This window comes from Amblyraja radiata, chromosome 21 (genome assembly GCF_010909765.2).
Source record: "Amblyraja radiata isolate CabotCenter1 chromosome 21, sAmbRad1.1.pri, whole genome shotgun sequence".
Lineage (NCBI taxonomy): Eukaryota > Metazoa > Chordata > Chondrichthyes > Rajiformes > Rajidae > Amblyraja > Amblyraja radiata.
The window spans coordinates 38,779,764-39,068,121 of NC_045976.1; the positions used below are offsets into that span (position 1 = coordinate 38,779,764).

A 288,358-nucleotide genomic window follows, 5' to 3' on the forward strand; every position below is an offset into this window, starting at 1 on the left:
GGGCTCCAGTAACAATAGTTTTCACTTCCCTTCCCCCCCCCCCCCCCCCACTAAGTATGAGATTTAATAGGTGCTCACAATAATTAATGGCATTAAATGGTAAATAGGCTTTTTAAAATATCTGTCAGCAACCGCATAATCACAGGTACAGCCTTGAAGCAACTATTAAATTAAACAGAGTAACGACTGAAACAAATGACTCAATGCTACCTTTGTGAGAGGAAATTGGATCGTACTCGGAGAGACATTTTGCAGGCATCAGAACTAGAGTTCTTTCAAATAATTGGCACCAGTACATTGGACAAATGGACTTTGCAAGGTATAGCTGTATTCTAAAATTGAAAGAGCCTTAATCAAAGTTTTTTTTTTAAATGTAAAGAAACTAGATGGGTTTAATGAAACCATAGCTTATAATAAGCTAACTTAAATGTGAGGTGGACAAAACAAAATGCTGGAGAAACAGCATTGAGACTGAAGAAGGGTCTCTCTCGCCTATTCCTTCCCTCCTAGAGATGCTGCCTCACCTGCCGAGTTTCTCCAGCATTTTTTTGTCTACCTTTGATTGTTCCAGCATCTGCATTTCTTTCTTAAACGCTAATTTAAATGTGAATACATTTGGGATGAAGTGTTGAGACAGAATATTAAAGATGAATTATTCCCCATGTGGTATGAGTACATGCATCTATTAGTACAGATTTTTAAACGCAAGAGACAGATTTTTACAGATTACAATTTTCCAGTTTATTTGTACATTTGAATCCAATCTGTACATTAGAGAAATGCCCATCAATCTTTTACCACCTTGTCATGTGTAATTTATACACAGTCACTTTCCAAACTCCTTTTCAGCACTGACTACCTTACAGCACTTGTTCCACTCAATGTTCCCAATTCAATCCTACCCTGCCATAGGGCAACACGATTGAATGTTTAAACCTTGCAGCCACTTGCGAACTCTCTCAAACAGTCGCGTCGTGGCCAGCTGCTAATTGTTTCCCATCAAGCAACTTACTTCAAAATCCATTAGATACACATTCTTCTAACCTTCTGCAACTTACTGGCATCTTTCAATATTTCCTTGGCAATTCTCTCGTAGTAGTCCAAAACACAAAACAATTTTTACATGCTTGCACGGACAAAAAGATAGTATAGCAGACAAATGGTATTCAACACAATTACAGGAATGGCTCATAGACTGAATTGCATGACGTCAACAAAAAAAGGACACATTTTATAATCTTAAAAAGTATATATAATAAATCAAAAAGTACTTTATCTCTGAGGGGACTGTTCTCCTCTAAATGATATTAATGTGAGAACTCTTTGCATTAAATGTAACAAAAAAGGTTTGGGACTACAAAAAATATTAAACTTTAGAATACCTGCAGGATACACAGATGGCCAAAGGGAATGTACAATACAAAAATATTGGTTAAGACAGTAGATGCCATTTACAAGACTGCAACAAGGTTTTTAAACCAAAATTTATTACAGCAAATAACCCAGTAATTTTAAAACACTACTATTGGGTTACTAAGAGATTTTTTGTCATTTTGGAGAAGAACCAGTAGTTCAAAGATGACTGGATTTAATAGCTGCCAAAAATAAAATTTCACGTAGGGAGCGAGTGAGCAAAAAAAAGATCGGCAAATTAATCTGAGTGCTTCACCACAGGTACAAACATTGTACAGAAGTATAAATAAAGTCCACTTCACAGCCAAGAACAGAAGTGTTCACACTAATGTTTCTGTTCTCTTTGTCGTTTGATCCTGCTTCTCGTCCATGTCAGTGCTGGTTCTTGACATGGAATCACACGGCTCCACTGAGTCTTCACTCTCTAGGCTGCTTCTCATGCTGCTCGATTCAGAATCACTTGTGTCCATGTTAGAGCCAGTTTCTGAACCACTATCTGCCATCTCCTGTCCTTCGGAGGGGGTGGGCGTCTGCCCTTCCTCTGGAAGGTCTGGGGTTTGCGGCGAGCCTTGCCCGGGTTCTTCAACCAATTCAGAGAGCTCCTTGTGATCTGTTGGGCAAGGAGTTGGCTGGTAGAGTGAAATGGCATTTCGTATGCAATTCAACCACTGTTGCTTGTTGTAGATGTCATTGGCTTGCAGCGTGTGAGATGACTGTCCTTGCGTTGTATGTTGGAAACGAACTTTGAAGATGTTTTTGGCTGTGGATAAAACATAAGAAAGTTTTAGTGACATTGTATAAAATGTTAAAAGATTCATCATCAGCGGTCACTCGAAATGAGTATGACTGTCCTCTTTTGGGAGGCCGCCTGTGCGTGACTTTGTTCAACGTGGGGAGACTGGTGCACAGACAGCCACCACACGGTTCTTGACAGATCTGGGTCAGGATTAGCATTGTCTAGACTTTTCAGGCATTACAACAGAAAGTCTTGAGCAGGCAAATGTAACGATAAAATTGTTATCCATTTTAAAGTATTTAAACGTGTACCTAGTTTCTCAACGAGCCAAACAGTAAGCAGAGAACCTTCATCGCATTTCTTGAGATGTCTGAACAGAGATGAAGCGAACTCAATTCCCATCAGGCTATTAAACACCACAACCTCTAAATGCGCTCTGAACTACTTAGGGCGGCTCAAACGGGAGAGTTGCTGCCTCACAGCTCCAGAGACCTTTGTTCGATCCTGACTATGGGTGCTGTCTGTACGAAGTTTGTACATTGTCCGTGTGACCTGCGTGGGTTTTCTCCAGATTCTCTGGTTTCCTCCCACACTCCAAAGACGCACAGTTTTGTAAGCTAATTTGTTGTTAAAATTGTAAATAGTCATTGGTGTGTAGAATAGTATTGTCAGGCATCGTTGGGCTGAAGGGCCTGCTTCCACATTATACAGTGCCCTCCATAATGTTTGGGACAAAAACTCATCATTTATTTATTTGCCTCTGTACGCCACAATTTTATACATTTTGGTTTCACCATGTAGAAATTACAGCAGTGTTTATACATAATCCCCCCCATTTCAGGGCACCATAATGTTTGGGACACAGCAATGTAATGTAAATGAAAGTAGTTATGCTTAGTATTTTGTTGCATATCCTTTGCATGCAATGACTGTTTGAAGTCTGAGATTGATGGACATCACCAATTGCTGGGTGTCTTCTTTGGTGATGCTTTGCTAGGCCTGTATTACAGTCATCTTTAGCTTATGCTTGTTTTGGGCATTAGTCCCCTTCAGTTTTCTCTTCAGTATATAAAAGGCATGCTCAATTGGGTGATTGACTTGGCCACTCAAGAATTGACCATTTTTTAGCTTTGAAAAACTCCTTTGTTGCTTTAGCAGTATGTTTGGGATCATTGTCTTGCTGTAGAATGAACCACCAGCCAATGAGTTTTGAGGAATTTGTTTGAACTTGAGCAGATAAGGTGTCCATACACTTCAGAATTCATTATGCTACTACCATCAGTAGTTGTATGATCAATGAAGATAAGTGAGCCAGTACCTTCAGCAGCCATACATGCCTAGGCCATAACACCCCCACCACCGTGTTTCACAGAGGTGGTATGCTTTGGATCTTGGGCAGTTCTTTCTCTCCTCCATACGTTGCTCTTGTCATCACTCTGATAAGTTAATCTTCGTCTCATCTGTCCATGAGACCTTTTTTTCAGAACTGTGATTGCTCTTTTAAGTACTTCTCGGCAAACTGTAACCTGGCCATATTATTTTTGCAGCTAACCTGTGGTTTGCATCTTGCAGTGTGGCCTCTGTATTTCTGTTCATGAAATCTTCTGCGGACAGTGGTCATTGACAAATCCACAACTGAGTCAGTGTTTCTGATCTGTCGGACAGGTGTTTGGGGGGTTTTCTCATTATAGAGTGAATTCTTCTGGCATCAGCTGTAGAGGTCTTCCTTGGCCTGCCAGTCCCTTTGCAATTAGTAAGCTCACCGATGCTCTCCTTCTTAATGATGTTCCAAACAGTTGATTTTGGTAAGCCTAAGGTTTGGCTGATGTCTCTAACAGTTTTATTCTTGTTTCTCAGTCTAATGGCTTCTTTGACTTTCATTGGCACAACTTTGGTCCTCATGTTGATAAACAACAATAAAAGTTTCCAAAAGTGATGGAAAGACTGGCGTAAAACTAGGTGCTAAGAGCTCTCATACCTGCATTAAGGAGGCAATTACATACCACGGAGCAAATCACAAACGCCTGTGAAGCCATGTGTCCCAAACAATATGGTGCCCTGAAATGGGGGGGGGGGGGGGAGACTACATAAACACAACTGTTATTTTTACCTAGTGAAAACAAAACAGAATTTTAATAAATTCTTATAGCGTGCACTTTAACCACATGTGATTTTTTTCTATTACAAATCTCAAATTGTGGAGTACAGAGGCAAATAAATAAATGATGAGTCTTATGTCCTCCAAACATTATGGAGGACATTGTATCTCTAAACCACATACACTTGGGGAATTGGTTTTGTCTTTTTGCACAATTATTTTGTTTGTTTTAAGTGTGCATATGTGTACATTACTTACAGAGTGCTATGTTAACATATTCTGTTATGCTGCTGCAAGCAAGAATTATTGTTCTACTTGGCACACATGACAATAAAACACTCCTGACTCTCTCTTGATTAAATAAAGCGTAGCAAGACAGCTTGGAGATACAAAGCGGGAGGTTTACTTAACTACCATGTTCAACAGCAAGACTCAGTTTACCTTTGTCTGAATTGCTGAAGGCACCTCTGAAGGAGCCGCCCATTTTGGTATCGCCGTCCTGTAGATCCTCCAGCAGAAGATCTTTCACGGGCATTGGTTGACGGTATACTTGGTAACACTGACGGTCATTACGGGATACTGGGCGAGTCAGTACTAAAATTTCTTGGAATAGGAAGACGTATAGTTTCTGGAATGGAGAGAAAAAAAAATTCAAACCGTTAATTTTCATTTAAGGCCTTTGAATAAATCAGACACCCCTATTTACAAAATGTAATGAATCCGTGGGAAATGTGTTAACAGTATTTTGTGTTTGTTGGTGATAGGGGACATAGACAACATCACTTGGCTACCAACCATTGCATCTCTAACTGAGTGGCTCCGCGTGGACAACGAACTTTTATGAACAATACCCTACATTTTTAACACCTTTGGATTTGAATCATACAAAATTACGCCAGAAATGTGGCAGCTCTTGTGTGTTGTCTCAATGTAATGTACTATTTTTGCACTTGTATTTAATTAGGGTGGCACAGTGAAGCAGCTGGTGAAGTGGCTGCCTCACAACTCCAGAGCTCCAGGTTCAATCTGCCCTCGGGTGCTGTCTATGTGGAGTTTGCACATACTCCCTGTGACTGCGTGTGTTTCCTCCCACAAACCAAAGACATGCAGGTTTGTAGACTAATTGAACTCTGTAAATTGCCCCCTAGTCTGCAGGATGTGGATGAGAAAATAGGATAACATCAAACTAGTCTGAACAGATGATCTATGGCTCGATTTAATTCAATGGGCAAAATGTTTCCATGCTTTGGTTGATATGTATAGTATATTTTTTATTGAAATCTATTCAATAAATGAATTTAACTGTACCTAGCTGCCATTGGACCATTGCGCTTAAATATACCACAATAAATGCAATAAGTGGCAACTAAACTTACTGTTCCCCTGTTGTTTCGCAGCTCCCCGTGACAAAGAAGGGCTTTGCTAGCTTCTATTCGTGGATCCTTCTGTCTTTCATCCAGGTAATCCAGTTTGTCTATGTAGTACTGACAATCAGACTCCCCTTTTTTCACATTGATGTCCGATAGAACAGTTTGAATGATGCCAATCTAGAAAGCAACATCGAACCATTAGCAAAGCAAGCATAATAAACTGTACTTTAATGATTAAAAAAACATTCTGATAGCATTTAATTAAAATGTTAAGCACCATCTTGAAATTTTTCCAGTGATTAAAATACAAATTGGAAACAAAACGTTCTCCTAATCAGTATCTTGAATTTCAAAATAATAGCAGATATATTAGAAGAATGGAGAGTTGATTCAATAGTCACGAGGTGACGATTTGCCTCACCCCTGTGAAATATTACTAACTCTCCAGCAAGAGGCCACCATGTTCTGTAAACATGGAATAATTTTGCATTTTAATCTGCCATGTACACGTTAAATATTGAGTTACAGATGCAGGAGCAATTAGGCCCGATGATTTCCATACTCTATAATTGAGTCTGCAGAATATGATTCATGGTGTGTAGGAAAGAACTGCAGATGCTGGTTTAAATTGAAGATAGACACCAAATGCTGGAGTAACTCAGCGGGACAGGCAGCATTTCTGGGTAACGTTTCGGGTCGAGACCCCCCCCCCCCTCTTCAGAATACGATGCATGGGTTGGGATGGTCGAAAGATTGACCCTCATGCTAACAGAGTGCTGCAATATAGTGTACCAACAGGCACTTACTGCATCCTCCAGATTCTTTTGGTCCGAGTGGCCGCAAGGCGTGTGCCGCAAAATCTCCTTCAGCAGCAGCGGGTACTTGACCAAACGGCTGCGAGGAATATCCAGGAAACTCCAGAGGTCCAACTTCCTGCTGAAGGGCGACTCCAGGCAGCGCTGAAGGAAATCCTGCACTCTCTTGTCCTGCTTCTTTTGATCCAAGAGTGCTTTTGCTGCCAGTTGATTACTGCAGTATTCTTTGTATTCATCGAGCCTTGGCAACTGGATAAAAAAGAGCAAATGCTTTAACGAAAAGGTCCGTGAAGGATTTATACATTATTATTTGAGCAAGAGAAAAAGTCTTCTTCATTTATCCATAGGTGCCACTAAATTCTCCAATTTATATTAAGCACTAGGTCATACTAATAATTATTTTGTTGATGGCAGCTATTAAAGCTGTTATTTATTCTGAAAAATATTGAGGCATATTTCTCTTGGAATGATTTTAAAGCAACTTACCCAATTCACAAGAATGTGTCCAATTTCTTCCACTGTCCCATCTTGTTTTGTGACTTTGGCAAGCTTGGTTAGCAGTTCTGGGTGAAAACAAGTACATTTATTTAGTTGTCATCAGAATGCGTCATAATCAACACCTGTTCAACAATGATTTTGGTAAAGCTCAAATGTTCAATAAAGTCCACAATGCAAAACTATCTTTGGACCAATTGAATTAGAAATTAATTCATCAGAAAACCTTTAGGCTCCCTTTGAATAATTTAGAGTGTGCCAAGGCTTGCCAGTAAAACTCCTATAATAACAGATTTTGGTTGACTCTTTATCATGGCCTTGTACAGATCATCAATTAATGTTTCATTGGACTTAAATCTCATTGCACATGGAAATTACAAATGGCACTATTAAAACTATCAACATTCCCATATTGACAGGTCATCAAATTATATTCACCTTCATGCAGTGGGATATAAGAATCAAGTGCTCCAAATATCTGCGTTAATTCTTCTTCCGTCATGATGGACAACTTCAACATTGGGTCATGATAAGCCTGTGTAAAACAGACAAGTCCATTGAATATTTACACAATGCTCTCAAGGTTTAAATAACAATGAATGCAATACAAAGAAATGTTTTAATTGGAAAAATAGTACTAATGCATCCAACTAGATTTTACTATGTTGTAAAATGTATAACAATAGTGCTTAAAACCACTGTATGGATTTTCTTTTTAGTATTATTGTTTATAACCTCCAGCCAACAGGCTAAATGACTATCATTTTTCATTTACAAAACAGCAACTTATTCGTTGATGTTTTCCTTTTTTTCTTAAGTATTTATATAAGGGGAGGCTTTTCTTCAATTATTTAAGTTGATTTGTAAGTAAAGGATTTTATGCTTTCGTTTTCACTGACCTTTCTTGCTAATTTCAAGTCTTCAATTAAATCCTGTTCTCCTCGAAAAAGTTCAAATATAGCCTGAGAAAGAAAAATAAAACAAATGAAATACATTTACATGAAACAACTGCGCAAAGAATAGCATGTTTTCATTTCGGACTAAACTAATTTACGCAGAGTGGCTAAAGCTGAACTCATTATAGTTGAAAGTATATAATGTTCTCTGGCAGCTAGTCACAATTAACAAGCTCACTTTGCACACAAGCGCAGAATTAAAATACAGAAACCTTTCGATTTGGTGTTATGTTCAAATAGACAGAGTTAACTGTCCTGAGAAAAGCAAACATATCTGTGAACTTTGGAACAAATGACAGCAAGGAATGCCAAACAAGAGACTGACCCCAAATTTGCTGAATACAGTCTATACAATTCTCTAAATAATTCCTCAGTTAGGGAAATATCCTGAGATGTTGAATGCAGATAAGTATCAATGCTCTTTAAAAGAAACCCTTGAATTATAAATTCAAGTCATCTTCCTTTCATGAAGCATTAAAGCTATTTTGCAAGGGTAAAATTTAAACAATGTGAATGTGACTGTGTTACATGCAACGTCCTTCATACCTCTTGTCGTTTAATTTCCTTTGAAGAGAAGTTCTGTTTTGTGCTCAGGTCAAGTGTCTCCGACCACAATTTGCTGTTAGCGTCTTTTGGGTGGGGTTGGTGCGGAAGCTTTGCTGCACATCTTTTGAGGGCAACCTGGAGATTTGTTGTCACTACGGAAAGTGATGGACCTCTGCAGACAGAAAAATTGGACCCGTTAGATTCTGAGAGCGTGTACAAGAATAAAGCGACTAAGTTTGTCATGTTTGACGACTGGTCTGAACTTCAACCCCTAAATCTTCAAAATAGGAAATAGGCTTTGTAGATTTAATGGTTTAGAAATTGTCTAACTGCACTTTCTTGGTGCCAACAACTCTAAGAGCTGCAGGCACTGCAACTCGCTACTTGGGCGGACAGGTTTTTTATTTAAACTTCGAAAGCAAGCACAATAATGCCCAAAGATCCCATTAACTCAAACTATTCCCAAAATTAACCATTCACTAAAGGATTTCTATACTGCCAATCGAGGAAGTTCTGCCGCAATGCGCTTTTTCACACCGTGAATTGGTTATAACGAGATTGATAAATTAAGGAACACATGGGCTGAATTGGTTTTAACACAATTTCAATAGGGAACCACTTAAAAATTGTTTTGGAAATTGACAAGCAGAAACAAAGCTGGCTTGGGAAAAACAGTACAGGGTGTTTCCATGTAACAGCCTCATTGTAATCAGACACCAGTGTCCCATAAGAACAGTTTCATCGCAGGTGGCCATTGAAATTGATGTGGATCGTCTCCATTGACACTTATTGAATGATATTCTATTGAACGATATAACATGCAGGCTTTAGTATTTTTGGCTTGCAGTATGCAAAACAAACTCTTTGCTATTTAAAGTAACATTCATTTTTGAAAATCTCAAGAGAGAAATGATTTTGTTATTACGAGTCTAAAACATTCTAGCCCCAAACCCCCTTTTCCCCCCCATTAACAATTGTTTTTATTACATAACTGTTTACACCAAAAGATTTCTTAGGAATGCCACGATTGCAGAACTATATGTCTTGATTATAGGGCAACAAATATAGATAACCTTTCATTGTACAAAGTTGAGATTAACTAGAAGTTGCAGCAAGTTAAAGATTTCAATTCTGTTTGCGGTAACAAATTAAACATTCACGAGATTCGAGTTCAATTACGCGGTTCAGAGTTTCGGCAGAAACTACGACCAGGTTTGTGATGCACGGATATGTACAAAAGGCACAAAGTGTTTGTTTTATACTAGACTAGCTAAAAGCTAGTGAAGCTTTCTTCTTCAGAAGAAGGGTCTTGATCCAAAATATCACCCATTCCTTCTCTCCAGAGATGCTGCCCGTCCTGCTGAGTTACTCCAGCATTGTGTCTACCTTTGATTTAAACCAGCATCTTCAGTTCTTTCCTACACATAGCCAAAGATTATCTTGATTTAGTTACCCTGACAGAGGGTGATTAAATCAAGAGGATTCTTGGCAATTATAAAGCTAAAGAACAGAAGAATCAAGTTTGCCTGTGAATTATTTAAAACAGTTTAGCAGGTTACAGATAATTCCTCAAAAGACTCATGTGGAAGCATTCTGGACAACCCAACAGGCAACATCCGTGGTTAACATCTGCAGAGGATGGAGGAATTTATTGGGCTGTTGACTCTAATCAAGCATTTAACTATCCTGCACAAATTCTGAGATGCAAGGACTGGTTATGCAGAAGTAGTCATCTGAAAATAAATATTACCTGCAACGTTTGTCCAAAGCGCCTGACTGCTCCATTTTTTGAGGGCGATATTAAATTTGCCAGAGATGTCACTCGGGATAATGGTCGGACCCGTTTGTTGCTTGGTTCCTGTAATTAGAAGTTGTTTTCATGAACAAAAGATTTTCACTGTACACATCACAACGATAAAGTAAACTAAACTTAAAAAAAACATGCATTGCTTTCTGTGGAGACTCAAGGAAATCCTGCTGTCAACCACTTAGCTAGTCAAAACAACTGTTCACAAACTACATAGATAAATGCTTTCAATGTTCCAAAACCAGACTAAAGCAACGAGCAGCTATCGGTTGAGCCCAACTTTGCAAGTTCTAGTGCCCTGGTCAGGGATAATAATGGTCTTCGGATAAGATTTGGGCAAAAATGGAGAAAAATTTTTGTGCCCGAATTTATTTCCAAATTCATTAAAATCTCCCAACATGGCAACAATTTGTCCCAGGTCACTTTTAGCATAGATTTGATGTAATATGTTTACTCTGTGGCAGTAACATACTTAACGTCTCCCCACTCAAAGGGCATTCTGCAACTGACCTTGAATGGCTGATTAAATACTGAGCAGCACCACACAATGCCAAACCAAGTTAAGTTGGAATTCATTTCCTGCAAATGACTTAATCTTTAAAGCTTAACGAGAGACGGTTAATAATTAAAATATTAATCTAAAACTCAATAGCTCGGCCGAAGACACAGTAAAATTATAAAAAGTATTTAACACTGGAGTGTTAATAATGTTTCTGCATTGATGGGCTAAAGGCTAGGTTAACTTGTACACCAAACACTTAATAAAAGTTTAAATCTGCCAAATCTTACATGGCGAAACAAATGCTGAGAATCATTGGTCTCAGTTAACGCTGGAAGAGTCAGAAGAACAGCTGTTTGGACACAAGATTATCAGCTGTGTCCAACCTGAATTTTTGCTACAACGCCAAGACACAGTTGCATGACCAACAAGCATTAAGAACAATGCAGGCCCTTCTCCACTGCTCCTGCCTTCTTCATACCCATAATTGGATTTTTGAAAGGGGGGACATTCATTGCTTTTGTTTCGGTGTCTTGTTTAATTTAATGTTAGTAGAAACCTAGTAATTAACGTTGTCACTTATATGTAGCTAATTATTAGCTAGACTAATGGCCCAGGCTTTTATAATTGGGTCTGCTCGATCACGGTGGTACTGGTCTTGCTGTGCGGTTATCAAGCGTCAAAAACAACGTCAAAAGACATTTCCAAAGCCAGTGGCGCAGATTTTATTTGAATTGCCAACCAGATATACAATACAATCTTGGAAACAAAAGCAAACTAATGAAATTAACTTTGCGCTGATCGGATTTCATTAAATTGAGAAGTGTAGAAAGAGGGGGACAAATTCAATTTATGGGAAACTACAGTTTAAAAACTTTCATTGAAGATTCTGCAGTTAACGATGGCAAATCAGCTTTCTAGGGTCCAGTGACAGAATTATGTTTCTTGTTTCAACTGGATCAGTTATGCAAGCTACAGAAAACAGATGCAACAGCAGTAAATATCAAGAGTTAGTTCCTGGAATCCAAATTAAAATTATGACTAGCAACAAGCTTCCCACAGGTAATGGACTCCACTATTTTGTATGCCACATAATACACATTGCATGCAAGTCACAATTGTTCGCCAAGCTGAAATTTCAAACAATTACAGTCAAAACAATAAAAGTATTCATGCAATAGCTACCTTTGCTCCACCTTTCAGTATGTCAAAACAACATCACCAGTGATGGGTGTGAAGATACAGTGCCCTCCATAATGTTTGGGACAAAGACCCATCATTTATTTATTTGCCTCTGGACTCCACAATTTGAGATGAGTAATAGACAAAAAAAAAAATCATATGTGCTTAAAGTACACATTGTCACAATTTAATACAAGGCCATTTTTATACATTTCGGTTTCACCATGTAGAAATTATAGCAGTGGTTATACATAGTGTCCCCCATTTCAGGGCACCATAATGTTGGGGACACAGCAATGTCATGTAAATGAAAGTAGTCATGTTTAGTACTTTGTTGTATATCCTTTGCATGCAATGACTGCTTGAAGTCTGCGATTCATGGACATCACCAGTTGCTGGGCGTCTTCTCCGGTGATGCTCTGCCAGGCCTGTATTACAGCCATCTTTAGCTTTTGCTTGTTTTGGGGGCTAGTCCCCTTCAGTTTTCTCTTGAGCATATAAAATACATGCTCAATTGCATTCAGATCGGGTGATTGACTGGGCCATTCAAGAATTAACCATTTTGTTAGCTTTGAAAAACTCCTTTATTGCTTTAGCAGTATGTTTGGGATCATTGTCTTGCTGTAGAATGAACCGCCGGCCAATGAGTTTTGAGGCATTTGTTTGAATTTGAGCAGATAAGGTGTCTATACACTTCAGAATTCACCAGTAGTTGTATGAGCAATGAAGATAAGTGAGCCAGTACCTTCAGCAGCCATACATGCCCAGGCCATAACACCCCCACAACCGTGTTTCACAGAGGATGTGGTATGCTTTGGATCTTGGGCAGTTCCTTCTCTCCTCCATACTTTACTCTTACCATCACTCTGGTACAAGTTAATCTTCATCTCATCTGTCCACAAGACCTTTTTCCAGAACCGTGGTTGTTTTTTTAAGTACTTCTTGGCAAACTGTAACCTGGCCATCCTATTTTTGCAGCTAACCAGTGGTTTGCATCTTGCGGTGTCGCCTCTGTATTTCTGTTCATGAAGTCTTCTGCGGACAGTGGTTATTGACAAATCCATACCCGACTCCTGAAGAGTGTTTCTGATCTGTTGAACAGGTGTTTGGGGATTTTTCTTTATTAAAGAGAGAATTCTTCTGGCATCAGCTGTGGAGGTCTTCCTTTGCCTGCCAGTCCCTTTGCGATTAGTAAGCTTACCAATGCTCTTTCTTCTTAATGATGTTTCAAACAGTTGATTTTGGTAAGCCGAAGGTTTGACTGATGTCTCCAACAGTTTTATTCTTGTTTCTCAGTCTCATAGTGAAGCCATGTGTCCCAAACATTATGGTGCCCTGAAATGGGGGAAGACTATGTACGACATTGGGACGACAGATGGCACAATGGGTTAAGTGTTCGGCTGGCGACCGGAAGGTAGCCGGTTCGAATCCCGCTTGGAATGCATACTGTCGTTGTGTCCTTGGGCAAGACACTTCACCCACCTTTGCCTGTGTGTGAATGTGTGTGAGTGATTGGTGGTGGTCGGAGGGGCCGTAGGCGCAGATTGGCAGCCACGCTTCCGTCAGTCTGCCCCAGGGCAGCTGTGGCTACAGAAGTAGCTCACCACCACTGAGTGTAACTGAGGAGTGAATGAATAATGCGATGTAAAGCGCCTTGAGTATTAGAAAGGCGCTATATAAATCCCATCCATTATTATTATTATGTACAAACACAGCTGTAAATTCTACATGGTGAAACCAAAATGTATAAAGGTGGCCTTTAACAACATCTGACAATATGCACTTTAACCACATGTGATTTTTTTTCTATTACAAATCTCACATTGTGGAGTACAGAGGCAAATAAATAAATGGTGGGTCTTTGTCCCAAACATTATAGAGGGCACTGCAAATATAGCTCTCGCCAACATTCTGCTTCCAAAAAACAGAAAACCTGCTTAAGTGTATGGTTACTAAGTAGCAGGTCAACGGAAAACAAATCTGCATCCTCTGAACGGTTCTCTTTTTTGCAGTTTCTAAAACAAGACCAGTTGAGAGGACAAAATCCATGATGGGATCTGATTCGAAGTACAAGTAAAAACTAAACGTTGCAGAAAAAACTATGCCTCCAAATTGATCAACACCATTTATTTTTAGTAGGCCTGCAAACTGTGCTCTCATTATTGACTACATTCTCTCAATAGAAAATGCCACAAGCTATAGATGTAACTTTTTTTTTTTTAAACCCATGCACAAAACAGCTGACCGGTGTCAAATTAGACTGCCATATCAATCACTTCCTATCATTTTGGCATATAGACATTTGAGAAGAAAGCACTCCTCAACCAGTTGCTTGACTGTTATCCTAAAAATAAAACAAAGGCCACACAAGATTTCAGACATGCATATTCAGTTCAACAGTGATCCTCCAGTTCTGTCACAGCAGTTATGCTGCTGAAGAAAGGCAAAGTCACAAGTTGACCACAGCCTCTTATCCATTCTAAGAAATTGAATCACAAAATGAGATGAAAACCCAGATAGTCATACAGCATGAACCAGGTCTTCCGGCCCAACTAGCCCACACACATCAAAATGCTCCACTTATACTAGTCCCACCTGCCTGCGTTTGGCCCATATCCTTCTTAATCTTTCCTACCCATGTTCAAATGTTTTTTTAAATGTTGTAATAGTACCTGCCTCCATGACCTCCTCGGGCAGCTTGATGCATAAACCCACCACCGTCGAGTAAAAAAGTCACTTTACAGATTCCTATTAAATCTCCCCCCCCCCCCCCCCCCCCCCCCTCTCTTTAAACCTATGTATGTCCTCTGGTTCTTGATTCCTATACTCTGGGTTAAAAACAAAAAAAAAGTACATTTACCCTTATCTGTTCCTCTCATCAAATTATACACCTCTAAAATCACACCTTATCCTCCTGCTCTCCAAATCCTAGCCTGCTAAACCTCGCCCTCCAGTCCTGCACCCTCTCCAGCTTAACAACATCTTTCCCATAGCAGGGTGACCAGTATTGAACACAATACTCCAAATGTGACCTCGCCATTGTCCTGTACAAGTGTAACATAACCTCCAAACGTATATGCTCATTATGAAGGAAATCAAAATCAAGAACTCGGGCCATAATATGGAGGGGGGGGGGGGGGGGGGGGGGGGGGAGAAGAGGGAGCAGGAAACATTAAAAAAAAAAAAAAATTCAGGTTTAAGATCTAGGCAGAGTATCTTTGTCAAAACATTAGACTTTTCATTGTTAGTTTTTTTTATATTGGCAAAATATGGAAAAATTGTATCACTGAATACTGGCAGTTTAATTTCCATCATAATTTATTACTTGTTTTCAGAACTAAGTGCAATGAGAAAAACATGATTACTGTGTCTGGTTGACCCATATTGTGTCCCAATGTTCAAGGTACACTCGGGCACAACCTGTGATACATTAGAGGCTTTCAGCCAGAAAACACCTTCACAATCTTAACCTCAAGCACGTTCATTTAAGACAATAAATCTCTGCCAGTCAAACTGATTTTGATACCTCTACAATCTATGTTTAAGGAGATAGCAATGGAATCCTCAAGCAAAATTAACCAATCTTGCCTCTTTTTAAGGTCCCTTGGCACAGGGAAAAGCTCAATCTAGCAAGAGTCCCAGGAAAGAACGGCCCATGAGACCAGTGGAGTCAGCAAACAAACACTCCTTCGGACACTGCAAGACGTTGGTCGAAGATCTGTGCAGTTCTTTCCTTATCAAAATGGAGCTCCATTTATGCTCCCAGAAAAAAATGCTCACATCTGTTTTCTGTTCGGGCAATAGGATCCACCTGCAGTTGAACAGCCAGATTTGTCAGCCCCACGTAAAAACTAGCAGGTTGCTGTCAGCGATATCGCCAAATGGGCTCTGTGCCCCTTGAGATTAACTTAACATTCCAAAATTTCAATCATATCTAAAGGAAACATAATGATGTGAGGCAACACTTCTAAAGATGTATTGCTGCCACAATTAATCTTTTATCAAAATATTCCTTCGGCAATGGAATTCTGCTGCACCTCCCATGTTATTTATTTTGTCACTTTCTTAGCCATTGGTTAGGAAAATTGGCATCAGAGCGCCAATATATCAGAATGTAAAAACTAGCAACACCACTTAAACAATGGAAGATCCTGTTTTACATGGGTGTATGATTTTGTTGCTGGAACAAGAAAGTTCATTTTCAAGATGAACTACTAGGATATGGTCACAGATGTTGAATGATGAGAATGGATCTTGAAACAAACACCAATGCAATTCTATGAATGAGCATTGACATTTTGGAAAATAGTATAAATTAGTATGTGTAATGAACATTTAAATCTCGTGTTCTGTTTACATATACTAAATTCTATACAGGTATTCCTGAATACAATGCTCACAATTCAAGCAAGTCCCATAATCCTACACTCTTTCAAATGCTGACTTCATTTGAATTTCAGCTCGGGTCCTGACTCTTTAGTCTGTCAATTTAAAACATGTTTAGGAAGAGACTTCTTCCTCTCCGCTGCCTTTGAATTATTCTTTTCTTCCACATTCACAAATATAAATGCGAGTAGTTCCTCAAAAATAACCACTTCTCCCCCCCCTTAAAACACATCACTTTGATTCAATCTGATTAGTCAAGAAATAGGTTGGCAAACCAACTATGTCATACACCCAACATTAAACTGTCCTATTTGCAGCAAAGCAGAAGGACATATGCCATTTCTACCCAATATAGTTTGTGATTTTTCAGTTTGAATAATAATGCAACCAGAAAGGGATGTTGCTGCTTTTCAAAGCAAACACTCAATTTTCAAATCTGTATTCATATATCAGGATGTTATTTGTGCAGCTTCCGTATTTTAACAATGATATATAGTGCAGTGCAGTTAGAATGTCAAGTTGTAGGATCTGATATATCATAAAAGAAAAAATGGATGGGTTGTTTTTGGTTTATTATTATCATATGTACTGAGGTAGTAAAATCTTCTATTTGCATGCCGTCCAGGTAGATCATACCATGATTGCAATCATATCATAAATGTTCAACAGATAGTGCAAAAGAAAAAAGTGCAGAGTATAGTATTACAGCTGCATAGAAAGTGCAGTTAAAAAATGCAAGGGGCACCATCGGGTACCCAGGAAGATTGGGAATACATCCTTAGCACACAACATCTGCTGAAGAGACTGATATAGTGGGAAAGAAGCTGATTTTGAATCTTGTGATGCATGCTTTTAAGTTTTTGTATCTTCTGCTTGATGGGAGAGGAGAGAAGAGAGAATGACTAGAGTGAGCAGTCCTTACAGTTGGCTGCTGATTTGAGGCAGCGCAAAGCATCGATGGAATTGTGGGTAGTTCGGCTGGTTTGCCTGATGTACAGGGCTTTATCCGTCACTCTGCAGTTTCTTACAGTCTTGGGTAGGCCAGTTGCCACTTTAAAATGGAATGCATTCTGTTAGGATGGTTTTGATGGTGCATCTGTAAGTTGGCAAGACTCATTGGAGTCATATAAATTTCTTTAGTCTTCTGAAGTAGTAGACATTGGTGTGCTCTCTCGGCTGTAATGTCAACGTGGTTGAACCAGGTCAAATTGTGGGCGACATTGGAAGTCCTCGGGAGTGACATGTGACAAACTAAACTGAACATTTTCATGGGCATCTTATTTCCACTTTTCTATTTATTTGCTCTGACATTCTGTCTTTTTTGGGTCCTGTCTATTTTTTTTACATTATCCAGCACCTAACCTTGCAGCTTGTGGCCTGTAGTTTAGTGTCAATGCATAGATTGTTTGCTCGTAAGTGTTCGTAGTTATGAATGCCATCTTGTTAGGAGCTCACTATTGTGAGTGCTTCATTAGTTAAGCATATTAAATCTTGTAGTGATAAACAAGTCAGAAGTAACAAAGGTACTAACTATATTACTGACTTTTCAAAGTAAAGCTCAAATGGATAAGATAGTTCTTTCAGGAGTACTTGAAAATATTGTCCTCTCATAACATTTTACAATCATGGTAGCACCATTATCAACTTGCAGAATTTGATGTTGGGACGATCTCTGTTATTGAAGGATGGAGACGGACTAAAAAGAAACGACCTTTAATCCTACAAACATGACTTACTGCTAATTGTTTGAATCATGGCAATGGGAGAAAATGTTAAATGAATAGAGAAAAATTAAAATAGCAAAATCATGATGTAAACTAATGTGAAATGCTATCTTTTTATGCCTGGTGCACAAACTCTCTTTGTGAATGTTAACTCCAACTTTCAACACCACCTACTGAAATTCAAATTAGCAACATTTTCCAATTCAAGCCGTTAATTAATGTAAGGAGAATAATTCTCACAATGGGACGACAGATCATTTCCAAGTATTCCCCCACCACCCACCCGGGGACTCTGCATCAAGACAATTCTGCTTCTTTGTTTCTATTAATTTGTGAATTATTTGCACTCATTAACATATAACATTGCATCTATCTCAAGAGATTTATGACTCAATTGTCAATGACAAAAATGGAATTATTGTTCATCCATTTAATGGTAGGTAATGTTCTGTGAACACCATCAAATGGATGCATTGGTAAGTTAATTTTGAAAAAAGTTCTGCAATGGCTGCTGCAGAAAAACAATATTTAAGCAAATGCAGACACACAGACAATGCTAAAGTTGTAAGAAGTGACATTTTGTCAGGGGTGGAAACTTGCCCTAATAATTAGGAAGACCATAAAAACCACACTCCTAGCAAGGGGATGATGCATGCAAGTGTGCACTTCAGCCACTCATTTCCCCTCAAATGGGCGCATTTCCCAAGTCCTGTTTTTGTCCTGTTGTCACTGACACCAATGGAAGAACATAGGTTTAAAGTTCAATTCCCATTTCTTTTTGAAGTTGAAGCATTGCCACCAATTCCAACTGGATTTCAAAATCATGGAAGATCATGACAAAAAATAATATCTAAAGTGTGTAATTAAGAGCAAGTTATTTTTTGCTTCAAGGGAACAGATCAGGAGACATGGCAAAATCAAATACGGTTCGACTTCCACAAGACATGCATAGATTGCATTAGGTAGGCCCAAGAAGGTTTTAAGCAACCAAGCATCTGTTTAACCATAAGAAGGTGTAATGACAACGAGGAAATTATTTTGAAGAAACAAGAACTACAGATGCTGATTAATACAGCAGCATCTCTGGAGAACATGGATCGGTGACATTTGAGTCAAGACCCTTCCTCAGACTGATTGTGGAGGGGGGGTGAAACAAGCTGGAAAAAGGAGAGGCAGGACAAAGTTCGGCACATAATAAGAAACTATTTTGCTGCATTAGTTTTTAAAGATAGTACTTTAACTTGTGCAGTGCCATATTTCTGAAAAAAGGGTCTTGACCTGAAATGTATCTGAAGGAGAGTTTGGACCTGAAAGATCACCTGTTCCTTTTCTCCAGAGGTGCTGAGTTACTCCAGAGTTTTGTGTCTATCATCCATATTTTGCATTGGTCGCGTAAGATCTATCCATGTATTCACACTATTTCCCCGAAACGGCATCAGGAGTAAATATTACGTCTAAATGAAACTGATTTGACTGCACAGGAAGCTCAACAAAGTGAAACAGTAAACTTTGCAAAGGATGTTATGGGAATTTCTAACATGTGCATCCTGTAGCAAGAACAATCCAACCAAATATTATCTTCAGTTTTTGATGAAGAAATAAGATTATTTTAAATGAATTGCTATGTCTAGTAATGTGTTAACTACCAGAGATAGTTAAACAGGATCAGTGGGAATAGTGGGAAAGATACCAAATCTCCCAACACCATTTCCTAGAATAACACACTGGGGATTTTTCATAAAATTTGAATCCTTCTTGGAAAATTAAACTATTTGTGGAGGAAGGAACTGCATATGCTGTTGAAATGTTGATGTAACTCAGCAGGACAGGGAGCATCTCTGGAGAGGAGTCTGAAGGGCCTCAACCTGAAATGTCACCCACTGCTTCTCTCCAGAGATGTCCTGCTGAGTTACATCATTATTTTGTATCTTTCTTAAGTGAAACTATTAGTTGATCCTGTACATCAAGAACTTCATGATACATGACCAGTGGTCTTTCATTCCCTGCCCAGGGAAGTGATATTCCTGTTTCCCCATTTCCAATGATAAACTCCCAACATTTGTTTTTAATTTAAGTCGTATTAACAAAAATTGTTTCATTACTCATTCATCAGGTCTTGAATCCTTCCCATGCACTCCAGTGACAAGAAAATTTGATTTAATGCTCAGTCAGATTATGCTGTAGGTTGCCTTGGTAAGGTGATCGTGGACTGTCTTCTTGCAGTTCTTGAATTAGCAAACTCAAGGGTGTTTAGGAGTCAGCCATATGTCTTTACACAGAAGATCATCCAGCCCACGGAGTCCACGACAGCTCGCGATATAATCACACACCTCCCTCCCCCGCTAATTTTCCCATGTTCTCATCAGCTCCACCACCCACAAGGGGTGCCAATTAACGTCATTGCATGTGTTTGGATATGGGAGGAAACGTGGTCACAGGAAGAAAGTGTAAACCATCAGATAGCAGAGTCAGGATTGAACACACATCAGCTCTAGTTGATGTACCATTCTACTGCCCACTTCTGTGTATGACTAGCATCGCACGAGGGACAGGCTGGATAAAGACTGTCTACTCAAAAAGTTGCAGGAAAACTGCACAAACATTATTCAAGCTTTATCAATGCACTGAAATGAATTCAAATTCTCAAATTAACAAGAAAGGTTTTTAAACTCTCATACTTGTCTACTTTTCTGGACTATTAATTTCTAACAATGATCATGTTACCAGAGCCAACTTTATCGCCATTACATTAAGAAAAAATGTTATTCGTCATTCTTTTAAAACAAGGCTATGTTGATACGGCTTTCCACCTATTTCTTTCCTTGCTGAGCACTTTATACATGGTATTAAATTTACTTTGCCTTTGTACTGCATTGGCACATTTTGTACTTCCAATTGCAAAACTCTGCTACCTTCTCCAAATTTAACCACTTCTCACCCTAGTTTCATAGTCCAAACAATTTGGGGGTTTCAAAAGTCAATCCCTGGCCTTTCTACTGCATAGATTGCTTTCAATCCCTTAGTCCATTTGTTATGCATTAATCCTGAACAATTACATTTAAATAGTTTAAATAGCTGTGCTTTGTGTGTGAAAGCGCATTAAATTAATGTGGGTGATCTAACGTCCATTAGAAGAGTAGCAGTTTGTAAACTTCATTGTAAACTACATTTTCTCGAACAATTAAGTGCAATTGTCATCTGCTCCAATTTAAACCAAATGGCAATTTGCAGGTTACTCCTTTTTTTTGTAAAATAGTTCCACTGATTACATTTTAACACCTAATCTGGAACCATTCTCAGCCCTATTACAGAAATAATAATTTCCAACCCTTTCCCAGGACAAAATGTTTCCCAAAAAGGTCTATTTAATTAGTAGTGAAGAAACTAAGACATGGTCGAACATTCAACACCATAATCCTAAGAAATGAAAAATGGGCTATTGATTATCACATTTCCCCCCTATTGGCAATAACTTGAGCTTTTTTAAGAAAGATGATGCATACAGCATACCTTGGGATAAGGAAATAAAATGACTCACACTTTACATAACCAATAGCTCACTGGATGATGAGTTGGTTCAGTTGAAAAGCATGGGGATTTGTGGTGTTCCTGCTGCTATTCTAGCTGAAACTATGGTGACCCCTGGGTCTTGTGTGCTGTGACCAGGAAATCCTATTTTAACACCGATTGAAGTTGAAAACCTTTCTCATCCAGGCATACACCCATTTTAGTAGTCAATTGCAAAACTGTACGTTTGAGAAATCCCATTTGGTAGACCATTTTCTTATTCTAATGCCTACTAGATTTTATATGAAATATTTTTCATTTTCACCAAGTGTCACCTGCCATGCCATCAACTTATGAGGATCTCATGGTAACATGGTCCTTGGATGTCACTTTTTATTAGCATTGCTGCCTTCATGCAAACTCTCTAAACTGTAATATGGTGACTTTAGCCTGCTAACTAAAAGACAGCCAGAATATACGAGCAAACAAAACTATACCATGGATTTAAGTTTGATGCAAGTTTCCTCAGTCTCTACTCATAACTTTTAAGTCTGGTCAATTAGTCAGAAAGGGATAAAACGGGGAAAGCATTTTTTTTAAACCACCTATCATAACTATCAGAGCAAATACTCCAGAAAGCTGAGAGCTGAAGAGTTTCTGTAGCTACTAAGAAACAGAGCAGCCAAAGAAGGGGGGAAAGAGGAGATAAATAGACTTGAGGTATGAAATAAGTAAAGGTAATTAGAAAGTATTTCATTCTCTTAACATGAAAACTAATAGGACTGGAGACGAGATGAGGATATTTTTTGCCACCCATAAAGTAATAACCGCTGAGCTGCACAACTGGTGGGAAGTAGAAACATTATATAAAACATATGGATGCAGACTAGTAGAGAGACAGATCAATACTGGGGGTAGATTAAACAGTTTGTTTTCACTGGCTTCGTCATGATGGATGATTCCATAAACGTCAGCAAAAAAAAAAGGTGAGTAGCAAAGTGGGAATGGAAGAAAGGGAATGAAAAATGTTATTAAAGATTTTAATAAAGGCCATTTTTATACATTTTGGTTTCACCATGTAGAAATTACAGCAGTGTTTATACATAGTGTCCCCCCATTTCAGAGCACCATAATGTTTAGGATACAGCAATGTCATGTAAATGAAAGTAGTCATATTTAGCATTTTGTTGCATATCCTTTGCAAGCAATGACTGCTTGAAGTCTGCGATTCATGGACTTCACCAGTTGCTGGGTGTCTTCTCTGGTGATGCTCTGCCAGGCATGTATTGCAGCCATCTTTAACTTATGCTTGTTTTGGGGGCTAGTCCCCTTCAGATTTCTCTTTGGCATATAAAAGGCATGCTCAATTGGGTTCAGATCAGGTGATTGACTTGGCCACTCAAGAATTGACTATTTTATTAGCTTTGAAAAACTCCTTTGTTGCTTTAGCAGTATGTTTGGGATCATTGTCTTTCTGTAGAATGAACCGTCAGCCAATGAGTTTTGAGGCATTTGGTTAAACTTGAGCAGATAAGGTGTCTATACACTTCAGAATTCACCAGTAGTTGTATGATCAATGAAGATATGTGAGCCAGTACCTTCAGCAGCCATACATGACCAGGCCATAACACCCCCACCACCATGTTTCACAGATGAGGTGGTATGCTTTGGATCTTGGGCAGTTCCTTCTCTCCTCCATACTTTGCTCTTGCCTTCACTCTGATATAAGTTAATCTTCGTCTCATCTTTCTACAAGACCTTTTTTCAGAACTGTGATTGCTCTTTTAAGTACTTCTTGGCAAACTGTAACCTAGACATGCTATTTTTTCGGCTAACCAGTGGTTTGCATCTTGCAGTGTAGCCTCTGTATTTCTGTTCATGAAGTCTTCTGCGGACAGTGGTCATTGACAAATCCACACCCGAGTCCCGAAGAGTGTTTCTGATCTGTCAGAAAGGTGTTTGGGGATATTTCTTTATTATCAAGAGAATTTTTCTGTTATTAGCTGTGGAAGTCTTTTTTGGCTTGCCAGTCCCTCACCAATGCTCTTTCTTCTTAATGATGTTCCAAATAGTTGATTTTGGTAAGCCTAAGGTTTGTCTCTAACAGTTTTATTCTTGTTTCACAGTCTCATAATAGCTTATTTGACTTTCATTGGCACAACTTTGGTCCTCATGTTTTGGTCTTCAAGCAAGAATTTCATTGTCCTATCCGGGACACATGACAATAAACTCTCTTGACTTGATGTTGATAAACAGCAATAAAAGTTTCCAAAGGTGATGGAAAGACTGGAGGAAATATTAGATGCTGAGAGCTCTCTTATACCTACATATACCAAGGAGGCAATTAACCACACCTGAGCAATTACAAATGCCTGTGAAGCCATGGGTCCCAAACATTATGGTGCCCTGAAATGGGGAGAACTATGTATAAACACATCTGTAATTTCTACATGGTGAAACCAAAATGTATGAAAATGGCCTTTAATAAAATCTGACAAAGTGCACTTTAACCACATGTGATTTTTTCCTATTACAAATCTCAAATTGTGGAGGCAAAATAAATAAATTATGGGTCTTTGTCCCAAACATTATGGAGTGCATTGTATTATCAAGGTATGTCTCATTACAATTTTGTCAGTTATATAAATTGGTTCAAACTAAAATTAACTTTCAAATGTTTGCATAAAGCAGATTGCTAAAATACTCCTCTCCAATTATGCATTCTCAAACCGAATGAAAAATATTTTGGCCAGGGATTAAGGAATAAGAAGGTACAACTAATGTGTTGGCAAGTTTAAAGACTTTGAACTGGCTTCAAAAATGTCGAATATTGGTTTAAGGTTGCATGTTGTGTTGGACAGAAGCTTTCAGGCATTTTTTCTTTTCTGATTTAGTAAAAAACAGATGGACATGGATTATTCTAAACTCAAAATTGTATCAGGTATGGGGTCATTGACATTCCGCTGGCAACCAGAAACGTGCATAAGCATTTTGCACATGCAATAAAGCTCTACAATGCCTTATCGCTACTGGCAAGATAACAGTGTTCCAATTGTACACTGGTTTGAACCAACAAACCACGCCAGTTGCACCTTTATTTAGTTATGGTGTCGACTAACCTTTTCAAGGCTGACAAAGTACATCTGATCTTTCAGCGCAACTGCCCAAACACTAAGCCTCCCGGCAACTACTTCCAGCAGTATCCGATTACACTGCAACCATGTTAAATCTAGTGACTTTGCGTGACTTAAAGTAAAAAAAGTTGTGTAGGAAGGAACTGCATATGCTGGTTTAAACCGAGGATACACACAAAATGCTGGAGTAACTCAGCGGAACAAAAAGTTGTATGGCTCTTTTAAACCTTGCTGATCATTCTAGGACACACGCAATTCCACTCCACATCCTGAACAAAGCAAACAGTATTTCATAAAGTTACAAGAAATCTTACCTCCAATTCTTTAGCGTGGAATACTTGTGACTGAACGTCCACCACGGTGATAGTCCTCTTAGTGGGCAAAAAGTTTTGTATCTCATCGTAGGCAACCATACTTGACGCCCTCTAAATGAGACTGATGTTGAGAGCGCACCAAGAGCACTCCAATCTCGGTGACGAATTCCCTACTCTGGCGGTGCCGAGCAGCTCACACACAACTCCAGACCAAAGATCCAGACAGCTGGGAGCAGAGGGGAGGAGCTAGGCTGTAGTACAGCTGCCTGCACTAAAACAATCAGTCAAGTCCACACTGTAGGGGGGGAACCACACCTTCTCCACTCCACCTACTCATGTGGCAGTTGCAAAATTAGCTCATCTCTCCGGTTAGAAATCAAACTCAAAAAATAATTCAGCGGCAGTTTAGATTGCAACATCTCGCTCGTGTCACATTTCAAAGACAAATACATTCATGTTTATCAATCATCGATTTTTTTTTTTTAATTATCAGAATAAAGACTAGCCGGAAAGGACACGAAGAGCTGGAGTAACTCAGCATGTCAGGCAGCATCACTGGTGAACACGGATAGACGAGATATCTGCAAAGACTAGCCGGGCAGTGCTGCAAGGCATGGCAGTGTTTAACTAAAATCACCCGGTCCCCGGGAGCTGCTAAAGCAGTCGCCTACTGCCCCTGCAGGCCGAACCGAGCAGTGCGCTCCTCGGGCATTTTTTAAACGAAAGCTTGTACGTGCACCTTTTGGCCCGAGTAGTCATAAAAACCACCTGCTTCTGGAGCACGTAACTGCGGAAATCATTATTTGCATCTTTAATATTGCCTGGATCAACACTGACGCCTCCTCAAACTACAGCCATTTCAAACATGGCTCTCATCCTGTCATCCAATTCCTCAAAGGTAGAAGCTCCAGGGGGCAAGGATTCGTATTCCTTAGTTTGATTCCAGGTTCCTCAACAATTTAGTCATTGCCCTTCCCATTTCATTTTCTGGTCTTTAAAAAAAAGTAATTCTTTAAAAAGTTACACCTTTTTAATATTGTTTTTATACTGCATCTCTAAACCAAACCAAACACATTCATCATCAGACCACAATTCTTCTGGTGAGAAGCATCAATTTCAGCAGTTGTTAAAATCTCACAGGATGCCTCAGTCAGTCACTCAATGATCCTTAGACCAAGTCCATTCTTGGTTAAGAAATGATATAGCCAATTTATATTGTAGGCCTTTGGATGGAATTAGATTAAATATTACTGCGATCCATATTTGTAAACACTGTCGTTTTTAAGACGAGCTGAATCACACAACTGGTTGCTGATATCACCAGAAGAGACAACGTGCTGGAGTAACTCAGCCGGTCAGGCCGCATCTCTGGAGAACATGGATAGGTGACTTTTTAGGGTCATGACCCTTCTTCCGACTGATATTTGTTTGGGGGGGTGGTGATGGGTCGGGAAAGAGGGAAAACGGGTAAAGAGAAAGCTGGAACAGAGGAGGGGCAGGACAAGGTCTGACAGGTAAAATAGGTTGATACAGGCAAGGAGATTTTGATCGCAAAATGGTTGGATAAAGGCCATAGCTGAAAAGACAGAAGAGGCGAGACCAAGGATTGAAGAGTTGTGAATACTGGTTAGAGAAAGGAATGTGGATGGAGGGGAGGGGAGAAAGAGGAATGTATCCAGGTGGGAAGAAGGCGTGTGGGAAGAAGGGGACATATATAAAGGGAGGATGACGTAGTTACCTAGAATTGGATAATTCAATACCGTTGAATACTGTTGGGTTGTAATCTACCCAAGTGAAATATGAGGTGTTATTTCTCTAGTTTGCATGTGGCCTCACTCTGGCAATGGAGGCGGCCCAAGACAGGAATAGGAAGAGGAGTTAATATGATTAGCAACTAGGAGATCCTGCAGGCCACTGTAGACCAAGCGTAACTGTTCGGCGAAACATTTGTCGAGTCTATATTTGATCATGCCACTGTACAGGAAGCCACAGTGAGAACATTGAATGCAGTAGCTGAGGTTAGACGAGGTGCCCGGAAACCCATGTCTCACCTGGAAGGACAGCTGGAGTCCTTGGATGGAGGACAGGGAGGAGGTATAGGGACAGCAGGTGTTACATCTCCTGTGGTTGCTGATATCACCAGTTGGACAAATAGCAAAAGCCTATGCAGGCTTTTAAAAAAAGGTAACAAAATCCTACTTCTGCTAACAAAAGGGGAAGCACTCACCAAAAAGGAACATTCACATAAGTGAACAAAAAGCTCTGGTTCCCGACAAAATAATTGGCATTGTACAACAAAGAACAGTACGGCTCTTTGGCCCATGATGTCAGCGCTGGCCATTTTGCCCGGACATGATCTTCATCTCTCCATTGCCTGCCAGTTCATGCGTCCAAATGCCTATTAAACATTGCAATTGTAGCTGCTTCCATCACTTCTCCAGAGTTTATGTTCCAGGCACCTACCACTAAAAATAAACTTTTAAAAAACTTGCCTTTTAATGTTCGTTAAACATTCCCCATCTCATAAAACGATGTCCTTATTTTACATTTACAACCTGGCAGGGTAAAACACAAACTGACCATCTCCCCTATCTATGCTTCTCATTATTTCATATTATTCTATCAGGTCGCCTCTCAATAGTCCAATAGCTCTTTATTGTCACGTGTACCCCGAGGTACAGTGAAATTTGATTTTACCATAGTCATAGCAAAAAAAAAGCAACAAGATACAAAATTACATAAAAATCAAACATAAACAGCCACCACAGCGGCGTGTGAGAATCCCTCGGCACACAGCCATCAGTTCAATGTCCGGGCCACGTACTCGCTCCACCGTGATGTGACCAGAGTTGCACCCACCACTTGTCGCTCTCTCTGCAATCCCTGTCTGCCCGAACAGTCAAAGAGCCGTCCGCACTCACATCAGACTCCAGGACGCTCCCGTGTCGCGACATTCCCACAACACCGAGACCACCGCATTCACGGCAATTCCTCCGAGTCCCCATCAGCGCAGGCAGCATCCATATTGCTTTCGGTGACATCGCACTCCTCACTGTGATGGAAGGCGAACAACTTTTACCTTCTTCCTCCTTTTCTCCTGCGGTCGGGGCGATTGAAACATCCACAGTCGGGACTATCGAAGCCCCCGCACTGGAGTTCACGAAGTCGGTCCCTAACCAAGGGGCCGCCAGCTCCACAATGTTAGGCCACATTGCGGATGGAGATACGACACGTAAAAAGTCGCATCTCTGTCAGGGGAAGAGATTAAAAAGTTTCCCCCATCCCCTCACATAATACAAAAACTATAGATTAACTAAAACATACAAATTAAACAGACTAAAAGCAACAAAGAAGAAAGGGACAAGACAGGCTGTTGGCATGGCTGCCTTTCACGGTGCCACCCGCCCATCCTGTTCTGATGCTCCAGAAAAAAAAAATCCAGGTTTGCCCAGTCTCTCCTTTTGGCTCATACCCCCTTATCAAAACAACCCCTGATGAACCTCTTCTGCACTTTTTCCAAAGCCTCCACTCCTTCCTGTAATGCAGTGGCCAGAACTGCATACAATACTTCAAATGTAATTTAACCAAAATGTTATACAGCTGCAATATTACTTCCTCAGTTTTAAACTCACCCTGATTGGCGATTTCTTCACTTCAGTAATCTTGGACATTGGTTTCATCACACATCTTGAACATTGGTTTATTTTGCTCTAAAGTACAGCATCCCAGTCCCAAGCTGTGAAATTCCCATTGAAACATCCCCACCAGTATACCCGTGTAAGAGGTAAATACAAGATCTACCTCTAACCTGCCTTCATCACCCGTGCCAAATTTTATTCAGTAGCATTTATGAAACATTTCAGGACTTTTGTTTTTGTTCTCAACATAGAGACATCTTCTAGTCTACTGACCATTTCACAATCATCTTAAATTTAAAATTTTGGAAATATAGGAAATGCCTTTATTTGAAATATTGGAAGTTACATCACCAACAACTTCTCATGGACCACCCATATTGAAGCAACGACCAAGAAAGCACACCAAAGCCTCTACTTCCTTCGAAGGCTTAGGAAGTTCAACATGTCCCCTACATCTCTCACTAACTTCTACAGATGTACCATAGAAAGCATTTTATCAGCATCAATGGAGCGAAGGAATAGGTGACGTTTCTGGACGAGACCCTTCTTTAGACTGAAGAAGGGTCTTGACCCGAAACGTCACCTATTCCTTCGCTCCATTGATGCTGCCTCACCCGCTGAGTTTCTCCAGCATTTTTGGCTACCTTCGATTTTTCTAGCATCTGCAGTTCTTTCTTAAAGCATTTTATCAGGATGCATCACAGCTTAGTTTGTGAACAGCTCCATCCAGGACTGCAAGAAATTGCAGCAAATTGTGGACGCGGCCTAAACCCTTCTATTGACTCCATTTATACCTCACGCTGCCTCGGCAAGCCCAGCAGCATAGCACAGGACAAGTCACACCCTGGCCGCCCCCTCTTCTCCCCTCTCCCATCGGGCAAAAAGTACAGAAGTGTGAAAATGCACACCTCCAGATTCAGGCAGTTTCTTCCCAGTTGTTATCAGGCAACTGAATCATCCTACCACAACCAGCGTGCAGTCCTGAACTACTATCTACCTCATTGGTGACCTTCGGACTATCCTTGATTGGACTTTGCTGGCTTAATCTTGCACTAAACGTTATTCCCTTAGACACTATAATGGGTTAACTGTAATCATGTATTTTTGCTGACTGAACAGCACACAACAATAGCTTGGTACACGTGACAGTAAACTAAACTAAACTGAACTGAAAATGCAACATTAATTGCAATTAATTTTAACAGGAAACTCAAGTTTCAACTTAAAATCAGTTTAACTTCCACTCACTTACCCTCACCCAATCCCACTCGGCTGTCTCCATCAACTGCCTTCAAGCCCCTTACTAAAAGGTCTTTAAATTTGTACGTGAACTGAGAGAGCAAATGTGTGTGTAAATTTTAGAACTATTTCAGAAAGCAAGAAATCTTTCAGCACTTGTGATACCAAATTCTAGCTTGTATTGGTGACTACTTGTGGGACATTTGGATAGGGGGAAAAAAATCTGTCCTGCCCATAATCCCTTTAAACGGCATCACGATTTAGTAAGATTGACAACACTATATTGCAATCACACAATTTCATTGTTTCATTTCAATACATATAACAATAAAACGCTCTCGACGATGAGCGCAATAACTTCAATTTGCAAGTTTCAGTAAAATATCAAGTTCAATATGATTTAGGTTACTAACAACTGATCAGCTGAAACAAAGCTGTCGCAAAATCTGCATTGTTCACAAATAAGAAATCTGTGCAAAATGTAAATACTTCATTACAAACATCTTTGACTAAGCTGAGGTGGCATTCCTTTGCAACAAAATGTAACAAATGTAGCAAACAGAATTGTTCACAATCACTAGGCTTGGCAATATTTGTAAACCGAAAACAAACATTATTGAAATTAAGATGCTGCAATGTGCAGGATAATAGCGAACACTTGGTACAACAAGGATCTGTAAGTGTACAGATGAGACGAATTTTGAGGATAGACACAAAGCGCTGGAGTAACTCAGCGGGTCAGACAGCACTGGAAGTCCTAAGAAGGGTCCCGACCAGAAAAGTCACCCATCCTTTTTCTCCCGAGAGTCTGAGTTACCCCAGCACTTTGTGTCTATCTTCAGTATAAACCAGCATCTGCAGTTCCTTTCTACAGAAGAGTTGAAGCTGGTTCAGTCACCCTGGATGTTCTCATAAATGCTACATCTGACCTCCACAGTAACATGGGTAAAATGATCCCCGACATCCATTGCTGAGTTCTGTCACTGTCAATCAGTCCATGTGAAAAATGTGTAGAGAGAGGGGGATGGCTGATTTGAATCAGCTGTAACGTTGTCCGAGACTACAGAGCTATAGTCAATCTTCAGGTAAAATAACTTAAAGACAACATGGGTTATTGAAGCTGACAAAGCTGGAGATGAACATGCTTTAAAATGCCACCTGGACAAGATAAAGCAGAGTTAACTAATGTAGTTCCCAGACCAGTTCTTCAAATGTGACAAGATAACACGTTCTTACAGCTGTTGCAAAATAATAAATTGTTTGGCCTTTTATGAAACAAACAGTTCTTGTATTTGGCTGCCAGCGCAAATTATCATGTTACTGTCCATCACATGACAACTGTTGATTGACGATAATTTGCTTGTAGTCACAGTTTCATTGTGATGTTTTACTGCTCATTTCACATTCTCATGCTTACAGCAGTACTTCTGACAGCAGGGTAGACATCCATATAAAACATGTAGGTATCAGCCATGACTGCAAAAAGCATAATACTACAATAGACTACTTAACTCCAATGGTAAACCGTATTTGGTGGCAGGACCAATGTTGAGTTGGGATTTTATCCCAAGCTGTACACTTGTCCTTGATTGGAAGGTTATATTTTAGTCATTAATAGAGGTGAAAATCATCATTGTTGTGGACGCTGTAAATGTAACTTGCATCAACTATACATCACAAGATTTTTCCATCCTTAGAGGCATTACAATTTTATTTACCATTGTATAATTGCACAATGTTGTTTTGATTCTGTTCACCATAATCCTGCAAATATTTCCAAGGCCCAGATTTAACAAACATGATCGATAATGCAATTGAAACAGGAATTACATTTTAATCATGCATTTGTGCCTAAATGTCCCTTCAGAGCAACTTTGAGCTACTTCAGAGAGCAGTTGGAATCACCCGCATAGGTCAAAATGGATAACGATAGAAAATATCCTTCATCTAAGGTCATCAGTGAACCAGATGTATTTTTACGACATTAATTTTTTCTGCCATTATTACTGACAATGTTTTAAATTCCAAATATATTTAGTTAATTATAGATTTACTTCGGCACACAAGCTAGCAACGGACATGCACATTCATTCTGCACTTCTAACCAGCAGCAATGCAAAAGGATGGGCAAGTTAGTTTATCAGCACAGACTATCCATTGGCTAATCCTCTGTTGGATCTCAATGGAGTGACATACAGAAATTGGGACCCTCAACCTATTCAAGTACATAAATACAATTATACAATAATTTAATCGACCTTTTGGGAAATACAGATCACACTGAATGCAACCTCTAAAAAAATGAATGTATAAATATCTTGAAAACAAAGTTTTAAACATGCACCCTTAACTGCAGTCAGAGAATATTGGCAGAGCAGATATGTCCAATGGACCTTCATGATTAAGGCAATGGGAATGGAGAGGGTGGTCACACAGCATAGGAAAGTGGCCTGACAACAGGGATGGAAGCATTTGGGTGTGGAGAGTTCAGTCCAACCGATAGAAGGGAAAAGCCAGTCCACGTCTGGGTAGGTGAAGAGTCTCGCATTCAAAATAATATGACACCTTAAGTGCCACTCCATTTAATATTGTGACCTGCAATTTTGGTAAAGATGGCCACCACCATCTTCATACTCGTAATAAAACACCAAGAAAAATCAACATATACACATGATTTTATTGTAATCATTAAACTGTTTAGTAGCATGTGCTAACAAGTCATCATACTGTTATGAACTGCTTGAATGTCTCCGAGAGCATTGAGGGCAGAGTTTAGAGTTTAAAGATAACAGTTGTAGATTATAATTGTTAATGGTGGATTTTGTTGGCAATAAATACTGTAGTGTACTTCATCAAGGTCAATGTGCACTGTTAATAGGAGAGATATTCTGAAATAGTGACTGGCATGCCAAATCTGCATATGGAACAATACAGCATAGGAACAGGCCCTTCGGCCACAATGTTTGTGCTGAACATGATGCCAAGTAAACTGATCTCATCTGCCTGTACATGATCCATATGCCTATCTAAAAGCCTCTTAAACAACACTATCGTATCTGCCTTCACCACAACCCCTGGCAATGCGTGTGTGTACCAGGCCCTCACTACTCTGTGAAAAGAAAAAACTTTCCCCCTCTCACCTGATAGCTATGCCTTGTGCTGGACATTTCCACCCTGGGAGAAAGGTTCTTGCTGACTACCCGATCTATGCCAGTCATCATTTTATACAATTAAAAACAATTAATATCATACATTGTGTTAATATTACAGGGATCATCAATGCTATTTCTTTATTTATGTCTTTCACACAAAATATTAATCCCAATGACCAAAAGGTTTTGCATAAATGCAGACCTTTCTTCAGGAAATACATAGATTTTTAAAGGTAGAGACAAGAAAGGAGTATTGCATTCAACTTGCATGGTGAAATTGAGTATGTGCAATTGAAAGCAAAAGTGCTAGAATAGGTTTCACACCTCACGGATGTCGAAATTGAGTCACAGCTACTCATAATGCCCACTGTATTCTGCTGCACAATAAACAACCCTGAAGTCAAAGTAATGCTTCACATTCCACTGAATGCAACTACTAAGATTAAAAAGAGGCAAAACTAATTTGTTCTACAGATTGCTAATAATATGTTATAATGGAGTTTTCAGTCAATACAATGAAGGGGGAACTGTATAATTTGTGAAATTATATTCTTGGGATGTGGGTACTGTCGGCAAGACTGCATGTGTTTCCCCGTGCATGGTGGTAGGTCATTTCTTTGAACTGCTACTCTCAGTGTCACAATGATTCGTAAGGATTCGGAAGTTTCTCACCCAGGATATTTTGCGAATTCACGGCAATGTTCAACACACAGGAGCAGAAGTGAGAGGCAATGTTGAACAGCTGCGCTTGGGTGTTGTGTCACAGACAAGAGGTACTATCCAGGTAACCTTGCAGTGTATTGCAGTACATTAAGCAGCAGATTGGCATAATATGGCTGAAGTGTGTATTGTGCATGCATTAGGCGACAATCAAGCCTCTCGAAGGCTTCTGATCTCTTCAACTGTGATAAATTGACAGCATTATCTGCAGATACACAACTTAAGGAAATTGGGGGGAAAACGACTAGAAATGGCTTTACTAATAATAGTTATAGAATACGCTCAACACAAAATATAAGAGACCAAGCATACTAAACACTTCAACCCTGAAGTAGAGTGTGGTATAGAGTTCTGCAGCAAAATCATGTTTAAAGAGCATCAAATGAATTATCTCATACACAAGCATCTGGATTGCAAGTCAACTTACAGAAATTGGAACATCCAAATTGGAGCTTGTATTCTTGCTCCATATTACCAGTTGCTATTGTCAGCAATGCTGTCTTTTGGTTGAAAATGAACCACCACCTTCTCTCTCAGGTGGATATTAAAAGGTCCTGGACAGAATTTTGGAGAAGGTATTGTGGTAAGCTGTGCATCGAGAGATGGTGGGACAGGAATTATATTTATACATTGTTTGCTAGTCAATACTAATTACTCAAAATTAAACACAAAACGCATTATCTGGTTACTATCACACTGCAGAATATGGGAACTTGCTGAAAGCAAACTAAATGCGCGTTCTGCATTATAGCAGCAATTATTCTTTGAAATTACTTGAGAGATATTCCAGGTGCTTCAGTTTCTGATGAAAGATGTAATGCAATTGTATGGTTTATTAATTGGAAGAAATCTTAATCCACAAATTTAAATTTACATTCACAATTCATACTCTGATAATAGATGACAAAAATAAATTAAAAAAATGATCAAACAAGGTGATTCAGAAAAATACTCAGACTTTACTGAATTTACTGAAACAATGCATGTGTGAATTGAAGCCACAATGCAATATAAATAATGGCATCCTTTCACTTTTCTATCCCCATCTTAACCCTTGGTGGACTGACCAAGTACTGACAAGCAATGTTGTCTGTAACACTTATTAAGCCATTCACTTGGACAGTGCCAGACCAATTCCTTCAAAAGTATTACATTTGTCAGATGGATTATAAACCCAAATTTAAAGAAACCAGTCTGTTCAGAAAGTTCAAGACAATTTAACTGGTTGCAGTATTGCAGGTCTCTGCGCATCCTTCTGCAAAAAGGCTGCGTGCTCAGCCCCCCTGCTGTACTCACTCTATACTCATGACTGCGTAACCGGTCATAGTGCGAACTCCATCATCAAGTTCGCTGACGACACCACTATTGTGGGACGTATCACTGATGGGGACGAGTTAGAGTATAGAAGTGAGATCGACCGACTGACAAAATGGTGCCAGCACAATAACCTGGCCCTCAACACCAGCAAAACCAAGGAACTGATTGTGGACTTTGGAAGGGGTAGGATGGGGACCCACAGTCCCGTTTATATCAACGGGTCGATGGTGGAGAGGGTCAAGAGCTCAAATTCCTGGGCGTGCATATTTCTGAAGATCTCTCCTGGTCCGAGAACACTGATGCAATTATTAAGAAAGCCCATCAGCGACTCTACTTCCTGAGAAGATTACGGAGAGTCGGTATGTCAAGGAGGACTCTCTCTAACTTCTACAGGTGTACAGTAGAGAGCATGCTGACCGGTTGCATCGTGGCTTGGTTCGGCAACTTGAGCGTCCAGGAGCGGAAAAGACTACAGAAGGTAGTAAACATTGCCCAGTCTATCATCGGCTCTGACCTCCCTACCATCGAGGGGATCTATCGTAGTCGCTGCCTCAAAAAGTCTGGCAGCATCATCAAGGACCCACAACATCCTGGCCACACACTCATCTCCCCGTTACCTTCAGGCCTGAAGATTGCAATGTCCAGGTTCAGAAATAGCTACTTCTCCACAGCCATCAGGCTATTCAACTCAACTGAAACAAATCTCTGAACATTAATAGACCATTATCTGTTTATTTGCACTTTATCTGCTTATTTATTGATGTATATTATATATTTATATGATGGTATATGGACACACTGATATGTTCTGTATTCATGCCTACAATATTCTGTTGTGCAAAACAAGAATTTCATTGTCCTATCTGGGACACATGACAATAAACTCTCTTGACTTGACTAAATTATGAACTCTCTTTCAGATGAATTTAAAATACTGTTTTACCAATGAAGGGCAGCAAATACTCATAGAGAACATTTCTAACAAAGCCATTGACAACTGGGATAATTGAAGTAATCAACAGCAAGAGGAATACTTAAAGCCACACTTTCAGGCAGAAAGAGAAACAAAATATTGTCCTGTTCATTAACGTTTTGCAGTCTATTGAAGTTTTAAAAAGGAAAAGTAATAAAAAATATGCCCATATAAAATTGAATCAAATTGCACTTTAATTCATCCCATTTTAAATTGGCCAATGAGAAAAAGAATAATTCACAATTCCTGAGTAGATAAGAAAGCTTAGATTTATAGTGTTATTGATGGCCCTTTCAGGACATCTCAGAGAATACGACATCCAACAAAAAGTACTTTTGAAGTGCGATAATTGCTGTGAAGTTGGAAACAGGGCAATTTGCACAAAACAAACTCCCACAAACAACAACTTGACAATGATCAGATAATCTGTTTTCCGTGACGTTAAATGGAGAATAAATATTGAGCAAGACACAAGGGAGGATTTGTATGTTCTTCTTGAAATAGTGTCATGGTTTACTTCCACCTGAGAGCAGGTGACGCTTCAGGTTAACATGCTACAGGAAAGGTACACTTACAATAATGAAGCATTCCCTCCATTCTTCCCTGGTATTTAGAAACATAGAAAATAGGTGTAGGAGTAGGCCATTCGGCACTTCGAGCCTGTACCGCCATTCAATATGATCATGGCTGATCATCCAACTCAGTATCCTGTACCTGCCTTCTCTCCATACCCCCTGATCCCTTTAGCCACAAGGGCCACATCTAACTCCCTCTTAAATATAGCCAATTTCTGCTTAAGGTTTTGAGTAGAATTTGAACAAAACCTTGGGACGCACAGGAATGGACATCCAAAGTCACCTGCTTCAGACATGCAGATAGTTTTAGGAAGTATTCCGGCTACAATCATCTAGTACATTCATGTAACATTTTCCTACATTGCAATAGCATCTGTGTTGACATCTTTGTTCGTGTCACAACAAAAGACCAATAGCAGACACAGTATACCAAACAAGGCTTGAGATCACAGTGTTAGAGTTGAAAATTCCATTCCATGTACGCTTTTCCAGGAACAGCAAATTGTACGTCTGTGCATAAGAAGGTACATTGCCAAGTATGGAATTAATAGGAAGAGCAAGTCAAAGTAATTCAGATTGCATAAGCTATATCATGGTAGGTAAGGTACTATGAGCTTTCAGGTGACCTCATTAAACTTGGTACCTTATTCTTTACCTCATGTCCAAAGTCAGGTATTCCCAGTGACAGAGGCTGCAAAGAGTGATGGACTCAGCCAAGTCCATCATGGCACAACACTCTCCATCACTGAAACCATTATATAAAAGTGCTAACTCAAGACGGCGACAGCATCCATCATCAAGGATCCACACCATCTGGGCTATGCCCTCTTCCCAATGCTACCATCGGTTGGGAGGTACAATAGCCTAAAAAGACACACCACCAGGTTCAGGAACAGCTGCTTTCCTACCACTATTACGTTCCCAAATTGACCTACACAACACTAATCCTATCACAGCAACCAACCATCTCTTGCACTACCATGAACTTATTTACAAATTATGTTTTCCACTAATTTATTTTTCTTTTCACTGTCTTATGTAATTTATGTTTTGTGTGCCATCCAAGTCTATGATGTTGCAACAAGCAAGATTTTCATTGTACATTGTACTCCCACATATGATAATAAACTCGACTTGACAAAACACTGATGACATCTTACAATTTTGGAGCAAGTTACTTCCCAGCAAGGCACACATGGATAATGAAATCCAACACAGTCTCGCATACATCAGAACAATATTTGGCCTCTTGTGGTAAGAGTGTTTGGTGACCACAGTAGGCATCAGAATGGACTAACATCAATGCTATATTCATAAAATCCTCTCAACTAGATTGGCAAATTGACGTCAACATCGTTCCCCCAGGCCTCAACCAACATCCTTCAAAAAGACTCTAATCACCAAAAAGAAGTAAGTAATAGGAACAAGATCAGGCCATTCCAGCACTTATGCTTATTCCGTCTTTTAATGACTGATCTTTTACTTAACTCAGTCAGTTGTAATGGGTAGGCCTCATTGCATGATGCCTGACTTCAGAAGCCAGCATTCTTTTTGGAGCTTGGTCATGGGAATAGATCTGTTGGATTACAAGTGTCCATCAACGCAAAAGTAGCATGCTCACCTAACTTGTGGGGATCTTTGGCACCTGACAATTCAAAACAGAGCAGTATCATCAACTATCTCAGAAATGGTGATAACTCTTTCGTTCATTGAAGGCACTGTCATTGATGAGAAGATGAAATATCCCAGTATACATCACAACTCAGCGGGTAAGAGTGCCGAGAATTTAATGATTTTCAATCATGGGTATAAAGATGCGTCATCTTCAAAAGCATGTTTGACAAAATAATTGAGTTTTAACATGCAAATATTTATAATGCTTGCTTTCAGCTCTATTGAGGCCCTTTGTAAAAACATGAACTAGAATGCAAACGAGCACAAAATTATAACAGTCAGATATTTTTTTTAATCACAAAAACAATAATATCTGCAGTTATTGGTCGTCCATTAAAAATACATAATTTGAAAAAAATGGACACAAAGAGGAAGAGTTCTTCCACTCCATGTAACAATCATAAATCTGTTCTCTAGATATTAAAAAAAAAAATCACTCCCTGTCTTTGTGCAAATTGTTTGACATGCCTTTTGATGTAACTACGCCTTTCCTTTACCCTCTAGGACTTATGCACGGCTATCAATGGAGACAGGATGTCTGATCCTGCTGTGTGTTGTGCAGATGTCAGTAGCGGAGATTAGTGACATAGCAACAGGCAGCTGCACTGGTCTGCCACTAAAATTCAGCCTCAAAATACAATCAAAATCACTTGTTTACTACCAAACAGAGCACTGCTGACCAATATATATTTTATTGTACATTTCCTCTTCAATATTGATTTTATTTTCCCCGTTTCAATTGATTGTTTCCGCAATTTCATCATTAATATCAATTAAAAAAAACACATATCTGGGCACAGTGATGGCTGTAATTTCCTAACTCAGTCTTGCTGCGAAAAGAGATGTTTCATGGAGTTGTCATTAAGAGTGCCTTCTTGATTGGGGCTGTATACTAATGAATTATAGGGCAGTGGGAATTCCATTTCAAGAACAAATCTCTGCCTTCACAGTAAGAATAAGATGACAAAATAGGCTAGTGCAATGCAACAATTAACCCAGCTGATAAACATGAACAGAGAGATGTGGAGACAGGATGGGTCTTTCTGCTGACTGGTTAGCACGCAACAAAAGCTTTTCACTGTGCCTCGGTACACGTGACAATAAACTAAACTGAACATGTAGAAGGGGTATAGTATCAGGCTGAGCAGCAGTCTGTTTGCAAGGGCTGCAATGAAATGCATTTTCTCCTTCAGAGGGCTGTGAATCTTGCTAAATGACAGAGCAGGCTCAAAGGGCCATATGGCATACTCCTGCTTATATTTATAATGTTGGCTTTGTCGACTCAAGAACTGAAACCGGAGAAGCAGTAGGCCTACCATTCCTTCAATCTGCTTTGACATTCAGTTAGATAATTTCTGATCCAATCATGGCTGCAAAACTTTATTGCTCTCTCTTCGTAGTTTAAATGGCTGAATACATTTAATGCTCTGCCTCCACAGATCTCTGGCAGAGGATAATTTTTAAAAGTCATAACCCTCAGGGAAGCAAGTCCTATTCATCTCTTTCTGAAGTGAGGAACCACTTAGACCCCCCCTCCCCACCAAATTACAAATAACGACAATGGGAAAAAAAACCAACCGGTGAGCATCTAATCTCTCAATCCTGGGCTGAATCCTATATACTTCAGTAAGATCAGCTCTCATTTTCCACACTCCTCTGATTTTAGGCCCAACTACACAACCTCTCTTCATACATTAATCCCTTTATTCCAGGAATCAATTCAGTGAACCTTGCCCGCACTGCCTCAAGCGCCAGTAATTCATTCCTTAAAGACGGGGACTGAAACCATTTGCAGGACTTTGTGTGTGGTCTTATAAACTTGCATTAAAAATCCCCAAGCAATTAAAGCCAATTTTCTATTAGCCTTTCTAATTACAAGTTAGCATTTTGTGCTTCCTGCGTCAGATCCCCAGATCCTTTTGTATCACAACATTTTGTAACCTCATTTCATTTCAGTAACAATTGGCTTTCTCGTTCTTTTTTGCAGTGTGAAAAACCTTACATTTTCCCACATTATACTCCATTTCAAAAATTGCTCACCCTTTGTAACATCAGCAAATTGGCTATAAGGTGCCTGATCCCTTTGTCCAAGTCATTAATAAAAATAGAGGAGGCATTAGCACAGATCTAACACAGTTCTAATCATCAGTAGGTGAATCGAGGACCAGAGGACACAGATTTGTGGTGAAGGGGAAAAGATTGAATATGAATCTGAGGGGTAATCTTTTCACACAAAGGGTGGTGGGGGTATGGAACAAGCTGTGAGAGGAGGTTGTTGAGGCGGGGGACTATCCCAACGTTTAAGAAACAGTTACAGGTACATGGATAGGACAGGTTTGGAGGGCTGTGGGCCAAATGTGGGCAGGTGGGACGTGTAGCTGGGACATGTTGGCCAGTGTGGGCCAGTTGGACCACGCTGTATCACTCTGACTCTCTGACACTCCATCACATACTGCCTGCTTTGTTAACTAACGGTCTATCTACGCAAATATAGGACTCTTATGCACTGTTATCTGGTTCTGTAATCTTTCATGTAGCACCTTATCAAATACCTTCTGGAAATCTAAATTAATTCTATTTGTTGGTTCATATTGACTTGGACGAAGGGACCAAGCAGACTAGAGCTAATTTGCTGTTAGCAACAATATCATGAATTGTTACTGTATTTGTGAATTTCCAATTATCTGGAACTAATCCAGAATTCAGGCAACTATAGGTCACTAATAAGCATGAAAGTTTCCAGATTTTGATACAACAGCTTAATTGAAGGTCATCTTTGGGCTGCAAAGACTTTTCGTCAAGGTTACAAGTTTCATGCAACTTTGACAAAATAGAAGCTGGTTCAAGTTCATCATAAAATATTTTTGGCACTATTCATGAAAAGTATCATGTTTATTGCATCCAAGTGTTACCCAATGAAGGAGAAGATGTAGGCCGTGCTATCCAAATCATAGCTTTGTAACTGCACCAAAATATGGCGAATGGGCCCCCGAGTCCATGCCAGCTGTCTGTCAAACAATCTGATTAATCCTATCCTCCTATGACTCTTTCAGATACATTCAATTTCAAAAGAGAAAAGATATTTGATAAAGACTTTAGTATACAAATTATGTTTTGTATTCTTGAATAGCTTGAATTAGAACAATCTTCCTACCATTAGTTGATAAGTTTAAACTTATTATTTTAACAATGGACAAATGAAGCAAGGGCTCCGTTTAATCAGTGACAAATCAGCATTTAATTGTTATTTTGGAAGTTGGAAATCCAAATTCTAGAACATTGTTCGTAAGACATTATTTGGGGGGAGGGGGATAATCAAAAAATTAAACAAACAAGATAAACTAGGACAAGACAATGAAAGGTAGAACACATTGTTGGGTGAGCCACTGTGATAAAGCATTCAATAGTTAGGTACATAGACGGCAAGAAATTGTAAGGCAGGGTGAACAATGGCGAGACATTTTTTGCTTTCCTTAATATAATTAAACAGAAATGGCAAGTTAAAGAAAGAGACAAGTTTCATGGTGGGGTTCGTGAAGGAGTTTAAATATTGGCAGGATTCAGAGTCAGGACAAAACTGCACTGTCTTACAGTGGTTGATTTATTGTTTTATGGGTTATCTATGCTCCGCAGCCCGATCATCTATGTATATATTATAGAAAGAATTTCATAGTTCCTTTTCAGGACCTAAGAATAATAAAGCACTCTTGACTTTATACCAATCACAACCACCATTAAACCAAGTTTGAAAAATACACCCCACCCAAAAAATAATAATAATCCCAAACCTAGTTAGAATTCCACCTCATAGCTCCTGGTGTACACCACGCCTGTTCATGGCACTGAGACAAACTGGAAATGCACATCCAAAAAATACTTCAAGTGCAGACAATGTCCTTCATTTGCTCTCCTGGAAATAAGCCATTTCCTGCTACCTGAAGCAAGTTTGAAAAATGACACTTCAACAAAAATCACCCGACATTGCCAGGTAAAGTTCATCCTCTCTCTTGGGGAGATATTATAGCCTGTTTATGGTGCTGGGACAAAGTGTGAATCTGTGAGTTAAAAGACGACCTTTGAATCTTGAGTTATCAATGTTTTTGCTCATGAAGGCCCTTACATATCACAGATTTATTACCTTGGATAATTGTAATTCAACTGTAAATAGCAGCAAAATATAGATTAATCAAGTTAATCTGTCATAGTTTTATGCTTCCTTAATTTCCAGAATTTGTCCGATTTTCCTTCAAAAATATCTTCATGCCACCCGTCAAAAAATAGTTACACTCTCCATTCCCAAAACCTTGCAGTCTTCTCCATCGCATCCAAATTCTCTTTGTTTCACAAATGCTCTTCTTTCCCATCAATAAGAGTGGAAAATATTTATTTTATCAATTCTTTATCATCGAAAACACATCCATGCTGAAAGCCAAGACAATGGTGGATAAGCTCAGAAAGGTTTTAACTTTTATAATCATTTTAATGCTGCGGTATCAGTAATAGAGTCATAGTCTTACAGCAAGTAAGCAGGCCTATTGGCCCAACTTGCCAACACCGTTCAACATGTCCCATCTACACTAGTCCCACCTACCTGCATTTGGCCCATATCCCTCTAAACTTCTCCTATCCATGTACCTGTCTAAATGTTTCTTAAATGTTGCGATAAGATCTGCCTCAACAACCTTCTCTGGCAGCTCGTTCCATACACCTTTGCGTGAAAAAGTCACCTGTCAGATTCTTATGAAATCTTTCCCCCCTTAACCTTAAACCTATGTCCTCTGGTTCTCGATTCCTCTATCTGGGCACAAGACTCTGTGCGTCTATCCAATCTATTCCTCTCATGATCTTATACACCTCTATAAGATCACCTTTCATCCTCCTGTGCTTCAAGAAATAGAGTCCTAAGTTGCTTAACCTCTCCCCTTAGCTCAGGCCCTCGAGTACTGGTAAAATCCTCGTAAATCTTCTCTGTACCCTTTCCAGCATGACAACATAGTAACATGGAAAATTCCAAGTTCAGTCTTTGTTTTATTAACATAACATAATTACATTAACATAACATAACATAATAACATTAACCTATTCAGATTAGTGGCAAGCCACTTCAGTTGCATCATATAATTGAAAGTGCGAGATTCTGGGAACCATTTTGTTTCTCATCGTTATTTATAGGTTCTTGCTTCCAAGTTCCTAACTGGTGATAATGTTGGTGAATTCTTGTGTGTAACTCTTCAGGTTTGTAAGTGACAAGGAGCTTCTTGGGCAAGAAGCTTGGTCTGATGGCACTCAAGGAACACGTCTCAGTGGGAGTTGCATCCTTTCTAGACTATATCATAGGGAAAGGGATACAAGAAAGTAAAAATACCCAATGAACTTTAAGAAGCACTTGATTTGGCAAGCCTTTCAATATTGCACAATTGTCAGAGTGGCACCACTGACAAGGGAACCAACACAGTTCTCAGAGGGGTGAAATACGAGCAGCAAACAGCTTGAATCACGCAACTGAAAGCACTAGACATGCTGAAGAAAGATGATCTTATAACTTCAACACATGCATATGTTGACAGAAATCTAAAACTTGTTAGACATACAAATCCCTAATTTTACAAAATATCCTTTGTTCATTTGGCTCCCACAAGTGAAACCTTTCTTTAGTGTAATCTATTATTAGGAGTGCACTCCTGTATTGCTGGCGTCTCAAATGTTTTGTAACCTGGGCAAGGTATTTGACAGGTTCGAGCTCTACATTGTTCACTGATGTTGTCACTATATGGCTCATTAGCTAAAAATAATGCTTGAATACACTTTTCAATGGTGCCAGCCTTGCATTTCTGAAATACAAACAGTGCTATTATAGATAAGCACTATAATAGTATAGAACATTTCAATATACCATTACATTCTAATGCACAAAACTTCAAATGTTTTATTCCATATTCCCTAAGACATGAATGTAGTACAGATTTACAAAATAGCGCTCAGTTAAAGGAATTACAATCCAAACCCAGCACCATTTGGTGACTAAATAAGCAAGATTATACACACTATTGCCCACTTTCTCAACCTATCTACAGTATATCCGGTTGCACAATCCAAATATGTTCTTTGCCACAGGCCCTTACACCCATTTTTGAGTTATCAGCAAACTTGGATACCCAACTGTCACCCTACTTCAAGTCATTAATATTGTTAGTATGGACCAAGAACTGATTCTTGCAACATTCCATTAGTTACATTCTTCTAGCCTGTAGAAAAAACCCACAATTTATTGCAACGTTCTCTCTTCTTTGTAATAACCAGTCTTCAGTCCAAGTCAAATCCAAATACAAGTCGATACTGTCCCGAAAGAAATTAGGCCAAGATTTTCCATTTTCAATAGAAGGCTCTTTTTTCAAAGGTGGAGCAACATGTGAGAATGAGAACTGAACTCCAGTGGTTTTATAGTCACATGGAAAATGCCTGCAAGCAGTACACAATGCTGGAAAATTTCAAAAGATTTGGACCAAAGTCAGGCTTTCAACCCATGATATTCTTGCTGGAACTTCAACTCAAACCATCTGCTCTATTCCATCCTCTTTGCTCATATTCCTCTCCTGTTCCCCTCTTTCAGCCTATGCAAGTACTAAACCCCCCGGGGGTGGGGTGGGGGGTTGCAAACTAATCCTAATTGAAAACTTTAACGCGTCAGTTATGTGTGGCAAATGATTCAATGAACAGACGACTTTTTGCATAAGAGAAAATTCTCCTAATCATAATTCCAATTGACAGCCTCTTGTTGTTGATGCAGCAGAACGTAGAGATACCCATATACCGTTTATCCTTTCAGAACATTGACTACACTCCCCTTAGCTACCTTTGTTCCAGTGAATAAGTTCACATTTTGCAGCCATTTCTTTGTAATTGAGCCAATTTGACAGAAAAGATAGTGAAAGATTGTTTTTTTGAATTGCCACATATATGGTGATTATTGGGTCACTTCAGGCATGACTACATAGTCTTGGACAAGACGACTTGCAAAGGTGGGAATAACAGGCTATAGAGAATAAACAGGTGGATATTTGAAGATAATCTTACCCCTTTCATGTGTATTTTTCTGATGCCATTCTACCATATGCCACATTTATTAAAATTTCAACTTCAACTTACTAGTGGATTTGATCTCAATATGTTGGCAATACAAAAATGAGTTACAGTATTTTAATGATGCTGCCTATGTAAAATATGTAAGATAGAGTAAATAATAGAAAGGAACATAACACAAAATAGATTTACCTTCTTTAGTGCACCTACTGGCTCCTAAACATAAGCCCAAATGATCTGGCTTTCAATTCAACATGATATGAAACCGTTCCCGCAACTATGCTCAATACATAAACATGAAACAGAATAACATCCATTACAAAAATGTTTCCAAATAATCTGCTCTACAGTCCATCAAAGCAGTTGTCTCACCTAAATGTGCTGGTTCATTTCACATGAGAAAGATCTGCAACTGAAAAGCAGACATTCTTTGAAGTTCCAGAGTACTTTCCATTAATTGTGCCAATTTATTCAACTCTCCAATTTTTCCATTGAGTATGGAAAAATTCCCAACATGAATGGAGCATTTAACTTTTGTTTTTGGCACTCTGTCTCTTTTCAATACAATCATTCAAATCACCAGCTTCTTGCAAACACAGAATTAATGAAGGCAATGACCATGTGACTCCTTGTTCATGATTCAAATCTGTTGGGCTATAAAGCAAGTCATCATACCTTAACATCTAAGCTGCAAAGACTGATGGCATCGTCATCTTTCGCCCTCCGTTTTCTTTTCTTCTGAAGGAAAAGAAATAAACTTAGCAAGTTTTCGAATAAATACATTTGAAACAAAATATTATAGTTCAATCTACAAAAAAAATCAAATTAACTGTAACCAAATGCCTTATAGAGTCATAGTCATAGAGTGATAGTGTGGAAACAGGACCTTTGGCCCAACTCGTCCACACCTGCCAACAATGTCCCAGCTACCCATAACCCTCCAAACCTGTCCTATCCATTTACCCGTCCAACTGTTTCTTAAATGATGGGATAGTTCCAGCCTCAACTACCTCCCCTGGTTGCTTGTTCCATACACCCACCACCCTTCTGTGTGAAAAAGTTACCCCTCGGATTCCTATTAAATCTTTTCCCCTTCACCTTGAACCTTTATCCTCTGGTCCTCGATTCCCCTACTCTGGGTAAAAGATTGTGCATCTACCAGATCTATTCCTCTCATGATTTTGTATACCTCTATGAGATCTCCCCTCATCCTCCTACGCTCCATGGAATAGAGACCCAGGCTACTCAACCTCTCCGTATAGCTCAGACCCTCCAGACTGGCAACATCCTCGAAAAAAATTTCTGGACCCTATCAAGCTTGACAATATCTTTCCTATAACATGGTGCCCAGAACTGAACACAATACTCTAAATGCAGTCTCAACAATGTCTTACACAACTGCAACATGACCCCCCAACTTCAATACTCAATACTCTGACTTATGAAGGCCAAAAGTGCCAAAAGCCTTTTTGACCATCTTATCTAACTGCGACTCGACCTTCAAGGAACCATGCACTTGTACTCCTGGATCCCTCTGCTCTATAATACTACCCAGAGGCCTACCATTTACTGTTTCGGTCCTGCCCTTGTTCGACGTCCCAAAATGCAACACCTCATACTTCTCTGTAGTAAATCCATCAACCATTCCTCCGCCCACCTGACCAATCAATTCAGATCCTGCTGCAATTGTTCACAACCATCTTCACTATCTGCAAAAACACTAACTTTTGGATCATCAGCAATCTTGCTAATCTTGCCCTGTATGTTCTCAAATCATTGACAAACAGTAACGGGCCCAGCACCGAACCCTGTGGCACACCACTTGCCGCAGGCCTCCATTCTGAGAAGCAACCTTCCAACATCACCCTCTGCCTCCTTCCATGGAGCCAATTTGCTTTTCATTCATGGGATCCTTGGATCCCATGAGATCTAACCTTCCAGAACAGCCTACAATGCGGCACCTTGTCGAACGCTTTACTAAAGTCCATGTACACAACATCTACAGCTCTGCCTTCAACAACCCTTTTGCTCACGTCTTCAAAAAATTCAATCAGATTTGTGAGACACGACCTCCCACGTACAAAACCATGCTGACTATCCCTAAACAAGCCCTTGCCCATCCAAATGGTATATCCTATCCCTCAGAATACTCTCCAGTAACTTACCAACTACAGATGTTAAGCTCACCGGCCTATAGTTCCCAGCATTTCCCCTGCAGACCTTCTTGAAAAGAGGCACAACATTTGCCACCCTCCAGTCCTCAGGCACCTCTCCTGTACTTGTGGACGACTTAGAAATTTCAACCAGGGTTCCCGCTTTACAACATTTACACAAGCTTTACAAAATGGCACCTGGATTAGAGTGTATTAGCTAGAAGGAGCGGTTAAACAGGGCTCTCACTTAACTTTTTTTCTGTTTCCAGCCGGGCGACCTAGGCAGCTTTTTAGGTTGCCAAATGGCAGTTTAGGTGGTCATTTAAGATGCATGACGCGTGCGATAATGACGCGTGCAATAATGTGCTCGGACAAAGTGCGTAGTTACCAGTCGGAATTATGCTCAATGAAGCATTCACATATTATTTCTGCTTCAAATAAAGTCAAAAACTAAACATATTCATCAATCAAGACATGATATATACACAATGACAAGCAGCAAAATTATAATACAGTATATACAGTATCTCAATCTTTTTACACATTGCAATGAATGCAATTTCTATTATTTCTTTCCACTTCCAAACAAAAATGTGGTTGGATTATTCAGCATATGATCAACCTCGATGAGACCAAGCGCAGGCTTGGCGATTGCTTCGCACACCACCACTCAGTTCGCAATAACCAACCTGATCTCCCGGTGGCTCAGCACTTCAACTCCCCCTCCCATTCCGAATCCGACCTTTCTGTCCTGGGCCTCCTCCATGACCACCGCAAATTGGAGGAACAGCACCTCTTATTTCGCTTGAACATTGGCTTGTCCAATTTCAGGTAGTCCTTGCTTTCTCCATCCTTCCCCTCCCATTTCCAGCTCTCGCACAGCCTGCTGTCTCCGCCTCTTCCTTTATTTTTCCCGCCGCCCCCCCCCCCCCCCCCCGACATCAGTCTGAAGAAGGGTCTCGACCCGAAACATCGCCTATTCCTTCGCTCCATAGATGCTGCCTCACCCGCTGATTTTCTCCAGCTTTTTTGTCTACCAACGGGATCCCACCACTGGCCACATCTTCCCATCTCCTCCCGTCGGCTTTCCGCAGAGACCCCTCCCTCCGTAACTCCCTGGTCAATTCGTCCCTTCCCACCTGGTATTTTTCCCTTGCAACTGCATGAAATGCTACACTTGTCGTTTTACCTCTCCTCTTGACTCCATTCAAGGACAAGAGCAGTCTTTCCAGGTGCGGCAGAGGTCCACCTGCACCTCCTCCAACCTCATCTATTGCATCCGCTGCTCTAGGTGTCAGCTGCTCTACATCGGTGAGACCAAGCGTAGGCTTGGCGATCGCTTCGCCCAACACCCCCGCTCGGTTCGCAATAACCAACCTGATCTCCCGGTGGCTCAGCACTTCAACTCCCCCTCCCATTCTGAATCCGACCTTTCTGTCCTGGGCCGCCTCCATGGCTAGAGTGAGGCCCACCGTAAATTGGAGGAGCAGCACCTCATATTTCATTTGGGCAGTTTACACCCCAGCGGTATGAACATTGACTTCTCCAATTTCAGGTAGTCCCTGCTTTCTCCTCCCCTTCCCAGCTCTCCTTCAGCTCACTGTCTCTGCCTCTTCCTTTCTTCTTCCCACCCACCTCCCCCCCCACCCTCACATCAGTCTGAAGAAGGGTCTCGACCCGAAACGTCGCCTATTTCCTTCACTCCATAGATGCTGCCTCACCCGTTTCTCCAGCATTTTTGTCTACCCATTCACACAAGTTCAGTTATCCCACTTTTCTCACCCACTCCCTACACATTAGGGGCAATTTTACAGAGACAAGTTAACCTACAAAGCCAATGCATCTTTGGGATGTGGGAGGAAACCCACACGCTTGCATGGAGAATGTGCAAATTCAACACAGACAGTGCCCGAGGACAGGATCGAACACAGATCTCTGGCGTGTGAGGCAGCAAGTCCACCAGCTGTGCCACTATATTTTGTTTTCCAACACACATAAAATCATATGTTGATATGATTGGTCACTAAAAAAAACCTATCAATTTTCAGTCTTAAATCGCTAAGTGACGCTATGTCTCAGAGTTGAACGATAGGTGGCCCGGGTGCTTGCCAAGCTGGGAAAAAATGACACGGCTTTTAGGTTGCCCGGCACCCGGGCAACCGTTAATTTCGAGCCCTGTTAGACATTTAGATTGTTTTCTCTGGAATGTTGGAGTTTGAGGGGGGACTTAATAGAAGTATATAAAATTATGAGAGGCAGAGATAAGAGAGACAGCCAGAACCTTTTCCCAAGGTAGAAATGTCAAAGATGTAGGGGCATAACTTTAAGGCGAGAATGGGAAAATTTAAAAGAGGTGGGTAGAGCAAGTTTAAAAAAAAGTGGCGGGTGCCTGGAACGTGCTGCCATGGATGGTGGTGGAAGCAGATACAATAATGGCATTTAATAGGGTTTTAGATGAGCAGGGAATGGAGGGGTATGGATGATGAGCAGAAGAGAACAGTTTAGTTTATTATTGTCACGTGTACCGAGGTACAGTGACAAGCTGTTGTTTCTGTGCTAGTCAATCAGAGACATGACATGGCATTATGTTCGGCATAGACATTGTGACCAAAGGGTCTGTTCCTGGGCTGTCAGGTTCAACATTCTAAATCGCATCACCATTGAAATACAGTTCACATTCGCACTCAAAGGCATAGTATTTTGCATCACAGAGCTTTCAAACACATCTGCAAATCACAAACTAACTGATCTTGACCAGTCTGAAGCCAATTCACACCTTCACTGCATTTTTAACACCAGTCTACATTTTGTCCTTGGTAGACAAAAGTGCTGGAGAAACTCAGCAGGTGCAGCAGCAGCATCTATGGAGCGGGGGAAATAGGCAACGTTTCGGGCCGAAACTCTTCTTCCGACTGACACCTCTGGTGGTCTGTCCCTCAGTTACTGAGCTCCTTTCCTTCCCACAGAGAAAGTGAGGGTTTCCATTACCCTCACCTTCTCCACTCCCCAATATGTTGACAAATTTATGCTTTTTTAGTTATCTCTGGGAAGACCAATCACCTTCAAAAGTAAAACAGAAATATAAATTGTGTCCAATAAGTTTTGTTCCAGTGCTGATATAAAAGTTGATTGCTTACTTCCCCCAGTTATGAAGAATATCATTCAATGGGTGGTTTTTATTTTCCATCTCCTACATAAAGTTTCATTAATTAATAACAGAACTAAATAAAACTCACTGGTGCTATCAAAAGCGACATTGTTTAGTTTAGAGATAGTGTGCGGAAACAGGCCCTTCAGCCCACCGAGTCGGCGCTGACCAGTGATCCCTGTGCACTAACACATTCCTACACACTAGGGACAATTTACAGAAGCCAATTAACCTACCAACCTGTATGTCATTGGAGTGTGGGAGGAGCTCCCGGAGAAAACCCACGCAGTCATGGGGAGAACGTAAAAACCCAGTAGACAGCACCCGTAGTCAGGAGCGAGCCCGGGTCTCTGGTGCAGCAAGGCAGCAACTCTACCACTGTGCCACTCTCTCGCCACTCATATATAGCAAAGCCTTTCACAACATTAGTTTGCATAAAACCTACTGTGCCCATTGGGAAAGAGGGTCATAACAGAAATTCATCATGCCTTGAACTCTGTAACATCTGTCTGAACATATAATTCTGCACATAAGTAAGCAGCTTATGTGAATTCAGATTTTCAAGACACCAGCAAGAGCAACAACCTTGAGATTAAAAAAAAAAAAATTTGTTGCATTACATTCTGTTCTTCCGGGTGACGTCAAAGCCTAGTATCTTGTATATTGTCTCAGCGTACTATTCCTATACACTTGTACTTAGTCTAAGATTGTGCTTATGTATAGTACAGGTGCACAACCTTTTATCCGGAATTCCGGAAACCGAAAAACTCCGAAAACCGGCCATTTTCCCCAGGATGTCGTCTGCACACCAAAGCTCGCGTTTGGCGCCAAACTTGACCCGAAACGACCCACGGTCAACCCAGGTCTGTACTACTGTAGCGGCTGCCTCCTCCCCGGAGACCGGGGAGACACTTAAACATCTGTAAATCATTGCTTAAATGTTAGTCAGTTAGTTTGGAGGGCTTTTATGTGAAGGGGGAAACTTTAATTCTTAGTCCCCTACCTGGTCGGAGAGGCGGGGAGCGGTCAATGCCTTACCGGGTCGCCGTGCAGTAAGCTCCGGAGCGCTGTGGCCGCCGATTCCCAGCTGGGGCTGCGGGCGGCGCCGGTTGTAGCTCCGACCCCGGCAACTCTATCCCTGGCTGCGCGGCGCTCCAAATCCAGCGCGGCCCGCGGCCGGACGCCCGCAGCCCCAGCACCGCTGTGGCCGCCGACATGTTGTGTGTCGGCGGCCACAGCGCTCCGGAGCTTGCCGCACGGCGACCTGGTAAGGCATTGCCCGCTCCCCGCCTCTCCGACCAGGTAGGGGACTAAGAATTAAAGTTTCCCCCTTCACCCCCCCCCACCACATAAAATCCCTCCAAACTAACTGACTAACATTTATGCAATGATTCCCCGGTCTCCGGGGAGGAGGCAGCCGCTCCAGACTTTTCAAGCCGCCCGCGCTACCTACCTAATCTACGCTAAAAATCTTCCATTCGGAAATCCGAAAAATTCCGAAATCCGACAAGTGTCTGGTCCCAAGGCTTTCGGATAAAAGGTTGTGCACCTGTAATACTTTTACTCAACTCATAAAAAGATTTTCACTCCCTTGGTACATGCGATATTAAAGTACCATTGTTTATGGGCTAATAGAAATATTGTTGGCGAATTTCTCCTTATTTTATCTGGCTTTTGCGAATGATAAGAAATGTATCTGTAAAATTATTTGACCACAGAACTGGCACAAACAAAATCCATTGCGGATCCAATCCTTTGAGACAACAGGAAATAAAGATGTTATTTTGTTTAGGGAGTGTAAAAAGAGGTTCTTGGCAAAGCTCAGTACTTCTGTAGGCAAAACAGCGAGCAGGAACAACTGGTCAGCAACCTGAAATAATAAAAGAGGTGGCAGTTCAGAGATACCACCTTCAGAAAGGGAACATCAGTGCCAAGCAATGTGTTCTCTTTGGAACAGAGGATATTGAGAGAGTTTAATTATATGTTCATATAAAGAACGGATATGAAAAACTTATTTTCTTTAAAAGCAGCTACAGTTTAGTTTGTCACGTGAAGTGAGGTACATTGAAAAGCGGCCAATAAACAAGGTGCATTGATTTAAATTGATTGGTGAAGGATCAGAAGTATGATGAGGATTTTTTTTTCCACCCTCATACAGTAGGCAATGAACCTGGAACTCAAAGCCTGAGAGCTTGGCTGTCAAAGAAACACTCACTGCATTGACTACGGGTTTTGTTGTGCTTAACCTACAAATCTACAAAACAAGGACAGGAAATGAGGTTAGACTAGATAATTCTTCTTCTGCTACAACTGGCATAATGTTCCAAATGTCCTCCCTCTGTGCCAGCAATTTCTGAGATACCTTAGAATTGTGTGAAGGGTCCTTCATAATTTTAGAAATGTGATCCCTTCCTTAACCGAGTGAACCACACATTCATAGCCACAAACTTAACAATGACCAGTTAAATTCCAGAGGTGTTCCTTCAAAGCATTTATTTAAATTCTACAAGTGGCTCTAATTCACAACAAATACATTTTAACTTGCGGGCACAGCGGTAGAATTGGTGCCTCACGGTCCTGTCTGTACGGAGTTTGTACGTTCTTCCTATGACATGCGTGGGTTTTCTCCGAGATCTTCAGTTTCCTTCAACACTCCAAAGACGTACAGGTTTGTAGGTTTGAGTCTGAAGAAGGGTTTCGGCCCGAAACGTCGCCTATTTCCTTCGCTCCATAGATGCTGCGGCACCCGCTGAGTTTCCCCAGCAATTTTGTGTACCTTCGATATTCCAGCATCTGCAGTTCCTTTTTGAACAGGTTTGTAGGTTAATTGGCTTAGTATAAATGTAAATTGTCCCTAGTGTGTGCAGCATTGTGTTAATGTACGGGGATTGCTGGTCGGTGCGGACGCGGCGGGCCGAAGAACCTGTTTCAGCGCTGTATCTTTAAACTAAATAAAGTAAACTAATTAGAAGTCCTCCATAACTTGATAATATGTGATATCTCTTTGAAATAATAGCATTAACCACATTTTAAATGCTCGCAAAAAATATTTTTTGCACAAAACATGGTTACGTACAAAGTACCAGTTTCAAATTGCTTCTTAGAAAGGTGTCAATGTGTTTATTTGCTCAGCTACATCAGGACAAACAGCGAGTTTCCATCTGGAAACTTTGTGTTTTGGCTTCTTACCTACACAAAGCATGAATCTTTTCTTCTTTTCCCCTTCAAATTGTGTGATACATCAGGGTAAACTCTCTTTATTTGAAGTAAGAAAGCTTCATGCAACACTCACCTTGAGTAAAAGTTAAAAATAAACCACTTGGAAAGTGATCCAGCCAAATCAACATCATGGTTCTCTAAAAGTTGTAACAGCAGTGTAAATGGTCTCCTCAGTCACTTCCCCTGATGTAAATGAAGGAATGACACTTATTTGCCACTACAAAGTGACTGACAAATAACCACTGTCGGGCAAACCGATCCATGGTTATGTATTTAAAACACTGTGCTGCATCATTGTTAGAAGTGTTAATGTTTCCCTCCTCACCAAATAACAGTTCTTCTCACATTACCATTAAAAAGATCCCATGGCACAGAGGAACATTTAGTCCATCTTCTTTGTGCTGATGCAGTGCAGATCATCTTTTTCTATCCCTTTCCCTTACTCTTTTCCTAAAGCAACCGTATTACTGCTTTTCAGATACATATCCAATTGCCTCCTCAAATCTATTGAATCTGCTTCCATCAACCAAAATAAACCACTTGGAGCTCTTTTGGGGCTTTTACTCTAGGTGAGTGTTGCATGAAGCTTTCTTTCTCTTCAAATAAAGAGTTTACTCCGATGTATCACACAATTTGAAAAGGGGAAAAGAACAAAAGTTTCATGCTTTCCATCAACCAGACACCGCATTCAAGGCGATAACATGCTAAGTGAGTAAAAACACGTGAAAAAGTAGGTTTTGGAGTGCTACTTCTGGCCAATTTCAGGCAACCAACATAAGTGGTCAACATTTAGCACTTCTCTATTCTTGAGCAACTTCATAATAACTTGATTGATACTTTATTGTCATGTGTACTTGGTACAGTGAAATTATTTGTTTTGCATACAATTCACAGGTTTTCAGAGTCGCCACGTATAAGGTGGTGACAAAGTTACAAAAGTATTCAATATAGTCCATTCATTCCCTCCCCATCCCTTGTTTCGGTGGCCCCCCACACCACGCCAGGTCTCTCTTTGTTCTCTCCTCCCCCCCCCCCATGCTGGTCTTCCTTGGTTGTCAGCGGCGTGTCCTCGACCAACCACATTCATGCGAGCCTGCCCCCGGCCAAACACCAGCATTCACACGAAGGGCTGAATTGACACGGTATTAATATTTCCCTGTAGTGTTTGCTATCGTTGGGAATGGGCAGGTAGATGTTCCATCCTCATAACAACTATTATAACATAACACCTTCTTCACAATACTACTTGTTATAAATCTACCCTTCAAGAAGTCACCCATCAGTGGAATAGATAGGCCTACAGATGTTACAGATTGTTACAAGTTCCTCGCTCTTTGTAGATCCTTCCTTATTATTGAGATTTTTCTTTACCATGAAGCTCAATCCAAAATAACTATTTACAATGTAATTTCTGTATATCTCATTATCAATTATCTCATCCTCTTGTGGATAAATGTACAGGCGACTATATTATTGGGGAATGTGTTAGTTGAAAACTAACATCTTCCATAATGAGCTGATTAAAGAGTGTCAGAATGGGAACAGTTTGAGGAATGAGCCCCACTCCTCTGGCACCCCTGTATTACTGGGGTCGCCTTTACCTGCAGAGGTGCTAATCTGTTTTCTATTACATACTAGTTCACTCTGGTCCCCATCTTCTTCATAGTCAGTTTTGGTTCTAAAGGTTTCCCCATCCTGCCCTGGCTCCAATCTTTACAACATTGTATGCTTTTATTTTCATCTCAGCTACACATGATATATCTTTCACATTGTGCCTTTAAGTGCACTGTTAAATGATCTGAGAGGAAGTTTCCTTTCGAGATCGAAGAAAAAAAATTCAAAGACGGGACAACGAAACAATAAAATGGTAGCAGATTATCTTATCAGCCAATGGTAATAGAAGCAAAGATAAAAGATAGATTATTATACAAAGGTGCATGCTTGGGTTCATGGCACGAGACTGGGAAGACACATGAGATCTTAAGAATTTGTAAGTGTAATCCTGAGGGTAGGAAAGAACAGGAGGCAGAATGGCAAATGGGCAAAGAGAGACATGGAGAGAAAAGAGCAAAAAGCTTCAGGTCCACCCTTTGTCGACATCAAATATGATGGAAAGTCATAAGAAATAATGGAAGATAGGTTTTCTCAGCACCTTCCATAGAGTTCTCAAAGTTGAAACAGGAAGATGAAACACAAAAATCAAGTAAATATTTCAGAAGATTTTTTTAAATTTTTTTTAAAAACGCAGCGAGTTTCAGGTGAAGAAATTCAGTGGTTTCTGGTGAGATGTTATCAGTTGTCAACAACTGGGTCTTAACATTTAAATATAGATAAATGAATTGATAATTTTAGCATTAAATCAGATTCATAAAAGGGGTTGACAATGGCTTCCTTATTCAGTCAGAATAGGGCAGAAGGCATGGAAAGAAAAAGTAGCTGAGAAGAACATGAGAAAATTGTCATGAGCCAACAAAGACAACTCTATTTTGCAAATGATACAAGATTAACTGATGTAATGTGGGAAAGAGATGTATCAACAGATCATAGGCCTGCTTAGCTGGGAATATTTCTGCTGTCAATGTTCCAGTTGCTTACAGATATCATCTCAGTAGAACTGAATTGTAGCAGTGTTCCTGAACGAGACACGAGTCTCGTCACACCGAAACTTTATTGAACTGGAATTTTTTTCACACTGGTATGTTCTCAGAAACTCAAAACATTGGGGTTTACTTTTACCAAAATTTCAACACATAATACTACAGACAAAGAAGGTGTAATAACAGACACCAAAATATGCGGGCAAACAAACTACTGTTTAAATAAACTCCACATATATGGAATGACAATGGAATGCCCCAATCGGTTTAAACTATTAATTAAATCATGGTTAAAACATCCAGTATTTTGAATTGTGTGTTTTTTTAATTAAAATTAAAATTTCACCCATAATTGTAGGTAGACACGAACAGTATGAGTAACTCAGGTCAGGCAGTATCTCTGGAGTAAAAGAATAGGTGACGTTTCAGGTCGACACCCTTTCTTCAGACTGAGAGTCAGGGGAAAGGAAAATAAGAGGTGAGAAATAAGAGAAAATAAGAGGAGGGAGAGAGAGCGAGGGAGGGAGGGAGGGAGGGACACGGAGACGATGTAAAGAGATATGGAACAAATGAATGAAAGATATGCAGAAAGTAACAACGATGAAGGAAAGGTGGAACCCACAATAGTCCATTGTTGGCTGTGGGCTAGGTGATAATGAGTTATAGACAGTGAAACTCAACAGGGCAACAGTGAAACTAGTGCGACGACTCGGATGGTGAGGGACGGTGAGAGAAGGGATGCAAGGCTTACTTGAAGTTAGAGAAATCAATACTCATACCGCTGTGTTGCCAAACCGATAAAAGAGGTGCTGTTCCTCCAATTTGCATTGTTTCCAATCCATAATAGTTTCCAACTTTTTGATATTTGTAGCTAATTTATCACATCATTCTTAATCAACTTATTCATTTGCGTCCATACCACAGTAAAATCTAGGGCTCTTTTATTTGTTGCATTAAAATAAAATCTCGCACAATCCTGAAATGTTGAACTTCAACACTTTATAAGATGCAGAGTTCCTCACTAAAGCTTTCCTTATTCCAGAGCTGCCGAGAAGTACGGATTTTCCGTATTTTGTACCGAAACGCGATAAGGATACGGATGTATGGATTTGCTTTGTAAAATGCGGATTTAAAAAAAAAATCCTGTTTCATCTTGCTGCTTAAAAAATGCAAGGATATAAAAAGTCATACTGTAACTCTAAAAATTATATCAGATTATATCTATTATTCAATTATATCAATTATATCTATTGGTATTTTAAATGTGAAGATCGGGGTGATTATTTTTGTAAGCTTTGATCTGCCTGTCCCGCTACAGATTTAAACAGCGCTATCAGTTTAGCGCGTGGGAATTTAAACGTGCAGCGCTATGGGTTCTAATTATAGCGCTACCAGCTGGAGCGCTATTGCCTTTACACATAGTGCTATGGGCTTTACACATCGCGCTATGCCCACAGCGCTATGGGTCACAGACGTTTCGGGGAGGGAGAAGGAAAGAGGGAGTGAGAGAGAGAGGGAGGGAGAGAGGGAGAGAGGGAGGGAGGGAGGGGGAGGGAGTGAGGGAGTGAGGGAGGGAGGGCGGGAGGAGCGAGAGGGAGGGAGGGAGGGAGCGAGAGGGAGGGAGAGAGAGAGAGAGGGAGAGGGAGGGAGTGAGGGACGGAGAAAAAAGAGGGAGGAAGAGAGGGATCGAAAGGGAGAGAGAGAGAGAGAGAGAGGGAGGGAGAGGAAGGATGGAGAGAGAGCAAGGGAGGGAGGGAGGGAGTGAAAGGGAGGGAGTGAGAGGGAGGGAGAGGGAGGAAGAAAAAAGAGGGAGGAAGAGGGGGATCGAAAGGGGGGGGGAAGAGAGAGAGAGAGAGAGAGAGAGAGAGAGAGAGAGAGAGAGAGAGAGAGAGAGAGAGAGAGAGGGATGGAGAGGAAGGAGGGAGAGAGAGCGAGGGAGGCTTCCAAAATGGCTTATACATCATCATCATCTGGTGCTAAAAGCAGGAAGTAGCCGTTCACACAGAAGTATACAAAGAGATGGCAATGAATGCACTGTCAAGTAAGGTGCGTAGAAGACATGTCAATTGGTAGCAAAGTTATGCATTCTTGTACTCTCACATGGGTATGACCGCACATTAAAAAAAAAATCTCATCAAAATGGCACCGTGTAAAAATACTGATTTCCTCAGCAAAATACTGATTTTCAGGTACTAGAATACTGAAATGCTCTGACAAAACTTGGCAGCTCTGTTATTCTCTCAGCAAACTGTATACCTTAAATCAAGCAGTTTACTAAAATATTGCCAACAGTTTGTGCTTTGAGTTCATACTATTTTATGCTCGTACTAATTGGGATCAAAATTTTCAGGAACTGGTTGAAGCGAGGGAGTGCAGGAAATTTATTATAACTAGTAGCTTTTTGTAAAATATATAAATGATGAAAGCAAGCCAAAAATTATGCTAGGTTCCTAATACTGTGGGGAAAGTGGGTGCTTTTGAATTTACTATTTGTTTTTTCAGCAACTCTTCAGTAACCTCTAGTTTTTATTTATTTCTACCAGTTGATCCCAGGTACACGCATTGAAACAAAAATTAATTTCATTTGGAGAACTAACCAAGACACACTTTGATTTGCCCCAAAACGTACAGGTTTCAGGAGTAAGGCGTTATCCACGAGTCCAGTGCTACAAACTGGCATGTTCTGGAGCTGCAGAATGATGTTCTGAGGAACATCAGCGCAAGTTCTCCGGGTTAATTCCCGGGATGGTGGGACTGACATATGATGAAAGAATGGGTCGATTGGGCTTGTATTCACTGGAACTTAGAATGATGAGAATGGATCTTATAGAACCATATAAAATTCTTACAGGATTGGACAGGCCTGATGCAGGGAAAATGGTCCCGATATTGTGGGAGTCCAGTACCAGGTGTCACAGTTTAAGAATAAGGGGTAGGTCATTTAGGACTGAGATGAGGAAAAACATTTTCACCCAGAGAGTTGTGAATCTGTCGAATTCTCTGCCACAGATGGCAGTGGAGGCCAATTCACTGGATGTTATCAAGAGAGTTAGATTTAGCTCTTAGGGCTAACAGAATCAAGGGATATGGGGGAAACGGGGTACAGATTTTGGATGGCCAGCCATGAACATATTGAATGGCGGTGCTGGAGCGAAGGGCTGAATGGCCTACTCCTGCACCGATTTTCTGTTTCGATGAACAATGAAGGGCAGGTGCTGGTTTATAAAAAAAGACAAAAGTGCTGGATCAGAGAGCACCTCTGGAGAATGTGGATAGGTGACATTGATAATTGCTGGTTTCCCCCCAGTCTAGTTTCAGTAAAAACACTGAATCAAGCACCTGAAACAACTACATTTATTTTACCAAAAGCGCGTCATAGTTCAACTAATGTACCTCTCCCACTGCGGGTTCGATCCTCGTATCTGCCTGTTCAAGCCCTCTAGTCCTCGCTCATACAGAGACACTCCAGAAGTTCATGCAGTCCCAAGCGCTCTCCCAGAAGATTGACGCTCAACCTCGTGATCGCGGACTTATATGTCCCTGGACCTCGAGGGGCCGAACCACATGGGGGTGATCTCTTAATAACCCAATTACAGATATCGATTAACCCCATAACAGACATTTCCCTAACCCAATAACACAACAGCTCAATACATTGTATTCAAACCGGACTTCGTAAAGGAAGCCAACTTAGAAACATTGTGGTCTGTGGAATTCTCTGCCCTAGATGGCAGTGGAGGTGGGTTCTCTGGATGCTTTCAAGAGAGAGCTAGATAGGGCTCTTAAAAATAGCGGAGTCAGGGGATATGGGGAGAAGGCGGGAACGGGGATGATCAGCCATGATCACATTGAATGGCGGTGCTGGCTCGAAGGGCCTAATGGCCTACTTCTGCACCTATTGTCTATTTACCCTGATCTGCAGGAAACCCAGACAAGGCTCAAAACCTCATCCAATCAACACTCGGCAGTCAAACTCTGCAACATTATTTACAATTATTTATAAGGTGTATGTCTGGTTTGCAGCCATCCAATCCATTCAATGCATTTTGCACCTAATTGACAGGGATTGCAGATGTTCTCATTCTTTGCTTGCAAATTGTATCTAAGCTCCAGAAACACTGGCACCTCTTCGCAGCGTGTCCCAGCTCTGCAGAGAGCAACTCCAAATAGACCAAATCTCCCAGCAACCCTGAAGCTTTTACCCCATTTTGAAGTCCTAGCCTCTCCAATTTAGCCAGGATTAACAACGTCTCGGGTCAATAGACATTAGGTGCTGGAGTAAGCCATTCAGCCCTTCGAGTCGGCACCGCCATTCTGTGATCATGGCTGATCATCCACACTCAGATGAGGAAACCCTCTGAGGAATGTCCCGACCCGAAACATCACCAATCTATGTTTTCCAGAGATGCTGTCTGACCCGCTGAGTTACTCCAACATTTGTTTTTTTTAATGTCCTGAGGAATTTGGCAGTAGCTCCACTAGGTGGAGCCACTTATATGCTACATCTTTATTAATGGCATACAACATTTCCCAGTGGCATGCTCAGTTAAATGACCTGTAGTTTGCGGCTGTCTTGCTTTTTTTTTTGTAAGGAAAGTGCATTTGCCCTTTTCCCAATCTAATGGATACTTCTATGAATCTGCAACATTTTAATGTTTAAAGTTAAGATTATGATTTAAACATCTGTTGGAACAAAAATTTAAAGAAAAATTGGTCAAAACAATAAATACTTACCAAAGTAAAATCCCATGGTCCAGGGGTCAGAAAGGTGAAGGAACTTCCACGTCGGAGAGGAGGCCTAGAAAACAGAGTTCATGATTTACAGGTTTGGTCTATCAATGACACAGTATGAAGATCTGAGTGCCATCTCAATAGTGTAAAATAATTAAGGTAATTGAGTCCAGACCATCTTACTTCCTTCACATCCAGTGGCCACACCAAGGTATCATGCAACAAAAGTTTTAAATCATTTAATGAAAACAAGATAGGATTTTGACTCCAAGGATGGGTATCAGAAGCAGATCTGACCTTCAAACCACAAGGACATCGTCACCAGTGAACTGATAGGGTCAATAAACAATGTACGCACTATCTATAGAACAGTGTCACATTTACATAGCTACAGTGACAGAAGCTGTAATTTGAAAACAGACTAAAATATGTCCATATACAAGAAAGCATATTTCTGGATTTACGATTCATATAATGTCCGAATGTTCTTTAAAATTTTTGTACATGTTTAAAAAAAAGACTTTCATCTACCCATCAACAACTTTTAATTTGGAAATTAATTCCTAAAATTTGATTTAAACATTAGACTGTTTTGTCAGCAAGTAGAAACAAGCAGAATGGAAGATGCTGATTTATACACAAAAGGACACCAAGTGATGGAGTAACTCGGCAGGTCAGGCAGCATCTCTGGAGAACATGGATAGATAATATTTTGGGTTAAGACGATCAAGGACAGACCGAAGGTCATCAATGAGGTAGATAGTAGTTCAGGACTGCTCTCTGGATGTGGTAGTATAATTCAGTTGCCTGATAATAGCTGGAAGAAACTGTCCCTGAATCTGGAGGTGCGCTTTTTCATTTTTCTATACCTTTTGCCCGATTAGAGAGGGGAGAAGCGGGAGTGGCCAGGATGCGACACATCCTTGATTATGCTGCTAGCGTTGCTGAGACAGCATGAGGTATAAATGAGGTCAATGGATGGGAGGTTGGTTTTTGCGATGTTCTGGGCTGCGTCCACAATTCGCTGCAATTTGGAGTGAATTCAGTATTGAATGTATGTATAGCCACCGAGAATGTCGGACGGAGTTTTTGCACGGTACATGCATAGTATATATTTATTACTTGAATAAAGTCTATTTTGAAACTAAAATGATTGCGGTCTTGTTCCCTAATCAAGCTGTGATGCATCATGATAAAACGCTTTCTGTGGTGCACCTGTAGAAGTTGGTGAAAGTTGTAGGAGACATGCCGATCTTCCTATGCCTTCGAAGGATGTAGAGGCGTTGGTGTGCTTATTCATATCACAGACAATTCTGCAGGTAAAAGGATCTGCTGAAACATTAACTCACTATAAAAATGTTACGTTTTGCATCAGAGGTGGGTGAAAAACTTGGCTGGGAGTGATTAGTTAAATAATGTTAAAAATTCACAACAAGCTCAACCAAAATAAACCTGATTCTTCATTGAAACGGAAAGACAAAGTTCTCAGTGATCTTGGAATATAACCAATATAAAATAAAGCAAAACAAAACATTGACCGTGAGGTCTGCAAAATACAAACACCAGAAATCCTGTGCAAATTTTTTTAATCCAGGTTTACCAAAGCATAATACGTTCACCTCTATCAGCATTCTGTGCCATACATCTATTTGCTGACTAACAACATTTCAAAGATATATCCCAACTCAAAAATAAGCCTTGACAAGAGGCAGTATTCCACTGAATTCTTAAAACTTGACGAAGAAGTGCTTCAGTTGTAAAATTTCATGAGCTGGCAGCAAATTTGTTCATCTCCATTTTACAAAATACTGGCCCAACTAGAAAAACATTTATGATGTGATGGAGGAAGTGCAGATGCTAGTATATGCAAATAACAGTGTGCTTGAATAACTCAACTCAGCGGGTCAGGCATCATCTCTGGAGAACATGGATAGGTGACGTTTTGGGTCGGGACCCTGATGTGATGTTCTTTTCCTCCTCCACAGCATAAAGTGAACTTGGTTGTATTGCATATTGCGGCCAGTAATTAATAGCTGGAATGACGACTTTATATTAAATCTGTTGCTTCCCATCTCTACTACACTCTACAGATGAGATTGAAACATGCCCACTCATTCTAAATTACATTCAGCTGGGATATCCATGCTTCAAACATCGATAAATAATTAGGATTTACGATACATAGAGGCACTACAACTGCAAGATCTTGGGTCGATGACTCAAGAGCAAAATATTTAATTATTTCATTTTCATCAAGCTTGTAATAATAATAATAATAATAATAATATCTTTTATTGTCATTGCACATAAGTGCAACGAGATTTGGGAATGCAGCTTCCATCCGATGTCATAACTTAAATAACTAATAAAATTTAGATTTAGATACCCCGAGAACATGGTTTGTAAAAACAGTAAAACAGTCAAAACAGACTAAAGTGCAGATGTGTCTGTGCGATGTGACCATCCGAGGGAGACAGTCCATGGGGGTGGGGGGCACTCAGCAGGGCCGGTTCAGAGCCGCTATAGCTCTGGGAATTAAGCTGTTCCTGAGTCTGGAGGTGCGGGCGTGGAAGGTCTTGTAACGTCTGCCGGAGGGAAGTAGTTCGAACAGTCCATTACAAGGGTGTGAGGAGTCTTTATGGATGCTGACGGCCTTCCTGAGGCACCGTGTGTGGTAGATGCCCTCTAAGGCTGGTAGCGGTGTCCCAATAATCTTCTCCGCTCTGTGGACGACGCGCTGAAGAGCTCTCCTCTGCGCCTCCGTGCAGCTGAGATACCACACAGAGATGCCTTACGTTAGTATACTCTCTGTCGTGCAGCGGTAGAAGGTTGTCAGCAGCTGTTGGGGCAGACCAGATTGTGAAGCTTGTTTTCCTAAAAAAAGTGCCAATTGTTGGTATACAATTATTCAGAATTAGGCAGGTTTTCAAAAACAACCTTCAAGATGGGTTTGGATGGGTTAACTGTCAATAAAAGTTGGTCCACCCAGGACAGATATTCGTCATAGCAGAATGCTATCATCATCTGTGGTGAGAAAATAGCACCTTTGTCTAAAAGCTTTACATCAGCAGAACAATGTGTCTTTGCCCTCCTCTCCACAGAATGACACTCCCCAGGCCCTCTTATTTGTTTTGGGAACAGAGCAGTTGGAATGAGGAAAAAGCTTCAATGAAAGAAACGCGGGAGGATCAGACGAACCAATTGTCAACAATAGCTCTTTGTTACCTCTGGACCCAGAGGGATTTAGTTAGTCAAAATTCAAAATGTTGATCTCAATAACTTTCATATTTGAGGTGGATTTTTTAAAGCAAAAAGATGGGCCATTTGGCATTTATCTACCATTCTGTAAGATAATGACAGGTCCTCTATCCGGTCCCCTTTCCTCTTTGATCCTCAGATCCCTTTGTCTAGAAATTGCTTTACACTACTTTAATCAGCTAATTTGTGAAAGTTACATTAGGACAGATGTGCTGCTTATAATGCCTGCACAGAGTAACAGACAACGTTGAAATCACTCTTCCCAATCTGCCCCTGCATGGAATGAAGGAATAGCAGATGAAACTTTAACCTCCACTCCTCATGCTTGCTGAAGCAGCTGAGAGGAATAAGCTGAGAGATGAGATCTGAAGTAGCAGCTGTGAACAATCACAAGGTTGACTGGTTGCATCATGGCCTGATTCAGCAACTTGAACACCCAGGAGCGAAGACTGCAAAAAAAATGGTGGACACCACCCAATCCATCACGGGTACTGACTCCACACCATCAAAAGGATTTACAGGAGTCGTTGCCTCAAAAGTGCGGGCAGCATCAGAGACCCACACCATCCTGGCCACACACACACATTGTTCTGTTTGGGACATATGACAATAAAACACTCTTGAGGTGCGGAAGCTGACAAATGTTTAGGATCTTGATCTCCATGCGTAAAGTAGTCAAAGCATGCAAGGTTGTATTTGAGCTTGCAGATCTCAGGAATGATAGATAATGCGGTTTATGTTGGCCCTTAAAATGACAGTTTCGGTGGAATCAGATTTGTAAACTATCATTTTCCAGAGTGACAAAGCCAAAATTTTTATATTGCAAACCAAGTGCATTGCATTATTACTATTGGTATCATTAGCAAGGTCTTATTACAGTAAAGTGCTATGAGAAACAAATATACTGCTGTAAATGAGGAAATTACATTTTCTCATGACACCAAAATAAGTGCACAAAATTGCCAGGGCATGAATGAATCCTTATTATCAACAAAACAACGCCTCCCTCCTCTCTCCCACGCTACAATTGCAAACAAATTTCCAGCTCCTTTACTCCCTTAATCTATCTAAAAATGTATCAATGTCATATTCCAAGACAAGACATCGCATACATCCAAAACATCTGGGGGCTGAGAAATCCAAAAAGTTATGTCGTCTCTTGGATAATGAATATTTCACTTAACTCAACCCTGAACGTGTAATATGTGTAAGAAGGAACTGCAGATGTTGGTTTAATCCAAACATAGACACAAAAAGCTGGAGTAACTCAGCAAAACAGGCAGCATCTCTGGAGAGAAGGAATGGGTGACTTTTCGGGTCGAAACGTCACCTTCTCTCCAGAAATGCTGGCTGTCCCGCTGAGTTAAGGGCCTGTCCCACTTGGCGATTTTTTCATCGACTGCCAGCGTCATATCAGTGTCGCCAAAAGATTTTGAACATTTCAAAATCCAGCGGCGACAAAAGGAATGTTGCGACACTTGAAAAAACACCGCACATCATATGTCATCATGCCGCGTCATCGCCGCAAATTTTTCGATGACCTGATACGTCAGTCAATGATGCCGGCAGTCGCCAAAAAAAAAAATCGCCAAGTGGGACAGGCCCTTTATTCCAGCTTTTTGTGTCTATCTCCTGAATGGGTGATACCTTACCTAAGAGCATACGTACTGATGTTAGATTCTCCAATCAAAATAAATGAACTTGGTGTTCATCTTATCAATTAATCATACAATTCTGCATATTTTTAATGCAATGAGCTCTCCACTCCTCTCTTGCCAATGAACACAGGTTAAAAAGAACCATTCTAAGAGGATTAATGCTAGATGCATATCAAATATGCATAGTAAGAGTGATAAACTGCTTAGAATTTGTTCTGATATTTTAGATAAGCTTCTGACAGGAAGTTGTTGATAAACATTAATAGTGTTTTCCCTTCTCAATCTCCTAAAACAGCATATCACATCTGCATAAAGTTCTAGACATGATCTATCCTTCAGTACTTTACTATTCAATAAAATAACGTTCAAGTCCCACGTTAGCATAGTTCATGACTGAAGTTTCAAACCTTAAATGCTGTAATTTATGTATTTTTTAATGCATATGAAGGTCATGCCTGAGCCCACATCCCCGCCAACATAGGCAATCGCAAGTGTCGAAAACATTGAGACATAATGGGAATAATATTACACACGTGGTTCACACAACTCCATGGGGTACACAAACTCAAGGGCAAAGCTTAAGATCTCCCACAGCCTATATGCATGCAGTACTTCAGCTGCTCCTTTGCTTCAGAAAGTTCAAGGTTTTATACAATTCTAGAATGGAGAACAGCAAACTATTTGGAAACTCCAGTGCAGTATTGAGGGAACTCGCATTCGATGTCCTATCTTATGAGTGATCAATTCTGTGTATTCAGTTATTTGTGGATGTGAGAAAAAAAATCCATGGTGTTACTTTAAAGAAAAGGAATGTTATCTGAAGTGACCTGGATTATTTTATTCCTTAATTAACCAACACACACACACATTTCACATGGTCAAATTGTCTGCTGTGTTTCCTACATTACAATAGTGATATTTCAAAATTACTTCTGAAAGATTTGAAAGTTGCTCCAAAAATTGTGCTTTTCAATCTACCTTAGTAACTGAGACTGTAGTTACAAAATAAATTAGCATCCCTGCTTGGACCAGGGATACACAGGCGCCAAAACCATTTTCCAAAATAATAGCAACACATTTTCTGACAATGCCAGAAACAAAACATTCATTGGGAATTGATATTCCAGTGAATAGAGCACACATTCAAATTAGCTCCTACTCAAGCAAGCATATCTTCGATTTTCATTCTACATAAAATTTTGCTACGGCCCCTTCATAACTCAAAGCCTTGAATAAGTCATTTTTTTCTCAATATAATTTAAATATAACTGAACCAATTTTTTTAAAATTAATGCTTTGAGGGTAATCCATGACAAATCCACAATAACTCTGATGCAAGCCACAAGGCCAATGTTATTTGTCTTGGCAACTACTATATATAACAAGTTCAAGTGCTTAACAGTTTTGCTTTATGTTTCCTGATCCACCTCAGTTAATGATACACTCAATGAGTAATGTTTGCAGTTGCTCAGCAGCAATAAGATAGCATACAATATTGAGAAATAGTTTTTCACAACTGTCAAAGAGGAGACTTTTAAAATTCCACTGGAGCATCTTGTTCTCCTACACACCTTGAACAGAAAATCAGGTAACTTAAAATCATTTCTTAGTAATCCCCTATTTATTGTACTTGAAAAATTAGAAACCAAAGATGCTGGGAGTTGGGAGAAAGAAGCGGGTCTGAGCCAGGGGGGAAATATGGTACAAACAAAATTAGACCACTGACATCAATACCATTGGATACCCAATGGTCTAATTTGACCAAGTGGATTTTCCATGTTGCAGTCAAAATGAATCCTTTAATAAAGCCAATTGCTGGGTAATTATCACATTGCTATTCAAATCAGCCATCCTTACTTTATCGCAACTACGTATAGTTTATTGGCTGAAAGGTACTTTGGAACATCCTGCAGTTGAAGTTGCTCATTCAAGTGGAGCTAACAGATGAAAAGACAATTTTTGACAATCACGATTTGAGTTTTTTTAAAAATCTGTTGTTTCTAGTTATTATCATATTAGTGTGAGAATCCTTAATAACAGAAACTAGAAAAATCCCTTGTAAATGAGCAGTTGTCATCAAGTTTTGAGTTGATTAGGACATGACTTTGGAAGCCTAGTTTTTCAAGGTAATTAAAAAAAAAAGGAAAACTAACACCATTGTTTTTTTCGATTAGTTTTAAATTAGATAAAAATAAAATCAGATATTCTTTCTACACAAGTTTTAATTGCAATACTCAACATTCTGTATTATGTTATTTACAACACATTATGTAGGTAATGCATACAATATATTCAGTTAATTGTTTTATACTTAAATGTTGGAGACAAGAAACTGCAGATGCTGGAATCTTGAGCAAAAAACAAAGAGTTGGAGTAACTTAACAGGTCAGGCAGCATTAATGGAGGGAATGAACAAATCAGCCGAGTTTGATGCTTTCTGTGTTTGCTTTGAAAGGGAGAACATCAATGCACCTTCTCAAGCCTCCATAACACTATAATCTCAATTCAGAGGCGGATGCTAGAAGATCTTTCGAGGGCAAACCTTACATAGCGTCTGGTCCCAATGGTGTAGCTGGCCGCATTCTTAAACCATGCACAGACCAATTGACAAGCGTTTTTGCAGACATCTTCAACTTGTTATACTGGGATCTGCAGTTACCACCTGCTTAAAAATGGGATCAATAACACCAGCACAAGAAGAGCAAGGCAACCTGCTTCAATGACAACCGACCGGTGATACTCAAGTTTGTGATAATTAGGTATTTTGAAGGGTTGGCTATGCACATAACCGTTGCCTCAGTAAGAACCTAAACCCACTACTTTTCGCCTCCTGCTACAGCAGGTCAACAGGAAATGTGATCTTGCTGGCTCTCCATTCTACACAGAACCACTTGGACAATAAAAACATGTCAGACTGTCCTTCATTGACTAAAACTCGGTGTTCAACACCATGAGACTCAGAACTAGAGTCTCTGCTCATCTCTTGGATCCTCGACTTCCGCATTGGCAGAACCTAATCAGTAACAATTAACATCAATGAAGAAACATGAAGAAAGCAAATGGTATGTTAGCATTCATAGCAAAAGGAATTGAGTATAAGAGCGGGGAGGTTCTACTGCAGTTGTACAGGGTCTTGGTGAGACCACACCTGGAGTATTGCGTACACTTTTGGTCTCCTAATCTGAGGAAAGACATTCTTGCCATAGAGGGAGTACAGAGAAGGTTCACCAGACCGATTCCTGGGATAGCAGGACTTTCATATGAAGAAAGACTGGATAGACTCGGCTTGTACACGCTAGAATATAGAAGATTAAGGGGGGATCTTATAGAAACTTACAAAATTCTTAAGGGGTTGGACAGGCTAGATGCAGGAAGATTGTTCCCGATGTTGGGGAAGTCCAGAACTAGGGGGTCACAGTTTAAGGATAAGAGGGAATTATTTTAGGACCGAGATGAGAAAATCATTTTTTACACAGAGAGTGGTGAATCTGTAGAATTCTCTATCCCACAGAAGGTAGTTGAGGCCAGTTCATTGGCTATATTTAAGAGGGAGTAGATGTGGCCCTTGTGGCTAAAGGGATCAGGGGGTATGGAGAGAAGGCAGGGATGGGATACTGAGTTGGATGATCAGCCATGATCATATTGAATGGCGGTGCAGACTCGAAGGGCGGAATGGCCTACTCCTGCACCTATTTTTCTATGTTTCTAATACTTTCTGTTTGAGAACCATCAACTCAAGAACACACGAAGGCTGTGGTTGATAAAAAATTGTGAATTCTCAACATCAGATAGCTCTGTAGTTGAACCATTGAAAATATTCAAGGTCAGGACCAAAGGATTTTTGGTCAATAAGAGTCATTAGGAGAAAATTAGAGCCAAGATCAAGATCTGATCAGCAATGATCTCATTCAATACTGGAGCAGGCTAAAGGGGCCATTTGGCTTACCCTTGCTCCGTTACCTTAGGCTGTTGCCTAGTCTGAAACTGTGCCCCTCATACCAGATTCCTCCAAAAGGTGAAACATCCTCTCAGAATCCACATAGGCTTGTGTGGAATGGCATTTAATCAATCAAGACTTACAGCTTACACACAGATGCACAACAGAGGAGAGAAAAGAAACAGAACAAATGCACCATTTAATAACTTTTTTTTTTAAACCATAAGAATCAGCATATAAGGGGAAAAGTGTGAAATTTTGCAAGCCTAACCAGCACTAAATCATTGTACAGTTGCTCTACTTTTACGGCTAGCTTAGGGGTGCTCGATTTAGTTTTGATGGATTAGTTGTGATAATTAGGTAGATTATTTAGGTGATGCATAATGATACTGAAAATTCATTTAAAAAAAATTAACCACAAAGATTTGAAGCCAAATTACTTTTATTATTAACCAAGATATTATTTGCGGGTTTGTTATCTGGTAGAGAATCTATTATCACACCTTTTCAACAATAACCTGCATTTATCTTGTAACTGAAAAATATTATGTGAAATAGCAAGAAATTGCTGTTACATCAACCATTACTTATCTATGAGTTTTTGATGAAAAAGATCCCCCTTGATAACATAAAACTGCCTCACTAAAATAAATGGAACAGGATTTGCACAGCTACAATCTCTATCAGCTAAAATAAATCTTGAATTATTTGCTCCTCTTTAATTTTACAATCAAGACTGCAAATCTATACTGGAGTTCCGTCTGGGACTCTGAAGATTTGCATCACCCTGACGCAAATGGTCTCGAGCTACAAATGTCAACATGGCCTGCAGGCAAGTCATCTATTAATTTCCACTCCAACAATAATTCACTTGTTTTAAAAGCCAAGAAAACAAACAGCCAGGTCGACAATCAATTCCGACTACAATATTATGGCTCTACCAGCACACATCTCAGAGGCTTTGCTGCACTCTGGTGGACATTTTATGATTTACCATTTTTATACTGAAAATAATTGGAAACATGACGAGTATTCCTGAATTTATCTTGAAATATCTAGTAAAGTGAAAATCACTAAATCAAAATGACATGGCCCTTTGGTGTCAATGTAACACCTCTGATTAGATTCTGGAATTCAAGAATACCAGTCAATAATGCTAATTTAAAATTCATCAACAAGTATTAGAAATAATAAGCAAAAGAATCAAAACACTGGAGGAACTCGGCAGGTCAGGCAGCATTTGTGGAGGGAATGGACAAATATTTAGAGTCAGGACTCTTCTGCAGAAGTATTGGAGTAGGGGGAGAAAGCTAGAAAAGATAGGTGGGGGTGGGCAAAAAAGCCTGGCAAGTGATAGAACATACAATGAAAGTGAAAGGTGCGTACAGATGAGGAGGTGGGTGGCTGGCAGATGCGTGGAATGCGTGACAAAGGCTAGCGATGAAAAGGAGATGAAGTGTGTGTTATACGAGAATTATCCCGAACAGTCTGTGACCCATAGCGCTGTGGCCATAGAGTTATATTTAAACCCCACAGCACTGCAGCCGGTGGTGCTATATTTAGAACCCACAGAGCTGCAGCCGACAGCTCTTTATTTAAATTCCCACGCGTTAAGCCAACAGCGCAGTTTAAACCTTTGCGCGTCAAACTGGTATCATTCAGGGCAATCATCATCTCAATGGCAGGGCAGACTCAAAGGGGCCAAATGGTCTACTCTGACTTTGTATATTGAGATGGTGGCAGAGGAAGAGAGATACAGAGCTAGCAGGTCAACTGTATCTCCACCCAGTCCAGTTTATGATCCCAGAAAGAGACCAGTAAGCCCACGGACAAGATATAATGAATACATTACATCAACTACCCAGATGGTAGAAGGAACCTTGTGTAACTTGATGGAAAAGAGGTATAGTTATGATTCAAAGCACGGTATTGCACAACGTTTCATGGAGAACCAGGTATAAAGCCACGTGAAAAACTGGTAGATAAATGCCCTGTTTTTAAACCAAGCTAAGGGTGTTGCAGCAAGAAAACATTTGAAAAAGTACCTCCACTGGTCATTGTCTGTAAATTCTGGATGATTATTGAGAGCACAGCAATTAAACAAAGATGTACAGATGAACAATGAACCATGTACAATTCCCCCACAAATATTGAAATGAGCTGCAAACTTTTAACTGTCAAAGTTAGAGAAATTTTAACTCAACAATCTTTTTTTTAGAATGCTCAGCTATATATACAACTTCTCTAATTTTGTGAAAATACTAATTACATAGAATGATGAGTTAAATAGAACAAAAAACAGAAACAAAACAGTAATTGAATACCTGATTTATACATTTATCCAATGATAGTTATCATGTCAGTAGATGAGTAAATGACCTGGAAACAATTACAGGTGCACAACCTTTTATCCGGAGTTCCGGAAACCGAAAAGCTCCGAAAACCGGACATTTTTTCCAGGATGTCGTCTGCACACCAAAGCTCGCGTTTGGCGCCAAACTTGACCCGAAATGACCCACGGTCAACCCAGGTCTGTACTACTGTAGCGGCTGCCTCCTCCCCGGAGACCGGGGAGACACTTAAACATCTGTAAATCATTGCTTAAATGTTAGTCAGTTAGTTTGGAGGGCTTTTATGTGAAGGGGGGGGGGGGGGGGTGAAGGGGGAAACTTTAATTCTTAGTCCCCTACCTGGTCGGAGAGGCGGGGAGCGGGCAATGCCTTACCGGGTCGCCGTGCAGTAAGCTCCGGAGCGCTGTGGCCGCAGACTCACAACATCGCGGAGCTGGGGCTGCGGGCGTCCGGCACCTGTTGTAGCTCCGACCCCGGCAACTCTACCCCTGGCTGCGCGGCGTCCAAATCTAGCGCGGCCCGCGGCCGGACGCCCGCAGCCCCAGCTCCGCGATGTTGTGTGTCGGCGGCCGCAGCGCTCCGGAGCTTACCGCACGGCGACCCGGTAAGGCATTGCCCGCTCCACGCCTCTCCGACCAGGTAGGGGACTAAGAATTAAAGTTTCCCCCTTCACCCACCCCCACCCCCACCACATAAAATCCCTCCAAACTAACCGACTAACATTTAAGCAATGATTTACAATGATTCCCCGGTCTCCGGGGAGGAGGCAGCCGCTCCAGACTTTTCAAGCCGCCCGCGCTACCTACCTAATCTACGCTAAATATCTTCCATTCGGAAATCCGAAAAATTCCGAAATCCGAGAAGTGTCTGGTCCCAAGGCTTTTGGATAAAAGGTTGTGCACCTGTACTTGAGAACAACAGGGAGCGAAGTGAGTGGTGATAAAGAAAAGGGAAGATAAACTAAGACTACAATTTAGTGTTGTCATCCCCACCATCATGTGCAGTCCATTTGACCATTAAATTATGGGTAACCATCATATTTTATTGCTCAAAATAGAGGCTCACAGAAGAAATTTCCTAATGTTGACTTTTCAGATTTGACTGCACATACGTGCATATCATCATTAAGATTTGCTTGTGATTTTTTTGTTAAGTTTTCACCTTTCCATCATGATGGCTACCATGTGGTTCTCCAATCTCATCCAGCAGATGACTGGAGAGAGACTCACAATTGCACTCAATTTTCGTACTTGAAATTAAAGATAAATGCGAATAATCTGACTACTAGAACAGGTCATGCAGTCGAGCTGATTCCTTTTGTAGCTTGGATGTATTTTTGGTTGAGGCAGACTTCACTTCTTACAGTGAATGAGAAAGTAATGGTATTTTGGCTTCTATTGCAAGGTGATTTCGGTACGGGGGTGAAGATGGTTTTCTCCAATAACAGTGCCTTGGTGAGATTGTAATTAATATTGTACACAGATTTGTTTAAGAAAGAACTGCAGATGCTGGAAAAATCGAAGGTAGACAAAAATGGCAGCATCTATGGAGCGAAGGAATAGGTGACGTTTCGGGTCGAGACCCTTCTTCAGACTGCTGTGGGATGGGGGGGGCGAGAGAAGAAGAAAAAAAGAGGCGGAGACAGTGGGCTGTGGGAGAGCTGGGAAGGGGAGGGGAAGGAGGGAGAAAACAAGGACTACCTGAAATTGGAGAAGTCAATGTTCATACCGCTGGGGTGTAAACTACTCAAGAAGAATATGTGGTGCTGCTCCTCCAATTTGCGGTGGGACTCAATCTGGCCATGGAGGAGGCCCAAGACAGAAAGGTCGGATACGGAATGGAAGGGGGAGTTGAAGTGCTGAGCCACCGGGAGATCGGATTTGTTAATGCGAACTGTGCGGAGGTGTTGGGCGGAGCGATAGCCAAGCCTGCGCTTGGTCTCACCGATGTAGAGCAGTTGACACCTAGAACAGCGGATGCAATAGATGAGGTTGGAGGAGGTGCAGGTGAACCTCTCCCTCACCTGGAAAGACTTCTTGGATCCTTGGATGGAGTCGAGGGGGGAGATAAGGCGTCAAGTGTAGCATTTCCCGTGGTTGCAAGGGAAAGTACCAGGGGAGGGGGTGGTTTGGGTGGGAAGAGACAAATTGACCAGGGAGTTGCGGAGGGAGCGGTCTCTACGGAAAGCCGAAAAGGGAGGAGATGGGAAGATGTGGCCAGTGATGGGAACACGTTGGAGGTGGCAAAAATTAAATGAAAGGAGACTGTGTAAAAAACAAGACATTAGTACAAAAACATAAATTAGAAAACACATGTTTATGCAAGAGGCGGACCGTAATGCTCCATTGCCGAGGTAGGGATTAGGGTTCTGCAGGTTGGTTCAAGAATCTGATAGTTGTAGGAAAATAGCTGTTCCTGGTGGTATGGGGCTTCAGGCTTCTGCACCCACTGCCCAATGGCATCAGTAAGAAGAGGACATGGCTTGGATAGTAGGGATCCTTGATGATAGATTCTGACTTCTTGAGGCAGCACCTCATGAAGATGCTTTTGAAGGAGGGGAAGGTTGTTGCAATGATGAACTGGGCTGAATCCACCCACTCTCGGTGGCTTCTTGTGCGTTAGAGTTGGCATACCATGACATGACGCAATCAGTCATGATAATGTTTACAGTACACCTGTAAAGGTTCGTTAGAGTATTCGGAGACGTACCAAATCTCTCTAAACTTCAAAGAAGATAGAGGTGCTTGTGCATCTTCTTTGTGAATGGGCCCAGGACAGGTCATCCAAGATGTAAACGCCCAGGATTTTGAAAATGCTCTCTCTCCACTGCCAAACCACCAATGAAAACTGTGCATGGTCTCCACTCTGTTCTGAAGTCAATGATTAGTTCTTTGGTCTTGGTGACGCTGAGCAAGAGGTTTTGTTGCGGAAACACAGCTCAACCACGTTTTCTATCTCTCGCCTATATGCTGCCTCATCACCACCTGAGCGTCAGCAAAATGGGATCACGTTTCATAGAATTTAGAATAATCATATAATTTAATTAAAATTAACAATTTTTTTTGGAAACAGGTTTCATGCAACATTTAAGGTACCTGTTTTTAGGAATGTTACAAAATTTGGGGATTTAAAAAATCAAGCCTGTAATTTATCCCATCAGATAAAGCATTAAAAAAACCTTTAATATTTACCTAATTCACTTTCATATCTTAAGTATTACAAAAAATTATGGTCATTTTCATACTAGGAAATTAGCATCTTGTTCCCTATTGTTTTGTATTGACTGTACTCAAAAGTTGTGATCGAGGACAAGCCTAGTCACAAGGGTTGTCACACATACAGCTGCCGCCATGTTCCCATCTGTATGTACTGTGAACGTTTTTTGTCATTTATTTAGCATGAAAATAGTGATCACGGATAGACAATTACACAATACGGATAATGATCATGTAGCCGATATCAGGGGCCTAATTAACTTATTTCGCATCATCAGATTAAAATTAAATGACACCAAAAACTAGATAAGATGTTAAATAAACGTCCTATATACCTTTTGTTTTAGCGTGAACTTGCAATCCGTGATTTTAAAGACCGCACTTGAGTCCCACACACAGCAGTCAGCAGATCTGAAGCACCACTGATGGCAGGGATTGTAACAACACTACTGCTTTCACTGGTTGACAAATCTATAACCAGGGATCAACATCAGGATATGGAATAGCATTCGAGACCAAGATAACATTCCAGAAAAATTGTTCAGCAAGCTTAGCTCCAGTCTTCCAAAAGATTTTTCAGAAACCTGTGGTTTGTGGAGAACTCCCAGAAGATTGGCTGAATGCTAACATTGTCCCCATCTAACCAAAAAAGGAGATAGGATAAATCCTGCAAATTATCGCCCAGTTTCACTGAACTCTATACCATTCAAGATTCTCAAACATATAATCCACCGACATATTATTGACCATATTGACTTCCACAAGGTACTAACAAACCACCAACATGGCTTTAGACAGGGTCAATCATGTGAAACCCAACTGGCGGGACTCATTCTATCCAGGTCACTCGATAACAAGGGTCTGACTGACCTGATTATATTAGACTTCAGTAAGGCTTTTGATAAGGTTCCCCATAAGCGGCTCCTGTAAAAGCTCAACCATGTAGGAATAGACGGCAACTTCTTAAAATGGATTGAGATCTTTTTGACAAGGAGACACCAGCGAGTTCTCTTGGAGGGAGAGATGTCTATTGAAACTTCTGTGACATCAGGTGTACTACAGGGGACTGTCATGGGTGCATTGGTCTTCCTACTACTGTATATCAATGACATTCCGAATGCAATTTCATCCACAGTTGGACTATTCGCAGATGATGCCATAATTTATAGAGAGATTAAAACACCAGAAGACAGCTTGTCCATACAGAAGGATGTGGATGCTCTGTGAGTGGGGAAAAACCTGGCAGATGTCATTCAATACAACTAAATGTCATACCATGCATGCCTCACACAAGATTAAACCACTTTTATCGGAATACAACATGGGAAGCCATACATTGCTCGCTGTCGACAATCACCCATATCTAGGAGTCGAATTAAGCAAAGATTTAAGTTGAACAACGCATATTAGTGTCGAACAAAGCAAATAGAACTCTCGGCCTAGCCAAAAGAAATGTTCACACAGGTAGTACATCCGTCAAAGAGAACGCCTACAAGTCCTTGGTCAGGCCCAAATTGGAGTATTGTGGAGCCATATGGGATCCTTTTAACAACAACAACAACATCACCCTGGAGAAAGTATAACGCCAGGCAGCCGCTTTGTATGTAATGACTATAAGTGCAAATCAAGCGCGAATAATATGCTGACCTCTCGGATGGGATACCCTAGAGCTCCGCAGAATCAGGCCAAGACCTATTGCAATTTACAAGGAGATTCACAAAATCACACCATCAAATCTCCCGTCATCCCAGAGCACCAACTGCCATGAAACAAGACAAAATAACGGTCCCTACATCATCAACTCGCTAAATTTCAATAAACTTTGCTACCAATATTCCCTTTACCCGAGGACGATAAGGGAAACTGAAAACAAAAAAAGCATGCAGAATAAGCTTTTCACTGTATCTATAACATGACAATATATTAACTAACTACAGAAGCTCAGAGAAGTATGGCCAATTTAGTCAAAACTTTCTATAAAACCTATAAAGCTAAGATATCCAATATCAGTGAAATGATTTGAGAAGGGGACCATGCTTTCATAAATGTTTACAGTTGAACTGTTGCAATATAGTGGCACTTTTTCATTAGTTAAGATTTTGCTATTTCAACAATTCTGGTTCTGGTTGATTACTGCGCAAACACTTCATCAGTGGTTTTCTCGCGCAGGTCGGAGTGAGTAGAGTAGTGATTAAATTTTGAAGTGAGCCTTTTTGACCGAGCTGAGGAGATCTAGTTGCTCAATCCCCTTTTTAAATGACAACATCGGGAGCAGCACGTGTGTTGGGTGGTAACCTATTCGACAAAATAACGGTCCCTACATCATCAACTCGCTAAATTTCAACATTATTAACTTATTATTCGCGCTTGATTACCACCCAACACACGTGTTGTAATGTGTGGGGGCATTGGGAAAGGGCAGAAAGGGTTGGGATCCAGGAAGGGGAAGGAATGGGGATGGGGATGGAGACGGAGAGATGGGATGGAAAGGTTTGGGGTCGGGGACGAGGAGGGAGGGAGAAGCCGAGGGGGACGAGGAGGGAGGGGAAGTGTGGAGAGGGAGTGGAAGTGTGGAGGGAGGGGATGTGTGGAGGGAGGGGATGTGTGGAGGGAGGGGATGTGTGGAGAGGGAGGGGATGTGTGGAGGGAGGGGAAGTGTGGAGAGGGAGGGGAAGTGTGGAGAGGGAGGGGAAGTGTGGAGGGAGAAGGGAGGGGAAGTGTGGAGAAGGGAGGGGATGTGTGGAGAGGGAGGGGAAGTGTGGAGAGGGAGGGGAAGTGTGGAGAGGGAGGGGATGTGTGGAGAGGGAGGGGATGTGTGGAGAGGGAGGGGAAGTGTGGAGAGGGAGGGGAAGTGTGGAGAGGGAGGGGATGTGTGGAGAGGGAGGGGATGTGTGGAGAGGGAGGGGAAGTGTGGAGAGGGAGGGGAAGTGTGGAGAGGGAGGGGAAGTGTGGAGAGGGAGGGGATGTGTGGAGGGAGAAGGGAGGGGAAGTGTGGAGAAGGGAGGGGATGTGTGGAGAGGGAGGGGATGTGTGGAGGGAGGGGAAGTGTGGAGAGGGAGAGGAAGTGTGGATAAGGGAAGGGAAGTGTGGAGAAGGGAGGGGATGTGTGGAGGGAGGGGAAGTGTGGAGAAGGGAGGGGATGTGTGGAGAGGGAGGGGATGTGTGGAGAGGGAGGGGATGTGTGGAGAGGGAGGGGATGTGTGGAGAGGGAGGGGATGTGTGGAGAGGGAGGGGATGTGTGGAGAGGGAGTGGAAGTGTGGAGAGGGAGTGGATGTGTGGAGAGAGGGGAAGTGTGGAAGTGTGGAGAGGGAGGGGATGTGTGGAGAGGGAGGGGATGTGTGGAGGGAGGGGAAGTGTGGAGGGAGGGGAAGTGTGGAGGGAGGGGAAGTGTGGAGAGGGAGGGGATGTGTGGAGAGGGAGGGGATGTGGGGGCGGAGTGAATGGAGGCGCCGTGTTTGAGGGGCGGGGTGTGAAGGGTACCGGCTTCGTCACCGTTCCCGGCCACTCACCGGCGGAGGTTGAGGTCCCGTTCCGGCGTGCTGGAGGGAGCCGAGGAATTCCTCTTGAGCCGCGGCCTGCTGTTCTCCTGCTGGCTCATGGCTGCGGGGTGCAGGGGGATGCGAGGAGAGGTTGCCAGCGCTGGATCTTTGGTCTGCAGCAGCGCCAGCCTCAGTACCAGGCCGTGCCTCCCAACCGCCCCTCCGTTTGAAACTGGCGCCGCCCGGGCCGCCAATCAACGCGCCGCTGGTTGCCAGGACAACGCGGCCTGCGCACAACTGAAGCCTAAATCGAGCGTAAACACCAAAGGTTTAAAGGTTCAAAGGTTGATTTATTGTCACATACACCTGGATGTAGTGAAATTCTTTTTGCCGATGCAGCACATAAAAAAGAATACAAACATAACAATAATAAATAGCTTTAACATAAAAACACAATGGTTCCCATTATGGGGGAAGGCTCGAATAGATTTTTGTATCTATCTTCGGTGTAAACTCAGATTTTTGTGTCTATCTTTGGTGTAAACCAGTAAAATTCTGGAGTAACAGCATTTTGTGTCTATCTTCAGTGTAAACTAACTTTATGCAGGAGTAACAACATTTTGTGTCTGTCTTCAGGGTAAATAACTTTATGCTGGAGGAACTCCGCTTTTTGTGTTATCTTCAGTGTAAACCAACAAAATGCTAGAGTAACAGCTTTTTGTGTCTTTCTTTGGTGCAAACCAGCACCTGCAATTCCTTCCCACCCATGGACACAAAACGAAACATAGAAAATAGGTGCAGGAGGAGGCCATTCGGTCCTTCGAGCCAGCACCACTATTCATTGTGATCATGGGTGATCATCCACAATCAGTAACCCATGCCTGCCTTCTCCCCATATCCCTTGATTCAGCTAGCCCCGAGAGCTCTATCTAACTCTTTTAAAGTATTCTAATGAATTGGCATCTACTGCTTTCTGTGGCAGAGAATTCCACAAATTCACAACTCTCTGGGTGAAAAAGTTTTTTTCTCATCTCAGTGTTAAATGGCCTCCCCTTTATTCTTAGACTGGCCCCGGTTCTGAACTTGCAAACATTTTTCCTGCATCTAGCTTGTCCAGTCCTTTTATAATTTTGTATATCCTCTCATCCTTCTAAATTCCAGTGAATACAAGCCCAGTCTCTCCAATCTTTCCTCATATGACAGTCCCGCCATCCTGGGGATTAACCTCGTGAACCTACGCTGCACTGTCTCAATAGCAAGGATGTCCTTCCTCAAATTAAGAGACCAAAACTGCACACAATACTACTCCAGATGTACAGAGCACTGTACAACTGCAGAAGGACCTCTTTACTCCTATACTCAAATCCTCTCGTTTTGAAAGTCAACATGCCCTTAGCTTTCTTCACTGCCTGCTGTAGCTGCATGTTTACTTACAGTGACTGGTGTACAAGGACACCCAGGTCTTGTTGCACTTCTCTTTTTCCTAATCTGATACCATTGAGATAATAATCTGCCTCCTTGTTCTTGCTGCCAAAGTGGATAACCTCATATTTATCTACATTATTCTGCTTCTGCCATGCATCTCCTCACTCACTCAACCTGTCCAAGTCACCCTGCAACCTCCTTGCATCCTCTTCGCAGTTCACACTGCCACCCAGCTTTGTGTCATCTGCAAATTTGCTAGTGTGACTTTTAATCCCATCATCTAAATCATTCATATATATTGTAAATAGTTGTGGCCCCAGCACTGAGCCTTGTGGCACACCACTCGCCACTGCTGCCATTCTGAGAGGGACCCATTTATTCCTACTCAACTTCCAATAGGTTCCTGTTTCATTCAATTTAAGATGAGGCAGAAAATACAATTTTGTGCAAGTATATTGTATTGAAAAGCACAATGACTCCCATAGAACAGCATTCATGTACAAGATAGTCTCAAAGTGCACTGTGCAGTTCATTTTCCAAAATCCAAGGTGTAGCTATGGGCACGCGCATGGGCCTTAGCTATGCTTGCCTCTTTGTAGGGTACGTCGATCAATCGCTTTTCGAGGCGTACCGTGGCTCTATCCCAGAACTCTACCTCCGCTACATTGACGACTGCATTGGGGCTACCTCCTGCACCCATGCAGAACTCACTGACTTCATCCATTTCATCACCAATTTCCATCTGGCACTCAAATTTACCTGGACCATTTCCGACATCTCCCTAACGCTCCTTGATGTCACCATCTCTATTGCAGGTAACAGACAACTGACCGACATCTACTATAAACCCACTGACTCCCACAGCTATCTTGACTACACTTCTTCCCACCCTGCTTCCTGTAAGGACTCTATCCCCTGCTCTCAATTCCTCCGTCTAAGCCACATCTGCATCCAGAATGAGGTGTTCCAGACCAGGGCATCGGAGATGTCCTAATTCTTTAGGAAACACTCCACTCAGTCCATACTAACCAACCTGATCTCCCGCCAGCACTTCAACCCCCCCCCCCCCCCCCCCCCCATCCCATTCTGAATCTGACCTTTCTGTCCTGGGCCTCCATTGCCAGAGTGAGGCCCAGCGCAAATTCGAGGAACAGCACCTCATATTTTGCTTGGGTACTTTACACCCCAGTGGTATGAACATTGACTTCTCTAATTTCAGGTAGTCCTTGCTTTCTCCCTCCTTCCCCTCCTCCTTCCCAACTCTCCCACATAGCCTACTGTCTCCGTCTCTCCCTTTCTTTTTACCGACCCCCTCCCCCGACATCAGTCTGAAGAAGGCTCTCGACCCGAAACGTCGCCTACTCCTTTTCTCCATAGATGCTGCCTCACCCGCTGAGTTTCTCCAGCATTTTTTGTCTACTTTTGATTTTTCCAGCATCTGCAGTTCATTTTGGTGTATTATTTCAGAGGGTTAAGACTGCAAGATAACTTCCAGCTGCAATTCTTTTTTCCTCAATGATTTTCAGATAGGCGTTTCTCACCATTTAAAATTCAATCTTAATCTGTAACATTGCAATTAAACAGATTTCTGTGAGAAATTATAGGGTTAATTCTTTCATTACAACTTCCTGGAATGCTGCTTATGTTCTATTGTGTTTCTCCTGAAGATCATTGCAAGTTTGGATCTTTCATGTTTCTAACGTGTCGTTAAACAGATACAGCTCATTTTTAAATTTTCATATTCTGCAAAGCATTGTCTTTTATCATTTACTTGCTTTTTTATGCTGTTCACAAATGAGTACATATTCTCAGATAGTATGGCAAGTTCCTCATTAGTACACTTCATCTCAAGTGGGTCTTGGCAATAACAAAATCATAATATCCTCTGATTTTGTCTCTGTCGGCAATTACTGCTGGGATGCCTTTGTTGAATTTATAATAAAATGTTTATAATTAAATTCTCCAGCAGATTCCAAATGAATGTACCCTTATCTTGAGTTCATGAAATAATAGTATGTAGTGAGTCTTTGTTTATGCTTTTAAGCTGTTGTGCTTATCAATCATGTATGTACCTTGTAAAATAATTAATTCCTTTATTCCATCTCAAGGCCTTTGGGCAAGTGATGTCCTGAGAGTTCATGCATAGATTTTTTCGCTATTTCTTCATAACAGCAGGTACCCAAACTGTTCAAACTCTTTCAATGATAGTAATGTATCAAGAGCTAGATAGGGCTCTTAAAAATAGCAGAGTCAGGGGATATGGGGAGAAGGCAGGAACGGGGTACTGATTGGGGATGATCAGCCATGATCACATTGAATGGCGGTGCTGGCTCGAAGGGCCGAATGGCCTACTCCTGCACCTATTGTCCATCTTTGTTGCATCTGTATCATTTATTTCCATGATCGTATTGCTGGTTTAATTTTCTGTTTTTTTAAATGTAAAATAGGAAATAATAATCTGTTTTATGATGTATTTATACATACAATTATCTAGTTCCCTCTTTGAGGCCACAATAGAACCTGCCTCCGCTGCATCTGCACTCCAGATTGCAAATACACATCATATAATTTTTTTTTTTCCAGCAGGACTCTGAATCTACTTTTTTATGTTATACCCTTGACTTCTGGTCCTCAGTCCTATTGTCAAAGGACACAGAGCCTCATGATCACTCTGTACAGCATCCTCATCATTTCATTAAATTCTATCAAATCTCCCCTCATCCTTTTACTTCAAAGAAAACATTCCTTAGCTGCTTCTATGTAATCATAGTCGCTCATACACGAGTAACTATTCTTCAAAATCTTTTCTGGACATTCCTCTGGACATTCATGTTCTCCGAAAAAAGTGACCAGAATTAAACGCAATGCTCCAACTGAAGCCCCCCATTTTTAATAAAGTTCCCAACCCTTTGCCAAACTAATTCAACACTTGTCATCAGCACTTGCAAACTCCCCAACAAGGATATTGGTCTCATTCCTCTTGAAGTGCAACCTGATTGGCTTGTAGTGGTCCCATCTGCCCCAGAGATGATCCAGTTCTTCAGGAATATAAAGCCTTTCCTTCCACACCACCTCTCCAGCCTTACGTGCATCTGATTTATTTCTGGTTCAAATCCAAAGATTACTACCAATTAAGTCCTTTTTTAAATCTTTCTTTAACTAAGGTCTGTAAATCTGCCTGCAGGATATTATCTGTCTGTCACTGATACTCATATGAACTGTGACCTATCACTATTTACACTTTCAAGAATTTCTGCAGCTATTTAGAAACTCGGGCATCTAAGACAAGATGAAAATGGGAGCAGGATACCATCAGACCTCTGGTTTCCCACTCCCTGACTCTCAGTCTGATGAACGGTCTCGACCCGAAACATCACCTATGCCATTTCTCCAGAGATGCTGTCTGACCCACTGAGCTACCCCAACAATTTGTGTCTTCCTTCAATCCTATCCTTCCATTTTATGTTATCATGGTTGATCTATACTGGCCTCAACTCTCCTACAATGAAGACCAAAATGCCATTTGCCTTAACTACATGTTGGACATGCCTGCTAGCTTTTTGTGTTCATATACGAGAACACCTAGATCCTTTTGTACTTTGTTCAAAAAGGAACTGCAGATGCTGTACAGATGAGTCTGAAGAAGGGTTTCGGCCCGAAACGTCACCTATTTCCTTCGCTCCATAGATGCTGCTACACCTGCTGAGTTTCCCCAGCAATTTTGTGTACCTTCCTTTTGTACTTTATTCACTTTCAGTCTGTCTCCATTCAGATGATAATCTGCCTTTTGATTTCTCTTATGCAAGTACATGGCCTTACATTTCCCACATTAAACTCCATCCGCTGATGATTTGCCCACAAACACGATCTATCTGTATCCTGTGGCAGACAGTATTCTTATCATAACACACCCTTCTACTTATTTTCGTATCATTGCCAAATCTAGAAACCTTACACACTGTTCCTTCCTCCGAGTCATTAATGTAAGTAGTGAGCAATTGCAGGCCAAGAACTAATCCCAGTGATACTCCACAAATTGCCTGCTTCCAGTCTTAGGAGGCATTCATTCCAAATCTGTCTTCTATGAAACAGGCAGTCTTCAATTCATCTCAGTACGTTTCCTCCCATATCAAGGATCAACTTCCCATGTGACTTTTTGTCAATGCCGTTTCTTGGTCTCTTGGTCCTCCAAAATATTTCCAATTGGAATTTAAACTGGAGGTGGTGAAGGGAGGTCTTAAGCCAGAAAGGGTTATTGGGAAGAAAGAGCTACTTTAAACTTAGTTGCATCTGGTTGGGTAACTATATGGAGATTATTCCATGCTTTAATTGTGCGGAGGAAGAACAAATTGCTGTATACATCTGTCTTTGTAGCTGGGATCACAAATTGGATTGAATGCCCTCGTCTGCTCCTAATTGGTTTGGGTTTGGTGTAGGTCTTGTAGTCTATGTCGAGCTGACCATTTAACATTTTGTAAAAACAGGTCAAACGGTGAGCTTCACGTCTGTCTTGGAGAGGGTTCCACCCCAGAGAATTCAGAAGTTTGGTGACACTCGCTTCTCTATCATAGGTGTTAGTAACAAATCGAGCTGCCTGTCTTTGGACACGTTCAATGGAAGAAATGTTTTTATGTGTGTATGGGTCGCATGCTGCAACTGCGTAGTCCAAATGAGGTCTAACGAGGGTGAAGCATAGCTTCTCCTTGACAGAAGTTGAACAATGGTGAAAGTTGCGCCTCAGAAAGTTTAGGACACCTGTTGCTTTCACCGTTGCATGATGAGTCTGACCATTCCAACGCAGATCATTCTGCAATTTGATGCCAAGATACTTGATTTGTTTGGATTCTTCAAGGGTGGACCAAGTATATTGTAAGATGTTTCGCCTGGATTCCTCTTTCTGGTGACATGCATAGTTTCACATTTGGAAGGGTTGAACTGCATGCCCCATTGTTGTGACCACTCAACCATAGTATCGAGATGCTTTTGGAGAACATCTTCATCATCAGCTGACTTAATTGGAGCAGTTAATTGTTTGCTGTACCAAAACAGCAAACAATCATCAGCGAAAAGTCTGGTCGTACTTGCGACTTTTTCATGGATGTCATTTATGTAAAGCAAAAATAGGTGTGGGCCAAGTACTGTGCCCTGTGGTGTACCACTCAACACTGGATGCCAATTGGAGCTCTTTCCGTTCACACACACACGCTGAAGACGTTTTGTCAGCAAACTGGAAATCCATCGTTTCGTGTTGGAACGAATACCATAGAAGTCAAGCTTCCGAAGCAGTCTCTGGTGTGGGATGACATCAAATGCTTTAGAAAAGTCCAGCACAATTAAATCCGTGATGACGTTACTATCAAGGTGCTTGGCCAGGTCATTTGTCGTCAGGATAAGCTGAGACTCGCATGATCTATGCCACCTAAATGCATGTTGGTTGTCAGCAAGAATGTTGTTTGCTCACATGTCGCATCAGATTACTATCAATTAATTGCTCCAGCAATTTGCAGCAAGTACTTGTTAATGAAACAGGACGATAATTTGCTGGGTTGGTGGTTGAACCCTTCTTAAAGAGAGGAGTGATGTTAGCCGTCCTCCAATCCAGCGGAACATCACTTGGAAAACTAAATACATCGACACGCTCCCCTTTATCAACTCTTCCTCTTACATGCTCAAAGAATTTCAAGCAAAATTTTCAAATATGATTTTTCTTTTCAGAAAACCATGTTGATGGGATTTAATTATATTCGGCTTTCTGAAATGGTTTGTTATTTTTTCTTTGATTTATTGACCCTAGTAACTTGTATATAAGAGCTGTTAAACTAGTTGGAATTAACATCTCAGCCTGAAGACATGGCTACCATCACGGCAAGGCCAATCTATCCCATCTGTTGAACCTCCTTTGACTATTGGATGAATGAATCTGTAGTTGGCTTCTTGATTTTATGCTCTTTTTGCAACCTGGACACACAAGCATTCCAGGAGCCGCTGCCGCCCCGCCGCCGCCCCCCCCCCCCCCCCCCCCCCCCCCCCCCCCCCCCCGGGACACAGAGGCGGTCGGCAGAGGAGAGGAACGTTGGGTCAGACTTACCTACGCTTATCTACATTGGGGACGCTCCAGGACTTCTAACACATGGACTGGACTTTGCACTGTTTGCTTTATCATTTTTTTTTTAAGGCACCAAATTGTGGAGACTGCATTTATGGTTGTGCAAAATAATTTCACCGTGCTGTACATACATGACAATCAAGAACCACGAACCAGTAGTCTTCAAATACAGTAACTAGTAGATTGGGGATTATTTTGTGATTGAGTTCCCTTTTAAGTTTTTTTGTTCCCACACCCCCATGATGTGTTGGTTTCTTGCAGATTTTTCGAGAGTGTTAAATCCTCTTCAAGTATTTTTTTAATGTTGAATAGTTGTCAGTGAATTCTGTACATTTCTTGAAACATTGTGAGCAATTTGGTGTGGACAATTTTAATTTTATTTCACTTGCATACTTTAACTTCACAAAATATTTTGTAGTTTTATCTTTTTGGTCATTTCCAGACTCTTTCAAGTGTTAAAACAAGACTTATTTCTGCTATATCAAATGACAGTCAAAGATCCCATAAAACATTTTGAAGAGCAGTGGAATTACATCCTGGAATTACGTCCACCTTATCAATTAAAACAGATTATTTGACCAATTAAAACAGATTATTTGATGGTTATCATATTGCTATTGACAGAAACTTGGTGTGCATAATTTGGCCGCTTTGTTTTACATCACAACAATTACTAGACTTTAAAGTGTTCCATGGCTGTCAAACACTTTGAGATGTTCTGAAGAGGTAGTGCAATGCAACTCCTTTCTTTTTTTGAGTACGTCAGAACGCCATACGGTAGGTCTTCAGCTGTTTGCATTGATGGATTGCCTGTGGGATTGTAGGTTTGTCCTATGATATATATATATATGTACGGTATATATATATATATATATATATACACACACACAGTCAACACTTATTATAACGGACCATGGGGGGGGGGGGGGGGGGATGATGATGAGATGATGGTGCCCGTTGTTGCCGCTTGTCCATTATAACCAAGTGTAATATATGGCATTTCATGTGCAGAGACCCAACAATTAAATTTGGGCCGAGCAAGAACTACACTGACATAAAGGTGTCTTTTTTCAGCGGAGACATTAAATCCAAACTGCCCTTAGCTACAAAGCTCCAAGGTCTCAAAACAGGAATACACAGCAGGCACAGCCTGGAAGTGACTGGGCATGGCGGTGGCAACCCAGCCTGGAAGTAGCCGGAGGTGGTGTTGGCAGCCTGGTCTATAAGTAACGGGGAGGTAGTACGGGCCTGGGAATGAAGTTCGGTAGGTCCATCCGTTATAACCAAAATCCGTTATAAACAGGTCCGTAAAAACAAAAGTTTACTGTATGTGATTAACTTATTTAGGTTTGTGCTTCGCTTTATAAGGGAGGCCACAGGTCTACATACATCTAAATGCAATTGGTTTTGTGTTACCTTTGATCAAGAGGAAAAGCTATGCTAGCTCATATATTTATGAGCAACAGAATTATTATGATACTCAAAATAAATATCACCTCATTGACATCCCATTTTGAGGCACCAGCTCTTTGCTTGGTCTGTTTTTCAATGATTATAGTGTTATACTTCATATCAGAGAATATCACACATTATTCTCAGTCGAAAGAGCAATGCAGATAATATGATTGTAAGTCTCTCGTGTCAAAATGTTTCTTGAGGGCTCTGTTATTTATCTCCTATTTGTTTTTCTCTTACTCCCTCCCAACATCCTTCTTCCCTGCGTTGATCTGATATTCCAAAAACCCAGTGAGCAATGGCTGCTGTAAATTTAGATCTTCACCCTTCACACCCCACTTGATCATCAAGGTACATCAAGGACTTTGCTTTCATACGAGGCTTTTCATGTCCTTGCGTTTACAAATCATAACCAGAAATGGGACAGGCCATCGATGTTTTGATCATGTGCAACTCACGAACAGCAAAAAAAAGCCAAGATAGTGCATTTGAAAAACTAGACTATCAGAAAGGAAATAGATCAAATTGTTACGATTTTGGATGAAATGACAAAACAAAGATGTGCATACTGTTTGTTAAATAATCTTTGAAAAAATACCCTTTGCAAGTCATTTACTTTATACGTTTCGTAGTGGTTTACTTTTCTAAAAATTGTAATTTTCTTTTCTTCATTAGTTAACCAGCTTTAATTTGAAACGTTACAAACATTTCCAGTTTCTAAAGAGATGTTATACATTGTTTTTCAGAAGAAATGATACCCACTTTGATCCTCAGTTTAAAATCATCTTCTCCTCGTCTCAGCCAATACGTCTCAGCACGGTTAAGGTTTGTCGATGTCAGGTAGTGAAGCAACCAAAGTTTATATGAAGTAGGGAGTGGGAGGGTGTATGTGGGGTCTATTTTGGTTTTGTAGCACACCATCACATCAAGCGATGTGCTTCTTCATTAATATATCAGAAACTAACAAGTATTTTGAAAACACACACCTCCAGATTCAGGGACTGTTTCTTCCCAGCTGTTTTCAGGCAACTGAATGGGTCTTGCATCAGCTATAGTGCAGTCCTGACCTCCCTTTACATCATTGGAGACATTTGAACTATTTAATAGAAATGTGTAAGAAGGAACTGCCGATGCTCTGGTTTAAACCGTAGACACAAAAAGCTGGAGTAACTCAGCGGGACAGGCAGCATCTCGGGAGAGAAGGAAGAGGTGACGTTTCGGGTCAAGACCCTTCTTCAGACTATGTGTGTCTATCTTTGGTTTAAACCAGCATTTGCAGTTCCATGCTACACATTTCATTCTTCGCTCCAGAGATGCTGCCTGTCCCGCTGAGCTACTCCAGCATTTTGTGTCTACCTTTGGTTTAAACCAGCATCCGCAGTTCCTTCCGACACTAGTATTTTCTTTCACTGTACCTCAGTATTCGTGACAATAAAATAACCTACATTTATATTTAAAGCAAGAATTTCATTGTCCTATCTGGGACACATGACAATAAACTCTCTTGAATTGAGCAATCTGCGATATCTTAAGATGTTGGGGATACTTTCCATGAAAAGTATTCTTCTAATAATTTAAATACAGTCCTGATTTTCATTTGAACACTTAAAACATAAATAGATCTAGTGATACAATGTATTTGATGTAGTAAAACATTAAAGGGCCTGTCCCACTCAGGTTATTTTTTAGGCGACTAGGCTGTCGCCACATGGTCGCCGGGGTGTCGCCTGTATGGTCGTGAGTCGTCTCCTCAGTCGCCCAAAGAGTCGTAGCATCTTCCTGGTCGCCGCTGGATTTTCAACATGTTGAAACATTTTCGGAGACAGTCGGTGACAGTGGTTTTGACGCCAATGAGCGTAGCATGACTTCTCCTGACGTAGCTGTTGTCGTAGTTGTCACCAGGTTAAAGTAGGTTGTCGCCAGGTGCTGACTTCGTTTTTTTTGGTTGTTAAAGTAATGATTCTATTTCAGATTTAATGTCAAAGAGTGGTCCCGTCGCCGTTTTTTTGGCGACCTGCTACAACTATGACAGTCGCCTAAAAGGGACATGCCCTTAAGGCCCAAAGACGCATTATCAAATAATGTTTGACAGCAAGTCACAAAAGAAGAGCAATATAACCACAAGCTTATAGAGATGATATATTTTGGATCATCTAAACAGAAGGCAATTCCACAGTTTGGGACCAACATTTGAGGGCAGAACCATCACTAATGGGCTGATAAAAATTGGGGATGATTAAAAGGCCAGAATCAAGGGAACACATATTTTAAGAGGTCATAAGGCTGGAGGATATTACCGAGAAGGCATGAAGCAATGGAAGCATCTGAAAATAAGTGAGTATTTTTAAAATCAAAACATTGAGCAAATGAGACCCTATAAGGGTCAACAAGCATGAAATGAGGAAATGGCACAAAATAGGATGTGGTGAGCAATGTTTCAGATGCTTAAATTAAAAAAACAAAAAACAGGAAGGTCAGCATACACAGAACCGACACTCCTAATTTATTTTTGAATAGAATTATTTAAATAATTCAGCTTACTACTTTCCAATTCCTCCCTAATAACAAACATCATTGAAATACTGATTTGTCGAAAAGGATGAAACAAGATAATCAAATCCTAATGTAACAGACGCATAGCTGCAAATTTCAGCAGGCCATGAATAAGGCAGTGAGACCATGGGATACTGGAAATGTCATCTTAGTGATTGTGCCACAATGTAATTGAGTTTGACGCAGAATCAAACATGGTTAAGTTTGCAAACACCCTTTGGTTTGGCCTCAATCGCCGGGATAGAGATTTGATTGGTGGTAGGGTATAAAGCATGTTGTGCGGCCAAAACTAATAACTATGTAATCCCAATGTTTATTGGAATAAATTCCAACTCAAAAGTACAGTCAAGCAACATGTAGTCAAAATATAAGAGGAGATTAAAGATTATAGCTTTGGTGTAGACCGAGAAAAATACGCGTTTCATGATGATTCACACTTCATGTGATGGAAGAGATAAAAAGGGAACCTAACAAGTGCAGTCTCAATCATTTGAGAAGCTACGTGGAAAGATGGTGGCTTCAACCACATCAAAAGCTGCAAATAGATGAAGGATAGATTCAATCACAAAGAATACTGGTGTAGTTTTGATACAAGCTGTTTTCAGCACTGTGGCAGGCATATGAAATTGATTGGAGTGATGTGCAAAACTAGGAAAAGTGGGTAAGTATTTGGGAGAAAACAGCACAATTCAAGGAATTCAGGATAGCAAAGGAGTTTGGAGATGGAATGGTCATTTGCAGGCACAGAGAATTGATTTATCAAGAAATATAATGTTGCTGGGTTTATGAAAAGGGAGAAGGCAGTTATGGGGAGAAATAACTCCCGAGAAATATGCGCACCAGGAGAAGGTGGGTGGTCACCAATTTCACAGAATTATGGTCAAGGAATCATCGGATAGATTATCAGCTCAATGAGAGACTGAAGGGAGATGAGAGAAAAACTTGAGAAGGATGTAAAATTGGGGCTGGCGTGTGAGGAAAATGTTTCAGTTTTATTGACAAAGGAGTCCACGGGGTCCATTTACTTATTGAAGTTGAAAATGGATCTACCCCCCCCACACCCACCCCGGGGGGTAGATCGGATTTAAGTAGATATGACCGGAAAATTCAAGAAAATGTAAGAAATGGAAGGTTCTGAAGATCACAATAAAATATGTTTAGGAAGAAACTGCAGATGCTGGTTTAAACCGAAGATAGACACAAAAAGCTGGAGTAACTGTGGGACAGGCAGTATCTACTATTTTTCCTTAACTCAGTTTTAACTTAAAATCTAGCAACTATTTAAAGTCTATTTAAAGATAGCGGAGTCAGGGGATATGGGGAAAAGGCAGGAACGGGGTACTGATTGGGGATGATGAGCCATGATCACATTGAATGGCGGTGCTGGCTGGAAGGGCCGAATGGCCTACTCCTGCACCTATTGTCTATTGTCTAACTTAGTAGACACATTTTATTTTTATTCTACATAAATTTCAACTGTGTGTGTGTGTGCGTTAAATATTTTTAATTATTCATAATCAGTGTTAGCAAACTTTTGAGCATTGAGTCATTTTTGATTTAGTTAAAATAATGATGTCCTGCCAGAAGTGATTAATGACCAAACACTGCACTGCCTATGTTAATCACGTCCACTGACTGAAATAACGACAAAATTAGCAGCGATGTTTCATAAACTGAGTCATATTCAATTCAACAAGCACAAACAAGACAAGTGCAAACATTACCTTGTAAAAGGAAGGTACCATGTTCATTTCTATTTAAAATGTCCCAGAATATTGTGGGTTTTTTTTATTGTCAGAAAGAATTTGAACCCGAACCCATTTTTATAATAACCATTTAAAGCAATTATTCTGTTCTGCCAACACCCTATTTAGCACAACAACCCAAACGCTGTTTGTAGTTTAAAATTACACCACAATCCTCTGAATAATCTGCTAATCACTAAGAAGTGATGCAAGATAGTTACGTAATTAAACAGTGGGGTCAACTTGTCTCAGTTGACATTTTTGTTTCTGAATCAGAAGGTTGCGGAAGTCACAAATTATGTGATTAAGGGTAGGAAAGAACTGCAGATGCTGGTTTACATCAAAGATAGACACAAAAAGCTGGAGTAACTCAGTGGGACAGGTAGCATCTCTGGAGACAAAGAACGGGTGACTTTTGGGTCGAGAGCTTTGTTCAAAGTGATGTCAGGGGAGTGAGTGGTACATAGATAAGGAAATATATAGATAAGAAAGTGTCAAGTGTGAAAACAGGACCAGGGGAATAGAGGTCAGTTGAAGATGTAGAATAGATCATTGGTAGTTGGGAGAAGGTAACAACAAAACAAACAGAAATAAAATGTGGTCGAAGACAGTAACACTGGTCGGAGAACTGGGAATGGGGAGGGAATGCAGAGAGAGGGAAAACAAGGGCTACTTGAAGTTAGAGAAGTCAATGTTCATACCGCTGGGGTGTAAGCAGCCCAAGGAGAATATGAGGTACTGTTCCTCCAATTTGTGCTGGGCCTCACTCTGGCATTGGAGGAGGCCCAGGACAGAAAGGTCAATGCAGGAATGGGAGGGGGAGTTAAAGCAACCGGGAGATCAGGTAGATTTAGGGTCGACTGAGCAGAGGTGTTCAGCGAAATAATCACCGAGCCTGCGATTGCTCTCGCCAATATACAGGAGCCCACACCTGGAAAAGCGGATACAGTAGATGAGGTTGGAGGAGGTGCAAATAAACCTCTGCCTGACCTGAAAAGACTGTTGGGGTCCTTGGACGGAGTCGAAGGGGGGGTTATAGGGACATGTGTTGCATCTCCTGCGGTTGCAGGGGAAAGTACCTGGGTATGTACCCAAAACCACCCCTCAATTTGTCCCTCCCCACCTAAACCACCTCTTCCCCAGGTACCTTACACTTCCTTTCACATCTTACGCTTCCTTATCTATGTACCGCCAACTACCATGACATCACTCTGAAGAAGGGTCTCGACCTGAAACATCACCCATTCCTTCCCTCCAGAGATGCTGCCTGTCCCGCTGAGTTACTCCAGCTTTCTGTGTCTATATATGATTAAGGGGAATGATTCCATTCAATATTGTCAGGTACACCAACTATTTCAGGTAAATATGAAAATCCTATGGGAAAAAAAAGCAGGGAATATTCCTCAATTAACTAATATTTTTTTCAACTACAGAACTCATCTTGCTTGTGTAGGAAGGAACTACATATGCTGGTTTATACCTAAGATAGATAAAGTGCTGGCGTAACTAAGCGGTTCAGGCAGCATCTCTGGGAAAAAGGAATAAGTGACATTTTGGGTTGAAACCCTTCATCAAGCTGAAGTAGGTGAATGACCAAGTGGTTACAATTTGGAAATTACTAACTGAAGAGGCTGCTGAAACAAAAACTCTCATCACGCACAGTGGCGTAGCAGTAGAGCTATTGCCTTACAGCGCAGGAAACAGGTTTGATCCTGACTACGTCTGCAGTTTAACGTGATCTGCGTGGGATTTTTCCGGGTGCTCCTTTTGTAGCGTACACATTTGTAGGTTAATTGGCTTAAATAGGTTAAAAGTGTCCCTAGTATGTGTAGGGAAGTGTTAATGTGCGGGGATCGCTGGTCGGTGCAAACTCGGTGTGTCGAAGCGCCTGTTTCCGCATGGTATCTCTAAACTAGACTATAATCCGTATTTAGACGTGGACTTGAAGAGCTGTGATCTGCAGGGCCACAGGAAGTGCAAGAAGGGGAAAATAGGGAGAGTTTTTTTTCCTGTAGGAAAGAACTGCAGATGCTGGTTTAAATCGAAGGTACACACAAAATGCTGGAGTAACTCAGTGGGACAGGCAGCATCTCTGGAGAGAAGGAATGGGTGACTGAAGTCTGAAGAAGGGTCTCGACTGGAAACGTCACTCATCACTTCTCTCCAGAGATGCTGCCTGTCCCGCTGAGTTACTCCAGGATTTTGTGTCTAGCTGAGAGTTATATTTCAACTGGCTCAGACACAATGAGTTGAATGGTTTACAGCAAGATATTTTCTATGATTAAAGTACTTAAAGACCTTTAAACAACTCCTCAGAAATTCTACAATGAATTTCTGTACACAAAAAACACTTGGGTTACCGTAAGGTTAGGTAATGTGCTTAAATTATCCAGTCAGGCAGCATCTGTGGAGAGGGAATCAGTTTCAAATCATAGTTGTGCTGATTAAAGATCACTGGCTTGAAACATTCTCTCTTCATAGATGCTTCTTGAACAATGACATGATTGCAGCATATTCTGGATTTATTTCATGTTTCCAACAGCTAGAATAGTTTGTTTTTGTATTGTTTCAATGCAACGCTTATGTCAAATTGATCAGGAATGGAAAACCATCAATCATTGTGATAAATAGTGGAAATGGGATGCACATGATGGTATTCTGTTTGCAGCAATATTTTCCAATACGTATAGAAGTTGTAGTAACAGAGAAGATGCAAATGTGCATGCTCATCCTAAGGGGAAGCAAGGAGAGCACGAGAATGGAACAGAGGGACAGGGAGACATGAAGATAAGTGAAAGAGGAAGTCCGTGTCTGGATTGAGTTGCCAAAGGAAGCTGTAGAAGTGGATACAATTATTAAGAGATTTCACAAGATACATGGCTCCCCGTTGGATTGCAACCTTGTTGTGGTCGGGGAGCTTGTGTGTCTCAGTGACCCCTAGAGCTATACCAGCAGGAGATTTGTCTCCTGTTAGGGTCTCCCATGCTGGACAGGTCGAAGGATAGAGGCGAGACGAAGAGCAATCCACTGGTCCTCCAGGTTGGAGGTTGAGCACAGGGCTAACAACCCAGTCACGTAAAACAAATATGATACGGAAACAGCAAATGCTGCCCTACATGCCAGGAGGCATTATAGGCAGTAAAGGGCCTGTCCCACTATAAGAGTTTCCCGAATTTGAAAGAAAAATCAAACTCATGGTAAGTACGTAGAATGTACGTAGCTGGCATGTCGGAGCTCGGGACGTCTCTTAGCGGCTCGTAACGCTAGCGGCAAGTACTCGGGAAATGCGGTAAGCTCGTGAAGTTTTTTCAACATGTTGAAAAATGTCCACGAGAGCCCTGAGTACTTACGAGCGGCTATTACCGTAATTCTCCGAGTTCGAATCAGGGGAAACTCGGGAGAACTCTTGAATTACCTCGTACAGTGGGACAGGCCCTTAAGTAAGTAAGTAACAAGATATATGGAGACACAAGAGACTGTAGCTGCTGGAGTGTCAAACAAAACTAAATGCTGGAGGAACTTGGCTAGGTCAAAAGGGACAAACTCAGAATGCCAATTTGGTCAGCATGAACAAGTTGGGCTGAAGAGCCCGTATCTATTCTGTATAATGGGCCTTTAAGGCCAAGATAAGACTCAATATTTTTAAGAACCTGAGACTGGAAAGGTACAAGATGGTGCCCAAACGCAGCGACTCTTTTTTTTTTTACTGGTTCCCAAGAAATCTATTGTTTTCTTTACACTACAACCGCTGCACCCTTTTTGCATTAATGCATGATTTTCTGGATTGTATGCAAAACAAGATATTTCACTGTATCCTGTATATTTCACATGTGACAAAAGCTACTATTGAACTCTACAACCTCTGTATTTATTTATCTTAACTGGTTTGACTTTCCATTTCGAAAGAAAGCTCGACTCCAATCTCTGCCTCTTACAAACTGCAATCTCTCCCTACCCCCTTTCGAAGCACCCCCGCAGACTATCAGACACCCTCTCGCCCTTAGACCCCAATCTCTCACCCCCCCCCCCCAATCTTCCCCACTAACCCCAATCTCCCCTCAAACTACACAGACCACAATCTCCCACTCAAGTCAAGAAGTTTATTTGTCACATACACATACGAGATGTGCAATGAAATGAAAAGTGGCAATGCAGGGCAATGAAAAGTGGCCCTCCCCCCCCCAATCCCAATTTACTACTCCCCCCCCCCCAACCCATAGACCCCACTCTCTCCAACCCACAAAGACCCCAATCCACTCCTCCCCTCCCCACAGACCCCAATCTGCCACACAAACTCCAACCACCCAACGTTCCCTACAGACCCCAATCCCTCCAACTTTCCCCACACCACAGACCCCAATTTCCCACTCCCTCCAACCTTCCCCACAACACAGACCCCAATTTCCCACTCCCTCCAACCTTCCCCACACCACAGACCCCAATTTCCCACTCCCTCCAACTTTCCCCACAACCACAGACCCCCCAACCTCCCAGTATCCCACCCAGAGTCCAGTCTCCCCGTCCCCAGGCTTGCAGGGGGGCGGTGAGGAGCGGGCTGGAGTGTAGCCAGCGCCAGGTGGAGCGTGTCCATGTCCCAGGTGAGTTGATGTGACACTCACTGCCCAGTGGCCCGGAAGTAAACCGGCGCGCCACAGCAAAGATCCTATAGCCGCAGTGTGAGCCGAGCCCCCGCCAGCTGGCGAGTCCCGGGCCGTCCGTCCGTCCGTCTACCACCCTCCTTCCCGGCCGACCAGCAGACCGACCATCAGCAGCGAGCCCCAGAGAGGCCTCCCTGCCCCCCTCTCTCTGTGCGGCCGCCATCACCCCCACTCTCACCTCCCCAGCAGCAGCAGCCGCCGCTATCGCCGCCACCGGGAGGGGGAGAGAGAGAGAAGGCGGCGGCGGCAAACGAACCACACAAATGCCGCGCCGGCCGCCATTCCACCGCTGAGGGCGGGAGAAAAAAAAACTCAACCCCTCAAAAGGTGAAGAGAAAAAAAAGTTTTGTTTTTCTTGAAAAAAATAACTTCATCTTTTCTTGTTAAAAAAATTATAAAACTTACTTTTTTAAGTGTGTTTAAAAGAGCCGGGTGGGAGAGAGGGAGAGGTTGTTTAAAGGTTGTGCGCGTTGGGCGCCTCACACTACCGCGGCCTAGCGGGGCGGGCGGGCGTCCGTTGGGAGGGAAGGAAGGCGGGAGGTACAACCTACCCTGATGCCTCTTCCCGCCCCCTTCTTCCTCCCACGCTGCCATTGGCTGGGCGGGTGGGCATCCGGCCTCTCCCTCTCTCCTCAGTGGCCGTGTCCCGCGTCAATCATCCGCCGCTTCCGTTCCCCGCCCCCCGCAGCCAAGTTAGGTTGGCCCGCGCCATTAATACCATCCAGTGTGCTGGCAATTGGTTAGTGAGAGCGCTTCTGATTTATTTTCATTTTATTTTAATCGTTTGCTTGTTAGTTAAACCGACTTATTTTATTTTGTCCCCCTCTTGTTTGGGTAAAAAAAGTTTCGCGTGTTTTTTTAAAATTTCCAGAAGATGGTGATTTCATTTCCATGGTCCGGGTCTGTGTGAATACTGAGTTATTCTCTTCTTCCCCCTTTTCATTTGTGTGCTTAACTCTCAACAGACTTTTAAAAACAAAGAATCGTGGTTGTGAAACGTGCGGATGTGTTTACAGGGATGGTGTGTCGGTCCCACAATATAAAAACGCTTTAAAAAAGAAAAGAAAGAAACTTTCCTGTGAAGGACTGAGACCTGCATTTTTGTGTTTAACTTTCTTGTGAAGTTCCCCTGAAAGTTGAGCTGGGAGTTTTTTCCTCCCCCCCAACCCTCTCTCAGATTGCAATTTCCCAAAAGACTGTGGCCTGAGCCATTCATCCCCCGTCACTCCTGCTGCGAACCTGCTTTGCGAGAAAACAACCAGGAAGAAACAAAACACAAGTCCTTTAAACGCCTTGTTTCTTTCTGGAGTGGAAATGGACGCGAACCTCTTAAAGATCTTGCACAAAATAATCTAGTTTTTAAACACGGGACCAAGGAATTTTGGTAAGCAAGTTGAATAACAAACATCAACATTAACAATCGCAAATTAATACTGAAAAAGAAGAAGAGTGCAGTGCTTTAGCTTTAAACGGAAGGATGTTTGTTTCCTAAACAGTTTAGATAAAGGCGAAACTTGTGTTTGTTTGTTTTGAGTTTGGATGTAATTTCGACTAGCTTGGTTATTGATTGAATTTTGCTTTGAACACTTTGTTGAGGTTTAGTGAGATTTAAAGCTTTCATGAGGGAACTGTGGAACATGGAGCTTGCCCAGTGTAGGCATGGTAGTAAAGGGTGGAGCAAAGAAAATCTGTGATGCACAAGAGATCTTGCAGTGGGGAAACACAAAGGCTTGGTGGATTTTAGTGCTCAAGGATTTAAAAATTGTGCTCATTGTACTAACCTGGGCTCATTGGTTCCCCTTGGAGTTAAATGGGATTCAAAGTTACAAAACCAAAAGTCCAGTTCATGAAAATAAATTAAGGTTGAATCTTTCGGATGCTGTCCCTAGTTTTATTATAAGCAATCAATCCTTTGTCAGAAGATTACAAATTGAAGTGTATTCTTTGTTATTGTAAGGTGAAACACGGCAACTGTTCTGAAATCCACAGAAAACCAGCGGTTACTTCAGGGCAGTGTAAAACAGGATTGTAGATTTCAACATCTGAGAGACATGCTTCATTGTTCAGTCTGGCTGCCTCAGTTCCAGCAGCTGGGTGGGAACTCTGGTGGTTTTGTGGATTTTACATGTTCACCCTGTGAACACAAGGGTTTTCTCACTGAATTCTCAGAATTGCAAGTGTTTGGGAAATACCAGGGTTTTGGTATTTGTTGTAAAATTTCAATCGAGGATTTGTGTAAATAAGTAGATGATTTGGATCAGATATGACAGAAGGGATTGGTTGATGGCGCTTCTACAGTTCCCAAAAGGCGACGGTGTGAGGCAAGTCAGTCAGTGGTCAAAGTATATGACAGTCATAACATTTTCTTCCCTATTTTCTAATACAAGAATGAGCAAGCAACAAAGACTGGCTGTCCCGATTGCTTTGTCTTCCCATATAGAGTCATAAAGCTATACAGCATGGAAGCAGGCCCATTGGCCCAACTTTCACATGCCCAATCTACACAAATCCCACATGCGTGCGTTTGGCCCAAAACCTTTAAACCTTTCATATCCATGTACCTGTTCAACTATCTATTAAATGTTATAGTATCTGCCCCAACTACCTCGTCTGGCATCTTGTTCCATATACCCATGTGTGGAAAATCAGTTGCCTCTAGGTTCCAATTAAATCTTTCCCCTCTCACTTTAAACCTATGTCTTCTGGTTCTTATTCCTATATACTGTGTAAAAGACTGCTTTCACCCTCTCTATTCCCCTCATGATCTTATGTACCTTCATAAGATCAGCCCTTATCAAGTTCAAGTGAGTTTATTGTCATGTGTCCCTGTATAGGACAATGAAATTCTTGCTTTGCTTAAGCACACAGAAAATAGTAGGCATTTACTACAAAACAGATAAATGTGTCCATATACCATGATATAAATATATACACACATGAATAAATAAACTGGTAAAGTGCAAATAACAGAAAGTGGTTATTAATAATCAGAGTTTTGTCCGAGCCAGGTTTAATAGCCTGATGGCTGTGGGGAAGTAGCTATTCCTGAACCTGGTTGTTGCAGTCTTCAGGCTCCTGTACCTTCTACCTGAAGGTAGCAGGGAGATGAGTGTGTGGCCAGGATGGTGTGGGTCTTTGATGATACTGCCAGCCTTTTTGAGGCAGCGACTGCGATAAATCCCCTCGATGGAAGGAAGGTCAGAGCCGATGATGGACTGGGCAGTGTTTGCTACTTTTTGTAGTCTTTTCCTCTCCAGGGCACTCAAATTGCCGAACCAAGCCACGATGCAACCGGTCAGTATGCTCTCGACTGTGCACCTGTAGAAGTTAGAGAGAGTCTTCCTTGACAATCCGACTCTCCGTAATCTTCTCAGGAAGTAGAGGGGCTGATGAGCTTTTTTGATAATTGCGTTAGTGTTCTCGGACCAGGAAAGATCTTCAGAGATGTGCACGCCCAGGAATTTGAAGTTCGTGACCCTTTCAACCATTGACCCGTTGATATAAATGGGGCTGTGGGTCCCCCTCCTACTCCTTCCAAAGTCCACAATCAGTTCCTTGGTTTTGCTGGTGTTGAGGGCCAGGTTATTGCGCTGGCACCATATGGACAGTTGCTCGATCTCTCTTCTATATTCTGACTCATCCCCATCAGTGATACGCCCCACAATAGTGGTGTTGTCAGCGAACTTGATAATGGAGTTCGCACTGTGGTTCGCTACGCAGTCATGGGTATAGAGTGAGTACAGCAGGGGGCTGAGCACGCAGCCTTGAGGTGCTCCCGTGCTGATTGTTATCGAGGCTGACACATTTCCACCAATACGAACAGACTGTGGTCTGTGGATGAGGAAGTCGAGGATCCTCCTGCGCTCCAAGGAATAAAGTCTTAGCCTGCACAACCTCTCAGTATAGCTCGGGCTTTCAAGTCCTGGCAACATCCTCGTGAATCTCTGCACTCTTTCCAGCTTAACAACATCTTTCCTATGACAGGGTGACCATATTCAGTTGTGGCTGTTGTTTCTGTATAGAATCAGTTTGAAATATGTTTGTCTAATCACTATTACCTATATAACTTTTTTTTTTAAATATAGGGCACGAACTCTCCTCTCAGGATAAATAATTGCAGAACAGAACCACATCTATCTCATGAAGAGGAACACACCATTATGAGTGAGTGAATGTTTTAACGTTTAAAAGTGGGATGTTAACACTTGCTTTACATTGTATGTTAAGCTGGAAGTAAAATGCTACGCAGTATTTGAATCACAAAAGTGAGGTAGAGTGGAATCACTACCTAGCTTGTATGCTTAAATTGTTCTCAACTTCTTACTTCTTATTTCTAACTTAACATGCAATGCAAAGTAATTATCCAGAACTCGTTTTTGCAAAAAATGGCTTGTAACTGGTTGGGCTACCAAAATAATTGGTATTATTCTAATATCATCTTTGTTTACAAGTTAAGGTTTTGGTAAGTTGCAATATGTGGGTTGCTCATGGAATCACCTGCATAGATGCGGATCGGTAGAAACCGGATAATTATGGAACAGGAGGATGGAGTCATGGTGTCGGACACCATAGACCCAGTTGTTGCTGGTCCTGATGCTGCCTGAAGGCCTTGCATCGTTTACTTGGTCAATTGTGCAGAATGCCATTCATCCTGTAGCGCCTGTACCATTGATTCATTTGATATTGAATATGGTAACTGATTTGGGATTAATCCCAGAAAATGATTAAGAAGGAGTGATGATAGATTTGAAAGGAAAATAGTTTTGTAGTTTAGCCAAAAAGTAATTTTAATGGCTTGGTTTGAATTGAGGGCAGTGGCAAATATCTCTGCAAGTCTATTATACGTTAACAGTTCCAAATTGTTACAGTTATCAAAACTGCTATTTATATTTTTATTATGTATTGCCTAGATTATTGTGTCCCCCAATTATCCGTGAGAAATGACAGCGAGTCTCTGTCGTCTTCCAATGTAGTCCTTCTGGTGAAAGTAGTCTCACAGCGCTGTTCCAGAATTTAGATCCAGTGGCTAAAATGGAACAGCAATGGATTTCCAAGTTGCCACATTTTTCATTTTCTCTAATCTACTGTGCTGCATTCAATGCTCGCAATGTGGTCCTGAATTCTACAACTGTAGATATTTATATTTCTCTGTCTGTGTCAGAACTGGTCATTTCTAATACATATCCTCTCTCTGTGGTACTGTGGTTTTCTCTCTTCATTCGCAAGGCTAGCCTTGCTGGATGTGTCCCGCAGCTCTGCATTTTGCAACTTTGTTTGTGTTCTCATTCTCTATATGTGCTTGTGTAGGAAGGAACTGCAGATGCTGGTTTACTCCAGCATTTTGTGTCTATCTTTGGTGTAACTCAGTGGAACAGGCAGCATCTCTGGTTAGAAGAGATCCTTGCGTGATTCCAATTCAGACATAAGGTCATCAGTGATAGGAGCAGAATTAGGCCATTTGACCCATCACGTCTACTCTGCCATTCAATCATCTATCCCTCCTAACCCCATTCTCCTGCCTTCTCCCCATAACCCCTGACACCCATAGGCTTCTTGTGCCTCCCTGATTTTAATTGATGACTTGTCCTTCAGCTGCCTGGACTAGAGGCTTTGCAATTACTTACTCTATGCATTATAAAGAAGCTGCTTAAAACTACCATTTTAGTCCAAGCTTTTTTGTGCCAACATTCTTTTGTGTGGCATTGTTATCAGATAATACACATTGATACAATAATGATATGGTAATACAAATGAGCAGCAGCAACAAGAAAGAGTTTAACCATCTTGAACTATTTTCCTTTTTAAAGCATGTCAAAACAGGTTGACTAAAATTAGTGAAGATGTTGAGAATATTTATTTTTTTGTTGCTGGTGTTGATCAAGATGGTAATTTTTAATTACGTCAGCATTTTATTTGGCAAGTTCTCCTGGAAATAGATCCCAACATGGGCTATCAAGCCAGCAGGACATGGGCTGATGACTTGAAGATGTCCAGAGCAACCTTGCATGCTATGATTATATGCCCAAGCATGATATTGTCTTCCTCTCTAGTTCTCAAGTTGCTAAACCTAAGCTTAACACCATATTTAATGGTGGGAACTATAATGTGTTGTGTAGCATACACAGATTTCTGCTCTTTCAGTCATCAAACTAAATTAAATAAAACATCAGACCTTGGTACTCTGATTGGAAATAAAGACAAGAAGTGTTGTTGCCTTGTTGAAGGCCCTGTTTTCTGGCCGCCTATATCTTTCAGTCTGAAGAAGGGTTCCGATCCGAAGCATCACCTATTTGTTTTCTCCAGGGATGCTGCCTGACCTTCTGAGTGACTCCAGCATTTTGTGTCTATTTTCGGTTTATACCAGCATCTGCATTTCTTCCCTATCACAAGAAACTATACGTTGCTCGGCCCATCAATTGAGTTGACGGAGGTCATAAAATGCTTAAACATTATAAACCATTTGCAAATAATAAACTTTCAGAAGAGACTGAAGATACTGAATCAAACCTATGGCTAATGATGGTGTAGATGAAAGGCTGGAAAAACTGGATCAATTCCTGCAGCATTTAATTGTAGCAGCAGATGAAACTTCCATTGGATGCAATCTTGACAAAAGTGTGGAACAAACAGAGATCTGAATGCAATTGATTCTGAACAACAAGAACATTTCTGACAGTCCTTCTGAATGTCGTATCCAGAAAGCACTGCATCATTTTCATCAGTGGGTCAGGCAGCAACTCTGGAGAAGTCCTTTTCTCCACAGATGCTGCCTGACCCGCTCAGTTACTCCAGCTTTTTGTGCCTATCTTCGGTGTAAACCAGCATCTGTAGTTCCTTTTTGTACATTATTTTGCTGCCGTGTTCCTAAATGCCTGTACTGCGTTTATGGAATCTGCACATTGAGCGATTAATACTAGACACTGACTCATATATTTGAATTGAAAATCTGAAGGCTTGTGAAAGAAGCCTTGTGAAAGAAGCCTATTTTCTTCCAGCTTTAACATTCTTGCTATACTTGTTGCCAAATTGTGTTATTACTGCACTGGAAGCTTTGCAGACTTGCCCACAACTACAACATTCCCTTTTTTCCCATCAATTCCCCCGCAATTCCACGCCACCTGTATTTGTTTTCACTCTACTATTTGCCAATCAGCCAGCTTCTGGGGGAAAATGGGACAAAAAGCCTATTTATTCGCTGTGTAGTTTTGAGCTTCATTGACGCCGTTCATCTTATTTAACAGATGTCGGAGACGCTCAACCAGTATTCATGTTTGTGTGGAGCATGAACCATCACTGGGACAAGCTTAAAACCCATCACAAATGGCCTTCTGTTTGTTCAAAATCATTATGAAGTAATTTGAATTAATTGCTGAAACAAGATTTTGGTGCACTCACTGAATTTGGTGAATGTGTATGCTGTGCACTTGCCCTATTGAGAGATTACTATGCTTATCTTGCCTGGTGCGAGTATATTCCAAAAATACTGGAGTAATTAAAATTGTTTAATCACATTACAGGAAAGTTGTCATTGCATTCAAGAAGATGCTGAAATGTTTTGAGGATATTGCCAACAAGGGAAAATCGTAACTCTGTAAAGATTTGATAAGTTGACCATGTTTTTGGAACAGAGAAGGCTAAAGGGTTCTTCATAAATGTGCCGATAGAGTAAAAAGGGATCTGTTTCCTTTCTCGGAAGTGTTACAAGCCATAGTAACAGAATTCAAGTGATTCGTAAGGGATAAGAGAGGAGATTGGGGACACTTTTTCACCCAGTACTGGAGGTTCTGGTTTTAAATCCCTGAAAGGATGGCAGAGACGGAAACCTTCGTCACATTTAAGAGGCCCTTGAATGTGTACTTGAAGAGCTATGATTCATAGTGTTGTGGACCTATGTAGTGAGGTTAGGTTGGGTGATTTGTTCTTGACAAGTACAGGTGGAAAGGACATCTTGTACTTGTGTACTTCGTACTTCAATTTCTCATGATGCTACATCTTTATTGAAGATCTGTGAAATACAGCATCATCTGAGTTTATAATTTAAACATTTCAGTGTTGTTAGCATCTATTTAAAAACACGATGCAGAAATAAAGCGTTCAAGTTGGAAATATTGTAAAGATTCTGCTTTTAGGTAAAAGAAAAAGAAAAGTCACTGCAAGTTTTATTAGAATTTCAATCCTTGTGCTTTCCACCCTCTTCCCTGTTTCCCTGTGATTTTAAGTGTGAATGTTTTCTTGAAAATCTTCTCTCCTACATACCTGTTAAGTTGTAATTGGGCAAAAAAAATTCACAGGGATCCTGTGAAACAGGATTACAATCTACCACATATAAGTAAACTGGCACGTGCTTCAGTGTCAAAGTTTTTAGTTATGCTGCTGAACTATTTATAAAATGAGTCATTATAAGCTGATTGATAAATGTTGTTGTCTCAAACTCCACCTCAGACCTGAGCACCCAAGAAGGCTGACAATCATTGCAGGCTTGGCAAAGGTGGTGGGGCAGTTTGAGGTTGAAAGATCTGTCAATCAATAGGTAATAGTCCAATTTATTCGTCTACATACATGAAATGCAGTGAAATGAATTTGCCAGCAGCGGTACAATAAAGAACACACAATACACAATAAAAAATGTAACACAAACATCCACCACAGCATTCATCACTGTGGTGGAAGGCACAAAGTTCAGTCAGTCCTCCTCCATTTTTCCCCATGGTCAGGACCATAAACCTCCGCAGTGGCTGCTGCGGACGGCCGGATGTACAGACAAGGTAAGTCCAGAATTGCTGCTTCCCTGCCGGAGACTGCGGCTTGAAGATGATGTTGGCCGGCGGTTGGAGCTCTTCAGGGATTCCCGGCGATGGTAAGTCCCCGCGGCGCCCGCGGTTAGAAGCACCGCAGTCCGCGGCTTCAATATGTTGTAGGCCGGCGTCGTCAGAGCTTTTCTCCTCTGGGGTCCCCAACGAGGGATCCCAGGCTCTGGACGCCGCCCTAGCTGAAAGCTCTGGAAACCGGCTTCAGGCTGCCGCGGGCCAGCGATCGGAGCACTCCCTTCTGGCGATCCCCGGCGAGGGCTCGCCCACTCCGCGATGAAAAGGTCACGCTGCTAAAGCTCCGGGCCCGGCTCCAGGAAAGGCCGCACCAATCGTTCGTGTTAGGCCGAGAGGGAGGAGACATGGAAAAAGTTGCCTCTCCTTAGAGGAGGCGACCGAAAGGGGTTCCCCCCCCCCCCCCCCCCCCCCGTCACCACCGCCCACACAAGACACACTGAGAAACATTAAAACAAACATTTGGACACTAAAAAAAAAAAAAAAAAGTAGAATTGACTAACACGCTGCTGGCAGGGCAACCGTCTCGCAGCGGCCACCACCGACTCCCAATTACTGTAAGTAACAAAGGATATTTAAAGACACAGCCGAGGCTAGAAATTCTGCAAATCAATTGGAGTCCTGAGAAGAAAGGGGATGGGAGGTGTTGTACAAAAAAGCTGTGGGAGTCAGTGGCTTGCAATAGATGTAGAAACAAGGAACTGTAGATGCCAGTTACAAAAAGAGATGCAAAGTTGAGGAGTAACTCAGTGGGCAGGCAGCATCTCTGGAAAATATAGACAGGTGGCTTTTGAAGGAACCTGACTCAACGTCACCTATCCATGTTCTTCAGTGATGCTGACTGACCCACTGTGTTATTCCTGCTCTTTTTCTGTCGCTTTTTTATGGCTTGTAATAGACATTGTAATGCTTTGTTTGAGATGGAAATGAATAATGTGAAGTGCGAATGTGGGAGAAGGCTGTTCGGGTATTGACAGGTAAGCTGCAGTCAAACAATAACATTTTGAGTAGTGTAGGAAGGAACTGAAGATAGACACAAAATGTTAGAGTAACTCAGTGGGTCAGGCAGTATCTCTGGAGAAAGAGAATAGGTGAAGTTTTAGGTCAAGACTCTTCATCAGACAGAGGCATCCTGACATAGATGTTCTTGGTTTCAAGGTGATCCATACTTGAATATAATACGGGTTGTCCATAGACTTTTTTTCTGTGAGTGAATTACAGGGGTTCTAGGTTGCTTTAAAGTTTAATGCAACCGTGGGCCATTGCCAATCTTTCAAAGCACTTAATTGTAGCTGATGTTACAACTATTGGGCAGTGAGACAAGATGCAAAATAGACACACAGTGCTGGAGTAACTCAGCGGGACTGGCCGCATCTCTGTACAGAAGGAATGGGTGACGTTTTGGGCCAAGACCCTTCAGACGTTGAGGCAGGTCCCTTTACTTTCCTTGGGGTTTTCAGAACCTATCCAGGGTCTCCATTTCGTCCGGCAGCTTTCCAAGATTTTATCCTTGTGAGAGCAAATCCGACTTTGGCCATAGAGGTGTATGGGGCTTGCTCCAAATGGGCATAAAAGGCATTGAGTTCATCTGGCAGAGATGCATCGTTGCCAGAGACCTTGACTTGTAGTTCGTGATGGTATTCAGGCCCTGCTACAGTTGCCTGGCATCCACTCGATTAAATTAAGCCTCCAGCTTGTTTTGGCAGTCTCTCTTGGCATCCCTGATAACCTTGCATAGGTCATACTACTTGTACAGTGCGGTATCATCCTTCATGAGAGCCCTGAAGCCCATGCTAGTTCCCACAGAGACCCCGTTTGATTTGAAGGAAGTCGGAGAAGTTGAAAGAGAAAATGTTTTAATGAGAAGACATTCAGCCAAATTAAGGAGATTGGAAGGGGACTGACTGAGTTCTTCAAGAGCGTTTAAATGTCATGTGTCCGTTAATGAAATATTGAAATTCTGACTTGCAGCAGCATAACAGGTATATAACACAATGCACATAGATTAAAAAATTTTTTTTTTTAAACAATCAAGTTATAGCCACAATACTTGTGCAAAAAAAGCCCCAAATCATAAATGCAACCCAAGACAATGTTTGGTTCGTAGGCCAGGGCCAGATAGGCTGCATCCCAGAGTACTTAAGGAAGTAGCCCCAGAAATAGTGGATGCATTAGTGATAATTTTTCAAAACTCTTTAGATTCTGGAGTAGTTCCTGAGGATTGGAAGGTAGCTAATGTAACCCCACTTTTTAAAAAGGGAGGGAGAGAGAAAACGGGGAATTACAGACCAGTTAGTCTAACGTCGGTAGTGGGGAAACTGCTAGAATCAGTTATTAAAGATGGGATAGCAGCACATTTGGAAAGTGGTGAAATCATTGGACAAAGTCAGCATGGATTTATGAAAGGTAAATCATGTCTGACGAATCTTATAGAATTTTTCGAGGATGTAACTAGTTGAGTGGATAAGGGAGAACCTTATCTGGACTTTCAGAAGGCTTTCGACAAGGTCCCACATAAGAGATTAGTATACAAACTTAAAGCACACGGTATTGGGGGTTCAGTATTGATGTGGATAGAGAACTGGCTGGCAGACAGGAAGCAAAGAGTGGGAGTAAACGGGTCCTTTTCACAATGGCAGGCAGTGACTAGTGGGGTGCCGCAAGGCTCAGTGCTGGGACTCCAGCTATTTACGATATATATTAATGATTTGGACGAGGGAATTGAATGCAACATCTCCAAGTTTGCGGATGACACAAAGCTGGGGGGCAGTGTTAGCTATGAGGAGGATGCTAGGAGGCTGCAAGGTGACTTGGATAGGCTGGGTGAGTGGGCAAATGAATGGCAGATGCAGTATAATGTGGATAAATGTGAGGTTATCCACTTTGGTGGCAAAAACAGGAAAGTGAACTATTATCTGAATGGTGGCCGATTAGGAAAGGGGGAGATGCAACGAGACCTGGGTGTCATGGTACACCAGTCATTAGAAGTAGGCATGCAGATGCAGCAGGCAGTGAAGAAGGCGAATGGTATGTTAGCATTCATAGCAAAAGGATTTGAGTATAGGAGCAGGGAGGTTCTACTGCAGTTGTACAGGGTCTTGGTGAGACCACACCTGGAGTATTGCATACAGTTTTGGTCTCCTAATCTGAGGAAAGACATTCTTGCCATAGAGGGAGTACAGAGAAGGTTCACCAGACTGATTCCTGGGATGTCAGGACTTTCATATGAAGAAAGACTGGATAGACTAGGTTTGTACTCGCTAGAATTTAGAAGATTGAGGGGGGGATCTTATAGAAACTTACAAAATTCTTAAGGGGTTGGACAGGCTAGATGCAGGAAGATTGTTTCCGATGTTGGGGAAGTCCAGAACAAGGGGTCACAGTTTAAGGATAAGGGGGAAATCTTTTGGGACCGAGATGAGGAAAACATTTTTCACACAGAGAGTGGTGAATCTCTGGAATTCTCTGCCACAGAAGGTAGTTGAGGCCAGTTCGTTGGCTATATTTAAGAGGGAGTTAGATGTGGCTCTTGTGGCTAAAGGGATCAGGGGGTATGGAGAGAAGGCAGGTACAGGATACTGATTTGGATGATCAGCCATGATCATATTGAATGGCGGTGCAGGCTCGAAGGGCCGAATGGCCTACTCCTGCACCTAGTTTCTATGTTTCTATTGCTTTTGCTTTTCAAATGGTAAGCAAAAACTTGTCACACTACCCTGGTACATGTGACAATAAGAAACTAAACATAAATTTAGTTATCAAGAGCCTGATGAGAAGGAGCTATTCTTGAACCTGGTGGTCATGGTTTGCAGACTTTTATATCTTTTTCTGATAGTTTAAAAAAAAAAAAATGAAATGAGATGGTGGTGTGTCATTGCTGGCTGTCTCTGAAATAGTGTCTCCCACAGATCCCTTTCATGTTGGTGAGGTCAGTACCCATGATGAACTGGGCAGTGCCCACCTCTTTGTAACCTCCTTCGTACCTGGGTGTTCAAGTTGGTGAACCAGGCCGTGATGCAACCAGTCAATGCTATCTATCAGATGTCTGTAGAAGTTCAAGAGAGTATTTGTTGACATGCCAAACCTCCTCAATCTTCTGAGAAAGTAGGTGTTGATGGGCTTTCTTTGTGATAACTTCAATGTTCTTGTTCAAGGAAAGAGTGAAGGGGCCTTGAACCATCCCATGTTTGACGGTATAGAAGGATTAAAAGTCCAACTGGTTTAATTATAGTCTGTATGCGTTTTTTAAAAGAAATGGGACCTTTGCTTCCAATGTACATCTCATAATTTGCCATTTAAAAAAAGTACTGTCCGTACTGGGCAGCACAGTGGCGCAGCAGTAGAGTTGCTGCCTTGCAGCGCCAGAAACCTGGGTTTGATCCTGACCACGGGTGCTGTCTGTACGGAGTTTGTACTTTCTCCCCGTGACCTGCGTGTGTCTTGTCCGGGATCTCCGGTTTCCTGCTGCACTCCAAAGATGTACAGGTTTGTAGGTTAATTGGCTTGGTGTCATTGTAAATTGTCGTGTGTGTGTGTGCGCGCATTGGTGTGTGCGCGTTGGTGTGCGAGGATTGCTGGTCGTCATGGACACGGTGGGCCAAATGGCCTTTTCAGCTCTATCTCTTAACTAAACAGAAGGCCAGCCATCTTTAGTCTCCTGAGAGGTTCCTTATGAAGGTGTAATTTCCTAAAATGAAACATGATGCTTCTTGGAAGTATACTCGGGAATTTGTATGCCAAACAATATTTATGCAAATAAGGCTTTTGAAACTTCTTTCTGATTAAATTAACTGATTACTTAAATATTATCAAATCCAATCAAATTTGTGGTTTACATGTATCAATGCACGTGAGGAATGTGATCAAGGAGTAATTTGGATGATCATTCAATCATTTTATCTCTGGCATCTTGCATGATGTATACCTTGTGATTCAATGTGAAAAGCCATGGGAGGTTGACATGCTCGATGTAAAATGGTGCACATTATTTGTTTTAAGGGTGAGGTGCAGCTGCTAGAGCCTCACAGCTCGAGTCCCAGAGCCAGAGTGCTGTCATCGGGAAGAAGATAAAGGAGCTTGAAAACTGTAACATCCAGGCTCAGGAACAGCCTCTTCCCTACTCTTAGGCTATTAAAGACTACAAATAAGCACTGAACGACATAGACTTGCGAGCCTTGGTTTTGTCCTTTTGCACTATTATTGTTTCTTTTTATGTGTATGCATATATGTGTGTGTGTGTGTGTGTGTGGAAAATGTTGGGATTTTTTTTGTTAGTTGCAGAGCTCTTGTGTTTACATATATTGTTGTGCTGCTGCAAGAGAAGAATTTCATTGTTCTGTCTGGGACATACGACAATAAAACACTCATGATGCCAACCTCCTCATGGTCCTATTTGCTTTGCTTTCTGGATATTTGAACCAATCAAATATACGACCACTAACCTTTCACTGTGTCTCTCCAAGCCGTATTGTACCAATTTCTACCAGAACAATTCTGAATGGTTATTGAAAGTCCTGTTTCCTTTCTCATGTTCTCATTTCAGTCTCTTCTGTTTTCATTAAATGTTAGAAATTAACATAATTGTACTAAAGTTTAAAACTGGGAAATAAATGCCAATTAGTGCTGTTTTTCACGGTTCCAAAGGACTTTATTTAAATAAATGTGACAAAAATAGGAATCGTACCTCTGGTGTTAAAAGTAACGTTTTGACATGTTACAAAGTAGCAGTTTTCTGTAATTCTAAAATTCCCATTGTTTCAATTGAACATTGTATTGAAGAGTTGGATGGGTTTCAGGCTGGGAAGATAATTGAAGATTTATGTGCACTTGGATAGACAGGCATATACTTCACGAAATACTGTGGTCATTATTGTGTTGGGATCATAGAAAAGTCTCCCATGGAATGTGTTTATTCATTGAATGGTGGGGATGGCAATAGTGCAGTGGCTTTTTCATGTTCACAAGTTCTATGAGCAGAATTATGTCATTTGGTCCATCAAGTCTATTCTGCCGTCCAATCATGGCTGATCTATCTTTCCCTCTCAACCCTATTCTCCTGCCTTTGCCCCATAACCCCCTGACACCCAAACTTGACCTCCACAGCCATCTGTGGCAATGTATTCCACAGATTCACTACCCACTGACTGAATAAATTATTTCTCTACTTTTTCCAAGGTTTGTCCTTCTAGTCTGAGGCTATGGCCTGATCCTAGACTCTCCCACTAGTGGAAACATCCTCCCCACTTTCACACTATCCAGGCTAATAATTTTATTTTTTTCACTCCTAAAGGTCCTTGGTAGCTGCTGCATTAGTAACTGATGTATGGAACTGAAACAATTTGAGGCAAATGCAGAAGTACATAACTATTTAAAAATCAGTCACAACTCTGTTCCAAGTCACTAAACCCTCTCCAGTGGATGCAAAAACGGAGAAAATAAATGCATCGGAAACCTCTGTAAATAACCGATTAAGTTAGTACATTTGAAATGTGTGCAGGAGCAGGCCACTTGATTCCTCAAACCAGCTCCTCTGTCCATGAAAAATCACACTGTTGGAAGGAACTGCAGATGCTGGCTTACACAAAATGCTGGAGTAACTCAGCGTGGCAGACAGCATCTCTGGGGAGAAGGAATGGGTGACGTTTTGGTTGCAACTCGAAAATCACACTGGTTTGACCTCTGCCTCGGCTCCCACATTCTTGTCATTCTCTGTGACCCTTGATAGTCTTTATAGATTATTATTTTAAACATCTATTTAATATATTCAATGATTTGGCATTCTCAGCCTTCTGGGATAGGAAATGTCAGATTTTTGCGTCTGAGAAAAATTCCTCCTCTTCTCTTAAACAACAGACCCATTATTCTAGCTTGCACACAATTGAGAATAAAACATTTTGCCGCCAGTGTTAATACCTATATTGATGACAGGATGAGACAGCCTCTGGACCCCAAACAAGAAGACATCAACAAAGTAATTTATGATCTTGAGGGATTTCACAGAAATGTTTTGAAGTGTATCCGGTACGGTGCGTTGCTTTGAAGAAGTATGCTGATTTTAGCAGGAGAATGTAGTTACAACCTTGACTGAGTAGTTTGTTGGGTTTAGGTTTTTAATTGATCTCTTTGCTAATTAATAAGGACCAGGTGACACATTGACGTGGCGGTAGTGTTGCTGCCTTACAGCGCCGGAGACCCGGGTTCAATCCTGAATCCTGACTACGGGAGCCGTCTGTACGGTGTTTATACGTTCTCCCTGTGACCCCGTGTTGGTTTTCTCAGGGTGCTCTGGTTTCCTCCAGCATTCCAAGTATGTGCAGGTTTGTAGGTTAATTGGCTTCTGTAAATTGTTGCAAGTGTGTAGGATAAAACTAATGTACCCCGTGGTCGCCGTGGACTCGAGACACTCGTGGAAACTAAACTGATGTAGCAGCTGACTAGTATTTGCGCGCAAGATTACGTACATTGGTCTGAAGTTTGCCATGAGGGAAGTAAGAGAATGAAATCCAAAATGTGGAAGTTGCAGCTCATGCAGGCTGGAATAATCTCTGCATTTGTTGTCCGTTGTTTCAAATTGACCTCTGGAATTTCAGTCAAATTTATAAATGTAGTGGTAAATGTAAAGTTGCACAATGCTCAATGGTATATTTAAATAATATGTACTGGAAAAATGAAATGTAACCGGAAGGTGAAATTCACAAATGTCGCTCTAACTTGGCAGTTTCTTGACCTATTAATTTAAAAGTTCTACGTGTTTAATGCGAGATTTAAATATGATGCTGTCTCGCTTATTGGAAATTGATTGCTTTTTTTATAGAGAAACAATACAAAGATGCGTCCATTTTATAAATAAACCCATTACTAGAGCCAATGGAAACAAAATTTGGTTATATAAATGCCTTGCAAGGAGTTGTAGATGCTGGAATATTGAACAAAATGCAAAGTGCTGTTGGAACTTAACAGGTCAGGCAGCATCTGTGCAGGAAATGGGCAGGTGACATTTCCGGTTGAGACCTTTCTTCAGACTCGAGGAGGGTCCAGACCCGAAACATTGCCTGTTTCTATTCCCCCACAGATGCTGTCTGACCTGCTGAATTACTCCGGCACTTTATATTTAATTTCTATGTTGTTCAAACTGATGGATTCCTGTGTATCCTGGGAATGTTGTATCCTATATGAGCTTTGCCCATGGAATACACTATTCAACTACTTTATATGCACTCATTAATGATCTTTAATGGTCTGTGACAATTGCTAAATCATTTACAGCAGATGTTGCTGCAGCTATTAAAAGTTACCTTCAAGAGATTTTGTTACAATACCTCTGATGCCAATTGTGAATTATTTTCTGTGAGTCTGTCAACAATTCAAAAATTTCATATTGAGAGAATCTAAGCAAATACCAAAGTTAAATCTTAAAAAAAAAAAAATAGCCACAATTAAAGTAAGGGCGCAGTGGTAGAGTTGCTGCCTTACAGTGCCAGAGGCCTGTGTTCGATCCTGACTATGGGTGATGTCTATTCAGAGGTTTAAGATTCTCCCCATGACCTGTGTGCTCCGGGTGCTCCGGTTTCCTTTCATACACAAGTACATGTTTGTAGGTTAACTGGCTTTGGAAAAATTGTAAATTGGCCCTCGTGTTTGTAGGACAGTGTAAAACCCCTGTCCCGTGGTACGAGTTCATTCCAAGAGTTCTCCCGAGTTTGCCCTGATCCGAACTTGGAGATTTATGGTAATGGCCACTCGTCGGTACTCGGGGCTCTCATGGATATTTTTCAACATGTTGAAAAATCTTCACGAGTCTTCCCTTGCTTACCTGCCGTTAGCGAGTCTTCCCGAGTACCTGCCGTTGGCGCTAAGAGATGTCCCCGAGCTCCGACGTACCCGCTACGTTCATTCTCAGGAGAGCTCTTGGAATGAACTCGTACCTTGGGACAGAGCTATTAGTGTACGGGGATAGCTGGTTGACGCGGTCTCAGTGGGCCCAAGGGCCTGTTTCCGTGCTGTATCACCAAACTAAAAAAAGATTTTGACTACCTTCTTTAAATCTGCTAGAAATACATTATCATGCTGAAGTTTAGTACAGGGGAAGGAAAACAATGAAATCCAAACACATTAGAGATTTGTAACATGTCTAGGCAACATAGTGACGCAGCTCCAGACACCCAGATTTGATCCTGATCTCTATTGTTGTCTGTATGGAATTTGTACATTCTCCTTGGGTTTCCTTTTTGGGTGCTCAGGTTCTCTCCCATATCCAAAATATATGCTGTATTTTTGCCCTGTAATGTAATTGAATGTCAAAAGAGAATCAAAGGGGAGTTCGACACAAAATGCTGGAGTAACTCAGCAGGGCTGGCAGCATTTCTGGAGATAAGGAATGCGTGATGTTTCGGGTCGAAACCCTTCTTCAGACTGGATAGACACAAAAAGCTGGAGTAACTCAGCGGGATAGGCAGCATCTCTGGAGATAGGAATGGGTGACGATTCCCAACAAAAGGTAGGTACGATTATAGTTGAGCTTGGAACAAAAGGGGCGGCACGGTAGCGCAGCGGTAGAGTTGCTGCCTTACACTGCCAGAGACTGAGTGCCGGGTTCGATCCTGACTGCGGGTGCTGACGGTATGGAGTTTGTACTTTCTCTTGTGAACTGCGTGGGTTTCTCCGGTATCTTCAGTTTCTTCCTACACTCCAAAGATGTACAGGTTTATCGGTTAATTGGCTTGGTATACATGTGAATTGTGTGTAGGACAGCATTACTGTGCCTGGATTACTGGTCGGCGCGGACTTAGTGGGCTGAAGGGCCGGTTTCCACGTTGTATCTCTAAGAGAACCACAAGGAGAAATAGCAAATTTGTTCTTCAGGATACTATAACTGATTTAAAACACTTAGATTAATGTATCTCAAAATTAAACCAAACCAAACAGCATGGTTACACTAATCCCTGCAATGTAAAACATATTATAATAATAAAATCAAAAATCAAATTCAACACATTTCTCAGGCTTTCCAAAAGAGAAAAGGTTAAGGGTAAACCAATAGAATCTGTGAAATTACACCATATTCTTTTTTTAATATCTATCCAATTTATCATTGATAAGGAGTTGAAAATTAGGGAGTGTAATTAGAAAGTAGTTGATAATTTATTGAGCTCAAAGGAACTTGAATATTAAGATTTTGACGATGCAAGGTTGAAAGGGAAAGTGGCCTTGTTTTAGGAGGAAGCTAGATAACTGCGCAATAGTGAATAGAATTAATTGTTCTTTGCTATAATTCAAAATAAACTGCTTCATAGCAGCATAATCTAATGACATTTAATAAAATAGAATTCCGTGTCTTGTACATACCTCAGTAATGAAACAAAATAGGAGTCTGAAATTTTGCATGTACATTTGGTTTAGCAATTGGATGTGCAGGACAACCAGAGATTTTCTAAAACCACCCCGGTGCCAAAGGAGGCTTAATTTTAAATTTCTCCATTGAAAATGGATCTGAAAAATAAATCTCATCACTGTTTATTTGAATGGGTCTGATCAAAGTACTTTTGGTCTATCTGAACCACAGAGAAATTAAAAAAAAATTGCACTGAGTTTCTTCTAGATACCATCAACAATTTAAAACGGTTAGATGAATGAGAGAAATAACGGAGAGAACTAAATAGTTGAGAGTACTGAAAACATGAATTTCTTAGTGAGAAATAACCAATTTTTTAGTGAGATAGCAAAAGAATGCCTTGGATACGGTTACAGTTAGTTAACAATGTCCCAATAAATTGTTTTTGTACAGTCAGTCTGAAGAAGGGTTCCAACCCGAAATGTCACCTATCTATGTTCTCCGGAGATGCTGCCTGAACCGCTGAGTTACTCCTGAATTTTACTGTGTTTTCCTTGGTAAACCAGCATCTGCACTTCCTTATTTCTACCCTCGTCTTTTATTTTGCTTCTGGTGGAGGGAAACAAAAATCCTTCTTCATCTACTTTTGGCCTAAGTTTGAAGACAAAACATGAGTGTCCTAGTTAAGTTATCATCAGGCACTGCTTCAACATATTTGACAGGGACTTTTGAAAACTGCACTTTTACCTTTTAAACTCCCTTTAATTTAATTGTTAAATGTGGAGACTCCTCCATCTATCATTGGTCAGGTGACTGTAAAGGAAAACATTCTCAAAGGTTGTAAACCTGTTAGATAAAAAATGCTGGAGTAACTCAGCGGGATAGGCAGCATCTCTGGAGAGAAGGAATTGGTGACGTTTCTGATTGAGACCCTTCTTCAGACAGTCGGGAGAGGGAGACAAGAGGTAAGTAAAGTAAACCTGTTGTCTGCGATAAACATTTAACGGTTCTCAAAGCAACCTTCAAACCATTAAATCAAATGTTGCAAGATCTTGGGCATGTATTAAAGCATCATTTTGCGGGGGAATGTTAAACAGTTATACACAAAATTATATATGCAAGTGAATTAATCTGTAAGCGTTTGCTTCGAATTTACTCAAATTAGGTAATGGAAAAGTTAAATACAGGCTCAAAGGAAATTATTTTTATGAAAAACTTGGGCTGTATTACATCACTTCATGTTCTGACGGGATCTGTTTGAAAAAGTAACCTTTGCTCCAAAAAGTGATGTAGCGCAGCCCATGAAATAAGACTTTCAATTGTGTTTCCTGGGCAATCTATACACTATAAATCTATTGCCTGTCTTAGGGCATGAGATCATAAGTATTAGGAGCAAAATTAAGCCATTGGCCCATCAAGTCTACTCTGCCATTCAATCATGGTTGATCTATCTCTCCCTGACCAACCCCATTCTCCTGCCTTCTCCCCATAATCCTTGAAACCTGTATTAAGACTTGACTCTTGTCTTGACTAATCAAAGTTGTACAAATGAGGTTGTACATTTTCCTGTTTTCTTTTAAACTGTCACCACTTGATATGCCATCATACTTAGGAATTTGGATTCACCAACATTATGCAATGGTACAAGGCAATCCTTTCATAAGCAGCTTCCACATGTAATTGGGACTGCAATAACTGGTAATTATTATGGTGAAATTGTCTTCATCCTTTGGATACCAATTATTCCATCTGATTTAACTCTTTCAAATCAAGACTTCTGGACAAGATGGCGGCGCCTGTCGGCAACGGCCTCTGCAGTCCGTCTGTCTTTTTTTTCTTTTTGTCCTGTTAAGTGGATGTCTTGGTTTTTAAAAAATATTTTTAGCTGTGTATATGTGTGGGGGGGGGGGGACTTTTTAATCTCTTCACGGCCTTTTCCTTGTCGAGTCTCCGTTGCCGTTGGGCCTAACATCGTGGAGCCGGCGGCCTCCAACCGGAATCGACCTGGTGCTCCAGGGCGGAGCCTGCGGACTCACCATCGCGGAGCTGGCTGACTTTGGAGTGCGGAGCGGTGTGGTGGCTGCGACCCGACTTCGGAGCTCGGAGGCTTTGAATTGAGGACAGGTTTAACGTGAAGGGGAAAAGATTTAATAGGAATCTAAGGGGTAGCTTTTTCACACAAAGGGTGGTGGATATGTGGAACAAGCCACCAGAGGAAGTAGATGAGACAGGGACTATCCCAACATTTAAGAAACAGTAAGATAGGTGCATGGATAGGGCAGATTTGGAGGGATATGGATCAAACGTGGGCAGATGGGACTAGTGTAGCTGGGATGTGTTGGCTGGTGTGGGCAAGTTGGGCCGATGGGCTTGTTTCCACACTGTATCACTATGACTTTATGACTCTTTCTTTGTTATACTGGATTCATAAGTGTATTCCGAAGCAGTTCAGCATTGAAATTAAATACCTTCACATGTTGCGCATGGAAGCATACCTGCTGAAAGACAACTAATTTAAACCTAATATTATTATTTTATTAGTAACTTTACACTACATAATTTTAACCACCTAATTATATTGTTCATGGAATAATAGTATATTTAAATTAGATTTTATTTCATTTACGAGGAGTGCTATAAAACCTAATCACATGCAGTCAAAGCCAATATCACTGCTAGCAAAATAATGTGAGCAGCTCTGGTTGTAGCAGTCAGTCAGAAATAAATGGATGTGCAGCCAAAGAAGGAAATACAAGGATTAGGAGAGTTTTAAGCGTGTTCTAATGTTCTTCTAATATTACAGCGAACAAATTTAAGGCTATGTTCCCATCACTTAAAATGATCTTTCAGAACACAAAGACCAGCAAGAAATTTCATTCTCAACACCTCTGGTAGTGCAGTGGTAGAGTTGCTGACTTACAGAGCCAGAGACCCAAGGTCTATGTACAGGTAGCACCCTGACTACGGGTGCTGTCTGTACATTTGCCTGTGACTGTGTGGGTTTTCTCCCGGTGATTCGGTTTCCTCCCACACTCCAAATACGTACAGGTTTGTAGGTTAATTTGGCTTCGGTAAAAATTGTAAATTGTCCCTAATGTGTGTAGGATAATGATAGTGAATGGGGATCATTGGTCGTCATATCTCGGTGGTCCAAAGGGCCTGTTAACAGGCGGTATATACTAAACTAAATTAAAATGATGTCTTCCTCCTTAGGATGTTTGAATCTTGCTCTGCGCAAATCGCCATTTTCTCTGTCTTTATAACACTGAAGTGGTGAGCGGATGATCCACCTTGGTTTTTTCCCTGGGATCCCCTTACTATCAGAAGCTGGTCTACAGACAATTTGTATTGGTCTATGTAACCTGATGAAATATTGCAGAAACCTGGATGCAGTACACCGACTGGTACCAGGCAACATTGTTGCTGTAGTACTGAAGACCTGCACCTCTAGTTTAGTTTAATGTCACGTGTACTGACCATGCTCTAGCTGAGCTGAGCTTTGCGTAGGAGTGTCTTCATCCTGTGAACTGTCAAATTCCAGATATTTGCCCCCTAGTTGGTCTGCTGTCATCTTAAGTGAAGCGATGGACAATGTTGTGGAACTTTTCTATGTACATTTACTTTTCAGTTATCTTTTCACCAAATTTGGGTCCTGTGAGGGCTGCTTGTTTCTAAGGCACAGTACAGATTTTATCCAAAATGGCCAAAGAATTGCACACTGGGGATAAGATCAACTGCTTTGACATTTTATTTAGTGTTTCATTGAGGGAATTTTGGTAAAACTTGAGTTGGTAGGAAAACATTTCAAAGGTCAGGAGTGTTTCATTGTAATATTTACTGGGAATGGAACAATGACATTCTTGCTACAGCCTTTGCAGGTACATTAGCACAACAATACAGCAAATAAATTATTGTATTGTTTATTGTACATTAATCAGTTATACTAGGTAACCAACCATCATAGTGCAAGCCGAAGCACACAATGCAACCCGTATTTCATGGTTGTACATCGTTTTTAAGAGCCTGATAGTTGATGGGAACAAGCTGTTCTTAAACCTCGAGGCAATGGTTCTCAGGAATATGTCCCAGCCTCATGATGGTAGCAGCGAAATGAGAGTGTGGTCAGGCTGGTTTGGGTGTTTGATATTGGCTGCCTTCTGGTAGATATCTTGGATAGTGAGGAGATCAATAGTCCATAACATTTTGCAACCTCTCTTGTTTTTTGGCATTGGTGTTACCAAACCAGATGTGACGTCATCAACCAGTATGATCTCCATCGTACACTTATCAAAGTTCTAATGGGTTTTTGGCAACGTGTCACATCTCCTCAAACTTCTGAGGAAGACAAGGCATTGATGAGTTTTCTTTGCAATTGATTCAATGTGCTGGACCACTTAGTTGGAAATGGTGAGACAACACTTGTAGAGTGCTGTGTGTATCCAGCTTTTGAAAGGGTGTAATTAAGTTGGAAAGGGTTCAGAAGAAATTCTCCAGGATCATGCCTGAGCTTGATGTACACGGAGAGGTTGGATGGGCTGTAAAATTAACCCAAACTCTGCACTCTAACTCGCAGCAAATTAACCTAAATATTGTACAGTGGTTTTGAACTCTTCTGGTTTCATCCTGTTTGATCAAAGGGAACTTCAGCTCAAACCTCACTTCCTCAACCTCTCCAACACACTTCTCTTTCCTCATTTGTGCTGGACCTCAAAGCTAACCTCTTTGTACATGGAGGTACAAATGCCTGCTGTCGCACACCAGCAGGTTCAGGAATTGGTGTTAGAAAGTAGCTGTTCTTGAACCTGCTGGGAACAGAACTGCACAACCCAAATCCCACCTTGAAAAGCTGAACACTACAGCCGACCCCTTATACTGCCATGAACTTATAGAATTTATGTATGATTTATGTTTTTGTCTGCAGAAGGGTCCCGGCCAGACACATAACCTATCCATGTTCTCCAGAGAAGCTGCCTGACCTGCTGAGTTACTCCAGCATATTTTTTTACAAACCAGCAAGTCTTTTTGCAGTTCCTTGTTTCTACTTGTGTTTTTGTGTGTTGTCTGTGTGCCCGTGATGCTGCTGCAAGATTTACATTGTACCTGTGCCTCGTCATGCCCATGCATATAACAGTCAACTCAATTTGATTTGTTTCTCAAATTGAACTCCTTGTGCATATTTTAGTTCTCAATGGTCCTTTTTGGCTACTTTCAACGACCTGAAATGATTCTTGATCTCTGATTACTTTCTGGAATATTTACTAAAATACTGAGAGTTGCTAAGCAGCAACCATTAACTGAATATTTTTATACACTTGATAATGTGGATCATTAGTCTGATCATGATGAAATATTGCCCACAGTCAGTACCACATTCTCATTACTGCAATGCGTAATTGCTGGAAAAATATATATTAAAAAAACATTCCAGACTTCCCTCCTCCTCCCAAGACCCCCTTTTGCTTTGAAAGCCTGAATTGCCCCATTCTGGAGGTGGTACTTCTCTGTCTTTTGTTACCCCAATGCAGATGCCATTGTTGTGATAATGCAGTCTGTGAAGATTTGTTTTATTTACAAGGATCTGTCTTGTTAAAGGCAGAATAAGAATCTAATTGAAATCGCGAAAAAAACGTGATGTTTATGCAAATTGAATTGTGTATTAATTGTTACTGATGTACTTATTAAAATAGTTACTCAAAAGACTTGCGATCTACGTGATTTACATGGGAGGAGGCTGTGGACGAGGCTTATGAAAGGAAAAAGCTTCGATATTCAAACCTTGCGGCAGAGGAGAGAGTTTGGAGTGTAAGGGTGTGTCCAGTGGAGGTGGGGTGCAGGGGCTTTGTAGCCAGTTTCACCGCAAGGCACCTGAGGGAAGTAGGAGTCAAAGGGCAGGCACAAAGGATGGCAATAAAAGAACTTGCCAATGCCGCCGAACGGAGCAGTCACTGGCTGTGGCTGAAGAGGAAAGATGCTGTCTGGGCTGCCACGTGACCATCTAGAGGCTAACAATAAGACACACACCCAGGTCTGATCAACCTGCGGTGGGCCTGCCTCGACTGAGGGTGTTGTGTGATAAAAGACCGAAACACCCAGTGACGTTGAGGTACACAACTGAAGATGTGTCTGATTGGTCGCAAATTCACCTAGTGGTCATACCCAAGAATGTCAATTGTAGTGAAATCTTAGGGATTATAACATCCAGTCCTACTAATCAATCCCACACACATCAGGAATTTGCACCAGGCTAGGAATTGATTATTCTGAAGACTACAGTGTCATTATTACACTGAACAGAGTTGTTTCTGGAGAATTGGAATATTGAAAACTGTGGTTGGTTGGAGGAGGGGACATCTGAGAGAAGTATATTAAAATGAAGAGGCATTGATAGGGTAGACAGTCAGAGCCCTTTTTCCCGGGTGAAAATGTCAAAGACTAGAGAGGTCAAAGAGGCAACGTTTAAAGGAGATGTTCAGAGCCAGTTTGCTTTTATTTCCTCCCCCCCCCCCTCAACCACCGAGTTATGTTTATTTGTGTTGCTGCTCAAAATGCTTTCACACAAGGTTTTTCTTAGCTCAACAATGCCAGAGGAACTCAGTGAGGCAGGCAGCATCTGTGGAGGGACTGAACAGACAACGTTTCAGATCGGGACCTGTCTTCATACCGATTTGGCTCGAAGGGTTGCAACAAATGGTCTTACCATCAGCAATAGCCCAGTGGTGAAAGAAAGATGTTGATGAATAACAAGCTTGATTGTACTGACCACCTCCTCGTGCCAGGTGGAAAATCTACATAGGCTTGGGATTTTAATTGTGAGGCAAAAATGGGTTGGTGTGGGAACAAAGTAAATAAAGTAAATCAAGCAAATGGATTAAATTATTTAAATGAAGCCTCTCAAATCAATTGTTATTTTCATGACTTCCCGCTCTAACCATATTTCATCGGGATTACAATTTAAAAAAACGTAATCATGTATAAATAAGGAACTGCGGATGTTTGACAAACAAGACACAATGCTGGAGTAGCTCAGCGAGTCAGGAGGCATCCTTGGAGATCATGGATAGGTGCCATTTTGGGTCGGGACCCTTCTTTAGATGTATTAAATATGTACAATACGTTGTTATAATTGTAGGAAATTGCACCGAAGTAGTTGAATAATGAAAAGTATGATCGGCAGATGAATATTCGAGTTATGCCTGAGTGTATTTGTATTTGTTAAATAAATAAAGACAGATTATGCACATTTAATTTTCCTCTTACAATAACCATATGTTTAAATCTCTATGACTAATGCAATGATGTTCAGGCTAAATTAAGTCAATTCGTTTTGGGCAAAATTGTATTCTGTGATAATGGGCATGAAAATTATGGATATCCTGTATTTCAATGTTTAGCTGTGTATTATAAGCAACATGAATTTCTAAATGTTAGATGGAATGCACATTTGGGAGTAATATATGATACTTAATGTTAACATTTATTGAGCCATAGAACCATTAAACAATTACATGGAATGTGGCAGTTTGATCTAATTGTTCGTATATTGGAAAGGCAGCAATCAATTAAGGCAAGAAATATTTGAGTAAAATAATAAACAGTTTCTATTATACAATGAATTCATTTACTGCACATTGCTAAAGAATAGTGCGAGAATGCTCAATCTCTGAAATGTAGTTTGATGAGAGGGGATGTGTGACTTGGACTGACGTGAACTGCACTCATTGGTGAATCTACAAACTAAGGGCTTAAACATTTAAGGAGTGTGCCACCTACAATCAAATAACTTGTGGTGACTTGTATAAGAAATGATTTCTCCCTGCTGATGTTGCATCAATGGGTGATTACATCATGGAGCTGTGGTTTGCAGAGCTTCTTGCGGGCGGTGCTGACATTAACATCGCGGAGTCCTGGGATCCTTTGCCGAGGGTCGCCAGTGTTGGATCTCCGCCCAGCTCGGCCTGTGGAGTTCGGGAGCCGCGGTCTCTGCTAAGATGTGGCCGATTCGGAAACTCCAAGCCGCTGAGAATGTTCTTCCGTTCCGACATTGGAGTTCCGATCATCCCGGCGAGAGGGCCTGAACATGGGCGACTGTGGAGGGCTGAAAGGCCCCGACCACAGGTGAACAATGAGGAAGATGACTGAACTTTATTGCCTTCCCTCACAGTGGGAACCGTTGAATCTGCTGTGGGGGATGTTCATGTTAAATTTTATCATGTATTGTGTGATTTTTATTTGTATGGCTGTATGGTAACTTACTGTACCAATTGGTGCATGTGACAATAAATGTAACTTGAACGTGATTATGTAAAACATTAGGAAAAGGCCAACATTGTATTTGGCCACCAAATTACCTGCTGCTTCCACATCCGTTTTTCTCTCTTTTGTAGACGCATGTACCTACATCCCTTTATACAACAGCATTCTGTAGATTCTATGTAAATAGTATGCTGCTTTTACGTTCTGCAGACTTTTTCCTCCACTTGCTCAATCTACCATTTATTACTTATTGGGCTCATTAAACCTAAATTTCCAATTATTTTACCATCTGTTTTTGGACTGTCAGCAAATTACAATACACTGTCTACTTTCATCTAAATCATTAACAGAGGTTGTAAATACACAAGGGTCCTTTGTTGGACCCTGTGCTATCCCATTAGATGCAGTGTGCTAATCTGAAAATGACTACGTATCCTGAGTAAAGCACAAAATGTTGGAGTAACTCAGCAGGTCCGGCAGCATCTGTGGACCGAATGGATATAGGCGTGCTTTGAGTCTGGACACTGCTGCGGACTGAGATAAATAAAACCTCCAGCAACAGGCTTAACTGCGGCTGTCATTGACAAATAAACACAACATTATCCATAATTTTAGGCAGTTTGAAGAAGGACCTTGAGCCATACTTTTGCCAATCCATTCCCTTCACAGATGCTGAGTTACTTCAGCACTTGTGTTATGGTCAAGATTCCAGCATCTGCAGTTCCTGATGTCTCCTATGTATCCTGATTCTGTTTGCTTTTGATCATGTGATACCCGATCCATTCTGAAATATTACCCTAATGTCTTGTGTAGTGTATCTTTATGTGGCAACTTAATGCATTTGGATTTCCAAAGACATTCAATATCAAGCTATACACTATCAAATACATTATTGCTGTCTGTACAGAGTTTGTGTGTTCTCCCCGTGACCTGCGTGGGTTTTCTCTCGGACAGGTGTTGCATTTCTTGCGGTTGCAACGGAAAGTGCCCGGGGAGGGGGTGGTACGGGAGGGAAGGGAAGAATTGACATTTCTTGTCAATTCTTCCCTTCCCTCCCGTACCACCCCCATCCCGGGCACTTTCCGTTGCAACCGCAAGAAATGCAACACCTGTCCCTTTACCTCCCCCCCCTCGACTCCATTCAAGGACCCAAGCAGTCGTTCCAGGTGCGACAGAGGTTCACCTGTATCTCCTCCAACCTCATCTACTGCATCCGCTGCTCTAGATGTCAGCTGATCTACATCGGTGAGACCAAGCGGAGGTTGGGCGATCGTTTCGCCGAACACCTCCGCTCGGTCCGCAAGAACCTACCTGACCTCCCGGTGGCTCAGCACTTCAACTCCCCCTCCCACTCTGAATCCGACCTCTCTGTCCTGGGTCTCCTCCATGGCCAGAGCGAGCAATACCGGAAATTGGAGGAGCAGCACCTTATATTCCGCTTGGGGAGCCTGCGAGCTTGAACATTGAATTCTCCCAATTTTGTTAGCCCCTGCTGTCTCCTCCCAGCCCTCGGGCTCCTCCTCCTCCTTTTTCCTTCCTTCTCCCCGCCACCCCCTATCAGTCTGAAGAAGGGTTTCGGCCCGAAACGTTGCCTATTTCCTTCGCTCCATAGATGTTGCTGCACCCGCTGAGTTTCTCCAGCATTTTTGTGTACCTTCCACAATTCCTTCCCATACATTGCACACAGTGTAGACACAAAAAGCTGGAGTAACTCAGTGGGTCAGGCAGCACCTCTGGAGAAAAGGAATAGGTGACGTTTCAGATCGAAACCCTTCTTCAGACTCCAGTTGTCCTGGTTTAAAAAGGATGTGAAAGTGACAAAAATCTGATTTGTTATTTAACACTCTCTGTGGCAATGCCAGGAACTTTGGAAAATGCAGCATGTGCATTCAGGGTGAGATATTAGTGAATGCATGGTATCTGTGTAACGTGGACCAACATTTTGTGGTGTGCAATGTTGCTTCTCGTGACCTCAGCGAAAGCTACCAAGTAAGGAAAAGTAATCAGTTTCCCGACAGCATGATCTTCCCCTTTGCCGAAGTCCGTTATCTGACATCACAGTCACTTTGTCCAGTTGTGATACCATCAAACTAGCTGAATAACCAGTCACAGTAAAAAGTTCACAGGGAGCCCATTTTAGCAAATATTTTCATCTTTAGACAGAGGTCAAAGGAATCATTAGAATATCACCATGTTTAACATTAAAAATAAATCATATTTTGTTCGGGGGGGGTAAAGTGCACATGATTTAAAATCTCGGTTGTGTCCCATGTAACGAAGTATGTTTTCAGCTGTGAAAATAATTGGTCTCCAGATCTCTGGAGGTTGTGCCAGGGAAGACTGAAAATCTTTCTGCACAACAAATCTTTGACCTTTCCTGTGTTTTCAAGTTCAAACACACTGTAAATCTAACATGCGACCCTGACACGAATGAATCAAACTCTGTCGGGGAATTAAAATGCTGCCACATAGATGAACTCTGGAATCACTGAAAACAGTTGCTGGACTCCCACGTTTAACTGGGCATGCAATTTTGCCCGAAGTTAAGTTGGTGTCATGATGTTGAACACCACCTGTGGTCCTTTCATTAAGATTGCATATCGGATGTCTTTATATTTGACCATGAAATAATAACTTGCACTCAAAGCTTGTCTGTGTTCCTTTTTTTATTAATTGGGTTCCTGACGCACACTCCAGTCCACATTGTTAAACTATGTTCATCCGTTTCTAATCCATCGTTCTCCGTCCTTATCATGAGACTCCTCATTGTTCCAGTGGCTGAACTTCAATTACTTTTTCTTGGCTTATTGATGCTCTTGCCCATCGTGCGGTGATGAGTATGCTGTGAGGATAACTTCAATTCCTTTCCTGTTTGCATGGAATCTTGTTTCATTTGGCTTTTCAAATTTTTAATATTGGTTTGACTTTTCCAGAGAGCTGCACCATGACTTCCAGCTCACTTTGCTGATTGTTTTTTCAGAAACCCTCTATGTCCAAATTTCACCAAATCACAAGATACCCCCTGAAATTAATGGTCGGTCATTAGCTACTTCTGGTACCCTTGAGTTCATAAGAGATAGGAGTGGAATTGGGCCATTCGGCCCATCAAATCTACACCATTCAATCATGGCTGATCGATCTTCCCCTCTTAACCTCATTCTCCTGCCGTTTCGCCATAACCCCTGACACCAATGCTAATCAAGAATCTCTCTATCTCTGCCTTAAAAATTATATATCCATTGACTTGGCCTCCACAGCGTTCTGTGGCAATGAATTCCACAGATTCGCAACCCCCTGACTAAAGAAATTCCTCCTTATCTCCTTCCAAAAGGAACGTTCTTTTATTCTGAGGCTATGACCCCTGGTCCCAGACTCTCCCACATTTGATAAGTTAATTCACAAGTATTATAAAGTGTTTGGACAGGACCATTGTACCATTGAGGAGGCAAACTGCAGTGGATCAAATCTGTCTGAGAGGCTCAGCTACTACGTATCATCACCAGTCACTCGAAGCATGTCATGGTGCTGAATGTCAGGCTTGGGAAGTTTCATCCTGAAACATTTTCAATAAAAAGTTAAGAGCGTTAATTCTATCGGGTACTGTCCTGATTTTATCAGTTAAGGAACAAGTAATTGAAATGGTTGAGATTTCAACACAATGCTGTACAGCAAAGGTTTGTGTACAATACACCAAATAGTATTGAAGGCTTCTGCTTCTGAGTTTGGCTTGAATTAGTAGAGTTTGGCGTCTCATTCTTCCTGCAGAAAATGTCCTTCATGTTTGTAGCACAGAGCTTTATTGCTCAAGCTGGCCATTTGTGAGCATCCTAGTAATTAATCTGAAGACCTGCTGAGAACAATCACACCTGAAGATGTCATATGACTGATCCAGTGAATTCCCCCGGCCGCAAAGTAGCACGTGCTACACCAGATGCCACCTGCCCTTATCTACACTTAACAACTCTGAGCAAGATTGAATGATTTGTTTAGTAGAATATATAATGCTTTACAAAAATACTCCAGATCTGTTTCTAATAATATACCTGAAAGGTACCTGAAGAAATGAACACCATTCTTAACTTTTTTTTTAAAGTGTTTCAGAGTGAAATTTACCAAGCCTGACATCCATCATTATGAGCCCCTAACTCTCAGTCTAAGGAAGGGTCTCGACTCGAAACGTCACCTATTCCTTTTCTCCAGAGATGTTTTCCGACCCCCTGAGTTACTCCCGCTTTTTGTGTCTATCTAACATAATGAAGCTTCGAGTGGTGCACATTATCTTGGCCTCCCAAACAGCTTTGATGCACTGCAGTTTGCCCCCTGTCGCAGCATGCTAACACGTGAAACAGTGTATCAAAATTGATGGAAAGTGATAATAGAACTGTTTTTCAATGATTATATCGAAATATGAAAGCCGGTCTTGTAATGCAATAAAACATTTCTACAACGCAAACTGCAATTTTGTACTACTTTGGATTAAACAAATTTGTTGTTCTGGGACTTGGTCTTCCAAAGGTTAATGCTACTGGGCCTTGTATATTGCACTGTGTGTGTGTGTGTGTCCATTCCAGTTCTAACAACTGAGGCAAAGTTGTACAGCTTCTATCTTTTTATAATAACAACTTTTGACTTGATTTGTCCACAGATTTTGTTATTGTTTTAAGTTTTTTCAATGTGTTTAAATTGAATGCAAACTTAAAAAAAAACTGTGCCAATCATACGTTCCCAAGCACTGTGTTTTCACAATGCTGTTCAAAGTAGTTGTTTTTAAAAAAAAAGTTTAATTTGGCTGTAATTGTTTGCCATATTGGTGGAGCGGCAAGAAGGAGTAAGCATGAAAGACCCACATCGTTTTTTGTAAAAATATAATATTTATTCATTGCACGAATTGTCTGCAAGGCCCTGGAACATTTCAGGGTGGCACGGTGGCACAGCAGTAGAGTTGCTGCCTAACAGCGCCAGAGACCCAGGTTCAATCCTGACTATGGGTGCTTGTCTGTACAGAGTTTGTACATTCTCCCCGTGACCTGCGTTAGTTTTTCTCCGGATGCTCCAGTTTCCTCCCACACTCCAAACCTACAGGTTTGTAGGTTAATTGGCTTGGTTTAATTGTAAGTTGTCCCTAGTGTGTGTAGGGTAGAGTTAGTGTACGGGGTGATCACTGGTCGGCGCAGACACGGTTGGGCCTAAGGGCCAGTTTCTGCACTGTATCTCTAAACTAAACTAAAATTTCAGTTTGCTAATATTTTCTGAGATTAACCATGTAAACTGCAGCAATCCAATTCAAAATCTTAGCTAATTACATTGTTGAATCATTTTTTGGATAGTAATTTTTCAATAGAGGTACATGAAAGGTGATGTTTCCGTGGCCCGTGCCAGGCCAGGAAAGGCCAGAAAAAAGTGTCTTTCACTGAGATTTCATTCAGGTTTTTTTTTAAAGAGCCCTTTCGGCTCATCAGGCCTCTACTAGCCCAGGAGTCCCTTCGGCCCATCAGTAGGTGTTCCCCTTGCAAGTATTAAACCTCACTCTAGTATTTTTCTCCCTCCCTTCATTGGCTCCCTGTGAGATCCAGGCCAGGATAGACCTTCCTCCTTCATTGCTGTGATCTGCAGAAAAAGATGAAAAATGTCTAAAATTGATTCTCCACCCTCCCCCCTCCTCTCTCACGGTCTCTCACCTGTTTTGGGCAGAATTTCTGGCAGTTTCTGAGCTGCCAGCCCACCAGGCCTGAGTGACTGAGCTGCCAGTCCAAGAATCCATTTGGCCCGCAATGTCCATACTAGCCCTCTGGAAGCCAGTCTCTTCGGCCGACAACACCCATACTAGCGCTCCAGAAAGCCCCCCCCCCCTTCTACTGGCCAGCAAAATTGGCATTGATGGAGAGGTGGAATATTGCGTTGGGGGACCAGCCCTCCTGTGTGAACATGGGACCCAACGGGTCCCACTTAGTCTAGTTTTGTTCTAAACCTCTCCTATCCATGTACCTGTCGAACTGTTTTTTAAATGTTAGAGGATGGAGCTTTAAAGTGAGAGAGGCAAAGTTTAAAGGAGGTACACAAAAAAGCTGGAGAAACTCAGTGGGTGCAACAGCATCTATGGAGCGAAGGAAATAGGCAATGTTTCGGGCCGAAACCCTTCTTCAGACCCGTGGGTCAGACCACATAAAGGATATGTGCAGGGCAAGTTATTGACACAGAGGGTGGTGAGTGCCAGGAACATGCTGCTGGGGTGGTGGCGGAAGCAGACTGGATGGTGGCATTCAGGAGACTTTTGGATCATATGCTGGGAATTGACAAATATGGATATCTGCAGGGAGATAAGGGGCAGTCTTGGCATCGTGTTCAGCACATAAATTCTGGGCCGAAGGGCCTGTCCCTGTGCTGCGCTGCTGTGTTCTATATATTTTGAGTAATATTTTACATTTTCCCTACTGCTAATGTTTGGATGACAAGTCTGTATATTCTTGCTTATTCCTTTTATCCTTTTAAAAAAAAATTATGGCATTACATTTGGTATCTTCCCATCTCAAGGAATTGTTCCATAATCTACAGAATGTTGGAAGATGACAATGCATCCACTTTTACTGGCAGCTTTGTTCAATTCCTCTTTATATCTCATGCCAAGGCAAACCCTTTGTTCCCCATAATTGGGTGGTTTTGACTTTTGTTTTTATAGCAGAAAAGAATGTATAATTGTTGCTGTTCCTATTCATTCCTTAAATGTTAGTTATTTCTTATCCATTATCATGCCTTTCAATGCAGCTCTTCAATCTCTCTGCGCCAACTCGCGCCTCATACCTTCATGGCTTTGTTTGTTTAGATTGAGAACCCAAGTTTCAGATTGAATAGGGGAAAAAAAGGCACAATTTGCTGGCTGGAGTAATTCAGCTGATCAGGAGCTAGGTTATTCCAGCACCTTGTCTTTTTTTTTGTAAACCAGCAACTGCAATTCCTTGTTTCTACATTCAAATTGAATTGCTTCAGTTTCCATATTAATGATCATGTTAGGGCCACTCTCTTTCTTAAGTACTCTGTGTGCAGTAATACTATCAATTAACCCTTTTCATGGCAAAATCTATCATCTAAATTAGTTTTCCCAACTTGGTCTCTTCACAAAAGCAGACACAAAGTGCTGGAGTAACTCAGAGTGTCAGACAGCATCTCTGGAGAAAAAGGATGGGTGACATTTTGGGTCGGGACTCTTATTCCCACAGGTCCCTTCACATGCTGATGTGGAATACTATTTGATAAGTGTGTTGGGAAGCCTTGGGTTTAGGTTTATTATTGTCATGTGTAACAAGGTACAGTGAAAAACGTTGTTTTGCATGCTATCCAAACAGATCAGATCATGCACAGATACGATCAATAAACTCAAGTGCAATAGATAGAGCAAATGGGAAGATAGAGTGCAGAGTTTAGTTCTAAGCATTATCGTGCATGTTCTTTAGACGGCGTCCATTTTCCTCAATGGGGTAGAGATGAATCGAACTGTACCTTAGCTTACGAAAGGACCGTTCAGAAGCCTGATAACGGAGGGGAAGAAGCTGTTCCTGAGTGGCGATGTGTGCTCTCAAGCTTCTGTTCCTTCTGCTGGACAGGAGCAGGGAGTAGAAGGAATGAGTGTGTTGGGATAAGTCTTTGACTATGTTGGCTGCTTTCCGAGGCAACATGAAGTATAGATGGAGTCGACGATGGTAAGTCTGGACTGTGCGATTAGATGGTAAAAGCACGTGATAGATAAAGCCAAATAATCCAACAACCAGTGAATTAGGCTGAAGTTGTGAAACCCTGATACATCAACATATGGATTCACAAGAAACTGTAGGTACATGAATTGTCATCCACTTTTGGATTGCAGTGGATAATGACGGTTCTAATGAGAGGGTGGAGATCTTAAGAACATTCCTCTCCTCCATAGTGGTGTTCAGTGAGCAAGAACATTCTAAAGACTTGGCTGAAGAATTCACAACCGCATTCAGTTGGTTGAATCATCTGAGATGTTAATTTATGATCACAGGGGTCGGTTTATATTTAATTCATTTGATGTGATGGGAAGTCAAAATAAATCTTTTGGATTGCTGCTCAGTCAATGTATTCTCAGTCATTAGCATGGAGATTTAAGTTGTCATCAATAGTGGTAGTAGGGGGGAAAGAACTGCAGAAGAAAGGCATTCTTGCCATAGTGGTAGTAGGGGGGAAAGAACTGCAGAAGGAAGGCATTCTTGCCATAGAGGGAGTACAGAGAAGGTTCACCAGACTGATTACTGGGATGTCAGGACTTTCATATGAAGAAAGACTGGATAGACTCGGCTTGTACTCGCTAGAATTTAGAAGATTGAGGGGGGATCTTATAGAAACTTACAAAATTCTTAAGGGGTTGGACAGGCTAGATGCAGGAAGATTGTTCCCGATGTTGGGGAAGTCTAGAACAAGGGGTCACAGTTTAAGGATAAGGGGGAAATCTTTTAGGACTGAGATGAGAAAAACATTTTTTACACAGAGAGTGGTAAATCTCTGGAATTCTCTGCCACAGAAGGTAGTTGAGGCCAGTTCATTGGCTATATTTCAGAGGGAGTTAGATGTGGCCCTTGTGGCTAAAGGTATCAGGGGGTATGGAGAGAAGGCAGGTACAGGATACTGAGTTGGATGATCAGCCATGATCATATTGAATGGCGGTGCAGGCTCGAAGGGTCGAATGGCCTACTCCTGCACCTATATTCTATATTTCTATGCCGGTTTAAATCGAAGGTAGGCACAAAATGTAGGTAGTACTCATTCACCGATAGCAGTCAGAATCAAGTCTCAATAATCCTAATTGAGAAGCAATTTGCTTTTACTTTATTGGATCTTAATCCTAAATCTGTCCTGAAGAACATTGTCAGAAATTCTTTACCAAAAAGCCTGGTGCAGTTCAAGAACATGAGTCGATCTCGCCTTTCCAAAGTCATTTAGTGTTGGACAATAAATACTGATTTATACTGATACAAGAGAACTTTATTTATCCCAGGAGGGAAATTGGTCTGCCAACAGTCATAAAACACAAGCTACATGAAACAAATCGCTAGTAGTTTCAACAATCACTTTTGAATGTAGCTGCGCTGCACCTGTGGTATGATGAGGTTTGGCAATTTTGCACTAAATGGGTGGTGAATCTGTGGAATTCATTGCCACAGATGGCTGTGGAGACCGTGTCAATGGATATTTTTTATGGCGGAGATTGACAGATTCTTGAGCTGTCAGGGGTTATTGGGCAAAGGCAGGAGAATGGGGTTGAGAGGGAGAGATAGATCAGCCCCGATTGAATTATTCTGCTCCTGGAATTTATGAACTTTTGAAGAGCATGATGACTTTGGAAAAATGGTCATCCCATTGTTCCTGGAGCACAGAGGGGAGTCTGGGATCTTTTACTATTGGTTGCTAGGTGGAACTATCCTGGCTGTGCTGACTGCCAGGGAGAGGCTGATTGCCATGATTTATCACAGTCATATTCCCTGCTGTTCAAAGATAGCTGGTCCCTGGCCTTAAATCAACGTTCGTTGCTTTGTCCAATATTATATTTGAAGACGTGTCAGTTCTTGTACCTAGAATAAAGAATCAAATGGTGGCTGAGGGTACCAAGACTTGAGCCAGTTTGGGAACCAACTTCATACGTTTTTGGGGTGTGGAAAATCAGTTTTCTACGGCAATCATGAATAAAAATAACAGATAAATCTGTGGCTATGATGGCTGTTGGGGTGCATCGGGAGCACTAGAACCAGCTTGACCCAGAACATGAATAACCAGCAGTGAAAGATAGACACAAAATGCTGGAGTAATTCAACAGGTCAGGCAGCATCACTGGAGAAAATGTTTAGGTGACGCTTCTGATCAGGACCCCCGACTCAAAATGTCACCTATCCATTTTCACCAGTGATGCTGGAAGACCTGACGAGTTACTCCAGCATTTTGTGTCCATCTTTGGTATAAACCAGAATCTGCAGTTCTTTTTGTTACAGCATGAAAGATTGGCTATGGGGGGAGTTTGTTTCTTGAAGATTTCTTTCTTCGATGGTAAAATGTTCATATCAGAACCCTAAACCAAAGACAGAAATGTGGTCTAGGAACCAAAATTTACCTCTGAAACTCTGGGATTTTGGTGTGGTGGCTTGAGTGAAGAATTTACAGTTCATTAATTAGATGGTATTATATGCCAGTCACTGTTTGTTGTGCATTTGGCTTTTCTGCTTATGAAAATTATAATACTAATGATCTGGATGAGGGAATTGAAGGCAATATCTCCAAGTTTGCGGATGACACTAAGCTGGGGGGCAGTGTTAGCTGTGAGGAGGATGCTAGGAGACTGCAAGGTGACTTGGATAGGCTGGGTGAGTGGGCAAATGTTTGGCAGATGCAGTATAATGTGGATAAATGTGAGGTTATCCATTTTGGTGGCAAAAACAGGAAAGCAGACTATTATCTAAATGGTGGCCGACTAGGAAAAGGGGAGATGCAACGAGACCTGGGTGTCATGGTACACCAGTCATTGAAAGTAGGCATGCAGGTGCAGCAGGCAGTGAAGAAAGCGAATGGTATGTTAGCTTTCATAGCAAAAGGATTTGAGTATAGGAGCAGGGAGGTTCTACTGCAGTTGTACAGGGTCTTGGTGAGACCACACCTGGAGTATTGCGTGCAGTTTTGGTCTCCAAATCTGAGGAAGGACATTATTGCCATAGAGGGAGAGCAGAGAAGGTTCACCAGACTGATTCCTGGGATGTCAGGACTGTCTTATGAAGAAAGACTGGATAGACTTGGTTTATACTCTCTAGAATTTAGGAGATTGAGAGGGGATCTTATAGAAACTTATAAAATTCTTAAGGGGTTGGACAGGCTAGATGCAGGAAGATTGCTCCTGATGTTGGGGAAGTCCAGGACAAGGGGTCACAGCTTAAGGATAAGGGGGAAATCCTTTAAAACCGAGATGAGAAGAACTTTTTTCACACAGAGAGTGGTGAATCTCTGGAACTCTCTGCCACAGAGGGTAGTCGAGGCCAGTTCATTGGCTATATTTAAGAGGGAGTTAGATGTGGCCCTTGTGGCTAAGGGGATCAGAGGGTATGGAGAGAAGGCAGGTACGGGATACTGAGTTGGATGATCAGCCATGATCATATTGAATGGCGGTGTAGGCTCGAAGGGCCGAATGGCCTACTCCTGCACCTAATTTCTATGTTTCTATTCTGTAGCTGTGCCGTAGAAAACAAAGCAGCCTGTTAATTATTCAAGATTTTTAAATCTAGTTTGCTCCAAGATCCTTGTTGAAATGTAAATTAGGTGAATTACCACATTTACATAATTTCTTCCAGCTAAGTGCAATTTAGGTGACGAAATGGGAGGATCAATAGATATTCCCAGTGTGTGAGAGGATCTATATCCTGGAGAGCTTGTCCTTAAAATATCTTGAAAGCCAAGACTGGCAAAATCTCCAACGCTAGTGGTATCAAGGATGCATGATTTGTTGGAAATGTATATTTGAGGTAGACTTCTTGGATTCATAAGTGATGGGAGCAGTATTAGGCCATTCATCCCAGCAAGTCTACACTGCCATTCAATCATGACCTATCTCTCCCTCCTAACCCCATTCTCCTGCCGTCTCCTCATAACCTCTGACACTCGTACTAATCAAGAATCTATCTCTGGCTTAAATATATCCACTCACGGCCTCCACAGCCTTCTGTGGCACAAATTCCACAGATTTGTCACCTTTTGACTAAATAAATTCCTCCTAATCTCCTTCCAAAAAGAACGCCCTTTAATTCTGAGGCTATGACCTCTAGTCCTAGACTAGAAGGAACATATAGTCCGAGACTAGAAGGAGCCTATAGCAAGTCAATAGTTTCCTGAATGCTCTATCCAAACTCGTTTGCAAGTCTATAGTTCCCTGAATGCGGCAACACAAATGGATAAGGTGGTAAAGAAGGCACACAACATGTTTCCCGTTGTTGGTTGTTGCATTGAATATAAATGTTAGTAAGTCATGTTGCACTTGTATAAAGCTTTGGTGAGGTTTCATTATTGTGTGCAGTTCTGGTCACCACATTGAAGGAAGGAATTGGAGAGGGTGTAGAAAAAGGTTCATCAGGATGGTGATGGGGTTGGAGTGCATTTGCTAAAGGAGAGAGTGGACAGACTTGAATTGCATTTGCTGGTGCAGCGAAGGCTGAGAGGCGATCTGACAGAAGTCTGTAAAATTATGAGGTGTAGACAGTTCTTGTCCCTGGGTGGCATAGGTTTAAAATGAATGGGGAAAAATACTAGGGAGATTTATGAGGCAAGTTGTTTTTACACAGACAGTGGCTAGGTGTTTGGAACATGATGTGGAGGGAGTGTTAGAAGTGGATACCATTGCAAATGTTAAGAGGCATTTAGATGGACACATAAAATGGGTGGTATAGATCATGTGCAGGCAAAATTAGTTTTTATTGGCATCATAATCAGCGTGGACATGGTGGGCAGAAGAGCCTGTTCTTATGCTGTACACTTCTTCTATGATCATCTTGATCTTGTCCAGTGACTTGCAGGCTAGGTAATCTGTACGCTATAAACCTTCTGTTTCCATTTGTCTTATATTTATTGTTGGGAGAAATTAGTGTCAAGAAGGGTACATCTCTCTTTTCAAGAGTTAGGATATGGTATCCATACAAGAAATGGCAGTAATTGAGTTCCTTTATGATGCAGAGCGATTGTTGAGCACCATGCATGGAGAATCATCAGGGGGGTCAAAAATTGCAAGCTGCTTTCAAAAACATATTATTTCATCCCAGACCTCTTGTTGAGTTACATGGCAGCCATTGAATTGAGCATTTTACCTGCAGCAAATACACTTGCCTGTGTTGTCCTGGTATTGTGCTGAACTTGCGCTGTGTTACACTCTTGAACTCTAACATTTAAAAAAATTAAAGGAAATGTCATCTGTCGCAATTGATAACTTTCTCAGACTGAATAGAGATCATGACCAATTTAATAGCTTGTAAATTGGAGTGCAGCAGTATTTAATCTCGTGCTGCAGTTAGTGTACTATGTTAGAGTTAAAGCTAACACTCCCACACCATTTAAATTTGCACTACACTAGCTCATAAAATTTTGCTAATAACGAACTACCTCATTATTTACAGCTGGCAAGTATAACACATTTTCTATTTCTACTAATTTGTTATTCTCAACAGCCGACGTACGATGCCTATGTGCAATGTGCTCAAAGGAGAGGCACTTTTAGTTCACCCCACTGTCACCATGCGTTCCATATCACCGTCTGCTAATCCCCCCCCCCCCCCCCCCCCCCCCATTACCCCGGCCACTTCCTCCTCCAAATGTTCCTAAATGAGTTCACTAATAATAATTCCCGTGTTCCGGAAGAAAAGCACTGCAAGCTTCATTGGGTGTGGGTGTGTGCTGATTGCCAGTGCTACTTTATATCTAAGTTGTGTTCAAGATCGCAGGCAGAATTGTACCAAACGCTGGTCTGGTTGGATGTGCTTTTGATTGTGATCTTTTCTGAGGCAGTTTCTCAACCCCGTTGCCTTTATTTTTTTTGTTGTCACATTAGCACAGCAATAAAAAAATGTTGCTGGCAGTCTGCGCCTTTTAGTATTTCAGTTTGAGAACCGTGTTATTTATTGAATGGTTTGCTGACCACTGTTGAGGGAAACTGGCAGAGTTTGCTTGTGGTGTTCTGTGCCCTTGCTGGATCACACATTTGCAAAACCCTGGGAAAGAATATCATGAAGTGTTTTAAAGATGAGACCTGTTGGAATTCGAAGAGGAAGGCTGATTTTCACTGCCCTGGTAACCAGCCATGATGCAAATTTTACAGATTATGAAGGAGCTGGTGTCGCCATCAAAAAGGAGCAGTGATGAGAAAGGTACAAATCTACTCTGTAATATCGCTAAGCGCCATCAAATTCTTGAGTATGTGAGATGTCATTCTCATGTAGCTTTCAGTTGCATTTAATTACGGGGATCCGTATTTGAGGTTTTATTATTCTGCCGTGGTCTTTTTTATAGTTGCTGCAGAAAAACAATCAAAAGGAATTGCTGCACATTACATTATTTTCCAGAGTATTGTGTGGCTTTGATTTAACTCTAGCCTGTTCCTGCTACATGCTTGTTTTTGTCGCCAGAGAAAAAGTATTTAATCCGTAGTATCTTTGTGCCGTTTCCAACTTTTCTGTACAGCTGGGAGCTGATCATTGAGCAGGGAGATTTGGATAGCAAAGTAAAATCAAATAAATGGTCTTCATTTTTGCTGTCACTTCATATGCTAACTTTATTTTCATTTAAAATTTAATTTTGAACTGATGAAAATTAATCTATCTGGAGATTATCTCCGCAATCTGCACTTTGTTCGTCCACTGCAGGCACAGCACAAGGTTAGTCCGAAGACGGAGTAAATTCTTATTGTAAAGGAAATCTTAATGACTGTTGGTTTTGTTAACATGTCGCAGAATTATATGTTCAAAGCTGCTGAATAGATGTGTTCTGTCTTTTGAAGCCAACAGGGAACTTCCATGTTAATAGAATTCAAGTGAGACTCTAATCAAATATAACATTCCTTGTTTAAATTAGTTGTTAGGATTTAATAAAGTGCAGGAATGTCAATTTGTTGTTTACAGAGTTTTTGTTTTTAAGAGGAATTTGATTGTGTCTTCAAGTACTTTTTGCCAAGAGAATGATGATATAGACACAATTCCAGGTGTGTTGCAGATGTTAAATTGCATTAAAATGATAATTGTTTAGGAAATTATTTAATTACATTTATTAGTACTTGCAAGGAAAAGCAAATTAAAGAATGCAATTATTTATTGACTGCATCTCTTACTGTTGAAAATTATTTTTCAACTAAGGTGTTTGTAATATGATTAGATTAATATTGTCATTGAATTTATGGGGAGACAACTAATATTTTTCACGAATATTGATCTTGAACATGTAATGATACATGTGCCAAGATACTGAGAAAGGTTTGTTTCACTTGCTATCTGAGCGAATCAAACCATACAGGAGAGCAGCAAGAGAAAATAAACTGAGCGCAGTTACAGTTAAGTGTAGATTGCTTTTAAAAAGTGCATGGGCAGTAATGTGGCAGATTGGAAGATCTGGTCCTCAGCATATGGGAGGTCAGTAGAAGTGTCTGGTAACAGCAGAGAGAAGCTGTTCTTGAATCTGGTTCAAGCTTTTGTATCTTGTGCCTGACAGGAGGGCGTAGAAGAGAGAATGACCAGACCTATAAATGCATCCTTGCGAGGCAAGGATATCCTAACTGATTGTGATCTTTGAGTGAAAGTCTACAATCCAGTCACTGGGGGAGGGTGGAGTGAGAGGTATGGGGGTGGGGGCTAGTGATGGTGTTGCTGAGTCCTAGGTCCAAGAGTTGGAGATGAGTTTGGTTTTGTGTAGTTTAGAGATACAGCGCAGAAATAGCCCCTTCGGCCCACCGAGTCCGCGCTGACCAGCGATCCCAGCACATTAACACTATCCTACACACTAGGGACAATATACACATACACCAAGCCAATTATCCGACAAACCTTTACGTCTTTGGAGTGTGGGAGGAAACCCACGCGGTCACGGGGAGAACGTACAAATCCATACAGACAGCACCCGTAGTCTGAATCAAACCCCAGTCTCCGGTGCTGCAAGCGCTGTAAGGCAACAATTCTACCGCTGCGCCACCATGCGGTTTGGAATTATAGTGTTGGACGGCCCTCAACATATTGCCGGAGGAAACTTTCCTGGACACATTTGGACAAATTCCACCTCGTCCAAACCTTTTGCACTATGACATTCACAGTTAATGTTGCGAAAATTAAAATCCCCTATCACGACAAGCTGTTTAGACCTGCAGTTGCCTGCAATTTCCTGGCACATTTGCTCTTCTAATTCCCATGGACTATTTGGGGGCTGTAGTACACCTCCAATAAGGTAATCATTCCTTTCTTGTTTCTCAGCTCCACCCATATTGCCACACTATACGAACCGTCCACAAGGTCATTTATAACCACTGCCCTGACATCCTCCTTAACCAATAACGCAACTCCCCCTCCTCTTTTACCCTCACCTCTGTCTCACCTGAAGCACCTGGAACATTGAGCTACCAGTCCTGCCCTTCTCTGAACCAGATTTCTGTAATGGCTACAACGTCCCAGTTGCAAGTGCCTATCCATGCCTTAAGTTCATCTGCCTTACCTGTCAGACCCCCCCCCCCCCCATTAAAATAAATGCAATTTAAACCAATATTCCTTCCTTGCTCCCTGCTTCTCTCCTACCTATTCTGTCCTCTCATCACCCTCCACACCAACTTCTTACCTCTCGCCTACCTCGGTCCTGTACAAGTTCCCACCCCTCTACCAAACTAGTTTAAACCCACCCGTGTAGCACTGGTGACGAGCGTATATAACAAACAGCAGGTCCATTCATATTTCTTCCCTCATTTGATCTATCTACATAGGTCTCTCCTGTACACAACCTTCAATAATTCCTTCCCTGGGCTTTCTATGCCAAAGCAATCCCAGTTAATATTTGGGAATTGAAAATCTCTGGTCCTTTAACCCTATCTCAATTACATTTCTCTGTTATTTGCCTATATATCTGTTCCTCTGTTTCCTGTTGACTATTCAAAGCCTGTAATACAACCCCAGCAAAGTGACAATATCCTTTTTGTTCTTAATCTCTGTCCATTAGGGTTTGTTTGAGGAGTCTTCTAGGATATCCTCTCTCAATACTGAAGTAATGGAATTCTTGTCTAACAGAACAATGCTTCCATCTCATTTGCACCCAGTTGGGCTTTGCCTGAAAACTTGATATCTCAGCACAGGGAGTTGCCAGTCCTGCTCACCATGCCTTGCAGAAAAAGAAAGACAAAACGTGCTGGAGTAACACAGCGGGTCGGGCAGCATCCCTAGAGAACACGGATAGCTGATATTTCGGGCCTGGACCCTTCTTCAGACTTCTTACTTATGTTTTTCTATTACAATTGTATATTCATAATTGCCACTGGTAGCATCTTTTTTTAAACAGAGCGCTGGGGGCCTGGAACACATTGCTGTGAAGATGGTGGAGACAGTTTTGATAGTGGCATTTAAGAGGCTATTAGATAGGCAGGGAATGGAGGAGTTTGGACCATGTGCAGACAGAAGAGATTACTTTCACCCGGCATCATGTTCGACTGACATCGTGGACTGCAGTGCCTGTTCTTGTGCTGCTACTGTTCACTGTTCTAAGATATGGTGCAGACTAGCAGAGAAATGGGTGCTTAATGAATTATCCTGGGCCAGGGAATGTTGAAGTTAAACTGAAGTTTACAAACATGAGAATGTATAGAAGTCCAGTCTATTTCCAGTTCACATCCAGACTGCTTTTGCACAAGATTATTTTGATGCAAATCTAAGTCATGGAAAAGAGATTATTGGCAAATCTATTGCCGATCGTGACCTTTTAATGCCATTGTAACAATAACCAAATTCAGATCAGATTCAGATTCAGATTCAACTGTAAACTGCACAATGACAATAAAGTTGAATCTGAATCTGATCTGAATTTGGTTTTACTATTGATAACTATTTTACTGTGACCCAGAATTTCTTGTCCAAAGTCTTGGTAGATCAGCTATCAACTAATTTTACACAACACTTTGGATTTGCACCAGATCAGCCCACAAACAAAGTCTGTACATGTCTGCCGTTCCTACGTCGTAACATGATGAAATAATTTATGAGAGTGATTTGTAGTATGCAACTCTCCATTGGACAAACTCATCCTGTAAGAACTTGGTATCCAGTAAATGTAAAACCAGTTTTTAGGTCAGAGTTTTTTAGGTCAATGGATATTTTTAAGGCAGAGATAGATAGATTCTTGATTAGTACGGGTGTCGGGGGTTACGGGGGGAATGCAGGAGAATAGGGTTAAGGGGGAGCGATAGATCAGCCACGATTGATTGGCCAAATGGCATAATTCTGCTCCTATCACTTGTGACCTTATAACTCTTGTTTTAATTGTAATTAAGCCAGCTGCATTTACCAAAGCATTCAAATGTGGACAAAGACGAGGATGAAGTACTTTCTTTAAATCTATTATGTTTTTATTTATGAATGTAGACAAAATTGCTGGAGAAACTCAGCGGGTGCGGCAGCATCTATGGAGCGAAGGAAATAGGCAATGTTTCGGGCCAAAACCTTTCTTCCTTATTTATAAAGCCCTGCTTTGACCTTCATGAAATTCTCAGCTCTCGTAGCATTTCTTTGTAAAATGCTTAATGTTTTGATTAGTACTTGCAGGTCAAGTGAGAGTTTTTGAAGTGAGAAGTTTGATAGAGACTTGAAGGATTTTCAGAATCAAAACATACATAATAAAATTACTTCTGAGACTTTTTGCACAATACAGAACTAATTGGTAGAATTGATCTTGTGCCAAAAAAAGTCTGTTGAATTTAGTGTATGTAAATTAAGTGTTTTGTTCCACAAAGGTTATCAGTGTCCTTTTTCTTCATAGTTAAAAGTTAACATTTTATTTATCTACTTTTCACTTCTTCCCTTGCGTGTCTCTTATTGATGACACATCGCCACAGGAGATTCTTCTTCCCTGTGGCTATCAAACTTTATAACTCCTCCCTCTTCTGTCGTGGGGTAGACTGAGGCTGACTCCCCCCACCCCCCCCAATCTTTGCACGTCCCCCCAAACCTTTCCATTCGCCACTTTAATTTCATGTTTCATGTATTTTGTGTTTTTACGACTGTTGGCAGATCAATTTCCCTCCTGAGAATAAATAAAGTTCTATTTCTATAACGAGGAATTGAATATAGGAGCAAAGAGGTCCTTCTGCAGTTGTACAGAGCCCTAGTGAGACCACACCTGGAGTATTTTGTTTTGGTCCCCTAATTTGAAGAAGGACATTCTTGCAATTGAGGGAGTGCAGCGTAGGTTTACACGGTTAATTCCCGGGATGACGGGACTGTCATATGCTGAGAGAATGGAGCAGCTGGGCTTGTACACTCTGGAGTTTAGAAGGTTGAGAGGGGATCTCATTGAAACATATAAGATTTTTAAGGGCTTGGACACATTGGAGGCAGGAAACATGTTCCCGATGTTGGGGGAGTCCAGAACCAGGGGCCACACTTTAAGAATAAGGAGTAAGCCATTTAGAATGGAGACGAGGAAACACTTTTTCTCACAGAGAGTGGTGAGTCTGTGGAATTCTCTGCCTCAGAGGGCAGTGGAGGCAGGTTCTCTGGATGCTTTCAGCTAGACAGGGCTCTTAAAAATAGCGGAGTCAGGGGATATGGGGAGAAGGCAGGAACGGGGTACTGATTGGAGATGATCAGCCATGATCACATTGAATGGCGGTGCTGGCTCGAAGGGCCAAATGGCCTACTCCTACATCTATTGTCTATTGTCTATCGTATATTCTAAGCATGCAGTTGAAGTGTTTGATATAGCTGCAATGTGATGTAGTTTCTGTTCTGGTTTGTGTAGTTTAAGCACATCTTTTTACACAGACCTTCAAGTTTAAGCACAACGTGCTTCCATGCCAGTTCTCCATCTTCAGCATTCAACCATAAACCAAATTGATCTTATTGCTATCCAACACTATCAACCAGCTTGGTGCAGGCTCTGATATCACACTGAAACTATCTGCATGCACTCAAAGTCACCTCTGATATTATTTTATGTACATTGACGTTTTGAGAAAATAAAAATTTCTGTTAATATGTAAATTATTAATTTAAACTATTATGTTTATAAATGTTCACTAATTAAATCGAAGTTGAGATAGAAACAATTTTGAAGTGACTCAGCGGGTCAGGCAGCATCTCTAGAGAAAAAGGAATAGGTGATGTTTTGGGTGGAGACCTTTCTTCAGACCTCCTACACATCCTACAAGTTGAGTTGGAGCACAACTTCCTGGGTTTCCGTTTTCCCTGTATTTCTGCTTTTGGAACTCTCTGTTCATCTAGGTAACAGTTTCTGACAGTATTTCACACAGTAACTGTGCAGAGGTGGTTCTCAATGGTCGGGGAGTCTACAAGCAGGGGCCCCGGTCTCGGGTTAAAGGATCAGTCATTTAATGAAGAAATTATTGATTCTGGCGATTCTGAATCTTTTTACCCCGGACAGTTGTGGACATGCCACCAATGTTAATAATCAAGGTTAAGACTGATAGATTCGTGAGCATGAAGAAACTAGAAAAATTAGGATTATTGGGATATGCAATGAAGATCAGCTATGATTTTATGGCTGGCTGGAAGGGCTTGTGTAGGAAGGAACTGCTTGTAATAATAGGAAGGAACTGCAGATGCTGGTTTAAACTGAAGCTAGACACACAATGCTGAAGTAGCATTTCGGGTCAAGGTCTCGAAACATCACCCATCCCTTCACTCCAGAGATGTTACCTGTCCCGCTGAGTTACTCCAGCATTTTGTCTCCATCTTTTGCTTGTAATATTACCAGGTCATGTTTCATAAATTTAGAGCAAATCCTGCCTCTGAAAAAATTCTAAGCATGCATGGAGCCTTCACTAACATTGATCTTTGTTTTGAGATGAATACGACATTTTACTTTGAAGGCTTGCAGATGGGAGTTTAACGATAATACAAAGTAAATAAGTATATAATGTTCAGTTTGTCTGAGCAAGGCTGCCAAGACTGAATCTTCCTGAAACAGCTTGAAACTTCAAGAAAAAAAAAAATTATCAAAGGGAATGTGATATTTTTCCAGCACATAAAGAACATAACAGCTCTATCTTCTTTGTGTCAGAAAAGATTTGCATCTTATTTGGTTAGCAGATGGTAAAACCAATTTTTCTTTATAGTGTGCTGAGGGCACATGTTGCATCTCTGCACTTCTGCTCATAAATAAATCATGAACACTGTAATGAATTAGCCCATCTCAAATCAGGAGCAACATTATAACAAGGCTTGATATTCATTGCTTTTGCAGGGCAAAGGCAACATATAGCTTGATGGCCACTGGAGAGATCTGTGGAAGGTTAAATGCATGTTCATTGAAAAACTCTTGTAGTGTTAAGTCCATTTCCTTCAATAGCCTGCCAATAGTCATGTCATCTGCATGCCTGGCCCCAGACTCCTGAGACAGTCTATTCTGAACTCTTCCACAGAATAAATTACCAGGTGGACAGAGGAAATGATTTAAGATGTTCTCAAAGGAGAAAAAAAATGCAACATCTTAATTGACTTGGGAATTCCTGGTCCATGATTACTTTAAGTGGAGACTAAGCAGTCACGATGACACTGAGATCCACACTTGGTGCATCAGTTACTCATAGAATCTCAATTTAAATGGTGGAGGGAGTGCAACAAAGCTATCCTGATGCCCCACCAGTCACACATCTCTTGCTCCATCTTTGGGAGAATCGCTGGGACTTTTATTGGTCTCATTAGCTTAGGAACCTCAGATCCTCAGAACGGGAGAGGAAGTCATCCTTGATCCCATAGGACCGTTTAAGAAAAGGAAAAGATTGCACAAATTGTAGATGTTAAATGCATGATCAATCACCCGGATAATAAAAAGGAACTGCAGGTGCTGGTTTATACCAAAGACAGACACAAAATGCTGGAGTAACACGGTGGATCAGGTCGCATCTCTGGAGAAATTGGGTAGGTGAGGTTTCGGGTCGAGATCTTTCGTCAGACTAAAGTAGTCTTCAGCTTGACCTGCTGAGTTACTCCAGCACTTTGTTTACTATCAATCACCTGGGAGTGGTCTTACATCTAAAATAATCCATAGTGCATCAGTAATGTATAGATGAACGAACTATTTATTTAGTATAATTTCAGAAAAATCATTGTCACTGAATTCCTTGGTTAGAGTGATGCTTTGTATGTTAAATTACACATTGGGAATTTCTTATGAATTGTCAAATCATTGTTTTACATTGTTTATGTATTCTTTTCATTTTATGACTCAAAATTGTTTTTCTATTTGGCTGTTTGGGATGGAAGGCTTTTTGAGCATGTAGATCCCAGTTCTACTAAACTGTTTTGATTTTTCTTTGTGCATTGGATAGAATGTCATCTCTGCTATGTTAATATGTGAAATATAGGTTACAGATATGAGCACATTTTTATAGCTTGCCTTGTCAACTCAGAGAATTCAGTAAGTCTAATATTGAAGAAATTGCCTTAAATGAAAGCATACTTTTTCTCTCTGTGTCCCTTTGGCTAAAATATTTTGGATAAAGCAAAGTAGGATAAGCTTCATGCCTTTCGAATACCTCTAACTTTGATTTAGAAATGGCTCTCTGCAAATTTGTTTGTGAACATATTTTGAATTCATTACTACCTCTTTAAGAGTTTTGAAACTAAAATATTGTGAAATTCTTGTACTTTATTCCTTTTTCTGGCACGTGCGTGAACTATCAAGGCCATAGTCTGCCGCCTGTTCCAAATTGCTCTTGAAACGTTGGTGGTGAACTATCATGAGCATTTAAGGAGAAGAATCGTCTAGTGTGGTAGGGAGGAGGTTCTGGGATTTATTATGGGATCTCAATTAAATATGTTCTAAGGTGCAATGTTCATAAGTTATAGGCGCATAATCTACTCGAGTCTAGTCGAGTCTACTCTACCATTCATTCATGGCTGATCAATCTTTTCCTTTCAACTCCATTCTCCTGTCTTCTCTCCATAACCCCGGACACCCGTACTAATCAAAAACCTATCATTTCCGCTGTAAAAATACCCAATGACTTGGCCTCCACAGCAATGAATTCCACAGATTCACCACAAATTGCTCCGTTCCCACCTGCAGCAAAAACTTGATTAACTCATGACTTCCTAAAATAACAAAATATTATTTTACTCTTGTAATTTGGATGTGAATCTACAGGTGATGCTGAGTTTTTGTTGGATCTGAGGAATGCTAGCTTTGTCCCTCCAAAGACATACCTCTGAAACCCAGAGCCCCAAAATTATGCTGTCGGATTGCAAGGGACAATTAACAAGTATGATAGAAATGCAAAACGACTTTAATTTCCCCCTGCTCTTGATGTTTGGGATTCAGTGCCCAGATTGATATGAATGAGACCGGAATATAAACTGTGAATGTGCTTTTTAGCAGAATATGATATGAACTGATGGACAAGTGATAACAAAATGTGGGAGGACGGATGTTTTGCTCAGAACTATGCTCTGGCAACTACAACACATGCAACAGTTTACTGACCATTTTCTAAAATTTCTGTCGATTTGAGAGAGACCATCTTTCTTGAATCAACTCAGTCACTATTTTTTTATTTAAGAGAGTGGTTTGCAGGCTGCACTGGGAATAAAAGAGAAACTAGATCTGCATTTGTAAAATGGGCATAAGAGGAATTATCTTCAGTCGCTCCCTAACTGTGGCTGTGCACTTATCATGTATGCACAAATGTGAAAATGATGGTCCTGTGATATAAATGTGCACTTTGCTCTGTTTTGTATTCCTTGTGCTTTTTAATCACTTGCTGTTATTTACCTCTGTACAAAACCCTCAATCAACAACTCATTATATATACTTGTTAAGCTGTAATTACTTTCATTTTGCATTTCTAATAATATCTTAATATGATGCACTGAAAATGGGCACAAAAATGTAGCCAAGGCCAAGATTTGTCCTGAACCAGACAAAAAAGCACACCAATGGCTCTACTTCCTCAGGAGAGTAAGGGAACTCAGCGTGTCTCCAACAGCTTTCATCAACTACTATAGATACACCATAGAAACATATTGTTGGGCTGTATCACAGCTTGGTTTGGGAAAAGCTCTGTCCAAGACTGCAAGAAATTGCAGAGAGTTGTGGACGCATCCCAGTCCATCACACAGACCAGACTCCCGACCATCGACTCCATCTGCACTTCACGCTGCCTTGGGAATGCAGGCAACATAAGAAAGGACCATATTCACTCTGGTCATTCCAACTTCTCACCCCCCCCCCCCCCCCCTCTCTCTCCCATCGTTAAAAAACCTTGAAAGCACGATCCGCCGGATCAGGAACAGTTGCTTCCCCTTGGTTATCAGACTACTGAACAGTCCTCCCATAAACTAGAGTGGTGTCCTGATCTCATTAACTTAACTCATCGTGAACATTGCAAATCTCTGCTTACAGAACAGAAAAAATGCAATGATCGAAGCAGAGATTTGCAATAATCTCTGTTGCAATGCAGTGCTTAGAAAATATTTCAACTGCATCTGAATTATATTTATAAGTAAGAACGGGAAGGGAACATGGAGCTGGGACAGTAATACAGGAAATACAATTTGACTGATTCATGTATAAGAAGGAACTGCAGATGCTGGTTAAAACTGAAGATAGGTTCCGGTAGGCGGCGCGACTCTCGTCTGCAGCGGCCTCTGCAGTCCGTCTGCGTTTTTATTATTTTATGTCTATGTTTTAATGTAGTTTTTGTTATTTTTGTTGGGGTATGTGTGTGGGGGGGTGGGGGTGGTGTGGGGGGGTTGGGGGTAACTTTTAAATCTCTCCCTGCACGGGAGACCCGACCTTTTCTTTGTCGGGTCTCCGTTGTCGTTGGGGCTGCAACGAGGAGCGGCCTCCAACAGGAAGACCGGGGGCTGTGGTGCCGACTACTCACCTCACCGTCGCGGAGCTGGCCGAGTCCAGAGCGGGTGGAGCTGTGGTGGACGCTGCTGCGACCCGACCCCCGGAGATTCGGTGGCTGCAACTGCGGGTTTGGCGGACGGCACCGGGAGCCCGCGGGTCCCTGGAGGGAGACCGCTTTTCGGGGCTTCCGCAGCGGCGACTTCTCCCGCCCGAGTTGCGGGGTTGAAGAGCACCTGGAGCGGGGCCTTACATCATCGCCCCGCGCGGCTTGGAATGGCCGCGGGTCTCTGCGAGCGCGCGCCGGGGGCTCTAACACCAAGACCCGGTGTGCGACCTTGCATCACCCGGCGTGGCGTTAATGGCCACGGGACAATTCGCCATCGCCCGCTGGGGGCTTTGACTTTGACTCTGACATGGGGGGGGAGAGTGCAGTGGAGAGATAAGTTTTTTTGGCCTTCCATCACAGCAATGTGATGGATGTTTATGTTAAATATGTTGTGTCTTGGGTCTATTTGTTTGTAATGTATGGCTGCAGAAACGGCATTTCGTTTGGACCTCAAGGGGTCCAAATGACAATAAATTGAATTGAAAAAAAAAAAAGATAGACACAAAATGCTGGAGTAACTCAGTGGGATTAATATATGGGTACTTAATGTTCAGCATGGACTCGCTGAACCAAAATGGTTGTTAACAAGCTTTATGGTGCTAATCCTATGGGTCAGGTGCAACAATGCGACCAATAATTGTACCATAATTTATCAGTTATTCTAGGTATAGGGAGTCCAACTTTAAAATAGGGAGTCCAACTTTAGTAGTGTAAAATCCATAGTAGTTCATTGCCGAGGTAGTATTGTGGTTAGATGTGTGAAAGGTGGTTTTAGGCCGCTGATAGTTGATAAGAAGAAGCTGTTCTTCATTGTAGAGGTATTGATTCCCAGGCTCCCGACGGTAGCAGTGAGATGAGAACGTGAACAGGGTGGTGTGGGTCTTTGACATTAACTGCCTTCTTGAGGCAACATTTCCAACCGATCCCTTATATCGTGGCGAGCTCCATGTCTCCGATGGATGGGGCAGTGTCCACCACTTTCTGTAACCTCCTTCGTTCCTGGGCAGCCAAATTACCGAACCAGGATGTGATGCAACTAGTCAGTATGCTCTCCACTGTACGCATACAAAGGTTCCAAAGAATGTTGACACAAAATGCTGGAGTAACTCAGCGGGACAGGCAGCATGTCTGGAGAGAAGGAATGGGTGACATTTTGGGCCGAGACCCTTCTTCAGACTGATGTCAGGGGAGTGGGCGGGACAGAGATCCAAAAGAGTGTTTGCCAATATGTTGGAATTTAAATACAAAACCATTCCTATGCCTACCCATATAAATGTATTGGTTTGCAGAAACTCTTGGCTCTGGTGTGATGGAATCAAACTGTGAAATGCTTGAGGTGCTGACAGTTTCTTGGGCTATAATTAGCTTCTGTAAATCCCACACATAGTTAGCCAAGGAAAGATTAAGTATTTAGTGATCGCGGAAGCTGCTAATAACTGATCTAAGACTATGTTGATGCGTTGGTTGTGTTGCGTGTCATATCAGTTAAGATTCCTGCGTCTTTTTGAAATTATTCCTTGAATAATTCAGCATCAGGAATTTACAAAATCACCATTTTTCATTCCTATTTTATACGCCATTGTTAAATGTCCTTTGTCATTGTTTGAACTATTCAATTAATTTCATTCAATCGAGTTTTCGTGATGCTGCCTTTGATTGAAGCACTTCACGAGGTGTTTCTTTTGAATGCAAATAAATTACATTGAGTTTAAGAATCTATTTTATTGACTTCAAAGTTTACGATCATTATGAGACACAAGAATGGTCACAATATTAATTCTCTGGGTATTTTGGCCTATGCAACTCTCGCTACAATTATTAACTTTTGGTGTTGACCCTTAAATTACATTAAATTAATTCACTATGTTTTAGGTCAATCTTATAACATATTTCAGGATTTAGTATAAGTTCCTCAAAGATATTAAGGAAGTTGTGGCAGAACCTACTCTTTCTGAAGCTGAGTTAGTTTCTTTATTAAACTGGACATGGGTAACCCTGTCACGCTCTACCCACTTTACATGTCTGAAGAAGGGTCTCGACCCGAAAAGTCACTCATTTCTTTCCTCCAGAGATGTTGCCTGTCCCGCTGATTTACGCCTGTATTTTGTGTGTTGTAAATTAACCAGCATCTGCCAGTCCGACATATTACAAGCTAACTCAATGGTTTTCCATTGAATTCAAGTGGGGGAAAGGGTCTGCTGTTTTCTGTACATTTCGTACATGAGTGGGAAAGAACTGCAGATGCTGGTTTAAATCGAAGGTAGACACAAAATGCTGGAGTAACTCAGCAGGACAGGCAGCATCTCTGGAGAGAAGGACTGGGTGACGTTTCGGGGCTTCAGACTGATGTCAGGGGAGTGGGCGGGACAGAGATAGAAAGTAGTCGGAGACAGTAAGACTGGTGGGAGAAGGGGGAAGGGATGGAGAGAGAAGGAAAGCAAGGGTTACTTGAAGTTAGAGAAGTTAATGTTCATACCGCTGGGGTGTAAGCTACCCAAGCGAAATATGAGGTGCTGTTCCTCAAAAATATGAACCAATTCACACGTGCTGCCTTCTGCTCCGCTCCAGCCCACAAACCCATTGGTTTCATCATAATGGCTGCCTCAAATAGTTCCTCGTTTTTTATCAGTAGCCTTGCGCCAATCTCATTGAACTCCCGGGATATATTTTTGATCCTTTTCAGAATAGTTCAGTATATTAGTTTTTATACCTTGTTTCTCTGGGTTTGATATGTTATGCCGTTGTGAATAATTTGGGGAAGTAAACATTTAGCATGGCTAGGAAGGAACTGAAGATGCTGGTTCAAACTGAAGACAGACACAAAAAGCTGGAGTAACTCAGCAGTCAGGCAGCATAGCATCTCTGGAGAAAAGAAGGGCCTCGGCCCGAAATGTCACCTATTCTTTTTCTCCAGAGATGCTCCCTGACCCGCTGAGTTACTCCAGCTTTTTGTGTCCGTAACCATTTAGCATGTTTCTCAATTGTTGTCAATTCCATATCCTGTTCTCTCCATCTTGTTTAGTACCCTTGGGTTTATAAATGAAGATATTGATTTAGTCAATGCAAGAAGTGTGAGAGATGAAGAATATGAGAGACTTGCTGTCACCACACCAATCTGAAGTAAAACGCAAAGTGCTGGAGTAAATTGAAGTAGATACACCAAGTATGACGTTGGAGGAAAATGTAACAGATTATTCTTTGTTGCAAAGAAATCTGCAAGGAATATCAGTGATGGATCATTTTCATAACCTTACATGCACATCATCAGTGCCTGCAGTAAATGACCAGCTGCACTTTGAGAATGTTGTTCACACCAATTTATTCTGAAATGAAACTTTTGCTTACCTGAAGTGAAATCTTCAGTATTGAAAGACAAACCAGATGGGAAGTAGTGGTTAGAAACAGGAGAACTACACGTTATCGATGAATCAGACGGAATTGTACAATTGGAATACTTTCAGTTCTTGCTTTCTGAGATCTGCCCACAAGTTGCAGCAGTTGTCATTTCTCTGTAAGGCCCAATGCACGATCTAATGTATTTTTCAATGACTTAATTGCAGATTTTCACTCTGGATTATTTTTTGTATGCCAGCCCTGTGATTGTCCAAAAAGAAATGCAATTTGTGGGGCAATTTTTGTTTATCTACGCCAGAGATTTCAATTATTCCATCATTGAATTTGAGGGAAAGTGTTAATCTCCTGGGATTGAATTGGAGGGACTTGATTTAGTAGTGGAAGTGCATGATTAGACTTGCTATCAACCGAATAGAGTTTCAACTTTTAAAATGGGCGAAGGTTGTTTCCTCAAATTACAAATCCAGAATTTTTCTTTATTTAAAAGTTAATGAAGTAATTGGTCTGGCTATTTCCATTGCCCATTGCTGCTGAGTAAACTATTTTCATGTGAATGATGGTTTGTGTCATTCATAATTCCAAACATTGGAGAGCTATTTAGCAAGGGATGGTCCATGTTTGGGGAATCAAGTGATTTAAAATCAAAGATCAAGAGACAAGAATCCGGGAATATTGAAGATAGAGGATCGTATAGAACACAGAACATAGATAACAGCACAGCAACAGGCTCTTCAGTGCACAATGTCTTTGCCGAACATGATGCCAAGCCCAACTCTCATCGACTGTACATAATCCATATCCCTCCATTCTCTGAAAATCGATATGCATGTCTAAATTTCTTGAGAGAAAACAGCTGATTCAAAATTGTATTTTGTAATTTTAATTAAATACCAGGAATATTTGAAAAGCATGGCTCATTTCTTTTCTGGTTTGTTTGCAGATCCAGATACAACTGGAAATGTTGCCCATGAACGTGCTGAAATAGTATCAAAGTATGACAAGGTCAAGTATTTTCAACGTGTACCATATTTTAGATTTTTTATTTAATATTGCTCCTTGTTGGAATACTCTGTCAATTCAATGCAAAAATAGATTTTCTCCCCTTTTTTAATTTAACTTATCTTATTTTTTTTTCTTCTTTGGAATCTATTATCAAAACTAATTAGTTATGTCTGTAATAAGTATAAATCATGGACTGTTCATGAAGAATATTGGATATGTTGCCCAACATTATGTAAGTTTTCCTGTCTTTTATCTTGTATTTAATAATCTTTGCAATTTATTCCTGGCAATATTTTTAAAGGCTAAGTTTTTAATGTAACTATGTTCATGTATGCACTTTGTGTGGTATTCTACCATTTACTCCTGGATATATGTAGAACCATCAAGAGAAAATAATTACCTGCACAATCTTTTTATGGTGAACAGACTGAGCCATTCTATTAGGCCAATGGATATGGGCAATACATCACATTGGTATCTTTCTTTGTAGGACATCCTTTTTGACAACTATTTGGCAGTTATTACGTCGGCTAATTATCTTTGTTTCAAACCCTGAACTAATATGCACTCATTTACAATTCCCGGTTAAAAGGGCTGAGTTTTAGTTTATTGTCACGTATACCAAAGTACAGTGAAACGCTTTTGTTGCGTGCTAACCAGTCAGCGGAAAGACAATACATGATTACAATCGAGCCATCCACAGTGTACAGCTACATAATAAAGGGAATAACGTGAATAGTATTTAGTGCAAGTCTAGTAAAGTCCAATCAAAGCTAGTCCGAGAGTACCCAATGAGGTAGATAGCAGTTCAGGACTGCACTGGTTGTTGATAGGATAGTTCAGTTGCCTGATAACAGCTGGGAAGAAATTGTCCCTGAATCTGGAGATGTACGTTTTCATATTTCTGTATCTTTTGCCCGAGGGGAGAAGAGGGAGTGGCCAGTGTGTGACTCATCCTTGATGGGTGGCCTTGCTGAGCGTGAAGTATAAATGGAGTTGATGGAAGGGAGGTTGGATTGTATGATGGTCTGGGCTGCGTCTACAATCCTCTGCAGTTTCTTGCTGTCTTGGATGGAGCTGATCCCAAACCAGTTGACCAAAAGGAAAGTTTGAATAGATTGAGCTCATTGGAGTTTAGAAGCCGAGTGACGGAAGACTTGATGAGACGTTTATGAGGAAGCTTGACAGGGCCGATGCAAAGAAGATGTTTCCCATCGTGAAGGAATCACAAAATCATTGCCGAGTTTCAAAATAAGGAATCGCTCATTTAAGACTGAGGTGAGAAAGTATTTTTTCTCTGAGGACCGCAGAGAGTCGTAGAGCCAATCAATATTAGTATTCAAAGGCTCAGATGGACAGGTTGTGGTCTGCATGTGATTGAGAGTTATAGAGAACAGGCAGGAAAGCGATACTGACAATAAATCCAACATTTTTATGATGGCTTAAGTGATGGTGACAGGTCTATTGGCCTTTTTTTTTTAAATAGTTGAAGGCGCAGATAGATATGTGTGTGTGTGTGTGTGTGTGTGTGTGTGTGTGTACATCTCAGGAGAGAAAGAATGGGCAAAATTTCAGGTTGAGACCCTTTTTTATATATATATATATATCAAGTTCAAGTTACATTTATTGTCACATGCACCAATTGGTACAGTGAGATTTGAGTTACCATACAGCCATACGAATAAAAAAGAACACAATACACGACAGATTTTAACATAAACATCCCGCCCACAGCAGAATCAACGTTTCCCACTGTGAGGGAAGGCAATAAAGTTCAGTCATCTTCCTCATTGTTCACCCGTGGTCTTGGCCTTTCAGCCCTCCGCAGTCACTGCTATGGACAGCCCGATGTACAGGCCCTCTCGCCGGGATGATCGGAACTCCGACGTCGTAACGGAAAAACACACTCAGTGGCTTGGAGTTTCCGAATCGGCCACTTCCTACTGGAGACCGCGGCTCCCGAAGTCCACATGCCGAGCTAGGCGGAGATTCAACGCTGGTGACCCTTGGGAAAGGACCCCAGATATATATATATATATACACACATACACCCAGTGTTAAATTTTTCAAATTAACTCAGGAAAAAAATGAGGCCTTTTTAACCTGAAGATTTTAATTAGCCTTTTTTCCAGGAATTCAATCTTTAGGCTTCAGAGATAAAGCTCTCCAGGGCATTGGTGAGACCACTTCTCGGGTATTATGCACACTTTTTGTCTCTATAAAGAAGGATGGTCCTGCACTGGAAGCAGTTCAAAGAAGGCCTGGACTGGATGGATTCTCCAGTATAGACAGGTTGGACAGACTATGATTGTGTTTGCTGGAGTTTGGATGAACAGTGACTTGATTAAAACGTACATGGACCTGAAGTGTCTTGTCATGGTGGATGTAGAAAGGATGTTTCCACTTGTGGGAGAATCTGGAGCTAGAGTTCTGCATTAAAACGGTGTTGAAACAAAATTGTTTTCCTCAGGATTGTGAATCTTTGAAACTCTTCCTCAAAGGGTGGTGGAGCAGAATTTTTGAATATTTTTAGGGTATTGGTGGATATAAGCGAGGGGTTGAATAATTAATGAAACAAGGAGGTGCACGTGCTGGTTTACAAAGCAAAATGAGTGCTTGAGAAACTCAGCAAGTCAGGAATATGGACAGGTGACATTATGGATCGGTTCCTTCTTAAGACGGTTTGGTTCAATCAGTCTGAAGAATGGTTCCGATCCGAAATGTCACCAAACCATGTTCTTCAGAGATAATACTCCAGCACTTTGTGTCTTTTTTGGTGTGAATAGTTGGCCTGGCCAGTTGGAAATATAGAGTTCTTTACTGTCAGATCAACCATGATTTTATTAATTGGCATTGGAGGTATTTGAGGCTCAGTGGCCTTTTGCTCCTAAGTTGTACACTCTGCTAATAAAATGCTCTGCTCTTTGTGGCGTACAGCTGATTTGTATTTCTTTAATCATTAGTGCTGATGTACAGTGTGGCTGCCCCTACTGATGACTTAAATAGTTCAACATCCTGTTACAGGGCTCTTCAATCATTTATTTATTTGATTTGGTTTGCGATTAGATGTTTTTGGAATTTCCTGTTGATGGTCTTTATGGTAACAGACATGTTATTTGTCATATTCAACTAATTCTAAAAAGACAGAGTTGCTGTAGTTCAGTTTAAGTTTTTGTGTAATTTTCCAGCCTTGCACACCAAACCTGCCCTCTCTCCCTCCCCCGCCATCTCTGCTCAGCTTCAATATGTGTAAATGCAGCCATGCATTTGTCTTTTGTTCTAGGTTTGTTCTCTGGCCTAGGCTGGACCTGCAAGTTCAGGTTATTTATGGTTTCTTCTTGCATTTTCTTTTCTGTTTATAGTTTTTCTGGTTTGCGCCTTCATATTGAAAACGCCATGAAAGGGCATTGATACAATGGAATTATTTCTTTCTTTCTCCATTGATGGAGTCTGATATGGAGTACTTAGAGCATTTTTTGCTTATGAGTTTAAATTAAAGGAACCATGTAAGGATCCTTTTTATTGACTATAGTTCAGCTTTTAATACAATAGTCCCTGACATACTAGTCAACGAGTTGTCGGACTTAGACGACTTCCCCCCTCTCACCTGCACCTGGATAAAGGACTTCCTCACTAACCGCCCACAGACAGTCAAAATGGGCCCCCACTGCTCCTCCGCCATCACGCTCAGCACTGGTTCTCCACTGAGTCCACTCCGCCATGCTCTGTATACTTACGACTGCACTCCCATCCACTCCACAAACACCATTATTAAATTTGCGGATGACACCACGGTGGTCGGACTCCTATCAGGAGGAGACGAGGCAGCATACAGAGATGAGGTCCTGAAGCTGTCAGAGTGGTGTTGTGCGAACAACCTGGCACTTATTATCAGCAAAACAAAGGAAATGGTCATCGACTACAGAAGGCCCTGCCCTGTTCTACATCCACAGGGACTGTGTCGAGAGGGTTTCCACCTTCAGATTCCTGGGAACGCACATCGCGGAGGACCTCTCCTGGTCTGCCAACTCTTCAGCAGTGGTAAAAAAGACCCAGCAGCGATTGCACTTCCTGAGAGTGCTAAGGAAGAACAGTTTAGAGGAGAAGCTGCTGGTAACCTTCTACCGCTCCACCATCGAGAGTGTGCTGGCATATTGTATCACGGTGTGGAATGCCGGCTGCTCAGCAGCAGACAGGAGAGCCCTGCAGAGAGTGATCACCACTGCGCAGAAAATCATCGGCTGCCCTCTGCCTTCCCTGGAAGACAACTCCAGCTCTCGGTGCCTCTGTAGAGCCAGGGAAATAATCAAAGACCCCTCCCATCCTGGACAGTTCCTGTTCAACCTCCTGCCCTCTGGTAGGCGGTACAGGTGCATCAAAAGCCGGACAAACAGACTCAAGAACAGTTTCTTTCCCGGGGCCATTAGAACTCTAAGCTCCTCAAATATTCCCATGACATGAGAATGCTGTCATCCATTCTACTATACCACAGACCACTCAACTAATATTTCTTCTTTTTTTTAAAATTCTTTTAAAGTATTTATTAAATTTTAAGTGTAATATTCTCCCAGTGCAATGTTCTACCTAGGTGTGATAATTATAATTTATCTATTATTTTAAGCAGTTAAATAACGTGTTGGATGTGTTTTCGTCTTGTGTGGACTTGTTTTGGTTGCAAAGATCAGGAGTAGCTCTCCTAATTTTGTTGTATTTCTAAGTACAATGACAATAAAGGCATTATTATTATTATTATTATTATTACATCGTGTCTTGTTAAAATCAGCATTAACTTGGGGTGGTTGGAGGAGGGCTGCATTAGATTTTCAACATCCATGTTGTCATTTGGAAAGTGTACCAAAGGAACTGCCGATGCTGCTTTACACCGAAGATAGACACAAAACGCTGGAGTAACTCAGCAGGTCAGACAGCATCTCTGGAGAGAAGAAAGTAATAGGTGACGTTTTTTGCTCTTTGCTCCATAATTAGATGATAGGTTACCATAATGTCTATGGCAACTGATCCGCTGAAACCCAAACAGAACATTATTGAACAGGTTGCTGGTGAGTAAGTGCTGCTTGTTATCATGAACGACAAAACCTCCTGTCACATTACTGATTGAGAGTGGAATGTCGGGTGAGTCATTGACCAGATTGGATTTGTCCTAATCTTGAGAGCATGACATACTTGGGCAGTTTTCCAGGTTGTTAGATATATGTCATTGTTGCCGCCCTGCTGAAACGGCTTGTTGAGAGCTGTACTTTGCCCTGGCACCTCATCTCATCACTAGCCAGACCCTTTCAAAGTCTGCAGCTTTTGTTATATTCTTGATAGTGAATTGGATATAGAAACAAAGAACTGCAGATGCTGGTTTATACACAGAAAAAGAGACCCTTCAGACTGAGGGTCAGGGGCAAGGGAAATGAGAGACAACTCATTAACCCACAGCCAGCAATGGACCGTGGTGGGCTCCACCTTTTTCTTGAACATTGTTGCTTTTTGCATATCTACCAGTCATTTATTCTATGTAGCTTCCACATCTTTCGTTTCCCTTTCCCCTGACCAGCTGAGTTACTTCAGCTTTTTGTGCCCACCTTTGGTATAAACCAGTATCTGCAGTTCCTTCCTATGCACCCTTTTTGGTGAACCTGGCTATTGTAAACATTTACATGATGTGGGCTGCCAGCATTCAACATTAGGTTCCTCATGGAGACCTCCACCCCCACCTGTAACATCAATCAGCGTCAACCTCTGAATATAGGAACAGTTCAAAGCTTTGATATCATCTTTTTGGATGTGGGATTGCTTCGGGGTTTGTTCATTGCATTCTACTTTTGCTGTTCAGTAGACATGGGTTGCCCTAAGCAGTTGAGTGAAGCTTCGACTGCCTCTGCTATTCTTTTACATTCTACTGCATAAAGACCAGGATAGTGCTTTCCACCAGGAAGTTTCTGTCAAGGTTAAGTTGGTGAGATTAACTGTTTGATTTGTGATCTCATGTTAAAATATTGTTGTACTTGCTGGGAGAAACTAAACCTGATGAGTGTGATTTCACTTCAAAAGAATGTTGCAAATTACTGTGACCTCATTGATCCATAAAAGGCCATGAACAGCAGTCCTAAGTAGAACTAATTCAGGAAATATCTTTGTTTACAGTCTAAACAGACACAAATATAAAAGTCTCCTGCTAAACTGTGGTGGGGGGGGGGGGGTGAGAAAGTGGTGTGACGGTTGAGTTACTACTATCTTACAGCGCCAGAGACCGGTGTTTGATCCTAACTATGGGTGCTGTCTGTATGGAGTTTGTACGTTCTCCCTGTGGGTTTGCTTAGGGTGCTCCAGTTTCCTCCTACATTCCAAAGATGTTCAGATTTGTAGGTGTGTAGGAAGGAACGTAGATGCTGGTTTACACTCAAGATAGACACAAAATGCTGGAGTAACTCAGCAGTACAGGCAGCATTTCTGGAGGGAAGGAATGGGTTACTTTGATGTTTGTAGGTGAATTGGCCTCTAAATAGCCCCTGATGTGCAGGCGAAACTGGGATAACTGGGTTGGTTGGTGCAGACTCTGTAGGCTGAAGGACCTGTTTCCGTGCTTCATTTCTAAACTAAACTAAATTAAAAGGGTTTGATTTCTTTCTTTTCAAGGTAAGATTTGAAAAAGTATGTTTCATTTGCATCAATAACTGAGATAACTGAGAAAAGCGAGTTGAGAAATATAATATTAATTGCCCATCTTCACTTTGACAAAGCATTTGATTGGAGAATGAAGAGTTCTAAGTCTGAAAGTAATTCATTGCTAAATCTGAAGGTAGTTTTAGGTTATACTGGTAAAATGTCAGAACACCTTTCTCAAATCTGTTAGCAGACGAAATGGGTTTTTGCACCAAATGCTGATTTAATTTCAAAGTTTACTAAAATGATCTTATTCTGTAGGTTAATTAACTCGCCTGCTTTGTAGTATTTTGGACGTGCTTCCTGGTCATTGGTTTCTGTGACACTCGCACAGTCGCCATGATACCTGCCTACTCTCTTCATGGGGCTTTGCAGGTTCAACAGAAATACTCCTGGCTCTCCATTATAATCTATAGCATGCTGGGCTGGGAGGAAGCTGACTGAACAAAAACAAAGGCTCAAACTATTAGTCATTTTAAATTGGGCAGTCAGATATTAAATGCTGAGCAGTAAGACTGGGCAGAGCCAAGATCCCCCATCCATTTAGATAGATATAGTTTCTTGATTATTACAGGTGTCAGAGGTTATGGGGAGAAGGCAGGAGAATGGGGTTAGGAGGGAGAGATAGACCAGCCATGATTGAATGGCGGCATAGACTTGATGGGTCGAATGGCCTAGTTCTTCTCCTATCCCTTATGATCCTTATGATTAATCACTATCCTGTATGATGTGACTCATTTTGTGATATAATACTGAAGAAATGCACATCAACATTTATTTTTGTGCTGCTGCACTCCACAACATTTCTCATTAACTTTCTATTCCTTAATTTTGTTTTCATCGTGTACTTGTGGTGGGAACAAGTTTCAAAGCTTTTTTCAAGTTTTATCACAATTGGAGGAAGGAAAAGTTCATATCCCCTGGGTATTGCAGGTCTTAATTTGCAGCTTTATGCAACCATCACCTGAATCAAAATAGCACCATTGATAGACACAAAATGCTGGAGTATCTCAGCGGGACAGACGTCTCTGGAGAGAAATGGATGACGTTTCGGGGCAAGACCCTTCCCGATTGATCTTGTGTATTATGTCAATAAGGCTATTTGTATTATTCTGACGACAGGCTCTGATGAAGTGCTTTGAGAGGTTGATCATGGAGCAAATCAACTCCTACCTCGACAAAAACCTGGACCCACTGCAGTTCGCTTACCGCCACAACAGATCAACGGTGGATGCGATCTCGCTGGCCCTCCACTCCGCTCTGGACCACTTGGACAACAAAAACTCATATGTCAGGCTGTTATTCATCGATTACAGCTCGGCATTTAACACAATCATTCCCTCCAAGCTGGTTACCAAACTCGCAGAACTGGGTCTCTGAGCATCCCTCTGCAATTGGATCCTCGACTTCCTCATTCACAGACCACAGTCTGTTCGTATTGGTGGAAATGTGTCAGCCTCGATAACAATCAGCACGGGAGCACCTCAAGGCTGCGTGTTCAGCCCCCTGCTGTACTCACTCTATACTCATGACTGCGTAGCCAGTCACAGTGCGAACTCTATCATCAAGTTCGCTGACGACACCACTATTGTGGGGCGTATCACTGATGGGGATGAGTCAGAGTATAGAAGAGAGATCGAGCAATTGTTCATATGGTGCCAGCGCAATAACCTGGCCCTCAACACCAGCAAAACCAAGGAACTGATTGTGGACTTTGGAAGGAGTAGGAGGGGGACCCACAGCCCCATTTATATCAACGGGTCGATAGTTGAAAGGGTCAAGAGCTTCAAATTCCTGGGCGTGCACATCTCTGAAGATCTTCCCTGGTCCGAGAACACTAATGCAATTATCAAGAAAGCTCATCAGCGCCTCTACTTCCTGAGAAGATTACGGAGAGTCGGTTTGTCAAGGAAGACTCTCTCTAACTTCTACAGGTGCACAGTAGAGAGCATGCTGACCGGTTGCATCGTGGCTTGGTTCGGCAATTTGAGCGCCCTGGAGAGGAAAAGACTACAAAAAGTAGTAAACACTGCCCAGTCCATCATCGGTTCTGATCTTCCTTCCATCGAGGGGATTTATCGCAGTCGCTGCCTCAAAAAGGCTGGCAGTATCATCAAAGACCCACACCATCCTGGCCACACACTCATCTCCCTGCTACCTTCAGGTAGAAGGTATAGGAGCCTGAAGACTACAACAACCAGGTTCAGGAATAGCTACTTCCCCACAGCCATCAGGCTATTAAACCTGGCTCGGACAAAACTCTGATTATTAATAACCCATTTTCTGTTATTTGCACTTTATCAGTTTATTTATTCATGTGTGTATATATTTATATTATGGTATATGGACACTTATCTGTTTTGTAGTAAATGCCTACTATGTTCTGTGTGCTGAAGCAAAGCAAGAATTTAATTGTCCTATACAAGGACACATGACAATAAACTCACTTGAACTTGATGAAAAATAAAGTTTGACAGGGCATATTGATGCCAGGATTAACATAACAATTTCAATATGAAACGCAGCGCTAGAATAACTCAGCGGGTCAGGCAGCAACTCTGCTGGTCGTGGATAGGTGGCATTTCAGGTTGGGACCCTTCTTCGTGAGTTAAGATGAGAAAGGAAATTATTTCCCTGACAAGTGACCCATTGCTATCTATTCAAAATCTTTTCAAAGGATTGGACTGAGGCAGAAATAGTTGGAAAGAATTGATGAAATAATTAACAACGGGGGAAGAGTTAGGCTCTTTGGACGAGTCAAGTAAAAATAAAAATCTAGTACAGATGGAGATGGAGAGTCTGGGAATTATTCTTGCTTTGCATCAGTGTTCTTGTACAGCAATTGAACCCTTCACAAATGTTAGTGTCTGTGACTCATTAATCTGTAAGGAAGCCTGAAATCTGAAAAGACATTCACGCCTATGCCATACCCTTTCCCCTAACCACATTCCTTTGGAACTAAGTGCCTGATAACCTTATTGAAGACCATGTTTGTTGTTTATTTCAGGGACGGGAAGGTGCACAGATCGATCCATGGGAAGATGCAGACTTCCATATTTATAAAATCACTGATCGATTTGGTTTTCTACAGTAAGGCACAGCATTTCTTTTCAAAGCTCTGTTTTTCATTTGGTGATTAATGTGGAACGATTATTTTTGCACAGAGAAGTAGGTTGACAAAAAAAGATTTGATTCTTCAGGAACTTATTATGTAGTTCAGTAAATCATGTCAGAGAACACTGGTTTATTTAGAGCTGAGATCATCACTAATGCAATACAAATTATTAGTCAAATCATTGATCTATTCTAAAGGGAACACTGTGAAAAGCGCGGTGATTGCAATTCAGCAGATTTTCTATTGTGTTTAACTGTTTCATTTCATTTGTTTTCTGCGTTCAATGAATTTTAAAGGATAAACATATTTTAACTTAAAATTATAATTTCACGTTCCATCTGAAAACCAATGACATGAAAACAAAAATTGAAAAGACCCGAGACCTGAATTTGTTGACCTTGATTTTTAAGTATATTCTGACAGTTTTCTTCACATGATATCTATGCTGTAGCTAATTGATTTTGCTCTTCAGTTCCTGCAGTAATATTAAATTGATTTTATTAAGTAAATAGAAGTGTGAATTGTAAGGACCTTGGTCTGCTCTATATGTTCATTATCAAGATCCGCGAATTTTTACTGCATTGAAATTCATGGAATGTGATTAGATATGGTGGTAAATTAAGAACAGGCATTCCTTAACTTATGATTTATTAACACAATTATAGTAGAACATTTCATTACATCAGTATTCATAAATTGATACAGCATTAGTTTCAATATAAAAAAGACTATTTGTGCTCCAGAAAACAGACATCTCAGTTTAGGAAAAGATAAACATTTTAAAATATGTCAACACAAATATCTGGAATAATTAAACATTATTTTCATAACTATTAAATCTTAAATTAAGAAAACTCACCAAGTAAAATGAATGAGAATACAAGGAGTATTGCCATGTGGACACATCTTCTTGTCGGGGTGGGGGTCTCAAATACCTATTTTCAGTTTAGTTTTGAGCTACAGTGTGGAAGCAGCTCTTCAGCCCACCGAGTCCACGTCGACCAGCGATCCCCGTGCACTGGCATTATTCTACACACTCGGGGCAATTTGCAATCTTTTTTTTTAACAAAGCCAAATAACCTACAAACCTGCACATCTTTGGAGTGTGGGAGGAAACTGGATCACCCGGGGGGGAATCCTACACGGCCACGGGGCGAATGCACAAACTCCGCACAGGCAACACCCATAGTCAGGACCCAACCTTGGTCTCTGGCGCTGTAAGGCTGCAACTACTGCTGCACCATCGTTAAAAACAGATAAGATATTCTTTCATTGAAAGTCTTCAGAGCACTTTCTTGAAAATCAGAAAATGAATGGAAGGGAAGGCAGTTATTTGATGTGCATGGTGATGAAAAATTATTGGAGTTGAGATGCAGTCAGATCATTTGTGAACCTATTGAGTAATGGTGTAATATTGGTGATGGTTTATTATTGTCATATTTATTAATGTTGTGCGCCATCAACTCAAATCAGCTCATATAATACATGAGTACAATCAAGCCATACACGTACAACAGGTAGTACAAAGAGAAACATTCAGTGGTGTAGCGGTAGAGTTGCTGCCTTACAGCGCCACAAACCCGGGTTCGATCTTGACTATGGGTGCTGTCTCGGCGGAATGTGTACGTTCTCCCTGTGACCGCGTGGGTTTTCTCCGGGTGCTCCGGTTTCCTCCCACACTCCAAAGATGTACAGGTTTGTAGGTTAATTGGCTTAGGTAAAATTATAAATTGTCCCTAGTGTGTCGGATAGTGCTAGTGTATGGGGTGATCGCTGGTCCACGCGGACTCGGTGGGCCAAAGGGCTTGTTTCTGCACTGTATCTCTAAGCTAAATAAAATATAGTATTACAGCATTAGAGTGTTACAGTTACAAGAGGAAACAGTCCAAGGTCTGCAATGAGATAGTTTGGAGGATTGAGATTGCACCTTAGCTTATGGGAGGATGGTTCAGAAGTTTGTTAGCAGATAGGTGTTCCTGAATAATGCTTTTTGCATCTTCTGCCCGAGGGGAGAAGTGCGAATGACAAGTGTGGAAAAACTAGGCACACGGGGCCAATGGTCCATAGGTGCAGCTTACTTGTGTTGGTTCTGCATGTTGAGATAGAGGTGGTAGTGGTGAGAGCAGAGTAGTCAGCAATATTGGGATGATGGTGGTGCTGCTTAATTGGTGCTTGATGGAGCTTGCAGAGATGATGACAAGAGTTCTTCCCACGACTCTTCCTAGGAGACTGGAGAGGTAGTCGACGGATATTTGGGTCGTTCTCTGTTCATCTACTGCTAGGGCACTTTGAAGTAATCTTGAAGAATGCACAACAGTTAAAATGGCATGTGAGGAAGTATTATAAATTACATGATGGGTGGACCTTGGAATTAATGTTGTTATGCTGAAGAATCTCCAAACCGGTAGTCCAAAGAATCAATTGCAATAGAACAAAAATCCATGTAGAACATCTGTAAATCATTGAATCCCCGTGCTCCCCTTGTCCCCTTGTAAGAAAATAAAACGGTTTTGTATGGAATACGTGGTGCATTTGAGTGGGTCAAACCTTTACCTTTTTAATAATTGAGCATGACATAAAAGATCAGATTATTTTTGTGTTGGTGCAATTAAATTTTTTATATTTGATGTTGTTCATACTGGTGAAGTGTGTGCCGTGGACGTGATTGTTATTTTGTTTTGTATAACAGTGCGAAGGAGCTGCCAATGCCTGATGCTATAGAAGAAAGGGTAAGTGATAGCTATATTTCACCCCACCAATCGCAAGTAAATAGGGGAGTCAAGGCAATTTTGCTGTAGTTGAATTCTCCAAGTAGCAGATGTGAAGAATTATGAGCGCATTCAACAGTGGTTGCATATCATTTTAAGTCGTATTTCAATGTTCATTATTATTGCTGACAGAATAGTCAGGTGGTAAATTATATTTTGATGGCAGGCCCTTGTGATTCTGTCTATGTCCCATGTTAAGTAATGCGAGGAGTCAAGTTACTTTGCCATTAAATGTGGCAAATGGGAGTAGACATTACTTATTTAATTATGTCATTTTGTTTCACTGAAGTCTTCAAATTATTTTAAGGGGAATTCTTACAATGAGTACATTCCTTTTGCTATTAGAAGTTTCTTACCGTGGGACAGATTCGGCTGCATGTAGAAAATTAAGGTTATTAACTTAACAGACTTTTGCAATCTAAGTTTAAGTTACAGTTACTTATTAAGTTAAGTTACATTTTTTGCAAACCAGATGATATGTAACTTTCAAAGCGGAATAATTAAAACTATTTTAGAGAATGATCAATGGCTAGTTGTCACATGCACCAATGATTCGTTGATATGCATTGACCAGGAAGGTCCTAGTCTCTCTCTTGATCTCATTAAAAGTTTCATGTTGTTAATCATTCTCGATTTATAAAATGTAAAATATATTTTACACAGTTACACAGTTATGTTATGCTGCATTGGAGAGGGTGATACAAGGAAAGTTGGCCAAAACCAAATGGATGCTCATTGTCAAAAGGGTGTTTTTTAGAGAATTACTTTCAGGAAGAGCGGAATTTGAGATGTGAAACAGTTTTGGGAAAAATTCTAAAATGTGAGGTTTCAAAAACAGCTGCCAGTAGTGGGACACAGTGGGGAAGAAGGATGTTGCCAGGACCTGAGGGTCTGAGCTACAAGGAGAGGTTGGACAGACTAAGACTTTATTCCTTGGAGCGCAGGAGGTGAGGAGTGATCTTATTGATGTTTATAATGTTATGAGAGGAATAGAAATGATGAATGCACAGAGTCTTACCTAGAGTGGGGGAAATCAAGATCCAGAGAACAGAGGGAAAGATTTATATAACGTATAATTCGGAATAGTTTTTCTGAATCTTGACTACATTTATTGCATAATAATGAATTGTTCACTTATTTTTACAGCTAAAACAAATTGAGATAGAAAGAACAGGAAAATGGTTAAAAATGTTGAAAAGCTGGGACAAATACAAGAATAGTGAAAAGGTAAGTGTGCCATAAGATAGCAAAAGTATAATGTGGGAAAATGTGAATTTGTTCAGGTTGGAAGGAAGAATACTTAATTTAAAATTTTAATTTAAACAGATTATTCCTTCAATGTAGAAAGCTGTAGCACAAAAGGGTTTGGGGTCCTCATACTGCATATGCTAAAAGCTAGCTTCTCATACAAAAGGTAGACACAAAATGCTGGAGTAACTCAGCGGGACAGGCAGCATCTCTGGAGAGAAGGAATGGGTGACGTTTCGGGTTGAGACCCTTCTCCAGAGATGTTGCCTGGCCTGCTGCGCTACTCCAACATTTTGTGTCTATCTTCAACCAGCTCATACATTACACACGATGACATGGGTTATCATGCAACCTCACAGTTTGAATCCTTGTTGATGTCTAATTTAAACCAGCATCTGCAGTTCCTTCAGACACGTCTTATACAAAAGACTAGCTTAAAAATGCAGCTGTTACTTGGGAAGAGGAATTAATGCTGTATTTGATTTCGTGGGTAGGAATATGAAAGTGGTGAAGTCTTATTGAAAGTATTAAGGAATTAGTAAGATCACATCTAGTGTACTGTAGGTAGACACAAATGCTGGAGAAACTCAGCGGGTGAGACAGCATCTATGGAGCGAAGGGAATAGGCAACGTTTTGGGCCGAAACCCTTCTTCAGACTGATGTGGACTGGAATGTAGTACAATTCTAGTGTACTGTACATAGTTTTGATCTCCTTGGAGCTAGCCACAGAGCTTTGCAGTGTGGAAACAGGCTCTTTGACCCACCTTGTCTCTGGTGACCAAGTTGGCATTCTGGAAGAGCCCCATTTGGGCCATTGTTCATTAAACCCTTCCTATCCAATACCTGCCCTTGTTTAAAGAAAGAGCTATTTATTCCAACAATGGCAGAATATATATTTGCAGCTTGACTACAAAAGTAGTGCAGTGACCTTGATCAAATGATAAAAGTTGCAGCATTTGCTGTCTACTTGCCAATATGCTGCTGTACATTAATCTGTCCTGCTATACTGCCTTCGTCCGAGGGAAGGTATCGCACAGAAGGATCAGCTCATACACTACACACGATGACATGGGTTATCATGCAACCTCACAGTTTGAATGCTTTTTCATGTCTAATCATGACATTCTGGCATTGATCTGAAGCACAAACAATTTTAGTTTCGAGGTACAGTGCAGAAACACGCCCTTCGGCCCACCGTGTCTGCGCAGACCAGCAATCCCCGCACACTAACACTATCCTAAGGGACACGAGGGACAATTTACAGTTGTACTAAGCTAATTAAGCTACAAACCTGTATGTCTTTGGAGTATGGGAGGAAACTGGGTCACCGGGGGAATACCCACCCGGTCACGGGGAGAACATACAAACTCCGTACAGACAGCAGTCAGGATCGAATCCGGTGCTGTAAGGCAGCAACTCTATCGCTGCCCCACTGTGTCGACCTAAGAATCTTATGCTGTTGTAAATATGTTAGTGAAGAATGGGGTTGAGGTTAAATTAAATAAGTGGTCTTGAATAATTTTGCATTGTGTTGTTGAAGATTTCCAGCATATTGCTTTACGAGAAAGATTTATGTTGAGGAAGAAGAAGCACTCCATAACAGCATAAAAAAGTACAATGTTTTTACCAATTCCCTTTGCTGTGATTAATATTTGCACTGGGCATTAGTTTGTTCTGTGGTTTGATTTCCATGCTCTATGATCTGAGCTCAAAGGCAAATTTATTCTGGTCGATGATTGTTTTTCTTCACAATGAGAATTCTGCAGAAGTTAATGGCGCAATACTCTTCTGCAAATATTTTCCTTACTTAATTCGTAATAGTCATGGAAATTGATTTTTATCCAACCTGGAGAGCAGCAACTTTGCTACCTGTAGGATTGGCTGAGGTGATGTAAGCCAGCACGACTGGATTTTGTTTACCCATGAATAACAATGTACTTTTCTAAAGGTAAACCCCTTTGGATATAATTATTTCCACATAAATGATTCCAATTAAAGATTTAGCCCATTTATCCCTCATTAGTCGGCTCCAATTGGTAAATTATCAGTTTAACAAGCTAGAGGCGTGGATAAAACAGAACAGTGGATTCTTCTTAATTATCAGAAATTAATGTCACATTTATAGTTAAGCTTGTTCAAAATTGCTTGACTCAAGCAGTCATTGCTCGGCAGTTCACTTGCATTTTATTGAGTTTAACCCTCCTTTGTTTTTTATTCTTAAATTTATCCCCCTTCACACCTTTCATATATGAATGTTGCAATTCTGAAAATCCTTCCAATGCAAAAGATTGCTTATGCCTTGTTCGACTGTCTAATGATTTGTGGGCCAGCTTACTTGGCATAATTGGTGTGGCATATGTTTCTCCTTGCCCAAGTCAAACGTAGTTTGCTTGTGTACAGAGATGTGATATTTGGCAGTGTTGAGACCTTTAGAGGGAAGAGCTGATCTTGCAGAGCCAGCTTGCACTTGCGGTTTGACTGTTGGAACTCGTGTGTTTTGGTTGTAATCCTTTGAAACAAGTGTAATATGAGGGTTAGGATTACCAATGCTAACCGATGGTGAACAATTTTTATTCTCTCTTTTGCACCCTGGATTAAATTCTATTGTAGATGGAAGAACGGCCCCCATCCTCTATTCTGTATTCAGTCTATAAATGTTTTGTGTGATTTAATCTCGGCAGTTTCATTTCAATTCCAAGAAATTGCAAAACAGATTTTTCCTCAACACTAATCTTGGAAACATTACTTAAATATATATGCTTAAGCACATGAAGTAGTGAAATAAACTAAGTAAGGTGGCATCCCAGTGGGTTTCAATGAGACATGGTGAAGCTTTGTGATCAGAAGTAGTACTCTTTCCTGGCAAAATAATTTTGATGTAGATTTATTATTGTCCTGTACAGGTACAGTGAAAAGCTTAGGTTTGCATGCTATCCAACCAAATCAGATAATACTATACTTAAATATAATTGAGCCAAACACAGGTAGAAGAGGTAGAGTGAAGGGAGAGATCCAGGGAGCAGAATGTAGCTCTCTGCATTACAGCACAATAGAATTACATTTGAAAATTACTTTCATAATAGTTTATTAAAATCAATGATTGAATTGCTGCAACAATGATGGATAATAAGTTGACCGTAGTCCACAGACAACTCTGGATATTCACTAGATTAGAGCTTAATGAAACCTGGCAAATTTAGTGAGGTTCAGTCTCCATATATTGTACACGAGTGCAAATGTTATAGCCAAATTGAAATTGATAGGACCTAATTTGTTTAAATAATCCAGTTTGCCACATGGTGGAGTTGAGAACATTGCATCATATAATAGATCCCTTAATTATACATTAACTGAATGGATCTGTCACTGTTCTGATGGATGAAGTCTCACTAGCCATTGGCAATCGGAGCGAAGAACTACAGCTTATGAAGTGGGGACTGGTAGAGGAGAAGGCGAGGACAAAGGTGAGACCAGAATTGTGGGAAATGTAGCATGCACTTGAGAGTGATAACTGTAATGAACAGGAAGCCAGAGTGTGGATCAATATTGTTTCTGTGCTGTATCACTCTGTGACATTTCTGTGGACTGAGATTGTTCATATCCACTATATAAAGCTGTTTCAGGCTGCAAAGTTGAGTTTTTAAGTTTTAGGGATGCAGCATGGAAACAGGTCCTTCAGCCCACCAAGTTTGTACCGACCAGCGATCCCCGCACATTAATACAAGCCTACACACACTCGGGGCAATTTACACTTATATCAAGTATACAAACCCAAGCCAATTAACCTACAAACCTGCACATCTTTGGAGTGTGGGAGGAAACCGAAGATCTCGGAGAAAATCCACACGGTCAATAGACAATAGGAGCAGGAGTAGGCCATTCGGCCCCTCGAGCCAGCACCACCATTCACTGTGATCATCCACAAACAGTACCCCTTTCCAGCCTTTTCCCCATATCCCTTCACTCTGCTAACTTTAAGAGCTCCATCTAACTCTCTCTTGAAAGCATCCAGAGAATTGGCCTCCGCTGCCTTCTGAGGCAGAGAATTCCACAGATTCACAATTCTCTGGGTGAAAAAGTTTTTCCTCTTCTCCGTTCTAAATAGCCTACCCATTATTCACGGGAAGAACGTGCAAACTCTGTACAGACAGCACCTGTCGTCAGGATCGAAGCCGGGTCTCTAGCGCTGTAAGGCAGCAACTCTACTGCTGCGTCACCATTCTGCCCCTTTAAACACCTCACTAAGCACTGGCTTTCCAAGGCCTTGCTGACCAGGCCAGTGCTGGCCCTAATGGCAAAGGTGCCACTTGCAGAGAAAGAATGGCATGTTTTGGTGACTCCGATGAAAGTCCAAGCCAATTGATTTTGATCAATATACCTAGGCAATTTAATTTTGGAGATCTTTATTGGAATAATGTGCTGGTTCTCAATTCTGAATCTGAATTGAAAATTAACTGCTAAAAATTAAATTCTTCCAAACAATTCAGAGGGTTTTTACATTTTGCAATGCCAATGAACAGCAATTTTGAGCATCTATATCGGCTATGAAAGGGCAATTAGTTATGAAATATGTTTGAGCAGTTCTTGGATTCTTTTCATTTTGGAGTCAGACAGTGTGGAAACAGGCCCTTCAGCACAACTTGCCCACAACAACTAACATGTCCCAATCTATACTAGTCCCACCTGCCTGCGCTTGGCCCATATCCCTCCAAACCTTTCCTATCAATGTACCTGTCTAATTGTATCTTCAACGTTGCAATAGTCCCTGCCTCAACTACTTCCTCTGGCAGCTCGTTCCATACCCTCAGATTCTTAATAAATCTTTCCCCCTTCACCTTAAATCTGTATCCTTTGGTTCTCGTTTCCCCGACTCTGGGCAAGAAACTCTGTGTCTACACGATCCATTCCTCTAATGATTTTATAGTTTTCTTTCATTTTTCATTGTTTTTGGCTCCTCTGCACAAAAGTTTAATGTGATGACTTAAAAAGAAATGTTTATGAATTGGTCTAAAATCTATGAGAAGTTTTTATTCATTTCAAGTATAATTTATAAAAAATCCTGGCATGTTTAAATTTGCTGACATCTGGTTGTTTTAATAGCCAAGTGTTCTCAGCGCGTGGTTGATTCTCCTAGAAACTGTCAGCTGCGTTAGCTGTGCTAGAATGCCACTGACCGATGCCATGTGCTAATCACTGCCAGATCACATTGGTAGTAAACACTGCAATATTGATACAGTCCTATGTTAATCTTTGACATTTCTAAAATATATATTTTTTTAAATGTACTTCTCCTAATTCAGTGCAAATCGAATTTATAGTTTTAAAGTCAGAGAGTCGTACACACATTCAGTCCAACTCATCCATGCCGACCAAGATACCCCATCTAGATCAGTCCCATTTGCCTGCGTTTGGCCCATATCCCTCTAAACCTTTCCTATCCACGTACCTGTCCAAGTTCAAATGTCTTTCAAATTTTGTTATTGCACCCGGCTCAATTACTTCGTCTGGCAGCTCGTTCCAAAAATCCACCACCCTCTGAGTGAAAATATTGCCCCACAGGTTCACGTTAAATCTTGCTCCTCTCATCTTTAACGCATGTCCTCTTGTTTTTGATTCCCCCACTGGGTAAAAGACACTGTGCATTCACCCGATCTATTCCCCTCGTGATTTTATAGGCCGCAAATGGCAGTAATAATTGTCCTGGATAAATAAAATCCAGTTGCCTTTGTTATGATGTACAGATGGTTCAGGTTATTGATGATGTTTGTCTCAATAATTCTGCCTTGGAATCATAAACCATAGTTATACATTAGAACTTAACCTTTACTCATCGATCATAGACCTCATTATAATTTTTAATCACTTGCAGCTAAATTCAAACACGTTGCCTTAGAATATCCCAGGTTCCATGTTAAAAGGAAAGGTTGACTGCTTCCAGATGCTAACAACTTCAGACTGCCAAAAGTAAACAAAAAGAAAAATTGCTCAGTTTTTCCAATATTCCCAATTATTTTGCTTCTTATTTTTTGAGGCAGTTTAGCTTTAGTTTAAAAAAAACATGCCTGTCATCTTATTTCTTGTAATTTACTTTTAGAAATCTAATTTCCATTCCCTCAATATTAAATCCTGATATTTGTTTAGTCTCGCTTAGAAATAACAATTTACAAAAATAATAATGCTACCATCTTAACTGCATTTGTCACAGTGATTTATCCTCTGTATAGTTCATTTGTGGTTGGTTTTACGAAGAGGTTATTAGTTAAGTGTTTTCTTAATAGGAAGCATTTAGGGACACTTCATGATTTAATTATCCCATGACGTTTTGTTTTAAAGAGAGGCTTTTCTGTATTAGGGTCCTTTATAAAACTTTGATTATTGAGCTTCTGCCATATCATTGATGAGCGTAACAGGTTTAACTTCAATACCTATGTTCCTTCCCCACTTGGTTATTAAATATGCACCCCAGAACAGTGTATAACAGAGCCTGCAAACCATGTTGGTCCCAGTTTCAAGTTGGATGATCTTATTGTGACCATATGTTCCATTGGCGTCTGGGTCACTGGTCTATGTGGCAATAAAGGCCAGCAAATGTTTCTGGCCTCTGGCAGTGAGAAATGAATATTTTGATCTGCACTTTGCCCAAGTCAATAAGGATAACTGCATAATAGACACTGAACTAGACTTACACATTTATTCACGTAATATTAATTTACACACAATTATTCTGCAGGCTGTTACTTTGCTTAAAGCACTTAATGTAATTTTGGAGTTTTTTTAACATTTTTTGCTAAAAATAGAAATTTAAGGAAATATAGATTAATTTATTTACAGAGATTTTAGAGAGGAACCAAAGTTTTATGAAAAGGAAATAATGACATGTTTATTGGTGTTCTTTTTATGAGGTCATGGGTAGAGTGGATAAAAGAGTATTAGATCTAGTGCCTTTAGATTTTCAAAACTGATTTGATCAAGAGTTTAATTTTTATTTGTCATATGTATTGGCTACGGAACAATTAATTTATTCATTGCTGCAGCTAAACGGGCCTATAAACGCAATAGTACACGGATAATATGCAATAGTCAAAACAGCAATAAATTTGTGACCATTATGTAAAGCAACCATAATAGTGTGAAAACAGCAGTCTGTAGTGAAACCAAAGACAGTCCATACAGGATCATAGTTGCTGAGGTTAGTGTTGTGTAGTATTCAAGAGCCTGATTATTGCTGGGAAGAAGCTGTTCTTGAACCTTGTGGTCATAAGGTTTCAGGCTCCTGTAACCCATTCCCGATGGTAGCCGCAACTTTAGGGCATGTCTAGGGTGGTGTGTGTCTTTTATATTGGCTGCCTTTTTGAGGCAACGCCTCCTTATAGGTCCCTTCGATAGTGGGGAGGTCGATACATGTGGTGGACTGGGCAGTGTCTAATACTATGTAGTCTCCTTTGTTTCTGGGCAATTGAATTGCTGAACCAGACTGTGATACAACCAGTCTGCTCTCTAATCTGTCGAAATTCAATACAATATTTGGCGAGATATGCACACCTAGGAACCCGAAGGATTTTACAAGAATGATCTCAGTAATTAGTAGGTTAACCTATGATGAACATTTGTCAGCACTGGGCCTGTACTTGTTGGAGTTTAGATGAATAAAGGGGGACCTCATTGAAACATACAGAATAGTGAAAGGCTTGGATAGAGTGGATGTGGAGAGGATATTTCCATTTGTAGGAGAGTCTAGGATTAGATGTAATCGCCTCAGAATTATGGGATGCTCTTTTAGGAAGGAGATGAGAAATATCTTTGGTCAGAGGGTGGTGAATCTGTGGAATTCTTTGCCACAGATGGCTGTGGAGGCCAAGTCAGTGGATATTTTTATGGCAGAGATAGATGGAATCTTGATTAGTACAGCTATCAGAGGTTATGGGGAGAAGGCAGGAGAATGGGGTTAGGATGGAGATAGATCAGCCATGATTGAATGGCGGAGTAGACTTAATGGGCCGAATGGCCTAATTCTACTCCTATCACTTACGACCTTATGAAGCTGTTGACTATCTCCACCACAATTCCTTCAATGAAGATGGGTTCATTGTTAGCTGAGAGGAAGGTGACAAGGAGGCATACAATCTGTTAATTAATCAAAAGGACATTGAAAATAGTCCGAGAATAAAGCGACTCGCTACCACAGCCACGTGTATTTTCTCAGTGATCCTGCTCTCCTACTCAAACTAGGAGGGCATTGTTTTAGAATAGGAGGTAAACATTTAAAATGGAGAGGAGTAGGAATTTATTCTGAGTTCTGAAGAGCACCAGAGGATGATTTATTGAGTCTGTTCAGGTCCAAGATATGTACTGAGAATTGTGATTGTTGGGGAACAGGTAGGGAGAGAAGTGGTGCCAAGACCAACGTCAGAATATTTAATTGGATGACGGAACAACTTTCATCAGCCTTTTGGCCATTCCTGTTTCTTACTCTCATATTCTTGTATGTCGTCTAACCAAGGCCTTTTGCAACCTGTACCATTTTTTTCAATAGGTGAATTAGGGAATTGAGAATCATTTACGTTTTCTGGCCTTTAATGGTGAGTGAGCAGACTAATTCATGCAGGAAGGACCAATTCAGCTCAATGCTACTGAAAATCTGGTGCAGACATACAATGCAGATTCAATATGTTATCCTTGGAGAAGTTAAATAGATAACTAACTCTTAAGTCACAAGCATTTACTAAATGTAGAAGCGAGGAACTCCATTTGCTGGTTTACAAAAAAGACAAAGTGCTGGAGTAACTCATCGGAGTTACGAAAACCTGGTACTGCGTTCAAACAGGAACCTCAAGTTAAAAATGTCAATATCAGTAGAACCGTTCCAGAAAACAAAAGATATAGAACATATAATGGAAGTTTAAATGCCTTGTGTGATTCTGTGTTGTGTGGCTGCATTGATCAGTACATTTGAGGTTGCATACACTTTTTTTTCCAACCCAGTTGAATTAGTTATCACTGAGTACACTGAGAGCTTAATCTGCATTTCATACCCGCACTACTGTTTGATTGCTTAACTCCTCTCTCTTTCCACCCACCACACCCTGCCCTGTCCCTGCCTCTGCCTCTTACCAGACTGGGAAATGCAAACGCTACTCATGCTGAACTGTTTGTACATGCAAAGATAGACACAAAGTACAGGTGCACAACCTTTTATCCGAAAGCCTTGGGACCAGACACTTTTCGTAATGCGGAATTTGTCGGTCTTCGGAATGGATTTTTTTTAGCGTAGATTTTAATGGCTGGCTCAGTGGTAGAGTGCTCGGCTCATATCCGCAAGGTCGCGAGTTTGCGCCTTGATCCCGGCAGTTCCTCGGTCGCGAGTTTGAGTCTTCAATGTAGTTTTTTCTTGCAGAATAAATGTCTGTATGAAATGTAGTGTGTTGAATGAATTCCTGAATTTGTAAATGTGACCGCAGCATTGAATCACCTCTCGCACTCATGTCACCCTAGCGGGGCTACATGCCCTTAGGCGGCCTAAGGCGACATTTTCACACTCTTATATCCGCGTGCAGCAGAGGCGACGTGCGTTTGGCGCCAAACGTGAGCTTTGGTGTGCAGACGACATCCTGGAAAAAATGTCCGGTTTCTTCCAGGTAGGCGATATACCCTCCACTTCTCTTTTATGAAGGGGATTTAGTTCCCCTTTCTTCCAGGACCGACCGGAGGTTCCGCTGTCACCTCTGCGGGCCGCCCTCGGTGAACGTCCTGTCTCCCTGTCCCTGGGATAGCAGGGGGCGATCAAACAGCACAATACCCCCCTCCCCCTCCAACTCCAGAGGAATCCGCTCCCCGATGGGCCACTACGGCGACAAGTGGCAGTTCGCCCACAGCCCGAGCTGCGCGACCTCAAGAACAAGACGTACCTTGCACACCATCAGCTTCTCCCCATGTTCTTCTGGAGTTGGAGCGGGGCTGGGCTGGAGTTGCTGATCTGGGATCTCCGTGCTTGCAATGGGCCTGGGGGTCGGTGTCCCGATGAGGGGGCTGTGGGCGAACTGCCACTTGTCGCCGTAGCGGCCCATCGGGGACCGGCTTCTGGTGGTCCTGATGTCTCTGGCCAGTTTGCAGTTTTCCTCTGGAGTTGGAACGGGGCTGGGTTGCTGCTGGCTGTGGGTCTCTGGGATCTCCGTGCTTGCAGTGGGCCTGGGGGTCGGTGTCCCGTTGGTCCTGACGTCTCCGGTGACTGGCACTGACCTGCTAGCATCGCCGACATGAAGACAGTGCATAGCCCCCGCGCCGGTGCAATGGGCGGGGAGCTGGAGAGGGGAGGGAAGGGGTCACACACATGGCCGGGAAGCAGAGGGGTGTAGGTGGGGTGAAACTGAAGGCAGCGACAATCTGCTGCTGCTGCCTGCCCGCTGAGTTAAAAAGTTCCCACGCAAGACTCACGATACACTGTGTATCGTGCTACCGTGGGAACTTTTTAACTCAGCGGGCAGGCAGCAGCATATTGTCAATTATTAACCCTCCCGCGCAATATACCCTCACCTTCTCTTTTATGAATGGGGATTTAGTTCCCCTTTCTTCGAGGACCGACCGGAGGTTCCGCTGTCACCTCTGCGGGCCGCCCTCCGTGAACGTTTTCAAGGACCTTTCTTCAAGGACCGAAAAAATGTCCGCTATTCGGAGGTTTTCGTTATTTGGATCTTCGGATAAAAGGTTGTGCACCTGTACTGTATTAACTCATCAGGTCAGGCAGCATCTCTGGAGAAAAAAGGATGGGTGACGTTTTGCATCGGGACCCTTCTTTGTGTCTGTCTTTGGCATAAACCAGCATCTGCAGTTCTTTGTTTCTCTTTTCCTGTAAGCATCTTTGGCTATGAAGAGGTAGCAACCTAATATAAACTCTGTGGTTGGAAAAGTTGCCATTTTTCAATTTCACAATTACAAAAAATATCGAGAGTACTCAAGTCATTTCATAGATTGTTAATTTGCAACATTCCAACATAGGAAATGGAATAATGTTCTTAGAGACCAATTGCCTGAATATTGTCAGGTTGAGTTTAATATTTTGCAGATATTGGTCTATTGATCAATTTAGTTAATGGCCAAAAATAGCATATGGATATTTTGCATTTTAAGTATTTTGGCCTGGATTTGTAATTTTATAGTACAAAATGTCGCCAAGGGAGACATTATTTTTGTTTTGATTCTCAGGTGGTGCGGAGAATTTATAAGGGAGTCCCATTGCAACTGAGGGGAGAGGTCTGGTCGTTGATTCTGGAAATACAAAAAATAAAACTGGAGAAAAAAGACTTGTATGATGTAAGTTTTCAACAATTTTTGATACTTCTAACCAAATAGAAGCAAAATAGCAATTTTTAAATTTTCGTTCATTTTTGAAATCCTGGAGAAACATAAAATTGTTGTTCTGGATGTCTTTGTTTTTCTGCAGGCATCTTGATAAGGAGTCTTTAATTGTTAAATGGATAATTTCACACCCTTTCACTTCATTTGCTAGTTTGTAAGTTTACCCCATCACTCGGCTGGGGATTTAGTTGAAACTCTGTCAGTATAGATCAGCCATGATCACAATGAATGGCGCTGCAGGCTCGAAGGGCCGAATGGTCTCCTCCTGCACCTATTTTCTATATTTCTGTCTGTCAGTATATGTTAATATTAAAGGAAAAACAGTTTTGGTTTGCAGTACCTTTTCTTTCCCACTACCAACCAGGCAGCCCCGGTCTCAAGAATACATTCCATCAATAATTACGGACTAGTGCAAGATATGTGAAGGGTGACTGAGGCTCATGGACATTTAACAGCGTGCATCACTGACAATACTTTGCTTCAGACTTTAGAGATACAGTGCGGAAACAGGCCCTTCAGCTCACTGAGTCTGCACCAACCAGTGATTATCCCACTCACTAGCTCTACCCTGCACACGAGGGACAATTTGCAATTTTTTTTTACTGAAGAAAATTACCCTTAAACCGGTTGGTACGTGCTTGGAGCGTGGGAGGAAACCAGAGCACCTGGAGAAAACCCACGTAGTCACAGGAAAAATGTGCAAACTCCGAACTCATTGTCAGGATGAAACCCGGGTCTCTGGTGCTGTATGTAAGGCAGCAGCTCTACCACAGAGCCACTGTGCTGCCCACTGCTGGGAGATAGAAACATAGAAAATAGGTGCAGGAGTAGGCCAATTGGCCCTTCGAGCCTGCACCGCCATTCAATATGATCATGGCTGATCATCCAACTCAGTATCCTGTACCTGTCTTCACTCCATACCCCCTGATCCCTTTAGCCACAAGGGCCACATCTAATTCCCTCTTAAATATAGCCAATGGACTGGCCTCAACTACCTTCTGTGGCAGAGAATTCCAGAGATTCACCACTCTTTTTATGAAAAATGTTTTTCTCATCTCGGTTCTAAAGGATTTCCCTTTTATCCTTAAACTGTGACCCCTTGTTCTGGACTTTCCCAACATCGGGAACAATCTTCCTGCATCTAGCCTGTCCAACCCCTTAAGAATTTTGTAAGTTTCTATAAGATCCCCCCTCAATCTTCTAAATTCTAGCGCGTACAAGCCGAGATAATTGGCAAAGAACACTTAATGGTTTATATTAAAACTACATTTTAGTTGCACTGAAGCTTTTCATAAAATGTGAATGCTTCTAAATCGATTAAGCAGACATTTACTTATTGGTGCAGAGTCTGTCAAAAATAAAATGTTTGCAGTTACCAGTAAAATGTATTTTGTGCAGTTGTGTCACTGTAACTATATTAGCTTTGCTTTATCTCTTTAAGAATATTGTGGTTAAATTATAAATTTATTTATCTTCTCTCTAACTTTCTTTGAAAAACTAAGAAACTCAAGAACCGAGCACGGGTAATATCTCCTGATATCAGGCAAATCGACCTCGACGTGAACCGTACTTACAGGGACCATATCATGTTCAGGGAAAGATATGGAGTCAAGTAAGGAATTTAATCTTATCTGTTCCGAATTGCTGTTCACTTAATTACAATATGTTTGTCACAATCGGCATAATATTTTCCACATTGACTTTTCCCACTCACATAAGTGCTTCCGCCCTTTACATGGTTCATAAGTGGTAGAAGCAGAATTAGGCCATTCGGCCCAACAAGTCTACTCTGCCATTCAATCATGGCTGATCTATCTTTCTCTCTTAACCCCATTCTCCTGCCTTCTCGCCATAACCCCTGACACCCATACCAGCCAAGATTCTATCTATCTCTGCCTTAAAAATATCCATTGACGTGGCCTCCACAGCCATCCGTGGCATTGAATTCCACAGATTCACCACCCCTCTCCTCTCCTTTCTAAAGATACATCCTTTTATTCTGAGTTCCTTCATCAAGTTTGAGTTTTTCAAACTACTTCATGAAATAGCTACATACGGTGTGTAAGATTGGGTCATAGTTTATGGTCTATGTGTTCGTATTTTACCCCTTTGGTGTGCATCTGACTGGATATGTAGTTCCCCATTGCAGTGGCTGGAGCCTGATCCTTCTGTGAGTTGCTGATGTAAATTGGTGTGCTGCTGCTCTAGAATATTTATATAGAGGTTAGAGATACAGTAAGGAAACAGACCTCTCAGCTCACGGAGTCCAATTCAATATTGATCACCCATTCACACTAGCAAGCTAGGAGCAATTTTACAGCGTGCCAATTAGCCTACAAACCTGCTCGTTTTCAGAATGTGGGAGGACACCGGACCACCTGGAAGAAACCCATGCAATGACATGAGAACGCGCAAACACCGCACAGACAGCGCCCAAGGTCAGGATCTAACCCAGATCTCTGGCGCTTTGAGGGGTGCCTCTATTAGTTGCGCCACTGTGCGTTATTCGGTAATTTTTCTCGGAAGAATTTTGAAGCCATAGTTGTCCTTTTAATTAGTTTTAATATTGTAGTTTCATCTTATTACCATTGGTTTCTAAGTTTCATTTTTTAAATTCCTTTCTGTGCTTGCTGTATTTTGTGTTCGGAGTGTTTTTGAACAGTGAATATTGGTGACCTCAATGTTGGGACAAGGATACTGGTGGGTGGTATTCAGTCTGCCAGGATGCTAATTCACATTAATCTTTGCCCCTTCTAATCCTCAGTCTGTTGCCTCTGTTTAGTTTTACTTCCATCTCTGTGTAATGAAAAAACCATAGTGTTGTCAGTAGCAATATATCGACAATTATTTCAAGTTAGCAGAAATAAATTGTTTTTTCATAACTCTTTATAAGACTGATTCTTGGAACAAAGATATAAAAGAGAATGCAGTAAGGAAACAGACCCCTCAGCTCACTGAATCTAATTCAATATTGATCACCCATTCACACTAATTCTATGTTATCCCACTTTCTCATCCACTCCCTGCATGCTAGGGGCAATTTTACAGCGTGCAAATGAACCTACAAACACGCTCGTATTCAGAATAAGGGAGGACACTGGACCACCTGGGGGAACACACGTGGTTACAGGTAGAATGTGCAAATGTGGCGCAGCGGTAGAGACCCGGGTTCCATCCTGCTACAGGACTACAGCTTGTTTGTACGTTCTCCCTGTGATTGCATGGGTTTTCTCCGGGATCTCCGGTTTCCTCCCACACTCCAAAGATGTCCAGGTTTTTAGGTTAATTGGCTTTTGAAAATTGTCCCTAGTGTGTGGGATAGTGCCAGTGTACAGGGATCGCTGGTTGACGTGGACTTGGTGGGCCAAAGGGCCTGTTTCCACGCTGTATTTCTAAACTAAACTAAGAATCGGTCTTCAGCTATCTTGGATGTGCATCTCGGTTGGGAATATGTGTGGAATTAAATGTAGGTATTGGTATTACAATCTGACTCTTTGAACATGTAATTTTCTGCTACTGCACTGTAATAGGATATTTAACCCATTTCAATACTTTTATATTTGTAATGTTTTGAAGGTCTCCATTGCCTTCAATAGGCCCTTCGAGCCAGCACCGCCATTCAATATGTTCATGACTGGTCATCCACAATCAGTATCCCGTTCTTGCCTTCTCCCCATATCTCCTGACTCCGCTATCTTTAAGAGCTCTTTCTTGAAAGCATCCAGAGAATTGGCCTACATTGCCTTCTGAGGCAGAGAATTCCACAGATTCACAACACTCTGGGTGAAAAGGATTTTCCTTATCTCTGTTCTAAATGGCCTAACCCTTATTCTTAAATTGTGGCCCCTTGTTCTGCACTCACCCAACATCGGGAACATGTTTCCTGCCTCTAGCATGTCCAATCCCTTAATAATTTTATGTTTCAATAAGTTCCCTCTCATCCTAAATTCCAGTGTATACAAGCACAGCTGCTCCATTCTATTAACATATGACAGTCCCGCCATCCCGGGAATTAACCTGGTGAACCTATGCTGCACTCCCTCAATATTAAGAATGTCCTTCCTCAAATTTGGAGACCAAAACCGCACACAATACTCCAGGTGCGGTCGCACTAGGGCCCTGTACAACTGAGGTTTATCAACAATATTGCAAAGGTTGTAGGTTAAAGGAAATCAATATTTGCTCAAGGACACAAAGTGCTGGAGTAGTCAGCAGGTCAGACAGGCTCTCTAGCGAATGTGGATCGATGATGTTTCAGATGTCGAGAAACTGGAAACATCACCTATCCACGTTCTCCTGAGATGCTGCCTGACCTGCTGAGTTACTCGACAACTTTCAACTTTTGTGTATTAACCAGCAGCTGCAGTTTCTCATTTCCAGCTTCTTTTGAAAAGGGAAGTGCAAATAGGGACAAAAAGGTTAATGCTAAAAAGCATTAATTTAAATTTGAAACACTATCATAGTTGCCATGTTGAAGAGCAAATGTGTACTTTTAATCGAATGATTCTCAATTGCAAAGAAGATATCGGCAAAATGTTTTTCTAAATGGCGTAATTTTTTTTTTTAACTATCAGGCGTAAATGGAATACAGTTTGCTCTATAATATATTGTCTCCTGGTTTTTCCCACACGGTGTGGTTTTTACACTTTGGAACTTGAAGCTCTCAACCGTCTCCACTTCATTATCTTGTCAGACTGGGGTGTGTACACCACCCTGCTTCCTGAGGTTGATGACTAGTTCCATCGTTCTGCTGACAGAGCGAGAGGTCATTATCTTGACATCACACTACTCAGCTCTCCATCTCCTTCCTGTATTTTGTCTCGTCATTGTTTAAAATCCTGCCCAGTACGATGGTGTCAATGGCAAGCATGTAAATGCAGTTAGAAGAGAATTTGGTCAGTCCTGGTTGCATAGGGAGTCTGGCATGGGTGCTGAGAACTCATTCTTGTGGGGCAACAGTGTTTAGAATTATCATGGAGGATGCTTTGTCCCCTGTCCTTGCTGCTATGGCTCAGGAAGTTGAGGATCAAGTTGCAGAGGAGGGTGATAATTAATATGTGAACCAGTAACTTGAATATAAAAAAGGACCATGTTTCCATATAACTTCATAAGTTTAGAGAACAGAATTAGGCCATTGATCATGGCTGATCTATCTTTCCCTCTCAACCCCATTCTCTTGACTTCTCCCCATAACCCCTGACAGTCATGGATTTATCGTTTGCTTATCACCATAGTTGCACAAATGTCAGTATTTTTCTTAAACTTGTGCATTGTAAGTACTAAATCTTAAAGTTGTCAAGATGATGTTTGCGTAGATGCTGTTTTATTTGTAAAATGGTCAGCAACGAGAACAAACTCAAGGACAGCAAAAGCTGAGTGCAGTCGTGAAATGTTGCTGGCTTCCTGAATGAGAAATCTGATATCCTGAAATGAGCAGGCTTTATTTTGTGGCATCATGGGTCAATCAATGTGTGTAATTTTCTCATTGTTAGAATGGAGGTAGATTGAGACATCACTACATCTTTGCTCGATGATAGGCCCACCACTGATATTCCAGCAAATGATATTCCAGAGCCCCTCCCGGGTCCGGCACCTCCCTTAACCCGGACAAAATATTACCCTGTGCGGCCGGGACTCTGGAGCTCTGGCCCAGTTGGAGTCGACGTCTGGATTCTCAGCCTCCCAAGGCCGTGATCTCTGTTGTTCGGCAAAATGCATAATGCGCCAAGGCTCTGGAACCAAGGGTGCCGGAAAATCGGTGGTGGACCTGTATTGCAATGCAGAAATTAAGCATAGTTTGGACTGTCAACTTTAAGATGACATGTTCAAATAAGGTAGACACAAAATGCTGGAGTGACTCAGCCGGGCAGGCAGCATCTCTGGAGAGAAGGAATGGGTGACGTTTCGGGTCGAGACCCTTCAGACTGATCAAATAAGTTATCTGAAAGTATAGAAGTTGGGAGGTAATGTTGCAGGTGTATAAGACGTTGGTGAGACTACATTTAGAATATTGTGTTCAGTTCTGGGCACCATGTTATTGGAAAGATATTGTTAAGCTTGAAAGGGGTCAGAAACGATTTACAAGGATGTTGCCAGGACTAGTGGATGTGATCTATAGAGAGATTGAGTAGGCTGGGTCTCTATTCCTTGGAGCGCAGGAGGATGAGATGGGAGAGAGGTATACAAAACCATGAGAGGAATAGATTGGGTAGATGCATAGTCTTTTGCCCAGAGTAGGGGAATCCAGGACCAGAGGACATAGGTTCAAGGTGAAGGAGAAACGATTTAATAGGAATACGAGAGGCACCTTTTTCACACAAAGGGTTGTGGGTGTGTGGAACAAGCTGCCAGATGAGGTAGTTGAGGCTGGGACTATCCCATTGTTTGAGAAACAGTTAGACAGGTACATGGATAGGACAGGTTTGGAGGGATATGGACCAAGCGCAGGCAAGTGGGACTAGTGTAGCTGGGACATTGTTGGCCGTTGTGGGCGAGTTGGGCCAAAGGGCCTGTTTCCACCGTTCGTTTTACAGATGCTGGTTGAAATTAAAGGTAGACACAAAATGCTGGAGTAACTCAGTGGGACAGGCAGCATCTCTGGATAGAAGGAATGGGTGACATTTCGGGTCGAGACCCCTCTTCAGTCTGCCTTAACAAAAACCTTAACTGACGGTGCTATTTGAGTCAGTGGAGGAACTTCTTTGATTTTTTTTCTTATTGCTGTGTCCAAATTGCAGGCTCTACCCTGATTTCACTCATTAGGATTTGGAATTTCAAAACTATTTGGTTTAAAAAGAAAATCAAAGTTAATTCTCATTCCAATACCTTGCTTGCAGGTGTTTGTTAAGTTACAACTGACATTAAATATGTTAATTGGTTCAATTTTCTCTTTTCATTAAGGGATGCAGAGCCAAAAAGTACTCTCATAAATAATAAACAATATTTAATATTTAAATTTCCAATAAAATTGGAAATGTCATGGTTATAAAGAGACTTTCCTGTGAACCTTTACAATGTTGTATATTGTACCTAATTACTGGGAGCTGGAAAGAATGCATCGGGTGCTGAGTCAAATGGTCTGCTACTATTTTACAAACAGTTGATGCCAACTAATCTTTTTATGTAAGGTGCCTCAAGGCTACACCAACATTTTGATTCGGTTTATATTATAGGAAGCAGGTAAGAGAAATTAGAGGGCTCTTGGAGAACAGGGATCACAATATAGTTCAGTAATGGAAAAGTCCCATGAGCAATCTAAAATGGCCTTTCTTGTAGAAAGGTTCCTTAGTGCAATGAGAAGAGATCTGGTTCCGGGTAAGTGGAATGTAAAATTGCCAGGTAAAGCACTAATGGGACGAGGGGCCACCAATAAAGCTGTAAGGATGTTTATATAGCCTTGGTACATTCTCATGAGAGGCAAGTTAAGGTGACCAAAGCTGGGGTTCTGAGCATGATAGAAGAGATAAAAGTAGTATCAAATGGAGAAGAGGAGCAAGTGACATATGTCAGGATAGTCATGCCAGTGGGAATCTGGCTGAATATGGAAACCTCGTGGAACGTGGAGAGACAGACTGAGAATCCAGACATTGTGGGCACTCTATGATTCTTGTTGTCTATGGGGATATCAGATTGTCTGTGAGGCTGTGTCTCAGGAGAGCTACCTTTGGGGCTAGCATAATGAACATAGCAGTGGGTTCAGTTGAAGTCATTAGTATCATCATTCTGAAAGCAAAACTCCAGGGCATTTAGAAAACTTGTAGAAGAGTCAGGATTTCTAAGCTTCTAGTTCTTCGTCTGTTTTGTGAGCAATCATCTCCCATTCCTCTCATTTAAAAAATCTAGACATTTTTTTCCCATCCACCCTCAAAATTAATTCTCCTTCCACTGCTCTGCTCTGCTCTCTGATGGCTCTTAAATTACAACTTAAACAAAATGTTATTTATTGGTAGTTCTATGTGGTATTATTATTAAGGGCTTCAAAACCAAATAGTCTTTGCACTGTTAGCTTTATCTTGGTGATGTACCTCAGTATGGTTAGTTGTATTGCATTAACCTGCAACTACCAAGGCGGAATGTCAGGTCAGCAGAGCGATTGGGAGTCTGAGATAGACACAAAATGCTGGAGTAACTCAGCGGGACAGACAGCATCTCTGGAGAGAAGGAATGGGTGACGTTTCGGGTCGAGGCCTTTCTTCAGACTGTCTGAAAGTCAGATTGGGAGTCTTTGGTGCAGAAAACTTACCAGTTCCGATGGTTACTTGGCAAACTTGTCACTTTCTCTGGCCAGCTCTAGGGTAGGTTCCAAGGGCTTTGGCAATAGTGGGGTGTGATACATTTACCCAAATGTGGTAGCCTACCTCCACAAACTTCACATTGCTATGCCTTGTCACTGCACTTCTAACTGTATGGCAATGTTACCTCCTGCTTGGTCCTTTCCAAGAGTTGGGTTGGATTGGAGATTCCAAACTCCTTCCCTTCAATCTCCATTTGTTGTATGGGAAAGTCTATATCATGGGCTATAAAGGGCTTTTGACCACCCTTGCCACAGGTAAGAAGTCAGACATTCAGTAGTTCCTAGTCTAGATTTTGCTGCGCACAATCTCAATTATCTAAGCAGCTGAACTGTTTGGCAAACATCCTCACTTGTGTTTCTGGAAGGAAAGCCCTCAATGTATGTTAAAGATGTACAGTTGGGTCACTTAGCCTTGTTCCAATAATATAGATAGAGGTCAGAGAAGGTAAATTAGTTTAGTTTCATTCAGTTTAGAGATACAGCGCTGATACAGGCGCACCAAGTCCGCACCGACCAGCGATCCCTGCACATTAACACTATCCTACAAACACTGGGGACAATTTACAATGGCACCAAGCCAATTAATCTACAAACCTGTACGTCTTTGGACAGTGGGAGAGAACCGAAGATCTCTGAGAAAACCCACGCGGAGAACGTACAAACTGCGTACAGGCAGCACCCGTAGTCAGGGTTGAACTCGGGTCTCTGGCGCTGTGGGGCAGCGACTATTGCTGCATCACCATGCCGCCCATTGAATTCAACTGAATGGGAGTCTCGGGGTCACTCCTACAAACTTAGCAGGTGGCTCTCTGCTGCATAGACTAACTTGTTAAGAGTGATAACTGTCCAGTGGAACCATGTATGAAAGGATCTCGACCAAGAACATTGTTTGTCCATTTCCCTCCATAGATGCTGCCTGACCCACTGAATTCCTCCAGCAGTTTATTACCAATATCTGTAGATTTGCCGATTTTGGTTTGAAATGTTATTTACCACTGGAATTTAGGTGCCTTCCCTGGGTCTGGCCCTAGACTCATCAGGTTTAGAGCCAATATGACCTGGCGAAACTCAAATGATATGGACCTTTTGTAAATATTGCTTAACAATAGTATTTTTATCACAGTACTACAATTTGTGAAATCACCATCACTGATGCCAGCATTTCATCCATTGCTATTCAATTAACTGAATTTAAAACTCCCCGATAGCCATGCTAAGATTTGTACATCGGTCTCTCAATTATTAATCCAGTCATCTAGATTACTAATCCCGTACTAACATGTTCTAGTGTACCCACAGTGGTTATACTGAATATAATGAAGTGCATGTGATTATGTTGTTTAATTAACCTACTTAGATTTTCTGTGCAATGCCCTGCCCACTCACCGTGCAGCTTTAGACATGTGATATTACTTTGCTATACTCCCTTGTGCAATGTCTTATAGCCCGGGTATGGCACTGCTAATGTTTAACAATGAAATAATTCCTTCAAGTGTCTTATCACCAGTCGCTTGGGCTCACTGTTTAATGTTTCAGCAGATGTGTTGCAATTCATACATTATTTATAGTTTGGGAACATTAATAATTTACGTTTCTGGTTGGAAACTTTTTTTTTTTTTTTAAAGACATTTTCAAAGCACAAATTTTCAAGTTTTAAAAATGTACTCAAAATTATTGGGACATCCCTTTTAATGGATAAGAATAACAAGGTTTATGTTTAATGTATATCCCTAGCACCTTCCAGCCTAGGTTTCCCACCTGGTCTTATCTACTTGTGATCTGCTTCCAACTATCATGTACCAGACTTTATCCCTTAACCAACTCCAGTTATGGAGGCACGGTGGCACTGCGGTAGAGTTGCTGCCTTACAGCGCCAGTGACCCGGGTTCGATCCTAACTATGGGTGCCGTGTGCACGGCGTTTGTAGGTTCTCCCCGTAACCAACGTGGGTTTTCTCCGGGAGCTTCGGTTTCCTCCCACTCTCCGAAGACGTACAGGTTTGTAGGCTAATTGTCTTGGAAAAATTGTAAATTGTCCCTAGTGTGCGGGGATCACTGGTCGGCGCGGACTCGCAAACTTCACCCCCCCCCCCCCCCCAAACTCCTTGCTATTATACTGGTAAGCTTTGCTCTTCCCTCTCGGTACCAATGCAGGATCTTGACATGAAACATCAACTTAGACCTTTTGCTTCCACGGATGCTGTTTGTGTTCTTCCAGCTTTTTTTCAGTGTTTTGCATATATTCAGAAATGAGCTTGCTAATACAATCCGTAGCTCGAGTATTCTCCTGTAAAGCTTGTGGTTTTATAAAGCGGTTTTGTTTGTTGTTACTTAAGAATGTGATGCAGCTTTGTGACTCACTTAAATTTATTTGTTTTGCTTGCAAATGCGCCGGAGCGAGGTGACTTTGCATGCTAATTTATAACGTGGATTTATTCACATCCATTACAGATATATTTTAAATACCTCAAACTTTTTTTCATTCCAAAACTAAAGGCGCACGATTTTCTTCTCTGTGATATTTGATATTCTCACTAAACCCAATAATGTAATTGTAATTTATGTTGAGTATATTTTTTATTTGTTGGTAAATATATGGAGCTCCATTTTGCTTAACTGCAACTTCTGTGCAATGGAATATTTGCATACCAATTGACACTCCAAACCCTGGCCTTCGTATTGTATGTCAGCGTACCGAGAATCAAAATGTATATGCTTATTCAATATGCCATTGACAGATGACCTTAGGAGACACAGTGGTGCAGCAGTTGAGTTGCCTCCTTACAGTGCCACAGACCCAGGTTCAATCCCGACTATGGGTGCTATCTGTGCAGAGTTTGTACATTCTCCCTGTGACCATGTGAGTTCTTCTGGGTTCTCCGGTGTCCTCCCACGTTTCAAGTATGCGTAGGTTTGTGGATTAATTGGCTTCGGTAAATTGTCCCTAGTGTGTAGGATACGAAAGTGGGATAACGTAGAACTAGTGTACAAGTGATCGATGTGAACGAGCCTGTTTCCACGCTGTATCTCTATAAACTAAACTGAAGTCTTCGTTAAGTTTAAGTTAACAAAAACGACACGGGAAGAAATTGTTACATAATTTCTTTGCATTCATCTCTTCAACAGGCAGCAAGCTTTATTCCATGTTTTAGCAGCTTATTCCATGTACAACACGGTATGTTTTTTGCTTCATATTATTGCCCTAAAGTATTAAAAATTAGTTTTCAAGATGAATGTTATTATTTAGTTTTTCAAAATGCATTTACACATTTTCTATAAAGTAATTGTTGAGCTCCCTGAGTTTGAAAGAAATTCTGCCAGAAACGTGATAATTCATTGTGGGAAGATATTTTGATGAGGAAATTATTGGATTTTATTTTTGCTCATTGTTTCACTATTCTTTGCAGGCATATTTGTAGCAGGAGCAACTCATTGTGAGCCAAAAATTCAAGTTAGTTAGAGTGCAGAAATTGTGAATTCAAGCATATCGGTGATAATAATTAGATCTTTGTTTAGTGGATTAAGGGAGACTTCATATCTTAGATCAATTTCACCAAATAACAAATGTTCTCATATAGGTTACAAAGTATTTTCTGTGTTGGAGTCCGATAACTTAATCATAACTGTTGAATGACCTTCATGGCCACAATATTTTGTTTGGGAACCTTCTGACACAATCTTGTCTCCACAATTTGTTTGGAAATATGTGTAGTCCCAGGCTTACCTGGTCTTACCTGGATCGGGGGCAATCCAGTACTTCCAACATGTGGACTTTGGATTTTTAATTTGTAAGCTGCACCAAAATATGATGGCCTGTGTGCATTGTGGGGTGTGTGAAAGAATTTGACGTTGATGTGCATACGTGACAACAAAGAACCATTGAACCCATTTTGCTCTACACTGAACAGTAGATTGTTCTGTTATTATAGGTTTATCTAGGTTATCCTGAAATTGATTTGTGATTTTTACCACTGCTTAACGTGAGGAGTTCTAACTGCTCCACTGGGTGACCAAATGACTCTTCACTTCCCTGCTGGGTTTATGACTGTAACGATGTTTTGTTAGATTTCCTTATTTCTTCCTGTAGCTCAGGAACAAGAACAAATCACACACAATAACACCAGCAGCCCCTGTTCCTCAGCGTTTTACAATCTCTTGCCATTAAAGGGATAGTAATTTTTCTTTTTCGCATAAAACGGAACAATTTCATAGAAGGAAAGTTCATTTCATTTAATTTCCTCCCTCCCCCTCCCCTGTGCCCCACCTGCATGTGCACTTTTCCACTGAGCTTCTATTTCCTGCCCCTCACCCAAAGTCAGTATCAGCAAGTTTGGGATTTTGTACCTGGAAGAATGGAATCCCTGGGATTCTCCAGGGTTTATTCTGGGGAACCTTCTTGGTGAACCTGTACCTTGTTGGATTCCACGCCATCATAGTGCACCAGCACTGACACCATAAGGGCTGCAGAGGTTATGGGGAGAAGGCAGGAGAATGAGGTTAGGAGGGAGAGATAGATCAGCCATGATTGAATGGCAGAGTAGACTTGATGGGCCGAATGGCCTAATTCTTCTCCTATTCCTTAAGAGCTTTTGGTTTGTCCATTGATTTCAGGCAGGTGGAACTAGTATAGATGGGGCATCTTGGTTGGTATGGGCAAGTTGAGCCGAAGAGCCAATTTCCATGCTGTATGACTCGAACCATAAAGGACTAAGCTAAATAATTGGTATTTGTGTTTTAGTTAAATGATATAATTTGTTTAAAGTATTCTAAAGTAACGTCAAGTGCTCAACTAATTTTATTTTTAACTTTTCGTTTTTGAAAACATCTAATTAATTTTTAATTTGAGAGTTAGCACTTGAAACCATGTTCATTGTTTTCACAGCTGGCTAAACTGGTGGCATAGCTCGGCCAGCTTCGAAATTTCTTTGCACAGCATTTTGTTTTGGGTGGGGTTAGTAGCTCATGAAAGGAAGCAAGGACCCTGCTGATGAGATTGGACTCTGCTTCATTGAGGAAGTTGCTGCTGGTATCTGGGGACTTGGCGGGCCCACCAGCAGCGAGTGCTACTGGTTAGCTGCAGGCAGGATACACGATCATTAATACTTTTACCATTTCAATGTTAACATCAGCCCTTTTGTTATAGGAATCTCCAAGTGATTATATTACCCTCTTTTGTTATTTTGCACGTATTCCACAATTTCATTTTGTGCTTTCTCTTGGCTTTTTAAATCATTTTTAATTTTTAATTATTTTTTTATTTTATTTTTTAAAAATCTGCACAGCGCCAATTTGGTGTCCTTCCATTAGATGCCTTTTTACGGTGATTGTATGTGAGTGTTTTATGTTGAGGGGAAAAGTGCATTAATTTTATTTCACAGTATAAGCTGGCTGTGCTGTTCCTTTTGCAACAAATTTCACTACTATTTGTGCATCCTCCGGTTTTGATGGCAGCAACACTTCTGCAACATTTGTTACCTCGACTACAGAAACTAGATCTGTACATTAAATTAGATATGCAAAGAAATTTTGACAATGAGTGCCCTTTCGTGACTGTCCCTTCTCCCTCATTTTTACCCATTTAACATTAATATTAAATGTTATTACTCGTATACCCAACTTTATTTCCCTAAAAGGAATGATTTGTATCTTAATAACGTTGCAACTTCATTATTGTATTTATTTTGTTGAATTGCAGGAAGTGGGTTATTGCCAGGGAATGAGTCAGATCACTGCACTGCTTCTTATGTATATGAATGAGGAGGATGCCTTCTGGGCACTTGTTAGACTACTATCTGGGCCAAAACACAGCATGCATGGTAAGATTTTCCCAGACATTTTCCAGGGCTGCAATTTGGCGTTGCTGCCTTACAGCGCCAGAGACCCGGGTTCGATCCCGAGTATGAGTGCTGCCTGTATAGAATTTGTACGTTCTTCCCGTGACCCGCATGAGTTTTCTCCGTGATCTCCGGTTTCCTCCCACACTCCAAAGGCGTACAGGTTTGTAGGTTAATTGGCTTGGCATAATTGTAGATTGTCCCTAGTGTGTGTAGGATAATGTAAGTGTGTGGGGATCACTGGTCGGCATGGACTCGATGGGCCAAAGGGCCTGTTTCCGCTCTGTATCTCTAAACTAAACATATCCTAGTGGTGTGGCGGCGCCTATCGGCAGCGGGTGGGTCTTAGGGTTTTATGTAATGTAAGACTGCAGAAAATGCAATTTCGTTCAAACCAAGCTGATTGAATGACAATAAAAGGCATTCTATTCTATCCATGGATCGAAAACCACAACTTGTTTGCCACCAGTGGAAATAAAATCAAATTGCTTAATTGATTGATTTTAATATCAGTTGAAGTCCATGACAGTAGAGAAATAGTTGACTACAAATTCATGCCCACAGCTTTCTGCAGACACAAGTTTCACAACTTGAAAGTATGAATAACAATGGCAAATAATATGATTGCATGGAGAATTAAAAGTTCCACAAAAAAGCGACTTTTTTTAACAAAATATCTGATCTACAGTCAATATTTAATGTTAAACACTTGGCAGATAAGACCAAAGGTATTAAAAATTGGCTTCATTATTGTCGTGCTGCAGTATTTCAAATTTCATTGCTTTAAAAATATACTTGTATGGTTTACAGCAAGATTTACTAGATTTCAGAATTCATACCGACAAATCAGAAAATGTTCTGTGGGGCACAAGGAGCAACTTGTTTTCAAACGAACATTGAAACCGATGCGTGTAGGAAAGAACTGCAGATGCTGGTTTAAATCAAAGATAGACACAAAATGCTGGAGAGAAGGAATGGTGACGTTTCGCGTCGAGACCCTTCTTCAGTCCGATTAAAACCGATGCGACAGGAATCCCCGTTAAAAACAAACTAAAACAATTAACCTTCACTTCACGAAACTGCCATGTAACAGATATATTTTATGATATGTGTTCTTTGGGATTATGTTATTCTGTCATGAATAGGGGAAATTTCTGTTATTTGTCCTTCAGGAAAAATGTTGCCAAAATGGTCAGCCTGAGGTGCCCTAACAATTAATGGCTGCAGTAATACTTGCGGCCAGCAAAACAGTGCCATGCTCTGCAAACAAGATCAAATCCAGATCTTTAGGTGATGGATAATGCATTACCCCAGGTTCATTACAGTTACATAAAACATAATCTGAATCCTTGTATAAACTGGTAGAGTTTAAAATCAATGTGTGCATCACTTATTCATCATAGATTTACAAATCCCAAGTCTTTATTTTGCCATTGTTGTAATTTAAGCTATATTCCATATCGTGGAATTCAAAATAGTTGACTAAGTTAATAAGAAGTTTGACAATATATTCCGTAGTAGTATGTAATGTTTCTTGATATTATTTATGCTTGGACTAGTGCACATTTTTGTGGTAGCCCTTAGTGATGAATGTAGGCATACCGGACATCTTCTTTATCACCCTATTATCTTTTAGGATTCTTTGTCCCAGGCTTCCCAAAGCTTCTAAGGTTTCAAGAACACCATGAGCGGATTTTGAAGAAGTTCATGCCTAAGCTTAAACAGCATTTCGTGAGTATCTTCAGTCGACTGTTAGATTCAGTATTAAATATTTTGAGAGATCAATGTTTCTATACTGTGTACTGAGGTACAGTGGAATGATTTTTTTTTGCATACAGTTCAACAATATATAATTATACATAAATAAATACAATCTTAGATTAAGTACAAAGTGCATTGAAATAGTCCACTGAGCCAATGTTCAAGAATCAACAGGTTTTGGGGTGCCATTTTCAAGTTGATCACTTTGGTGGGATTGTACTATAGTGCCCCCATTAGTTAGCGAAGTTAGAGGAGGAAGTACGTAGGGAGGTCACAGGTACTTGGAAGAATAATAGAGTTGTAATAGCGGGGGATTTAAACTTACCAACACATCGATTGGGACTATCATAGTGCGAAGAGCTTGGATGGGAATTTAACCAATTTGGAAGATTCCATTTTACCTCCATTGGGAGGTCAAAACATACGCTCGAATTATAAGGAAATTAAATGATAAATGACAAATGGGAAAGACCCTGCTATATCCAACAGCAGTAGTTATCAAACGTTCCTTAACTTTGAAACGTTATCTCAAGCTTTTACAACCATATTGACTTTGCGGTTGGTTTCAGCATTTGGGTGGAAGTACGTCTGTGGATCCCCGCACCTTCTCTCAGTAGCCCAGTGAGTTGATTCTTTGCAAAGTTCCCAGTCTCTCACAGCGAAACTGTGACTTGGATCCTGGGTCAGGCTGTATCTTGGGCATGTTTAGGAAGGGACTGTAGATGCTGGTTTATATCGAAGATGAACACAAAGTGCTAGAGTAACTCAGCAGGACAGGCAGCATCATTGGAGAGAAGGAATGGGTGACGTTTTGGGTCAAGCTGAAACGTCACCCATTCCTTTTCTCCAGAGATGCTGCTTGTCCCGCTGAGTTACTTTTACTTTACTGAGCATTATTTTGTGTATCTGGGGCATGATAGGAAATTCCTTTGATATCCATGGGGGCTGTAAAGCCACGGGGAAGGCAAGTTTTTGTAAAAGTTTTTAATCATGAGCGAACTCACAATTTTTAAAGAATATTAATTATTTACTCCAATACTAAGATTTATAAACTTCCCTGAATATCAGTGACTTTTAAAGATTAAAAGCTTTTCTTTTTTTTGATGTGCAGGATTCTCAGGATGTCTTTACATCTTTGTACACAATGAAGTGGTTCTTTCAGTGTTTCCTGGACCGAGTAAGTTTCAACAAATATTTAAACTATTATACATGTTGTATTCATGATTAAGAGCGGCATGGTGGAGCATCGGTAGAATTGCAGCCTTACAATGCCAGAGACCCGGGTTTAATCCTGACTGCGGGTGCTGTCTGTACGGAGTTTGCACATTCTCCCCGTGACCTACGTGTGTTTTCCCCGGGTCATCCTGTTTTCTCTCACACTCCAAAAACGTGCAGGTTTGTATGTTAATTGGCTTGGTAAAATTGTGTAAATTGTCTCTAGTGTGTGTAGGATAGTGTTAATGTGTGGGGATCGCTGGTCGGTACGGACTTGGTCTGAATCCACGTGGAGTATTTTTTGGTTAGAGAATGGGGTAATTGGCCAGGATTGCTGCTCTTACACAGAATATTGAACGTACATCATAAGAACAGGCCCTTCAGCCCCCAAAGGTCTGTGCCAAACATGATGCCAAGAACATTAATTACGTCCAGTAAGTCCGATTAAAGATAGTTCGGAAGGTCAAAGCAATTGTACATATGATGTGAAAACAAAGAGAACAAGGTAATCTTAAAAACTAGCTGTGAAAATTGAAAATATAATTTACATTGGAAGAAGAGCAGAGAAAATATCCTACAAAAGCTGCTATTAGTATCTTGATATCCTTAGAATATCACTGGGGGTGGAAGATTGCAACCTTCACGTGGTCCGCCCTGTTTCGACTAATGCAATCAACTTGACGGCACAAACAGAAGATCAAATAGAACAAGTTGTCCAACAACTTTAGGCTGTGCTCGCCACACGAAAGAAGAAGAAGAAGATGAAGAATATCACTAAATTAGTGATCGTGAACTCTGGTTAAATTTTAAATATTCTAAGATGTTTCAGACAAGTAAGTTGTTGTACCAGGATAGCAACTTGCATTTGAACCTAATGCCGCAGATAATGGACCTTTCACTAAATGTCAAAGCTGTTAGGCCGAAATACATTTTAATAGGATTTTCTTGTTGCTGCATAGAATCATTCATTTGCATTTAGAGGAACTTTTGCATTTTGAGGAACTTGTCCAACTGCTTCCCACTGCCTTTTTGCATGTTGACCAGGGTTTCAAATAAAGCTCTTGTGTATTGTTTAAGCAGCAGGAGTTGTGCCTGAATGAGTTTATTATACTTTTATCTCTGGGCTTGTTGTCGTGTTGAGACGCATTGACTTTCCTGCCCACCACTTCCCCCTCTTTCAACTTCCAAGTATGCTGTTATATAAAACGACTCTGCCCTCTGCAGAGTTTATTGATATGCTGGCACTGATGTCATGACATTCTCTTGGGATTACCAAACAGAAACGCATTCACCCTTAAATGATCTACCTTTTTAAATGCTAAATATGAATGTGCTAGCATTCTCCTTTGGAGGGAGTGTTCAGCAATGGGATCCAAAATGCAGAAGAGATTCATTGATCTCAACACTTATCCTTCATTATCTCATCAATGCTCTATGTCACAGGAAAAAAAATCAGGATAAGATTTGGCTTGCTAATTTCCCTAGTAAATTCACGTTGCTATCGGTGAAATGCAGGCAATGAGTTGCTTGAGATGCTGAGTAGCACTTTGCAGACAACAGAACAGTTCTGAAATTCATTTTTTTTTTAAATTGGGATTTTGAACATGGCTGGCAAATCCAGTGTTTGTTGCCCATCTCTAACTGAGGATGTACTGGTGAGTGACTTTCTTGAGCTGCTCGAGTCCTCGAATTCCCTAATCAACAGCAATGTGGTTAACTGGTGCATTGAAGGCACTATGTCCCGTTGGTGGAGTGAAAGTTTATGGTGGTTAATAAACTAACAAAGTGGGCGGTAATAATTCTCAATTGTATAAATTTGCGCTCAACAAAGTGGAGAGTATTCTATCATCTTCCTGACATACATCAGTGAGTGATTTGATCTTCATGCGCTAAGGCCCTTCTCCAATTAGTTTAGTTTAGAGGTACAGCACGGTAACAGATCCTTTAGCCCACAGTGTGCACCGACCAGCGATCCCCACACATTAACACTATCCTACACTCACTGGGGACTATTTTACATTTATACCAAGCCAATTAACCTACAAACCTATACATCTTTTGGAGTGTGGGAGGAAATCAAAGATCTTGGAAAATGCCCATGTGGGTCACAGGGAGAATGTTTCAACTCCATACAGACAGCACCCGTAGTCAGGATTATAGAAAATAGGTGCAGGAGGAGGCCATTTGGCACTTCGAGCCAGCACCACCATTCATTGTGATCATGGCTGATCATCCACAATCAGTACACCATGCCTGCCTTGTCCCCATATCCCTTGATTCCGCTAGCACCTAGAGCTCTATATCTAACTCTCTTTTCAATTCATCCAGTGAATTGGCCTCTACTGCCTTCTGTGGCAGAGAATTCCACCAGTTCACAACTCTCTGGGTGAAAAAGTTTTTACTCATCTCAATTTTAAATTGCCTTCCCTTTATTGTTAGACTGTGGCCCGTGGTTCTGGACTCCCCCAACATTGGGAACATTTTTCCTGCATCTAGCGTGTCCCGTCCTTATATAATTTTATATGCTTGATTGAACCTGAGTCTTTGGAAATGGTGCTAAAATATGTCGGCAACTACAGGTGTAATATAGGCAAAAATAATTTCACTGTGTAGTTGCATTGTTGGCAAATAAAGCACCAATGAAACAGTGATGAATCACCCTCAAGCAGAAAATCATTAAACAAATCTAATTTGGTAAGAACATGGGAACATCAGTAGATACAATTGCGGGCTATTTGGCCCTTCTTGTCTGTCTTACTGTTCAATAAAATTGTGCCTGGGCTTTTATCTCGGTAAGGAAGTGCCACTAAGTACTAAATTGATATCCCTTGATGCCCCGTAGATGAAAAAAACATCAGTCTCTGAACAGGATAGTGTTCTCTGATATTTGAAGATATTTCTAAGTGGTGCAATTATTTTTCTTCTAACTTGTATTTTTAATGCAATTTCTATTGCTTAATTCACTTCCATTTTATGGAATGTCTCTAAATGTCAGTAATTCCTGAACTAACCGTTGTTAATGTTAGAATCGTGATTAGCAGCACTCTGTACATGGGGTTAAATGCTAAAATAAATGAGGTGATGACAGTTTAGTTATGACAGTAATTCTGCATGAACTAATTGCTGACTATAAAACTTAGAGATGGATGCAACTGTAGATTTCATCTAAGATCTGGTATTGTGTGAGATCCCATATTAGTAGTCATTAATTTAGGATTGGTGGCCTTTGTTCTTTGATAGTTTGCCAGCATTGATAGAACTGAATCTATTCACAAGGTGTAATTAGCATTGTTTAAGTTCTTCAAACGATCTTGTGCATATGGGATGGAACATATGTTGCCTTCTTCTGAGAGGATTGTGCTGGGCTTCTCATATGGCAGTGATGAACTTCCATCTGTAGATATTTTAATCATTCCGCTTGCATCCTCAGCCTCTTTATAAATTCACCTTCTGTTTTGATATCTAAATTCGTTGCTAAATCCCATCTTGGTTTCGGAAAGAACTGCAAATGCTGGTATAAATCGAAGGTAGACAAAATGCTGGAGTTACTCTGCGGGACAGGCAGCATCTCTGGAGAGAAGGAATGGGTGATGTGTCGAAACCCATCTTGGTTTAGTTTAGAGGTACGGCGCGGAAACAGGCCCTTTGGCCCACCGAGTCCGCGCCGACCAGTGATCCCCACACATTTACGCAAGCCTACACACACACGAGGGACAATTTACACATACCAAGTATAAAACCCGAGCCAATTAACCTACCAACCTGTACGTCTTTGGAGTGGGAGGAAACCGAAGATTTCGGAGAAAACCCACGCAGTCACGAGGAGAAGTACAAACTCCATACAGACAGCACTCGTAGTCAGGATCGAGCCTGGGTCTCCGGCGCTGCAAGTTTAGCGCCGTGCCGCCCCACTGTCTCGGGTCTTGGTCTCAGGGCAGCTAGCGCAACAGCCATGCTTTTGGAAAGATACAAAAAGCTGGAGTAACTTAGAGGGTCAGGCAGCATTCCTGGAGAACATGGATAGGTAACGATTCGGGTTGGGACCCTTCTTCAGACAGTCGGTCTGAAGAAGGGTCCTGGCCCGAAACGTTACCTATCCATGTTTCTTGTTTCTATGATTTTGTAAATGGCTGCTTAAGTAATTGAATCTTAACTTTTACAGTCTTTATTTCTGTTCACCAATAATCACAGCAGAGCACCACAAAAGTTGTCACAGTCTGAATCACAGTCGTTAACTACTTTTGCATCCGACCCTTCTTCAGACATGGATGGTTTAGAGAGTTTCGGCTGCAGTAAGAGGTTGGATAGACGTGGATTGCTTTCTCTGGAACGTCAGAGGTTGAGGGGAGACTGGTATATAAAATTGAGTGGGGTCAAAGAAGTGACTCGACCCGAAACGTCACTCATTCTTTCTCTCCAGAGATGCTGCCTGACCCGCTGAGTTACTCCAGCATTTTGTGTCCATCTTTTGCAATTGACCATTTTTGACATGTGAGCAGACTTCATGGGCTGTTCCATCTTTTGATCCAGAAATCCCATCCGAGCTGCTTGATTTTATTGATTACATTTGTTCATGGGATAGTGGCTTCTCTCGCAATATACATCATGTATCCTTCAGCAGACATGTGCAACACTGATTTTGATGTATGTTAACTTGCCTCAAATGCTCATCTGGTTCACTTAAGTTCTTCAGTGAAGAAATTGTGTTGCCCTTACAATGTCTGTCCAATAGATGGCCACGGTTCCATAAATGAGGTTGACTCTAACCTGTTTCTTCAGAAATTGACGTTAGCTTGCCCACCACCAACATTCACAGTGCATGAATGATTTTTTTAAAATGTGCTTTAAATAAAAGTTCAGATTTAAATTAGGTTTGGATTTCCACGCTTATTTTTTATTTGAAAGCTCGACAAAGAATACTGATGCCGCATGTTTGTCGTGGTTTTCCTCTGCCTCTGAACCTCTTTCACTTGAATGATCTTGTTCTCTGCATGACTTGTTGATCCTCAGTCATTGAGCAATCGTTGAATTGTGGATAATTTCAGGTTCATTGACTGAGACTACATTGATCTTAGTCTTGACGGCAGCAACAGGCAATGTTGTTTTGAAATCAATCTAAACTTGTATTGATTGTTACCTTTTTGCAGTCTGCAGTTAATAAATGCTAGGGAATGTGTTATTCTGCCTAGTACTACTGCCACAAACAAAAATAAAAGGGATAGAAATTTGTCTGCAGACTCCCAAAAAAAGGTCTGTGCTTTTTCACGTCGTGAGAATATTGCGGAAAGACAATCAAAAATTAGGTTGCTGCCTGTCCTGCTGAGTTAGGGGCCTGTCCCACTGTACGAGGTAATTAAAGAGTTCTCCTGAGTTCTCCCCTGATTCGAACTCGTGTAATGTACGTAGCGGGTACGTAGGAGCTCATGGATGTCACGTGGCGGCTCGTACGAGTAACGGTAGGTACTCGGGGAAATCCGGTAAACTCGTGACGTTTTTTCAACACTGAAAAATGTCCACGAGTAAAAAAATACTTATGATGAAAAAAATGGTTACTTTTTACTCGTACGAGCCGCTACGTGACCTCCACGGGCTCCTACGTACCCGCTATGTGCATTACACGAGTTTGAATCGGGGAGAACTCGGGAGAACTCTTGAATTACCTCGTACAGTGGGACACGCCCTTTACCCCATCACTGTGACTTATTTTGCAAACCAGTATCTTCAGTTGCTTATATTCACAAAATTAGATTTTCATCAGCATTTTTCTTTTCATTTTGAGGTAGCCTGGTGTATTATGAGGGCTTATTTGACCACCCATCACCCCCCTACCAGACATCACATCGGCCTCCGTCCACTCACCTGCCTTCCTCCGGCCCCAACCCCCCATCCTTGCCGTGTGTTCACCATCCCTCCCTGACCTCCCCTCTTCTGAAACCGAATGGTCTGTCCTCCTTTGTTCCCCTCCGTCCCCACCTCAATGAGTTCCGTGACCGCCGCGATGTGGAGCTCTTCTTCCGTCGCCTCCGCATCCAAGCGTTTTTCCATGGGAAGAAGTCCTCAGCCCCTGGTGATACTTCTTCCTGCCCCCCCCCCCCCCCCCCCCCCAAATTAGTCTGAGAAAGGTCTCGACCTGAAACGTCACCTATTCCTTCGCTCCACAGATGTTGCCTCACCCGCTGAGTTTCTCCAGCATTTTTGTCTCCCTCCTCATAATATGTATTTAAGCTTTAGGTTTTATTAGTCATCATTTTTTCGTTGATTTCTATCAAAACTATGTTCCTTGCACTTCCCAACTGAGGCAGTAAAGTAAAATTGCTGCTAATATCAGAATCATTGTGCATTTTAATAAAAAAACAACACTTTTTTGCAGTTGTTCGACATCATTTAACTGCAATAATGTAAAGAATGCTGCGAGCGGGATTTGTGATTTTTGACGAGATCAGCATGACGAGTATTTAAATTCTGTAAAAATAAAAATCTATTAACATGCCTGTGAAAGAATGAAGGCATAATTTTAACATCGGACATTTAATCTGCAGGTGCAGGTTTTCAAAAAAGGACGCAAAGTGCTGGAGTTACTCAGTGGGTCACGCAGCCTTGGGATAGGTGATTTTTCGGGTCAGGACCCTTTAGACTGGCTGAAATTTTAACTGGCTGGAGGAAGTATTGTTTACCTCTATTTTTACAAAGAAGTAGATGAGAAACTGTATTGGTTTAAAACATAAATTCAGCAGTTTCCAGAGGTATATATTATTTCCATCTTTAGTGGATGCTGAATAGCTTGTGCTTGGATGAATTGCATTCAAGAATCTTTTGGAATCAAGGTAGAAAACTCCAAGAATTCTGACAGAAATCATTGAAACTTGTTAATGTGGAAACGTTTAAAGACCCTGCATTCTATTGGTGGGTAAATTATGAAGAACTTTTTAGTTTAGTTTAGAGATATACCGTAGAAACAGGCCCACCGAGCCCGTACCAACCAACGATCCCCCATACATTAGTTCTATCCTAAACATTAGGGACAATTTACAGAAGCCAATTAACCTACAAACCTGCACGTCTTTGGAATGTGGAAGGGAACCGGAGTACCCGGAGAAAACCCCACGCGGTCACAGGGAAAACGTACAAACTACGTACAGACAGAACCCTTAGTTAGGATCGAACCCGGGTCTCTGGTGCTGTAAGGCAGCAACTCTACTGCTGTGCCATCTTAAAGATGAAGAATCAGAAAAATCAAAACTGAAGCGAAATTGTAAAAGGGAACAAGTATGAGTTAATGATTACCACAAATTGTGCAAGTTACAATTCATAAAGAAATCTTAAAGATTATGTGACCAAGTTTGGTTGGATTTCCTAAGCATAAGTACCTTAATGACCAAGTGCCATACAGTGTGCTACCATTTGCTACAGCCGCAGTCACTCAAGGCGTTCCCCAAGGCTCCGTACTCGGCCCCCTCCTCTTCATCATCTACATCCTCCCCCTTGGTCAGATACTCCGCCACTTCAATCTGGACTTCCACTGTTACGCTGATGACACCCAGATTTACCTTGGCACCAAATCCCCCCACAACCCCCCCCCCCCCCCCTCTCCCATATCAACTCCTGTTTGTCAGCTATAAAAACCTGGATGCAACATAATTTCCTCAAACTAAACAGCGATAAGACAGAATTCCTCCTCATAGGCTCCAAAGCCACACTCAGCAAAATCAATAACCCCACTCTCACCATCGACGGCACCACTGTCCCCCCATCTCCCCAGGCCCGTAACCTTGGCGTGATCTTTGATTCCACCCTCTCCTTTGAGCCTCACATCCGCCATGTCATTAAAACCTCCTCCAAACTCAGACCCTCTCTCACACCGCCCGCTGCTGAAAGACTCATCCATGCCTTCATCTCCTCCCGACTGGACTATTGCAACTCACTTCTCCTTGGCATCAGCTCCACCTACATCAACCGACTCCAACTGGTCCAGAACGCAGCCGCCCGACTCATCACTCATACCAAATCCTGGCATCACATCACTCCAGTCCTCAAACAACTTCACTGGCTTCCCATCTCCCACCGGATCACCTACAAAATCCTGATCCTCACCTACAAAGCCCTCCACCATCTGCCCCCCCCATATCTCATTGACCTCCTCTCCCCCTACCAACCCTCACGGTCCCTCAGATCCACATCAGCCGGTCTCCTCTCCATCCACAAGTCCAACCTCCGCAGTTTTGGGGACAGAGCCTTCTCCAGGGCAGCTCCCAGGCTCTGGAACTCCCTCCCCCAACTGATCCGCAATTCCGTGTCCCTCACCATCTTCCAGTCCCACTTCAAGACCCATCTCTTCACCTCTGCCTATCCTTAGCCCCACGTCCCCGTCCCTTTTCATCTGTGCATTAATTGCCTCGTATTGTGTTTTGTATTGAATTCTGTCTTTACTTTGTGTACTAGCCATGTCTCTACTATTTATTTCATTCCCCTTACATGTTTTTCCACTACCTGCTAAATTTTTGTAAGGTGTCCTTGAGACTCTTGAAAGGCGCCCATAAATAAAATTTATTATTATTATTATTATTTGCTGACGGCAAGCAACTTTACTCAAATCATCTATATACAAGGTAGACAAAAGTGCTGGAGAAACTCAGCGGGTGAGGCAGCATCTATGGAGCGAAGGAAATAGGCAACGTTTTGGGCCAAAACCCTTCATCTATATATATGATGCTTCATGACCTAATCTATAGAAAATCTTTCTTCATTAACTTGTTCAATTGTGTTTGTAATTCGTATATAATTGATATGGGAGGTTTCATGGAAAGTGCAAGTGTAATTAAATTTGGTTGTGATCTTGTATCATTGGTCATAATCAGATGTGATGTGGTCCAGTGATGCTTTCATGAAATTCAAATCGTACATAAAATCATGGTATCTACATCCGATATATTACTTGGTCATATTTAAAAAGGTCGGACTTCCGGTTGGCGCCACGATGTGAGTGGAATCGCGCCATTACAGCTCCGAAAAAAACTGTATTTAAAACGGGGGTAAAAGGGTCAAACAAACGCACTTACCACAGGAGATCGATTGTGAACGGCTCCGGCAGCGTTTAAAAGGTGCGTGACGTCATCAGGCGCGCGATTTTAAGAAGAAATTATGACCCAGCGCTCCCCCACCCCCACCGCTGGAAAAAAATCTACGAGAAGGGAAACTGGCCTCAGCTCTGGAGCTGCTGCTGCTTCTGCTTCTCAAGAAGATATCTCACAGAGGAAAGCTGAAATGGAGGAACTTAAGACTACCATTCTAGGTGAGATAAAGAAGCAGAGGAAGGAGTATATGGAGGAGATAAAGAAGCAGAGGAAGGAGTATATGGAGGAGATAAAAAGTTTAAAAGCGGATATGCTGGTGTCTCACGAGAAAAATAAAGAAGATAAAGAAGACTTAATAAAACAAGTTATAACGACGGTAAAAAGTATGATGGATGAGTGGAAGGAAAAGGCTAATGCCGAGTTACAAACTCAAATTGAGGATGTAAAGGAAATAGCTGCTGGGATGGAAAGAAAGCTGGATGACAAGATAGATCCTACTATAATTTCGCTAGACCAACAAGGCGAAGCAATTAAAGAGCTAACTAAAATTGCTGAAGTGAATACTAAGGAGACCGAAAAACTCCGTGCCGAGAACAAACGCCTCTTAGAATTATTACATAAAACAAACGAGAAATGTATCGATCTGGAGGGACGCCAACGCCGTAAAAATTTGCGTATAGTTGGTCTGAGCGAAGGTCGTGAGGGGAGTCAAGATCCTCGAAAATTTGTTGCAAAACTTTTAATGGATATTTTGAATTTGGATCATGAACCCCTGTTGAGCCGTGCACATAGGGCTCTAAGACGGGCCCCTGGGATAGGTTCATCGCCCAGACAAATGATTGTAAAAGTGGCCTTTGACCATGTCTTCGAAGAAATGATGAAGATAATAATAAAAAAGAGAAACCTGAAATACGAGGGAGACAACATCAGTATTTTTAGAGACTTCCCTGCAGAAGTGGCCAAGAAAAGAGCTCTATTTAAAGAAACAAAAGGTATTCTGAGGAATGTACAGAATACTAAGAATCTGAGATATGGCTTGATGTACCCAGCAATACTGAGAGTAACTTATGATGACAAGGAATATCGTTTCGTTAAGCATACTGAAGCATTGAAATTCGCCCGAGGCATACAGCAGAAGCCAGAAGATGAAGAGAGAGAAGATGCGGAGGAAGAACCCGAGGGAGAAGGAGAGGACTGAACTTTTATCATCGACCTGTGGTTATGAAATACTCACTTAGAAGGAAGTGGAATAATGGGCATTTAGTAGTAGTTCTGTATTAATTATTAGAAAATATTTAATTATTCCATGATAATAGTATTACATATTATAGTATTAAATACAATTGATATTAGTAATTAGCAAATAGTAATATGAATAATAGAAATAATTACTAAGTACTAAGTATATAAAGTTAGTACCCCACCCCAATATATATAGCATTTGAGATAGGAGCTGGTATAATCAACATCTTTTTTTTATTAAAAAAACGGAAGTCTTTAGATTAATGGCCACGTTAGTGTGGCTTTCACCTTCACATACTACACACTATACAAGTGTAGTTTCTTTTTTTTCTGAGCACCCTATTAACACCCTTTACTTTTTTTTATTATTGATATTTCTTATTGTTTTTGTTTTTTATTGATCTTATATTATATATTATTTGAATGTAGATGTGAAGGATATTGTGTATTTAGTTTAAGAAGACATAGATGTGGATTAAGGTGGAAAGAAATTCTCATTGGATTGATGTCCGGGTGCAACGGGGAGCTGGGTGAGTCAAGAAGGCTACTCCAAAAAAAGCCGCCCTAATAGTAAAATGCATGATATAAAGGTGAAGACTGGGGGTGATGGAGTAACCTTCTGCAGTTGGAATGTAAAAGGCATTAATGAACCAATTAAAAGGGGAAAGGTATTAGCTCAGTTGAACAGATTGAAGACAGATGTCATTTTCCTTCAAGAGACTCATCTTAAAAAAGATGCTCAACATAGATTAACAGCTAAATGGATTTCTAAGGTGTATCATTCTACATTTATTCATAAATCTAGAGGAGTTGCAATAATTATTCGCAAAGGTATACCTTTCATACAAAGTTCTATTATAGAGGATAAAGAAGGCAGATATGTAATAATTACAGGGGAATTATATTCAAAAAAGGTAATTTTAATGAATATATATGCCCCTAATTTTGATAATCCATTATTTTTTAAGAAAATATTTAATAATATTCCTATATCCACTCAACACAATTTAATAATTGGAGGTGATTTAAATTGTACTTTAGATAATTATCTAGATAGATCATCCGCAAAAAGGAAAGCTGCCTCGAAATCAAGTAAATTCATAAATGCTTTTATCAATACATCTAATATTAAAGACATCTGGAGGTTAGATAACCCATCCGGACGAGAATATTCTTTTTTCTCGCCCGTACATGGAACCTATTCGAGGATAGATTATTTTTTAATAGATTCTAAATTACTTCCCTTTACGTATGATGCAAAATATCATAATATTATCATCTCAGATCATGCGCCATTAACATTTAAGATAAAATTAAAAGATATATCTAATAAAACTACTACCTGGAGATTTAACCCTCAGATATTAAAGGACAATGACTGTTGTAAATATGTGATGGATCAGATTAAATTATTTTTTGAAACTAATGATAATCCTGAAACTTCTCCATCACTATTTTGGGACACATTTAAGGCATTCATGCGTGGCGCAATAATATCCGCACAAGCACATCTCAATAAAGAAAATCGAAAAATAGAACAAAATTTAGAAAATGAGATAAAACGTCTAGATAATGAAAATATAAAACAGCCTTCCAAAGAGTTAAGTAATAAAATTGCATCAGTAAAATATAGATTAAATAAAATATATTCTAATCAAGTGATTAAACTTTTTCAACAAACTAAGCAAGTGTATTTTGAATTTGGAGATAAGCCACAAAAATTACTAGCACGACAGCTTAGAAAATTAGAAGATGAGAAGATGATACACGGAATTAGATCTGAGTATGGAAATATATTAATTACTCCAAAAGATATTAATGATAGATTTTTACAATATTATAAAAATCTTTATTCGTCAAAACTAACAGGACAAACAGATAGTATGGAAATATTTTTACAAGAATGTCAAATCAATAGCTTAGATCAGGAAGGTAGAGAATTGTTAAATGCTGAAATAACAGTAAAAGATATTATAGAATCAATTAGTTCGCTTAAGAACGGAAAAGCAGCGGGCCCAGATGGCCTGAGTGCAGAATTTTATAAAAAATTTCAAGATCTGATTTCCCCAAGATTACAAATAATGTATAGATATGCATATGACCAAGGAAAATTACCAGAATCTTTAAATGAATCCACAATTACACTCATCCCTAAAGTAGATAAGGATTTGGAAGATCCTGGATCATATAGAGCGATTGCCCTTTTAAATACAGACCAAAAAATATTAACTAAGGTCTTATCTAGGAGATTAAGTTTAGTGATCTCTAAATTAATACATTATGATCAAACAGGTTTTATCCCAAAACGTTACTCATCCCATAATCTCAGACGTTTGTTTAATATTATATATTCAAAAAGAATACGAGATACGGAACTAGCGGTTATATCACTAGATGCAGAAAAAGCGTTTGATCAGGTGGAATGGATGTATTTATTTAATATAATGGAAAAGTTTCAATTGGGGGATAGATTTTGTAAATGGGTAAGAATTTTATACTCGAATCCTATGGCAAGAATTTTGACTAACCAAATTTTATCAGCCAAATTCAAACTCTCTAGGGGATGCAGACAGGGATGTCCGTTATCACCCTTATTGTTCGCATTGGTGATAGAACCATTGGCGGAAAAAATTAGATCTGAACCTGAAATATATGGCTATAATACTGATACAACAATTAATAAAATTTCTTTATATGCAGATGATGTTTTGATTTATATTACAAAACCGGAAATTAGTATTCCCAACCTGCTAAACATTATAACTAAGTTTGGTGCATTTTCTGGGTATAGGATTAATTGGGATAAAAGCGAGATTATGCCAATAACAGGAATAAATCTTAATACATTACAACAATACCCATTAAAAGTAGTTACAGACAAACTTAAATATTTAGGGATTAACGTAACTAAAACTCATAACGCATTAATAAAATCCAACTATCCTCAACTATTAGATAAACTTAGAAAAAATATTTTATATTGGAAAACACTGCCTATATCCATGATTGGTAGAATAAGTGCCATAAAGATGGTATTTCTACCGCAGTTGTTATATTTGTTTCAGGCTATTCCTTTTTTTCTTCCGAAAACTTTTTTTAAAAAAATTGATAATATTGTCAATAGCTTTATTTGGGATTATAAAAATCACAGAATAAATAAAAAACATCTATGTAAAGCTAAGATAAATGGAGGATTAGCACTTCCAAACTTTTTATATTATTTTTGGGCTGTTCAGATTAAGAATATGAATTTCTGGTGGGTAAATATGGATCATGAACCGACATGGTTAAATATAGAAAAGGAGGACTGTCTACCTTTCAATGTAGGTTCGATAATTTTTGCACCAACGGAAGTACAAAAAAAATATTATAAAGACAACCTAATAATATATAATAATAGACGTATTTGGAAACAAATAGTTAAGACTCTACACTTGGATAATCTCTCATTTAGATTACCAATTATGAATAATCCATCGTTTAAGCCTGCTATATTAGATGGGGGGTTTAAACAATGGGATGATTTAGGAATTACAAGGATAGAACATCTGTATAGAAAAGGAAAATTTCTTTTATTCCAGGAGTTACAAGATATTTATGGATTGTCTCCACAACATTTGTTTAGGTATTTACAAATTAGAGATTATATTAAATCCAATACACAAGATTATAAAAATAAAGAAGCAGGATTGTTAGATGAACTGTTTAATTTATATCCAAATACAGAAAAATTAATAGCCTATATATATAACATCATTTTGGATAAGGAGAATCCAATAACGGAAGTATATCGTCAAGCATGGGAAAATGAAATGGGATTGGCTATAACAAAAGAAAACTGGGAAGAAAGTCTACAACGAATACACCGGTGTTCATTAAACGCCAGACATATACTGATACAATTTAAAGTATTATATAGGTTACATTATTCGAAAACTAAATTAAATAGTATTTTTCCGAATCTCTCCGCTATTTGTGATAAGTGCAAGAAAGCAGAGGCAAATTTAATACATAGTTTCGTTACATGTCCTAAATTGAATTATTACTGGACAGAAATCTTTAAAGTTATTTCTGAAGTCATCAAAGTTAAATTGGACCCTAACCCAAAGCTAATAATATTTGGAATTCCGGATTTACATCTATCACTTACAGTAAATCAAAGAAATTTCTTTGATTACTGTTTAATAATTGGAAAAAAAAATCATATTGAAATTTTGGAAGGGAACATTATCCCCCACAACCAAAATGTGGGCAACAGAGATGATGGAGACGTTACATCTGGAAAGAATTAGATTTGTCCTATTGGACAAGTATAATTCTTTTGAACAGATATGGTCTCCATATATACAGTATTTAGAGAAGTAGCTGTTCTTGGCAACACAGCTCGACGTGCACCCTGCGGGATTTGGTGAGAATAATTCATTTTTATATTGGAATTACATATATGTCTTTATTGATACTATCACTTGTAGTAGTGTTATTAATAATACATATTGTGGTTACTTAAAATGTTTTTTTTTTTTTTTTTTTTTTTTTTTTTTTTTTTTTTTTCGTTTCTCTTTTCTTTCCTATATATAATCAAATTATTATTTAATCACTCTCTTAATGATTTATTCTTCCTCTATTCTTTCTCTATCATTATTTCTAAAAAAACAGTAGATAAGTATTACTAGTGTTTTACTTAATGCAAATTGAATTAATTTGATATAAAGTTGTTTGAAGCATTGTAATTGATTACCTTTAATAAAAAAATATATTACAAAAAAAGGTCGGGTGCTGAGGCAAGTCAGTGAATTCTCTTTGATTAATTAACTGCTAAATAAATTGTCCCCAAAGGTGACTGTTTACATATTCTGTTGTGCTGCTGCATGTAAGAATTTCATTGTTCTTTCTGGGACATATGACAAAAAAAAGCACTCTATAATTTTACTTCCACCAATACCATCCAGAATTTCACAAGGTTGCTCTACACTTCAGTTTAGTTTATTGTCTCGTGAACCAAGGTCCAATGAAAAGCTTTTGTTGCGTGCAAACCAGTCAGCGGAAAGACATTGAGAAACATAGCAGATGACTGGAGGGTCTGTTATTTTGTACATAGTATTTTTTCGGTCTCCTCTGCAGATTGAAAACACAAGTCAAATGTTGAACATTGGATGGAAATCTGTCTTTAAATTTTGCAATACATGGAATTAATTTGGCGGAAGGTCAATTACCCTATCTGAACCCAATTGAGCATGCCTTTTATATGCTGAAGAGAAAACTGAAGGGTTGCCCCCAAAACAAGCATAAGCTAAAGATGGCTGCAATACAGGCCTGGCAGAGCATCACCAGAGAAGACACCCAGCAAATGGTGATGTCCATGAATCGCAGACTTCAAGCAGTCATTGCATGCAAATGATGCAACATAATACTAAACATAACTACTTTCATTTACATGACATTGCTGTGTCCCAAACATTACGGTGCCCTGAAATGGGGGGGACTATGTATAAACGCTGCTGTAATTTCTACATGGTGAAACCAGAATGTATAAAAATACCCTTTATTAAAATCTGACACTGCACCTTAACCACATGTGAATTTTTGCTATTACAAATCTCAAATTGTGGAGTACAGAGGCAAATAAATAATGGGTCTTTGTCCCAAACATTATGGAGGGCACTGTATGCTTGCTACTAATGTCCTTACTTAGTATCATAAAGCAGTTAAAATATGAACGGGAGTTATCCATGTCTTGAAGGTTTATTAAGGTTTTACATTATCACAGTTATATGCTACTTTTATTCCTGTGTTCCATTTTGCGAACCACACCAGTGTTGTGTGTAGAAATTAGAGTAAATTCAAAAACAATAAGCGCTCATCTGAAGTTTAATGGGAATCAATGTGATGTTAAAATGCCAGCTGTTCCAACAAGAAGCTATGAGTTAAAGGCAGGAACACTTCCAAGTATTTAACGATGTTAAAACATTGAAATGTTGAGCCAAAACCAAAAAGGCCTATGGCAGGCAACGCCATTGTAGTGGGAGACTCCATTGTGAGAGGTACAGACAGGGGTTTCTGCGGCAACAGACGGGATGCGAGGATGGTGTGCTGCCTTCCTGGTGCCAGGATCCAGGATGTCACGGACAGAGTGCAGAAAATCCTCAAGGGCGAAGGTGAACATCCGGAAGTGGTAGTGCATGTCGGCACAAACGATGTCGGAAAGAAGGGGATGAATATTCTGCAGCGTGACTTTAGAGAGCTCGGAAAAAATGCTAACGGACAGAGTGCAGAAAATCCTCAAGGGCGAAGGTGAACATCCGGAAGTGGTAGTGCATGTCGGCACAAACGATGTCGGAAAGAAGGGGATGAATATTCTGCAGCGTGACTTTAGAGAGCTCGGAAAAATGCTGAAAAGCAGGACCTCCAGGGTTGTTATCTCCGGTTTGCTTCCAGTTCCTCGTGCTGGCGAGAGCAGGAACAGGGAGATACGGTACCTGAACGTGTGGCTGAGGAACTGGTGCACGGGGCAGGGATTTAGATTCTTAGATCACTGGGATCTTTTTTGGGGTAAGGGGGAACTGTACAAAAGGGACAGATTGCATCTTAACAGGTGTGGGACCAGCATTCTGGCAGGCAGGTTTGCCACTGCTACACGGGTGGTTTTAAACTGAATAAGGGGGGTGGGGTGTCGAATGGGATAGTGGAGGATGGAGTTAAAGGGAAAGGGTTTCTTAAATGTGTGAGCGTAGAGACAGAGGGGTGTAAAATGAGGGTAGAAGCAATAGGTAGCAAGGTGAAAAGTAAAAGTGGCAGGCCGGCAAATCCAGGGCAAAATTTAAAAGGGCCACTTTTCAGCATCATAGTATAAGGGGTAAGAGTGTTGTAAAAACAAGCCTGAAGGCTTTGTTTATCAATGCAAGGAGCATTCATAATAAGGTGGACGAGTTGAACGTGCAGATAGCTATTAATGACTGTGATATAGTTGGGATCACGGAGACATGGCTCCAGGGTGACCAAGGCTGGGAGCTGAACATCCAGGGATATTCAATATTCAGGAGGGATAGACAAAAAGGGAAAGGAGGTGGGGTAGCGTTGCTGGTTAGAGAGCAGATTAACGCAATAGAAAGGAAGGACATTAGCTTGGAGGATGTGGAATCGATATGGGTAGAGCTGCGAAACACTAAGGGGCAGAAAACGCTAGTGGGAGTTGTGTACAGGCCACCTAACAGTAGTAGTGGAGTTGGGGATGGCATCAAACAGGAAATTAGAAATGCGTGCAACAAAGGTAAAACAGTTATAATGGGTGACTTCAATCTACATATAGAGTGGGTGAATCAAATTGGCAAGGGTGCTGAGGAAGAGGATTTCTTGGAATGTATGCGGGATAGTTTTCTAAACCAACATGCAGAGGAACCAACGAGAGAGCAGGCTATTCTAGACTGGGTATTGAGTAATGAGGAAAGGTTAGTTAGCAGTCTTGTTGTGCGTGGCCCCTTGGGCAAGAGTGACCATAATATGGTTGAGTTCTTCATTAGGATGGAGAGTGACATCGTTAATTCAGAAACAAGGGTCCTGAACTTAAAGAAAGGTAACTTTGAGGGTATGAGACGTGAATTGGCCAAGATAGACTGGCGATTGATTCTTAATGGGTTGACGGTGGATATGCAATGGAAGGCATTTAAAGACGGCATGGATGAACTACAACAATTGTTCATCCCAGTTTGGCAAAAAAATAAATCAGGGAAGGTAGTGCATCCGTGGATAACAAGGGAAATCAGGGATAGTATCAAAACAAAAGATGAAGCGTACAAATTAGCCAGAAAAAGCAGCCTACCAGAGGACTGGGAGAAATTCAGAGACCAGCAGAGGAGGACAAAGGGCTTAATTAGGAAAGGGAAAATAGATTATGAAAGAAAACTCAGGAAACATAAAAACTGACTGCAAAAGCTTTTATAGATATGTAAAGAGAAAAAGATTAGTTAAAACAAATGTAGGTCCCTTGCAGTCAGAAACGGGTGAATTGATCATGGGGAACAAGGACATGGCAGACCAATTGAATAACTACTTTGGTTCTGTCTTCACTAAGGAAGACATAAATAATCTGCCGGAAATAGTAGGGGACCGGGGGTCAAATGAGATGGAGGAACTGAGTGAAATCCAGGTTAGCCGGGAAGTGGTGTTAGGTAAATTGAATGGATTAAAGGCCGATAAATCCCTAGGGCCAGATAGGCTGCATCCCAGAGTACTTAAGGAAATAGCCCCAGAAATAGTGGATGCATTAGTGATAATTTTTCAAAACTCTTTAGATTCTGGAGTAGTTCCTGAGGATTGGAGGGTAGCTAATGTAACACCACTTTTTAAAAAGGGAGGGAGAGAGAAAACAGGGAATTACAGACCAGTTAGTCTAACGTCGGTAGTGGGGAAACTGCTAGAATCAGTTATTAAAGATGGGATAGCAGCACATTTGGAAAGTGGTGAAATCATTGGACAAAGTCAGCATGGATTTAAGAAGGGTAAATCATGTCTGACGAATCTTATAGAATTTTTCGAGGATGTAACTAGTAGTGTGGATAAGGGAGAACCAGTGGATGTGTTATATCTGGACTTTCAGAAGGCTTTCGACAAGGTCCCACATAAGAGATTAGTATACAAACTTAAAGCACACGGTATTGGAGGTTCAGTATTGATGTGGATAGAGAACTGGCTGCCAGACAGGAAGCAAAGAGTAGGAGTAAACGGGTCCTTTTCACAATGGCAGGCAGTGACTAGTGGGGTACCGCAAGGCTCAGTGCTGGGACCCCAGCTATTTACGATATATATTAATGATTTGGACGAGGGAATTGAATGCAACATCTCCAAGTTTGCGGATGACACGAAGCTGGGGGGCAGTGTTAGCTGTGAGGAGGATGCTAGGAGGCTGCAAGGTGACTTGGATAGGCTGAGTGAGTGGGCAAATGCACGGCAGATGCAGTATAATGTGGATAAATGTGAGGTTATCACTTTGGTGGCAAAAACAGGAAAGTAGATTATTATCTGAATGGTGGCCGATTAGGAAAGGGGGAGATGCAACGAGACCTGGGTGTCATGGTACACCAGTCATTAAAAGTAGGCATGCAGGTGCAGCAGGCAGTGAAGAAGGCGAATGGTATGTTAGCATTCATAGCAAAAGGATTTGAGTACAGGAGCAGGGAGGTTCTACTGCAGTTGTACAGGGTCTTGGTGAGACCACACCTGGAGTATTGCGTACAGTTTTGGTCTCCTAATCTGAGGATAGACATTCTTGCCATAGAGGGAGTACAGAGAAGGTCCACCAGACTGATTCCTGGGATGTCAGGACTTTCATATGAAGAAAGACTGGATAGACTCAGTTTGTACTCGCTAGAATTTAGAAGATTAAGGGGGGATCTTATAGAAACTTATAAAATTCTTAAGGGGTTGGGCAGGCTAGAAGCAGGAAAAAATGTTCCCGATGTCGGGGGAGTCCAGAACCAGGGGTCACAGTTTAAGAATAATGGCGGTGCAGGCTCGAAGGGCCGAATGGCCTACTCCTGCACCTATTTTCTATGTTTCTATGAAAAACTGCTGAATTTTATTCCCATCAGATAACTTCGAAGTAAGGCAGTAAAGCAGGATCAGAGAGTCTTTGTACTGGAACAAAAAATCAATGAAGCTTTTCTCAAGCTTATTGTTATGAAAAATTCTGTCCCAAAGGATAGCAGAAATGAAAAATTCCCAATACAGCAGTATTTTATCATAAAAATAAAGTTGCAGGAAGGGTGAATTTCATAATGTAATACATCCATAAATTTTCTTTAGTACTTGTCTTTAACCTTTCATCGCCAGTTAATAATTGTGCTACAAGTGAATATATGCTGCTGTCCTGCTTTCTCTGATGGCACCTGGACAGTATCTGTTCTAGTGGGATCATTATACTGAATGGAAAATAGCCTTTGCATCCAGGAAGACTGCATGCCTTTTGTTGGTGTGAATGAGCAAATGGTCTTCCTACCATGCAGTTTCCCAATGTCTTACTGTTTAGTTTAGAGATATAGCGTGGAAACAGGCCCTTCAGTCCGCCAAGTCCACGCTGATCAGCGATAGTCGCACATTAACATTATCGTACACACAGACTAGGGACAATTTACAATGTTTAAATGTTTACGAAGTTTTTGGAGTGTGGGAGGAAACTGGAGATCCAGGAGAAAATCCGCACAGGTCACGGGAAAAATGCACAAACTCCGTACAGACAGCACCCGCAGTCAGGATTGAACCTGGGTCTCTGGCGCTGTGAGGCAGCAACTCTGCTGCATCTCCATGCTGCCTGCGCTGGATGAGTTAATACTTGTGTGGTGGAGAAATGTGGTCAGGAGTCGCAGGAGCTGCGTTGTTTATTATTCCTTCTCAGTTATTATGGATATTTCTTCAGAAGTTCCTTCACTCGTATTTATTTACTTAGTAAATAGAATCGTGTTTAATTTTCTGGATTGTTGCAGGGGAAAAGTGATGTGGATTCTTGAAAGTACAGGAAATGTTTTTTTAAGTCAAATGGATTTATAGAAATATTGTTTAAGACTTAAACCATGTTTTTTAATTTACCTTGTCACAGACTCCTTTCACTCTCACATTGAGGTTGTGGGATATCTACATGCTGGAAGGAGACCGGATTCTTACAGCAATGTCATACACAATTCTTAAACTGCACAAAAGTAAGATCACTTCATTATTTATATTTTATTGTGCTTTTCCACTTTGTAGCTTTAGAATGATCTAATTCACTCTTTGTGCTTTGGCGGCAAAGTGGCGCAGCTTGTTGGGCAGCTACCTCACTGCACCAGGGACCCCGGTTCAATCCTGACCTTGGGTGTTGTCTGTGTGGAGTTCGCATGTTCCCCCTGTGCCTGCATAGGTTTCCTCTGCGTGCTCCAGTTTCCTCCCACATCCCAAAGACGTGCGGGTTTGCCAATTAAGCAGCCTCTGTAAATTGCTCCTAGTGTGCAGAGAGACGATGAGAAAGTGGGGTAACAGAACCATTGCAAACGGGTGAACGATGACTTTGGACTTTAGAGATACAGCAAGGAAACAGGCCCTTCAGCCAACTGAGTCCGTGCTGACCAGCGATCACACTATCCTACACACTAGGGGCAATTTCCAAATGTCTACCAAAGCCAATTAACCTACAAACCTGTACATCTTCGGAGTGTGGGACGAAATCAGAACATTCGGAGAAAACCTATGCGGTCACAGTCGGGATCGAACCCAGGTCTCTAGCGCTTAAGGCAGCAACTCTACCACTGTGTCGCTCTTTAGATGACAATAGACAATAGGTGCAGGAGTAGGCCATTCGGCCCTTCGAGCCAGCACCGCCATTCAATGTGATCATGGCTGATCATCCCCAATCAGTTGGTAGGCATGCTGTCTGTTTCATGCCTTGTTTCAATAGTACGTCAACCACACTGTTTTAACAAAACAAGATTTGGGGACCTACAGGAGATGTTTCTTGTTAGAGAAGAGAAAGATAAAGCTATCTAGTCCCTTCCCCCACAAACTGTATAATTGTAAAATATCACATCTCTTTCTCAATTGTGATTTGTAATTGCTGACAAATAGCTGACAGTTATTTTGGCCAAAGGAAAACTTGCTAAACCTCATACCATTTCACTTTAATTGGGATGCTTGCATCAAACAGTGTAGCGATCTTTCATCTCGGCTGGATTGAACTCAAAGGGAATCTGCAGAAATGAAAGTCTTGTATTCTTCAAATACTTTGTGTTCTAATTGTCCCCTTTATCTCTGCTCCTCATCCACGAACCACGGGCCCATCTTCCCTCATTGAGGCAGTCGCTCTTTATGTTTGAATGTCCCTAGATGGAGGAATGGGAGCATCTGTTTGCCGGTATGTAGCGGCAGGAAACAAGATTCTTCGGCTGTGTTGAGTAAATCCCCGTCTTTGTCAGGGCCTGATGAAGCCAATTACAGTGCCCCATGTGAACAGAGAATGAACAAGCTCAGCAATGACCCGGGTTTGAATGTTGATACTTTATTAATGCAATATATACATTATCCAGCAACACCATTAAAGAGCTTTTTTTCTTCTGTCATAAATACTTTTTTTTTCTCCACTATCTTAATTGGACCAAACCAGTAAACTAACTCCCTCAGTTTCCCAACATTTTTACCACTCAGTTGGAGGTAAGGTGAAGCGATCAGACTTTGTTGTCGTTTTTGCCACATATGCTGTACCTGTGGTGGTTTTCAGTAAACTCCAATCATGTCCATCAACGGTGGTGCAGTGGTAGAGTTGCTGCCTCACAGCACCAAAGACCCGGGTTCGATCCTGACTACTGGTGCTGTCTGTACGGAGCTAAGACGTTTTCCCCGTGACCTGCGTGGGTTTTCTCCGGGCGTTCCGGTTTTCTCCCACACTCTAAAGACGCACAGGTTTGTAGGTTAATTGGCTTCTGGAAATTGTCGTTACTGTGTAGGATAGTGCTAGTTTACTGGGGTGAACGTTGGCCGGCGCAGACTCGGTGGGCCGAAGGGCCTGTTTCCACGCTGTATCTCTAAAGTAAAAGTAAAGATGCTGGAATCAAACTCAAAAGTAAATAGCGGCCTTTGATAAAAATCTTTGGAAGATGTGTATAGATTAATTAGCTAGTCTGGGCAGTAACATCATTAAATATATAAATAACGGCTGCAATTTTGGCTCAGACCTTCAAGGATGTTACCATTTATTTTCATTATTTTATTTTTCACTCCACAGTTTTTTGGTCAGATGGATTGTTCAATTACGAGTTTGTACTTCCGTTTTGAAAGTTGTTTCTTATTCAATATTTTCATTTTTTTCAATCATTATTTTCTTTGGAAATCCCCCATTCCTGCAGAATACTCGGAAGGCACAAACAACACCTCCTCTATGAGAGCATGGAATTGGGACCTGGACTTCTCTGTTTATAAGTACATTTCATCCATAAGATTTCCTACCTTCGCCCCATCTAATAGTCTCTGACCTATATCTCTCCTTTAAGGTGCCTCTTAAATTCCACCTCCTTGTCCTAGTCTTTAGATGGCGCAGTGGTGCAGCGGTAGAGTTGCTGCCTCACAGCTCCAGAGACTCAGGTTCGATCCTGATTACGGGTGCTGTCTGTACGAAGTTTGCACATTCTCCCCATGACCTGCATGAGTTTTTGCTGAGTGTTGTTTCCTGCCTCATTCCAAAGGCGTGTAGGTTAATTGGCTTCTGTAAATTGCTGCTAATGTGTGGATTGCATGGGATTACTAGGATTACAAAGAACAAAAAACGCATCCTCTATGGTCGGTGCGGGCGGATTCAGTGGGCTGAAGGGCCTGTTTCCATGCTGTATCTCTAAACTAATCTTTATCTTTCCCAATATTTCTTTGTGACCCAGTGGCTTTTATTTAATAATTAATAATCATTTTAAGTGGTTTGAGACATTTCATTATGTTGGGAACACTATAAAATGCAAATCATTATTGTTTTTGAAGAGGATTTTGGTAATGCTAGGCCAACCCTCAATAGCTGCTAAGCAAAGAATGTTTCTACTGTTTGACATGATTGGATAAGTACAGAGCCAAGTCGTGTAATTTGTGAGCTTTTAAAACAATCTGGTTTTGAGAGCAGAAATTAATCAAGCCTCCTTAAATGAGTTCAACAGCTGAGAAGCAAAACCATGTAAATTATTAATCTTGCTCTTGCGACTTGCATCACTTTTGTTCAGTGTATTAATGACTGCAATGTGTTTGTATTCAATGGTGTTGTGTTGAAACAAGCCTATTCAAGTGAACTGGTCTTGCATTTCTGTTGCGCCATTGAAACCTGTAGCTGCGTGCGTATTTCAGCTAATGGCAAAGATATTGATTTTTTCCCCCCTTCCAATAAGTCTAGCTGAATTGCATTGCAGAGTTGAATAGGCTGTTTTGGGCACTATTTTACCAAAGTGAGACACAAAGTGCTGGAGTAACTCAACAGGTCAGGCAGCATCTCTGGAGAACATGGACAGGTGACGTTTCGGGTCGGAACCCGTCTTCAGACTTTTTTTTTTATAAGCCAACACCTGCAGTTCCTTGTGTCTCCATTTTACCAAAGTGACTTGTTCTTCATTAGAAGGTTAAACTAATGACTCCCAGGAGAGTGTTCCACTATTGGAAGGAAACGACATTTGAAGTCCATTTTGGTTTTGTTTTCCCTGAGAGCTTTGTGTCAAATCTTCAAAAGGATCACTGAATCATGATCAGAAGCACTGGCTTGTGATTAATGTTCACCTTCTGACTGGGACATGACATATAGAAACAACAGCGACTTGTCACAATCATTTAACTGATTTCAAGCCAAAGATCTAACCTGTGCTCAAAGAATCTCAAAGATTTGGCTGAAACAAATATTTTAGTTGGTTCTTAAGTACAAGAATCGTGCAATATACTTAATAGCTTGATTTTGTATTATTTTTAAGTATTTAGTTTAGTTTAGAGAAACTGCTCCTTCGGCCCACCTAGTCCGCACCGACCGGCGATCCCCGCACATTAACATTACCTTACACATACTAGGGCCAATTGACACTTATACCAAGCCAATTAACCTACTTCTTTGGAGTGCTGGAGGAAACCGAAGATCTCTGGGGGGAAAAAACCCACGCCGTCACGGGGAGAACGTACAAACTCTGTACAGACAGCACCCGTAGTCGGGATCGAATCCAAGTCTCCGATGCTGCAAAGTCAAAAGTCAAAAGTCAAAGGTTATTTATTAGTCACATACACCTAGGTGTAGTGAAATGCTTCTTGCCAGTGCAGCACATAAAGAAAACAGTGGAAACACTGACTGGAAGGCGTTTGCAGCCCAGGCCACCCTTGACTCCCACACGGACATTGATTCCTACACATCCTCTGTTCTGGACTTTATAGACTCCACCATCAATAGTGTCACCTCCCTCAAACAGGTGACCATATTCCCGAATCAGAAGCCATGGATGAACAGCGAGGTCAGGCTACTGCTGAAAGCACGGGACACCGCTTTCAGGTCAGGCGATGCTCGAGCCTACAGTTCAGCCAGGGCTAACCTGAAGAGGGGCATCAAGAAGGCCAAGCACTGCCATAAGCTCAGGATTGAGGAGCACTTCAACAACAACTCCGACCCCCGACGCATGTGGCAAGGCATCCAGGCCATCACGGACTACAGACCCTCCAACACCACCCCCACATCCAGCGACGCCTCCTTCCTTGAGGAGCTTAACCACTTCTATGGCCGCTTCGACAGGGACAATCTAGAGACAGCCATCAAGGCTGTGCTACCTGCCGATCACCAACCCCTCACACTCACCCCCTACGACGTATTCGTGGCACTGAGTAGGACTAATGCACGTAAAGCTGCTGGCCCTGACGGCATCCCCGGGCGCGTGCTCAGGGCCTGTGCTGCGCAGCTGACAGACGTCTGGACTGACATCTTCAACCTGTCACTTGCCCAAGCAGTTGTCCCCACGTGCCTTAAATCCACCTCCATCGTGCCAGTGCCAAAACACTCCACTGCGGCAAGCCTCAACGACTTCCGCCCAGTTGCACTTACCCCCATCATCACCAAGTGCTTCGAGAGGCTGGTCCTGGCACACCTCAAAAGCTGCCTACCCCTCACACTGGATCCCTATCAGTTTGCCTACCGCAAGAACAGGAGTACGGAGGATGCCATCTCAACGGCACTTCACTCCGCCCTCTCCCACCTCGACAACAGAGACACTTACGTAAGAATGCTGTTCATCGATTACAGCTCAGCATTCAACACCATTATACCATCAAAACTGATCACCAAACTCAGTAACCTGGGCATCGACCCCTCCCTCTGCAACTGGATACTGGACTTTCTAACCAACAGACCCCAGTCTGTTAGGTTAGACAAGCACACCTCTTCAACCCTCACCCTGAACACCGGCGTTCCACAGGGCTGTGTGCTGAGCCCCCTCCTCTACTCCCTCTTCACCTATGACTGCACACCTGTACATGGTACTAACACCATCATCAAGTATGCAGATGATACAACGGTGATTGGCCTCATCAGCAACAACGATGAGTCGGCCTACAGGGAGGAGGTCCAGCACTTAGCAGCATGGTGCGCTGACAACAACCTGGCCCTTAACTCCAAGAAGACCAAGGAGCTCATTGTAGACTTCAGGAAGTCCAGGGGCGGCACGCACACCCCCATCCACATTAACGGGACGGAGGTGGAACGTGTTTCTAGCTTCAGGTTCCTGGGAGTCAACATCTCCGATGACCTCTCTTGGACCCACAATACCTCAACTCTGATCAAGAAGGCTCACCAGCGTCTCTTCTTCCTGAGGAGACTGAAGAAGGTCCATCTGTCTCCTCAGATCCTGGTGAACTTCTACCGCTGCACCATCGAGAGCATCCTTACCAACTGCATCACAGTATGGTATGGCAACTGCTCTGTCTCCGACCGGAAGGCATTGCAGAGGGTGGTGAAAATTGCCCAACGCATCACCGGCTCCTCGCTCCCCTCCATTGAGTCTGTCCAAAGCAAGCGTTATCTGCGGAGGGCGCTCAGCATCGCCAAGGACTGCTCTCACCCCAACCATGGACTGTTTACCCTCCTACCATCCGGGAGGCGCTACAGGTCTCTCCGTTGCCGAACCAGCAGGTCCAGGAACAGCTTCTTCCCGGCGGCTGTCACTCTACTCAACAACGTACCTCGGTGACTGCCAATCACCCCCCCACCCCCCGGACACTTATTATCACTTATTATTATTTATTTAAATCATTTGCTATGTCGCTCTTCCAGGGAGATGCTAAATGCATTTCGTTGTCTCTGTACTGTACACTGACAATGACAATTAAAATTGAATCTGAATCTGAAAGAATACAGACATAACATTAATAAGAGGTTTAAACATAAAGAACATCCCCCCACAATGGTTCCCACCATGAGGGAAGGCACAAAGTCCAGTCCCCAACCCCAGTTCACCCATAGTCGGGCCCATTGAGGCCTCCACAGTTGCCTCTACGGAGGCCCGATGTTCCAGGCCGTTCTCGCCGGGTGATGTTGCTCCGGCGTCGGGAGAATCCTCGCAGCGGCTTGGGACACCTGGAACGGCCGCTTCCGTACTGGAGGCCGCGGCTTCCGAAGCCAACAAGGCCGCGCCGGTTGGAGCTCCACCATTGGCGATCTCATCTAGAGATCCCAGGCTCCCGGTGTACAGTTCGGCGCCGCCGCCCGCAGCTGGCCGCTCCACAGTCCCGCAGCTCCGCGATGTTTTACTCGGCGGTCTTCAGCTCACCGGAGCTCCAGCGCGGCGACCCAGGCAAGGCATCGCCCGCTCCACGATAGCGCTCCAGCGCTGTGCCGCTGCCGAAGCCGTGGTTCTGGGCATTGCCCGACAGGAAACGCCGCTCCAGGCCCGCTGGTAGGCCGCGAGGACGGGTCGAAACTGCAGCCCGGAGAAAAGCTGCCTCTCCGACCAGGTAGGGACCCTGAAAGGTAGTTTCCCCCTTCCCCCCCCCCATCCCCCACACAAAAAAGTCTAGAACTCCAGAAACAAAAACACTTTAACTAACTAAAAATAAAAAAAAGATGAAAAGACAGACAGCTGCAGGCTGGGCAGCCGCGCACAGGTCAGCGCCCCCCTGTTGGTGTAAGTGCTGTAAGGCAGCAACTCTACCGCTGCGCCACCGTTCTGCCCAAGCAGCTACTTGGTAAAGTACCAAATGAAGGGCCTGTTTCTGCACTGTATCTCTAAACTAAACTAAATGATTATGATATTTGTGGTATCTTAGTTACACCCCAGGGGTATGAACATTGATTTCTCCAATCTCAGGTAGTCCCTGCTTTCTCCTTCTTTCCCCTCCCCTTCCCAGCTCTCCCACAGCCCACTGTCTCCGCATCTTCCTTTCTTCTTCCCGCCCCCCCACCACCCCCACATCAGTCTGAAGAAGGGTCTTGACCCGAAACGTCGCCTATTTCCTTCGATTCCATAGATGCTGCCTCACACGCTGAGTTTCTCCAGCACTTTTGTCTACCTAAAATGTTTATGATGGTGTTTGTCCCATGTGGAGATCTTGACTACTATAATGTAGCGAAGCAGAGCTTCTTGGCAAAGGCTCGTCCTTTGCTTACAGGTAAGAAAAAAGTAGAAAGCAGATCGAGCATCTGAGAGTGCTTGGTTTATTTGCATTATGGAGCGGAAAATGGTGAATGTCTCAGAGAAGGGAGGAAAATCCCATCCCCTTCAAAATTGTAATAAAAATCTATTTCTTTTTGTAGAACATATGCTGAAGTTAGCAATGGAAGACTTGATAGAGTTTCTGCAGGAATCTCTGGCCAAGGATTTCTACTTTGAAGATGACTTTGCTGTGGATCAGCTTCAAAATTCCATGTCTGAGTTAAAGCGTAGTAAACTGGACTTGCCACCGCCAGGTGAGTGTTTCAGTATAACCCTTAGTGTGAAATGTGTTGCACTTCTATACTTCTTGCAAGTAAAGGAGTAATGATTTAGGGCAAAGTTGTACGGTGCATTTTTGTATAGAGTGTTTGTGGCATTATTTTCAGATCGCTGCTACTCCTTTAAGCAGTATTGAACATTAAACCAAGTACTTGTTAAATGATCTAATAAGCAAAAGTCTGTTTTTAGTGTTGCATGTGATTGAGCTCTGAATTCAGGAAGTTGGTGAAAGGCAGCTGAGATAAACCTTGTCCCTCTGGCCCCTTTCCTCTCTCACCTTAAGCCTGGGGTTCCCAACCTTTTTCGTCCTGTTTACCCCCCGGCAACTTTAATAGCACATAACAATGTTATTTCACGTATTTATGAACAACTAATGATGAACAGATACCGGTATACCAGAACCAAACACAGTCAGTCAATGGGAAAAAATATGTACAAATCCAGAATCAACAAATTTCCCCCCTGGGTAGGCGAAAATCTACCCCTGGGGGTAAATTTAACCCAGGTTATGCTTTAAACCTATACCTTCTAGTTTTAAAATCCCCCCCCCCCCCCCCGTACTCGGGAAAGACTGGCTATTCACGTTATCTATACCCTTCATGGTTTTATAGAACTCAAAAGTCAAGGGTGTCAGGAGATATGTGGAGAAGGCAGGAGAATGGGGTTAAGAGGGGAAGACAGATCAGCCATGATTGAATGGTGGAATAGACTTGATGGGCTGAATGGCTTAATTCTGCTCCTATCACATGAAACGCCTCAACTTCTTACGGCCCAGGGAGTTGTACAAGAACTGTCGAAGCACAGGGACCCTCCAGAGCCAGTAACATCCTTGTGAAGATAGGCACAAAAAACTGGAGTAACTCAGCGGGTCAGGCAGCATCTCTGGAGAGGTTGGTGATGTTTTGGGTTGAGACTCTTCTTCAGACACAGCCACGTGTGTTTTCTCGGTGTTTGCCTGCGCCTCCATCTTCTACCTCGTGTATTCCAACTCTGGTTCCAGACATCCCAGTTCGGAGACGCTACCACAACATCCTTGGGAATCTTTTTTGTGCCCTTTCCAGTTTAATGACATCCTTCCTCTAGCAGAGTGACCAGAACGGTACGCAGTGCTCAAGCTGTGGGCTTACCAATGTCTTGTACAACCTCTAGCATGATGTCCCTACACCTGTGATTAATACTCTGATTAATGAAGGCAAATGCCTACTGTGCCACCCTGTACACCGATGTTGCCACTTTGTGGAACTGTTTACCTGCTACCTAGGTCTCGCTGTCATACAATACTCTGCAGATCCCTACCATTTATTGTGTAAATCTTACTGTGTTTTGTCTTGCCAAAGTGCAGCACCTTGCACTTATACTGTGCTCTGGTAATTGATGAAGGTAGAGGAGTGGATGCTGTCTACATTGATTTTGGTGAGGCATTTGATGCCGTACTTCATGGGTAGACTGAGATGCATGGGATCACAGTGAGTTGGTAGTTCAAGTAGTGGTGGAGATCTGTAACCAATAATTTAGTTTAGAGATACACAGGATCTTCGGCCCATCGAGTCCGCACCGACCAGCGATCCCCGCGCATTAACACTCTCCTACACACACTAGGGACAATTTACACATACACCAAGCCAATTAACCTACATACCTGCTTGTCATTGGAGTGTGGGAGGAAACAGAAGATCTTGTCGAAAACCCACGCGGTCACGGGGAGAACGTACAAATTCTGTACAGACAGCACCTGTAGTCAGGATCGAACCCGGATCTCCGGCGCTGTACGGCAGCTACTCCACCGCTGTGCCACCGTGTCTGCCTTTCTGCAGGGTGTTCTGCAGGCATCTGTGCTGGGGCATCTGTTATTACCTGAGACATAGTATAGAATGGTTCTACACACACATGCCGCACGCACGTGCACACACGTGTCCAATGATATCAGTTCAAGAGGTTTCTGCTTTTCCCCATTAGTGCCAAGGCATTTTAATAATATCGGAATGTTCCAACTTCAATAAAGCTGACACCCTTAATTTTGACTTTTAATTTAATCCCATTTTTAATTCATTAAACTAATTGACAGTGCTTGATTTACAGGACGGTTAGCAAATGATTGTGAAACGGGGACTCTTGAGTCAAAAGTTGGTAGTCCGGTTTGGAGGGATAGAGGCCAAATAGCTTAGATGGGCCATCTTGATTGGCATGGATGAGTTGGACAGAAGGGCCTGTTTCCGTGCTGTATGGCCAGTGACTTGTGGAAAAGGTTAACAATTTGTTAAGTTCTGATTGTACGTCTGTTCAACCATTGCGACAGGCTGACACTTAGTAATATATTCCTAAATATGAGATAAATTATGCTGCTATACATCATGATGTATAGAATGCTTTTTTGTTTTAGTTTCTTTGAAGAGATTTAAAGAAATGGCTGTGCCTTGAATTATATGATGCATTGGCTACAACATGGGGGTTTCCTTTGTACACATTGACATTTTCACAATGCAGTTTTGTAACTTCTTGCCTGCTGCAGTTGGGATGAGATTCAAGTTACAATGTCTTAAAATGTTAATACATCTTTATTCCTTAGCAATTTGCATTTTATTAGGAATTCTACTTCATCATTTTGACTTTACGAGCATTAAAACCACATTTAAAATGACAATAGATAATCGACAATAGGTGCAGGGGTAGGCCGTTCGGCCCTTCGAGCCATTCAATGTGATCACATTAATCATTTTATTTTTTAGACGTGTAGAAAATACCATTGAAAGGATATGAAAGTTGCAAATATTCAATTTTTTTTGCAAAATTGTAATTTTTTTCCACACTTAAATCCTGGGTAGTATAATTGTAGTATGCTGAGCAGTTCAGCGGTTTTCCAGTAGATGGCAGTGAAAAATTGAGAGATACATTTGACTTTTGCTTTTTCTGAACTATTACAACCAGCGTTTCATTTACTGAGTTGTTCATTATACTGACAATTTCAGAATGATTCACTATATCGTTCATTCCAATGGTCCAACTCCAGAACATCATGGACAGCACATCTCCTTCCATCATACTAAACCAATTTTTTTTTTCAAGATGTAGAAATAAGGAATTGCAAATACCGGTTTATAGTAAAGATAGACACAAAGTACTGGAGTAACTCAGTGTGGTCAGGCTGCATCTCTGGAGAAAAAGGGGTGTCTATTCAGGTCGTGATCCTTCTTCAGATCCTTTTTCAGTCAGAAGAAGGGTCCCGACCAGAAACGTCACCTATCCCTTTTTAATTCCAGAGATGCTGCTGGACCCACTGAGCTACTCCAGCACTTTGCACCTCTTTTGCAAACAGCCCCTTGCACTAAAACTGGGATGGTTGGGATTTTGGTGATGCCACACGGACTGTAGAAAGATTTTACGGACTGTAGAATGTTATTCCTATTAATGCCCCAATGCATACTTAATTTGTGCAGAAAGGAACTGCAGATGCTGGTTTACACCGAAGATAAACACAATGCAGGAGTAATTCAGTGGGACAGACAGCATCTCTGGAGAGAAGGAATGGGGGTTGTTTCGGTCTGAAGTAGGGTCTCGACCTGAAATGTTACCCATTTCTTCTCTCCAGAGATGCTGCCTGTCCCGCTGCGTTACTCCAGATATTTGTGTCTATCGTTGCATTTTTAATTTGGCTGTTCTATATTTTAAGATGTATTATAGTAAATTATTAATTGAACCAGCTAAGTGAACCAGGACCCTGATGAGTTGGAAGGGAGCAAGGATGTTTGCCTGAGCGAGCTCTTTCATCTTTACAGTAACAATTATTCTCTACTTATTTGTTTTGCTAGAGTTTGTTTTGGGCAAAATTAGGGTTGTAATTTTCCTGCAGTTATGAAATTGAGAAAATGAAATATCAATCATTTCTACCTGAGCAGAGGTAGAGAGCTGCACTGTTATGTAAACTAAACTTACAAAATCAAAGAAAATGCTAAACCTATACCTGCAGGTTAGTTTTAATTTCCAAATCACTGGTTTGAATCATTGAGGTACTGAGACTAATATATTTTCAAAGACTTTGAAATATTCTAGAATATTTGTCTATAGATTTGTTATAATTAAAATCAAAACCAAATATTATATATATCGCAATTGAACTTTAGAATGCTTTGCTATTTCTAACTGGCATTATTTGTAATGAAGATAGTAAATCAAACTCAAGATTGCCCCAGTCAATATTATCTGGAGATATAAAGGTTGCAGGCTCTTCTGAGATAAACTATTTGCAAAATAAAAATGTTGTCTCAAGCTCATTGTGTAGCACTGGGGGAAAAATCTGTTTGCCAAGCTAGCTCGAGACAGAATAAAATGACATTAAGTTATTGGAACAGCGATACAGGTCAGCTTGTGGAGCATCTTTCTCTATGGCACTCTGGCTTGCTCCCACCCTCTCTTGCATGATTCTCTTCTTAATTTCTAAATCTGTGGAGAACGTTGCTATTGAACATTGCATTAGCACTGTTGAGTGGGTTGATCTTCCTGATAGTTCCCTGGCCTTATCTGCAAGGAAAAGCAGAAAGGAGAGCCACCAATGAGCTTTAATTGCAATGCTTTGCATAAGATCAGGGCTGCCAACAGTCACACGTTGAGCGTGAGAATCACGCACTTGGCAAAATTCTCACTCTGATCATAAATTTCTCACGCTCTCGTGAGAAATTCTGTGATCAATGAAAATTTTAAAACGCATATCAACATATCAACTGCATGGGCCGCGGGTGTTGGAGAGCCGGGGCTGAGGGAGGGATGGAAGCAGAAGCGGAATGTATTTAGACTAATAGCCCTGTCCCACGGTGCGAGTTCATTCTAAGAGCTCTCGTGAGTTTGCCCCAATTCGAACTCGGAGATTTACGGTAATGGCCACTCGTCGATACTCAGGGCTCTCGTGGACATTTTCCAACGTGTTGAAAAATCTTCACGAATCTTCCCATGCTTACCTGCCATTAGCGAGTCTTCCCGAGTACCTGCTGTTAGCGTTACGAGCCGCTAAGAGACGTCCCCTAGCTCCGACGTACCCGCTACGTTCATTCTCCGTGCTTACCACGAGTTTGATTTTTTTTAAACTCGGGAGAGCTCTTGGAATGAACTTGCACCGTGGGACAGGGCTATACGGGGTGTTTAGACTCCCATCACTTTGATTCATCATCTTAAAAGACAGTTCTGTTTTAAGATTTATTTTGTTACGTCAAATCCATTTTTATATTTGTGGATTTGGGAACAAGTTTTAATTAATGTAGGGAAAAGATGTATGAATTTATGCAGGATCACGTGAAGCTGGGCTGCACTTTTCTCTTCTGGACACTGTTGTGTTCTGTTGCTAATACACACTGAAGGGTTTATTAGCTTCAAGAGTTAGTATCTTTCGGTAGACGGCTTAGTGTCTTTCTGTCACTGGCTTCTTTTAGAATCCCCCCCCCCCCCCATTGTATCCTTTCTCTTGTCTCCCCATCAAGTTCACGGATTACTCGGGAAGCAAGGCATTTATTTTGCACAATCCCTTTTATTGAAAATGTCAGCACTCAAATTAGTAATTGACAGTTTTGGATTTGTGGTTTATATGGATATCTGGCTTTTAACTCAGGTTTTGCTGCTATGTAAGGTCATCATCAATTAAACTGCATGGCTGTGAATTCCACAGAACCTAATACAAGGTAGACAAAAGTGCTGGAGAAACTCAGCGGGTGCGACCGCACCCGCTGAGTTTCTCCAGCACTTTTGTCTACCCTCGATTTTCCAGCATCTGCAGTTCCTTCATGAACTAATACAAGGTAACAAGCTTCAAGTGTCAAATACATAATTTGGTTGCAACCTGTGTAATCTCCTTTCAATGATATTTTAATAAAACGCAGATCTTTATCAAAATGTGTTTAGCCATTAAGTCTTTGGGCAAAATGTGCTTTCTTTAACATTCATATAGTCTGTTTGAAAGAGCAATTGCAGATATTCCTCTGGATTAATGATCAGGCATGCACATTTTCTTACATAACTCATAAATATGTTTTCATAGCGGCAAAACCGCTCAAGGAGTTTCATGGTCTGAAATCTGATTCTAACGCGATGGACGTAGACCAGAATCATTCTTGATTAGTTAATGGTGATCTTAGAGATCGTTTAAAGAATTTAGTGTGGAGAGTTCTGGTATGATTTGGTATGGTATGAGCTAGAGAGGGCTCTTAAAAATAGCGGAGTCAGGGGATATGGGGAGAAGGCAGGAACGGGGTACTGATTGGGGATGATCACATTGAATGGCGGTGCTGGCTCAAAGGGCCGAATGGCCTACTCCTGTGTCTATTGTCTATTGTCTACTGAATTTTCTAATTTATTTTTATTTTTTTTAAACCCTAAACCTAATCTTCTCTTCGACCTGTGTCAAAGACCATTACCCCAAACCTCCTTGAAATGAGACATGGCAGCTCCTGTGATATCATCACTCTGAGGTAGTCTGTACGAGGGGTGTGTGTTAATGAGCGCATGTGAACAGCACAGTTGGATTCGGTTCTCATTTAATTTTTTTTTCCCTGCCTCCAACTGGTGTCTGCTTTGGTAGTCTGTCTGAGATGAGGATCCAGCTGTGTTAGCAAAAAAATAATATTCTGGTTTAAACAAGAGCAGTAACTCAGCGCACTGATTCACCAAGCTTCTCAGCAGCCCGTCTCTATCTAGTCACCCTCCCTAATTATTTTTTTTTTTGAAGACGTCAGTGGAGCGTTTCCAGAATTTATAATTTTATATCACCTCTTGATAATCTTACATTAGATGTTGCTGCAGGTTCATTAACAAAATTGTTGTTTGCCCTGATTCTTTATGGTAAAATGTAGTCAGATTTAATTGTTTACGAAATAATAGATCCCATGAAACCTCATTACAGAACGAGCATTAAAAATTGATGCAACAATACATTGAAGAAACTAGGTAGTTCTTCATAAAATGAGTTATTTGGAACAGCAGTTGATTATTAACAAAGCCCAGCACAGATTGTACATGTTCAACACTGACCCATGTAATGACATTATAGATGGTGGAAATCTAAAAGAAAGGACAGAAAATGCTGGGAATATGCAGAAGGACAAGCAGAGTTTTCGCAAAGAGAAGCAGAATTAACGTTTCAGATCAAAGATCCTTTGTTGGATCTTGGGAAGGTTTGATCTTAACTACGGGTGCTGTCTGTACGGTGTTCGTACGTTCTCCCCGTGACCTGCGTGGGTTTTCTCCGGGAAGCTCCGGTTTCCTCCCACAATCCAAAGATGTACAGGTTTATAGCTAATTGGCTTGGTATAAATATAATTTGTCCCAGTTGTGTAGGAATGTGTTAGTGTGTGGGGATCTCGCTGGTCAGTGTGGACTCTGAGCCGAATGGCCTGTGTCCATGCTGTATCTATAATGGCCAATGAGTGAATGGGAGTGGTTGGAGGGTGTGAACATAGAAAAATAGAAAATAGGTGCAGGAGTAGGCCATTCAACCCTTCGAGCCAGCACCGCATTCAAGATGATCATGGCTGATCATCTAGAATCTTTACCCCGTTCCTGCCTTCGCCCCATATCCCTTGATTCCGTTATATCTAACTCTCTCTTGAATACATTCAGTGAATTGGCCTCCTCTGCCTTCTGTGGCAGAGAATTCCACAAATTCGCAACCCTCTGGGGGAGTAAGGTTTTTCCTCATCTCAGTCCTAAATGGCCAACCCCTTCTTCCTAAACTGTGACCCCAGGTTCTGGACTCCCCCAACATGGGGAACATTTTTCCTGCATCTGGCCTGTCCAATCTCTTAATAATTTTATATGTTTCTATAAGATCGCCTCTTATTCTTCTAAATTCCAGTAAAAATAAGCTCAGTCGATCCAGTCTTTCATCATATGTCAGTCCCGCCATCCCGGGAAATAACCTGGTGGAGACAACAGAGCCAAATGTATAGAGGAGATACAAAATCAGGGCAGGGAGACATGCCCAGCATGGTCAGGCTGGGTTTGGTTCCACTTCCAGTGAGAGAGAAAAAAACAGGCAGAGCCAGTATCACAGATGAACAGCTGATCAGTCTCATCAGTCGTCCATCTGTGATATTGGCTCAGTTTGGTCTCTTTTTTTCTCTCTCTCCCTCTCTCTGGCATTTTCTGTTATTATTTTTGTTGAGCCATTTGCTGGCAATAGTTGATGCCTGCACTTTCCAAAATTTGTGTTTTATTGTGCATCATTGGTTGTATAGCTTTTGATTCGTAGCCAATCTCAATAGGGTCTGAACCAAATACCCTTGTGTGCTACAGACGTGAATGCACTAACAGCTGATGCAGGCAGGCAGACAGACAGACGACCCCACATCATGGCCGTACGGTTAACAGAAATTTGCTCTTTCAGAATTCACTAATAATTCCCTAAAAAATTGAAATATGGAATTAAATTTGTTCTTGCACAATCACAGTAATACTTTATTAGCCAAGTAATAAAGCCAATACTTTATTAGTACTTTATTACTTTAGTAATACTTTATTAGCCAAGTAATCTCTGCCTCAGAGGGCTGTGGAGGCAGGTTCTCTGGATGCTTTCAAGAGAGAGCTAGATAGGGCTCTTAAAAATAGCGGAGTCGGGGGATATTAGCGGAGAAGGCAGGAACGGGGTACTGATTGGGGATGATCAGCCATGATCACATTGAATGGTGGTGCTGACTCGATGGGCCAAATGGCCTACTCCTGCACCTATTGTCTATTGTCTAAGTATGTTTTGCAACATACGAGGAATTTCATTTGCCAAGTCAGTCATACAAATAATAATATACTATATTAATTTTCCCTTTGAAAATCTTGATGCAGTTGCAGTTGACGTGACTTCATGTTGTGAACTTGGTTTAGTTTAGAGATTCAGCGCGGAAGCAGGCCCTTCGGCCCACCAGATCTGCACCGACCAGCGATCCTCGCACACTAACACTGTACAACATGCACTGGGGGCAATTTTATATTTATATACACCAAGCCAATTAACCTACAAATCTGTACTTCCTCGGAGTGCGGGAGGGAACTGAAGATCTCGGAGAAAACCCACGGGGGAGAATGGACCAACTGCGTACAGACAGCACCCATAGTCAGGATCGAACCAGGGTCTCTAGCAATATGAGGCGGCAACTCTACCACTGCACCACCATGCTGGACCTTTTTCTTGAATCACAGGTCCCGCCCCACCACACCTCCCCTTAATGCCTTAATTGCCTGTACTTGTCTCTGGTAGTCTTCACCCTCCCTTGGTCTTTCTGATTTTATTTACTGGAGATATATTTGATCTGATTTTTGTCTCCTGAGATAGCGAGATCAAGAAACAGGAGAGAAGTGTGGACATAGTCCAAATGCATTGACGTATTTTGTAAACAATATATGACATCTTTCTGCAATTCCAACCTGCCGCCGCCCGCTCCCTCTCGGGTAAATAGTTTGGAAACATTGTGATAAATTGTAAAATGTTTAGTCTTGTATGCGCTTTCTTTGGTATCAATATTAGGGTATTTCTTATCCGGATTACCTCAAGTAAGAATTTAATTGTTATGTTTCGGGACATATAACTATAAAACACACTTGATTCTTGCGTGCAAAGAAATAGTATCTACCTCAGAGTCACAGCATGGCAACAGGCCCCTCGACCCAACTGACCCACGACATGTCCGGTCTACACTAGTCCCACCCATATCCCTCTAAACGTGTCCTATCCATGTACCTGAATAGATGTTTCTTAAACATTATGATAGTACCTGCCTCATTACCTCCTCTGGCAGCTCATTCCATGCACCCACCAACCTGTATGTAAACAAGTTACCTCTCAAGTTCCTATTAAACCTTCACCCCCCCCCCCCCCCCCTCACCTTTTAACCTATGTCCTCTGATTCTCGATTGCCATACTCTGAGTAATACAGTTCATCTACCCGATCTATTCCTCTCTGTGTAAAATATATGAATGAAGGTACGATTTCTCTAAGCATTGTTCTGTGTTGTACATTTTCAGGTAAACCTGAAGAATTTCCACAGAAACCACTTGGGCAAATGCCTGCCGAGCACCAAGAGCCACCCATTCTCAATCACTTGACCAATGGACAGAACAATGTAATTAAAGGAGGCCCACCAGCCTCGAAGAAGAAAGATAAGAAGGCGTCACCAGAGAAAGTGCAAGAGAAGCAGCCTGACAGCAGGCCCAAGAAGAGCCCCTTGGAAAAGCCAACTGTGAAATCCCAAAGGGCAGGTTTCGTGGAAAATAAGGGAGGCAAAGTGAAGGTTTTGCCAGACCTTGATCAGCTCAAACAAAAAGGGCAGCCAACGCAGCGTGCATTGGTGCACGGCAACCCCAAACAGTTGAGCAATGCCACTGCTAACCAGAACTCAAATGCAAATCCCGGTGTCAGAAAGGAATTTGCACCAAAATGGAACAAACCTTCAGGTCAGAAAACTTCAGACTCGACTTCAAAACATTCTGCGGATGGCAGGGGCAGAACTGGAAGTTACAATGCATCGAGCTCCCATTCCAGTCCAGAGGAGGCGCACGTGTTCTTCGGCAGAACGAAAGGGTTGATTATTGAAGTCGACGAAACAAAGAGAGACTCGAATGCTTCAGAATATGACAATGTTCCTGGAGTTGATCATGAATACGAGACGTGCGCTGAGGACATGGTTGAACATGGGGAATCAAGTACAGCACAAAATAATGCACACTCTAAGGAAGCTACCAGTCCCTCAAAGATCTCACCTGTACAGTTTTCAAGTAAGGCAGTCAATGCTAGTGCAACTTATCAACAAAGGCCTTCACGGACTCATTCTTCATCAGAAAGTTCTAACCAAAGATCTTTAATAAAACGACAGCCTTCTTCACCACCATCCTACTCTGGTCCTCCTGGGTACCATGGTAGTCTACCTCAGTACTCACCAACTAGAGCTAAAGACATGCCTGTGTTCTCACAGTACAGTTACAATATGTCTGCCGGTCGGCAAAGCCATGACAGTAGACCGTATGTTAACAAGGTAGCACACATGCCAAACTATGACGAGACTAGTAGGAACTCCCACACTCTTGGCCGTCAATTTTCGAACTCTTCGTCTTTCAGAACTGCGGCACGGCCTTTAGATCACAGTGTACAATATGATTCGGGAAACCCGACCAGCTACGTAAGGCAACCCGCTCTGTTTGAGCTCGGCGCACAGCAGCGCTCGCCAGAGTACCAACACGACTACAAAAAGAGGCAAGAGCAATATGAACGACAGTGGAATCAGGAAGCTGATTTAAGGTACAGAGGAAACATGCAGAGGTCGCCGAACTTCCACAATGCACAGCAGACTCCTCCCCCCGAGTTTAGCTACCCGGGCGTGCCTGCAAGTGGCAGCGGTATCTATAGTAGAACATCACCACACTCTGACACACATGCACAAACACAACATTCACATCCAGCTCCGACTGGTCCCCAGCATTTCGGAAACCCTCAGACGGACAGAAGAACCATCCCAGAGTCAGCATTGCTTTAGGACTCCTGCTTCCCCCTTCTCCAAAGTGAGTGAAGAGCATTAATGAAAGAGAAAATTACCTGACTTTCGAAATGACTTCACTGTATTCAAAAGAAACGTTATACAAAAGAAATGGTGTATAGCACAGGCTGAAATAATTGAAGAATTCCTAACAATGTACAGAAGGTATTTCTCTTTGTTAAACTAAAATTAACAAAATCAGCAAGCCACGTGAAAATGATTACTCACCTCATTGTTTAAAGTTGTCTAGCTCGCACAGTTTATAATCAAGTAATAGGGGGCAGTGAGATTTGAACCCAAACGCAGAAGATTGAAGCAAACATCTCAGTAATGTACCACAGGTCACTTGATTTCAAGAACGGGTCGATATTCTGCATCCACTGATAATGTAGGTTGACCCTGAATTGTCGCTTATATAAACCTTGACATGACAATTTTGAAGGTTGATTGAGCAATAACTTTTACAGATTGTGGTCAGAAATCTCGGAGAATGTTATGAATGATTCCGGGTCACTCTTGTGATCTTTTGCTTCGTAACTTCCAAGGAAGGGTAACTGGGTCGAATTTCCCCTGAGGCAAAACTGGGCAGGCATTTATAATGCTGGCAATAACCCCGACTACTTGCTTTCTTCCTGCACTTGCACATGTATATTGAAGACTGCAGAGAAGTCAGTGCCACTACACTTGAGTTGATAGGAATAAAATATTGAAGTGCAGCAAAAGGAAAAAATACCAAGTATTTTCTAACGTCAGTACACATTTGTTTTCAATTCACTTTTAATGGTAGCTATGTGCATCAGGACAGATCATTTGCAGAAAAATGTTTGATTGTAAAATAACAGATTAATCTTTTACTCTTTACTCTGTCAATTACACCCGTTCGTACTGAATACATTCATAGGAATCATCTGCCCTAACACGTGAAATGGTAGATACAGTGCTGGAATTGCAGACTACTTGATAATGAATAACACATCCTCTCGGTGGCAAGTCGTGGTACCAATAGGTGTTCGAGTTGGGACCAGGTGGGTTTTGGACCAGTTTGCTTTGCAGTTTTGTCTTGGGGCTGTTGTCCCATTTTTCATTTTAAGCGACTTGGTCCGATTTACGTCCAAGTATTCCATAATGAAAATGCTATATTGACTTTTTAATGGTTTTAAATAGAAAAGAGCAGAAACAACTGCTTCCATGTACACCTCTCTTTGCAGCTGCAGTCATTTAGGCTTTGAAACATTTCAGCAGAGCAGAAAAAACTCTGGTGTGAAAAACATGTAAAATAATTAAAAACACTGAACCATTTACTGGCTTTGATTCCGTGTAAGTAAAATAACACTATTGTCTGTATATGTGTGTAATGTATATAAATATATATATATACACTTCAAATGTGCAAACTAAATTATCAATATATTAGATACATCCTGATCTGAATAAATTGAAAGTTAATTTCTTAACTCTTTGCTTGATGAAACAATTGCAGACAAACTCAAATAATATTGTTAAAATATGTAATTATTTGTCATAATCCTTTAAGTCTTAATCTTGAGTCTTTAATATGGACACTTGCTGTATAGTAAACTATAAATGATATGGAACCTGCTTTCTGAAATATATGCATCAACATTGGTAAATACTGTAGAATTTATATTCACTATTTTCTTAAGGCATCTGCAGCAGTTTTATAGTTGTATTCTATTTTGACGTGACTGTACTTTTTTTAATGTTACAACAAATAATTTGATCAAGTTTGGTTTCCTGTGTTTGACTATCTTTACTGCAATGATGTTTTTCCAGTCTGACTGCATGACCTATATACCATGACCACCCGCCGATGCAGTCATTGTCACTGTGGTGGCCCTGAGAAGCTTGTCCAAGCTGCCAGCCCTGTCCACCATACACACCTCTCCGGGAAATGATTTAAGGCATTTGGACACGGACAGGAAAGGTACATTGATGAGTACAGGTGTCAGAGGTAATGGGGAGAAGGCCGGAGAATGGGATTAGAAGGGAGAGATAGATCAGCCATGATTGAATGGCGGAGTAGACTTGATGGGCCGAATGGCTTCATTCTACCCTATTCCTTATGACCTTATGACCTTGTGACCTTATGATAGAGAAAGTCTAGAAGGATATGGCCCAAATGCAGGCAGGAATAGAGTCATGGTCATGGAAACAGGCCCTTCGGCCCAACTTGCCTGCACTGACCAACATGTCCTATCTACACTAGTCCCACCTGCCTGCGTTTGGCTCATATCCATCCAAACCTGTCCTATCCATGTATCTGTCTAATTGTTTCTTCTACTACCTCCTCTGGCAGTTTATTCTATACACCCACCACCCTTTGTGAGAAAAAGTTGCCCCTCAGCTTCCTATTAAATGTTTCCCCCTTCACCTCAAACCTATGTCCTCTGGGTCTCAATGCTCCTACTCTGGGCAAGAGACTCTGTGCGTCTACTCCGATCTATTCCTCTCATGGACTTTATACACCTCTATAAGATCACCCCTCATTCATCTGCGTTCCAAGGATTAAGAGTCCGAGCCTGCTTAACCTCTCCCTGCAGCTCAAACCCTCGAGTCCTGGCAGCATTCTCGTAAATTTTCTTTGTACCCTTTCCTGTCTGTGTGTAGATGGAGCATCTTAGCCGGCATGGGCAAGTTGGGCTGAAGAACCTGTTTCCATGCTATATGACTCTGACCATGTTCCACAGAGCGTGGTGTACGTGTTACCTTCTTCTTCATCTTTCGTGTGGCGTGCACAGCCTAAAGTTGTTGGACAACTTGTTCTATTTGATCTTCCATCAGTGCACGTCGAGTTGATTGCATTAGTCGAAACAGGGCGGACGGACCACGTGAAGGTTGCAATCTTCCACCCCTACATGTTACATGAATAGTCTTTATACGTCTGAAGAAGGGTTTCAGCCCGAAACGTTGCCTATTTCCTTCGCTCCATAGATGCTGCTGCACCCGCTGAGTTTCTCCAGCATTTTTGTGTACCAGTCTTTATACTTCATCTGGCTCCCCAGCTGATGGGGCGCTTCCTGGCTGTCATCACTGCTCTTGCTCCTGAACAAACGTTTGCTGGGGAGGGCACGCGGGCGGCTGGTCCATCTATAATTGCCTGTGCAAGCTAAATATCGGCTTGTACCTCGCACTGAAAGCTACGGCACAGGCAACCTCTTCACTTAGAGCGAGTGAGGAGACATGGCTACGACAAGGATGGACATGGGTGAAGCCATTCATTTAAAATGAGGAAAGCCTGTCATGTTCAATGGGAGATGAGGAACGGTGCAGAAAGGGTTTAAATGTTCACGTGTACCATTAACTCAAAGCTGAGGCACAGGCACAAAATTGTCTAAAAGGGTAATTAAATATTTTTTTTTGTTTATCTGTTGGGATGTGGACATAGGTCTCGAAAGGTCGGTGGGTATATGGAACAAGCCTATCAGAGGGGGTAGTTGAGGTAGATGATATAACACCATTTAAAAAACATTTGGGCAGGAAGATGGATGGGAAATGTTTAGAGGGATAAGGGCCAGATAGGTGTCGATGGGACACGGTGGTCGGCATGGACAAGTTGGGCCGAAGGGCCTGTTTCTCTGCTGCATGACTAGATGTTACAGTATTTCTTGCCTCCATCCCCAATTACCCCAGAGAAGCTGATTGCAAGACATCTCAAACCGCTATAATCATCCTGGCGAAGGAACTCCTCTATTGGAGAAGTATTCAAGAGAGTTAGATGTAGCTCTTAGGGCTAATGGAATCAAGGGATATGGGGGAAAAAAGCAGGAACAGGGTACTGATTTTAGATGATCAGCCATGATCATATTGAATGGCGGTGCTGGCTCGAAGGGCCGAATGGCCTACTCCTGCATCTATTTTATATGTTTCAATTGTGGCCGGCCTTGATTGATCTTGGTCTTTTCTCGACTCCAGCTCTTCATACCCCTCCCCCCTGACCAGAGCTAGGCTCCAGAGAGTGGGACGTATCCAGCCAGACCACAGCTCCAGAGTGCACACATATTTCACCACGTTTTGGCAAGCTGAAACATACAGACTGAAGCTTACAGAAATGTTATATCTATGGAATGTTCGTATGTCATTGCCGCACTTGTGTCTTTGCCAGCAGCCTGAGTGGTATCCATGTTCTTTGTCATCCGCCCCTTTTCCTTCATTAATAGTTTAGAGACACAGCATGGAAACCGGGTCTTCGACCCACCGAGTCCACGCTGACCAGCGATCACCCGTACGCTGGTTCTAATCTCAACGCTAGGGACAATTCTACAGAAGCCAATTAACCTACAAACCTGTACATCTTTGGAGTGTTGGAGGAATCCAGAGCACCCGGAGAAAACCCACTTGGTCTAGGGGAGAATGTACAAACTCCGTTCAGACAGCATCCGTAGTCAGGATCGAACCTGGGTCTTTGCCGCCCTTGTGTTCTAGGCATGTTTGTATGCTGTCCAGCAATACTCTTGCTTGCCAGCATGCCAGGATTCTGGTTTTGGGGCTGTGATCTAGTGTCTTCAGTACTTTCTTACAGCCTCCCCCTACATTGTGCATGCCAGTGCATCACTGTTCCATGGCAGACAGAATGAGCAATGTGCAACCACACAGTAAAGATGATGTACAATATACCCTAGAAACAAGTAACTGCAGATGCTGCTTCACAAAGTGCCAGGGTAACTCTCGAGGACATATTTTATCCAATATACCCTGTTTTATTTAAAATCCCTGAACAAGAATCTTCTTTAATAAGGAATGGCTCAATGGTACTTTATTTGTACAGGAAGTTTCATTTTTGTATGCAGTTCAGTACAAGTACCACCATAAACCTCTTTCTGAGCATCTCAGATTTGGTACATGTGTTTAGTTGTAGTAGGACACTGAGACTGTACAGAATTGTCAGATTTGGCGCTATTTTCAGGAAACCGCAGTTATTGATTTTTCTTCCACGAGAATCGAACATGTCAGGCACAGGTTTAAGTATTTTGTAAATATAATTATCTTAATTCGCTTCCCACTGAGGATCATTTATACCTAACCCACATTATCCAAATGCTAGATATTTCATCCTGCTCAGGTCCCTGAAGCCATAGTCTGTAACTATTGTAAATTACCTAGGTAACCTGGGACTGTCCAATTGATGTTTGTTTGGGTAGATATGTCCGAATTAAGTTTCTCACTCTATGGGAAGTGGTCATTAGAGTTTACTTTACAAGCTAGAGGGAGCATTAAGTCACGCTGAGACGCGTCTTTGATTATAGGGTCTCGACCCGAAACGCCACCCTTTTCGCCACAGATGTTGCCTGACCCGCTGCGTTACTACATCTTTTTTGTGTTTGGCTGACTGTTGTCCACTCAGGAACCTAAAAGGTAGACCGAGGGTCTCCAATGAGGTAGATGGCAGCTCAGGGCCGCTCTCTAGTTGTTGGCAAGATGGGTTGGTTTTGCTGGGAAGAAGCTGTGGCTGAAGCTGGAGGTGTGTGTTTTGTGTAAGATTAGGAGAAAGCTGCATTTCAAGTATGTGTGATGTGCCTGGATAGCATGCGAAATACATTTTGTCACTCTCACTACACTTAATAATATACCAATACCAGTAACATTTTTCTTGCTTGTATGACAATAGAGGCAGGTGTAGGCCAATTCGGCCCTTCGAGCCAGCACCGCCATTCAATGTGATCATGGCTGATCATCCACAATCAGTACCCCGTTCCTGCCTTCTCCCTATATCCCCTGACTCCGCTATCTTTAAGACCTCTATCTAACTCTCTCTTGAAAGTATCCAGAGAATTGGCCTCCACTGCCTTCTGAGGCAGAGAATTCCACAGATTCACAACTCTCTGGGTGAAAAAGTGTTTCCTCATCTCCGTTCTAAATGGCTTACCCCTTATTCTTAAACTGTGGCCTCTGATTCTGGACTCCCCCAACATCGGGAACATATTTCCTACCTCTAACGTGTCTAAAAAGTAATCTTATATGTTTCAATAAGATACCCTCTCATCCTTCTAAATTCCAGAGTATACAAGCACCATTAACATGTAATATTAAATGGGCAGTGGGCAGGTGCTATAGACCTGCACGGGAAGGTAGACGCTCCCGCCCCCATGAGTCTCGGACAGATGGGGCTCGTCAGCTTGGGAAGGCAGTCCATCTAGGAGAGGGAAAACTCTGATTTAAAACCTCCACTGCCTTGTGGCCGTATCCAGTCATGGAAAAGGCTCCAGGAGTAAACCTCAAGAAAATCCGGAGTTGGAGCCCCTAAGGCAGTTTGTCATTGTCTACAACCTCGTTCTGGCAGCTCCTGCGACAGCGCTGGTGCCAAACTGTAACGGCCCTGCTGTTCCTTTGGATCGATCAGTGACGTGGAGAGGGGGGGACGTGCTGCATGGGCAACAGCCTGTCCTCCATATGACATCGCCCAGGCTTGCATCCGACCACACATCACCTGCAAACTAGGATGCATCACCCATGGTCAGTCATGACCGAGGGGGTGCCTACTACAAGCACCATTAAGAGCTTGGATTAGTGATTCAGTTGGAGCAAGCCTTTGGAAGCAAAATTAATTGCACACTTTTCGGTTCAGAGAGTGTTAATAGTCCAGCACATCCTCCCAGCCCATATTCTTCTTTATTTGGCATTTCTCAGTGTTACCCGGTACAGGTAAGACATCCTCTCTCTATTTACCAAAACAAATTGGACCATTTTCTTTAGGTTTGGCTTCAATCAAGACAAATTAAAGTGATCATTTATATTACATGTTTATTGATTTTATGCCAAGGTTGTAGATTGTGAAAAAAACCTTTATGATTTTTGTCTTAAAATAACAAAGAACGCTATGACCATTTACTTTTTACTTTGTTTTCTACCTATACGTTTCTCGAGGATTCAAGGACTTCAAAGGGGAGATTGAGCAGGCTGGGATTCTATTCTCTGGAGCGCAGGAGGATGAGAAGTCATCTTACAGAGGTGGACAAAATCATGAGAGGAATAGATCGGGTAGACACACAGAGTCTCGTGCCCAGAGTAGGGGAACCGAGCACTGGAGGACATGGGTTTAAGGTGAAGGGGACAAGATTTAATATGAATCAGAGGGGTCACTTTTTCACACAGAGGGTGGTGGGCGTATGGAACAAGCTGCCAGAGGAGGTAGTTGAGGCAGGGACTATCCCAACGTTTAAGAAGCAGTTTGACAGGTACATGGATAGGACAGGTTTAGAGGGATATGGATCAAATGCAGGCAGGTGGGACTAGTGTGGGCAAGTGGGATCGAAGGGACTGTTTGCACACTCTTCATTGACTGTTGGCCCAGCTTCTACCAACAGTGCCCTCAGGCACAGTCTGGTTCCCCTAGCTATTGTTTTGAGCCGGCACCCAGCGCAACAGTGAGGGAATTGAGTCCAGCTCTCTAACGCAACCACAGCTTCTGCAGAACTCCAAAGCACCGTAGTAAGCACAGTGTGGATGCATCACAGTTTGGTTTAGGAACAGCTCTGCCCAACATCGCAAGACATTGCAGAGTCCATCACACAGACCAGACTTCTCACCACGGATTCCATCTACACTTCATGCTGCCTCGGGAAAGCAGCCAACATAATCAAAGACTTGTCCCTCTCTGGTCATTCCGCCTTCTCTCTCCTCCTGTCTGGCAGTAGATACAGAAGCTTGAAAGCGCACACCACCAGACTCAGGAGCAACTTCTTCCCCTCTGTTATCAAGCTTGTGAACGGTCGTTCTACTGTATAAGCTAGGGTACTGTCCGATTCACCTCTACCCCATTGCGGACATTGGACTTTGTCTCTGGAACTAATGCGCTACAATGCTGAGAACAATATTCTGCACTCTGTACCTTCCCCTTTGCTCTACCTATTGTACATGAGTTTGATTTGATTGTATTCATATATGGTATATCTGCTCTGTGCAGCATGCTGAACAAATCTTTCCACTGCACCTCAGTCCAAGTGACAATAATTATCCTAAACCAAAACAGCTTCTGTCTGTGCGATGGTGTCAAAGACTTCTCCTTTCAAGGGTAGCCTGGCGTTCCGAGGCTCATCAGGATAGTTGGATTCCTGAATGATATGGGGCAGTTGGTCGGTATGGCCACAGGCAGAAAACTACATGCCTGGCAGTTCCTCAATCAGCTCTGCTGTTTCTGAGAGACCTGGGCCCAGAACCACACATTAATCTGCTTCTAAATACCATCCTCTCAAGGGCAATTGGAGACTGGCAATAAATGCTGCCTGATGCCCATATTGTAGAACTGACAACAATTGTAACATCAAACAAGGTGCCGTTGCGATGTTTAAAGGTGCTATTGCAATGTTTAAGAAATATTCGGACAGGTACATGGATTGGACAAGTTTGGAGGGAGATGGGCCAAACACAGGCAGGTGAGACTAGTGTAGATGGGACCTGTTGGTTGATATGGGCAAGTTGGTCAGATGGGTCTGTGCCCACATTGTATGATTCTATGACAAAATGGGAATTCAACAGCGTAAAATGATACAAGAAATACGAGGAACTAGGTGGTGTAACTTCTGCAGGTAATTTATATATCGGTGATCAGTCTGAAGAAGGGTGCTGACCCGAAACGTCACCTGCCCATTTCCTTCCACAGATGCTGCCTGACCTGCTAAGTTCCTCCAGCGCTTTGTGTTTTGCTATTATATTAGTCACTTTGTCAAGACTTGTTCAAATGTTATTGTGTAAATACTTTTGATGTTTGAAAACAGAGGTGTGGTCTGAAATGACATTCTATCATCACTCCTCAAGGCAGAAAAATCCAGTGGATGCACAGATTCATTTCAATTCAGGAAAATGTTCTCAATGGTTCAATTGTGCTTTTATTGTCACCTGTGCAAAATTATTTACTCACAAACCATCCAGTAGAGTATTGTGTTCAAAAGGGAACTGCAGATGCTGGAATATCGAAGGTACACAAAATTGCTGGAGGAACTCAGCGGGTGCAGCAGCATCTATGGAGCGAAGGAAATAGGCGACGTTTCGGGCCGAAACCCTTCTTCAGACTGATGGGGGGTGGGGAAAGAAAGAAGGAAAAAGGGAGGAGGAGGAGCCCGAGGGCGGGCGGATGGGAGTGTGGGAGGAGACAGCTAGAGGGTGAAGGAAGGGGAGGGGAAGGGACAGCACAGGCTAGCCAAATTGGGGGAATTCAATGTTGATGCCATAAGGGCGCAAGGACCCCAGACGGAATATGAGGTGCTGTTCCTCCAATTTCCGCTGTTGCTCACTCTGGCAATGGAGGAGACCCAGGACAGAGAGGTCGGATTGGGAATGGGAGGGGGAGTTGAAGTGCTGAGCCACCGGGAGGTCATGTAGGTTAAGGCGGACTGAGCGGAGGTGTTCGGCGAAACGGTCGCCCAGCCTACGCTTGGTCTCACCGATGTAAATTAGCTGACATCTAGAGCAGCGGATGCAGTAGATGAGGTTGGAGGAGATACAGGTGAACCTTTGTCGCACCTGGAACGACTGCTTGGGACCTTGAATGGAGTCGAGGGGGGAGGTGAAGGGACAGGTGTTGCATTTCTTGCGGTTGCAACGGAAAGTGCCAGGGGAGGGGGTGGTGCGGGAGGGAAGGGAAGAATTGACGAGGGAGTTGCGGAGGGAGCGGTCTTTGCGGAAGGCAGACATGGGGGGAGATGGGAAGATGTGGCGAGTGGTGGGGTCACGTTGGAGGTGGCGGAAATGGCGGAGGATTATGTGTTGTATTTGCCGGCTGGTGGGGTGAAAGGTGAGGACCAGAGGGACTCTGCCCTTGTTGCGTGTGCGGGGATGGGGAGAGAGAGCAGTGTTGCGGGGTATGGATGAGACCCTGGTGTGAGCCTCATCTATGGTGGCGGAGGGGAATCCCCGTTCCCTGAAGAACGAGGACATTTCCGATGCCCTGGTATGAAATGTCTCATCCTGGGAACAGATGCGGCGTAGGCGGAGGAATTGGGAGTAAGGGATGGAGTCTTTACAGGGGGCAGGGTGGGAAGACGTGTAGTCCAGATAGCCATGTGAGTCAGTGGGTTTATAATGTATGTCGGTCAGGAGTCTGTCCCCTGCGATGGAGATGGTGAGGTCAAGGAATGGTAGGGAAGTGTCGGAAATCGTCCAGGTGTATTGGAGTGCCGGATGGAAGTTGGTGGTGAAGTGGATGAAGTCAGTCAGTTGTGTGTGGGAGCAGGAGGTGGCACCAAAGCAGTCGTCAATGTAGCGGAGGTAGAGGTCGGGGATGGGGCCCTGGTACGCATTGAACAAGGATTGTTCAACGTACCCGACAAAGAGGCAGGCGTAGCTGGGGCCCATGCGTGTGCCCATAGCTACGCCTTGTGTTTGGAGGAAATGGGAGGAGTCAAATGTAAAGTTATTGAGGGTGAGGACCAACTCCGCTAAGCGGAGGAGAGTGTCAGTGGCTGGGTAAAGGTTGCTCCTCTGGTCGAGGAAGAACCGGAGGGCTTTGAGGCCATCCTGGTGGGGGATGGATGTCCAGTAGAGTATTGTGGTACCCAAGCACATCCCTGATGTTAGCAAGAGATAGTCTACTGAGTGCGAACTCAGTGGGCCGAACGGCCTATTTCGCGCTGTATCTCTATAGTCTAAACACTGGGACTTTATTCCTTGGAGCGGAGGAGGCTGAGAGGTATTCTTATAAAAATGTATAAAATAGATAGGGTGATTGAACATATTGCTTTAGCCTGGGTAGGGGAATCAAGAACTAGGGAACAGGTTTAAGATGAGAGGGAAAAGATGTAATAGGAATCTGAGCTACTTTTTCTCTCACAAGGTGGTGTGTATATGGAAAAAGCTGTTGGAGGAGGTATTTGAAGCAGGTACCATAACATTCCAAGACACTTGGACAGGTATGTGGATGGGGACGGAGAGGGACATGGGTACAGGGGACTAGCTTGCCCCATGGGGCTCCTTGGTCGGCAAGGATGAGTTGGGCTGAAGGGCCTGTTTCTGTGCTGTATGACTCGATGACTCTAATGCCCCTGTCCCACTTAGGAAACCTGAACGGAAACCTCTGGAGACTTTGTGCCCCACCCAAGTTTTCCGTGCGGTTCCCGGAGGTTTTTGTCAGTCTCCCTACCTGCTTCCACTACCTGCAACCTCTGGCAAACACCTGCAACCTCTGGGAACCGCACGGAAACCTTGGGCGGGGCGCAAAGTCTCCAGAGGTTTCGTTTCAGGTTTCCTAAGTGGGACAGGGGCAATAACAGCCGGCTATCAATCACGTAAATGGCCCTCTGTTAAAAGTTTAAATATTTTTGTATCATCACTCTGAAACGCAAAGCTTTGTAATGGAGAGAGATGTCAGGAAATATGGTAACATTGAGCAATGAGGACAATTTGCCCTTCTATAAAAGTGATTATCTTGATCCCATCATCTAGATCTCTTCCCTCTTCATTTTTCATTTATTTCGTTCTGTTGCCTGATGTTTGTAATATACTTCAATGGTTGTCTTATTACAGCCGCCACCACACCGCAGTTCGGGAATAGAATTTCAATCCATTTTGTATCCATCAATTAAGCCACGTTTAGACATCTGCAATCCTTTGGACCATTTTCTATGATATTCTTAACTCCAATGATGAATGTCTACTTCTGTGAAAGATAAACCATAATGTTTGAGAGGGGTTAAAATTAGTCTCATTGGGATTACGCTCTCGTGTGCGGTGGAGAAGATATTGTCAGTCTTTCCCAGCGTAATAGATAATTGTATTATCCATAATAAAAAAGAAATCAGTTTACCTTCTCGGTATTTTGACTCGCTTGCAGTTCATTGGAATTCAAACTATTTCGCTTTTATGGGGTTTTTTATGGCAATCAGAATATTTTCCCTGTGGTGCTTAATTTTAGTTAAATTATTTAATAAAATTGTAATTGAAAACACCTGCGTAGGATAATTGGTGCCAGTCAGCATGTGGCCTCTGAGCCAGAGCTGTGACAGCAGATGCCTGGAGCTGCCGTATATGTCGGGAATAAATAAAATCGAACGAGTTTGTCCTAATGCGTGATGTCGTAGCACTCAATTAAATAGATTTTGGTGAAATTATCCACTCTTTTTATCTCATTTAAAAAAAAAAAAAAATTCGAACTGCTCAGAGATAGAATTTCGGCCGCAGAGATTTAGGACAGCACGGTGGTGCAGCGGAGGTGTTGCTGCCTCACGGCGCCGGGGACCCGGGTTCGATCCTGACTATGGGTGCTGCCTGTGCGGAGTTTGCACGTTCTCCCCGTGACCACGTGGGGTTTTTCCTCCCACACTCTAAAGACCATACAGGTTTGTAGGTTAATTAGCTTGGTATAGGTGTAAATTGCCCCTAGTGTGTGTAGGGTCGTGTTAATATGCGAGGATTGCTGGTCAGTGCGGACTCGGTGGGCTGAAGGGCCTGTATCCACGCTGTATCACTAAACGAAACTAAGATCTGCGATGTAATTCATGGATTTAAAGTATCCATTTTTTTTTAATGGGAACTGACTTTTTTAAGAAGTTGAGTCAAAGACACCCAGAGAGTTGTGAATCTGTGGAATTCTCTGCCACAGAAGGCAGTGGAGGCCGATTCACTGGATGTTTTCTAGAGAGAGTTAGATTTAGCTCTTGGGGCTAAGGGAATCAAGGGGTATGGGGGAAAATGCCGGAACGGGGAACTGATTGTGGATGATCAACCATGATCATATTGAATGGCGGTGCTGGCTCGAAGGGCTGAATGGCCGACTCCTGCACCTATTGTCTATGTTTCTAGGACCTAATTACTGCCAAATAAAGGAGACTGAACACAATCTGTTAATCTGGTGATAATAGGCAGGTTAATGCAAGGTCTGCAATGAAGCTGTGAGTCAGAAACTAATTAACTATTTTTTATTGGAAGAACAATATGAATGCAGCAGGTTAATGGTGTACGCAGCATTTATCATGCTGTGAAAAAGATAGTTTTAAAATGCTTGACTAAACCATGATGAAAGGAGGGTACGTTGACAAGTGGCCATGTTCCTCATTAAAACCTGTGAATGGTGTTGATGTACGTTGATTAGAGGCTGTGTAAAGATTTCAGAGAAGGGTGCATGTGTGTGTGTGACTGGTCAACAGGTCACATGTAATTGAAGTGTCGGAAGGAACCGCATGTGCAGGTTTACACCGAAGATAGACACACAAATGCTGGAGTAACTTAGTGGGTGAGGCAGCATCTCCAGAGAGAAGGAATGGGCGACGTTTCCGGTCGAGACCCTTCTTCCGACTGGTCTACTCAGCAGGTCCACTGACAACTCTACCACTGCACCACCTGTTGTTTTTTAAATCTGAGATTGTACAACTCTCATTCAATGTGCAAAAAAAGTAAACTGGAGTGAACTGCAGATGCTGATTTACAAAAAAAAAGATGCAATGTGCTGGAGTAATTCAGTAGGTCAGGCAGCACACCTGGAGAACATGGATAGGTGACGTGTCGGGTCAGGACCGTTTAGTTTAGCCGACCAGAGATCCCCGCACACTAACACTATCCTCCACACAAACGCTAGGGGAAATTTACGGTTTTACCAAAGCCAATTAACCTACAAACATGTGCGTCTTTGGAGTGTGGGAGGAAACCGGATCACCTGGGGAAAACCCATGACCTCACAGGGAGAACATCCAAACTCCGTACAGACAGCGCCTGGAGTCAGGATTGAACCCAGGCATGGAGGCTGTTGTTTGTATGTTGGTTACCTAAAATTGGAGAACTCACTCTTCATGCTGTTAGTTGTTAGCTACTCAAGCAGAGTATGTTCATATGTTCTAAGAACAGAATTAGGCCATTACATCCATCGAGTCTCCTCTCCACATCCATTCTATCCAGGCCTGTCACTGTTCAGTAAGTTTCAATGAGGCACCCCCTCATCCTTCAAAACTCCAGTGAGGACAAGCCCAGTGCCGTCAAACACTCATCATATGTTAACCTGTTATTATAGGGAAATCTATTGACTGCAGCAATCAAAGTACAAATTCAGCTGCTCGGGGAACAAGCTTTCATTTTGTGGTTAAGAAGGAACCGCAGATGCTGGAAAAATCGAAGGTAGATAAAAATGCTGGAGAAACTCAGCGGGTGAGGCAGCATCTATGGAGCGAAGGAATGGGTGACGTTTCCGGTCGAGACCCTTCTTCAGACCAGTTGGGGAAAAGGGAAACGAGAGATGTGGATGATGATGTAGGGAGATAAAGAACAATGAATTGTTTAAGAAAGAACTGCAGATGCTGGAAAATCGAAGGTACACAAAAATGCTGGAGAAACTCAGCGGGTGCAGCAGCATCTATGGAGCGAAGGAAATAGGCAACGTTTCGGACCGAAACGTTGCCTATTTCCTTCGCTCCATAGATGCTGCTGCACCCGCTGAGTTCCCCCAGCATTTTTGTCTACCAAAGAACAATGAATGACTGACTGCAGGTAGTTCTGTTACTTCCCCCGATGACTACTAGATGGCGCTGTTGATTCTTGAAACATTGTGAAACTTTCAAAAACTTTTTCGAAACATCTTTACTGTTTAATTTAATTTAGGACATCACATTTCTGCAATTTAATGTTCTAGATCATTCTCCAGAAAGGAAAGCTAAAGGAAAATAAAACACTTGGTCTGTTCGGGGCTGGAGCTCTGGAGAGCTTGTAGTTTGGATGCCACACTAGAACAAATGATCTGATCGTGATCTCAAATCCACAATCTTGTATCAGTTTAGTTTAGCGAAACAGTGCGGCAACAGGCCCTTCAGCCCATCAAGTCAACACCGACCAGCCATCCCCCCCCCCCCCCCCCACACTAAAACTGTCCTACCTACACTAAGGACAATTTACACTTAGACCAAGCCAATTAACTTACAAAACAATATGTCTTTGGAGTGTGGGAAGAAACCGAAGATCTCGGAGAAAACCCACGCAGGTCACGGGGAGAACGTGCAAACTCCGTACAGACAGTCGGGATGGAACCCGGGTCTCAGGCGCTACAAGTGATGTAAGGCAGCAAGTCTGCCACCGTGCCACCCATTTGCAACTCTGTGTTGCCCTTCCAACCCTTTCTTATCAAGAATATGTTTTACCTTTGCTTAAAAATATTCAAAGACTCACTCACTCGAGGAAGACCATTCAAAGGTCAGTTTAGTTTTGTGACGCAGCATGGGAACCGACCTCAGCCCACAGAGTCCACGCCGACCAACACCAGCCCCAACGCTAGTTCTATCTTGCATTCTAGGGACAATTTATTGAAGCCAATTAACCTGCAAACCGGCAAGTCTTTGGATTGTGGGGGGAAACTGGCGAAAGCCCACGTGGTCATGGGGAGAACGTGCAAACTCCGTACAGACAGTACCCATGTAAGACATCAACTCTACTGCTGCGCCACTGTGCTGCCATGGTGACTGCTTCTATGTGTAGGAAGGAACTGCAGATGCTGGTTTCAACCGAAGATAGACTCAAAATGCTGGAGTAACTCAGTGGGGCAGGCAGCATCTCTGGAGAGAAGGAATGGGTGACGTTTCGGGTCGAGACCCATCTTCAGACTGAAGATGACCTTGTTCTATGTTCTCGCACAAGAGGAAACAATCTCCACTTCCTCCCTGTTAAGACCCGTTGGAATCTCTTGCAGTGTATTCAAGTTCCAATAGACAATAGACAATAGATGCAGGAGTAGGCCATTCGGCCCTTCGAGCCAGCACCACCATTCAATGTGATCATGGCTGATCATCCCCAATCAGTACCCCGTTCCTGCCTTCTCCCCATATCCCCTGACTCCGTTATTTTTAAGAGCCCTATCTAGCTCTCTCTTGAAAGCATCCACAGAACCTGCCTCCACCGCCCTCTGAGGCAGAGAATTCCACACTCACCACTCTCTGTGAGAAAAAGTGTTTCCTCGTCTCCATGTTCCCTCTCTTCTCCCAAATAATACGCTGTCCCTCAAGTCTCGCCTGTCCAACGGATAACAATCTGTGTTCCAGGTATTCGTCTGATAATAATAAAAACCATCCTTTCTTTGCATTTAATTTCCCCATCAGTAAATAATAATATTCTGTTGCCTTTCCCAATTACTTGTTACACCGGCTGCCTTTTGCAAATCTTGAACAACGGCACCCAAATCTCTCTGCATCTCTTCAGTCTGTCACCATTTAAATAATATGCTGCTTACATTTTTTTTTTTTACAAGCAAAATGGCCAATCTCATGTCTTCCATGTAATACCCTGCTTGAGAAATACTTGCCACTTACCATAAGGCGTGGGAGTAGAATTAGGCTAAACAACACTTCGACTCTACTCCGCTATTCAATCGTGGCTGTTTTCTCTCTCTCTCTCTCCCTCTCAACCCCATTCTCCTGTCTTCTCCCCGCAAACCCCTGACACCCGTACTAATGAGGAATCTATCAATCTCCGATATAGTCCAATTGAAGATAGTCCCACCGCAAACTGGAGGAGCAGCACCTCATATTTCGCTTGGGTAGTTTACACCCCAGAGGTATGAACATTGACTTCTCCAATTTCAGGTAGTCCTTGCTTTCTCCCTCCTTCCCCTCCCCTTCCCAGCTCTCCCACAGCCCACTGTCTCCGCCTCTTCTTTTCTTCTTCCCTCCCCTCTTCATCCCCCACCCCCACATCAGTCTGAAGAAGGGTCTCAACCCGAAACGTCTACAATTCCTACGCTCAATAGATGCTGCCTCACCCGCTGAGTTTCTCCAGCATTTTTGTCTACCTTTAAAGATAGTCCGAGATCTCCAATGAGGTAGATGGTGACTCAGGGCCACTCTCTGGTCGGTGATAGGATGGTTCAGTTGCCTGATAACACACAATCTGGCCCGACCCGCTCAATAAAAAGGAAACGAATCAAAGGTATTTGTGTTTGGGGCTATTTCATATCATGTTCATAAGTGATAGGAGCAGAATTAGGCCATTCGGCCCATCAAGTCTACTCCACTGACCCATCTCTCCCTCCTAACCCCATTTTCCTGCCTTCTCCCCATAACCTCTGACACCCGCACTAATCAAGAATCTATCTCTGCTTTAAAAATATCCATTGACTTGGCCTCCACAGCCGTCTGTGGCAAAGATTTCCTCAGATTCACCACCCTCTGACTAAAGAAATTCCTCCTCATCGTCCTAAAGGAATGTCTTTAAATTCTGAGGCTATGCTCTCTAGTCCTAAACTCTCCCACTAGTGGAAACATCAACTCCATCCAAGATCGGGCATGAGGGGAGAGGACTAAGGAGCTGAGTCGATGTAAATGTTTCGGCTTTGATTTTATTGATTGAAGGAACTCGTTTGAGAGATCATTTGTATTTTTTTTCCCCAAATGCTTCATGCTGGAAAGGTGGTGAATATATCTGAAAATGAAGCAATACCGATAAGCCAGCCGAGGACGGTAATGATCTTGGGCCTTTCCCAAGGGCCTTTACAACTAATTAAGTGCTTTTGAAGTGCAGTAACTTGTAAGAACAAGACGGCCAAAAGGCATAAAGTATGGCCCACGTTGAGCTATTAAATAAACGATCAGATCATTCTTTTGAGGAATGAGTATTGAATTAGGTCCTGAGGGAGCTATCTGCTCCTCTTTAAAATAATGCTGCAGGAACGTGCAACTTCTGCTCTGGGATTGTCTGGGGCTTTGGTTTAATGGTCCCATGTCAAAGAGTTGATCTGATTTAATGTGCGGTGCTGGGACAGTGAGAACCTCCCAGTGTTGCTCGATTTTACAAATCTAGAAGATTGACACGAAAAGCTGGAGTAACTCAGCGGGACAGGGCGGGGCGGGACAGGCAGCATCTCTGGAGAGAAGGGACGGGTGACGTTTCGGGTCAAGACCCTTTTTCAGACTGGTTAGGGGTGTTAGAAACGAGAGGTACAGCTAATGATGTAGAGAGATAAAGAACAATGAATGAAAGATATGCAAAAAAGTAAGGATGATAAAGGGAACAGGCCACTGTTTGCTGTTTTTAAGAATCGGAGGGTTTTATAGTGAGGTCAAGAAATGGTAGGGAAGTGTCTGAAATGGTCCAGGTGTATTTGAGTGCCGGATGGAAGTTAGTGGTGAAGCAGATGAAGTCAGTCAGTTGTGTGTGGGTGCAGGAGGTGGCACCAAAGCAGTCGTAGATGTAGTGGAGATAGAGGTCGGGGATGGGGCTCTGGTACGCCTCGAACAAGGATTGTTCGACGTACCCGACAAAGAGGCAGGCATAGGTGGGGCCCATGCGCATTTCGGCCCGAAACGTTGCCTATTTCCTTCGCTCCATAGATAAAGATAAAAAAATAAAGATTAAAAAAAAAGAAAAAGAAAAGTGGAGATATACCTGCCCCCCCCGCCCACTTCACCCAGCCCAGGATCGGATCTAAATTTAGATTTGTGTTGAGCCATACTATTCTTGTAAGAATTCGGTGAAGGGTGTCCATGTCTTGAGAAATTGATCTGGTTTTTCTGCCAAGACAAGCCTAATGTTTTCCAAATGTAGTGTCTCGGACATGTTTGTAATCCACATCTTCACTGCAGGGAACATCCGGCTTCTCAATCGCACCTCTGCGTTGCTTTTGAAATGTGCCAAGATGCTGTTGGTGATTCTCAGGAAACGTAACAAGAGGTGCATCGGAAATGTGACTCACATCCCACACTCGCAATGCCACATCTCAGGAAAACTGAGACAACTTCACAGAGCATGTGGAGGAATTGATGTGTCTGTTTCCTGGGACTGAAGTGTCTAAGAAACAAGTAAATTGGCAGGATGTGGTTTTTACCGGTGAACTTTGACTGGTAGGTTGTTGAAAAAGTATTTACATTGTTAATGATCAAAATTCATTAGTGTGTGGGGGACAGTGATAAATCAAACACCTGTTTTGGAATTCTGTGGAATTCTCAGCCTCAGGTGGAGGCGGGTTCTCTGGATGCTTTCAAGAGAGAGCTAGATAGGGCTCTTAAAAATAGCGGAGTCAGGGGATATGGGGAGAAGACAGGAACGGGGTACTGATTGGGGATGATCAGCCATGTTCACATTGAATGACGGTGCTGGCTCGAAGGGCCGAATGGCCTACTCCTGCACCTATTGTCTATTGTTTTAATTGCATTTAAAATGTTTGTTTAATATTTTGCCATAAGATTATTTAAAAATCACCAGGATAAGCTGCTATAATTGTTCTTCCCCTCCTTAGATCTAATTCTATGCGATGCTGAAAATTTTAAATCGAAATAAATCGTTTGCCACAGGTTTGTCTAAGCTCTTAAAAATAAAAATAAAACTCTGCCCTCTTTGTTATGACAGATTTTCACACTTGGGAGTTTACTTTGGAAAATGATTCTTGGGGTCGCTCTTGAGAGGTTGAAGATTGATGGTCGATAGCACAGAGCTATTTCTCTTCACGGAGATGTCAATATTCAATGATGAATGATTTAAAGGTTTATTTGTTTAACGTGGGGAGACTGGTGCACAGACAGCCACCACACGGTCCTTGACAGATCTGGGTCAGGGTCCAGTGGCATGGCAATGCCAAGACAACCAGGGACCCTTTTCTGCTGCAGCCTTCACCCGCCTTCCCAGCCGTTGTGCCTAAGGTTCATCAAGGTCAGCCATCGTCCTCCGCCTGTTCCACCGTTGAGGTCATATATACATGTGTACACGCACACGCACACACACACACACACACACACACGCACGCACACACGTACGCACGCACGCACACACACACGTACGCACACACACACACACACACACACACACACACACACACACACACACACACACACACACACACACACACACACACACAGTGCGTGTGAACATACAGTTTTTGTCAATCGCTTTGACACTAGTTTCAGAACCTTGATGTCATTTTTCACAACTCTAGATACAAAACTCACAACCAATGATCAAAATGCACTTTTTTCAAAACTCTAACTCTTTTTCCAATTTCTTGGATACAATTCACATAAACCAAAGATCATTTGTCCATTGAACTATAATCACCTGTTCAAAATGACACAACTTAACATCTAAGTATAACCATTTCAAAATGCAATTCACACATTACATTTGAGATGACTGTCTATTCATTTCATTACAATAATCTAACTATCAATTGATACAACTGCTCAAAATGACAAGTAACTGTTGCATTACTCTTAAAGCATAGTCTTATGGAAACTGAGGATGAGCATGTTCAGATCATGAAAGTTTCAGGATGACGACAATGATTGACACCACCTGTGACACCAATTCGTTACTGATGATTGATCTGACCTTGTGGTATGGGTGTAAGTGGCATCCACAACAACATCTGTAGTGATACAACATGGAGCAGGCAGGTGGGCACCATAGAGGTCAAGTAGGAGAAGGAAGAGGAGGAAGAGGAGGAAGACGTGGTCAAAGGAATGGCAGGGGACAAGCACCCCTTTTGAGAGGTGGCCATGGGCCCCGTTTGAGAGGTGGCCATGGGCCCCGTTTGAGAGGTGGCCATGGGCCCCGTTTGAGAGGTGTGGGGGAACGGGGTCGAGGACAAGGACCAAGACAGCAACGGCAAAGAGTCTCCAATGAGATTAGAGCAATGGTTGTAGATCATGTCATCAATCATGGCATGACAATGATTGAGGCAGCGAGAATGATACAACCAAACCTTAGAAGATCAACCGTGGCCTCAATCATTAGAACTTTCCACAATGAGAACCGGTAAGTCTTCAGCATGCACTACAGTAAACATTACTGTAGGCTACTCTTACTGTAATTGTCAAATGATTGTACACTGCATGCCAATGTGCAGCACAGAGTAGGTAATGTGACTATGAAAATGTGTTCTACAGTATGATGACATGTTCTTCCTGTCATATTCCCTACAGAATTGAGACTAGACCCAATAGTGGAGGCAGAGGCAGACTCCTCACTGAGGAACAGGAACGGGCTGTGGTCAACATGGTCCGGGCCAGAAATGACATTCGGCTTAGAGAAATCAGACAGAACATCCTGGACGATGAAGATCTCTTCAGGAATGTGGAAGCCATAAGTTTGCCGACCATTGCACGTGTTCTGAAAAGGCACCAGGTGCCCCTCAAACAGTTGTACCATGTGCCTTTTGAAAAAAATGCAGACAGAGTGAAGCAACTGAGGATTGAGTATGTTCAGGTATGTTCAGTTTCATGATGCCTGTTTGTGAAAAATTCCCCATCATTGTACTGTAATCAATACTGTACAGTAATTCTCTTTCCAACATGTCTTTTTGTACATACAGGGTGATGGCCCTGGATGCGGATGACAATCATCACAAATTTGTTTTTGTGGATGAGGCAGGCTTCAACCTGGCCAAAACAAGGAGGAGAGGGCGAAATTTAATTGGCCAGCGGGCAACCATACAAGTACCTGCACGACATGGGGCCAACATCAGTATGTGTGCGGCGATATCAGAAGATGGTGTGGTAGGGCGTAGATCTCTGATTGGCGCATACAATGCAGAGCTCCTTGTTGCATTTCTTGATGAGCTACCTCTAGTCTGTAGAGCTGTTGGTGTAATTTATGTCATTGTGTGGGACAACGTCAGGTTCCACCACGCTCATCTGGTGCAGGCATGGTTTCAGGCCCATCCACAGCTCCTCACTGTGTACTTGCCCCCATACTCTCCTTTCCTTAACCCCATTGAGGAATTTTTCTCCACATGGAGGTGGAAAGTGTATGATCGGCATCCGCATCAACAAGTGACCCTTCTTCAGGCCATGGACAATGCCTGCGATGACGTTACAGCAGACCAGTGTCAGGCCTGGATTCGCCATGCGCGAAGGTACTTTCCAAGATGTTTGGCAAACGAAAACATCTATGCGGATGTGGATGAGAACCTGTGGCCCAATCCACAAGACAGGGTTGATGGGGATGACGAGTGATTGTTGATCCTTTGTTTAGCTTTTTTTTCTTACTGTACAGTAGCCAGGTGAGGAACACGGCAGTTTGTTTTGCAGGACTTTTTTTAAATTTTGTTACAGTAATTGTTGCTTTCATTCAACCTATGTTGTCATTTAGTTTGTATTCATCAATAAATTTCAGCTTTGTTCAATTATTCCACTGTGTCTGTGGTATTCTCTCTACTAATCCTTTTACAGTGACATTACATGTAGCACAGGATGAAACATGTATCACATATTTTGTACTACAATATTTAATGGTTGTACGAACAACTAAACAGTGAAACTATGTGTATGTTGTGTGTGGGTGATCTAAAGAAATGTCCCTATGGTATTTCATGATAAATGAGTTGTTTGAACCAATGATTCTGTGAGTGCAAGCTTTCTTTAAAGATATGAATACACAATGCAATGTTTTGAACGTTGGACAGCCTGTGACACAAGTGGTGACCATATTGAGTTTTGTATCTAGAGTTGTGAAAAATGACATCAAGGTTCTGAAACTAGTGTCAAAGCGATTGACAAAAACTTATAACGTGTGTATATATATATATTCTGTTGTGCTGCTGCAAGTATGAATTCCATTGCTCTGTTTAGGACATATGACAATAACACACTCTTGACTCTTAACAGTTTACCAATGAAAGACACAACTATACTGGAGTAACTCCACGGATCAGGCAACATCTCTGGAGAACATGGTGGAATTTCGGGCTTCATGAGTTGCAGGTACCCGGTAGAACTATCGTATTGAAACATATAAGATTGTTAAGGGTTTGGACACGCTAGAGGCAGGAAACATGTTCCTGATGTTGGGGGAGTCCAGAACCAGGGGCCACAGTTTAAGAATAAGGGATAAGCCATTTAGAACAGAGACGAGGAAACACTTTCTCTCACAGTTGTGAGTCTGTGGAATTCTCTGCCTCAGAGAGAGGTGGAGGCCGGTTCTCTGGATACTTTCAAGAGAGAGCTAGATAGGGCTCTTAAAGATAGGGGATATGGGGAGAAGGCAGGAATGGGGTACTGATTGGGGATGATCAGCCATGATCACATTGAATGGCGGTGCTGGCTCGAAGGGCCGAATGGCCTACTCCTGCACCTATTGTCTATTGAGTTACTCCAGCACTTTGGGTCTTTTTTTGTAAACCAGCATCTGCAGTTCCTGGTTTCTCCAATGTGGGTATTGCAGGGAATGGAGGGAGATGCATTATGTGCAGGTAGATAAGGGTTGGTCTTGGCTTGATGTTCGACACGGACATAGTGGGCCGAAGGGCCTGCTGTTCGATCTTCTCTGTACATTAAAATCGAGAGCTTGTGAATGAAAAAAAACACGATTTAGCATTGAGCGTGAATTACAACAAATCTTTAGCACAGATTGATAAACCATGATCTTGCCCAGAGTGTTACATCTCACCAAGCGGGGGAGAACGGTTTAGGAAATAGAAATTAAATTAGCTAAAAGCCCATTTAAAAGAAAGAAATTAAGTTTTGTTTTTATGGAACATCCCAAGTGATTTCTAAACAATGAAGTGCTTTTAATGTATCGGCACTGATGTAAAGCAGCAAACTCCAAGCTGGAAACAGCGACACACAGGATCGGAATTGTGGATAATTATGACAGTATATCTTGGACATTTTCATTCAGCCTTATGTCAAATAATTAAACATTCACATAATAAATTAAAACAGCAGTTTATTTTGTCACTAGAGGACCCACACTAATAAATTCTGATCATGAATACCAGTTTATTTAATTCAGTTTAGTTTATTGTCACGTGTACCGAGGTACAGTGAAAAGCGTTTTGTTGCGTGCTATCCAGTCAGCGGAAAGACAATACACGATTACTATCGAGCCATTTACAGTGTACAGATACATGATAAGGGAATAACGTTTAGTGCAAGGTAAAGCCAGCAAAGTCCGATCAAGGATAGTCCGAGGGTCTCCAATGAGTTAGTTCAGCACTGCTCTCTGGTTGTGGTAGGATGGTTCAGTTGCCTTGATAATAAATTGACAATAAAATGACAATAAATTGAATTGTATTGTATTGTATTGTATTGTATTGATCACAGCTGGGAAGAAACGGTCCCCGAATCTGGAGGTGTGTGATTTCACACTTCTGTAACTTTTGCCCATTGGGAGAGGGGAGAGGAGGGAGTGGCCAGGATGCAAAACATTAGAGGGTAGAACAGTACAGCACAAGAACAGGCCCTTCGGCCCTCAATGCCAAGACCATCTCTGATCTTCCTGCACATAATCCATATCCCTCCATTGCCTGCAGATCCATATACCTTTGGAAAAGTCTCTTAAACGCCACTATAATATCTGCTTCCAGCAGGCACGGAAATCGCTATCAAAACATGGGGGTGGGGACACACAATTTCTTGGTGGCCGCGCACGCATGCGCACACACACGAGGCTTCGGCCGTGGGCCCCGTGGACGGTAACATCGGGAGCTGACCTGGTTGGTGACCGACTCCGAACTCCAGCAACAGCGGCTTCGTCCGCCCCGAATCGTGGGGCTTGAATCGGCCCGTTCACGGGGTCTTTAATCGGCCGGCGGGGGCTTCAACATCGGGAGCCTTGATCGCCTCGATGCAGCAGTTTGATTTTAAGCCACGCGGGGCGATGAAAGGCCCCGCGAACGGGCCGATTCAGCCCTTAGAAAGCGTCTGATGAAGTCCGGATCACAAAGCATGGGGGGTGGGGGTGGGATTGTCCCCAGCTCTCAAAGCATGGGGGGGGGGGGGGTGGGATTGTCCCCAGCTCTCAAAGCATGGGGGGGGGGGGAACGCGCCCCCGTCCCCCCCTAGGATTTCAGCCCATGGCTTCCACCACCCCAACAGCATGGTCCAGGCACCCACTATTCTCACTGTAAAACCTGCCCCGCACATTCCTTTAAACTTTGCCTCTCCCACTTTAAAGCTCTGCCTTCCATTATTTGATTTTTGTTTCCTTGCTGGGAAAGTATTCTGACTGTCGCCCCTTTATATTCTATATACTTTTGCAGGTGATAATGGATAGCCAAAATATTGTAGCATTATTCATTTATAGGTCTGGAAATAGACATAGCTACAATGTCATGAATCTTTATGATCACCAGGGAAAGCAGAAAGGCTCTCTGTTTTATACCCAGTTTCAGCTTCAGCATTTCCTATGGTCCCCCAATGCATGACGTGCCAGCCTCGGTCATGGAGTCTTCCACTGTGGAAACAGGCCCTTCTGCCCAACATGCCCATGCTGACCAACATGCCCCATCTACACTAGTCCCCCCTGCCTGCGTTTGGCCCATATCTCTCTGAACCTGTCCTATCCATGTACCTGTCTAACTGTTTCTTAAACGTTGCAATAGTCCCTGCCTCGACTACCTCCTCTGGCAGCTCGTTCCGTACACCCACCCCCCTCTGTGTGAAAAACACACGCAAAGGTGTTTGGTCTTTGTGCTCATGTCTTAGGAGCAGAACTTTGGGAAGGACTTAACAAAAGTGATTAAGAACTGATGGTGCACACCAGAAAAGATAATCGGGGATTTGAATTAAGCTGTTTACTTATTAAATGATCTCATCTCCGCAAACCATGGAGAGAATTAGCTGAGAACATCCTTGTACCGAGATCAAAATGGGAGATCCCAAGTCTCAGAAGGAATAGTGAGCCTAAGAACAAGGGGCGGCACAGTGGCACAGCGGTAGATTTACTGCCTTACAGCACTTGCAGCGCCAGAGACCCGGGTTCGATCCCGGCTACGGGTGCTGTCTGTACGGAGTTGGTACATTCTCCCCGTGACCGTGTGGGTTTTCTCCGAGATGTTCCATATTCTTCCCACACTCCAAAGACGTACAGGTTTGTAGGTTAATTCGCTTGGTATAATTGTAAATCGTCCCTAATGTGTGTAGGATGGTGCTAGTGTGCGGTGATCGCTGGTCGGTGCGGACTCGGTGGGCCAAAGTAACTGTTTCTGCGCTGTATCTCTAAACTAAACCAAGCTTAAACAAGATGGTCCAAAACTAACAAATAATAAGCATCAAAATCTTAAGGGGCTGCCCCACTTGGGCGAATTAATCCGCGAGTTCTAGCGAGTTGCCCTCGACTCATACTCGCAGCATGGTCGACACAAGGTCATGGGAGGTCTTCGTAACTCTCCTTCATGCTCAAGAGTGGTGTCCGCGTACTCTACACTGTAGACGGCTCAACTGTAATCATGTATTGTCTTTCCGCTGACCCGTTAGTGCGCAACAAAAAGCTTTTCACTGTACCTTGGTACACGTGACAATTGAATTAACTAACTAACCCATTACACAAGCACAATCCCACACACACACACACACTAAGGACAATTTACAATCTTTACCAAAGCCAATTAACCTACAAACCTGCCCGTCATTGGAGTGTGGGAGGAAACCAGAGCACCCGGGGAAAACCCACGCAGGTCACGGGGAGAACGTACAAACTCGGTGCAGACAGCACCCGTAGTCAGGGTTGAACCCAGGTCTCTGGCGCTGTGAGGCAGCAACTCTACCGCTGCGCCACCGTGCCTCAATAGCTATAATAATTATAATTTCTTTATTTATATAGCGCATTTTTAGTCAACTTGCATTGACCCCAAAGTGCTTCACATAATTACATTCACACACACAGGCAAAGATGGGTGAAGTGTCTTGCCCAAGGACACAACGACAGTATGCACTCCAAGCGGGATTCGAACTGGCTACCTTCCGGTTGCCAGCCGAACACTTAGCCCATTGTGCCATCTGTCGTCCACATATATAGCTATAGTGGACGGATGGGCATTAGATGGCAGGTTTGCCCGAGGTCCTGTTTTCCTTTGTGGCTCCAGATGACCTGCGCCACGCCTGGTCTTAAAACAAAACTGGGTGTAAACACACCACCCGAAGCAAAACAGAAAGATGAAGTTTGAAATCTCACTTTCAAAAGATCTCTGAATATGGAAGATGACAGCAAGTATAAAGGAGCGCTCTCTCAGTAGGATACATTGAAGATTGGAAGCATAACTGTGTGTTCCGTGCAATCAGTTTGCCCACAGTAGCAGCAGCAATTATATCTGGTAATAAAATACTGTGAGTTGTTTATCATTGACGAGAAAGCAAGCTACAGGACACAAAACTTCAAACGTGCAGCTGTGAATTTAGTTTCGCAGCATATCATTAATCATTCCCTTGTGTACTGGGGTATTTTCGTTTATCTGCCTGTGTGTTGGAAATGGGTCCAGTCTAGTTAAGATACACTACAGACGTTTGTTCCGCATTCCCTGATTAATTCCTTGACAAACTTGCCTTCTGTTCCCCGCCGCATTCATCATGACTTCAGGTCTCATTCTCCATTCATTTCAATTATTCTGCTGTAATTTCCACTGACGACGTTTCGAACAGACTATTGCATTGATCCAGAGATCCGGCTAACTACTCGTGTTATTTACTATCTGTGCCTTCCCTTCCGGCCTTCTAAAGTCTGGCGTTCAGTCGAGCATAAACGTGTTCATTGTCTTTCAGTTATCTTAGTCACGGAAACATGATCCCAAGCCCAACTTGTCTGCACCTACTAAGGTGCCCCATCTGAGCTAATCCCATTAGGCTGTCGGGGCTTACGGGGAGAAGGGCCTGTTTCTGTGCAGTATGACTGTGACTCTATCCACTGTTTGGCATGCAAGTGAACCACTAAGTGTGTGTGACTTGTGATGATAAAATGAATCAAATTCAGTACGTCAACGAAAACTCTCTTTAACTTCTGCAGGTGTACTGTCGAGAGCTTATTGACTGATCGCATCACGGCCTGGTTCAGCAACTCTTACGTCCAGGAATGAAGAAGACTGCTCAAGGTGGTGACACTGCCCAGCCCAGCACATGTCCTGGCCTCCCCACCGTCAAAGGGATCTACAGTATAACGCAGCCAGCATCATCACAGACCCTCTTATCAAAAGCTCCATATTTCTGTTCAAAACAGGATTTGATTAACCCTGGTCTTCAGTTCAATGCCAACCTGGTTATGGGTTAGTTACTTAAAGTCACATTAAAATAATTAGCAAGAGTATATATTTCTCTTTATTATAAATGTTATTTTTGCACTATTATTGTTTGTTTGTTTTTTATGTGGACGTATGTGTGTGTGTGTGTGTGTGTGTGTGTGTGTGTGTGTACATATACATATGTATGTATAAGTACCGGTGTGTGTGTGTGTGTGTGTGTGTGTGTGTGTGTGTGTGTGTGTGTGTACATATACATATGTATGTATAAGTACCGGTGTGTTTGTATATACATCTATATAACTAAAAGTCTCACCTTGACCACTTCCTGTCTGCGCTGTATATTGATTTTAGAAAAAATGCTTATTTATATATATATATATATATATACTAGACCAAGTGCAGACCCGTTGGGTCTGTTTCCCCAACGCGCGTTTGCGGGGGGGGGGGGGGAGCGGCGGCATCACACTCACACTAACCACCCCCCAAACACACAGGTGGGCGGAGGGGGAGACGGGGTGGGGAGAGGGGAGGGTGAGAAGAGGGGAGGGAGGGGAGAGGGGGAGGAGGAAATGGGAGAGATTTGGGAGGGAGAGCAGAGCGGGGTAGGGGGAGTGAGAGGGGGATGGGTAGGGGGAGTGAGAGGGGGATGGGAAGGGGGAGGAGAGTGGGGAGTGGGAGGAGAGTGGGGAGGGCAGGAAGGGGGAGAGAGGGGTAGGGGGGGTGGGAGAGGGTTTGTGGGTGTATATAGATATGTATGTAAAACTGAGTGTAAAAATATATGTATTTATATATACACACACTGAATTTTTTAAATTCTCGTTTATTATATTGTTTACACATTGTGTTGTGCTGCAGCAAGTAAGAATTTCATTGTTCTATCTGGGACACACGACAATAAAACACTCTTGACTCTTATTTCCATTTAAATGCAGACCGAATGCATGACCCACCCAGGCACTTTCCTTTGAAATGAGTCATTCTATTGATGTCATTTCCATTGGCGGCCATGTAATGACATCATTCAGTTTTTTTGTTAATCCACACCACTGCAAGTTCCCATCGTGGTTGGAGTGTCAACATGCATTTCCCCGGTGCCCATTGAACGGGTAAAAGAGGAGATGTCATAGTGTGGGAGAGGTGGAATTCCAGAGGGATAAATGAAAGGAATATCTCTGTGGAAAGTACTTTAAATGATTTATGAAGTGGGGCCGCAGTGTGATCATAATGAAACAGTAAAACGGAGTGGTTGAGAGATGTAATTCCTAACCAGTCACAACGATTTATATGGAACTATAAAGTGCACAAAATAAACTCCAAAGGTCAGCAGACATGTCTTTTTTTTGTATAAACTGAATAAAAGGAAGAATGAATTACAATGACTCAATAATTTTTTTTTATCACCTTTGAATGTTTCCCTGACTGGTCCCAGTTGGGAGGTTGTTGCAACAACCAATTTGTTGGGACCTGGTCATTTTATTTTTTTCCTTTTGAGAAGAAAACTTTATTTTGTCAAATAAATGCATAGATTTGTGCAGGAAAGAACTGCAGATGCTGGTTTAAACCGAAGAAAGACACCGAAATGCTGGAGTAACTCAGCGGGACAGGCAGCATCTCTGGAGAGAAGGAACGGGTGTCGTTTCGGGTGGAAACCCTTATGGGTAAGTGGAACTTGTCCAGTTTATCGAATTGAGATGGATATTTTGTAAGGCGGATATGGGCAGATTTGTGATTGGTACGGGTGTCAGGGGTTACGGGGAGAAGGGAGAGATAGATCAGCCATAATTGAATGGAGGAGTAGACTTGATGGGTCGAATGGTCTAATTCCTCTCCTAGAACTTATGAAGGATTCCTAAAGCGTTGGTGAAAACAAGGTTTGATGGTTTGTCATCATCATCACCTTGGACTTTCTTACTTGCCTCTGGCTTGGGTTCTCGATCTATGACTTAATCACCCGATCCCAATCCAGAATCAAAAATATCTGAAGGGTCCCGACTTGAAAGGTCACCCATTCCTTCTCTCCAGAGATGCTGCCTGTCCTGCTGAGTTACTCCAGCATTTTGTGTCGATCTTCCATTTAAACCAGCATCTGCAGTTCCTTCCTACAGGTTTGGAGGTTAATTGGCTTCGGTAATATTGTGTATCGGGCGTAGGATAGAACAAGGACCGTTGATCGGTCTGGGCTCGATGGGCCGAAGGTCCTGTTTTCAAGTTGTACCACTTGGGTTAGGAATGGTGTAGTGGAGGAGGCTTTCCTGGAGCAGAAACACTTGGACTTGACTGGTCTGTATTTCTGAAGAGCAATTTCATTAATCTCAATGTCACTGGGGAATCAGTGCTTCTTTCCACTGTTTACCGGAGTAGCTTAGTGTGTGGTGATCCTCAGCTCATCAGACCAGGCATCCCTGGATGGCCAATGTCCTTGCTCAGCTTTTTACCTTGTGGAAAACTTGGCAACAAGACGGAGAGGTTGCAAACACCTTCTCCTGCGGCCGTCTGGTTTGTGGCTGATCCCTCGTTCCCCCTGTGTTTTTGGTTTCCCTTTTGACTCTAGTCTTTGGTTTAAGGAGTGATACAGCGCGGAAACAGGCCCTTCGGCCCACCGAGTCCAGCGCCAACCAGCGTTCCCCGCACATCAATACGAGGGACAATTTACCATCTTTATCGAAGCCAATTAACCTACAAACCCGTACGTCTTTGGAGTGTGAGAGGAAACCGGAGCACCCGGAGAAAACCCACGCAGGTTCACGGGGAGAAAACGTGCAAACTCCGTACAGTCAGCACCCATAGTCAGGATCGAACCTGGGATTCTGGTGCTGTGAGGCAGCAACTCTACCCTTGCGCCGCCCCCTCACCTTCCCTCAACGGGTCCTAACGGTTTCATCGTGTCCTAACATCAACACCATTGTTTTCGGGCTGAATCAGGACTAAGTTCTAAGAACCAGGGGATCGGAAGGAATTATCCTTCTGTGTGTACATTTTATTAAGGCGCGGGTTGCTCTGATCCGTGGCTAATGAACCTGCAATGATTGCTTTTAGATTAAAAGCAAAGGAAAATAATAAAGCTCGCAGAAGCGTCTGTGGAATGGGATTGGAGCTGGTGGGGGGTTGCTTCATGGTGGGCCACCATGCCATCTGCATTAATTTCTCCACAATTGTGACGGAGATTAAATCAGCCATGCATTACTGCTGCAAGACGGCTTGCTAGGACTCTTGACGAGGTGATGTTAACATTTTAAAGATAGGCACAAAATGCTAGAGTTATTCAGTGGTTCGAGGCGTGGGTGACGTTTCGGGTCAGAACCCGTCTTCAGACTGAAGTTGGTGGGGGGTTGGGGGTGGGGGGAAGAGCTGGAGGTGAGAAAAGACCAGGACCAAAACAGGGTCTCATAGAAACATAGAAAATAGGTGCAGGAGTAGGCCATTCGGCCCTTCGAGCCTGCACCGCCATTCAATATGATCATGGCTGATCATCCAACTCAGTATCCCGTACCTGCCTTCTCTCCATACCCCCTGATCCCTTTAGCCACAACTAACTCCCTCTTAAATATAGCCAATGAACTGGCCTCAACTACCTTCTGTGGCAGAGAATTCCAGAGATTCACCACTCGGGTCTCGACCCGAAACGCCACCTATTCCTTCGCTCCATAGATGCTGCCTCACCCGCTGAGTTTCTCCAGCATTTTTGTCTACCTTCGATTGTTCCAGCATCTGCAGTTCCTTCTTAAACATGGACTAAACATTGCTCAGCCACAAATGACCTCGGGCAGGGATGGTGCCTGGTGGGTTGATTGTCATCCAGGGTGTGATCAAAGATCCTATAGCGGAGCAAGATAGACCACTCCTGCTAAATGCAATGGGCTGATGTGTAGTGCACAACGGAACGGAACGTGGGCCTTTTTTTCATCCATTTCCATAACCCGACCCGCAGTGTAACCAACGTTGCGGGGGAACAGTTTGTGTTAATAAATTTAAATTCTGACAATGAGGAGAAGACTTTTACCAAATAACTTTTATTTTTATGAGGATGTTTCCGTAACCGGCTTCCGTCTCCGCACTAGTATCTTTGCTCCGCTACGGGATCTTTGGTGCGGAGACGGAAGCCGGTTACGGAAATGGGGGCGAAAATTACCCATTACTGTGTCTTTTTCGTTGAGTGATCTATCTTGCTCGCTATAGGGTCTTTGGGTGTGATCTCAAGAGGAACAATGTGGAGAACCGTGGAACTGGTAAAACGACTCGGGGGGGGAAAGGAGGGGAAGATGAAGTTACTTAAAATGAGAGAATTCAACATTCATACTGCTGGTGGACAAAAATGCTGGAGAAACTCAGCAGGTGAGGGAGCATCTAGGGAGCGAAGGAAATAGGCGACGTTACTGGTCGAGACCCTTCTTCAGACTGTTTAAGAAGGAACTGCAGATGCTGGAAAATCGAAGGTAGATAAAAATGTTGGAGAAACTCAGCGCGTGCGGCAGCATCTATGGAGCCAAGGAAATAGGCAACGTTTCGGGCCGAAACCCTTAGGGTTTCGGCCCGAAACGTTGCCTATTTCCTTGGCTCCATAGATGCTGCTGCACCCGCTGAGTTTCTCCAGTATTTTTATCTCCCTTCTTCAGACTGCTGGCTTCAGTGGTTTGTTGTTATCAGGTGTACAAAGGTGCAGTGAAATGCTTTCTTTGCATAGAGTGCAGCAAGACCATCCACATACATGACCCTCATCCCCCCACCCCCGGTTAGTGCAGAATACACAGAACAGCCCACTGACTCCAGATGCAAAAGGCACCATTTTAGTAAGCTACCCGGGAAAAACGAGGTGCTGTTCCAACTTGTGCGTGGCCTCACTTGTGGTAGCAGAGGATAGATTTTGTTCGTTTTTCACTGCATGGTTCCCACGTGGTAACTTGATTGACACCGAAGCATATAACTGCCATTTTCTATTATAGTCGATTCCCCCATCTTTTCATAAGTTGTCCAGATGCACTTGTATTTCACCCCTTTAGTCATTGTTCTTCAGTCTGAAGAAAACCGTTAAAAGTCCCTCGTTTATTGTCACGTGCACTGACCTGGCCAGTAAAATTCCTCGTATATGTTGCAAAACGTACTTGGCGAATAAAATCTGATTCTGATTCTGATTCTATCCACGTTCCTAATTATCAGACAATTTTAATCAATGAATTATCTGCTACCGATTGATCATAAGACGTCCATTTATATTATTTTATTTATAACGCCACTTCACCTCAGTGAGATTTATTTCACTGCGAGGAGGGTGGGAGTTACAGAGGCCATCGATCGGCCCAACCACTTCACGTACCATTTGTTCACTGCTGGTACGGTTTTTTTGATTCAGCCCGCGTGCTCGGGAACAGTGTCTTTTTAAACGGCGGGGACGAGGTGCCGGGCCGTGCGACCACCTAATGTCCTTCTTCAAAGCTTTCAAGGCCAAATGGAAGGCCATTATACCAAAGAAAAGCGATGTAGATCAAAAAAGTAGGTCGACAGACGATGTTCGTTTGTTGCAGCCCCAAAGCACTCCCCGAGGTTCAGCACTATCGATGTGAAAACTACTGCAGCGCACTTAGGAGACTCGTTACTGCGCACATCTTTGACCATGGACTGAATAAAAGGCCACATTGCTTCTCTCTGGAGGGTCGGCGTTCAAAAAATAAAATGCTTCATTGCAATCTGTGTTTTGATTTGTGTAGCCTCCCCGCAGAAACCCCGCTTGCCATATGCTGCTCATTTACACCTACTCCACATAAATGCATGCTCGTAAAAAGCCACAAAGTGCCGCAGTAACTCAACAGGTCAGGCAGCAGCTCTAGGGAACGTGATCTGTGATGTTTCATGTTAGGACCCTTCTTCAGACTGATTGTCTGATTGGAATGAAGGGGAGTGGGCGGGGGTGGGGGGGGAGGTGGGGGGGATAAAAGGCTGGAAGAGAGGTGGGGGCAGGACAAAGCCTGACAAGTGATAGGTGGATACAATGGGGGGGGGGAGGAGGGGTTGGATAGACAACTCAGATGGTGTGAGACAGAGGGTGTCAGGGGTTGTGGGGAGAAGGCAGGAGAATGGGGTTGGGATGGAGAGATAAATCAGCCGCGATTGAATGGCAGAGTGGTCTTGATGGGCCGAATGGCCTAATTCTGCTCCTAGAACCTATGAACTTACGGGACAAAAGGATTGAGGTGTTGTGAATTGTGAAGCTGGAGGAGGGAATGTGGGTGGAAAGGGAGGAGGAGAAGTAGGAGTGTCCCGGTGGGGTACAGGAGAGAGAGGGCTGAGTAAGGGGTGGGGGGTGGGGGGGGGAGGAATTTGGGTAGTTACCTACAATGAGAGAATTCAATGTGCGATGTGGGGACATTATTATTCTCTGTTGTGGCAGGATAGAGCTCTAGGGGCTAGTGGAGTCAAGGGATATGGGGAGAAGGCAGGCACGGGTTATTGATAGGGGACGATCAGCCATGATCACAATGAATGGCGGTGCTGGCTCGAAGAGCCGAATGGCCTCCTCCTGCACCTATTTTCTATGTTTTCTATGTAGGATCAATTAATGGAAGCTGAATTAATCAATGGCAGTCGGCAGCTGTTACGGAGTTGCTATGACCCTGAATACAACATGACATGGAGAGAATAGAATCAATCATGGCCCCTGGTCCTGATAATCTTGCTGGCACCTTGCTGGCACATCGGTGAAGACACAATCGGTCTTAACTAAACATTCGATTCTCCCTGACTCAAAATCCAATGGGCTATGCTCAAAAATAAAGCATGGCCATGGGTTAGGAGGGGAAGATAGATCAGCCATGATCGAATGGTGGATCAGACTTGATGGGCCGAATGGCCTAATTCTGCTCCTGGAACTTATGACCTTCCAAGCCAGAGATCATCGAAAGGATGTGGGTAGAGAAAAATGCTGGAGAAACTCAGCGGGTGATGCTGCCTCACCCGCTGAGTTTCTCCAGCATTTTTGTCCACCTTCGATTTTTCCAGCACCTGCAGTTCTTTCTTAAACATGGAAAGGATGTGGGTGTGTGAAGAGCTTGAGGGAAGAAGAGGACAAAAGCCCCACCAAGTGCTGGAGCGACTCAGCGGGTCAGGCAGCATCTCCGCAGAGCATGGATAGGTGATGAGCACAGTGGCGCAGCAGTAGACTTGCTGAGTGGCCACCCTCTGAAATGCCCAAACGAGCTGCTGGGATCAAGGGACAATAAATCTTAATGGATGGGATTTATATAGCGCCTTTCTAATACTCAAGGCGCTTTACATCGCATTATTCATTCACTCCTCAGTCACACTCGGTGGTGGTAATCTACTTCTGTGGCCACAGCTGCCCTGGGGCAGACTGACGGAAGCGTGGCTGCCAATCTGCGCCTACGGCCCCTCCGACCACCACCAACCACTCACACACATTCACACACAGGCAAAGGTGGGTGAAGTGTCTTGCCCAAGGACACAACGACAGTATGCACTCCAAGCGGGATTCGAACCGGCTACCTTCCGGTTGCCAGCCGAACATTTAGCCCATTGTGCCATCTGTCGTCCCGAGTGTGGGCAATCTTCCGTTAACATTGCCCACATCTCGTCGCCAGACTTTATATTTTAACAAAGCAAGAGTCAAGAGCGTTTTATTGCCATATGTCTTGCAGCAACACGATGGGTGGCACAGCGGTAAAGTTGCTGTCTCACAGATCCTGACTGTACGGAGTTTGCACGTTCTCCCCGTGACCTGCGTGGGCTTTCTCCGGGAGCTCCAGCTTCCTCCCACACTCCGAAGACGTTCAGGTTTGTAGGTTAGTTGGCTTTGGTAAAATTGTAAATAGTGTGCGTAGGATAGTGTTAGTGCGCGGGGATCGCTGGTCGGCGTGGACCGGGGTGGGCCGAAGGGCCTGTTTCCACGGTGATTCTCAAAACTAAACAAAATTAAATTAAAATATTTACCCATTTCCTTTTTAAAAGCAGTAATGGTATCATGGTATGACTGGGTGTCATGGTACACCAGTCATTGAAAGTGGGCATGCAGGTGCAGCAGGCAGTGAAGAAAGCGAATGGTATGTTAGCTTTCATAGCAAAAGGATTTGAGTATAGGACCAGGGAGGTTCTACTGCAGTTGTACGGGGTCTTGGTGAGACCACACCTGGAGTATTGCGTACAGTTTTGGCCTCCTAATCTGAGGAAAGGCATTCTTGCCATAGAGGGAGTACAGAGAAGGTTCACCAGACTGATTCCTGGGATGTCAGGACTTTCATATGAAGAAAGACTGGATAGACTCGGCTTGTACTCACTAGAATTTAGAAGATTGAGGGGGGACCTTATAGAAACTTACAAAATTCTTAAGGGGTTGGACAGGCTAGATGCAGGAAGATTGTTCCCGATGTTGGGGAAGTCCAGAACAAGGGGTCACAGTTTAAGGATAAGGGGGAAATCTTTTAGGACTGAGATGAGAAAAAAAAAATTCACACAGAGAGTGGTGAATCTCTGGAATTCTCTGCCACAGAAGGTAGTTGAGGCCAGTTCATTGGCTATATTTAAGAGGGAATTAGATGTGGCCCTTGTGGCTAAAGGGATCAGGGGGTATGGAGAGAAGGCAGGTACAGGATACTGAGTTGGATGATCAGCCATGATCATATTGAATGGCGGTGCAGGCTCGAAGGGCCGAATGGCCTACTCCTGCACCTGTTTTCTATGTTTCTATGTAATGGATCATCGTTTCTGCTTCCAACAAGGCGTCGAACCCAGGTGAGTATTTGCGTGCGCGCCACAGAAGCGGATCTACCATCACATATAGCAATCGCTCCACACTCTTTCATCTCTACACTGTATATGGCTCGATAGTAATCATGTATTGTCCTTCCACTGACTGGTTAGCACGCAACAAAAAGCTTTTCACCGTACCTCGGTACACGTGACAATAAACTAAACTGAACTGTCACTTATTCTGCATTCTGTGTACTAACAAAACTCTGCTTTTTAAAATAAGAAACCTCTGAGTCTCTAATATGTTCCTTGGTTGATGATTTAATCTTGTGGCTCCTGGGTCATTTTTATTTTTGTTGCTTTCATCAATAAAACCTCAATGTCGTCTTTCCAAGCAGAACCTTCCAAATTCCCATGATAAGCAGGAAGGGACTGCAGAAGGTACACAAAAAAGCTGGAGAAACTCAGCGGGTGCAGCAGCATCTATGGAGCGAAGGAAATAGGCAACGTTTCGGGACGAAACGTTGCCTATTTCCTTCGTTCCATAGATGCTGCTGCACCCGCTGAGTTTCTCAAGCTTTTTTGTGTACCTTCGATTTTCCAGCATCTGCAGTTCCTTCTTAAACACAAGGAACTGCAGATGCTGGTTTATAGACAATAGACGTTAGGTGCAGGAGTAGGCCATTCGGCCCTTCGAGCCAGCATTGCCATTCACTGTGATCATGGCTGATCATCCACATTCAGTACCCCGTTCCTGCCTTCTCCCCATATCCCCTGACTTCGCTTCCTTTAAGAGCTCTATCTAACTCTCTTTTGAAAGCAACCAGAGAATTGGCCTCCACTGCCTTCTGAGGCAGAGAATTCCACAGATTCACAAGTCTCTGGGTGAAAAGGTCTTTCCTCATCCCCATTCTAAATGGCCAACCCCTTATTCTTTAAACCAAAGATAGACACAACATGATGGAGTAACTCAGTGGGACAGGTAGCATCTCGGTCTGAAGACGAGTCTCGATTTGAAACGTCACCCATTCCTTCACTCCAGAGATGGTGCATGTCCCGCTGAGTTACTCCAGCATTTTGTGTCTATTTCCCGTAATGAGCCCCAGTCTATTTCAACTCCCCAAGTAATTAAAGTCGCTCGTCTCTTTTGGGACCTATTATTCTCCCTCCTGGTGCCAGGTTTTTAACGTATAATCAATGTGCTGATTTATTGTCTTCCAAGGGTTTCCCAATTAGGCTATAATCCATATTATGAAAGAGAAATGAACCAGGAACAGATCATTTTCTGACCACAACGAGCCAAATAGTGACCTTGTATCCTGTACATTTTTCTGTTTTAATTTACCCATCTTAAGGATTCATTTCTTTTTCGGTTACTGCCTGCCGCTGCCACAGATATTTTGCATGTTCTATTAAAATATCGAAAGAGGTGAGAGTCTGAATATAGTTTTATCAGCTATTTTAATAAGGCCTACAGGGACCGCACATATCCTCTTCACATCTCCCTAGAGTGGTAGATGTGGTATACCTTGCACTTGACCTACATTAATCCAATACTGTGTGTTGTTCCTCGTGTTGCCAACGTTCCTCTTCTTGACACCCACTGTTATTATTCCAGAACCAGGGTCCACAGTTTAAGAATAAGGAGTAAGCCATTTAGAACGGAGACGAGGAAACACTTTTTCTTGCAGAGAGTTGTGAGTCTGTGGAATTCTCTGCCTCAGAGGGCGGTGGAGGCCGGTTCTCTGGATGCTTTCAAGAGAGAGCTGGATAGGGCTCTTAAAAATAGCGGAGTCAGGGGATATGGGGAGAAGGCAGGAACGGGGTACTGATTGTGGATGATCAGCCATGATCACATTGAATGGCGGTGCTGGCTCGTAGGGCCTATTGTCTATTATTGTCTTCAGCGAGTCGACAGTGAGCTGTATGTGACACAAGCCGTTGTCTTTCTACTTCCCAGTGTAAGGATTGTTAAGGTGTGTCTGAATATTGAATTTAGTCAGTCATAGAGTCATACAGCGTGGAAACAGGTCCTCCGGCACAACTTGCCCACGCCGACCAACATGTCCCAGCTGCACTAGTCCCACCTGCCTGTGTTTGGCCCATATCCCTCTAGACCTGTCCTATCCATGTACCTGTCTAATTGCTTCTTACACATTGCGATAATCTTCTTCAAATCTGTTGTCCTTATCACAGTTCATTGCACCTCCAAGTTCCGTGTCTATGATGCATGGACTAGATCAATGGTCACAGAGTCGTACAGCAGAGAAACAGGCCCTTTGGCCCAACTTGTCCATATGCTGACCAAGATGCCCCATCTATGCTAGCCCCACCTGCCCCTGTTTGGCCCATATCCTTCAAAACCTTTCCTATCCATATATCTATTCAAATGTCCTTTAAATGTTATTATAGTCCCTGCCTCAACTACCTCCTCCGGCAGTTTGTTCCATACACCCGCCACCCTTTGCGCGAAAGAGTTACCCCTCAGATTCCTATAAAATCTTTTCACCTTCACCTTGAACCCATGTCCTCTGGTTCTCGATTGCCTTACTCTGGGCAAGAGACTCTGTGCATCTACCCGATCTATTCCTCTGATGATTTTATACACCTCTATTAGATCACCCCTCATCGAACACCCGTTCACACTAATTCTATGTTAGCCCACATTCTCCTCCACTCTCTACACACTAGGGACAATTTACAGAAGGCCACTTAGCCTGCAAACCCACACATCTTTGGATTGTGGGAGGAAACCGGAGCACCAGGAGAAAACCTGGAGATCGTGCAAGCAAACTCCACAAAGACAGCAACCGAGGTCAGGATCGAACGCCAAGTGATTATGCGATTTCTTTATCAGTGAGTTCCTGGTTTGAAAGGCGATTCCTTCTCCGCTATCCACAAATAATGATCCAGGCACGTCTGCCAAATGCAGGCAGGTGAGACTAGTGTAGATGGGGCATGTTGGTCGGCATGGGCAAGTTGGGCCGAAGGGCCTGTTTTCACGCCGTAAGACTCTATGACTCCAAAGGCGTTGGAATGTTAAGTTGCAGCCGAACTGGATATTGGTGAGGCGATATTTGCAGTATTGGGGCACAGTTCTGGGGTCGATCTGTTGTAGGAATGAGGTCAATAAACATACTGTGGCTTAATTTCCCGAAACTGACCCGACAATCATCGAGAGATCCTCTGGAGAAAGTAGGAACTGCTGGTGCTGGTTTACACCAAAGATAGACACAAACTGCTGGAGTAACTCAGCGGGACAGGCAGCATCTCTGGAATGGGTGATGTTTTGAGTCTGAGGAAGGGTCTCGACCCAAAACGTCACCCATTCCTTATCTCCAAGCGGGAGAATGGTAGTTAGGAGGGAAGGATAGATCAGCCATGATTGAATGCTGGAGTAGACTTGATGGGCCGAATGGACTAATTCTGCTCCCATCACTGATGAACATAAGTTACTCCAGCGTTCTGTGTCTACCATTGAGCTACAGATCCATTTTTATTTGTTGTAGGTGTTATTCCTCTCTCACATCCATGCGGTTCTGCTTAGGTTTTCGTAGCCACTGATGGCTTGGCACCATGGCCTACTTACATCTTTTTATCTGGAGCAGCCTTGTCAAAGAAGGAATTAGCCGAAGCTTTCTCTTGATGTATCTGCAGTAGGAACTGTCGCCGAGAGGGTCACTGTAACTGTGGCAGACCGCACACGTATCACTGCTATTGTTAGCCGCTCCTGCATGGATTTATACAGTCCTTGCTTCTCTGGGAAGCTCCGTAATATTATCAAGATGACAATCACTTTACTGCTTTGTGGGGAAGATGTTTGAAAGATAACAATTACAACTGGTGGGGCAAATAACTTTGTTATTAATGATGAGCAAAGCAAATACTGCAGAACTTTATTAGTCATAAAATGCCAAATCTTATCTTATCATATCTCATAAAAGTAAACCAATATCCTGCAGTAGGTTAATTGAGCCCTTGTTTCACATCACATTTATACAAGAACTGTTACATAAGATAGAATATAACAGCTAGATGTGAAAATCAAGGCACTCGCTATTCCCTATTCAAACTGATTGTGAGAGTTATCATTGTTTCCCTGTTACATCTTGTCGATTTACTACAAGTACCTGACATGTCTTTGGAGCAGGTTCCGATCTTTAATGGCTATGATTTGCTGATATGTAGATAGGGTGGTAAAGAAAGCTTTTGGTGTGCTAGCCTTTATAAATCAGAGCATTGAGTATAGAAGTTGGGATGTAATGTTAAAATTGTACAAGGCATTGGTGAGGCCAATTCTGGAGTATGGTGTACAATTTTGGTCGCCAAATTATAGGAAGGATGTCAACAAAATAGAGAGAGTACAGAGGAGATTTACTAGAATGTTGCCTGGGTTTCAGCACCTAAGTTACAGAGAAAGGTTGAACAAGATGGGTCTTTATTCTTTGGAGCGCAGAAGGTTAAGGGGGGACTTTATAGAGGTCTTTAAAATTATGAGAGGGATAGACAGAGTTGACGTGGATAAGCTTTTTCCATTGAGAGTAGGGAAGATTCAAACAAGGGGACATGATTTGAGAATTAAGGGACAGAAGTAACATGAGGGGGAACTTCTTTACTCAGAGAGTGGCTGGGACGGCGTTCTGGCGGCGGTGACCTGAGTCCGGGGTTCAGCCGCGGGCCAGCGGCTGCATCTGCTGGACTGGAGGGCGGCAGCTTCGACCACCCCGGGCCGCGGTGTTTGAGCCGGCCCGTTGCGGGGTTCGGTGAGCCGCGGGACTGTTTGTACCATCGCCCGGTGGGGAATCGCCTCAGCGCAGAGGGAGAAGAGGAGGGAAGAGACAGTAACCCTAAGATGTTTGCCTCCACCACAGTGAGGAGGTGCTTGGAGGACTCACTGTGGTGGATGTTAATTTGTGTTATTGTTGTTTATTATTGTATGTATGACTGCAGGCACGAAATTTCGTTCAGACCGTAAGGTCTGAATGACAATAAAGGTAATTCTAATTCTAATTCTAATTCTAGCTGTGTGGAATCAGCTTCCAGAGGCAGTGGTGGAGGCAGGTTCGATTTTATCATTTAAAAATAAATTGGATAGGTATATGGACGGGAAAGGAATGGAGGGTTATGGTCTGAGTGCAGGTAGATGGGACTAGGGGAGAATAAGTGTTCGGCACGGACTAGAAAGGCTGAGATGGCCTGTATCTGTGCTGTAATTGTTATATGGTTATATGATATCCTTCAGCTTTCTTGCATCTTGTGTTTTATGACTGTTGGCAGATCAAATTTCCCACCTGGGATAAATAAAGTTCTATCGTATCGTATATCGTATCGTTAGATCTGATGCTGCACGGTGGCACAGCGGTAGAGTTGCTGCCTCACAGCGCCAGAGACCCAGGTTTGATCCCGACTCCGGGTGCTGTCTGTGCAGAGTTTGCACGTTCTCCCTGTGACCACGTGGGTTTTCTCCGGGTGCTCCAGGTTCCTCCCACACTCCAAAGACGTGCAGGTTGTAGGTTAATTGGCTCCTGTAACTGATCCCTAACGTGTGGAATAGGACTAGTATGCCGGTGATCGTTGGTTGGCATAGACTCCGTGGGCTGAAGGGCCTGTTTCCACACTGTATCTCTAAACTAAACTAAGTGAAAGCAGACCCATCCATACAGGTTTGCATGGTTAATTGGCTTCAGTAAAATTGTAAATTGTCCCTAGTGTGTAGGATAGTGCTAGTGTACGGGGTGATCGCTGGTCGGCATGGACTCGGTGGGCCGAAGGGCCTGTTTCCGTGCCGTATATCTAAAGGTCTAAATCAGTGTCGTTATTACATTTCTACGCAAATTCAAGATAGCTCCCAATATTAAATGGCATCATTTGAGAGTAAAGTGGTTTTATATGGCAGTCATTTAAATTTACGGGGGTGCCATTTACTTTATTTTCTTCAATCAATATTAATCCAATAAACATGTTTACTCTGCACAAGAATCTCTGGTCAATCTATGTGCTATTTCTGGCTTTTGAGGTGGAAGTAATAACTATTTACGAATTGAATTACAAAATTGTTGAAGGGTCCTTAGCTTAATGAGGTTACCCTAAAGGCCTCGGGAGTTTAATTTTCCCGTAGCAAATCTAGTTCTCGGTGAGGAGACTTTATCTTGTAGACTTTAGACTTTAGAGATACAGCATGGAAACGAGCCCTTCAGCCCACCGAGTCTGCGCCGGCCAGCGATCACCTCGTACACAAACCTGCACACACTGGGGACAATTTTACAACTTACCGAAGACAATGAACCTTCAAACCCGCACCTTCTTTGGGATGTGGGAGGAAACCGGAGCACCCGGAGAAAACCCACGCAGGTCACAGAGAGAACCTCTGTACAGACAGCATCCGTAGCCAGGATCGAACCCGGGTCTCAGGCTGCGCCTCTGTGCCAACAAGGAGCAAATTCACACCTTTTCACCCCTCGATGCTCTAAAAATATGTGGATCACTGAATGTTTAAGAAAGAACTGCAGATGCTGGAAAAATCGAAGGTAGAAAAAAATGCTGGAGAAATCCAAGAAACCTTGGATCACTGAATGCTTTGTTTAAGAAGGAACCGCAGATGCTGGAAAATCGAAGGTAGACAGAAATGCTGGAGAAACTCAGCAGGTGAGGCAGCATCTATGGAGCGAAGGAAATAGGCAACGTTTCGGGCCGAAACCCTTCTTCAGACCTTCAGCATCACAGAATGCTTTGTTTTGTAACTCCAGATTACAAAACAATAGGCAACCAATTCAGGATGAGACCGATGACAAAATGAAGCCTTCTTGACCTTCTGACATAATGTTTGAAATGTTCCTGGCAGGCTAATTCTATCTCTGCTTTTGCAAATTGCAGGGATGAGTGTATGTTCTGGTAAGAAATATCATAAATATGTATTGAAGGCTTGTTCTTATTCATACAACAAAAGGTTAATATACTAATATCAAATTAATAGTGTCAATATATTGGATGGTGTCCTTAATGGACAGAGTAGAAATTGTTAAACCATCAGATCATCAATAATGGATTGGTACCAGTATTCGATGAGATCACTAGCTCAGGCCGTCGAGGGATTTAATTAATTGACAGCCATATGTAGCCAAATTCCTTTGACTATGGTGTTTATATGAACCCAATGCTGGATAATCCCACATTGTCTTGCATCCAAAATATACCGTAACAACATTCCCCTTCCCAGACCCCATCGCAACCGTTCAAAATTGAAGACACACTAATTTAGCACAGGAATTGAATCTTTCTGGAGTGCTGGAGTAACTCAACAGGTGAGGCAGCATCTTTGGAGAACATGGTTGGCAAGGTGGCGCAGCGGTAGAGTTGCTGCCTCACAGCTCCAGAGATCCGGGTTCGATCCTGACATGGAGTGCCGTCTGTACAGTTTGCACGTTCTCCCCGTGACCCGCGTGGGTTTTCTCCGAGATCTTCGAGATTTTCCTCCCACACTCCAAAGACGTACAGGTTTGTAGATTAATTGGCTTGGTGTAAGTGTCAATTGTCCCTGGTGCGTGTAGGACAGTGTTAGTGTGCGGGGGTCGCTGGTCGGCGCAGACTCGTGGGCGGAAGGTGGAGAAGGTCGACCCGAAACGTCGCCCGTTCCTTCTCTCCAGAGATGTTGCCTGTCCCGCTGAGTTACTCCAGCTCTTTGTGTCTTTCTTCGATGGGCCGAAGGGCCTGTTTCCACGCTGTATCTCTCAACTAAACTAAACATTTCGGGTCGGGACCCTTCTTCAGACTCTAGCATTGAAGAAGGGTCCCGACCTGAAACATCGCCTATCCATTGTAGTTGGGTGTGTGGGGGGAAATATACTGGAAGGGAAAAGAGGCAGAACATATCACGGCTGGCAACAGATGACCTCAGGCCAGGGGGGTTCCCTGATAGGCAGACTGTTAGACAAGGGTTAGAGATGGAAGCATTTGTGAGGGCACGAGGGAAATATCCTTGTGAACTGCGGAGCTTCCAGTTGGAGAGGGGGGAGTGTGGAGGGGGGGGTCGAAACTGGTCCCAGGTCAATAAGGCTTCAGGGGAAAGGAGTGCGGGGGGAGAGGGTAAAGGGGGGGGGGGGATGTTTGTGGGTAGGGGCGGAGAGAGAGAAAAGAGAGGGGGAAGGGAGGTGTTTGTAGAAGATATCTAAAATTGTAGAATTCAATGTTCATATCACCGGGTTGTAATGCCCCTGTCCCACTTAGGAAACCTGAACGGAAACCTCTGGAGACTTTGCGCCCAGCCCAAGGTTTCCGTGCGGTTCCCGGAGGTTTTTGTCAGTCTCCCTACCTGCTTCCACTACCTGCAACCTCCGGCAACCACCTGCAACCTCCGGCAACTACCTGCAACCTCCGGCAACCACCTGCAACCTCCGGCAACCACCTGCAACTTCAGGGAACCGCACGGAAACCTTGGGTGGGGCGCAAAGTCTCCAGAGGTTTCCGTTCAGGTTTCCTAAGTGGGACAGGGGCATAAGCCTCCCAAGCAGAATATGAGGTGCTGTCCCTCCAGTTTGCGTGTGGCCTCACTCTGGTAACGGAGGAGACCCAAGACAGAAAGGTTAGTGTGGGAATGTGACGGAGAGTTAAAATGAGAGTTAGCAACCGGGAGATCCAGTAGGCCTCGGCGGACCAAGCGTAACTGTTCAGTAAAACGGTCATCAAGTCTACGCTTGGTCTCACCGATATAGAGGAGGCCACATCTGGAACACCCAGCTGCAGTAGATGAGGTTGACAAGTTGTTGGAGTCGAATTAGACCATTCGGCCCGTCGAGTCTACTCCGCCATTCAATCATGGCTGATCTCTGCCTCCTAATCCCATTTTCCTGCCTTCTCCCCATAACCCTCGTCACCTGTTCTAATCAAGAATAGGTTAGAGGATGAGCATCTAAATTCTGGATGCAGTAGATATCTTTCTGATTTCTGTTTACACCCCAGCGGGATGAACATGGACTTCTCCAATTTCAGGTAGTCCTTGCTTTCTCCCTCCTTCCCCTCCCCTTCCCAGCTCCCCCACAGCCCACTGTCTCCGCCTCTTCCTTTCTTTTTCCCGCCCCCCCCCCCCCTGCCGCCCCACATCAGTCTGAAGAAAGGTCTCGACCCGAAACGTCGCCTATTCCTTCGCTCCATAGATGCTGCCTCAACCGCTGAGTTTCTCCAGCATTTCTGTCTACTTTCTGGTTTCTGTGGTTTCATCGTGAGGTCCTTACTTGTGTTCCCATTATCTTTTCATCCATCAGAGTCTAGTCTATGGGATTCTGGGTCTTGTCCCAGAGGGAGAGGCCAATCTGAATGAGCAGAATGGTACGAGGCTTAAATTGCATGGATCATAGATTGTAAGTTCTTTGGAGGGTTTGAGCATTGGTGGCAAGGTATCTGTTTAATGTCCATCCCATTGCGCCCTGCTGTGTTATTTTGGACATTTTCAAATTCAACCTCATAGAAACATAGAGAATAGGTGCAGGAGTAGGCCATTCGGCCCTTCGAGCCTGCACCGCCATTCAATATGATCATGGCTGATCATCCAACTCAGTATCCTGTACCAGCCTTCTCTCCATACCCCCTGATCCCTTTAGCCACAAGGGCCACATCTAACTCCCTCTTAAATATAGCCAATGAACTGGCCTCAACTACCTTCTGTGGCAGAGAATTCCAGAGATTCACCACTCTGTGTGTGAAAAATGTTTTTCTCATCTCGGTCCTAAAAGACTTCCCCCTTATCCTTAAACTGTGACCCCGTGTTCTGGACTTCCCCAACATCAGGAACAATCTTCCTGCATCTAGCCTGTCCAACCCCTTAAGAATTTTGTACGTTTCTGTAAGATCCCCCCTCAATCTTCTAAATTCTAGTGAGTACAAGCCGAGTCTATCCAGTCTATGTGGCTCTGGCGTTGGCTACAGGTCAGACCAGTTAATGGAAGTCTAGATCAGAGATGGACACAAAGTGCTGGAGTGCAGCGTAGATTCACCAGGTTAATTCCCGGGATGGCGGGACTGTCATATGCTGAGAGAATGGAGCGGCTGGGTTTGTATACTCTGCAGTTTAGAAGGATGAGAGGATATCTCATTGAAACACATAAAATTATTAAAGGTTGGACACGCTAGAGGCAGGAAACATGTTCCCAATGTTGGGGGGAGTCTAGAACCAGTTTAAGAATAAGGGGTAAGCCATTTAGAATGGAGATGAGGAAACACTTTTTCACACAGAGAGTTGTGAGTCTGTGGAATTCTTTGCCTCAGAGGGTGGTGGAGGCCAGTTCTCTGGATACTTTCAAGAGAGAGCTAGATAGGGCTCTTAAAGATAGTGGAGTCAGGGGATATGGGGAGAAGGCAGGAACGGGGTACTGATTGGGGATGATCAGCCATGATCACAGTGAATGGCGGTGCTGGCTCGAAGGGCCGAATGGCCTACTCCTGCGCCGATTTTCTATGTTTCTATGATTTGCTCAGAAGAATTGGTTTACACTCCCTTGTGTTTGACTAAAGGGCTAAACAACAAAGAATCTTGTTATTTTAAATTCTTCCAATTTGGAATAATCCCAAAGAGGATTTATCTGATTTGTTGTTCCTTTGACAGCTTGACAATTTTATGGCTTGGTAGAAAAATCCGGAGCGTCTGGGAAGCAGATCACATAACCCGTGCAGTGGTGCAGGCATGGATACAGATGCTTTTCTCTCCAGTATGTTCTGCCCGCCACTGAAGGCTCTGTTGTAGTTTTAGATCCGTTTATTGTCACGTGTACCGAGGTACAGTGATAAGCTTTTTGTTGCGTGCTATCCAGTCGACGGAAAGGCAACACGTGATTACAATCGAGCCGTCCATAGTGTACAGAATACATAGAAACATAGAATATGGGTGCAGGAGGAGGCCATTCGGCCCTTCGAGCCAGCACCACCATTCATTGTGATCATGGCTGATCGTCCCAAATCAATAACCTGCCTTCTCCCCATATCCCTTGACTCCGCTAGCTCTATCTAACTCTCTCTTAAATCCATCCAGTGATTTGGCCTCCACTGCCCTCTGTGGCAGGGAGTTCCACAAATTCACAACTCTCTGGGCGAAAAAGTTTTTTCTCACCTCAGTCTTAAATGGCCTCCCCTTTATTCTAAGACTGTGGCCCCTGGTTCTGGACTCGCCCAACATTGGGAACATTTTTCCTGCATCTAGCTTGTCCAGTCCTTTTATAATTTTATATGTTTCTATAAGAGCCCCCCCCTCATCCTTCTAAACTCCAGTGAATAGGGCTGAGAGGGAAAGATAGATCAGCCACGATTGGATTGCCGATGGGTCGAATGGTCTAATTCTGCCCCTAGAACGTATGAACTAATGAAGATAGTCTGAGGGTCTACAATGAGGTAGATGGTAGATCAGGAACGCACTCAAATTGTTGATGGGATGGTTCAGTTGCCTGATAACAGCTGGGAAGAAACTGTCGCTGAATCTGGAGGTGTGCATTTTCACACTTCTGTATCTCTTGCCTGATGGGAGAGGGGAGAAGAGGGAGTGAGACTGGTCCTTGATTATGCTGCTGGCCTTGCTGAGGCTGAGTGAAGTGCAGGTGTGTTTTACCATATCTGAGTGAAGTCAACCACAATATGAACTCCCTCTCCCATCGGGCAAGAGGTACAGATTTGTGAAAACGCACACCTCCAGATTCAGGGACAGTTTCTTCCCAGCTGTTATCAGGCAACTGAACTGTCCACTCACCAGCTAGTGAGTGGGCCAGACCTCCCACCTACCTCATCGAAGGCTCGAGACCTATCAATATCCTTTATCCTGTATCTGTCCTCTGTGGACAGATTGATTGTAATCATGTATAGGCTGAAGACAAGACACAAAAAGCAGGAGCAACTCAGCGGGTCAGGCAGCATCTCTGGAGAAAAGGTATAGGTGACATTTCGGGCCGAGACCCTTCTTCAGACTGAGAGTCAGGGGAGAGGGGAACGAGAGATATAGACAGTACTTAGGGGAAATGAATCGAGGACATGCGAAAAGCAACGATAATCAGGGAAAAGTGGAGCCCACAATGGTCTATTGTTGGCTGTGGGGTGGGTGAGAGTGAGTATACAGATAGGGAAACTCAACACAACGACAGTGAAACTAGTATGACCAGGGTGGGGGGAGGGACGGAGAGAGGGGGGGGGGGGGAATGCAGGGATAACTTGAAGTTAGAGAAATCAAGAGTCATACCGCTGGGTTGACAGCTCCCCAAGCGAAATATGAGATGCTGTTCCTCCAATCTACATGTGGCCTCACTCTGACAATGGAGGAGGCCCAGGACAGAAAGGTCATGTATTGTCTTTCCGCAGACTGCATACAGCTTTTCACTGTACCTTAGTAAACGTGACAATAAATAAACTAATCCAATGTCCCCGTTGCTACAATGTGAGATGTGGCCTCACATAACATGGTTAATCTTCCATCCGAACAACTATTTCTGACCAGGTTTACAAGATTCGCACCCCCTCCCATCCCAGCTAATCTCCAATGCATACGGTGTTGGTGTCAGATGATACTGTGCCATATGATATATCATTGCACAGAGGGGGAGAAATCACAGTTTAGCAGAGTGCTGGCAATTCACTATGTTCATGTACTGGCAGAGGCACACAATGCTGGAGTAACTATCTCTGGATAGAAGGAATGGGCTACTCCATGTCCCAGCACCTTGCAGAGCAGGCTTGCACTTGGATTCAATGTGTGGCTAAGTTTTCCCTCCTTTTACTCAGCAGAGCTGGAATCGTTATGTGCCCTTCGATGGGGTCATGGAGTGATACAGTGTGGAAACAGGCCCTTCAGCCCAACTCCTTCGCCCACACTGACCATCAGGCCCCATCTACACTAGTCCCACCTGCCTGCGTATGGCCCATATCCCTCTAAACCGGTCCTAAGTTTTTCTTAAACGTCACGATAGTCCCTGCCTCAACTACCTCCTCCGGCAGCTAGTTCCGTGCACCCACCACCCTTTGTGCAGAAAAGACCCCCCTCAGATGTGACCCTTTGAGACATGTCCCAGTTATGTCCTCGTGTTATTTAATTGCAGCATCCTTCATTTGACAATCATTCACCCCCCCCCCCCTCTCTATCCCCAAAAGGGAGATAAAACCCAGCTAGAAACAGCTCGAACCTGCTGCCCCATTTATAGTTTGTGTATGCTTTGCTAAGGCTCATTAATCATGTCTATTAAAAACGTATCCTTGGCTATTTTTTTTGCAGAACTGAGACCATTATAAAAATGATTCCATTTGTTATTTTAAGGGCTGTAATGTTATGGTAAGATAGTGTAAGAAAGAAATATTGGACATTTAGTTCTCAATGGGAGTGTTAGTTTTTAAGTTAATTTTACTCATAACTTAGTTTGTGAGAGGAGTGTTCTCTTTGTGTGCCAGGTTTTATCTTTCACCCAAATATTTCTAAACGGGTTTACAAAACTCCCACTACACTTGAAATCTAATTTTCTGGTTTAGTTTATGCTAACATTTCAGTTTATTGTCATGTGTATCGAGGTACAGTGAAAAGCTTGGGTCGCGTGCTATCCAGTCAGCGGAAAGACAATACATGATTACAATCGACCCATTCACAGTGTAGATACATAATAAGGGAATAACGTTTAGTGCAGGGTAAAGCCAGCAATGTCTGATCAAGGATAGTCCAAGGTAGACAGAAATGCTGGAGAAACTCAGCAGGTGAGGCAGCCATCTATGGAGCGAAGGAATAGGCGACGTTTCGGGTCGAGACACTTCTTCAGTGAGTCTAAAGTCTAAAGATCTTTTTCGTAGGATAGGCAAATCAAGATTCGGAGGGTGTAGTTTAAGGTACACACAGCAAAACGGATACTGACATGGACTCACGCAAACGTCAATGCCGACCTCAGCTTCGTGCCGAAACCCAAGCCACCTTGTTGATCAATGCAGCTTTGGAGAAGACACAAATGTGCTGGAGTAACTCAGCAGATCAGGCAGCATCCATAGAGTCATAGAGTGTGAAAACAGGCCCTTCAGCCCAACTTGCCCACACCAGCCATCATGCCCCATCTACACTTGTCCCACCTGCCCGTGTTTGGCCCATATCCCTCCAAACCTGTCCAATCCATGTACCTGCCTAAATGTTTCTTTCATGTTGTGATAGTCCCTGCCTCAATTACCTTCCTCAGCCAACCCTAGTTGTTTATCCAGCTCTGGGTCCCTGGCACGGAACATTGTGCTGTCTTTTTCTACATAGACATTGTTAATACTTGCTGCCAAGGTCAGCTAAAAATGTCAACGTTGGGATGAGAGGAATGGCCAATTATGCTGAACTGCCCGGCTAATAGGTGTCAAACTCCATTACTCTGTGGCCTCTCAAAAACACAAACCACTTTTGACGCCCTGCGATTCTTCTTTTATACGTCTGGTTAATTACAATGCTCCTCAAATGCCTTGTCTGGCTTGGCTGGAAGTAATTACTTGTACAAAGATCACTTGTACGTCTTACATTCTGGATTCAATGCTTGCTCCGTGTTCTGCTATTAATGAACAGAAGGCGTTTAACAGGCCTGCAGTACATTTCACTGATGCTTCTGCTCAAACTACACGCTTTTTCTTGGATCACTGTTGTCACTTCGCAGTTGTTCAAGGGCCTGCGCCGTTTTAGACCAGAACTAATAGACGGAGTAAAGGTTCAGGAGCAAGGAAGAGTCAAGTGTCTCGGTCTTGGGAAAGGCTGTAAATAGCACCAGCGATAGCAAAAGCAGAGTCTCCATTTGCTGTTACATCAGGAATACAAAATCATGAGAGGAATAGATCGGGTAGATGCACAGAGTCGTTTACCCAGAGTAGGGGAATCGAGGAGCAGAGGACGGGGAAAAGATTTAATAGGAAAATCCGAGGGGTAACTTTTTCACACAAAGGGTGGTGGGTGTATGGAACGAACTGCCAGAGGATGTGGTTGAGGCAGAGGCTATCCCATTGTTTCGTTCAAGTTCAAGTGAGTTTATTGTCATGTGTCCCCGATAGGACAATGACATTCTTGCTTTGCTTCAGCACACAGAACATAGTAGGCATTTACTACAAAACAGATCAGTGTGTCCATATACCATTGTATAAATATAGACACACATGAATAAATAAACTGATAAAGTGCAAATAACAGATAAAGGGTTATTAATAATCAGCGTTTTGTCCGAGCCAGGTTTAATAGCCTGATGGCTGTGGGGAAGTAGCTATTCCTGAACCTGGTTGTTGCAGTCTTCAGGCTCCTGTACCTTCTACCTGAAGGTAGCAGGGAGATGAGTGCGTGGCCAGGATGGTGTGGGTCTTTGATGTTTAAGAAACAGTTTGACAGGTACATGGATAGGACAGGTTTGGAGGGATATGGACTAAATGCAGGCAGGTGAGACTAGCGTAGCTGGGACATTGTTGGCAGTATGGGCGAGTTGGGCCGAAGGGCCTGTTTCCATACCGTATCATTCAGGATTCTGGAGTGAATCCTTGGAGCACAGGAGGATGAGGGATGATCTTATAGAGGTGTACAAAATCATGAGAGGAATAGATCGGGTAAACGCACAGAGTCTTTCCCACAGTGGGTTTAAAGTGAGTGGGGAAACCTGTGGAATGTTTTAAAGACGGCTTACAGAATCTTCATAGAGGCATACAGCATGGAAACACTGTCCTTCGGTTCAACTTTCCCACACCGACCAAAGTGTCCCATCTACACTAGTCCCACCTGCCAGCGTTGACCCATATTCCTCCAAACTTGTCCTATCCATGTACCTGTCTAAATATTTCTGAGAGGTTGTGATAGTCCCTGCCTCAACTACCTCCTCT

General features: G+C 42.2%; 2 protein-coding genes across 5 annotated transcripts; one reads left to right on the forward strand and one right to left on the reverse strand.

Annotated features, from left to right (window-relative positions):
- Nucleotides 1–716: 716 nt before the first annotated feature.
- Nucleotides 717–79,294, reverse strand: net1 (neuroepithelial cell transforming 1). The gene is given in 13 exon segments (XM_033040132.1): nt 717–2,173; nt 4,689–4,875; nt 5,624–5,794; nt 6,424–6,681; nt 6,919–6,995; nt 7,366–7,462; nt 7,827–7,889; nt 8,430–8,507; nt 8,509–8,601; nt 10,180–10,287; nt 46,026–46,088; nt 61,202–61,265; nt 79,128–79,294. Coding segments are annotated over 13 exon segments (1,788 nt in total). The 5' UTR covers nt 79,217–79,294; the 3' UTR covers nt 717–1,733.
- A 17,692-nt stretch (nt 79,295–96,986) lies between these two features.
- Nucleotides 96,987–237,732, forward strand: usp6nl (USP6 N-terminal like). Of its 4 annotated transcripts, none has more exons than XM_033040135.1 (16): nt 96,987–97,366; nt 101,125–101,203; nt 102,057–102,062; nt 153,415–153,482; nt 163,162–163,244; nt 165,959–165,998; nt 167,184–167,264; nt 178,486–178,593; nt 180,141–180,250; nt 190,057–190,105; nt 192,626–192,746; nt 194,401–194,495; nt 195,637–195,702; nt 216,642–216,741; nt 224,313–224,465; nt 234,482–237,732. In XM_033040135.1, exons 2-16 carry the CDS (start codon nt 101,200–101,202, stop codon nt 235,984–235,986), a joined length of 2,589 nt encoding a protein of 862 aa, XP_032896026.1. In that variant the 5' UTR covers nt 96,987–97,366; nt 101,125–101,199; the 3' UTR covers nt 235,987–237,732. The 4 variants fall into 4 exon arrangements, with proteins under 4 accessions (XP_032896026.1, XP_032896025.1, XP_032896024.1 ...); XM_033040134.1 differs by lacking the exon at nt 96,987–97,366 and adding an exon at nt 97,704–97,778; XM_033040133.1 differs by lacking the exon at nt 96,987–97,366 and adding an exon at nt 97,711–98,423.
- Nucleotides 237,733–288,358: the final 50,626 nt, after the last annotated feature.

Coding starts and splice junctions, on each gene's coding strand:
- usp6nl (XM_033040135.1), top strand. Junction 178,594..180,140: donor AGAAAAAAGACTTGTATGAT/GTAAGTTTTCAA, acceptor TGAAAAACTAAG/AAACTCAAGAACCGAGCACG. Junction 216,742..224,312: donor AATTCTTAAACTGCACAAAA/GTAAGATCACTT, acceptor TTCTTTTTGTAG/AACATATGCTGAAGTTAGCA.